Source organism: Prionailurus bengalensis, chromosome B1, assembly GCF_016509475.1.
Source record: "Prionailurus bengalensis isolate Pbe53 chromosome B1, Fcat_Pben_1.1_paternal_pri, whole genome shotgun sequence".
NCBI lineage: Eukaryota > Metazoa > Chordata > Mammalia > Carnivora > Felidae > Prionailurus > Prionailurus bengalensis.
The window spans coordinates 31480140-31734564 of record NC_057344.1 but is presented as its reverse complement, the minus strand read 5'-3'; the positions used below and the strand labels follow the sequence as shown (position 1 = coordinate 31734564).

The window sequence follows — 254425 nt, the reverse complement described above, 5'->3', positions numbered from 1 at the left end:
AGCATACATAGTACATGGAGTGTGTGCGGCCCTGGGTGACTTTGGAGAAAAATGACGAAGGGGAGGTGTGGAGGTGAGGGACCTGATACAGGCAAAGGTGAGGGAGAGGGGAGTGCATGTGCCCCAAACAGCTTCATGGACAGGATGCTGTTTATGTCAACTTATGTACATATGCATGGCTATTTTTTTAAAAAGAGAAAAAGAAAGTTTGCCGCCAATGGGCTTTGACTTATATATATATATTTTTAATTTTTGTTTTAACATTTTATTTATTTTTGAGACGGGGAGAGACAGAGCATGAACAGGGGAGGGGCAGAGAGAGGGAGACACAGAATCTGAAACAGGCTCCAGGCTCTGAGCGGTCAGCACAGAGCCCGACGCGGGGCTCGAACTCACGGACCGCGAGATCATGACCTGAGCCGAAGTCGGCCGCTCAACCGACTGAGCCACCCAGGCGCCCCTTGACTTGTTATATTGAATGCCTTTACTGCATCTGCTGAGAAAAGATTTTTTTCTTTCAATTTTTGTAAATGTTTATTTATTTTGGAGAGTGAGAGGCAGAGAGAGAGAGGGAAGGAGAGAATCCTAAGCAGGCTCCACACTGTCAGCGCATTGCCCAATTTGGGGCTCAAACCCACAAACCATGAGATCATGGCCTGCACTGAACCGACTGAGCCACCCAGGGCCCCCATATTTTTTTCTTTCATAGGTTAATGTGGCGACTTACATTAAGTGGTTTAAAGCAAATTCATTCTTGCTTTGCTGAAATAAACACAATTTGGCCATGATTTGGCCATATACGAAGCTGGATTCAGTTGAACTTGAGTGGGGTTCAGGTGTCTGCCTCTCCACAAACTCACTAGCCTCTCCCCCTCCGGGATCAGGGAATCCACTCTTCCTGGAGTTGGGCCACTTCCCGCTTCCCACCAAAGGCTGGCCTCTGCACCTCACGGACAGTCCGCTGGAATCGCTGAGGGGGGGTCTCTGCCTTTGAAGCACAAAAGTCCTACAGTGGCTTCCAGAGCAACTGGCTTACCTGCCAGATTCTCATCCTGAAACGTGCACCCATACACGTGTGTACGTGTGCACACGCACACGCACACACACAGCAAAGACAGCTTTAGGAGTTGCAATTACAAATATTCATCTCATGTCCCTCATGAGAGTCTTCCAAAATTACGGGAAAGGAACTTAGGTATAAATCGATCCTTATAAAGAGAATGGGGGTATCAGCAGGCAGATTTCAGCACAGTTGTGGAAACAGAATGCCAAGGGAACTAGGAATTTGTGGTCTCCTTACACTAACAGCGGTGACTCTATACTCCCATGGACCCAAGCCCCAGCAGTGTCCAGCTGACCCACTCCTGATTCTGGCTCTGCTTCAAGCTGTTTCAGTGCACTTGCTGAGATCCGTAAGTCCCAAGATGAAGTCTCCTTGTGGTCTGGTCTCCCTATGTCTGCAAGGAGTTTCACGGAACTCAGCTCGGTGTGAGGAGTGTGCATCAGCGATGCGGCGGGTCAAGGAGGACAGGACAGGGGAGGGCAGAGAAAGATGCTTCTCCTACACGGTGGGGACTGGCGGGAGATGCATAGGACAAATTAACAGAGCTTCATGTCCTAGACAAACTGATAATGCTACTGAATAAAGTCCTTTTCAGCTTTTTGAATTAGCATATAATTAATCAGGATGTTTTTACTGCACTATGTGGTTTTATTGATATTAATTACATTTGAAAACACAAACTTATATTTTTTAATGTTTATTTTGTTTTTTTTAGTATTTTTTTCTTAATGTTTTTATTTATTTTTGAGACAGAGACAGAGCATGAGCAGGGAAGGGGCAGAGAGAGAGGGAGACACAGAATCGGAAGCAGGCTCCAGGTTCTGAGCCTTCAGCACAGAGCCCGATGTGGGGCTCGAACTCACAGACTGTGAGATCATGACCTGGGCTGAAGTCGGACGCCCAACCGACTGAGCCGCCCAGGCGCCCCTTTTAATGTTTATTTTGAAAGAGATAGAGTGAGCACGGGTGCATGCAAGCAGGAGAGGGGCAGAGAGAGAGAGAGAGAGAGAGAGAGAGAGAGAGAGAGAGAGACAGAGTGAGGATCCGTGTTGTCAGTTTGGAGCCCAGCTCAGGGCTCAAACCCACGAACCTTAAGATCCTGACCTGAGCTGAAATCAGATCCGTGCTGTCAGTTTGGAGCCCAGCTCAGGGCTCAAACCCACGAACCTTAAGATCCTGACCTGAGCTGAAATCAAGAAGTCAGATGCTTAACCGGCTGAGACACCCAGGCACCCTTTTAATTAATGTTTTAAAAGTAAACTCAGCCCCCAACATGGGGCTCAAACGCACAACCCGAGAAGGGACTTAGTGAGCCAGCCAGGCACCTCAGCAAACATAAATGTATCTTTTCTCATGAGGGTCAAATTTTCAGTGTCTCAAAGTGATGTGGTTTGATTAGTCCCTTAGAGACCAAAGGAGTGTTGTGCTTCAATTGTAGCAAAACATATAACATAAAATGTACCATCTTAACCACTTTTTCAATTATTTTTTTTTAGTATATTTTTTAGCAGTTTCAGGCTGATGGCAAAACTGAGTAGAAGGTACAGCACTCCCATATACCCCCTGCCTACCTATGCATTACTTCCCCCATTATCAGCGTCCCCCTTCAGAGGGGTTCATTTGTTACAACTGATAAACCTGTCCTGCCACGTCGTTATCATCCAGTGTTGTACCTTCTGTGGGTTTGGACAAATGTATACAGACATGTAACCATTATTACAGTATCATAGAGAGCAGCTTCCTTGCCTTAAAATCCTCTGTGCTCCTCCCACTCACTGCTGCCTCTCCCAACCCCTGGCACCCACCCACCTTTTTACCATCCCGCTAGTTTTGCCTTTTCCGGAATGTGATCTGGTTGGACTCATATAGTATGTAGCTTTTTCGCATTGGTTTCTTTCACTGAGTAATAAGCATTCAAGTTTCCTTCACTTCTTTTCGTGGCTTCCTAGTTCATTTTTAAAGTCGCTGAATAATATTCCATTGCCCGAATGTACCACAGTTTCTCTCTTCATCTGCTGAAGGACATCTTGGTTGCTTCCACGTTTTGGCATTTACGAACAAAATCGCAGAGACATCTGTGTGCAGGTTTTTGGGTGGGTGTAAGTTTCCAGCTCCTTTGGATAAACACTGAGCATTGTGACTGCTGGATCATATGGAAAGAATATGTTTCATTTGGTGCGAAACTGACAAACTGCCCCCCAGGTGGCTGTGCCATTGTGCATTCCCACCAGCAGTGAGCAAGGGTTTCTGGGGCTCCACATCCTTCTCAGCATTTGGGATTGGCAGGGTTGTGGATTTCAGCCATTTTAATAATTGTGTAGAAGTACTTCCTGTTCTTTAAATGTGTATTTCTCTGACGACATATGATGTGGATGATGTGGATCACCTTTGCATATACTTACTTGCCATCTGTGCCTCTTCTTTGCTGAGTGAGGTGTTTGTTAAGGCCTCTGGCCCATTTTTTAAATGGAGTTTTCTTGTGGTTGAGTTTCAAGAGTTCTTTGTGTGTTTTAGATAACCATCCTTTATCAGATGTGTCTTTTGCAAAATTTTTTTTTTCAGGTCTGTGGCTCGTCTTTTCATTCTGTTGACATTATCTTTCATGGAGCAGAAAATTTTAATTTTAATGAAGTCCAGCTTATTAATCCTTTCTTGCAAGGATCATGCCCTTGGTGTCATATCTAAAAAGTCATCACCAAACCCAAAGTCATCTAGATATTCTCTTATGTTATCTTCTGTGAGTTTTATAGTTTTGCATTTTAGGTCTGTGATCCATTTTGAGTCCTCTTACCTTTTCTAAGTGTGCGGCTCAGTGGCCTTAACTACATGCACATAGTTGTGCAACAGATCTCCAGAGCTCTGCCATCTTGCAAAACTGAAACTCTACACCCATTGAACAAGGTCTCTCCATCTCCCCCCACCCCCAGTTCCTACAACTGCTATTGTATTTTCTCTATGTGTTGTATCGTCTCTATGAATTTGACTATTCTAGAGACTTCATAATAGTGGAATCATATAGGAATTATCTTTTTGTGACTGGCTTATTTCCCTGAATGTAATGTCCTCAAGGTTCATCCATGTTGTAGCATATTACAGTTTCCCTTTTTTTTTTTAAATTTTTTTTAACGTTTATTTATTTTTGAGACAGAGAGAGACAGAGCATGAACGGGGGAGGGTCAGAGAGAGAGGGAGACACAGAATCTGAAACAGGCTCCAGGCTCTGAGCAGTCAGCACAGAGCCCGACGTGGGGCTCGAACTCACATACCGCGAGATCGTGACCTGGCTGAAGTCGGACGCTTAACCGACTGAGCCACCCAGGCGCCCCCCCCCCTTTTTTTTTAAGACTGAATAATAGTCCATTTTGTGTGTGTATATACACCATGCCTTCTTTATCCACACAGCACGTTTTCTTTATCCATTCAAATGGTTATGGACATTTAGCTTGTTACCACCTCTAGGCTATATTGTGATTAGTGCTGAAATGAACATAGGTGTACAAATTTCTTTGAGAACTTGCCGTCAGTTCTTTTGGGTATCGATCCAGAAGTGGGATTGCTGGATCATACAGTAATTCTATTTTGAATTTTTTGAGGAACTTCCATAGCATTTTCCATTGCAGCTGTACCAATATACATTCCCACCAATGGTGCAGACGTGTTCCAATTTCTACACACCCTTGCCAATACCTGTTATTTTCTGTTTCCCCCCTGCGTTTTTTTGGTTTGGTTTTTGGGGTTTTGTTTTTGTTTTTGCAGTAGCCATCATAATGGGCGTGAGGAGACCAGGATTCATATTTTTAATTTTGACCTGGAAATGATGTATCCCAAGTAAGCTATACATCGCATCATAGTTAAAAGTTGTGTCTGTGTGCATGGGTGAGAGACATAGAGCACTACATAGGTATACACTGTATATTTCTGCTAAATGGCGGTGAGACTAGAATCAGAATGATTTGGGAGAGAAGGATACACTGTGATGTGGTGGCAAAAGCCTAGGGAGCGGAGACGGGAATTCTCTGCTTTGGTCCTGACACTTCGGGTTGGTGAGTGATCATGTAAACTCAGCATCTGTCTCTTCGTAGTGAGGATGGAAAGGAACGTGTGTAAGAGACCAGGCTGACACGGTCGGACACTTCACAACGCAGCCAGCTAGGGTAAACAAGCAGAAAATACCAAGGAGGCTCGAGTTCTGCACGGAATTGAGTTCTTCCGGAATCGATGTTGCCCTCTGAAATACAGATAAAAGTCACTTTCCACAGCAGGCGTGTTGAAGAGATACCGAGCCTGTGGGAAACTTTTTAAATAAGGCAAATGAAGATGTAACCGTTTTCAGGGAATTGTCCATGAAGGAACCCCATGGGGAAGTTAAATGTAATTTGCTAACGTAAATGATGAATGTGATGGCTGAGTGCATGTATTGGGAGAATTAGCTCCTTACCTCTGTGTGTGTATGTGCATGTGTGCCTTTCTCTTTGGCCCCCATTCTTATCTTTCCCACCCCTTTCAATAAGGATTTGATATGCCATGTTAAAGACAAGTGTAAAATTAAAAGATAAATTGGAGGAAGGCAAATAAAAAAAATAAAAGAAAACTTTAAAGCAGAGCAAATGTGAATTCTCCAAACTCATGCTTTGGAAAGATATACTTTTTGTTAAAGGAAGCATCAAAAAAAATTGGATCTGAGCATCCTACTATCCAGTTCAGTGGGAGAAACGTAATCCAATGCAACATTCACATGGTCCAAAAACTTAAACCAACTGCACAGTTCTGATGAGTGATGCCTGAAAGATTTTTTTCCGGGGAGGTATTTAAAGGGGCGCCTGGGTGGCTCAGTCGGTTGGGCGTCCGACTTTGGCTCAGGTCACGATCTCGTGGTCCGAGTTCAAGCCCCACGTCGGGCTCTGGGCTGATGGCTCAGAGCCTGGAGCCTGCTTCCGATTCTGTGTCTCCTTCTCTCTCTGCCCCTCCCCCGTTCATGCTCTGTCTCTTCCTGTCTCAAAAATAAATAAAACGTTAAAAAAAAAAATTAAAAAAAAAAAAAAGGACACAGTGTCCTAGAAATACCTGCATCCTCGACAGTTAACTCTAGAATAAATACAATACTGAATTTTTAAATTCAATGGGGCGGTGAACCATAGCCTGGCTTGTGTAGAAACGGAGTTCTTTGCCTGAGATACTGCCGGTTGTATCTTGCCCTTGTGAGTTCTCATTTCGTTTTTCTGTTGTTTTGTTTTGTTTTTTAGTAATCTTAAGAACTGACGCATAAAGAACTAACAAAAAGGGGATTTTATTGACTACCTGGAGCCCCAGGCTTAGCCTCCAAAATCCTATTGAAAATACTTGATGACTTATTTTTGGTTACTGAAAGAATTTATACTTATGTAGGAAACATACCATAAACGGTGGAGAAAAGGGAACCCTCGTGCCCTGTTGGTGGGAAGTAAATTGATGCAGCCACTGTGGAAGATGGTATGGAGATCCCTCAAATAGTTAAAAATAGAACCACCACATGATCCAGTAATTCCATTCCTGAGTATTTATCCAAAGAAAGTGAACACACTACTTCGAAAAGATGGATGCACCCCCATGTTAATTGCTGCATTGTTTACAATGGCCAAGATAGGGAAGCAACTAAGTGTCCATAGATGGATGAACGGACAAAGGAAAGGTGGTATATATGCAATGGAGTATTATTCAACCATTAAGAAGAATGAAATTTTGCCATTTGTGACATGGATGGATCATGAAGGCATCGTGCTGAGGGAAATAAGTGAGACAGACAAAGACACATACCATATAATCTCATTTATATGTGGAATTCAACAACAACAACAGCAAAACGCAAGCTCATAGGTAAAGAGAACAGATTGGTGGTGGTCAGAGTTGTATGGTGGGGCGGGGGTTACATGGGTGAAAAGAATCGTAAGGCACAAACTTCCAATTAAAAAATAAGTAAGTCACGGGGACATAACGTACCTCATGGCGACCACAGTTGTAACACTGCATCGTATATTCAAAAGTTGCTGAGAGTCGATCTTAAGCATTCTCCTCATAAGAGAAAAGAGTTCTGTAACTATGCGTGGTGACGGCTGTTAACTAGATTCCTTGCGTGATCATTTTGCAATATATACAAATATCAAATCATTATGTTGTACACCTGAACCTAGTAAAATGTGAGCTGTCCATTATACTGCCACAACAAACAACAACAGCAAACCATTCACAAAGTCAAAAGAGCAACAACGAGCTGAGAAAAGGTTTCTCAACACGTACGACAAAGAAAAACATTGCCTCTTCTTTCAGGCACCACCCCCCCCCCTCCAATTTGGATGTAAGTGGTTACCGTTTGGGGAAGGGAAGATGTGGGGGGTCTTAACCCTTTATAAAAGATACTGTATTATAATTCTGGGACTTCATAAGATCTTTGTGAAATCTTTCAGAATCAGCCTTATGTAGGGACAGTGCTCCCTTCCATGGTGTTGGCATCTGTAACATCTCCTGTGTCCTGGCAGGCCACGTGAGACCGGTCTTGATTTGTGCTGTTTAGGACCCTAGTGGTTGTGGCTGGGTAAACAGGTCCCAGGTAGCCTTAACAACCTGTTTGGGGAGTTTCATCCCAACTATATTTTGGTTTCCAGTTTTGGCCTATGTAGGTAATATCTATATATGTGTTGCCTCCTGGGACTTCTCCGTGAGGATGTCTCATAGTACTTTTAATTCAGTGTGTTTAAGATGGAAATTGACCTCTTCCCCTCAGATGCTTCCTCCTTGATCTCCCTTGGAATGTATTACAACCATTCAACTCCTCCAGCCAAAAACTAGATGGCACCCATACTTTGTTCTCTGCCCCCGCTCCCAAGGTCAAATGTATTGTAAGTCTATTGACGCTGACTCTGATATTTTTCCAGTGTCCATCTACTTCTTTCTCTCTCCCTACTCTTCCTCCACTGGTTTGGTCACTATAATCTTTGGTCGGGTTATGAAGCAGCCTCCTGATGGCCTCCCTGCCTCCACTCATCAGAAGATTTTGCACACAGTGGGCAGGGGGATCTTTCTAAAATGCAAATCTGGGGCACGTAGGTGGCTCAGTCATTAAGCACCTGGCTTTGGCTCAGGTCATGATCTCATGGTTCGTGAATTCGAGTCCCACATTGGGTGAGCTTGAGCCCCGCTTCAGGTAAACCACGAGCCCTGCTTTGGATGAGCCCCATTTCTCTCTCTCTCTCTCCCCGCCCCCCACCTCTGTCTCTCACTCACGACCTCTGTCTCTCACAAAAAATAGTAATAAAATGCAAATCTGATCATATCACCTGCTCAAATCCATTCAGTGGCTTACAACTGCCATTGGTAAAAAGACCTACTCTTTTTCTTGTTGAGTGGAGGAAGAAACAAATATATGGACAGATATTTAAATAAATTGCATAAATAAAGGCCATTCAGATAATGATAAGTTGCCATCAAAATCAAACACGGTGATGCACTAGAGGTGAATGTAGATGTTGAGGCAGGTGGGATTTGGGGAGGAAAATGACATTCACGTTGACCTTGGTCTCAGAGGGGCATCATGATGGGGCCCTTCCCTTCCTTACTCTCCCACCGCTTTGAAGGCACTATGCTTTCTGGCTTCCAAGCCTTCACACAAACTGTTATCTCTGGCTTATTTTCTCCTCTCTCCTCCTTCACTTGACTTAAGACCTACCCTTCAGGTCACTTCTTTAAGGTTGTGTGCTCACCTGCTGGAATGCTATGCTTTGAAAAGTGATGCTGAGCTGCCTTGCCCGTGGTATGTTCCAATACGCTCCCCCCAGAAAGGTAGCAAAGGGCTGGTTTCCCCATGTCTGTAGTCCTATGAGTGGCTATTGTCCATTCTTTCTCATTTTGGCCATTTTGATGAGCACAATGGTAGTATCTCAGTGTCGTCTTAATTTGTGCTTCTTTGATTCCAGTGAGACTGACATTTTTATGGGTTTACTGTCCATTTGAGTTTTCCTTTTGTGATTTTCCAGTTTATTTCCTTCATTTATTTTTCTCTTGATATGCTCGTAGCTTTCTCATTTGTCCAACAGCATGCTCGTTGTGTGCCTACTATATATTATGCAGTTGCTATGGGCTGAAGTATGTTTTCCCAAAATTCATATTGAATTGAACATGGTTAGGGTTGAAGCCCTAACCCCAGCACCTCAGAAAGTGACTGAATGTGGAGATAGACCCTTTATTTATTTTTTAAAAAAATTTTTTAATGTTTATTTATTTTTGAGACAGGGAGAGACAGCATGAATGGGGGAGGGTCAGAGTGAGAGGGAGACACAGAATCCGAAACAGACTCCAGGCTCTGAGCTGTCAGCACAGAGCCCGACGCGGGGCTCGAACTCACGGACCGCAAGATCATGACCTGAGCCGAAGTCGGACGCTTAACCGACTGAGCCACCCAGGCGCCCCTAGATAGAACCTTTAAAGAGGTGATGAAGATAAAATGAGGTCAGTGGGGTGCTATCCAATATGACTGATGTCCTTATAAGAGGAGGAGGTCAGGACGCAGACACACACAGAGGGGAGACGATGTGAAGACACAGGAGAGGAAAGCCATCTACAAGCAAGGGGAAAGGAAGAAGAAACCAACCTTGCTGACACCTTGATCATGGACTTCCAGCCCCCAGACTGTGAGAAAAATAAATTTCTCTTCTTTACGTCACCCAGTCTGTGCTTTTTCTTTCTTTTTTTTTCCCCGTGGCAACCCTATCAAACTAATACAGCAGTGTCCTGGGCACTGGGGTGATACATAAATACATTTATTTTATGTTGTATCTTATTATATTTTGGTCTTACTGTAAATAAGATGGTGAAGTTCCAACCGGAGTACAGAAGACCAATGTACCGGCTTGAAAATAGGCAGAGACAGTAAATTCTCCCTTCTTCCTGTACTCAGGCCTCCAACAGATTGGATGAAGCGCACCCACACTGGGGAGGGCAATCTGCTTTACTCAGTCTACTGAGTCATATGTTAATCTCCTCCGGGAGCACCCATGCAGACATACCCAGAATCACATTTAACCAAATATCGGGGCACCCTTGGCCCAGTCAAGTTGACAAATAAAATTATCAGCATGGCAAGTCTCATGGATAAACGAGGAAAACATCCTGGTTACAATGACAGTTCAGGACCTGGAACTGAGTTCAAAGTTGACATCAGGAGTTCCTGGACTCATAGAATTTTAGGTCCAGAAAGGACTTCAGAGGGCATCCTACCAAACCTTGTGTTTAAGAGTTCAAGCTTTAAGGGGCGCCTGGGTGGCGCAGTCGGTTTAGCGTCCGACTTCAGCCAGGTCACGATCTCGCGGTCCGTGAGTTCGAGCCCCGCATCAGGCTCTGGGCTGATGGCTCGGAGCCTGGAGCCTGTTTCCGATTCTGTGTCTCCCTCTCTCTCTGCCCCTCCCCCGTTCATGCTCTGTCTCTCTCTGTCCCCAAAATAAATAAAAAACATTGAAAAAAAATCTAAAAAAAAAAAAGAGTTCAAGCGCTTAAATGTTTTTGCTCAGATACATAGAGTGACTTAGCGGAGGAGACCCAAGTGCCCTCAAATGAGTGAGCAATGACTTATTATGATAATAGTGAGTTAACACGTATCAAACGTCACCATGTGCCAGACAACTGTTCTCAGCTGCATTCAGTAACACATGAGCCCCTGAGCTGACAGATGCGGACCCTGAGGCATGGCCACATTGCCACCAAGGGGCAGAGCCAGGAATCAAACTCAGGCGTGTTGGTTCCAGAGCCCGTGCTGTTAACAAGCACCATGCTAGAAAATCTGAAGGATGTGCCTGAGAGCAGGGCAGGGGCCCAGGAGAGATTTTCACCAGGTCACCTCTGTTGGAACATGAGTGGCCACTGTGGGCACCCCACAGTGGGGGAGCTTGGCTAGTTTGGGCCTCTGTAGCCTTTTTGAATTGGACTCTTAACAGATCAGTCTGGGTTCTAAAAGGAAAAGCACCACATTCACTATTGCAGTTTCATTAAAGGGGGCTCCTGCCTCTTGTACTGTGGCCTTGAACAGCGGTACATTCGAAAGAGGATATAGTTACTGGCGTGAGCCAGGTAAGTCATTGATGGGTGATCCTGACCTTGCAAACTCTCAGCTGCCCCGTGATGCCTTGGAAAAGAATCAGGCAAAATGGAGTTTCCATCCCAGGAAACTACTCCATTTACTGCCTTCCAAGGGCAAACAGGAAACTGGTCTTTGTTCCCTCCCCCCCCAGACTCATTGCAGATTTTTCTTTTTTTCTTTTCTTTTCGAAAAATGTTTATTTTGAGAGAGAGAACACACGCAAATGGAAGAGGGACAGAGAAGAAGGAGAGAGAGAATCCCAAGCAGACCCCGTGCTGTCGACACAGAGCCTGACTTGGGGCTCGATCCCACGAACCATGATGAGATCATGACCTGAGCCAAAATCAAGAGTCAGAAGCTTGACCAAATGAGCCACCCAGGTACCCCTCTTGTTTCCTTTTTAGTTATTTATTTTTATTTTTTTTTTAATGTTTATTTTATTATTTATTTATTTATTTATTTTTTTTGAAAGAGAGAGACAGAGAGCAAGCAGGGGAGGGGCAGAGAGAGAGGCAGACACAGAATCAGAAGCAGGCTCCAGGCTCCGAGCTGTCAGCACAGAGCCCAACGTGGGGCTCAAACTCGTGAACCGCAAGATCATGACCTGGGCTGAAGTCGGCCGCTTAACCGACTGAGCCACCCAGGCGCACCTCTTGTGTCTTTTTAAAAAGTGAATCTGGGGGGCGCCTGGGTGGCGCAGTCGGTTAAGCGTCCGACTTCAGCCGGGTCACGGTCTCGCGGTCCGGGAGTTCGAGCCCCGTGTCAGGCTCTGGGCTGATGGCTCAGAGCCTGGAGCCTGTTTCTGATTCTGTGTCTCCCTCTCTCTCTGCCCCTCCCCCGTTCATGCTCTGTCTCTCTCTGTCCCAAAAATAAATAAACGTTGAAAAAAAAAATTAAAAAAAAAAAAAAAAGTGAATCTGGGAGTTGATTTCCCATACTGTCATACGTGTTTTGCCATGTTTTACTCATCAATGGCATTTTACTTTTATTTATTAAAAACACACGGTCTTGGATCAAGTCCCTAGCAGCAGGACCTGAGACAGCTACTCTTGGGAAAGTGATCTATTAAAAGCGACGCTGGTAGGAAGGCCCTGTAAGGGACAGAGGGGCAAGGGGGGGGGGGGGGCAGCGAGGATCTAGTCTCAAGTAGAGTTGAGGTTTGAAATACACACACAAAAGGAGAAACAGACCCGTAAACTTAGAGAACCAACTGGTGGTTGCCAGAGGGAAAGGGAGGAAGGGGGATGGGCAAAATGGGCGAAGGGGAGGGGGAGATACAGGCTTCCAGGTATGGAACGAATAAGTCACGGGGATGCAAGGTCCCGCAGGGAACAGAGTCAATGGTCCTGTGACAGCGTTGCGTGGTGACAGGCGGTGGTGGCTCCACTGTGGCCAGCACAGCACAGCCTTGTGGAATCTCTCAGGGGCACACCTGAAACATGGAACATTGTCTGTCAACGCTCCTTCAATTAAAAAAATAAGTAAAGTTTAGGTTCCGCTTGATCCACGGGGGGAAGATTCCAGAACATAAACTGCACTGTAGAGCTGACCCACCTTGAGGCAAGGGGGGCGGCCTTGTAAACCACATCAATCAGTCTGTGGCTGCGGGCGCCTGTCGTCAGTGCGGGGGGGGGGGGGGGGGGGGGGGGGGGGGGGGGGGGGGGGGGTGGGGGGGGGGGTGGGTGGGGGGGGGGGGGGGGGGGGGGGGGGTTGGGGGGGGGGGGGGGGGGGGTGGGGGGGGGGGGGGGGGGGGGGGGGGGGGGGGTGGGGGTGGGGGGTGGGGGGGGTGGGGGGGGGGTGGGGTGGGGGGGGGGGGCGGAGGGGTCGCGGAGGCGAGGGGAGCTGCAGGCCGGGGCCCTGCCCCCCGCTCCTCTGCACAGTGGCCTGGCAGGGGTTCTGGGCAGGCAACCGGCCTCTACTTCACAAAAGCAGCTGGATCGCTCAGTGTCGACACCGTTTCCCAACAACTGCCCTCCCCTTCCTCCTCCTGTGCGTTGCACAGCACAGCGACCACAGCAGCACGGAGAAGGACTGGGCGAGATGGCAGGAGTGGCAGCCCGTAGCGAACAAACCCCACGTGGCCATCCGTGTTGCTTTTGTCCTGACTCCCCACTCGCCTGGCCTGGTACTCACACACCGATGGGAAGACTCAGAGCGCAACAACGGGAAGGGAGCCTGGAAAACAGCTCGCCTGCGTGCGGGCGAAATGCCAGGAGCCCTCGCGTGTCCCGTGCTCCAGGGCACGCGGTCAATCAGTGACGACATCGGGACTGGAACTCAGATCTTGTGAGTCGAGGCCAGGGCTCTTTCCTAGCAGTAGGCGTGTTTCCTCCGCGTGGCGTCTGTCCCCGCCCGGGAGCTGCAGGAGGACCCTGGAGAGAGCACATTAGCGCAGGGGCAGCGAGGTGGGGATCCACAAGGGGCAGGCGGACACCTGCCGGTCCTGTAGCCGTGAAGTGCAGCGAAAGGATATTGGTCACATCATGTCGCTTTCAGAGGGGAGAAAGGAGGCCAGAAATTTGTGTTTTCATGTCACTGGCTTGGAACCCACCAAGCAAACCAACAACTGCTGTTTTGTTTTGTTTTGTTTTGTTTTTTCACGGGCGCCCTGGCACTGGACATCTTTAGCGCCTAAAGATGACAGATACAGCACGGGTTTCATTGCAGCCTCCGCTCAGGGGGGTTGTATTGCATCCCCGCTGCCACCAGCCCAAGGCCCGGGTGCAGCTCGGACGCCCTAATGCCAGCTGTGGTGGCCCCGTCATTCCACTGGGGACGTGGCCCCATGTTCTGTTTGGTGCTTCAGGTCTGGTCTGGACCTGATACCCTGGTGAGCTCTTGAACCGTTCCCCGTGGCCAGGACCCTCCTGCCCAACGAAGCAGCTGGGAATTGTGGTTCCATTTTCCACCTGGTTCTTCAACGTGGCTGCCACCTGGGGACTCCCATGGTGGGGCCCCTCCCAACCTTCCCACGTTTGGACTTCCCTGGCGACTGGCCTAAATCAATGCCTGGTGTTTCATCACCCCTTGGAATGTTCTGTCGTACAGTTTTCCAGGCACACCTGAGGCCAGCTCGATGGTTAGTTGTTTCTTGCAGCTCTAACTGGGTCTGGCCTTCTCTTCCATTTTCCCACCATCCCCTGTTTCTGAGATCCCAGCATGCCTTGCAGCTGAGCCTACCGGAGTCATGGGGACTTGACCTTACCTTGTGGCTGGTTTCTTCCTCCCTTCCTTCCTTCCTTCCTTCCTTCCTTCCTCCCTCCCTCCCTCCCTCCCTGTTTTCCTTCCTTCCTTCCTTCTTTCCTTCCTTCCTTCCTTCCTTCCTTCTTTCCTTCCTTCCTCTTCCTTCCTTCCTTCCTTCCTTCCTTCCTTCCTTCCTTCCTTCTTTCCTTCCTTCCTTCCTTCCTTCCTTCCTTCCTTCCTGTTAGCCTTTCTTAAGAACCTGAAACCTGCCAGACCCTAGACTCTGCTATGATAGACAGTAGGGAGGTAAGGATGAAAGAAACATGAAGGCTGATAACAAGGAACTCCGAAGAAACCTGGGTTTCTATTCAAAACATCGCTGAGGTCTGAAAATGTCTGGACTGGGCAAGATCTGCCAGTGGAAGCTGTGGGAGGGAGGCTTAACCTGGGAGCACCTCAGGTCCACAGGCAACCTCACTGGTGAGTGTGTTAGCTTGAGCGCAATTATCCGAACAGACCGTATCATTGTTTAATAATCAGTGTAACCTGTATTCCTCCTTCATGCAGAGTTTCTTCTTAAATTTCTCTCTTTTTTTTTTTTTTTTTTAAGTTTAAACTTTTGAGAGACAGTGAGAGAGCACGAGCAGGGGAGGGGCAAAGAGAGGGAGAGGGCGGATCCCCAGCAGGCGCAATATTGTTAGTGTGGAGCCCTACACGGGTCTAGAACTCACGAACCGTGAGATCATGAACCGAGTACAGATCAAGAGTCAGACACTTAACCAACTGAACCATCCAGACGCCCCTTAAATTTCTCTTTGATCGTGGTACTTTCTTAGCACAAAAATCACCATCCTTTGGGGCACCTGGGTGGCTCAGTCAGTTAAGTGTTCAACTCTTGGTCTCGGCTCAGGTCATGATCTCACGGTTCGTGGGCTCGAGGCCTGCATCAGGCTCAGCAGTGAACATGGAGTCTGCTTGGGTTTCTCTCTCTCTCTCTTTCAAAAATAAAATAAATTAAAAAAAGTAAAAGTCACCATCAAAATGGTGATCCTTGCCTTCAGAATAGTCTAAACTTTTTGGTCTGGCATTCAAGGCCCTTCCCAGACAGACCCACTCATATTTCTAGTTTCATCTCCCAGTACTGACCAGTTAGAACTCTCTTTCGCAACTACTCTGATTGCCTGGCTGATAGCAAGAGTGACACTTCATTCCTTCCTCACTCCTCAGATACCCCTGCTCCATGCTGTCCAACTTGCCCCTATATTTCAAGGATTAGCCCAGAGATGACAGCCTCCCAGATGCCTTCCCAGTCGACATCTCTCCTTTTATAATTTTTTAAATGTTTATTTATTTATTTTGAGAGAGAAAGAGACGATGTGCATAAGCAAGGTAGAGGCAGAGAGAGAGAGGGAGAGAGAGAGAATCCCAAGCAGGCTCCACACCACCAGTGCAGAGGCCGGCTCGGGGCTCGATCCCACGAACCGTGAGACCATGACCTGAACAGAAACCCAGAGTCTGGTGCTTAACTGACTGAGCCCCCCAGGTTCTCCAGACCTCTCCTTCTTTTAAATCAGTGGCTCTCAACCCTGACTGGTTATTAGAATGACCTAGGGAACTTTAGAAAATTAGATAATGTGGGGCACCTGGGTGGCTGAGTCTGTTGGGCGTCCGACTTCCGCTTGGGTCATGAGCTCATGGTTCGTGGGTTCGAGCCCCACGTCAGGCCCTGTGCTGGCAGCTCGGAGCCTGGAGCCTGCTTCGGATTCTGTGTCTCCCCCTCTCTCTACCCCTCCCCCCCTCGTGCTCGCTCTCTCTAATCAGGCTCTCCCGGGAGAGTGCCTGGGCGTGTGCCTGTTTTCAAAGCTCCCAGCTCATTCTAACACGCAGCCAGGGATGAGACCGGCTATTGTGAACAAATATGTATTCCTTCCACCCCCTGCCCCCCTGCCCGGCTACATTGTTATTTAGGACACATTCCGAGAGAAACATTAACTCCCTTATTAAGGTGTCCCTTAAAGCACAAGACTCGGCCTTCCTTTCTTTTTCTCCAGCGCAGAGCATAGAGCAGCGTCTTGTACGTGAAAACACACAAGTATCTGCTGGAGGGACTGACTTACAGAGCACATCTGCCCAGACAGAACGTGGACGTGAGCCAGGGAGGTGGGTCAGCTCTCAAAAGGATGAGAAACCTGGCCAGTGGCTACGATACAGGGAGGAGCTCCTGTGAACAAAAGCCTCCACTTGTCCTGCATGTCTGGAGCCCCTACTCTGTACAGGCCACGCTGCTGGGTGCCGGACTGCCTTGGGCAGATACACGTAAGCCTAAGATGAGAACTCCTAGTCCGCCGCAGGAAGGTGGCGACTCGTCCCAACCTGGGGTGTACTGCAACTCAGACAAGGGCCCGATGTCATGGGTGCTTGCAGGAGGAAGTCATAGTCTGATCAGGAAGTCTGGGACTACGTCTCCTAAAATAAGCAACAGTTTAACTAGAAAGACCTAGAAAGTTGAACGGCTTACCAATGTATCGGTGAGAAATGTCCTCAGCTGCAAGCAACAGAATGCTTAACTCACAGTGGTTTAAAAATAATAATATTATATGTATACACATATGTGTATATATATGTGTATATATATGTATATATGTGTGTGTGTGTGTATATATATATATGTACATATATATATGTATATATATGAGACCTACATTATATAGTTATAACAAGTAAGTCCAGAGTTCGGCACTGAAGATGACACATTAGCTCAACAATGTCAGGGCCAAAGTTTCTGGAATTCTCTTGTCCCTTTAGTCATAGTCACAGGTTGGCTACAGCAGCCCAGGCATTGTGTCCACATGCATGGGAGAAAGATGAAAATAAGAGTGACAGCTGTGTTTGCCCCTTTTCTCGGGAAAGCAAAAACTTCCGGAAACCTCCCCATGGATTTCCCCTTACGTCTCGTTGGCCAGAACCGGGTCACATGACTCTCTGTAGCGGCAAGTCTGGGAAAGAGAGGATTTGCCTTTTCCAGCTTCTAGAGAGCAAGCCAGGTCGCAGAAGGGGGTAGGAACTGGCTCCTGAGTGAGCCCACGAACAGACCGATCATTTTAGACAGAACTGCATTTCCCAAAACAGGGAGCAGGTTGAAAGTAGGTGGGACAGTCTAAAAACATGGCAGACAACGCAGAGAGACATTGGAGTGAGATTCCTTGAATTGTTGAATGACACGCTGGAGGGCTTGGAATTTCTTCTATAGAGCCTAGGTCACCAGTGATGAAATCAGTAGGTTTGGGAGGAAAGTGGCAGGATGGTGGAGGAACCAAGAAAGAAAAAGATGACAGACTATAGCAATCCAGGCAAGCAATGATGAGGGTCTACACTAAAATTTCTTTTTTTTTTTTTAACATTTATTTATTTACTTATTTTGAGAAGAAAGAGACAAAACACGAGCAGAGGAGGAGAGAGAAAGAGGGAGACACAGAATCTGAAATAGGCTCCAGGCTCCGAGGTGTCAGCACAGAGCCCGACATGGGGCTCGAACGCACGGACCGTGAGATCGTGACCTGAGCCAAAGTCGGCCGCTTAACCGACTGAGCCACTCAGGCGCCCCTACACTAAAATTTCTTTTAGCTTAGCTGCTGGGGGAAGAGTTGGCAGGTTGGCCGACCGGCCAGGGATCTGATGAAAACATCTGCCCAAACTTTATCGTTAGGTGAAACGTGGCATACGACGGATTCCACTTCGTGAAAGTCTCTTGTGTGTGTTTCTTGGAAGGAAGAGGTGGGAGCGCTGCTCGGGTGGAAAGTGTCAGACAAGTCTGGCTTGAGGGGAAGACAGGGCATTTGTCTACCGGCAAAATCGGAAGCACAAGGGAATAGACATGCTGTCCTTAACGTTGCTTCATTCTCAGGAAGGATCCCTCCACAGGATGGCTAAGATTACCCTCCATCCACCCTCATTGCATCCAGGTTGACAAAGGCCATCTCAGAACAAGGTCTCCCGCACGTGCTGTGGTAACCCCACCATGGGAACCACAGGCTACGTGCCTATCCTTTGAGGCGTGGCGGCAACTTGCCCAAATCATAACAATTGAACAGGATCATCACGGAACGTGGCGGACGATCCCCCAAAGTGCAGCCACGCACTATTCTTTCTCTGCTGCATCCAAATGAGGGCACGAGGGCAAGGAGAGAAAGCCCCAGCCGGAAACACCAGCTTCTTCCTGGCAATCTTGATCTTGCAGGCAACTTACACAATCGGGCACTGTGGGCACTGCATCTGTTGACTTATGGTTCATGTGGTTTTGGAGGACACATACCTGGCGAGCCCTTTATTCTGCTCGGGAACCTGGCATTTCCCCTCGTGTCCCCATCTGCCCACGGGAGATAAGAGCCAGCGGAAAAGGTTGCCCAAGTGAGCAAGCCGGGCCCGCCACCCAGAATTCCTTTACCGTTCTGTGACTCCGGGGCCATGACGCTGAGGACGTCTGGCCATTACGCTCTGCTCCTCGCACTGTGACCTTTGGGACTCCCTGTACATGTCAGGCTCCCCCCCCCCCCCCCCAGCTTCACAGGCTCCTCAAGGTGCAGAGAATCCCTGTCTGGCCTAGTGCTCCAAACAGGCCAACCTCTGCCAGCACAGGCAAGCAAGAAGCTAGAAACATCCTGAGGTCCACACCTGGATCGGGACTCCCTAAATATCCCACCACTGCCACCATCCGCAGTCTCGACACCCAAGCGGGAAAACTGCCACTTTCCTCCAGCTGGCTTCCCTTCGCTGTTGCTCAGCCTCAGATCTGACCAGAGGCGGGCACAGCTAGGAAAACCCCTGGGGACAACGAGTTCAGGTCCTTCCCGGTATAGATGGTGCGAGCTTCATGTTCACCCTCCTCCACCTGCAGGGAGACAGTGGAGGAGGAGGGAGCACATATTTGACCTTGACTAAGCCCTGGGCCTCCTGGACTGGTTGGACCTGCTGCTCGGCTGGATGCCCTTCTTCCCTTTGTCACAGGTGGACGGGTACTCCCCCCGTCCCTCCCCCAGGCCCCAGGCTTGGTACTTGGATTTCTACCCACATATTCCTCTTGAGGACCTCTCGTAGGGTGAAATGAGATGTTAATATTCTCCTTAACAATTTCATTATCAACAATGCATCCTAACAGCCACTCCCATGTACACGTCCCATATTGCCGAGAGGAACATACGTCCAAGTTCACAGACCTAGTGAGTTGTCAGAAGTGAACTCCGAGGGGTGGCCTCAGGCTGTGACAGGCAGCAGGGGAAGCCAGGGTTTTTTGATTCCCCTTCTCTCTTCTGACACCACACGCAGCTCCTCCAATTCCTGGCCGTCGGCTGTACCCAGTTTTCTTAATGGGAAAACACTCTATTTTTTGTTTGTTCACAAGTATTTTTTTTTTCTAAATAATCGACTTTTGCTTTTTCCTTAGTTTCTTCCTTTTGATTTCCTTAAGTTTATGTTTCGTAGCTAAGTGTCCTCAGTGTTCTTTCCTTAACGATCTATCATTTCAGTGTTGACTTTCTCTCTGACCCAAGAGTTAAAGAGAGGGTTCTAACCTTTCCAGGTGGTTAGCCTTTTGTCATTAAGTACTAGCGTTCTGTTTGTTTGTTTTTGTTTGGGATGGTGGATTGAGGTGTGGGTGGGCAGGCTATTTGCCTTTGGGAATGTTGAGGAGAAACTTGTTTATTTGACCCGAATTGATGGACACCAGCTGTGTGAGGGTGTTATATTCAACTGCATAGGAAACAGAGGTAGGTCAGAATCAAGTCCACGCTACATGCTTTACCTTCTAGTGCTTTTGGTTTTCTTTTCATTGTTGTTTTTTAAACTGCGATATAATTGACATGAAACACTGTATTACTTTTAGGTATAAACACGATGAGTGGATATATGTATATATTACAAAATGATCACCACAATAGTTTAGTTAATACCCATCACGTACACATTTTCTTCCTTGTGATGAGGACTTTTAAGATCTACTCTCTTCACAATGCTCACATATATAATTACTAGAACATTAATGACTAGTTTTTACTGCATTGCAGCTAGATATTATGGCCTGTATCATTTCTACTTTTGAACTGTATGGAGATTAAAAAATTTTTTTAATGTTTTTATTTATTTTTGAGACAGAGGGAGACAGAACATGAGCAGGGGAGGGGCAGAGAGAGAGGGAGACACAGAATCCAAAGTGGGCTCTGGGCTCTGAGCGGTCAGCACAGAGCCTGACGCGGGGCTCGAACTCATGGACTGTGAGATCATGACCTGAGCCGAAGTCGGACGCTCAACCAACTGAGCCACCCAGGCACCCCGAACTGTATGGAGATTTTAAAAAGAATATATACTCTCTGTAAAAGTCAATCGAGAGCTCTTAAAACTATAAAACTCTTGAGAAGAAAACGGGAGGAAAGCTTCCTGACATGGGATTTGCCAACGATTTCTTGGAGATGACACCAAAAGCATGGGCAATGAAAGAAAAAAGAAACTGGACTTGTTCAACATTAAAAACTTCTGTGTTTCAAAGGGTACATACCAACGGAATGAAAGGCAACCTACAGAATGGGAGAAGATATTTGTAAAGCATACATCTGATACGGGATTAATATCTGGAATATGTAACAACTCTAGTAACTCAACAGCAAAACCCAAACAATCCAACTCAAAAATGGGCGAAGGACTTGAATCGACATTTCTCCACAGAAGCTACACAAATGGCCAGTAAGCCCATGAAAAGATGCTCCGCACCACTAACCAGGGAAATGCAAATCAAAACCACGAAGAGACACCACTTCACATCCGATAGGATGGCGATTATACACAAACTGGAGTCCTTGCGCATTGCTGGCGGGGATACGAAATGGTACAACGGCTGTGGAAAACAGTATGGTATGGTGCTTCCTGAAAAAATTAAATATGGAATGGTCCATATAATCCAGCCGTCCCACCTCTGGGCGTCTACCCAGAACTGAACGCAGGGATTTGAAAATATATTCGTACACCATGTTCATAGCGGCGTTATTCACAGTAGCCCAAAGGAAGAAACAACCCAAGTGTCCATCAAAGAATGAGCAGATAGGGGCGCCTGGGTGGCTCAGTCGGTTAAGCGTCCGACTTCGGCTCAGGTCACGATCTCGCGGTCCGTGAGTTCGAGCCCCGCATCGGGCTCTGGGCTGATGGCTCAGAGCCTGGAGCCTGTTTCCGATCTGTGTCTCCCTCTCTCTCTGCCCCTCCCCTGTTCATGCTCTGTCTCTCTCTGTCTCAAAAATAAACGTTAAAAAAAAAAAAAGCAGATAAACAAAATGTGGTATGTACCTAAAATGGAATATTATTTAGCCTTTAAAAGGAAGGAAGCTCTGACATAAGCCACGATATGGATGAGCTTTGGGAACGCTGCGGAAGTGAGATAAGTCAGTTAGAAAAGGAAAGATACTGTATGATCCACTTATACGAGGTACCATGAGTAGTCAAATTCGGAGACAGAAATTAGGATGGGGGTTGCCTGGGGCCAGGAGGAGGGGGAATGGGGAAGTAGTGTTTAATGGACGCAGAGTTTTAGTTTTGGAGGATGAAAAGTTCTGGAGATGGAGAGTGCTGATGGTTCCAAAACAGTGTGAACATGCTTAATGTCACTGAACCCTACATTTAAAAATGGCTAAAACGCTAAAGTTTACGTTATGTGTATTTTACCACAATCAAAAAGTAAATATAGAGCTCTTGGGGCGCCCGGGGGGGCTCAGTCGGTTGAGCATCCGACTTCAGCTCAGGTCATGATCTCACACTTCTTGAGTTCGAGCCCCGCCTCGGGCTCTGTGCTGACGGCCCAGAGCCTGCTTCGGATTCTGTGTCTCCCTTTCTCTCTGCCCCTCCCCGGCTCACACTATAGAGCTCTTAAAGCAAGTTAATTTCTTTTTTAAAGTTTATTTATTTATTTTGAGAGAGACAGACAGAGAGAATCCCAAGCAGGCTCTGCATAGTTAGCTCAGAGCTGGGCATGGGGTACCTCTCAAGTTAATTTCTTTATAGTTTTCCACGTCACCTTTTTTTTTTTTTTTTTAATTTTTTTTTTCAACGTTTATTTATTTTTGGGACAGAGAGAGACAGAACATGAACGGGGGAGGGGCAGAGAGAGAGGGAGACACAGAATCGGAAACAGGCTCCAGGCTCTGAGCCATCAGCCCAGAGCCCGACACGGGGCTCGAACTCACGGACCGCGAGATCATGACCTGGCTGAAGTCGGACGCTTAACCGACTGCGCCACCCAGGCGCCCCACCTTTTTTTTTTTTTAACATTTATTTATTTTTGAGAGAGAGAGAGCATGAGCGGGGGAGAGGGAGTCACAGAATACGAAGCAGGCTCCAGGCTCTGAGCTGTCGGCACAGAGCCCAAGGCGGGGCTCCAACTCATGAGCCATGAGATCATGACCTGAGACGAAGTTGGGCGCTTAACCAACTGAGCCACCCAGGCGCCCCCATCTAGGTCACCTTTTGCCTATGAGATATGACCAAGAGAGAGGGAGTTAAAGTTCCTAAAATTAATGTGATATTTACAATTTTTCCTGTTCTTTGGACAGTTTTTACTTCCAGTAAGTTGACATCACGCGATTCAAGACCTCAGGTTTTGTGGCTGTTATTTCTTCCTGTTTTTAAAAAATGTTTTTATTTATTTGTGACAGAGAGAGAGCATGCGCGTGTGCGAGAGGGGACAGAGGATCTCTGCGCTGACAGCAGAGAGCCCCGTGAGGGGCTCACACCCACTAACCGTGAGGTCGTGACCTGAGCCGAAGTGGAGGCTTAACCAACTGAGCCACCCAGGTGCCCCTCTTTCTTTTTTAAATAAATGCAAGGGGCCGCCTGGGTGGCTCAGTGGGTTGAGCGGCGGACTTCGGCCCAGGTCACGATCTCGAGGTCCGTGAGTTCGAGCCCTGCGTCGGGCTCTGTGCTGACCGCTCAGAGCCTGGAGCCTGTTTCAGATTCTGTGTCTCCCTCTCTCTCTGACCCTCCCCCGTTCATGCTTTGTCTCTGTCTCAAAAATAAATAAACGCTAAAAAAAAATTAAAAAAAAATAAATAAATGCAAAATAAACCTTGTGTCCATTTAGGCTTTTCACCTTGAATTCTACTTTGTATGCCAGATTTATCCCCCTGTTTTCTTTTTTGGCTTGTATTTCATTCATTCCTTCTTTGGGAACCACTGCCCCTACTGTGTACCAGATACCCCTTCTAGGTGCGGAGGGCATAGTGGGGAACAAACTAGACCAAATCTTTGCCCTTCTGAATTTACGTTCTAGTGCAGGGAAAAACGGAGTAAAAAAAAAAAAAAATCAGTATGAAAATACAGTCTAAGTGTGTTTGATCTTTTCTATTTAAAATGTCCTCCACATGCCCGGGCGGACAGGCAGCAGCAACATAAGGTGGGAACCTCTTAGAAACTTGGGGACCCGTCCTGAGCCCGCTGAATGTGCATTTGGGTTGCAGCAAGATGCCCAGGTGATTCGACATTCAGGTTTGAGAAGCACTGCGTAGACCCTACCGAGGGCTAGGGTTTTAGGGACATTAGGCAGCGAGGGGGTCAGGGAGGCCTCGCTGGGAACGAGTCCTTTGTGGCAGAGGACGTGAGCTCTGCAGACATCGGCAGGAAGAAGCTGCAGGGAATGCGAGGGCCCGCCGGCACGGCGAGCTGCCGAAGGAGCATCCGGTCACAGCCGAGGCACCCTCGAGGTCTTTACTCGGGCCCCTTGTTTTGGGTGTGTCCTCGGGCGCGAGTTCGGGCGCTGTAATTGGAGCGGGCTGCCCCCCCCCCCCCATCAGCCTGGCCCCGGGATTCACGAAGCACCCAGCTCTGTGCTTCCTCGGGGGCACTCGCGAGTGAAGAGGGATCTGCCCCTCCACCCAAAGCTCCCAGGGCTTTCCTTAGCGAATGCAGATTCTCCCCTGCCAGCAATCAGGCTTGTAGCAGAAGAAATCGCACCGCAACCCTTTGCACTTACTCCTTTCCCTTGGCTTCCTCACCCTCAACGTCCCTGCTTAAACTCCGCCTCTCACCCCAGCATCTCCCCCGTTTTCCCATGCCCTACCATCGAAACGCTTAGAAGAACAGACCAGGCAAGTGGATCTGAAACCGAGATCGGGGCTGATGGAGACAATCACCCGTGCTTCAACGTGTGCTCGGCTTTCCGAACAAGAGGACGGTGGAGCGCGGCCCGGATCTGGTCTGACCCGACCAGGCTCCGCCGCCCAGTCTGGGACCTTGGGCGAATTCCTTTACCTCTCCAAGCTTTAATTTCCTCCCCTGTGAAAGGAGATAATAACACCATCTTCCCCGGGTTGTTCCGCGGCCCAAGTGAGAGCATTCCTAGGAAAGCATTTTGTAAGTCATAAAGTGCTCAAACGCACGTGACCAACTACAGCCCCCCCCCCCCCCCCGGTTACAGCTCCAGGACTCCTGTCGCGCCCCCACCCCGGTTACTGCTCCAGGACTCCTGTCGCGCCCCCACTCCGCCCCGCCCCGCCCTCCGGTTTCTGCAGCCCCGGACTTGCCCTAGCGCACGGTTACTGCACACACTGCCCTGGATTCCGCGTCTGGGGCCACAGGTTTCCCGGGGGAGGACCGGCCGGATGCGGAGGAGAGGACTGATTGGCTGCGGAGGAGGTGGGCCGAGCGGTGACGCGCGGCGCCGGGAGACTGCGCCGCGGGGTGCGCGGGGTGCCGGGGCCGGGGCCGGGGCCGGGGCGGGGCGGGAAGGGCGCGGCGGCACCGAGGGCGGGGTGGGAGAAGGGGGGCCGGGCGGCAGGGGGAGGAGCAGGGGAGGAAAGGGAAGGGGCGGGGGGGGGGGGGAAGAGTAGGAGGGGGAGGAGGGAGGAGGGTGGGCAGGGGCCAGGGGTGGGGTGGGGAGGGGATGGGGGCGGAGGCCTGGTCTCAGCCGGCGTGGCTGCGTCCCTCTTCCCCTGGAAGACCGTGGCGCTGGAGAACCATTACTGGCCCATCAGGGGACTGGACGGGGCGGCGCGGGAGGGGGCCGTCCTGGGCCGTCTAGGGCCCTCGGGGCCAGGCGTACCGGCGCCCGCTCAGCCTTGGCTCTGGCACCGTCGCCGCGCCCGGGAGGTTTCCGGTCACAGCACGCTTCTGGGCTTTTCTCTGCTTCCCAGGCCGTTCTCCAGCCGCCGCCCTTCCCTCCCTTAGCTGCTGGAACCCGCGCCCGAGGGGAGGGACGTCGGGGTCGTGTCCCTGGTGCTTGCTGGAGGGGTGGGGGCACCCAGCGACCCACACGCCTACTGTGCGCTCTGTGCGGTGCGGGTGAGTGGGATGGAGAGTGGAATACAGGCAACCAGGAGGACCCGGAGAGAGGGGCGGCTATGGGGAGACGTTGAGGGGGCCTGAGCATGGAGGTGTGAGCTCCAGGGCGGAGGAGGCGTGGGCCCTGGGGGCGATCTAGCCTCTGGCGGTGGAGACGTGGGCGCCCCAGGCAGAGGGAGTGATGAGATGGAGGCAGGGACACTGGCTTGCTGGGGTCAAGGACTGGAGGAGTGGGAGGGCGCCCGGAGGTTCCAGGCTAGTCCACCCTGCGGAGTCCGCCTGGTGCAAGTCGACGCTCCCATGCCGGGCAACGTCCCTGGCCAAGGTACGACGCTCCCATGCCGGGCAACGTCACCTGGCCAAGGTAGCCTTTCTGAGCCGTGGGGTCTTCGTGAGTAGGCGGGACAATAGCTCACTGTTGTAAGGGTTTGTGATCTATGTGAATGGCACTGTTGTGGTTTTCCCAGCATCCCACTGCTTAACACACTTAGCCTTTTTCCCTTCTGGAAGGAGATGGAAGTTGATTTGTGGGGCTTCTCTGGATACTGGGAACACAGATAAGAGCCAAATAGAGTCGACAGAATGGCTAAGCGGCCTCGGAATAGGTGCCTGACCTAGGTGGCCATCTGTTTCTGGGATGCACAGCCCCCTGCAGCCTCCCTCTACGTTAAGGCCAGGGTCTCAACTTGTTTATTCTTTTTAGAAGATTCTGAAACATCACAACAGAGGGAACTTACTGATACCGACTGCATCAGCACGGACACACGCACAAAGACACGCATTGGAGGGCATTCTCTCTCTCATAGGTACACAGACCCGCCCAGGTTGTCCCCAGCCAGAATTCCTTGATTTGCAACTCGATGTTGGGTCTGGGGTTCTCGCTTGAATGGTGGAAACCTAACAGGGTCTGGGAGGTGGGACCCCAGAAATGCCCCAGTAGAGCCCTAGGCAAAACTTCTGGTTCCAGCTAGGTCCCTTGTCTGTGATGCAGCACAGAGCAGAGATACGTGCTCCGAGCCACACAGCCTGTGGTTTGGACTGTGTGGGATCTTGGCCCTGATGAGTCACTGAAACGTTGAGAGTACCCTGGTAAATCATTTCCATGACTCAGTTTTTCCACCTATAAATTAGGAGTAAGGATACTGGACGTATTGCTTCCCTTAAGGGAGGTGCAGTCTTAAATAGCGCCTCCCACGCTAAGGCAGTTGTCGGATGGGACTCCCATCTTTATGGGATGCGGTGGGTGCCGCCTTCCAGTGAGATCAGTGCCCTGGCATGGCTGAGGCAACACGGAGGAGAGCCGGGAGAAGCCTGGCAGGGAGGGTGGTACCTCCCCGAAGAGAAGGGAGGAGGAAGGCTGGAGAGGTGTGGCCGATTTGGGGGGGAGAGGCATTGTGACACTGGGGTTCCCCAGTGCCCTCTTCCCTGGGGCAGAGTAAGGCTGTGTGAGTGCCCGGATGCTGGCCAGGACAGGTGACGCTTCTCTTTGCAATACCCGTGGACCCTGATTTAGGAAGTAGCTTGACTGATGGCACGGTGTGGGGCCGAGCCATGTTCTGGGCACGTAGGTGTATGCCTTCCTTCCTGAGTGCAGCGGTCAGCCAAACCCTCCTGAGCCTGGCCCCTGCCTCCTTTCCTTCTCCAGGTGGGCCCTGCTTTGACGAAAGGCTCAATCTTTCTGTGGTTGTGGTTGTTTATTTATGTATTTTGCGAGGGGGGGATGGGCAGAGAGAGAAAGATAATCCCCAGTAGACTCCGCACGGTCAGCGCGGAGCCCGATGCAGGGCTTGAACTCACAAACCATGAGGCCACAACTTGAGCCCAAATCAAGAGTCAGACGCTCAATGACTGAGCCACCCAGGCGCCCCGAAAGGCTCGTTCTGGGAGGTCTTCCATAGCGTTTTACAAAATGCCAGGCTGGGCGGGTTTTGCTGATGTCAGCTTTTCACTGCCGCTGAAGCCTCCCGGTGAACCCTAGAGACCCCTCTTCGTTCTGGCCTGGCTGTTGTCTTCCTGCCCTTTGTCCTCTCAGCGCGATGCTGCCCCGCTCCTCAGCAAAGCTCATTTATATGTTTTCACCCCCTGCTATCCGCACCTAGAATGTTCTCCCCGCTCTCCGCCAGTCCTCCTGCAGGCCTCGTGTGCGCCTCACCATTTTCAGTGCCTCCCCGACAGCTGCAGCCTTGTTCAGAGCGTTCAGAGCCCCTCCACACACGTCTGTGTGCTCAGGAGTGGCCTGCCCTTGTTTTATGTCAAGGAATTTTAATTTTTCCTCCCCGGTGGAGATGCCACCAGATACGTCTTGGCCGTCCTACGGCACCCAGAGCGAGCCGAATGTGTCTTGGGCTCTCACTAGTCACTTGCGGGTGCCACCGGTAGATTGCACATCTGTCCTCCCCTTCTGCGTCTTTCCAGGATAACAACTTCCTATCCCCCAAAACCTAGTGACTTCAAGCCGGCCGTTTGTGTGTGAACGGGCCATCTGCGTGGGGCTCAGAGGGGGGCAGTTTTGCCGCCTGGGGTCGCTTGTGAGGTGGCGGTCAGATGGGAGCCTATCGGGGAGGGTCTGCGGTGGCCTCACTCGCGTGGCTCGGTGGGTGCCGGCTCTCAGCTGGAGCCCCTCGGTTCTCCACGGAGCCCTCCACGTTTCCGTGGGCCAGGCCGGCTCTTAGCCGCACGGCTCCTTGGTTCTGAGTGGCCTTTCTCGCCAAGGCCCAGGAGGCACTTCTGCAGTCTGCGGACTAAAAAAGTCACGGGGCCTCTGGAGGGTCATGGGCACCATCTTTTGATAAGAGTGGCAAAAGTCACACCGCAAAAAAGGCACGCAGGATGCGAGGGATTGTTGTGGCTGTTTCACTAGCCCATCCAGAGAGGTAGGTCTTTTATTTATTTATTTTTAAATGTTTTTATTTTTAGAGAGAGAGAGAGAGAGAAAGAGGGAGAGCAGGGGAGGGGCAGAGAGAGAGAGGGAGAGAGAGAAAATCCCAACAGGCTCTGGGCTGTCAGCGCAGAGCCTGATGCAGGGCTCGAACCCACGGCCTATGAGATCATGACCTGAGCCGAAATCAAGAGCTGGTGACTGAGCCATCCAGGCGTCCCCAAGGGAGGCATGTCTTTTGGGAATGTCATTGCGCCATAGCCCGAGAGGGCCCACTGCCCTTTATGTGACACCCCCCCCCCCATACTCCCACCCTCTTAGCTCCCCAGACCCGCCTCCCCTCCAGCACCACGGCCTGGGGACCAGGTGGACCGGATGCGAAGCCTGAGCCAGAGGTTTGTGATTCTGCCAGGATTCTGTGGGGGAGCGCACAGGGGTGGAGAGAGGGAGGCCCCCCAGGAGATGAGGGGAAGAAGAGAGAGCCCAGAGGGGCCACTGACACCCACCTGGAGAGGGTCAGTGCCGACCGACGTGGTCCAGAAAAAAAGTTAGCGACCGTGGGGTGCCATCCTTTGGTCTCTGTGTCAGACTAGTGCTTTCTTTCTGGCGAGTTTACCTTCCGGCTTTCCATCCACTAGGGGCACAGGTGCAACAGATATCGTCGTAGATGTTAAAAAATTTCACTCTAATAGAAAACCCAGAAGGGCTGTGTGTTTACATGGTGACTTGAGACTTTTCAGGTAGAAGAAAACCCACGGTCTCTCATCCCGATACTTCCCTGAGGATCAGAAAGTGAAACTGGTAGGTGCCGCTGGGTGATTCCAAGCCCCCTCTGCTAGTGGAAAGGGTGCTTCCGGGCGAGGGCAGCCCCTCAGCGTCACTGCAGGGTCCCCAGCACGTTTAGTCCTTCGCTGCTTCTGCGGCCTTCTGGGCCTGAGCCCCTCCGGCCTCAGCCCTCATGTGGGAAGGGGCCAGACCCCTCTAGGGGGCCAGACTCAGCTCAGCTATCCCTGGAGGCAGATCTGGAGCAGCCCAGGAAGCTGCGATGGCACAGAGGGCTGGGGACTTTGCTTTCCTTGGCACAGTGCCCTCAGTTTCGGTGACTGAGAGGCACGTGAACTCCAGAGGATGAAGCGGTTGAAAACATTTGTGCGAAACATGTCCACCTCGGCCAGAAGGAACCCGCGCTCCTAGGGCAAACGGCTGGAGCGAGGAGAGGACACAAGGAGCCTACAATACTCTGTTGTTATGAAGATGTGCTCAAAGATCGATGGGGACATTTCTAAAGACATAGAGGCTAGCTTAAGGGGGCTCCCACCCCCAGCCCGCCTCCCCAGGCCAGAATGAACTGTCCTACAGAAGAGTGAACTAACAACTCCGAGTAGACGTGGAGGGCTTGGTTTCTAGACCTGGGTTTGAATCTTTCCTCTAACTAGTTAGGTGACCTTGGATATGGTCATTCATCTTAAAAAAAAAAAAAAAAAAAAAGTCAATGGGGCGCCCGGGTGGCTCAGTCGGTTGAGTGTCCGACTTCAGCTCAGGTCATGATCTCACGGTTCGTGGGTTCAGGCCCCGTGTCGGGCTCTTTGCTGACAGCTCGGAGCCTGGAGCCTGCTTTGGATTCTACTCCCCGCCTCCCCCACCTCTCTGCCCCTGCCCTGCTCATGCTCTGTCTCTCTCTCTTTCTCTCTCTCTCAAAAATAAAATAAAAACACAAAAAAAATTTTTTAAGTGTCAAAGACCTACAGAAAAGTTGCAAGTAAAACAAAAAAAATTCCTTTTTTCCCCCTGCTGAGCCCTCAAGAGTAAGTTGCTGGCCTGATGCTACATCGTGCCCCAGTGCCTTAGCATGTATTTCCCACCCATAAGAACCTTCTACTTGTGTAGGACGCAGCCATCAAAATCAGGACGTGGACATTAATACCGCCATACCTGGAGAGCTATCAATCGTTCCAATAACGTTCTTTATAGCAAAGGATCTCACCGAGGGTCACACGTTGCATTTGGCTCGACGTGAACTTGTTCTTCAGCCTTGACCTGCATAACCCTGCTTCACGCTGCTGTGCATTACATGTCAGTTGTCTTGTGGACTGTCCTCAGTTTGGGCTTGTCTAAGGTTTCCTCTTGATTGGATTCGGGCTATGAGTCTTTGGCAGGAACATCTGCGTCGTGTTCACTTAGGCCTGTCGGGCTGTTCCCCGATTTCACTTGGAACCATTACTGGGATGATTGCTCTTGCCATTTGATGAAGCCGATGTCTGCCAAGCTCTCTCCACTGTAAAGTCACTTTTTTCCATTGCAATGATTGCACGTTTTGTGGGGAGGTCCTTTGAAACCTGTTCTCCAGGCACCTTTAGTTCACTTGTCTATTTACTTACAGGGGTGCGGCATCACGGATCCCTGTGCTGTTCCGTGGGTTGCCATCCATGTTTGTCGTGTTTTCTTTTGACACTCAAATTGTCCTCCGTCAGGCCTCTTGGAGCTGGCTGCTGCGTCCTTTTGGAACGTCCCCATCAATCTTTGAGCACTTTCCTGCACGAAGAGTACGCGAATATTCTAGGTGGTTTGTATCTTCTCTCGGCCATTTGTCCCCGTAGCTGCTGGTTCTTTTGAGCAGAGAATGAATTCAGAAACCGAGATTTGGGGGGTAGGTATGCTTGTTACGGGTGGGGCGTTGTGGCCCCCAGGCCCTCTCAGTGGACAGAGCTAAGGATATACATCAAGATATGTTCATTCGTCTACATCTATACATATACATCATCTATTTCTGTGTCTGCCTGTAGTGTTGCAAACAGTGACCTCAAACCAAGACCCCAGTGGCGATCTAGACCCACAGGATCTGTCCTAGTGCCCTCCCTTTAGTTTTTTGACTTTTTTGTCCAACAGAGGGACATCTGGCTTGCATGGTCTGTAATATGAGTACTTAACCTCCGCTTCTGGTAACCGATCTCCCACCACCACTGGATCCCTTCTCCGTAGGGAAGCCGTCCTCACCTGGCTTGGGCTCCAGCACCCCACAGCCCCTTCCGCACCCTGCTCCGGATCTCATACCCCATGCTGTCCCCCACAACTTCTGCATGGGCTCCCTCCTCGATCTGCTCTGGTTCTGATATCTCGCGCTGGGGCACCCTGTTCAGGGCCTAATACCCCACACCCAGTCACCCCCTGACCCAAGAAGCCCTTGTACCCTCCTGCAGACAGGCTTTGCATCTGCAAAGCTCTGGCACTCCAGTCTAGACCCCTTGCCACCCTCTGTGTGGACACCTACCTTTCTAGGCCTCAGCCGGTGGTGTTCGGACTGAGTTCTTCAGGAAGGAAAGGGAAGAGACAGAGCCACGTGTTAAATCTTAGGCCTCGGATTGCTCATCAGTAAAATGAGCATAATAATGGTTCCCATGGAATGTGGGTGGGGGAGAGAGAACCACATGAGATCACATACGTGAGGTGCTTCCTCGGCCCGATGCCTGGCACAGGGTGGATGCTCACTGTCAATGCCATCATTCTTACCGCACGTTAACGTTCCCGATTTTACTGTATCACTTGGTGGGCCCGTGGTAGAGACCTACCGGAGAGAAGGCAGGAGGAGTGGGTGCAGACGGCACGTGTGCCAAGAGAGGACCCATGCCTCTCTTTTTTTTGTTTTTAATTAGGCTTCGTGCCCAGTGCAGAGCCCATCACGGGGCTTGAACTCACAACCCCGAGATCAAAACCTGAGTTGACCATTGTTGCACTATCTGCTAACTAACTTCAGTGTAAATTTTTTAAACATGCTTGTTTATTTCTGAGACAGAGAGAGACAGAGCATGAGTGGAGGAGGGGCAGACAGAGAAGGAGACACAGAATCCAAAGCAGGCTCCAGGCTCTGAGCTAATAGCACAGAGCCCGACGCGGGGCTCCACCTCAAAGACCGTGAGATCGTGACCTGAGCCGAGGTCGGACACTCAACCGACTGAGCCACCCAGGCACCCCAACTTGGATGTAAGTTAAAAAAAAAATAAATTAAAAAAAAAACAAAAAACACCCGAGTTGAGATCAAGAGTTGGACCCTTAACTGACTAAATCAACCAGGCGCCCTGCCCTCCCCACCCCCCTTTGCCTCTTTCTTAATAGAATAAAGACACTCATTATATCAACTAACTTAAAATACAGGAGTAGAGGGAAAAAAACTGGGAGGAAACTGGGAGGAAATTTTAATATGTTAAGTGATTATCTTTTTTGGTGGGATTCCGTGACTTAACATTGGCGTGTGCGTTGGTCAAAACACATTCAATAAATATTATTCAAACTTAGAAAAACCATTCAGAAGGATCCTGGTTAACTTCAGCATAATTTATTGAAAAGTGCTCTCAGCCCGAGTGGTTGGTTGTGGGGTTTTTTTTGTTTTTGTTTTTGTTTTTCTTCTGCCTGGTAGGTTCTAGAGATTCAGATCCCGGTGCTTCCATTTCCCAGCTAGATGACCATGGGTAAGTTAGTTAACTTCTCTTTGCCTTTGCTTTTTTTGTTTTGCAGAGCAAGGAATCTTACAGTGCCTAATTCAGGGGTATTTATCAGTTAAATGAGATATTGCTTACAGAGCACCTGCCACGGAGTAAGCCCACAAATATGTTAGCTATTGATGTTGTTATTATTTCATGGGAAGGAATGCGGTGAGTGGTTCCCCAGAGGAGAGAATTCCTTCTGTGAGTAGTCTCAGCTATGCCTCCCCTTGAGTTCGTGGCTTGTGACTAACCCAGAGACTTCAGGCAGCTGGGCCTCCCGTGGGGCAACAAATGGTGGCAAGGGTGACAAACCCAGTCTGGGGAAATGTTTGCTTCACTTCCTGGAAGGGATCCAAAGAGATCAGTTCCTTAACAGACTCAGCAGCCTGGTGGTAAGACATCGTGAGTGCCACCTACAGGACAATGATGTAGCTCCGTCTGAGTTGGTGTCCAGTGTGGTGGGAATCACTCATTCATTCATTCATTCATTCATTTGGCTGTTAGTTCCATATATATATATATATTTTTTTTGAAGTAGGCTGTTTTTTTTGTTTTGTTTTGTTTTGTTTTGTTTTGTTTTTGAAGCAGGCTTCACACCCAGCACTGAGCCCAAGATGAGGCTTGAATTCACAACCCTGAGATCAAGACCGGAGCTGAGACCCAAGAGTCAGATGCTTAACCGACGGAGCCACCCGGATGCCCCATCACATATGTTAATTAAATGCTTGCTATGCGTCAGGCTCTGTTATAGGCAATGGGATACCACCATTAAAACGCAGCTGACTGGAAGACATTGTACTAAGTGACATAAGCCAGTCACAAAAGGACAAATACCGCGTGATTCATTTGAGACACCCTAGAGTAGCCACTTTCAGAGACAGAAAGCAGAATGGTGGTTGCCAGAGGCTGAGGGATGGGGGGAGCAGTGGAGGGTTAGTGTTTACTGTGGACCGAGTTTCAATTTGGAATGACGAAGAAAACTCTGAAGATGGACGGTGGGGATGGCCGCACGACAAAGAGACGGCGTGCTTAGTGCCGCTGAACGGGACAGGTAAAAATGGTGACAATGCAAGCCTTATGTTGTATATATTTTACCACGGTTTTTTCAAATGTGACAAAATAACAACAACACCTGTAGATAGTGGAATAAAGCACAGAAATCAAGTTCACGACAGCATTTGCCCAACAGGTTTAGCTTTCACAAGTTGTTTTCTTTTAAAACGTTTTGAACACGGGGCTCCTGGGGTGGCTCAGTTGGTTGAGCGTCTGACTCTCGGTTTTGGCTTAGGTTGGGGCCTCACAGTTTGTGGGATCGAGCCCTGCATCAGGCTCTGTGCTGACAGTGAAGGGTCTGCTTAGGATATTCTCTCTCTCTCTCTCTCTCTCTCTCTCAAGATAAGTAAATAAATTAAAATAAATAAAGGGGCGCCTGGGTGGCGCAGTCGGTTAAGCGTCTGACTTCAGCCAGGTCACGATCTCGCGGTCCGTGGGTTCGTGCCCTGCGTCGGGCTCTGGGCTGATGGCTCAGAGCCTGGAGCCTGTTTCCGATTCTGTGTCTCCCTCTCTCTCTGCCCCTCCCCCGTTCATGCTCTGTCTCACTCTGTCCCAAAAATAAATAAACATTGAAAAAAAAATTAAAAAAAATAAATAAAATAAATAAAACTAAAAAATAAAACTTTGAGCAAACACTTCGCTGCACAAGATGTATGGATAATAAATAAGCATGTGAAAAGATGCTCAACATCATCAGTCATTAGAAAAATGTAACATAAAACCATAATAAGACACGATTACATACCTAAATGGCTAAAATTAAGGGCGCCTGCATGGCTCAGTCAATTGAGCAGCCGACTTTGACCCAGGTCATGATCTCGCGGTCCATGGGTTCGAGCCCTGCATTGGGATCTGTGCTGATGGCTCAGAGCCTGGAGCCTGCTTCAGTTTCTGTGTCTCCCTCTCTCTGCCCTTCCCCTGCTCATGCTCTGTCTCTCTGTCTCAAAAATAAACATAAAAAATTAAAAAAAAAAATAAAATTAAAGAGGTTGACCATACCCAGTCTTGATGAGGATGGAACTCTCATACACTCCTGGTGAGAATGTAAAATGGCACAACCACTTTGGAAACCAGTTTGGCACTTTGTTTAAAAAGTTAGACATATACTGCTATCTGATGCAGCCAGATTTACCTAGGAGAAATGAAAGCATATGTTCATACAAACAGGAAGAAATACAAATGTCCATCAACAATAAAAGGATAAAGGCTCCTGGGTGGCTCACTTGGTTAAATATCCAACTTGCTCAGGTCATGATCTTATGATCCGTGAGTTTGAGCCCCGCATCGGTCTCTGTGCTGATGGCTCAGAGCCTGGGGCCTGCTTCTGATTCTGTGTCTCCCTCTCTGCCCCTCCCCTGCTCATGCTCTGTCTCTGTCTCTCTCAAAAATAAATAAACATTAAAAATATATTAAAACAAGGGGCGCCTGGGTGGCTCAGTCAGTTAAGCGTCTGACTTTGGCTCAGGTCATGATTTCGTGGTTTGCGAGTTCCAGCCCCGCGTTGGGCTCTGAGCTGACAGCTCAGAGCCTGGAGCCTGCTTCCGATTCTGTGTCTCCCTCTCTCTCTGCCCCTCCCCTGCTCATGCTCTGTCTCTCTGTGTCTCAAAAATAAATAAAACTTTAAACAAATTTTAAAAATGTATATTAAAACAATAAATGGATACAGAAACTGATAATGCTGACAGTAGAATACTACTCAACAATAAAAGAAAAAGGATGAACGATTGGTACTACATGGATGAATCTCAAAATAATTAGGCTGGGGGGGAAAAGGCAGGCAAAAAAGAGTATATACTGTATGATTACATTTATATAAAATTCTAGAAAATGTTAACTAATATATGATGACAGAGAACCAATCAGTGGTTGCCTGCAAATGAGAGAGAAGTCAAGGAAGGCCGGAAGAAGACACACAAGGGGACACAGGGAAATTTGGGGGGGGGGGGAGACAAATCCTTTCTTTTTTTAAAAAAAAAAAATTTTTTTTTAACATTTATTTATTTTTGAGACAGAGAGAGACAGAGCATGAACAGGGGAGGGGCAGAGAGAGAGGGAGACACAGAATCTGAAACAAGGTCCAGGCTCTGAGCTGTCAGCCCAGAGCCCGACGCGGGGCTCGAACTCACGGACCGTGAGATCATGACCTGAGCCGAAATCGGACGCTTAACCGACCGAGCCACCCAGGCGCCCCTAAATCCTTTTTCTTAATTGTGGTGATTCTTTTATGGGTGTGTACACTTACATATGCACAGCCTATGACATGTCGATTGTACACTAGTAAAGCTGTTAAAGCCAAAATTGAAACAAAGGCAATGCACAGAAACAATCCAGTAAGCAAAGGGCAGGAAAACCATAGGGGTCCCCAGGGACACAAGGTGGGGCTGTGCGTGCTGGTGGTGGCGGTCAGGTGGGGCTTCAGAGAAGCTAGCTGAGAATGAATATGTGTTGTCAGGCAAAATGCGGGACAGGGGAGGGTCTTTCCTATGGTGGGCGAAATGTGTGGGAAGACTCACAGGCCCCAAAGAGCCGGGGGCTGGAACTCTGTGTGGCTGGAACTCAGGGCACGGGGCGGTAGAGAGAGGGCCAGAGAGAACAGCGGAGACCAGCTATGGATGTGGATTTTCTCCCGAGGTCAGTGGAGACGGACTACGGGCAACCAGGGGGTTATCGTGTGCGCGGTCTAGAAAGACATTCTGGCTGCAACCTGAGAGGTGAGCTGGAGGGGAGTGGAGGGCAGGCAGGAGTCTGGGAGTGGGGTGAGGACATTTAACTGGGTGGGGAGTGGCCCAAGACAAGAACAGTTGGGATATACTACTTCGTGGCACATTTTCAGGACCCTGGAGAGTTAAGACCTTTGATGTCAGCTTTACAGAAGAGCAAACGGCGACTTGAAGGACCGAGCCTCCGAGTGGCTGGTGATGCTGTGAGATGCAGAGAGGCCCGAGATTTGGCCCTGATGTTTAGCTGTCTGTGAAGCAGCTGACAGAACGCGGCAGCTGGGAGAGAGGCCAGTGGGGAGAACCCCGTTGATCTGGTGGTGAAATCCTGCCCACCAGGCATCTGCCTTACAGTGGTTGCCGCGGAAACATCAGATGTAGACCAAGAAGCATCTAGTTGGCCCCTCTTGTTAAAGATGATGACAAGGACAAGACGGGGAAGTGATTTGCTGACTTTCCTACTGGCAGCAGGGTAAAATACAGAACACGAAATGGACTACTTTAGCCATTTTCAGTGTATAGTTCCGGGACCGTATCTACATTCATAATATTGTGCAGAAGCCATCACCCTGCATCTCCACAAAGTCCTCATCATTCTGAACTGAAACTCTGTACCCACCACAGTAACCCCCTTCCCTCCCCAGACCCTGGTAATTACTATTCTACTTTGTCTCTATGAATTTGATTCGATACATGGGATCGTGCATACATACATGGTGGAATCATGCAATATTTGCCTTTTTGTGACTGGCTTATGTCACTCAGCGCGATGTCTTCAAGGCTCATCCGTGTTGCGGCGTGTGACAACATTGCCTTCCTTTTTCAAGCCGAACAATACTCCATGGTCTGTACCTCCCACATTTTGTGTCTCCATCCATCTGTTGGTGGACATTGGGTTGCTTCTACCTTGTCGTTACTGTAAATAATGCCGCTGTAAACGCGGGTATACTGGAAACCTTTGTAGACATGGATTATTGGTATTTAGTGAAGAAGACAGACTTTGGCTGGTGAGTTTCAGGTAAAAGGGAAGGAAAATGGGGGGAGAGAAATATTTTCCCTGGAAGTCAACGCTAAGTACTCTTTGTGCCTAAATACTTTTGGACTTATTCTAGGCAATGTTCCCCTTGGCTGTCATCCTGAATGTGGTCCGTTAAGCCTGCAAGTGTGTCCAGCTCTGGTTAGAAGAACAGGTGTAGGAGAACGCCTTTCATCAAGGCACAGATTTGCCTTGGGACACTTCTCCCGGGGGATTCTCTGGTCTTCTAGGAAAACCGCCAAAAGGCCAGCTGGCCTGTTCCGCCAGGCTCCGTGATGGCAGGATCATGTCTGTTCTGTCTGTTTTATTAGCTAGTGAATCTCCAGCACCTCAAACACTGCCTGGCACTCAAAACTTTGTCAAATGAATGACCGTGTCTTCCGCTGATCAGACCTGCTGTGCGCTTCCTGGGGAAGTCGTATCTCAGGAAAAGAAGAGGTCGCTGGACTAGAGGCAGACTCAGGAGCTTACCCAGGCTCTGATGCTGCCTGACGTGTGATGTGGCCTTGGCTTGTCTTTTGTACTTCTCAGCTTCTCATTGCTTGGCTGGTGGAAACGACAACCCGCTTGGGCTGACCTCACCAGGTGTCATGAGCAGTGAGGGGCTCATGTGAATGAAAGTGTTGTGCAAATGAATGCCATGATTGTGTCAAATCCTGGCCCCTCTTCTGTCCTGCATTGACAACTAACCTTCACCTGTGGGCACCTCTCACGTCTCGGCACCTCCCCACAAGCAGCACCCACTCCCAGCCTACTTTTCTCATTGTATCTCTATTTTCTCGGTCTTTTGTGCCTGCCAATCGAGTCATGTCTAGCTCCTCCCTCTCTCTGGCACCCCGTTCTCCTGCCCCGAGTCTCGGAGTCTCGAGTCGAGTCTCGACTCTCGAGCCGCTACTCCTTTTCCCTCCTGGCCCTGGTCTGCACTGCCGCCCTCCTCCTCAGGAGTCCCTCCCTCCAGTCTGACCACTGCCAAAGCTTTGACCGTCTTCTGCCTCTTGACTTTTCTGCTGCCGGCAAGAACCTCCAGCGTGGAGCTCTGATTTCATCGTGCCTCTGCTCAAAAGCAACTAATGATGCTGAGATGCACAAGGATGCCCCCTATCGAAAGCACAGAGGGGCGCCTGGGTGATTTTGGCTCAGGGCGTGATCTCACAGTTCATGAGTTCGAGCCCCGTACCAGGCTCTGTGCTGAGAGCGCAGAGCCTGCTTGGGATTCTCACTCTGCCCGTTCTCTCTCATGCACTTACAAATGTAAACCCTCATGCACTTACAATTTGAAATGCCACTATAGAAAGCAGTATGGTGGTTCCTCAAAAATTAAAAATGGAGTTACCATATGATGCAGCAATCCTGCTTCTGGGTGTGCCCCCAAAAGGACTGAAAGCAGGGACTCAAAGAGATATTTGCACACCCATGTTCATAGCAGCACTATTCCCAATACTCAAGAGGCAGAAGGAACGAAAGTGTTTATCCACAGGTGAATAGATCAACAAAAGGTGATGAATACTTACCATGGAATGTGATTCAGCCTTGAGAAGGAAGGATATCCTGTCACATGTTACAACACGGATGAATCTTAAAGACCTTATGCTGGGGCGCCTGGGTGGCTCAGTGGGTTAGGCGTCGGATGTGGGCTCAGATTGTGACCTCACGGTTCATGGGTTCGAGCCCCACATCGGGCTCTGTGCTGACGGCTCAGAGCCTGGAGTCTGCTTCGGATTCTGTGTCTCCCTCTCTCTCTGCCCTCCCCCCACTCGTGTTTTCTCTCTCTCTCTCTGTCTCTCAAAAATAAATAAATATTACAGAAGCAATATCATGTTAAGTGAAGTAAGCCAGTCCCCCCCCCCAAATAAAAACAAATACTGTAGGATTCCACTTAAATGAGGTGCCTGGAACAGTCAGAGATTTACAGAGACAGGAGGTAGAATGGGAGTGACTTGGCACACGGGGGAGGGAGGAGAGAGGGTTTGTTGTTTACCGGGTTCAGAGTTTCCCATTTGCAAGGTGAGACACTTCTGGAGATCTGCTTCACAGCAACGTGAACATACTTAACACTCCTGAACGGTCCACTTAAAAACGGTTCAGAGGCTCAATTTGACATCCTGTGCTTTTCACCACGACGTTCAAAAATGACTGCAGGGTGAATGGGCTAAATCTGTCTTCTGCTCCCTGGCCCTTCCGGGCCGTCCCCACGTCTGTTCTCTCGCTTCCCTAACCCGGGCAGGCCCTAAACGTCCTGGCCTCTCTGTCTCTGTGAGCCCCGCTCCCTCCGGCCGGAACATTGAATTTCACTCCTCTCCACTCTGGTGAAATCCTGTGCTTCAACCACCCACTTCAAGTGCTCCACTGTGCTATTTCTGCAGTTCGTCCACACTGCGGCTCTGGGCGTGGAGGGGTTTCCATTCCTTCCTTTGCGCCCGGCACGAGACTGAATTCCCCAGGGCGGCGAGGATGCACCTGCTGCGGCTCCCAGCGCCATCCCGTCCAGCCAGCCGTAAGGGGCAGCTGGTTTGGGGGGGGGTGTGCGCTCCTGGCTTCCCCATGCGGCCGTTTCTGGATGCTCCTTCCCTGTCTGTCTGGGTCTGGTGTGCTGCCCTCATCCCCTTTCTGGGGCCCGAGCTGGCGGAGGGCGAAGCCTGGATTCTCTTCTTTGCCCGGCCCAAGGCGCCTCGCGCAGTGCCCGGCTGGGAGGGGCTGCACGAACGTTCGATGGTTACAAAACCGGGCGAGAATCCACCGCCCCTGGATCTGTTGCCTCGCTCCCTGACGGGAGGCTGAAAAGAAATGGACGGGGCTCCTCTTTCTCCCGCCCTCTGTGGATTGTAGGCTCCCGGGTCACAGCCACTTCAGCATTTCTTTGTGTCGCCTCAAGTGCAGCTGCCAAGGCTGCCCAGAAAACAGGACGGAGGAGGTGCCTCGAGCATCTCAGGGGATTGTACTTGTTGCCTCCAGCGCGACCAGCCAGAGGCCTTTTCATTAGACCAGACGTGTTGGCTCCGGGCTGGCCGGGCTTCCTGTCACTGATGGAGTCTGTTTAACATCTCAGCTGGATCTGGCTGAGCTGGAGATCCCGGGGAACAGGGCCGGTCCGCCGTGGCGGATCTGCACATGAGCATCTTGGATGTGGCCTGGCAGCTTCTCTCGGAGTCTGCCTTCTCCTCGGAAGCTCATCGGCGGGGCGTGGGGGTGGGGTTGTTGGTTCTTGCCATCACCGAAGAGAAACCAGACCTCCCGTCCACAGAGGAACGCGCTGATTTAGGTCTGGGTTTCTCTGGAATCGTGCGGACGATCATTGTTTTCTTCACCGGAGTGGAGATTAAGTGCTCCATGCAGCAGTGAAACACGATGTAAGTTTTATATCTTTGTCAAGCCTTTTAAAGGGAAATTCACTAATCTTAAAACTCCTTTGGCCAGCCCCTTGCTCTTATCTTTGTGCTACATGAGCTGCGGGGAAACGGAGAGGCAAGATGTTCCAGCTGGGAACACACTCTTCTGTTTCTGAGCAACATCAGGCACTGACTTTAGGCAGAAGCCACCTGGGTGGGCAGCGTCTGGAACCCCCCCCCCCCCCCCCGAGGTCCTCTGTGGTGGGGAGCGGATCTCCACATAACCATTTCTTATCTTCCAGTCTGCTGGCCCTTTGGCCTTGTTGCTGGTTCCTGATCGTCAGTTCCCACTTTGAACTGAGACTTTCGTATTAATCACGCCTTTTTATTTCCTGACGCTTTGCTATCTGAGGCCTTGCTGATGCTGGAGGGACTGCTCCTCCCAGGGCTGGTCAGTTTCTAGAGCCAGCACTTTTCATGCGCAGCCCCACCAATCCCGTGAGTCCACACCCCAACCGTTTCCTGAATCAGGCTCTCACATTCCCCATCACTAGCTACCTGCCCTAATCACCCCGGGGCCAGGTACCGGACAACTGGGGACAGTTCCTATGACCCAGCGCCCACCCCAGATTTTCAGCCTAGCCACTCCTGAACTTGCCCCTGTGCTTTGCTTTTCCAGCAAAAGCCACAGGAATGGCTCTTGCTCATGTTTTCTCGTTGGTTCCTCTGTCTCCTGAGCCACCCTGGTGCTTCTCCATGTGCTCCTGCATAGCCATGCCCTGTCCCCTAGTTTTAGGTGTGTGTGAGTGTGAAAAACCTCTTCCTTCATGACAGTCCCTACACCTGAGTAAAACAATCCCAGGTACAACTTACTACAACTTTCAGCCTCTCTTTGGCTCAGATATTAGTAATTCCTGGTGACACTCAAAATAGGACTTGGTTCCTTGTCCCTGGCCTTGACTCTTTAGCCAAAGATTAGGCTAAAAGATTAGCCAAAGATCTGACTTTTCACGCTCCCTGCTGTCCTTTCTCTCTAGCCAATGTCAAACTAGACGCAACAAGCAGAGCTGAACTGACACTTGGAAGAGAAGTTTACCTTCACGGTGTAATTGGAGTTGCCCTAGAAAGGCTCCAAGCCCCCAGAGAAACTCATTCTGATGCCTAAAGTTTTCCCATCACCAAATCGTCCCTTTTCCTTGACTATCATCCTCTGCTTTCTCTCTCTCTCTCTCTCTCCGTCTCTCTGTTTTGAAATATACGTTCTCAATTGCTTTCCCCTTATAATAAAAGAATAGAGATTGGATAAAAGTGATATGTGAATCTATGCCTTCTCTTATCCCAAATCCAATGAAATCACAAAAAAACATGTTTTTAAGAGGGAGGGCCTCCAGGTCCAAATACACGAGTTCCCCTCTATGTGCACCGAGAGCATCTAGAAGAATGATGCACTTCTCATTAGCACTAGATTTTGATAGGAAAAAAAAAAATGAGTTTTAGGTTAAAGGATATCGTCAAAACATAGAACTGTCATGTAGAATTTTCAAACCGTAGAAGAAAAATACAATCTAACAAGAGCCAGAAAAGAAATAAAATAAAGAATGAGAACGTATGGCAAGTGTAAAACTCAAACGATAATCAGGAACGAATCTAAGTCCATCAGTAATCCCAACAAATTAAAGTGTGTTAAAAAAGTCTAAGAAAGTGTCGGGATGCTTGGGTAGCTCAGTCGGTTGGGCATCCGACTTCGGCTCAGGTCATGATCTCATGGTCCATGAGTTTGAGCCCTGCGCGGGGCTCTGTGCTGACAGCTCAGAGCCTGGAGCTTGTTTGGGGTTCTGTGTCTTCCCCTCTCTCTGCACCTCCCCCCCCCCACTCTGTCTCTGTCTCTCTCAAAAATAAATATTAAAAATTTTTTTAATTAAAAAAAATTCTAATAGAGTGTCTCAGATTGGGTTAAGGAAAAAAAAAAGCCTCAAATCCAGGAATATACACTTCAAAAGAAAACTTCTTAAAATAAAATATCTTTAGGACAGTTGAAAACAAAACATGAAGAAAGGTGTTTTAAGCAAATGTTAATGAAAAGAATGTATCAGACAGAAATAGAATTCAAAGTGAAAATTATTATGAGAGGAGTTTTATTTTGTATTTATAAAAGTTATAATTCATCAAGGAGTTATACTAGTTATAAATCCTTATGCACCCAAACATCTAACTTTAAAACATAGTCAGCATAAACTGAGAGAAATATAAAAAGAAATAAATGAATTAATAATCATAGTGGTCATAATAAATGAATTAATAATCATAGTGGTCATAATCATTGATAGTTTTCAATCATAGATTGAAAACACTCTTCTTTCATATATTGGCAAATAAAATAAGCAAAAATTAAGTGAGGATACAGAGGGTTTGAATAAATGAACACATTTTACAAATAACTATATGTAGAATTTTATATGCAATGAAGAGAGCCTACGTTATTTTTACACACTTAAGGTAATGGAATAAAAATTAGCTACCAGGTCACAAAGAAAATCTCAATTCCAAACATGCCAGAAGGCCACAACAATAAAAATGATTGTTAAAGAAAACAAAACACGAACACATTCATATGCTAATTTAAGAAAGAATCGAAACCTGTGGGTAGTGACTATCTCCTGGGAAGAGTTGGAGGTTGGTCTGGAAAGTTTTACATATAGCCTCATGAAGGAAGTATTTGCTTGAGGTTTTTTTTTTTTTTTTATTATTAAGTGTGTAAAGTATTTTGAAGAGTCTAAAGTGATAATTATATAAAATAACAAATAAGGGCCACTGGTTGGCTTAGTCGGAGAAGAGTGCGACTCTTGATCTCACGGATGTGAGTTCAAGCCCCACTTTGGGTATAGAGAGTACTTAAATAAATAAAACTTAAAAAATAAGTAACAAGTGAATAAGATATATAAGGAAGAAAATATCGCTATTGTTCAAAACCTGTGGATGAAGACAAAGCAGTAACCAGAGGGAATGTGTAGCCTCAAGTGCACGTATTGGAGAATAATAAACATAGAGCACAAGGGCACTAAACTAAAGGGTTCAATCAAAAAAGGCTTTTTTAAGCCTCTTCAAAACTAAAAGAAAGGCTAATCCGAATAAAAGTTTCAAATGTTGAAGTCATAAGACTGTTATTTGCAGTTACTATAATTATCTACTGTAAACATCCTAGAGAATCAGCCAAAACACCCAGTAATCCAATACAGAAGAATCAAGTAATGTGATGTTTTTGCTCCTTATTTGGATAAAATCTAGAATTTCCACTGGTGGGTGCCTGGGTGGCTCAGTCAGTTCAATGTCAGACTCTTGATTTCAGCTCAGGTCATGATCTCACAGTACGTGAGTTTGAGTCCTGCATCCGGCCGTGTGCTGACGATGTGGAGCCTGCTTGGAGTTCTCTCTCCCTCCCTCTCTGCCCCTCCCTGCTGATACACTATCTCTCTTTCAAAATAAATAAATGAACTTAAAAAGAAAAAAAAAGATTTCCTCTGTTTGTAGGGAGGTGGGAAATAGGCACTCACACACAGTACTGGGGGCATGTAAATTGGCCCATCTTTGAGGGCAATTCAGCAGAATCTATCAACGTTTTAAAAGCACTTATCCTTGGACAACTGCCCTTGTAGCAATCCTAGAATGATACCATCACGTGTTCCCCCAGGAAACTTGTACAAGGAGTTCACTGCAGCGTTGTTTGAAATGGGGAGATTTAAGAGCAGTCTTGATGTTTCTCAACAGAAACAAAAATCATCATGTACGTATCCTGTGGAATATCATGCAGAATTAGAAAGAGCGATATAAACGCACTTACAGAAAATCTCCAAGACGTATCGTGAATTAAAAACATACACAAATAGAGGAAGAGGAGGAGAAAAAAACCATACACAAGTAAAAAAAAAATAGCAGTTTTGTCAGATACAGCCGTTAGCAGTTAGCAGACCCTAAAGCAATTGCCACATTGCCTCCTTGATACTCCCCTCGTGGTTGGAATGCTTGCCTTTCAGTCTTCTGCTGCATCCAGAGGTGGCCATGTGCCATATTTGGCAAATGAAACATGTATGGAATTCTGTTGGTAGGTTTCTGGAAAATCTTTGCTTTTCTGATCAAAAGGTCAGATACAGCAGTCCTTTCCTCTTCTAGCCTGAATATAGACAGGTGGACTGCCGGAGGGGGGAGAGTCCTCTTGCAGCCACGAGGTCACAAACGTGGGCAAAAGTTCCAGAGAATCATCAAGACAGTGGTGCCGTCTAAGGTCACTGAGCCACTGAGCTACCTCGAGGACCTACTTGTGTCCAGAATTCCTGGATTGTGAGTCAAATAAAATCCCCATTTGTTCAAATTGCTTTTTGTGAACCTCTCTAGATGAATACGTTTCTAACTGATAGACCCACGTGTTGGTGTTTGTACCTCCAGAGAAGACACACAGAGAATATCCAGAAGGCTTCTCACCAATTTGTTGACGGTTACCCCTCTGGAATGGAGTGGGATTGACTTTTTCCCCTAAATCGTTTTGCCGTGTTTCAAATATTTTCAATAAAGAAGTATTTATGTATGAATCATGTATTTATGTACGGATCATGTAACAGTTTTTAGATACATAGGAATGAAACCTGCCCACGTTGAGGTTTTAAGATTACAGCCACATACAAAAGAAAAAAGATGTCACGGTTTCATCACACAGAGATAAACGCGGTCTATTTGCTCTCTCTTCTCTAACAGATTGTATGTTTTAGAAGTTTTAGGTTTGCAGAAAAATGGAGCAGACGGTGCAGAAAGTTCCTATATACTACCCCTGTCCCCCAGTTTGCTCTGTTATTAACATCTTGCAGTAGTGTGGTATATCCCTGGCCGTGAATGGACAAGTATTGATACATTATTATTAACTAAAGCCCATAATTTACATCAGGTTTCACTCTGTGTTGTACAAAGGATGCTGTAGGTTTGGGCAAGTGTATAACGACATGTATCCACTACGTGCATCATACAGATGAGTTTCACTGCCCTAACATTGCCTGTGCTTCACATATTCATCCCCCCTCCCCCTTCCCCCTCCACCCAAACCCTGGCCGCCCCTGATCTTTTTACCATCTCCGTAGTTTTGCCTTTTCTGGAATGCCATATAGTTGGAATCCTGCGGTATGTAGCCTTTTCAGATTGTCTTCTTTGACTTCAGGAATATGCATTTAAAGTTCCTTCAGGTCTTTTCATTCGTTTGAGCACCGAATAATACTCCGGTGTCTGGGTGCACGGTTTATTTCTCTCTCCCCTTACCAGGGGACATCTTGGCAGTCTCCAATTCTGAGTAGAGCTGCTCTAAATATCCATGTGCAGGTGTTTGTGTGGACATGTGTTTTCAACGCATCTGGGTATAAATACCGAGAAGCGTGATTGCTGGATGGTATGGTTAGGGTGGGTGTGATTTTGTAAGGAACTGCCAAACTGTCTTCCAAAGTGGCTATACCATCGTGCATTCCCACCAGCGATGGATGACAGTTCCTGTGGCCCTGTCAACATTTGGTATTGTCGCATTCCTGGATGTCGGCCATTCTAAAAGGTTTACAGCGATAGTTCCTTGTAGCTCTAACTTGCAGTGGCCTGATGACATACGATGTTGGGCACCTGCTCATATGCTTACTTGCCATCTGTTATTCCCCTTTCATAAAAATATGTAACCGGGTGACAGCTGGGGCTTCTGGTCCCTTGCAGTCAGATGAGATTTATTAACCCCCTTATTCTAAGTTCTTTGAAAGTGCTAATCCCTCTTTGGAAGAAATGTAGACTAGATCAGACAAGGACAGAATGATAGAAGTGGAGGCATTTCCAACGCTCAGCACCCAATCCCGGCCCTCGTCTGGCAGGGGCTGTCCCTGTGCATGTCGCCATCCACTTGGGTAAAAGCCAGAGCCCTCGGGGCCACCCTCATCGCCCTCTCCTTCATCCTCGTATTTGGGTTCTGTCGATTGTACGTCCAGAATATCTCTCAAATCCACTCATCTCCACTGCAGTCATGACCAAAACCCAATAACCACATGTTCAGGCTATATATTTTTCTCACCTGAATTATAGTGACCTCTTCACCATGCAGATGTCTTCATGTCACCCTCCTGTATCCAGAACAGGTAAAACCCCTACCATATTTCCTGCTCCGCCACCACCACTCCCCACTCCACTCTCATTGGCCTGATTTAGTCCCTCCTCTCCGTGTCCCTCAGACCTCAGGCCCTTTGCACATGCAGTTTCCTCCAGTTAGAATCCTTCTTCCTCGCCTCGGTTCCTGAGAACACCTACACAGGACTCATAACTCAAGCAAGCATCACTTGGCTAGTGAGCTGACTCCCTGAGGGGACAAAACTCCCTCTTCAGGCTCAGGCTTCCTCTCTTGTGAACTTCTGTCACGGCTGCAATTTTGTAAAGCTTGTGTGCTTGGGGTAGTACGCGTTTCACCGTTAGACTGTGAACTCCACGGGATTAAGGATTTTGCCTGCTTTTGCTCACTGTTTCATCCCCAGGATTTAACACACTGCCATACTCATAGCAGGCACTCGGTAAACACTTGTTGAATGAATGAGTGACTAAATGAATCACTTCCCTCTAGAATTCTAGATACAGGACTAAGTCTCTTGCCTGCCCTCTTCTAAGGTTGGCATAATAATGCAGATAGAACACCACCCCAAAGCTTGATGGACTCTAAAACAGATAAATCCTTGGGGCGCCTGGGTGGCTCAGTCGGTTGGGCGTCCGACCTCGGCTCAGGTCGTGATCTCGCGGTCCGTGGGTTCGAGCCCCGCATCGGGCTCTGTGCTGACAGCTCAGAGCCTGGAGCCTGTTTCCGATTCTGTGTCTCCCTCTTCCTCTGACCCTCTCCCGTTCATGCTCTGTCTCTCTCTGTCTCAAAAATAAAATTAAAAAAAAAAAATTATAAAACAGATAAATCGTAATAAACTCCACAATGGAGAATGGCTTTTGACTTCCTGTGAAAGGATCCAGTATAACCAAATACTGTTTCTGTCTCCCAGCATATAGCTGTGCCTGCAATCCAGCTCGTATTTTACATCTTCACGATTTCGTTAGAGCTTGAGTGAATCTCTCAGTACTCCAGATGCCAACATTTGGACACATTTGTAAGAGTGGAATTTCTGCCCCTGCCTTATGACCAGCAGGAGGGAAGTTCCTGGGTTTGGCTCTGTCTGCCTCCTCATGCATATGGATGATGTGTGGACATATGATGGGCACAGATGGGGACCTCATTCCTTCCAGGAACTTTGCAGCTTGTCTCGTCCAGGACAGGGCGTGTGTTAGGAGGAAGTCTGGACCGGAATTTCCCGCCGAGTCATCTGCGCAAAGGTTTAGGAACAGATCCACTAAGGCAGGGGTGGGGGTGGGGCTTTGAAGAAGAAAGCATACTTCGGGTGTGTGCTCATTTCGTGCTCCTTCTCTGTGAACTCCCCCCGGGGAAGGGGAAGGTCTGACCCTAGGCACTGTCTGTGGCCACAAGCGAATGAACCCTAGCGGGGCATCTGATTGAATGTGGGTAAATGAGGGGCGCCTGGGTGGCTCAGTCGGTTGAGCGTCCGACTTCAGCCCAGGTCACGATCTTGCGGTCCGGGAGTTCGAGCCCCGCGTCGGGCTCTGGGCTGATGGCTCAGAGCCTGGAGCCTGCTTCCGATTCTGTGTCTCCCTCTCTCTGTGCCCCTCCCCCGTTCATGCTCTGTCTCTCTCGGTCTCAAAATAAATAAACGGTAAAAAAAAAAAAAAAATTAAAAAAAAAAAAAAAGAATGTGGGTAAATGAGATGATCTTCGTGGAATTGAGGGCCGGCACAGAGAGACTTCCAGTTCCCATGAAACAGACAAGGCGGAAGGCCGTGTGGAGTCAGGGCTCGCATGACTGTTTCTTCCACGTGCACAGAGAGGCGGGGCAAGTGGACAAGCAGAGAGAAACAGGTGTGCTGCAGCACAATAAGGCGAGGGACCATTTGGTCCAAGTTCCTCGTTCCGAGCCTTTAGGAGGTCTGGCTGTGTTTCCTATCTCAATATTCCACAAGATACCCCTGCATCCTTCAGTAGATTCTAATTTGCACTTGAGCACTTCCCTGGCAGATGCCTGTTCCGTGGAAACAGATACAGAGAAGGATGGGAAGGAGGGGCATGCTGAGACACATTGCAAAGGAAGAAATGCCAGAGTGGAAGTCAGTTTGCAGGTGGAAAGGGGAGAGGACACGAACCCTGGCTGAATGCTGATCATGCCCCCATCCCCGTGCTGGGAACCTCCTGTATATGAACTCGGTTTTGAATTTCAAGAAGCTTAGGCAGCAGATCTTATTATCCTCATGTGACGGACAAGAAAACAGAGGCTCAGAGAAGTCACACGGTGTCCCGAGGTCACACAACCAGCAGGCGGCATGGAACCAGATATGGAGCTGGCATTAGAAACAAAGATGTCAGCGCCAGTAGCTCTTGCCTAAAAGACCGATGGCTGCGTGGCCATTGTCTCCCTGTCCGGGAAAGCAGCAGCATGTCTTTTCTTGCCCTGGTTACGCCTGACTGTCATCCGTCCACACTGCAGAATGCATCAGACACTGCCCTGTGCAGGATTCCTGCTCCGCCCCTCAGCCCCGTCTGTTTCCTCCTCTGACATGACAGGGTGCAATTAACATTCTAGCCTTCCTAAGCAGATGTCTGTCTGACCCGTCACTCAGTCCAGGGAAGGTCTGTGCTCAGTGTCGTGCAGGGGCTGGCATTTCCCACTGGGGCGTTGGGGAAAGGGGGGCGAGACGAGGGAGGAGGAAGGGGTAGGGTACGTTCTGGTTGTGGAGCAGCAATCTTTTTGCTTTTCCCTCCTCATGGCTTGTCCGCAGTTCTCCCCACCTCAGGCACTACATTCTCTCAGGAGCCAGAGCCGATCATGCTAGAAGTTGTCCTTCTGTGTATGCACAGCACCAGCATGGTTTCCATGGGAACAACTCAGAAGGAGGATGCTCGCATTCTGGGCTCTTTGTGGCCTTGGATAAACAATGGATTGGATGCTTCTGAGGAGCCCAGAGCCTTCTCTCTCTGTCTTCTCTAACACTGTTTACAGCCCCTCCCATCACACATACGAAAAGCAAGTGAAATGAAAACTTAAGTCAATTCAGCCTGAAGTGTGTAGAAAAAAACCCCAAACCTGTGTTTATTTTTGTAAACCCAGTATGTGTGGGTTTTTAAAACCCCTACCATCAAACCCACATAAGAGTACAAAGATTCCTAGGAGAGAATTGTAACGAGGGCCACCAACGTTTCTCCAAGGGTTTTGGGGGAAACGGGCTTCTCTTTGACACCTCGTCCGCCTAGTCCCTGCCTGATCTAGCAATCTCTGTGGTGCCATTCATCAGCTAAGGACTCGTTTATTCATTCATTCCATCATCATTTATGGAGGACCCACCCAGGACGGGGTACCGCACCACAACGAACGCTTAAGGAACTCATGGCTTCATCAGAAAGACCTATAGTGGGAAAATATAAATTATAGGTGAATCGAGACATGAGGCAAGACGAATTCAAGCAACTCCAGTCCCACATGTGATAACTCAACCATCAAGGTGTTTGGTCAGTGGTCTGTCCTTTACTTCCTGCCCTGCTGACTCTTGAGTACTTTGGTCTCATAGAGGAGAATGGCCTTTCTTTTTCTAGACCTCCTCGTGAGGATTGGAACCTGCCAGGTTGCCAGTCCCTGCGTTTAACTAACTTCTCAGAATAATTAGCATTGTGGGGAAAGAGTTTGGGCTCTGAGTCAAGGATCGGGTTCGAATCTCATCCCTGTTTCCTTGGTTTCCTCATCTGTAAAATGGGACTCTCTCATAAAGATTTCCATGAGGGTAAATGAAATAATATCTGTAAAGTTGCTGGCACAGGGTTTGGCATATGGAAAGAGCTAAGTAAGTATTAGTCCCTTCCTTTCTTTATTATTTTGTTAAATATTTATTTATTTATTTGTTTGTTTGTTTTTGAGAGAGACAGACAGAGCATGAGCAGGGGAGGGGCAGAGAGAGAGGGAGACACAGAATCCGAAGCAGGCTCCAGACCCTGAGCTGTCAGCACAGAGCCCGACGCGGGGCTTGAACTCACGAACTGCGAGATCGTGACCTGACCCCTGAAGTCGGACACTTAACCGATCGAGCCACCCAGGCGCCCCTAGTCCCTTCCTTTCTACCTAGACCGCCCCACCTCCCCAACCTCTACTTATCGCCAACTGTTTGCCTGGCCTGCCTCCTGGATAGGTTGTTACCTGAGATCCATTGTTACCGCCAGACTGCACTTTCCTTCCACTGGCCCCCAGAGCAGAGTGGTATCCCCGAGGCCACGGGTAGACTGCTTTCTGCATCTTAGAACTCACCTGCCATCTTGTCTCTGTTCCTCTCTGCTCTGTTTTGTGGTGAGAAGGTGGGCACGCAGGAGGTTCCTGTGGGGAAACCTGATGAAACAACACCATGAGATAAAGTGCGTTGAGAAGACAGATCCGCCCAGCCCAAGTAAGTTGATGTGCTCCTCCCTTGTGAATTTAAATGTGTTGATAATTTAGGTTTCTGCAATTCCCTAGATAAGCTCAGTGTCCCTCTTTCCTCTGTATCGGGTCTCAGTCTGTTGGAAGGCCTTCAACTCAACCTGTACCAGGTCACTAATTTTGAGAGAAAGCAAAAGCCGCGTTGAAGTCACTTCTGGTCACCGAGAGGACTTGGTGTGGGGATCGGGGCTGCTGTCTGACGAGGCAACCCAGGCAGCCTCCGGCCAGCTGTGATTTGGACCACACTCCCACCAGCTGGCGTAGTGTCTGACGTCTCAAAATGAGGCGACAGCTCTTCTGCTGCCCTTGTTAAAATGTCTCAACTCCTGGCAAATGCATCGATGAGGCTGGCATGGGGCGGCCAGTAGGGCCAACCTGGGGCCTCTGGGAACACGTGGCAGCTGAGACTGGTTTGCCGACTTGTCCTTCTCTGTGGTGCTGTTCTTTTTTTTTTTTTTTTGAAAAATTTTTAATGTTTATTTATTTTGAGGGAGAGAGAGAGAGAGAGAGACAGAATGCAATCAGGGGAGGGGCAGAGAGAGAGGGGGAATCTGAAGCAGGCTCCAGGCTCTGAGCTGTCGGCTGCCGAGCCTGACCCGGGGCTCGAACTCCTGAACCACGAGGTCGTGACCTGAGCCAAAGTCGGACGCTTAACTGACTGAGCCACCCAGGCGCCCCTCTGTGGTGCTGTTCTATGCTGTTGGCCAGCTGGGAGCCGGGGCCTAAGGAAGCGCTGGACTCCACAGGAGAGGAGGAAGATGCTGATACGCGACAGACTCATTTCCGAGGTGAGGAAACCCTTTAGAGACTGTGTTCCTGTTTGACCATTCGGGACAGAGGCCAGGGGAGGGGACCTGAACTCTGTGAGATGGTTTATGAGTGTCTTGCGGCCAGGAAGCCGCAAGAGAAAAAAGAAAGTTCACGTGGGAGCCCTGAGCCAGGATGGAGGGGACCAAGTGACGTGCTACGCCAAGGGCCCAACATCTAGATGAGCCTGAGGTGGGAAGGCTTAGCAAAGCCGAAAGCCAAGGACAAATCTCCTGCTGTATCACTGGCCTTCCGGAACTTGAGCACAGGATGGCCAATAGGGCCGATGAGGTTTCGGGGTGGTGGTGGGGTTTGTGGGGTTGGGAGCTGACGGGCAAGAAAGAATTCTTGAAGACGTTTTGGGGGCAAAAAGGTGGTTTTATTAAAGCACAGATCTGGGCTGATGGCTCAGAGCCTGGAGCCTGTTTCCGATTCTGTGTCTCCCTGTCTCTCTGCCCCTCCCCCGTTCATGCTCTGTCTCTCTCTGTCCCAAAAATAAATAAACGTTGAAAAAAAAAAATTTAAAGCACAGGGACAGGACCTGTGGGCAGGAAGAGTGCCCCGGGGACCATAAGGAGAGACTGGGTATATCCTATGGGGTTGAGGTAGGTAAAGTCCAGGGGAAGTTTCCAGTGAGACTTTCATATGCTAAAGAAGACTCCCAGGATACTGGAGGCCTAGCTATTGTCAGCTAAGGCTGTTTTTCCTTCTAGCAAAACATTAGCATTAACACAGTAAGGAGTTCCTGCAGAAAATCCGCCTGCCTCAAGTGTTTGTCAGTGGGCTGCAGGTTAGAAGGAAATTTAATTTTGTCTGCCATTTCCTTCTGCCTTGGCTCCCCACATCACTATGGAGGGGGGATGTTGGGGCTCCAGGAAACGGAGTCTATAGGTTTCTGGAGATTGGGCTATTGATGAGATTGCCTTTGTCTTGTAATTTACTAAGATACTTGTAAACTGATGGAGACTCTATCAATTTAACCATTTGTTTTCTGTCCTTTCCTTTGTCTTTGGGCAGCCGGGAGTGCCTGGGGAATGTCACACATATCCCACCCAGGGGTGGGGGGTGCTCTTAGCCTGTACTTTGCCCTCAGCTTGCCCCACGCTCCCTCATCAAGGCCATTGTTGTAGCTTAAACAGACATGTATTGTCTCCCAGTTCTGGAGGCTGGAAGGCAGAGAGCAAGGGGTCTGCAGGGTTGGCGCCTTCTGAGGGCCATGAGGAAGAATCTGCTCCCTGCCTCTCCCCCGGCTTCTGGTGGTTCCCCCCAATCCTTCATGGCGTGTGGCTTCTAGATGCGTCTTTCCAATCTCTGCCTCTGTCTCTGCCCATACGTCTGTCTGTGCTTCTCATCTTATGAGGACCCCAGTCATACTGGATGAAGGGCCCACCATGCTCCAAAGATGACCTCTTAGTAACTATTTAATTAACTTTTTTTTTCTGCAATGGTCCTATTTCCAAATTAGGTCACTCCCTGAGGTACTGGGGGCTAGGACTTCAACACATGAGTTTTGGGGAGGACTCAACTCAACCATAACAACCGTTATGCCCAGAAATCGTGATCCCCAAAGACCACCAGGGAGCCGAGTCCGATGCAAAAGCAAAAGAGCCTTTATTCGCGCTAGCTCAAGCTCAATCCCCTACCTGCACCAACGCAGCGGTGAGATACCGGGGAGAGAGCGAGTTTCAAAAGGACAAAGGTTTTATTGGGGCCTAGGAGCAGTTGGTGAGGTAATGGCTGTGGCCTCAGCCGATTGGCTGGGGAAGGGTCGGAGTCCTGTTACGCAGGTCGCCTGGCGTGTTTTGATTGGGAAATTTGAACGGGTGAGCGGGAGGTTACTCAAGGGGAGGAGGCGTGGTCAAGGTGAAGGACACAGAACAAGATGGAGTCAGCCAGCATAGGCCCGCCCTTTCACAACCACCTTTACTCATCCTTGTTCTTTGGGGGTTCTAAATGAAGCAAGCATATACCCAGCAGTCAGAAGGAAGTGCAGGTGGGGATTCAGGTTCAGTAAGTTGGGGATGCCAGCAGCTGGGGAAAACCACGTGAACATCTCTGATCATTCAAATATGCCCTTTTTCAAAGGCTCAAAGGGACTGACCTTGAACATTTGAATTATTAAACTTCTTTTTTTAAAATTTTTTAATGTTTATTTATTTTTGACAGACAGACAGAAAGAGAGAGACAGGGCATGAGCTGGGGAGGAGCAGAGAAAGAGGGAGACACAGAATCCGAGGCAGGCTCTGCGCTCCAAGCTGTCAGCACAGAGCCTGACGCCGGGCTCGAACTCACAAACTGTGAGATCATGACCCGAGCCGAAGTTGGACGCTTAACCAGCTTAGCCACCCAGGCGCCCTTGAATTATTAGACTTCTTTATAATGAATATCAGCCCTGTATGAGATTAATAATGTTGCACTTTAGGGGCACCTGGCTGGCTCAGGCGGTAGAGCACGTGACTCTTGATCTCCAGGTCGTGAGTTCGAGCCCCACATCAGGTTTAGAATTTACTTAATAAGAAATAAAAATAAAAATAAATAATGCTGCGCTTCAGCCCTTCTCTTTGGGACTTGCCTCACCTCCAGTGGCTTTTCAGATGCAAAGTTTCCTGCCACCTCATGAGAGAAAGTCACTTCCTGTAATCCCTTAGTTCAGACTTACTAAGGTTATTAGTGAGCGACAGAAGCCATCTCTGGATAATTTAAGAAGAGACAGACGGAAGCATTTCCTCCACTGGCCCTGAAACTGTCTGTGTCCTTGTGTGCCGGATTCTGAGGTGTCCCTGAGCCCCAAAAGGTGAGCCATCTCAGGCTGCAGATTGAGACAACCAGAATTTCCAGGCTCAGTGGAGGACACGCCTACTGTCCAGTGTAGAGAGGCCTCGTGGGGTGCCCAAGTCCAGGGGCAAGGCGAAGGTGGGTCCTTTGGTGCTCCCCGGTGTGGTTCCCCTTCCCCAGGGAGACCCACCCTGAGCTCCCCAAAGCGACAGACTGTCTCCGCATCTCTGATAGAGCCTGGCCCCAGGGCTGAGTGCAGAATAAAAGCCCTGGGAACACTTTCTGATCCCTCTAAGGTGGCTTCTGGCTGCTTCCTCTCCCCACCTCCAGCTCCTCCCCAGCCTTGCCCCTTAAGCACCGCAGGCTGAAGGCTCCAGGAGAGCAGGCCTACCTTAAGCCCCTTGGCTCTCTTTCAGGGTGAATTTCTGACAGCCGAGCGCTTTCTTCCCCACCCCCCTCTCCAATCTTTCATTGTTCTTGTTGCAAATGCCGGAGAAAAGCAGGCCGGGCCCTACTCTCCAACACCTCCCTCGCAGAAAAGCATTTGACAACCGGTTCCCATGGCAACAGCTTTCTTTGAAATAATTTCTTGTGCGGCGTGCCAGACCCCGCCTCTCTCTTCTGGAGAGTAATGGCCAGCATCGAAAATGAGATCGGAGGAGACAAGGAGAGAGCATCGGGACCAGCGGAGCCCGCGGGCCGACAAGAGGGCTCTCCAGGGCCCGGGAGGGCGCGTCTGGGCGTGTGTCCTTGGGGCCACGCTGGTGCCCAGCAAGGGGTTAACAGATGAGGTCTCAGGAAAGCTGACAGTGGCATCAACAGGCGCTATTTAGAGCAGCATGGGAGCGGCAGAGCTCTCTAATTTTGGAAAAGGGCCATGTTCGCACTTTTCCGAGCAGCAGCGTCTGCCCTGGAAGCTGCTGGCTTCCCCCCCCCCCCTTTTTTTTTTTTTTTTTTGGTTTCTTTGTCAGTCTTGGCACATGGGTAGTGCTTTCCGCTCAGGGGAGAGCCGCCCCTGGCCTCTGCCCCTCGCCCTTGTCCCCACTGAGCTAAGCAGTGGGAGACGCCAGACTTGGCTTCTGTTACAGGTGGATGTGCCCCTCACCCCCAATCTTACGTGGAAGCCTTAACTCCCAAGACCTCGGAATGGGACTTTGGGAGATAGGGCCTTTAAGGAAGTGGTAAAGTTAAAACGAGGTTATTAGGGTGGGTCCTAATCCAATCTGATGATGTGCTCTTAAGAATAGAAAGTTTGGTGGCGCCTGGGTGGCTCAGGCAGCTGATCGTCTTTTAGTTTCAGCTCAGGTCACGATCTCACAGTCTGTGAGTTGGAGCCCGGGACTGGGCTCTGCGCTGACAGTGCAGAGTCGGCTTGGGATTCTCTCTCTCTGTCCCCTCCCTCCACCCCACCTCAAAATTAACAAATAAACTTAAAAAAGAGTAGGAAATTTGAAGAGACACCAGAGATGTGCAAGCACAGAGCAAGGGTTGAACAAGGACACGGTAAGACAGCCATCAGCAAGCCAAGGAGAGAGGCTGCAGGAGAAACCAGCTTGCCGGCACCTTGATCTTGGACTTCCAGCCTCCAGAACTGTGAGAAGCTGATAATGTCTGTTGTTAAAGACGCCTGGTGGGTGGTACTTTGTTATGGTGGCCGAAGCAAACTAATGGGCTGCTGGGGCTCCGAAGCGATCCCCTCTGGGCTGCTGGGGCTCCATTGGTCAGGCTCGGGAAAGTCAGCCTAAAATCATTCTGCTCTACCGTCCCCTTGAGAGAGGGTTGGGGCGCGCCAGGTGCCCCAGCAAGCTCACTGCCCTCCCTGTGTGACCTGATACACTTGTGTCCTGACGAGTCTGAAGGTCTTTTCTCTCCCTGACTGCAGCGTCCTGCGAAGTTGCTGTTGGAGGCCCAGCCATCCACTGCTCAGAGCGACAGGAGGCAAAGGCAGGTCTGAGCGATTCAGCCTCCGGAGCCCAGGGCCACATAAATGGTTGTGTCCTTGCTTCTTCCCCTCACCCACCTTCAGCATATATTTAATGTATGAGATCCCATAATGGGATTCCTTGACGTTCTTTCCCTGTGTATCCCGGCCACTGGGACTGTGCTTAGCATGGAGACACTGCGTAAGTGTTTCTGAATACATTACTGGATCTTATTCCGGCCAAGAGAAAGGACGTTCTTGCTCTTTTGTTCCTAATGTGTTTTGCTTGGTTTTTGTTCTGTTTTAGAGAAGACGAGCAAGTAAGTGGCTTGCCTGAGGGCCAGAGAGAGGCAAAACCAGCACTAAACCCAAGGTCTCCTGGATCTCCGCTCAGGAATTATTCTGCTCTGCTATCCAGTAAACTTAACACACAGCTAACTGTGTGGTACGCCCGCGAGAGAAAGGACAACACCTATATTTTCAGTCAAGCATTTTGTCCCAGGGGCAGCAGCCAAGTGTGAATGTATTTGTTATGTTTCAAAGGGCAGGATATCATTTTGTGTACTTACCAGTAGTTACCTCTTCCAGCTCTCCATTCCCTTCATTCTAACTTTCAATAGCTCCCTAGGTCCATAGTTCCGAGCAAAGAGATTGCACCCAGGAAGCACTCAATACAACTTAAAAAATGAGTTAATGGATAGGGGCTTAGTCGTTAAGCATCTGACTTGGGCTCAAGTCGTGATTTCACGGTTCGTGAGTTCGAACCCCACTTCAGGTGAGCCCCACTTCTCTCTCTCCCTCTCTTTCTCCCTCTGCCTCTCGCTCACTTGCACTCCCCCTTTAAAATAAAACCAGGGGCGCCTGGGTGGCACAGTAGGTTAAGCGTTCGACTTCAGCCAGGTCACGATCTCCCGGTCCGTGAGTTCGAGCCCCGCGTCGGGCTCTGGGCTGATGGCTCAGAGCCTGGAGCCTGTTTCCGATTCTGTGTCTCCCTCTCTCTCTGCCCCTCCCCCGTTCATGCTCTGTCTCTCTCTGTTCCAAAAATAAATAAACGTTGAAAAAAAAATTTTTAAATAAAACCAAATAAAATAAAATAAATAAAATAAAATATAAAATAAGATAAATAAAATAAAATAAAATGAATTAATGGATAAATGAAAGCAGAAACAATTCTCTTTTTAAAACATTTTTTAACATGTGTTCATTTTTGAGAGACAGAGAGACAGAGCGCAAGTGGGGGAGGGCAGAGAAAGAGGAGACACAGAATCTGCAGCAGGCTCCAGGCTCTGAGCTGTCAGCACAGAGCCCGATGCAGGCCTTGAACCCATGAGATCATGAGCTGAGCTGAATTCGGATGCTTAACCGACTAAGCCACCCAGGTGCCCCGAAAGCAGAAATAATTCTTAATTCTTCCCCTTGGCATCACATGTTCTCCATAACCTGGTCCCTAATTTCCAGTCTTCACAGACATGACCCTTTGCTCAAGCTGGCTCCGTTTCCTCTCTGGTTCCAGAAAAATGCATCCATTGCAACTCTGCTCTGGTTGCCCCCCCAGACTCGGGTCATCCTTCTCTCCCTTATTTGTCCATCCTGACGTTGCTCACATCTTCCAGCTTAACTGCAGCTCCCCCCCGCCCCCTGCCTCCCCTTCTGGCCTGCTGCACGAATAAGAATAATGGGATTTGGGGTCTGGGAGGCGTGGATGGAGGAAAAAGAACCTGCAGAGCATCCTGAAATAGGAGTACAGGTCTTTGAATTACATCTTCTTTAGGAAGAAAATCTGGAGAGACAGAAGCAGAGGTATGGCCAAAAAGCTAGACTTACATTTTTTGTCCATGATGCAATGCCTACTATGACAGCAGACTTACCTTCTTGCTGTAAACACCAATCAGCTGGATAAAATGTATGACAAAGTGTTTTCAGACATTAGATACTAGGCGGTGCAGGATCATGGTTCCTGATAGGAGACAAATGAGATGAGCCCTAGGATTGCCCTGGGTTTCTACATGGAGACACTTTCTTGGTCATGGGTGCAAGGAAGTGGTACTCAAGCAGAGATAGTCATCTCTTTTTTTTTTTTTTTTTCAACGTTTTAAATTTATTTTTGGGACAGAGAGAGACAGAGCATGAATGGGGGAGGGGCAGAGAGAGAGGGAGACACAGAATCGGAAACAGGTTCCAGGCTCCGAGCCATCAGCCCAGAGCCTGACGCGGGGCTCGAACTCACGGACCGCGAGATCGTGACCTGGCTGAAGTCGGACGCTTAACCGACTGCGCCACCCAGGCGCCCCAGTCATCTCTTGAGTTGAAGGGAGGCCAGAATATTGGAATTTTCCAGGCAGAGTATCAGAAAGAAGGGAGTTCGTGTCCCAGATAGTGTCCCTCGAGTCTTTAATTAAATACTTAAATTATATGCTTCTATAGGAAAACACTCACCATCATCAGGCCAAGAAAACTACAAATCCTAAAACCGAACAATTTCCAGAGCTCACACAGGGCTTGGAATTGCTTGAGTCATGACTAACTGAAAGAGAGAAACCTCTTTGAGCACCTGGATGGTTCACCGGACTCCAGGAGGATCATGCATTACCTAGTAGGTCTAAATTACTCCTAGCTGACTTCTTTTAATAAAGTTTAAAAACAAGCCCCGAAAGGTTAATAGCTGTTTACCTCTCTGCCAAAAGTAACTTCAACACCCTTTAAAGGAAGAGAACAAAATTTGGACATTCGACAACCTAATATTCACAATGACTAGAGTATTGTCAGGGTTAAGTAGTCAGAGTTCAACCAGAGAAGAATGAATAGGGGACTATCATCTCTCTATTATCTATCTATCTATCCACATATCACTCTATCTATCCATCCTTCTTCCATCTATCCATCTGTCTATCTATCATCTATCTAGTTGACCCTTGAACAATATGGGTTTAAACTGCATGGGTCCACTTCTACCCAGATTTTTTTTTATAAGTACAGTACATGATTATAAATGTAGTTTCTCTTCCTTATGATTTCCTTAATAACACTTTCTTTTCTTTAGCTTACTTTATTGTAAGAATATTGTATATAACATATACAAAACACGTGTTCATCGGCTGTTTATATTATCGGTAAGGCTTCCAGTCAACTGTGGGCTATTAGTAGTTAAGTTTTGGGGGAGTCAAAAGTTTTATACAGACTTTTGACCCACAGGGAGTTGACGCCTCTAACACCTGTGTTGTTCAAGGCTCAGTGTATAAGAAATATATATGTGTGCCTTTCAGCTGGAACCACCATCTTCCAATAATTTGCCAAAATGACCAACATAAAGGGAAAGAGGAAAGGTACTTGCTCTCTGGACCTTTCAGAAAACATGGAATTGTTCCTTCTGCCACATACATGCAAATCTACAAAAAGATGATATTGTAGACATTGACTGAATGGGTGCTGTTCAAAAAGGAATGTTCCACAAATGTTACCACGGCAAAACTGGAAGGATCTACAGTGTTACCCAGCATGCTGTTGACATTGTTGAAAGCAAATTAAGGGCAAGATTCTTGCCAAGAGAATTAATGTACGTATTAAGCATATTAAGCACTCATAGAGCCGAGATTGCTTCCTGAAGTGTGTGAAGGGAAATTCTCAGAAAAAGAAGGCTGCCAAAGAGAAAGATACTTGGGTTCAACTGAGGGGCCAGCCTGCTCCACCCAGAGAAGCACACTTTGTGAGAACCAAAGGAAAGGAGCCTGAGTTGCTGGAACCCGTTCCCTATGAATTCATGGCATGATCGATGTGAAAAAAACAAACCAAAAAAAAAAAAAAAACCAAAAAAACCCCCAAAAAACAAAAAACCCTCAAGACAGTAATAAAAAGAAAAGGAAAAAGAAAAACAAGAAATGTGTGTGTGTGTGGATTTATTAGAAGAGGGCTTACACAATTATGGGAGTTGGTTCAACAAACTTGAAGTCTGTAGTGCAGTCAAGAAGGAGAGATCATGGCAGGCTGAAAGCAAGAGGAGGAAGAAAACAGCACAGCACTTTCAGACCCGGTTGTTGTTTGGAGTCTCTGAGTTCAGGGAGGTCTGAGCCCTTTTTTTTTTTTTTTAATTTTTTACAGAGCGCGAGCAGGGGAGGAACAGAAACAGAAGGAGACACAGAATCCGAAGCAGGCTCCAGGCTCTGAGATGTCAGCACAGAGCTCGACATGGGGCTCGAACCCACGAACCGAGAGATCATGACCCGAGCCGAAGTCGGACACTTAACCCGCTGAGCCACCCAGGTGCCACCCCCCCTTTTTTTAATGTTTATTTATTTTTGAAGGAGAGAGAGACAGAGCTTGAGCGGGGAAGGGGCAGAGAGAGAGGGAGACATAGAATCCAAAATGGGCTCCAGGCTCTGAGCTGTCAGCACAAAGCCTTATGCTGGGGTTGAACTCACGAACTTTGAGGTCATGACCTGAGCCGAAGTCGGACGCTTAACCGACTGACCCACCCAACCGCCCCCATCTGGGTCCTCTTTTAAAGGCTTCCAAATGATAAAGTCAGGCCCATTTATCTCCATTTTATTAACTTAAAGACAACTGAATATGGACTTGAATCGCGTCTGCAAAATTCCTTCAAAACAGCACCTAGATGTGTGTTTGATTGAATAATTTGGAGAAGGTGTGTGTATGTCTTACATAATCGTTGCTACTTCCCCTTTATTCTCCATCTTCCAGGAGAGAATATGCCTTGTACCTTAACCTAATTGGAAACATACGAGAAAAATAATTCTGGAGACTATAGTTCAGCTTAGCCAACTTGACATATCACAAAGCCATCTTCAGCATCCATTAAAAAAAAAATACTAGACATTCAATGAAGCAGGAAAATGGAACCCATAACCAGGAGAGAAATATAAATAGATCTAGATATTACAGAAATTGTGGAATTAATAGAAAAGGACTTTTAAAACTCCATAATTATCATACTTAAGGTTTTTAAGGAGTACTTGGCTGGCTCAGTTGGTAGAGCATGTGATTCTTGATCTCAGGGGTCAGGAGTTCAAGTCCCACATTGGGAGCAGAGATTACTTAAAAAGTAAATAAATAAAACCACATTATTAGAAAAAATAATTTAAAGGAAAAACTGAAGTTAATGAGATAAAAAGAAGCCATTAAAGGAACCAAATGGGACATCTAGAGCAGAAAATTAAATATCCAACATGAAAAATTTACCACATGGGCCTAAATATAGACTGGAGACTGCAGAAGAAAAAAATAAAAAACTTGCAGACATAGTAGTAGAAACTTTCAAAGTTGAAGCACGGAGAGGAAAAAAAGGCTGGAAAAAGGAACAGAGTCTCAGTCACTGTTAGGACAATATCCAGCAGCCTAACACAGGCAGCCGGAGTTCTGAAAAGACAGTAGAATCAGAAAAATAGTTTGAAAAAACAGTCAAAAAATTTCCAAACTTCAAAGAAGCTCAACAAACACCAAGCAGAATAAATGCCACATTAAAGCACATCATAATCTAAATGATGAAAACCAGGAAGAAAAAGAAAATCTTAAAGAAACCAGAGGGAAAAAAATGCATTAGATACAGGAGAACAATCATGAGATCTATCACAGTATTTTTGTCAATAAAACTGCAAGCCAGAAGATAAAAGAATGACTTTAGTGGGCTACAATAAAACAGACAAACAAACAAACAAACAAAAAAACCCTTGAATTCTATATTGAGTCAAAATATTCTAAAAAAAGTATAGATAAAATCAAGACCTTTTCATATAAACAAGCTAAGATAATTCATTGCCAATAGACTAGCACTAAAGAAATCGTTTCCTCAGGCTGAAAGAAAATGATATTAGATGGAAAGTCAGCTATACGCACAAAAAAAATGAAGAGTGCTAAAAATATTAAATGAGTGAGTAAATCTAGGATGTTTGTCCTAGTTTTTAAATCTGCTTAAAAGAGGGGCGCCTGGGTGGCGCAGTCGGTTAAGCGTCCGACTTCAGCCAGGTCATGATCTCGCAGTCCGTGAGTTCGAGCCCCACATCAGGCTCTGGGCTGATGGCTCGGAGCCTGGAGCCTGTTTCCGATTCTGTGTCTCCCTCTCTCTCTGCCCCTCCCCTGTTCATGCTCTTTCTCTCTCTGTCCCAAAAATAAATAAAACGTTGAAAAAAAAAATTAAAAAAAAAATCTGCTTAAAAGAAAATTGAACCCAGAAGACTTTTGTTTTCAACCAAGATGGAATAATAGGGATTGGAGTTACTTTTTTTTTTTTTTTTTTTTTGGTCAGAAACAACCAGAAGCAAAAAAACAACAACAACAAAAAAACAAAAAACAAAAAAAACAAAAAAAAACAACAAAAAACACTTCATAGGATATTGACACTCAGGCATCAAAGGCTAGTGTTCCCTGAGAATCAGGAAACAAATGAAATGATGCCCCTAGATGTTGTCACTTAATTGCCTGAGGAAAATTTGATTGTAGGGCAGGGAGAGGGAACCCAAGTAAAGCTTGGTGAGCTCCTGAGTTACATATATGGAGGTGGGAACACAAGGAGAATTCATAGAATTCATAAGCCAGAGTAGTGGAGATAAGAGACCTTTCACACAGTGAGAATTCCAGAGATCTGCAGAAGGTTCCCCTAAAAGATCCAGCTAAGTATTGATTAGCTCATCTGTGTGAAGAAACTATCTAATGCTGAGAAAAGAATCACTTAAAAGAATTAGTCAGAACAGTCCTTGGTATTCATACCAGGCCCAGGAATCGTGCCTGTTCCCACAAGCCGGAATAGAAAGTTTCTTAATTCATGGGGCCTTAAGTAGAGTACTTTGAGATTTTGCCTCAGTACTGGAATAAAATTAGACTCAGATTAAATTCTATTCCAGTGTTGCCTAACAACGCTTAAAAGCAAAGTCAAAAAGATAAAGCTATTACCAAGTAACTTGCCCATATCCCAGAACAAAGCTCAAGAATATTTATAAGATTAAAAAAAAATTATCCAGCAGGCAAAATTCACAATGTCTGGCAAAACTTACCAGACATGCACAGAAACAGAAGTATGTGACTCATAATGAAAAGAAAATAAATTGAAAGTGACCCAGAAATGACTCAGAAGATAGAATTAGTAGAAGAAATCATTAAAACAATTATTAGGACTGTATTCCATATGTTTAAGAAGCTAGAAGAAAGATTAAGCATGATAAGTACACCTATACAAAAAAGGCCCAAATTAAAATTGTACAGTTGGAAAACTAGAAATAAACTGAAATAAACAATATACTGAAAGAGATCAGAAAAGATTAGCAATTGCAGAAGAAAAGATTAAGAACTAGAAGACATAGCAAGAAGAAACCAAAAACAAAAAGTCCAAAAAAATAAAAAAGACAGAGCCACAGTGAGTTGGGGCACAATTTTATGTGGCCTAAAATACATGAGATTGGAGTTACCAAAGGGAGGAGGAAACCAACAAAATAGCTGAAGAAATAATGGTCAAAGTCTTTCCAAATGTGATGAAAGCTATATACTCATAGCTAGATCAAGGACATTTAATGAACTCCAAGTAGAAGAAATATGAAGAAACTACACCAAGGCACATAATAATAAAATTGCTTAATACCAGAGATAAAGATAAAAATCTTAAAAGTAGCCATAGATAAAGGACACATTATATATAAAAGAACAAAGATAAGGATGCCAACAGCTTTCCCATTGGAAACCAAAAGCTAGAATTTAGAAGAGCAACATCTTTAAAGTGCTGGGAAAAAAAAAAAAAAAAAAACTCAGCCTAGAATTTGTCACTCAGCATAAATATCTTTCAAAAAAGAATGTGAAATAAAGACACTTTTAGATATTCAGACATACAAAAGCTGAAAGAACTCATCCAGTCAACTGACACAGTGAGAAATGTTAAAGGAAGTCCTTCAAGCAGAAGTAAAATGATACAAGATGAAAACTTGGATCTATACCAAGGAATGAAGAACACTGGTTGTGGCAACTACATAAAGACATATGTTACATGTTTTAATTGTTTAAGTTGCTTTAACAATAATTTAATGTTTAAACCAAAAATAATAATGTATTTTGGGCTTATAACACGTGTAGTAGTAAAATGTATGACAATAGCACAAAGCCAAGGGAGGGGGGAATGGCAGTGCACTAATGTAAGATATTTATACTGTATGTGAAATGATACAACATCACTTGAAGTTAGGCTGTGGTAAAAATAACCACTAAAAGAATGCAACAAATAGTTATATTTAATAAGCCAACAAAAGAAATAAAATGAATCGTTAAAAAATACTCAATCCAAAAGAGGACAGAAAAAGAGGGAAAAAAGAACAGAAAACATATGGTCAAATAAACATCATATGGCAATACTAAGAATCACACTAAATGTCAATGGTTTAAACAGCTAATTAAAAGGCTGAGATTGTTAGCTTAAGATCAAACTACCTGCTATCTACAAGTAACATACATTAAATTAAAAAGATGTAATAGACCATAAGTGAAAGGATTGGAAAAATAATACTATGCTAACACGAATCAAAGAAGGCTGGAGACAAAGCAGATTTCATAGCAAAGAATACTGCCTGAAATAAAGACAGTAATTTCAAAATGATAAAGGGGTCAAGTAATCAAGAAGACAACATTCCTATGTTTTTATGAACCTACTAACAGAGCCACAAAATACACGGAGCAAAATTGATAGAACCACAGAGAGAAATAAACAGATTCACAACTCCAGTCAAAGATTGAAAACTTTTTCAAAAAATTCATTTAAAAAGTAGATTTAAATTCAGTAAGGCTAGAGAAGACTTGAACAATATAGACTTACCTGACTTAATTGACATTTAGAGAACACTCAGTGAGTGCTGAATTCACATTATTTTTAGGTACATATGAAACATTTATACATGATGGGACGTATAACTAATCTCAATAAAGCTGAAAAGATTCTACCATCATTTTTATTTATTTTATTTTTTAAGTAATCTCTATGGCCAACACAGGGTGCAAATTCATGACCCTGAGATCAAGAGTCAAGTGCTCTACTGATGAAGCCAGCCAAGTACCCCTGAAAAGATTCTAAATAACCATAAAGGAATTCAATTATAAACCCAGACCAGAAAATATCTCAAAAGATACATAAATATTTGTAAATGAAATAACACACTTCTAAATAGGCCATGGGTCCAAGCAAAAGTCAAAAAGGAAACTAGAAAATTATTTTGAACTGAATGGCATTCAAAATACGACATATCAAAATTTGTGGGTGAGCAGAAAAGAAAGAAAAGAAGTTAGTAAAATCAGAGCGGAAATAAGTGGAAAAGGAAGTGGAAAAACATTAGAGAAAATAAATATGACTAAAAGCTGGTTTTTTGAGAACAGCAATAAAATTGATAAATCTCTTGCTAGATTGGTCAGGAAGAGGGAAGACACAATCAACGAGAGAGAAGAAAAAGAGGTGATTTCACAGATACTAAAAGGACAATAAAGAGTATTATGAAAAATTTGTAACAATAAATTGACAACTTCTATAAAACCCCAAAATTCCACAAGAAGACAGAGATAACCTATGTAGCCTTACATATATTAAAGGAATTGAATTTGTAGTTAAAACCTTTCTTACATGTTTTCATAAAGAAAACTCCAGTCCCAGAAGGATTAACTGGTGAATTCTAACTTAAGGAAGAAATAATGCCAAATCCAACCAACTTCTTCCAGAAAACTCAAAAGGAGGGAATAGTTGTCAATTCCTGATATAAGATCAGCATTGCTGTTGTTTCAAAACCAGACAAAGAAAGTACAAAAGGCAAAACTAATGACCAGTATTCCTCATACACATAGGTGAGGAAATTCTTAAAATTTAGCTTGAAAATCCAATTCAAAAATGTGTAAGATTTATAAAAAGTCCAGTGTGCCACAACCAAATGAGATTTATTCCGGGAATGCAAGGTTGGTTTAAAACTTGCAAATCATTTAAAGCAACTCCCCCCATAAATAGACTAAAAAAGAATACCATACGCTTGTCTCAATAGATACAAATGACAAAATCCAAGATTCCTTAGTGTTACAAACTTCCTCAAAGTGATAGTGTATGGAGCTAGTTTTCTGTTGATGTGTAGCAAATTAGCACAAACTCAGAAATTTAAAATGCCACCATTTATTACCCAACACCCTGTAGATCAGAAGTCAGAGGGTTGCCTGGGTGGGTCTGTCAGTTAAGCATCCACCTTTGCCTCAGGTCCTAATCTCGCGTTCGTGAGTTCAAGCCCCACATTGGGCACACTGCTGTCCGCACAGAGCCCACTTCAGACCTTCTGTCCTCTCTCTCTGCCCCTCTCTTGCCCTCTCACTCTCTCTCTCTCTCTCTCAAAAATAAACATTAAAAAAAAAAAAGAAGAAGTCAGAGCGGGCTGGCATAGATTCTCTGCTCAGAATCTCACATTCACAGTATTGGCTGGGCAGGGGTCTCATCTGGAGGCCCTGAGGAAGAATCTACTCACTTTCAAGCTCATTCAGGTTGTTGGCAGAACCCAGTTTTAAGTTTTAGGTTATAGGTATGAGATTTATGTTTCTGGTAGCCTGGGTCTGCCATCAACTTCCCAGGGCCCACATTTCTTCTCAATGGCCCCTTCCATCTTCAAAGCAGCAATCACGTGTCAAGTTCTCACTCATACTTTCGATCTGTCTGACTTCCCTTTCTATCAACCACAGAAAGGTATCTGACTTTTTAAAAAGATTTTTTTTTGTTGTTTTTAGAGCAGCTTTGGGTTCACAGCAAAATTGAAGGGAGGATACAGAGATTTCCCATATGTCCCCTGCCCCACACATGCACAGCGTCTCCCGTTTTCAACATCTCCTACCAGAGCATCTTGTATCAACAGCCCCTACCATTATCTACATTCCCTACATTTGTTACAATTGATGAATCTGTATTGGCACATCATTAGTCCATTGTTTACCTTATACTCACTCTTGATGTTGTATATGGGTGTGAACACACACATTTGATGGGTGTGAACAAATGTGTAATGGTATGTATCCATCATTATAATATCATACAGAATATTTTCACTGCCCCAAAAAAGTCCTCTGTTCTCTGCTGATTTATCCCTCCCCTTCACCCTAACCCCAGGCAAATACTGTTGTCTTTTTTAAAATGGTTTCCATAGTTATGTATCTAAGAATGTCACATTGTTGGAATCATACAATAAGTAGCCTTTCCAAATTGGCTTCTTTCACTTAGTAATATGCATTCAAAACTTACTCCATGTCTTTTTCAAGGTTTGGAGAGCTTGTTTCTTTTTAGCACTGAATAATATTCCATTGTCTGGATGTACTACAGTTTATTTACACCTTCACCTACGGAAGGATATCTTGGTAGTTTCTAAGTTTGAGCAATTATGGATAAAGCTGTTATAAACATCTGTGGGCAGGTTTTTGTGTGGACATAAGTTGTCAACTCCTTTGGGTAAATACCAAAGAGTGCAATTACTGGATCATATGTTAAGAGTATGTTTAGTTTTGTAAGAAACTGCTAAACTGTCTTCCAAGGAGACTGCACCATTTTGCATTGCCCTCAACAATAAATGTGAGTTTCTGTTGCTCCATATCCTTCTGAGCATTTGTTATTATTAGTGTTCCTAATAATAGGATTTAGGCCATTCTAATGGATGTGTAATGGAATCTCGTCATTTTAATTTTCATTTCCCTGATGACATGATGTGCAACATTTTTTTACATGCTTGTCATCTGTATATCTTCTATGATGAAGTGTCTGTTAAGGTCTTTGACCCATGGACGTCTCTAATTTTAAGGGCTCCTGTGATTATTAGATAAGCCCACAGATAATCTCCCTCTTAAGGTCAACTGTGCCATATAACATAACAACACACGACAACACGTAACAACACATAGCAACATGTAACAACACATAACAACACATAACACAACATAACATAACATTACATAACTGTGGGAGGGATATCTTATCCTATTCACAGGTTCCAGGGCATGGGAGTAAATGAAGATTATCCAAATGAGAACAAACAAAAGCTACTTCTTTAGCACTTGCAAGGGAGGCAGACACTATCATTTGCATTTAGCAAACACTCAAAGTCAGGCTGGGGAGGTGGAAGGCTTTGTAGTGGAAAAAGAGAAGGCTTAGGGTATGTCCTGGTTGGACAAACTGTAGGAAAACTGGAAGGGGGCTAAATAGAAGCAGGACATGTTAGGGGAGCACATTTGGCTTTCTGTTATTGTTCTTTTTTTTTTTTTAAGTTTATTTATTTATTTTGAGAGAAAGAGAGTGGGCGAGGGGCAGAGAGTGAGAATCCCAGCACCGTGCCCTATGTGGAGTTTGAACTCACAAACTGTGAAGTCATGACCTGAGCGGAGACGAAGAGTCAGATGCTTAACCCACTGAGCCACCCAGGTGCCCCTCTCTTATTGTTCTTAAGCTGGAAGTGGGAAATAATTAGGGAAGCTGGCAGTTATTGGCCAAGGGCTGACTGTTTGGGGCTAGTTGCTGCAGGAGTTGTGGGTCAGAGTTCTACTTTTATACATGGTCTGACCATTGTCAGTTTGTATATTCAATTTTTGAAAGGATTAGGAGGACTGTCTATCTTTGGGGAGCCATTTTTAGACATTCTACCTACTGTCGGTATCTATGAAAAACCAACAACTAATATCAAGCTTAATGGCAAAAGATTGAACGCTTTCCCCTTAATATCAGGAACAAGACAAGAATGTTTGTTCTCTCCACCACTATTCAGTAGGATACGGTAGGTTCTAGCCTGTGCCATAAGGCAAGAAAAAGAAATAAATGATATCCAGATTGGAAAGAAGGAAGTGAAACAATCTTTAATCTAACATGACATGATCTTTTCTGCAAAAAAATCCCATGAAATCTTTAAGAAAGCTACTACAGCTGATAAGTGAGTTCAGCAAGGTTGCAGGACACATCAATATATAAAAATTAATTGTGTTTCTATATACTAGCAACAAACAAATTAAAAGACAATATGAATTACAATAGCATTAAAAACTGAAATACTTAGGGATATATTTGACAAACTCTACATAAGACATCTCAAAACTACAAAACATTGCTATAAAAATTAAATATGACCTAGTAAATGAAAAGCTTTACCATATTAATTGATCAGAAGGTTAACTATTATGATTTCAATTATTGCCAAATTGATATATAGATTAAAGGCAATCCAAACAGAATTTCAGATGGCTTTTTTGCTAGAGATTGAAAAGCGTGTTTTAAAATTCACATGGAAATGCAAAGGACCATGAATAGCTAAAACAACTTTGAAAAAGAAGAACAAAGTTGGAAACTTTACTCGATTTCAAGACATTGTATTGCTGTTGTTTTTTAAATTTTTTAGTGTTTATTTATTTTTGAGTGAGACAGAGACAGAGTGTGAGGGAGAGGCAGAGAGAGAAGGAGACACAGAATCTGAAGCAAACTCCAGACTCTGAGCTGTCAGCACAGAGCCTGACATGGGGCTCGAACCCATGAACCGTGAGATCAGGACCTGAGCTGAAGTAGGACGCTTAACCCACTGAGCCACCCAGGTGCCCCTCATATATTGTTACAGGAAAAAGGACAGTGGGTTTTGGTGCCAAGATAGACAAAAAGATCAATAGGATACAATAGAATCCAGAATCAGGCACCTATATATATGGTCAACTGATTTTTGACAATGGTTTAAAGGCAATTTAGTAGAGAAATTATAGTCTTTTTAACAAATGGTGCTGGAACAATTGGATATCCATATGCAAAAGAGATAAAAAAAGAAGCAAAAATTGGAAGAACTAAAGGAGAGAAACAGACAAATCTACAATTATAATTGGAAATTGTAATACTCCTCTCTCAGTAATTCATAAAACATGTAGACAGAAAATGAGTAAGGAAATAGAAAAATTGTCAACCTTTTCAGCCAACTTGACTTAATTAAAACTGTGAAAATTAATAAAAAGAAAACTCATTTAGAATGGCACCAGGAGGCTAACAGGGGGAGCTTTCATGCCCAGCACTTATTTACTTATGCCCAGTAAATCCAAGAGGAGGAGACAGATGTTGTAAGTCAATAGTACTATTTTAGCAGCAGAAGAAAGATTTCTTCCTACCCTGGCAACAGCCCAGCCAATTAGAGAGAGTCACAGCTCAGCCAATGAAAAATGGCTATACTTGAACTCCCAGTTTACTCCAAAGGACTTTTAGTTTATAACAGTCCCTCCCAACTCCCCTCTACCTCTATAAAAGAGCATTTATTTCCTTTGTTCTCTGGGACTTGCTTTTGGTTTAGCCGTAGCTTGCTTGTTCTGGATTGTAATTCTCAGCTATTCTTGAATAAACCCATGTTTGTTGGTAAAAATAACTGGAAGTTTTATTTTGAAGGTTAAAAAAACTTATAACGTTCAATAGTGGAGCCCACATTGTTTTCATGGGCACATTGTACATTCACAATAGACCATATGTTAGATCATGAGAATTAAATTAGAGATTAACTTAGAAATCAGTAATGGAAAGATGATTGAAAAACCCCAAATATTGGAAATCGGACAACACATTGTTAAATAATTCACAAGTCAAAGAAGAAATCACAAGAGAAATTAGGAAATATTTTGAAATGACTACTAATGAAAACATATAAAAATGTGTGGAATGCACAGTTTATAAAGGGAAACTTATAGCTTTCAATGCTTATATTCCACCTTAAGCTAGAAAAAGAAATTAAGCACAAAGTAAGGAGACAGAAAATAATTAAGGTAAAAGCAGAAATCAATGAGATAGAAAATTAGCAAATAGAGAAATCAATAAAACCAAATTTGTGTTGTTAAAATGATCAGTAACACTGACAAGTCTCTAGTTAGAGTGATCAAGGGGGAAAGAGTAGATGCAAAATATCAGGATTGAAAGTGGGGAATACTAGGCCTCCTACAATCTTGAAAACGATACGAAGGGAATATTATGAACAATACATTTATTATGACAATAAATTTGATCGCTTAGGTGAAATGCACAAATCTTAAAATTACCAGAATCAGCTCAATAAAAAATAGAAAATTAGAATGATTTGAATTCATCATTAAAACCTTTCCTCAGAGAGTCACCTGTGTGGCTCAGTCAGTTGGGCATCTAACTCTTGATTTCAGCTCAAGTCATGATCCCAGGGTCGTGGTATGGAGCCCCATATCGGGCTCTGTGCTGAGCATGGAGTCTGCTTAAGTTCTCTCTCTCCCTCTGCCCCTCTGCCCCACTCTCTCTCTCTCTCAAATAAAACAAACAAAAACCAAACAAACAAAAACTTTCCTTAGGGGTGCCTGACTGACTCAGTTGGTAGAGCGCATGACTTAATCTCAAGGTCATGAGTTCAAGCCCCACGTTGGGTATGTAGCCTACTTTAAAAAAAAAAAAAATCTTTTTAAATCTTTATTTATTTTTGAGAGAGAGACAGAGTGTGAGCAGGGGAGGAGCAGAGAGAGAGGGAGACACAGAATCTGAAGCAGGCTCCAGGCTCCGAGCTGTCAGCACAGAGCCCGATGCAGGGCTCGAATCCACGAACTGTGAGATCATGACCTGAGCCAAAGTCGGATGCTCAACCGACTGAGCCACCTAGGCGCCCCTGGGTTCGGATGATTTTAGAGGCAAATTTTTACTAAACCTGACGTAACAAAAAAATCTTTATCCAGTGGTTTAAAGCTGTTATTGCCATGTCTTCTGGTCTGTATATTTTCTCATGAGAAATCAGCAGAATTCCTATGGTTATCCTTTTGTATGTAATATCTTAGTTTCCCTGGCTGCTCTCAAGATTTTCTTGGTTTATAGCGATTTATTTTTGGTTACAGCAGTTTGACTATGATGTATCTATGCATGATTTTCTTACACTTATTCTGTCTGGGTTGTCTGTTCTCTTATGTTTTGCTCTACTCCTTAAATTTTAATTTCTGTTGCCCTCTCCTTTGTTTCTGACATAGACTGGAAGTGTCAGGAGTAGGGGTGGGTGGGTAGGAGGCATACATGACCTCTTCTCCACTTCTTATTCCTCAATGTACATCATCAGTTCCAATCCTTGGGCTGATGACGGTGTTTGTCTACTTCATAAGCAGAAACCCAGTTCAGGCCAACCTGTCCACTCCTGGCACACCATAGACTTCCTGGTAACAGAGCAGGTTTATGTGCCCAGCCCAATGTGCCCAAAGCTTCACTACAACTTGGATGGATTCTTAAGCTGAGCCAAAAATATTCTGGTTACCGATGGAAAGCATTTCATAGCCATGCCGTTGTGCGTTCTGAAGCATCAAAGACCTTTTGAATGGGCCCTGGTGAAGGAGGAATATCTCCCAGGAAGTGTAGCTACTGACAAAATCTAGCAGTCCCTGTGGGGAAGTGGGGATTCCATGGCTCTGCCCATTAGGTGATCTATAAAAGCCCACTCAAGGGCCTGAATATGGCCTGTGGGACCTCTAATGCCTGGTCCTCACCCCACATGGCCACTGGTAGGTCATAAACCCAGGCCAGTAACAAGACTTGGGAGTCCAAAGGATTACTACCTTAGTTTCAGGCCCTGTAATTTGTTTTTTGTTTTTTGTTTTTTTGTTTTTTTTTTTTTAGTAATTTGTTTTCAGATTTACTTTTATTTTATTTTATTTTATTTATGAAATTTATTGACAAATTGGTTTCCATACAACACCCAGTGCTCATCCCAAAAGGTGCCCTCCTCAATACCCATCACCCACCCTCTCCTCCCTCCCACCCCCCATCAACCCTCAGTTTGTTCTCAGTTTTTAACAGTCTCTTATGCTTTGGCTCTCTCCCAATCCAACCTCTTTTTTTTTTTTTTTTCCTTCCCCTCCCTCATGGGTTGCTGTTAAGTTTCTCAGGATCCACATAAGAGTGAAACCATATGGTATCTGTCTTTCTCTGTATGGCTTATTTCACTTAGCATCACACTCTCCAGTTCCATCCACGTTGCTACAAAAGGCCATATTTCATTTTTTCTCATTGCCACGTAATATTCCATTGTGTATATAAACCACAATTTCTTTATCCATTCATCAGTTGATGGACTTTTAGGCTCTTCCCATAATTTGGCTATTGTTGAGAGTGCTGCTATGAACATTGGGGTACAAGTGGCCCTATGCATCAGTACTCCTGTATCCCTTGGATAAATTCCTAGCAGTGCTATTGCTGGGTCATAGGGTAGGTCTATTTTTAATTTTCTGAGGAACCTCCACACTGCTTTCCAGAGTGGCTGCACCAATTTGCATTCCCAGCAACAGTGCAAGAGGGTTCCCATTTCTCCACATCCTCTCCAGCATCTATAGTCTCCTGATTTGTTCATTTTGGCCACTCTGACTGGCGTGAGGTGATACCTGAGTGTGGTTTTGATTTGTATTTCCCTGATAAGGAGCGACGCTGAACATCTTGTCATGTGTCAGGCCCTGTAATTTGAATCAGTAATTGGCAATTCTGGATTGGTAGATGTTTTCCCCAAGATGGCAGCACGCCTAGTCGTGGACATTTACTGTTGTCTTGGGCTCCTGTCTATTTAGGACCTTTAAAATGTCTATTAGCTACTGATGATGTTTGTGGGTGACAGTGGGGTTTGTGGGGGCCAGAGCCAACGACCAGGACAGAATTCTTGAAGACATCTTTGGTGCAAAAGGTGAATTCTTGAAGACGTCTTTGGTGCAAAAGGTGATTTTATTAAAGCACAGGGACAGGACCCGTGGGCAAGGAAGAGCTGCCCGGGGACCCTGAGGAGAGACTGGTTATATACTATGGAGTCGGGGGGAGATAAAGTCCAGGGGAAGTTTCCAATGAGACTTTCATATGCTAAAGAAGACTCCAGGATAGTGGAGGCCTAGTTACGGTCAGGCTAAGGTTGTTTTTTCCCCTAGCCAAGTATTAGCATTAAGATAGCAGAGAGTTGCTGGAGAAACATCTTGCTCTGCCTGCCTCAAGTATTTGTCAATGGGCTGCAGGTTATAAGGAAATTTAATTTTATCTGCCGTTTCCTTCTGCCTTTGTTTCCCACATTAGCTACTATTTGGGATAGCAGGGTTCCCAAGCTCAACAAGTGTCAACAGAGGCTTGCCATCCCTTGTATGGGATTTCACCAGGGAATGCAATGTGATGGCTAGTTAGCAGAACTCAATGTTCTTTATTCCCCCACCTGGTTTCCACTACTTTGCTTTTGTTAACTTTAGTATAGAGTTTACTTTTGTAGAAGCAAATCCTGCCATTTGTGAGCCTGGAGGACATTATGCTAAATGAAATCAGCCAGATATAGAAAGACAAATACTTCATTATCTCACTTACATACGGAGTCTACGAAAGTAGAACTCATGAAAGCAGAGAGTAGAATGGCTGTTACCAGGGGCTGGGCGGCGAGAGAAATGGGAACATGTTGGTCAAAGGGTACAAACTTGCACTTGAAGTTTGAAACTTCAAACTTCAAACTAGGGTTTCAATTTGTACTTGAAAATTATACCACAATAAAGCTGGAAAAAAGGAAGTTTATTTTTAAAAATTTGTTAATGTTTATTCATTTTTGAGAGACAGAGTGTGAGTGGAGGAGGGGCAGAGAGAAAGGGAGGCCCAGAATCTGAAGCAGGCTGAGCTGTCAGCACAGAGCCCAACGCGGGGCTCGAACTTGTGAACGGCGACATCATGACCTGAGCTGAAGTTGGACGCTCAACTGACTGAGCCACCCAGGCATCCTAGAAATTTGCTTTTGTGATGAGTGCTTATTATTTCAAGAAAGCTCTGTTAGTAACTGAGTTAGTTGGGAAAACTGTTGTACCAAGAATCCAGGGAAGGCCTTCAGTGAGACTGCCTTTAGGCTGTGCAGAGCAGGGGCAGGTCTGGGACAAGATGGGATGGAAGTGAGCCTTCCCTGCATTCTCTGGGGACTTTCTCCTAGGCTCTTAGCCTCAGCACCACCACATCGTCTGGGTTGTGCCTCCTTTTGGTAACCTTTCCCTTCAAGAGTGGGTGGGGGTGGGGCAGATGGGGACAAAGTCTCAGCTGCTGCTTAAAGCACCCCAGACAATTAACGGGCAGCTCCAGCTGGTGTCTTGAAAAATGGATTGAAATCCTACACCATTTTTTCTTACGATTGAATTGATTTTGGCATCCACTTCTGGAGTTACTCTAGTTTTTAAGAAAATGTTCATCTGCAATGTCAAGGACCACTCGGGCACAGCAGGTTGTGTAATGCAGGTCAGGACCAGGGACAGCTCCAGAGCCTGCTACAGTGGGGAGGCTAGCTTCTGAGAAGCCCGTCTATGGACACCATCTTGCACCCCGAGAGGATTTCTCAATGAGTATAAGTCTTCTCTGAGCAAGCTCAAGGAGCCCTTGGCCCACCCTGAAAGAAAAGGGATGAGGGAGATGTCTTCTGCTCTGATCATGAATCTTTAGACTGTGCAAAGATTATGCTGGTGGTCAACAAAGCATGAATTCTGAGTGCATTTGACAATACTGTCTCAGACACTCTTCCTTCACCTCTATGCTTCATTTCAGGCTCCACTCTTTCAAACTCTGGCTTCCAACCATCTTTGCTTTTCCAGGCTCGACTTGTAGGACTCCCTTAGATAATGGCTTATGGTCATTATCTTTTCCTTCCTACTTTTTGTTACTATAGATAACATCTGGCCAGGTGCCATCCTCAATAGGCTCCTCGCAGTGTTGCTTTGCCAACACTCTGTCCAGGCTTGTCAGGACTGCCCCACGGGGAGGTGTGGGGCAGAGGGGGTCAGCTTAGGCCAGGAAAGCGTTTGCAGGTGAGGAGGTGATGATGGTGAACTAAATGCCACCAGCAATCTCCAATCTTTCCTGAGATGGGAGACTGAGCAGCTTCCACTCAAGAGACTTGAGGGCAGCAGGCTACCAGGAAGACCAGAATCCAATTAACGAATATGGTGCTGAGGTATTTTGCAAGGACTCCGATGATACAGGCTAGTTCGTCTAGGACATCATGGAGGATCAAGAAGGCATGGTGGGGGGCGCCTGGGGGGCGCAGTCGGTTAAGCGTCCGACTTCAGCCAGGTCACGATCTCGCGGTCCGTGGGTTCGAGCCCCGCGTCAGGCTCTGGGCTGATGGCTCAGAGCCTGGAGCCTGCTTCCGATTCTGTGTCTCCCTCTCTCTCGGCCCCTCCCCCGTTCGTGCTCTGTCTCTCTCTGTCCCAAAAATAAATAAACGTTGAAAAAAAAAATTAAAAAATAAAAAAAGAAGGCATGGTGGAGGACCTTAATGATCAGCACTGGGAGCATGGACAGGAAGGGCACCGATAATCATCTGGGGTAGCATCTGGGTAGACAGTGGATGACAACAGCATGAAAGGCTTGGCAGGACTGGCTGGTATAGATGGGGATGTCAGATAATACTAAGGCCTTGAGGAAGCCAATGGCCCTGGTGAAAAGTTACCTTCAGCAGGGGACTATGTAATCTTGGAGGCTTCAGTCTCCAAGGGTCAGAACTGGAGACAGACATAGTAAGTATAAGGCAAGACCAATTTTTTAAGAGGTTTTTGCTCTGGTGATGGGGAGAGGGTGTCGGACATCACTCAGGACACTCATCGTGAAATAGGCCGATCTGCACTGCGTACAGCCCAATGAGGAATCCTCCCCATTGCACTGTAGAAAAGAGGAAAAGAAACAATTCCAAGAAGGTCAACGGCAAGAGGAATTATCCTCCTACACATCTACAAGCTGGAAACTGGCTACATCCCAGAGACGCAACATTTCCCCACTAGGTCGTTTTGTTCTTCTGTGGAGTTACTTGCCTGAGCAAATGAGTTGGAGGTCTCCGAGGGGACTGGCCTCCATCTGTTGCTTCTATGTATTTTAAAAGGGACATCGATGATGGGTAGACTGGGCTCTCTCTCATCCCTGGAGACAAAGCTGAAGTATTCTTATCCCAGCCCTCTGCTCTCAGGTTTTCCTATCTAGAAGGGTTCAAGACCTTTTGGCTTTGGTTTGATTTTCTAACCTTACCTATCATATTTTTTTTTTAACTAATGAAACTCCTTCTTCAAGTCATAGCTAACAAAGAATCATAATACATGAAACAAAAAAAAAAACCTCCGAATTTTATTAGCATGTATTTATTTTATAACTTCACATTTATAACATTTTACTTTGTATATTGTCAATAATCGAGAACAATGAGGCGATTTTTATGACTACAAGAAACCATGAAATCAGGGTGCACTGGATGACAAATGTTATCACTTTGGTGAGCAGTATTAAAAAAAATTATAACTTAGGACGAAATGATCACCAATGGTAACTTTAAAAAAAAAATGCTTTTCTTACAATCTCAGGATATTCTTCAGTTAAAGTTAGCCACAAATCAGAAAGAATAATTTATTGTTTCAAAGTCAAATCACTAACAATAGTCTTTAACAATGGCTGGAATACTTATCACAAAGATAACAGACAGCAAGCACTCAAACGTAGCTAAAATGGTTCCTAATGCAATGTCGTCACAACTGACTGACAGATTCCGTACTGACTTGTTACGGCACAACTCTTAGAATAAAGAGAGCATGCATTGAACAGACAGGAAGTATCATGAAAATCATGGGTCTTAACGCATTAAAGGCTTTCTGTGTTCCAGACATCATGCTAAGTGATTCAAAGGCATTATGTCATCTGAGCCTAACGACAACCCTATTCTATTATTTTCCCATTTTCCTGATGAGGAAACTGATGTTCAGAGAAGGTGAGCAATTGTTCTTTGTATACAAAAAGCTATCGTGATGCTAGAGATCAACTAGCATTTTTTTTTAACGTTTATTTATTTTTGAGACAGACAGAGACAGAGCATGAACGGGGGAGGGGCAGAGAGAGAGGGAGACACAGAATCCGAAACAGGCTCCAGGCTCTGAGCTGTCAGCACAGAGCCCGACGCGGGGCTCGAACTCACGGACCGCGAGATCGTGACCTGAGCCGAAGTCGGACGCCTAACCGACTGAGCCACCCAGGCGCCCCAAGATCAACTAGCATTTAACGGAATGGTGCTCATTTATGCTCTACTGGGGCACACTACGTCACGGGACATGCATGGACGTGACTTAAACACCTGTGAGGTGCCATCACTTCCTTAATCTATGAACGCTTAAGGGAAGTCCAGCTATGTGCTCAGATGTCACAAGGGGACCTTACTTCCATGGTCTGCACAAAATGAGTCCATCTGGAAACAGAAGTGAGCCCGTGGCTGGGTGCCAGTGTGTGAACATTTGGGTATCAACACACTTGAGTCTACCTGTTTTCTAGTAGAGCTCGGGAGAGTTTAAAGTACATGTTAAAGGTGGACAGGCTGAAAAATCTCTGCAGAACCGTAGAGCACAATTTGAAAGCCACCATCACAGCGGATAGAGGGTTAGCAAGAGGCAGAGAGTTCCGGACTTGTGGCTCGGCTCTACCACTGCTTAGCGTTTCGATCCTGAGAACCCCACTCGACTCATCTGAGCTTCATTTTCTTTCTCTTTCAGAAAGAGCAAAATTATACCATAAGGGGTTCCCGGGCACATTAAATGAGATGTGTGTAAACCAGCTGGCACATAATAGACCCTCAATAAATACAGGCTCCTTTCCCCTCCCCTTTCCCTTTGGTCGCCCCTAAAAATCTTTTCCAACCAGAATGGTCTGCTCGCTGAATCCAAACGCGGCCTGCACACCCTCCCTCGCAGGCAGCCTTCCTGTAGTGTCTGCCCTTTCTCGAAAGTGCTTCTCTCACACCGTAGCTCTCTCTCTTGAAGGCAGGGATTGGGCTGAGTTGTCTGTGTCTTGAGGGCCTAACACAGTGCCTGGAACCGGCCATCCGACACGCGGCAGAGAAGTGGAGGAGTGCTTCCCGAGCGAAGAAAGAAAGACACATAGCAGTGGGGGTGGCCGTATTCATTTGGTAGTGGCACTTCCACAGGTGTCGTGACTGACACCCGGGATTATCTAGCGTCTCACATGCCGAGGCCACGTCCTCGGTGAGCCGGTGAGCTTGCTCCGAGAGCACGGCCCAGGCTTGCGGGGTTACGATTCTCACCTCCGTGAAGAGTGCCTCACACCGCTGGCTACTCAGAGGGGATGTGCTGATTTGAGGAAGGAACACAGCCGAGGAGTCAAAGGGGTTAGAGGTTAAACAGATTACAAAAGGTGTCTTTTTCCTGCATCACTTCTTTCTTCTGCGGTATGGGTGCACGACTTTGGTCTATTTGGGAAACGGGAAGTGTCGCGGGTTCCTTCAGGCTTCCTATTCCTTACTTGGAACTTCGTCCTTTATTAATAATCTACGTAGGGCCCAAGAAACTCTCTGGTATTTTTTCTTAGAAAGAAGAATCAAGACCTGGCGCCGAGGCCTCGGACAAAAATAGCCACGTGGTCTCAGCGGGGTACAGCAAACCTCCCCGGGGCACACTGGCTGTGGGTCCCGCCCTGAGATGGTTTTTAGTCCTCTGCCTCGTTATCCCAGGGGCCATAGCCATCCCCTTCATCTGGCTCTTCAATATTCTCGTTTTCAAAAGAGGCCTCTTCCTCCTCTTCCTCACGGATCACCTTCATTAACTCGAGGAAGCTGGGAGGCGGCCCTTGATCTTTGAGTTCTCTCAGCCTGCACCAAAGGACTTCGCTGAGGCTGGCCCCGGCCATGACCTGCTCCAGGCGGACCTGATCTGCGATATTCCTGGGGATGGCGCGTTTCTCCACGGCGCGCCGGAGCAGGGTTTCTAACCGCAACACGTAGGCCGAGACCTTCTCCCCCTCCTCCTGATACGTCTTCAGGTATTTCACCTGGGAGGTCCTGCGGCTCTCCAGGCTTCCAAACACTTGCTTAAACGCCTCCAAACACTCTTCCACGCTTATGGCTGCATTGTCTGCCTGTACTATATGCATGAGGTCCAGGGCAGGGCCACGCAGGCTTTCCGTCAACCACCTTTTCTTTTCTGCCTCTGCTACCGGCCACTCTTTGACGATCTCAGTGGCCTGTTCCAACCAGATTTCAAAGGGCTCTTCCTCTGGGGCGGGCACGGCGCTCCCCGAGAATATTCTCAGTTTCCGGTATCTCATGGGGAGCAGGGGCTGAGGGGCATGAGCTATCGCCTGTCCCAACACGTGAGCCAGTAACTCTGGGGACACGCAGGGCACCGTGGCTGGAGACAACCCCTCGTGCCCGAGGGCTCGGAACATACCGGAGACTGTCTGCCCCTCTTTTTCCAGAAAGAGGTTCAGTCGTTCCAGAAATTCAGTGTCCTGGTTAGGGGTCTTAAAGATCACTTTCCAGACACCCCCCTTTCCCTGAACCTCACTGGGGATCACCGAGACATCAGTATCCTCCATAAGCTCTAGTAAGACAGCATTGGCATTGTCCTGCTTCCTGAATATTTTGCCGAGCAGCCTATACCTGCCCAGAGACTTTAAAGTCTCCTGGAGAACCCCTTGAATCTCAGCCTCATCACAGTCCACTGGTATCCCCAGAACCATCAGCGATTTCTGATCATCCACGCTCATTATCCTGCACCAGTCCTCTAACAGTCCCAGCGCCATCGTCCGAGTATTTGCTCCAACTCTGTGGGTACCGATTAGTTTGTGGTGTGGACAGGCACTGCCTATCAGGACTCAGAATATCCTGGCTCAGCCCCTGAACTTGCACCCCACCAGGGAATGGGTCCCAGGCCACTCCAACAGCGGCCCCAAAGTCTTCTGGACCAATCACCCTTACTTGCCCGGGGGCAAGAACTCAGCTAGGACAGCATCACTGCCTGTGGCTCTGCAGTCCGGTGGCCGCTGATGCTCTCCCCGACGCTGGCAGCCACACGGTGGCACTGACCCTTCTCCGACTGCCCGAGGCACCTGCAAGAGCTGCTTTTGTGACTCCCCCAGTTTCTGCTGCCTCTCCTCACCTCTCCTTTTGCTAGCTAGCGGGGTAAGGCCTCCACTCTGGCACCCAGAACTCCCGGAGAGAAGTGTCACAGCAGGCTTGGACTCCTAGTGAAACAATGGTCAGTTTTACCACACAGCCCTCTCTTTCCCAGGAAGCACTGCGCTTTGGTTCAGGACAGAAGTGGGGGGAGACCAGGGGTTCCGTCTCATGTTGGATTTGCACGTGTCCCACTCTGTCAGACCTCTTCTTTGCTTAGAGTTCTCTTGGGGACCCTCCCACGTCTGGCTCCCCCACCTTCCGCTCATCAGTCATGCCAATTAACGTCTGAGCCCCGGTTATGGGTGGACGGGACTCAAGATTTTCCCCATGTGAAAAATGAAATCAGATGTGAACAGATACCTGTTCAGGCGCTCCAACTGTCCTGTGAGAGTCACCAGCTTATTTATTCAGCTTCCAGAAAAGGAAGATGTCACCCAGCTCCACGCAATGGATGTGTTTGGGTCTTTCTTAGCTCCGGCCAAGCCAAGCTCCCCTGTTACACATAAATAATAATAGTATTTATTTATGGCTTGATAATATCCAGTGATGAGGGCCGTTAAAATGATTTAAAAACATGACACGCCTTTACAATTTAATTAAATCTACCAAACCATATTGAGTTGGTGCATTCCTTTGATTTAACATCCAATTATTTAAAATCAAGCTAGAAATCACTCAAACATTAAAAGCCAATTTAATATAGGTGTAACAATATAACATGTACTACACTTTAACATAACATAATAATATAGGTATACCAATTTAGGTCCAGCAATCTAAAACAAAACAAAACAAAACAAAACAAAACAAAACAAAATCTCAGGACCAAATAAGTTAAGCTTGGAATTATGAATCCATTCTTTTTTGTTAGGTCTGGGCAGGCCTCGCAAATGCACAACGAGGTGTTTCTTTTGCTGTGAATGGTAAAAATGCTTCCTAGCATTTACGCCTGAATGAGTCATTTGAGTACAAGGTAAGAGAGGAAGCACATCTGTGGACAGTGGTGGACACCGGGTGACGTAAAAACAAAAGAGTTCCTACCGTCTCCCAGTTACTGCCGTGGAGTGTGTGTTAATGGGCTACGAATATGCTTCTGTCGGCCTGAAGAATCCCCCTCAGTCCAAACGGGGTCCATATGCCACAGATGCCAGCCTACAGCTTTAATGTCAACTGCTCCTGCTGCAGGCACGTTTTCTAAGACCTTCTGGAAGGTGCCAAAGGGGCAGGAGCACAAACCCTGGATTCCGCTCTCAGCCAGCAGCCCCAGGGATCGGAGCCCAGGGGTTTCTCCGTGCCACCCCTTCCCTTCTAAGATATGGGGGTAACCTTCCTCCTGTTTTAATGTTGAGAGGAAACATGAGATGTAAAAAGGGAGGAAGACACATCCCAAGGTCTACATAATAGAGGTCATGCTGAGGTTAGGCTACCTTTGGGTGGCTTCTTCTTCCAAAGGCAATCTTTACCTGCAATGGAAATAATCGGACATGAGAAAAATGTAAAACTCTTGCATTTTCTCAAGTAAAGATGGGATAAGTTGGAAAAGGAATCAGCTTTTCTGCTGTAATTCTTGGCTCATTTAGATAGTGACCTTGGTCAAAGCACCCCAATCTCTCTAAGTCTGGTTCCTGCTCCGGAAATCGGTCACGAGTCATAGGTCTGCCCTGGGTAGGCAATGATGTCATTCTTGTGGAAGCAGTTCATTCAAATGCGAAGCACATCTGATGCAAAGTCCAAAGGCCCGCCTCTGGTTCCCTCAGCAACCCCCCCGCCCCACCCCCAGACATTCCTCTCCTCCCTCAGTCTCCAGTTCTCAGCTGGGGCCACCTTCCCACCTGCCATGATGGGCTCATCTTCAAACTGTGATTGATTGCCCTCCAAATTTAACTCCATTCACCGAAGTATCCCTCACGATTTGGGGGGAGGGTATCCGTACTGAATCGTGCCAGGGACAAGGGCTGATGATGAGGATAGAGCCTTGGTCACCCTGCTCTGAGCGATAGTCTTGTGGTAGAAACAGCTTCTCCTAGCCCAAACCCACCCTAGTTACTGAGCATGCCCAGATTTCCGTCTCCAGCCACCAAGGGTTGGGCATCATTTCTGCAGGATTTTGCCACTGTGGAAAGAGGGGGCGGGGCTGTAATCGACCAGGGGCAGGGATTGGTACGTGGAAGGGACGTGGGGACAGAAATAAGCAATAAAAGACTCTCAGAGACCGTGTTACCGGCATAAATCAAAATGCCCCTTATCTGCCCACCAACCCAGTAGCTGTGGATGGTTTAGCCTCACATACATACCAAGTCCCACACACCCTTTCCCGGTGGGGCGTCTCACAACTCAAGCCATGACCACAGACAGGACCCCATCTCCTACTCTACCACCGAATTCGCGCGCGCGCAATTTACATCCCAGGCACTTGGCGTCTGGCAACCCGGGAAACCCCGCGGCTGTGGCGCAGTGCGCAACGAGGGCGGGGGATCTAGGTGGGGCGTGCAGGGCGCCCAGAAGGGCTGGGGATTTGGGGGAGTGGGATTCAATCCTGGCCCCCCCCTTTTTTTTTTGGCGGGGAAGGCGGGGCAGACAATACCAAATCAAGACTCTTCTGGCACTGCTTGGTCTTGGCGCAGTGGCGCAGTTAAGAGACGTGACACCTCCGGGCAATATAGCAGGTCTCTACCCTTTCTTACTTCAAGTCGCCGTTCGGTGCCCGAATTTGCAGAATGCACTTTTTGCTACAGTCCCAGACCACACACCTAAGTCTTTATTCCCCCCTCTCCTTTGCTACGCCCCTCTGCATTTCTCCCCGCCCGCTAGCGCCCCCCCTCCCACCACTGTGGGCGCAGCGAGAACCTTCTCGTTTCAATCTCTGCCCACAGCAGCCCACCACAAGGCCCGTGGGTGAACAAGGTTTGGTGCCCCCTGCCTCGTAAGGCCTCCACCTCTCCAAACGGTCTGCGCCATCCCTTCCCCATCGTCAGTGCTGCCCCTTTCCCTCCTCCTGGGTGTCCAGGCGTCAGCCGGTTGGTCCCTGTTGCTCCATCCATTAGCTCACACCCTCGCTGAGGGGTGGGGGTCCTCCCTCGGGTGGGCCCTCGCACCTGGCCCACCTCTGCAATGCGGTGGGGGAGAGGGTCCTGGGCCAGGCAGGTGGGGGCGACGGGCGTGGAGTCCAGAGGCCGCGCCCCCGGCCTTCGCCCCTGCGTGCCCTGCCCCATACTTACCCTGGCGCAGAGATCGGTCAGCCGACCCTCCGCTCCGCATCCATTAGCGGGTGGTCTGGCCGCTTCACTTCCGGAGCGCGGGGCTCTAGGCGGCGGGGCCTTCCCCTCACTACCCGGAGCTCGGCTCCCCTCCCCTCCCCTGCGCCGCGCCCCGCCCCCGCCCCGCCCGCGCCTCCCTCCTCCCGCCGCTGCCGGGAACTGGCAGCCTCTCCGCTCCCGCTGCCGCAGCGGCCGCCCTCCCAGACCCAACTTTGCTGGTCGCTGGAGCCGGAGCGGCGGCGGGGGGCGTGGGCAGGGAGGGGAGAAAGCGGGGTCAGAGGGAGGGACCGGGAGGGGTGGGTCGCTCGCTCGCTCGCCAGCCCTCCTTCCTTTCTGTACACCTTGCGGCAGGCAGAGAGCGGCAGCCGCGGCAGCAGCCAGGGGGTTTGTGCACAGAGAGAGGCCGACTTAGGGACCGGCAGACGGACGGACGGACAGAGCGGACCCTCCCCGAGCTCCCGCGCCATGGCCGAGAGGAAGCAATCCGGGAAGGCGGCAGAGGACGAAGAAGTCCCTGCCTTTTTTAAAAACCTGGGCTCAGGCAGCCCTAAGCCCCGGCAGAAATTCTGTGGCATGTTCTGCCCGGTGGAAGGGTCCTCCGAGAACAAGACCATCGATTTCGACTCGTTGTCCGTGGGCCGGGGCTCGGGGCAGGTGGTGGCTCAGCAGCGGGACGTCGCCCACTTGGGCCCGGACCCGCAGCCGCCGTACTCCCGGCAGGGCCGGCGCGCCGGCGGGGAGCCATCTGTTGAATCGAGCCGGAAGGTGGAGATCCGGCGGGCCTCGGGCAAGGAAGCCCTGCAGAACATCTACGACCAGGTTGGTATGGGGGGTGGGGGGTGTTTGAGACTCAGGACCAGACGCGGGGATCGCCCCTCCTTCGCCCCCTTTCCAGCTCGGTGGAGAACCGGGCATCCCAGCGTGCCCACCGTCCTGCCTCGCAGGAATATTGCATCCTTGAATCTGTACATGCACCCCGCCCTACTTGCCCCTTCTCGGTGCAGGGTGCCCAGAGGCTCGGGCTCGGCCGTGGGCGGCTGTGCGCCCACAAAGGCTGCCCGCGCCTCCCTCGGCCTGGGAGGTGGGGGGCGGGGGTAAAATATGAACCGATCCCGGGTTGGGGGGCGCATGGTAGTGGGGGGAGGGAGGCATGAACCGATTCCATTCTTCTTAAATCCTTCCGGGCGGCTTCCGATTGCAGTTGTGGCTGGGTGCCCCACCCTTTTTTGATGCATCTCGGAGCGTGCAGTGGAGGGTTCGCGTGCAGGCCCGAAAGCTCCCCGGGGTTCGGGAGGGGCGGGGGCTTCGACAGCCTCTCCCCGCCTCGCCCTGCTCGCTCTCGCACCGTCTCTTCGGCGCCCTCGGTGCTCCAGTCCTGAGCTCGGAGGCCAGGACCATGGTCAGCGCCTCCGCGCTCCGCCTGGGAGGATCTCACCGCCCTGACTCCTGCTCGCCGCGTGAAAAGGGGGAGGTTGTGGAGTCACCCAAGGAAACTGAGACGCTCGTAAATAGCCCATGTGGAGAACAAAGTTCCGCTAAGTATCTCAGCAAGGGCTTCTCAGAGCGCATCCCCCACCCCCGCCGCTATTTGGGAGGTGCTTTGGGGATGGAGACTTAGTGGATTATGTTCAAAGGGTGAAAAGAAAAGAAAAGGGAAAAAAATCCCTCAACAGTTTGAATAGATTGCCAAAGATGCATTAGACCCCCTATACGTGTTAATGGAGAAACAAAGAAGACCAATTTGGCAAAATATAGAAAATATTCGTTATCTCTGGCAATTATGAACAGTGTGCATTTTAAGCACTGTAGTCTCCTGGCACCACATTTTTTTCTTTATCAGGGTGACCTTCACACTTGTGCATTTCCCCCCCACATCCTTAATTTCTCAAGCGATAAATTCCAGTGTGAAATGTTTCAACACTTGTTTGCTGTTTCTCTCCCATGCCCACTGGTGAAGATGAGAAATCAGTCAGTGATTGATTACTGAATACCTATTGTGTGCCTTGCCTTTTGGGGCAGGGAGAATGTTAGCTATAAAAAGTTCAAGGTGATTTCTTCTTAAGGGGCTTTCAGAGTCATTGGGAGTGGTCTATGCATATTCACTGAGCAATTCCACAAGCATTTACTTGATATTCAGGTTGTGTGCTGACGGTGAACGCATGGAGAACAATTAAGAGTTGGAGATAATGGCCAGAACGTTTCCTGACCTAGCACAGCATTTTGCAGCTTTTGACATTTATTGTACCAGTTCTAGGAAAGATAAGCCATTTACTGTCATTTTCAAAAGGTGGGGCAATTAATTACTTGAGTCCTCCTCCCTCGGCTCTGTCCTCTGATATCCATATTTCACTATGAGTCAACCTGAAGCACTTAATCCAAATAACTCACTTGAATCCCAGTGATCAGACAACTGAAGCAAAAGTTTCGAATAATGTAAGTTATGCTGAAAGGTGAGTGAGTGTGAAATTCTTTTCCATGTGAATACATTGGATGAGAGCCAAACCATGATCATAATGCATAAAACATGGTTGTGTGAGTATTCTAATCTTCAACAAGTTGTGCTGGTAATTCTAATGTTCTAAAGGGAGCAGAAAAATGCCTTGAGATAAGGGAGGGATTATTTAAAAAAATGGCTGATTAGGGGGCAGAGGTTGAGAATGGCCATCCTTATAATGATGGCAGTGAATTAAAACCCACGTTTGAAAGGCAAAGTTTCACTGGGTTGAATAACACATCTCTTTTCTTGTCCATTTAGAACCCTAGATGTTTGATTATGAGCTTCTTGTTTGAACACTCCCTGATTTTATGTTGATTTTATTTGTTTTTAAGAGAGAGAGAGCACAAGCGTGTGTGTGTGTGTGTGTGTGTGTGTGTGTGTGTGTGTGTAGCACAGAGAGAGGGAGACACAGAATCTGAAGCAGGCTCTAGGCTCTGAGCTGTCAGCACAGAGCCCGAAGCGGGGCTCGAACTTGTGATCATGACCTGAGCCGAAGTTGGACACTTAACCGACTGAGCCACCCAAGTGCCCCAAACACTTCCTGACTTTAGTAAAAATTCAGAATTGTAAACCTAGTGTGCATGGAAGAGGAGATTCGAAGAGGACATACCCAATCAAGACCCCAGCCACTTTTGGCCTCTGCAAACCCACATTTGCTTTAGTTGCCCAGTTTTTAGCAACAGAGGGTGATTCTGGCTTTTTTTTTTTTTTTTTTTTTTTTTGTGCAGCTTCTCCTGAATTTTCACTCAGTCTTTCCTTATCACATAAGGGATTATTTTCACTCATGATTAAGAGCACTTACCAGGATCAGTACTAACAGTGGTTGAATATTTCATGTCTATATAAGAGAGAAAAGGGGTGTGTGTGTGTGTGTGTGTGTGTGTATGTAATAATGGTGATTTTAAAAGCACTGTTGGGCCCACGATTTTGATTGACTTGAGTAGTCATCACTTAATGTTCAGCTAATGAGCAACGTGACTGCCAGCATCTCAGTGCATTCCTGTCTGAAGCCCTGGCACACAGAGAGGAGGAGAGTGAGTGGACCCCGGGGCCCCTGACTTGCATCCACCCTCCTCCCCTGAATCTGCATTTATAAGGTATTGTTAATGTATGGTTGGTTAGAAGTGGCTTTGCCCACCTGTCACACTAGGGACACTGTTGTTCCCCTAGCAAGGTTTTGGGAAATGAGGGAACAGACGGCCCTCGCCCAGATGCCATGTGGCTTGTGGGAGATGAGTGTCTGCGTTCGCATTTAGAGGTGTTAGCAGGTAAGCCCCAGAAAAAAATGGGTGTGGCTTTGGCTGGGATGTTAGGTCTTGGTGAAGGGTAGGAGCCTGTGTAGTGAATACGAGTGAGGAAAGCTACCTCTTTACTCTCTTTTCCTTTGTGTCCTTGGGGAGGTCCATGTTGGGCTCCAATGAGGTTCAATTGATTAGCACCTATGAAGGACTCTGAGCCTCTTGGAAGAGAGAGAAGGGCAGTGTTGGTCTAATTCCTCCTCGCCAGTGCCCAGGGGTCCCTCAGTCTCCTCCCTTCCTCTTAAGAATCCCCTCTATTCCACCTCAGACACAGTTTAACCAAGGCTGCTGGATGGTGAGCCTCCCTTCCAAAGGAGCTCCCAGGCCCTTCTTTCTGCGGCAAACCCATGTGGACTAGAGTGGCTGGGGAATGATTCTCCATTTCTCCAGGGCAGATGCCAGTGAGTGAACTATGTAAGAGTGCTGCTGAACTTGACAAAATTCCCATCTATGAAATGTTTCTGATATTCCCTTTCATTGGGTGTCCCTCTGTCTCCTCTCCCCAGGTTGATTAGCTTCAAGCCCTGGGTGCCCCTCTGCTGCCCTCTTATTGTTTTTTTTTTTTTTTGCTGCCCTCTTATTGTTCAATGCCGTTGTTCCCCCATTCTGATGGTGACGCCCATTCTGGATCTTTCTTCCTCCAACCAACGGGTTCTGAAATCACTCTTCTCCTTTGCCCTCTCTTCTCTCATTCAAAAATCCCTTCCTCATGTTTATCTTAGAGAGAAATCCCAAAGATGAACGCTTCCATCTGTTATGTGAATGACTGATAACATAAGTTGTCCTCAGAGATACTTGTTTGGTAATAGACTAGCCCGTTCAATGAAATGAACATATAGGTAGCCAAATATATGGTAAAGATTTGGCTGGAAGCCAAGAACAAGGGCATTCATTGATACTTTCGAGGTCACATTGTGTCAAAAGAGCAACACAAATAGGAATATTTGTTCAGGATTCCAAAAGCCCAAGACCCATCTGGCATTAAAGGGAGAGGAGTGCTTGGGGAAGAGAAGGATATGGTGAGAATTCACACTTATTGGTTGCCCTTGAGTTGCCAAGTGATTATTGAACTAATCATGTAACTAGTTAAACTAAAAAAATAATTGTGGGTGTGCTTGGGTGGCTTAGTTGATGAAGTGTCTGGTTCTTGATCTCAGCTCAGGTCTTGATTCCAGGGTCATGAGTTCAAGCCCTGCATTGGGCTACATGTGGGGGTGGAGCCTACTTAAAATAACATAAAATAAAATAAAATAAAATAAAATAAAGTCAAATAGTGGTGCAATACATATAACATAAAATGTATCTTAATCATTTTTAAATAGACAATTCAATAGTATAAATACACTCATGTTTTGTGCAACCAGTCTACAGAACTTTTCATTTTGCAAAACCGAAACTCTGCACCCATTAAACAATAACTCCCCATTCCTTCTGCCCCCAGCCCCTGACAACCTCCATTTTACTTTCTGTGTCTGTAAGTTAGGCGACTTTAGATACCTCGTGTAAGTGGCATCATACAGTTTTGTCTTCTTGTGACTGGCTTCTTTCACTTAGCTTAATGTCCTCAAGGTTAAATCTAGTTATAGCACGTGCCAGGATGTCTTTCTTTTTTTAAGGCTGAGTAATATTCCTATAGTTAAATTTTAATAAGTCATTGATGACTGAAAAGTTGTTGCTCAATTAATAGATCTGCAGTGAATTAATTGTGGAAGGAAGCAAGAAAGGTTATATCGAAGATGATGTATTCGATATTCCCTTTCATTGTGTGTGCAGTGTGGGGTCCACGACCTGAATAAAACTCCCACCAGCTAAACAGCCTCTATCATACTTCTCTCCCTTGTAGCTCAAGGGTGGAGAGGGAAATTGCTGCCATTGAACCTCCAGTGACAACATCTGGTTGAATGTCGCATGGTTCACAAACTCGCGGGCTGTGGAAATCAGGAATGGGCTGGGCATTTTCCTACCCTTGGTAAAGATGGGCCAGTTATTCTTGCGGGTCCTTTGGTGCTAGTGTTCCTCTCTTCTTCCTTGAGAAGAAGGGAGCGTCAGAACTGATCATGGAGAGGGGGGCGCCTGGGTGGCTCAGTCGGTTGAGCCTCTGACTTCAGTTCAGGTTATGATCTCAAGGTTGGTGAGTTCGAGCCCCGCGTTGGGCTCTGTGCTGACAGCTCGGAGCCTGGAGCCTGCTTCGGATTCTGTGTCTCCCTCTCTCTCTCTGCCTCTCCCCCGCTCGCGCTCTGTCTCTCCAAATAAATAAACATTTAAAAATTTAAAAGAATTGACCGTGGATTTGAATGTATACTGCCAGTGAATGTCAGAGCCTGAGAGAGACTTAGTGCAATCGCCTCGTTCTAGCAGTGGAGAAAGCGATGCCCAGAGAAATTGTGCTTCACCCCACGGAATTCGGGTGGTGTTTTCAGGGTTAGGATGGAGACCTGTCACTGCCCAGTCCCACTGCAGTCCTGTACCAGTAAAACCTTGTTATTTCGGTAGCGTTGTGTAATTCCAGAATGTACATTTACTTTCTAGATCTTATATTTTAGAATGTGTAGAATGCATATGATTTTAACACTTGCCTCAACACGTTCTGATATGAGCATTTTCCTTTTCTGTAAATAAGGACACTGAGATTTAGTGATGTTTACTGACCAATCCCAAGGGCTTGACCTAGGACCTGAACCAAGGTTTCCTGACTCAGTCCCATACTTCTCGCAATTCACCATTCTGTGGTTTCACTCCACTGCCAGAGAGAGTGAGCTTAAAGGTGCATTTAAATTTTGCAGGCAAAATATTTCATATCCCATTACACTTAATATGTTCTATAGGGTAGGCCCTGTGCCAAATGTTTGATGTGTGCAATCTTATTAATCCTAAGGTAACTAAGGAGGCACTACAGTTACCCTTATTTGGCAAAAGAAATGCCTGAAGGTGAGGGGCGCCTGGGTGGCGCAGTCGGTTAAGCGTCCGACTTCAGCCAGGTCACGATCTCGCACTCCGTGAGTTCGAGCCCCGCGTCAGGCTCTGGGCTGATGGCTCGGAGCCTGGAGCCTGTTTCCGATTCTGTGTCTCCCTCTCTCTCTGCCCCTCCCCCGTTCATGCTCTGCCTCTCTCTGTCCCAAAAATAAATAAACGTTGAAAAAAAAATTTTTAAAGAAATGCCTGAAGGTGAAAGAAACTTGCAAAGCAACTAGCTAACTAACCAAGCCAGAGGCAGGGTTTGAACCAGGTCTATGTGACTAAATAGCCTTTGTTTTTATTGTTGTTGTTTTAGTGTTTATTTATTTATTTATTTATTGAGAGAGGGAGGGAGGGGCAGAGAGAGAGAGAGAGAGAGAGGGAGAGAGAATCCCAAGCAGGCCCCACACTGTCAGTGAGAAGCCCGACGTGGGGCTTGAACTCCCGAACCGTGAGATCATGACCTGAGCAGAAACCAAGAGTCAGATGCTTAACCGACTGAGCCATCCAGGCGCCCCATGAATTGCTTTCTCTATAATTATTCTTTACTTATTTTATCTCCAAAGAATCAATTATTACAAAATAGTTCTCAGCGCTTACCTTTTTGCTTGTTTTCTGTGTTACAGTGTACTCTTTCAGGCCCTTTATAAAAAGGACTATTGATCTGGCTTCATGAATGTGTCCCAAACTGCTGCTGTCCCGTCCATCATTTTTTTTTTTTTTAAACACAAGAAATGTCTTCAAATATCATGGGGACACAGGCCAACTCTGACGGCCAAAATGACATGCTTTGCTAAGATTAGAGCAATGTGATGATTTTTCCACTTGATGTGAATCATGAACCACAAGCAAATAATGAGGGGACCATCAACAGAAGCATTGGCAGGTGGGCTGATGGGTACTTGAGTTCGGTGGGCTGCAGCCTGTGGCAAAGGCTGGTGGCATAGGCCACGAGCTGCACAGAAATGCAGTGCCTTGAAAGGGAACCAACCGCCTGGCCTTGAAGGTGGCTTGGGGTTTTTTTTTTTTTTTGAGACATACATAGACAGCTTGCCTGGTCTCTGAGTTCCAGGCGGCTCTCTGGTGGAAAGACCTTGGAACTAGGAGCCAGGAAGCCCAGCTTGCGGTCCTGTCCCTGTTGCCGCTTGCCCAGTCACCTAACCTGAGCTGTCATCAGGCGGCGCCTTAATCTCCAAGGCTCCCCTCTCATTTCCACTGTAGGCTCTGAAAGCTACGCTGTCCCTGGCTGTTTGTTCTTCCTTCTGCTCTTTCTTTCTGCCTTTCTTTCTTCCTCCCTCCCTCCCTCCCTCCTCCTTCTCTCTCTCTCCGTCCCTCCCAACCTTCCTTCCTTCCTTCTTTCCTGTTTTTTTCAAGATTGAGGTAAAATTCATATAACATAAAATTCTCACTTAAACCGTTTCAGTCTACAATTCAATGACTTCTAGTACATTCACGATACTGTGCGACCGTCTGATTCCAGAACATTTTCTCGGTCCAAGAGGAAACCCCATATCCATTAAGCAGTCACTTGTCATTACCCTCTCACCCCAGCCTGGAGCGACCACAAATCTACATTCGGTCTCCATGCAACTGCCAGTTCTGGACATTTTGCATAAATGGAATCATACAACATGTGGCCTTTTGGTGTCTGGCTTTTTTCACTTAGTGTCACATTCTCCAGGTTCATCTAGCCCGTGGTGTGTCAGTCCCTCGTTCTTTTTCGTCACTGAACAATCAGTGTTCCGTTGTTTGGGTGGGTATCGTATTTGTCCATTCACCAGTATTTTTTTATTTTTTTTTTTTATTTAAAAATTTTTTTTCAACGTTTATTTATTTTTTGGGGACAGAGAGAGACAGAGCATGAACGGGGGAGGGGCAGAGAGAGAGGGAGACACAGAATCGAAAACAGGCTCCAGGCTCTGAGCCATCAGCCCAGAGCCCGACGCGGGGCTCGAACTCACGGACCGTGAGATCGTGACCTGAGCTGAAGTCGGACGCTTAACCGACTGCGCCACCCAGGCGCCCCCATTCACCAGTTTAGAGACATTTGGGTGGTTTCCACTTTCTGGCTTTTGAATAATTTTTTTTTTTTTTAAAGGAAGCTCTGTGCCCGACATGGGACTTGAACTCACGACCCCGAGATCAAGAGTCGCATGCTCCACTGAGTGAGCCACCGGGCACCCTTCCACATTGTGGCTTTTACGTATAACACCGCTCTTGCCATTCTTCTACAAGTGTTTGTTTACACATATGTTTTTAGTTCTTTTAGGTCTATACCTCCGAGTGGAATTACGAGATCATGTGGTAATTTTATGTTCCGCTTTCTGAGGGGCTGCCAAACTGCTTTCCACAATTTTACTACCACTTTCCATTCCCAGCAACAACGTACCAGGGTTCCAATTTTGTTCCGCACATCCTCCACAACACTGGTTATTTCCCTCCACCCGTTTTTTAAATTCTAGCCATCCTGGTGGGTGTGAGGGGGTATCTCATTGTGGTTTTGATTTGCATTTCCCTCTAATGACTAACAACTTGAGCAGCTTTTCATTTGCTTGTTCATTTGCATACCTTCTTTGGAAAAATGTCTGTTCAAATTCTTTGGCACTTTTAAAAGATTGAGTTGTTTGTCTTTTTGTTGTTGTAGGAGTTCCTTTTTTTTTTTTTTTTAATATATTCTCTTTAAGTAATCTCTACCCCCAACGTAGGGCTTGAACTCGCAACCCCAAGATCAAGGGTCACACGCTGTACCAACGGAGCCAGCCAGGCGCTGCTAGGAGTTCTTTATATATTCTGGATATTTGCCCCTTTTCAGATATATAATTTGCAAACATTTTCTCCCATTCTGTGGGTGGTTTTGTTACTTTCTTCATATGTGTCCTTTGAGGCACAGAAATTTTTGATTTTTTTTTCAACGTTTTTTTTTTTTAATTATTTTTTTTTAATTTTTGGGACAGAGAGAGACAGAGCATGAACAGGGGAGGGGCAGAGAGAGAGGGAGACACAGAATCGGAAACAGGCTCCAGGCTCTGAGCCATCAGCCCAGAGCCCGACGCGGGGCTGGAACTCACGGACCGCGAGATCGTGACCTGGCTGAAGTCGGACGCTTAACCGACTGCGCCACCCAGGCACCCCAGAAATTTTTGATTTTAATGAAGTCCGATTTATCTGTCTTTTCTTTTGTTGCTTATGCTTTTGGTGTTTTATTATTCCCCACTGTTCTCAAAACTGCTGGATCAACTAAAGTCCAGCAAAGAAGTTCCAGGGCCTCATTTCTTAAAATGATAATCGCATAACTGAATCCTGTTGCTTTATGAGAGCTTTGAAAAATTCATTTAGAATAGATTTGCGATAGGTCAATATTGTTAAGTGTTTTGTGTGCTGCCTACGTCTGATCTTTCTATTTCATGATCCTGTTCATATAAAGAAATTTCTTTTCGGTGTGTGTATCACAATGTATTTGGTATTTTGTGTGTGTGTGTGTGTGTGTATGTATATGTATATATATATAATGAATACATATGTATATTTACGCACACACACACATATATATGTATGCATACACACATATATGTATATACACACAACATACATATACACACATACATACATGCATATATAAACACACATGGATATATACACATACATACATATATACACATACTTGTATATATACATGCATACATTCATATATACATACAAACATATACATACATACATATACACACATACACACACCACACACATACATATATACACACATGTACGTACACATACACACATACGCACATAAATATGTGCACATACAAATACATGCATATACACGCAACATACATAAACATACATGCATGCACACAGATACATATATATACACGCACATGTATACACATACACACATGTATATACACATATACACATACACACAACACACATACATACAGGTATATGCACACATATACATATATACACAGAACACACATATATATACACACATACATACACATGTATATACATACACACATGTATACACACATGCATACACACATACACAATATATATGCATACATACACACAACGCACATGTGCACAGACATTCATGTACATATATGTGAACACATGCCTATATGCACAAACATGTATACACATACATATGTGTATACACCCATACACAGACACGTACATATATACACACACGCATGTATACACACATACATGTATATATGTATACACATACATGTATGTACATGCCTACACATGTGTATACACAGGTACGCATACACGCATGCACATATACACATGCACACACATGTATACTCAACACACACATACACGCACATATATGTATATACAGCATGCACACACACATGCATGTACATATATGAAGTTATAAGCTTGTTTTCCAAACCACTGATTTGGAAGCAGCAGGGATGTGTTGAGGAGGGCAGTGACTAATAAGCTGAATTTAGGAAAAAATAAATTTGAGAAATGAATTGGATTCACTGTTTATTTTGTTTAATTTGGTTTTTTTTTAGAAATGACATGACAAAGTGCTATGTTTATTGTGGATGACAGGGATAAGCAAATTTTTTTTAAAAATAAAGAAATCCTTGATAATCTAATTATTTAGAAAGAACTATTGATAATATTTTGCTATAATTTTTTTCCAGTCTTTAAACTCCCACCAAAAATGAATGGAGAATACTGTTTTTCAGCATTTCTGACATCACTGGGTATTATTTTTATACACATTTCCCAAATTTATAGGTGACAAGTGGTATCCTGCTTTTTTGCCAATTTTCCTATTAACAGTATTCATATTTTAAACATTGAAATTAAATAAATTCTATAAAAATTCTACATTAGAATGTATCCACTTTAAGGCCAACTTGTTACAAATTTTTTCCCCCAGTTTGCATGTGATTTTTCATGGCCTTTATATTTTGACATCCAAATTTAAATTTTGAAGTTAAATCAGTTCATCTTTTCTGATGTGTTTCTGCCTTACCAGGTTATTAGTAATTCTCTTCTAAAACCTTTTTGGATTCTGTGCTTATTTATATTTAAATCTTGCCATTAATTTTTGTCTACAACTTGAAATAAGGTATTACTTAATTTTCCAAATAGTTAGCCTGTTATCCTAATGGCGTTAGTGAATAATTGATGTTTCTCTATTTGTTGTATACTCAACCTTTTATGTGTGTCTGGATATGGGTTTTGGCTTCCTGGGATTTCATTGATCTGCCTTACTAATGTAGTGGTTCAATAGTGCTTTAGTTACTGTTGCTTTTAATTGAATATTTTTACTTTTTAAAAAAAAATTTTGCCACCATTCAACTGTATTTTCCATTCAAGATATTTTCAGTTACAGAAACCTAATACGATTTTTTACCAGAATTATATGAAAGTTATATAGCCAACGACAAGAAATATTCAATTTTAGGATAGTAAGCCTTTCTACCAAAGTTTATAGTGTGGTCTTGCCATTTTTCTCAGGTATTTTGTTCTGTTTTCTTTGAAACTTTTCGTTACATTTATTCCCAGACGCTTTGTTGCTATTGTGAATATAACTGCAATTATATTGTATAGTTTACATTCTGAGTGACTCTTGAGTTTTATATTGATTGATAACAGAGTGCCTTATTCAACTTGCTCTTGGTTCTAATACTTTTCAATTGATTCTTTTGGAACGGTTTTATTATCCAATATTACTTTCAAGTCTTTTTTCCACTGCCTTTACTTACTGTTTCTCTTTTGTGTCTGACTACATTGGTTAGAGCTTCTAGAGCAATGTTGGATAATGGTGGCAATATTAGAGTTCCTGTTTGGTTTCTGATTTTATTTATTTTTAAAATATTTATTTATTTTGAGAGAGAGGGTGAACAGGTTGGGTTGAGGGAGGCGGGGAGGGCAAAGAGAGAGGGAGACAGGAGACAAGGAATCCCAAGCAGGCCGCTCGTGTTCAGCACAGAGCCAGATGCGGGCCTCAAACTCAGAAACCACGAGATCATGACCTGAACCAGAATCGAGATTCAGACATTCAACCAGCCGAGCCACCCAGCAGCCCCTGATTTCTGATTTTAATGAGAAGGCTTCTTGACCTTCACTATTGTTTGAGAGAGATACTTTCTGTCCTGTTAAATAATCATTGAATTCCTACTTGAGCGTACTGGTAATGACCTTCAGTCAGCGACTGCCAGGAACATACCTGTTGGGTTTATTACCTGCTGTAGCCCGGCAGAGCCGGCAGGCATCTCTGTAAGACAGGTATTTGGAAGAGATGTGGGTTTCAGGGGGTTATTTGGGGGAGGGTCCAAGGAAGTGAGGATTCCCTCTGGGCTGGGGCTGCCAAAAAGGAGGGCGATTCTATGATTTGTTATCTCAGTAAATCTTGCCTATACAAGGACAGATTGATTAGACAGAGGCCGAGCCGTGATTGGTAAAGAAGCAGCAGGCACTCACAGTAGTTAGAATAGGGGGATTTGGGCACTTTCTGACTTAGACAACGTTTATATTTTATCAGGCGTGTTTATGGAGGGGTCCTGTTTTTGTCGTGATCCGTCATGGTCACTGAGTGGCCTTGTCTGATGTTAATGCTCTGTGAAGTTCACGTTCAACAGGAGAGCACTCAGGCCTCACTGTGAGTGCCAGGCCCAGCTCTCGGCTGCTATTTTCTGTTTCTCCATATACTGTCAAAACCAGGGTTTAATGTGATAGATCGTATCCCGTAGTGTTTCCTGTCTGTTTCTGTTTCAGCAGTATTTTCCTACCCTGTGTGGAAGATGCCAAATAGTTTTTTGAATGTTCCCCCTCATGATCAACCTTGTATCTCTTGTTCTGTAATAATTTTTGGTAAGCTTGCTGTGTTCTTTTTTTTTTTTTTTTCTTTTGTATTTACCTTCAATTACAGTGAGATGCCGTCAGAAGCCATGCTTTTGGCAGAGGGGGTGCGTGAACTGTCTTTGGCCCCTGACTACGTGCACCAGTTGAATCTTCTGTATTAGGCTTATAGTTTGAGAATTGATTCAAGCACCAGCTGCTTTTCCAATTCCCATTTTCTGGCGCTGCGGTGGCAGACTGTGGCTTTCACACCCCAGTTAAATTTCAAAAAATAAATTTGGGGAACAGCCTAAGGGTTGCCAAATTTTTATGTTGCCAAAATCGGGACACTAAAACAAACCAAACAAAAACACTACTGTCCAGTATCATCTCACAACATGAAGAACAATTTGGCACCAAAACTATTGAAGGGCAAAGAACTCTAGAATTGCAAAGTATGCATAAATTGAACTTTACAAAAAGCTAAATGTATCCTCCCTACTTTTTTTTTTTCACTTTGACCTAGGCTTGTGAACACTTTGCCCCAGGCAGCCTGGCATCAGCAACCAGCTCAGCACTGGTTGAGATGGCGTCTCTCTTACTCCTCCTTGCCTGCCCTTTCTTGAGCAGTCTCTTTCCAAAAGTTGATATCTCTGTTGGATAAAGAGATATGGCCTCTCGCAGGCTAGCGTAGGCAATTGTTTCAAAATGCACCTGGGGTTTGCTTTAATCAGGTGAAGTAAGACCCACAGATATGGAAATAACTGTCATGAAGAAAGGACTTTGTAAATTTTTGTTTCCTTTTGAGAGGGGTGGCGAGAGGGAGAAAACATGAGTAGGGGAGGGGCAGAGAGAGAGAGAAAGAGGGAGAGGATCAGAGGCGGACTCCGTGCTGACAGCAGAGAGCCCCATGCGGGGCTTGAACTCATGAATCGTGAGATCATGACTTGAGCTAAAGTCCGACACTTAACCAGCTGAGCCACCCAGGTGCCCCGTGAAGGAAGAAATTTTTATCCTCACAGATCCCTAGAACAGGCGACAGAGCATGTACACGGGGCTACAAGGGGAATCACCAGGGTTAGTCAAGAGGCAGTGGGACAAGGGGAAGACATGGGTAAGAGCCATTATTGTGGTTTCTGCGAAGGAACAAGTAAGGCAAGGAAAACAGGCTTAGTTTGGATCATTTAAGTGGACTGTGGGGCACAGAGCCTGTCCCTTGTTGTCTGATACTTAGCTCTGGGGTGATTAGGGCAGGTGAATAGTGACTTTGAGTTTAAGAGCTTCAAAAAAGAGGTAGGTGGGGGTATGGGCTCTGGATTGATGGGTTTGCATATGAGAGTTGCCCTCCCAGGAGAATCTAAGAAGGTAGGAATTGTCTAGTCCTGCAAGGGAAAGTGTTTCCAGGGTCAGTAAAGCCCCAGGTGTCCAAGCACCAGAAACACAGAACATGAAAGACATGATTTAACATAACAATACTAGCTAGCTATAGTAGACCTAAGATTATTACGAGATTCTGGCTTCAGGCACTTGGCTTCATAGTTTTAGGTGTCTGTTGCTCATAGGTTTACAGAATTATTGGGCACTTTTGTATTTTTACGATCTTCATTAGTAGTTTAGTTGGAATGTTCTTTTTTTTTTTTTTAATTTGAGAGTGCATCAACAGGGGAAGGGCAGAGGGAGAATGAGAAACACACACACACACACACACACACACACAGAGAGAGAGAGAGAGAGAGAGAGAATCTTAAGCAGGCACCACACTCCACGTGAAGCCCAACACAGGACTTGATCGCACGACCTTGGGGTCATGACCTGAGCCAAGATCAAGTCGGACACTCAATAAACTGAGCCATGCAGGCACCCCTAGTTGGGATGTTCTATCTGTGATTTCTGGCCTAATGCCTTTTTAAGTCTGGAGACCCATAATCTGACTTTCAGAAAGTTGATGCGTGTTCAGTTATAGTCACAATGACTAAGAGCCATGGAACCAAAACTTGCTCATTGCACTGCTGGGGCTTTTAATTTATTTATATGAATGAACTACATTTCTTACAGGACATATGATTATGCCAAAACTGGTAGAGAAGATCGCTAGAAAAAAATCCACTGTAAGAAACTCTTGCCTACAGTTCTGCTCCCCAAATCTCCTCCAACTGCGGTGAGAGAATTAGCAGAGACAGGATTTCCAGGCAGGGTCAGCTTTCCTTCCTGACGGTGAGTTCCTCCAGTGACAGTGAGCATTATCACATCCGTCTTAGAGTAACCACGGCACCCCAGCAAAAGGATATCCTTGTAACGTTGTTCTTGAAATAACCTTGAACTGGTCTATGGCATTTGGGGTCACATCCTAATTTAGGTGTGGACTCTGAAATTATCTTGCGGGATTCGGAAAGTAAGCCCTGAATGGAATTACCCAGATTTGAAATCAGATAAAGCAATGCAGAGATAGTCTACACATGTCTCAGAGCCAACAGGACCTTGGGGGTGCTTTTAGAACCCTTGAATACCTTGGCCAACAGGCACATGAAAAGATGGTCAACGTTGCTCCTCATCAGGGAAATACAAATCAACACCACACTCATATATCACCTCACGCCAGTCAGAGTGGCCAAAATGAACAAATCAGGAGACCATAGATGCTGGAGAGGATGTGGAGAAATGGGAACCCTCTTGCACTGGTGGTGGGAATGCAAATTGGTGCAGCCGCTCTGGAAGACAGTGTGGAGGTTCCTCAAAAAATTAAAAATAGACCTACCCTATGAGCCAGCAGTAGCACTGCTAGGAATTTACCCAAGGGATACAGGAGTGCTGATGCATAGGGGCACTTGTACTCCAATGTTTATAGCAGCACTCTCGACAATAGCCAAATTATGGAAAGAGCCTAAATGTCCATCCACTGATGAATGGATAAAGAAATTGTGGTTTTTATACACAATGGAGTACTACGTGGCAATGAGGAAGAATGAAATATGGCCCTTTGCAGCAACGTGGATGGAACAGGAGAGTGTGATGCTAAGTGAAATAAGTCATACAGAGAAAGACAGATACCATATGTTTTCACTCTTATGTGGATCCTGAGAAACGTAACAGAAACCCATGGGGGAGGGGAAGGAAAAAAAAATGAGGTTAGAGTGGGAGAGAGCCAAAGCATAAGAGACTCTTAAAAACTGAGAACAAACTGAGGGTTGATGGGGGGTGGGAGGGAGAGGAGGGCGGGAGGGAGAGGAGGGTGGGTGATGGGTATTGATGAGGGCAGTTTTGGGGATGAGCACTGGGTGTTGTATGGAAACCAATTTGACAATAAATTTCATAAAAAAAAAAAAAGAACCCTTGAATACTTAACGTTATCACCACCTGGTTCTCTTCCCTTCCTTCTGGGCATTTAGTCAGGCAAGAAGATGTAATTCTGTGAGGAAACCACTTCAGTGCTGCCTTTCACACTCCATTTTAAGATTTCCTTGAATGTCACTGGAGAACATAGTGTGCAAAAGATTAGGATGAATTTACCATGTTATAGAGAACCTTTTGATGATATCAGGCGATGGCTTGAGCAAGTTAGCTGTTTCTCTTAGCCTGCTTTCTCATTTGAAAAGTGGGCATCGACACAGTGACCTCCTTGGGGCGCCTGGGTGGCTCAGTCAGTTAAGCGTCCAGCTTCAGCTTAGGTCATGACCTCACGGTTTCGTGGGTTCTAGCCCCGCCTCGGGCTCTGCGTGGACGGAGGAGAGTCTGCTTAGGATTTTCTCTCTGCCTGTCTCTGTCGCTCAAAATCTATAACTAAACTTAAACAAAAAATAGATTCTCTTTCTCTGTCTCCCTCTGCCTCTTTCCCCTGCTCATGCTTTCTCTTTCAAATAAAAAAAAAAAAAATTAAAGACTGCAACAACGAAACTCCTACAATCCTCTCTTGCCCTCACAATCCTCCCCAGGTCCTGTTAATTTTCTACTCCTTTCCTTAGCAAACTTTTCTAGAGTCTTATCTATATTTGCTGTCTCCATTTCTTCATCTCCCAATCGCTGTTTAGGAAAATGAACTTTCTGTACATCATACAGAAATATACCATTAAGAACAGGTATCACTAAAGCCCGCCTTGACCACTGTCCCCATCCTGTCTCTCTCCTGACCAGAGATCGCCAAGATCTGTGAGTTCTTTTTATCCTTCCAGCCCAGTTTTTCTGCATGCTTACATGTGTATATGTCCTTGCAAAAATGTGTAGTATTATTTGCGTGTCTGTGTGTTTTACCTAAATGATACCGTTCTGTATCAGCAATTTGTTCCTTTGCTCTCTTTGTGTCTCAGAGGTCTGTTAATATATGAAAATTATATCAGTTCACGCAAATTTACATTCCTTCAGCTTCTGACTCTATTAGTAATTGCTAATGTTTATGATGTGCTGACCATGTCCCATGTTTTACATATGGTTACTTATTTAGATCTTTCAAATGACCCCGAGAAGTAGGTTTTATTGTCTCCATTTTCATGAAGAAACTGAGGCAGAAAGAGACTAAGCATCTTGCTTAATTAAGGGTATGTGCTTAGTAAATGATGAAGTCGGGGTATAAAGTCAGGCACCTGGCTCCAGAGTCTGTGTTGTTAATCGTGACCTTGTTCTACGGTATGAATAGACCATGTCTGATTTAGCCGTTTTTTGTTGTTGTTGCTGTTTACAGGTTTTTTTAATTTTTAATTTTTTAAAAAAATTTATTTTTGAGAGAGAGACAGAGCGAGTGGGAGAGGGGCAGATAGAGAAAGGGAGACACAGGATCCAAAGCAGGCTCGAGGCTCTGAGCTGTCAGCACAGAGCCTGACGCGGGGCTCGGATTCATGAGTCGTGAGATCATGACCTGAGCCCAAGTCAGACACTAAATGGACTGAGCCACCTAGGCACCCTACAGTTTTTATTAATAATAAGCAACGTTTCAATAAGCACCTTGCACTTGCTTGCTTCTGCAGGAGCGTATGTTTATGGTAAACTTCTGGGTCATGGGTGAGCCCATGTAGCATTATTATGGATATTGTCAAATCATCTTTGAAAGGGAACATCCATTTTATTTACTTTTTTGTTTGTTTTAGAGACAGAGACAGAAAGAGAGTGCATGCGAGTGGGGGAGGGGGCAGAAGGCATGAGAGAGAATCTCAAGCAGGCTCCACACTCAGCATGGAGCCCAATGAAGGGCTTGATCTCACAACCCTGGGATCATGATCCCCGGAACCAAAATCAAGAGTCAGATGCTCAACCAACTGAGACACCCAGGTGCCCAAGGGACCATCCATTTTATATTCCTATCAGCCATATAGGAGCATTCTAGCTTCCTCACCATTTTACTAAGTTGATAGCAAATTTTAAGCATTTTGCAATCACGCAGGTTACCTTACAATCTCCACTTTGAGTGAAGATTGCCTTTGAGTGTTAGTGGGTGGGGCGTCTTTTCATGTGGTTACGCATTATTTACAGTGTTTCTTTTATGAGCTTCCTGTTTATAATCTTTACTTGGTTTTCTGTGGGAATATAGTAAAACTTTGGACTGCGAGCAACTTGTTTTGTGAGTGTTCCGCAAGACCAGCAAGCATTCCTAATACATTTTAACTTGATAAAGGAGCAATATCTTTTTATTAAATTTTTTTTTTCAACGTTTATTTTTATTTTTGGGACAGAGAGAGACAGAGCATGAACGAGGGAGGGGCAGAGAGAGAGGGAGACACAGAATCGGAAACAGGCTCCAGGCTCTGAGCCATCAGCCCAGAGCCTGACGCGGGGCTGGAACTCACGGACCGCGAGATCGTGACCTGGCTGAAGTCGGACGCTTAACCGACTGCGCCACCCAGGCGCCCCGATAAAGGAGCAATATCTTGCAATACAAGAAGTAGGCGATGCCGAATGTCACATGATCACAACTGAGCCAATGGTTCTTCTCTCTCCCTCTCACTGCGGGATTGTGGGTGATTGTTGCCAGGCTTGGATGCTTGGTTTCAGGCCGGGGTGTTTGGCAGAACTTCTGTGGGCCAGAAGGTGCCCACAACTGGCACTAGGGTATTTTTTGTCACTTCAAAGTGCCTATGGACAGTCCTTTGCTTTTCGAGACAAGAGGAAGCTTAGGAATGCTTTGCTTCATTCTAGGTCAGGCTGCCTGAGGATAGAGACACTTTCCTCTCCTGCCTTATTGCCAGTTATGTTAAATACAGTATGACAAGAGTTTATTAATACTGTACTGTGGTCAACATCCTTGTGAGCGCATACGATGACCCTCATGTAGAAAAATTCCTTTGAGCCAATGGATAGCAGTGGTGCCATTAGTCATAGTGAAAGTTGTCCTACAAAATAACCCTCCTCTCTCTTGTCTCCCTCACACCAGCCGCGAAGGGTTTCAAAGGTAAGCACAGGTTAATTTGTTTATTTTTCTTTATACTTTGTATTTTCTTTTTTATTTTATATTATAGTGTTGTAATCATTTTTATGCGAACATTTTTGGGCTGTCGAATGAATCTTCTGAGTTTCCATTGTTTCTTATGGGGAAATTCGCTTTGATATACACGTGCTTTGGATTACAAGCATGTTTCTGGAACGAATTACGCTCGAAAACCAAGGTTTTACCGTGTTTGTCTTTTTCTTTTCAGTTTGTAAGAGTTTACATATTTTGGATATCACAGATTACTTTACAGATCACTTCCATATGGCTTCTATCTCTACTGAAACTTGTCAAGGTCATAGTATCTTTATAGAGTGGATTCAAGAGATCCTTCTCTGGCATTATCTTACTTTGTAGCTCAGTAGTTCATGACCATGCCAGTTGTAGTGGGTTTGAGCATATCAGGGCTGGTAAAGAAAAAAATGGCCACTAGATGGCGGTAGCATGCAACAGTGTTTATTTGGGTGCGTCCTTTGACAAGTTGCCTGAGAAGCAAGTCCCTCACAGCACCTAGAAAGGGAAGAGAGCAAGGGAAGTCTTGGGGGAGAGCGACATAATATATCGCAGGGTTGGGGTGTCCATGTCTAGGTGATGTTCCTCAGCAGCACGGTGGGGCAGCTCTGGGTCAGAAGGCTTCAAAGGGCAGCAGCAGCTTGGGGATTTTTTTTCATAGCGGTAAGGTTTGGTTTAGCTGTGGGTAGCAGATATTGGGTGCAGTTTTGTGGGATTTGCAAAGCAGGCAAAATATGGCTAAAAATATGCTGATTTGGGCTATAGTGAGGGCAATTAGATCTGTAAAAATTTGAGTTTGGTGCTGGTGGGCTTTGAGCTGGCAGTCTCAGTGTCCTCTAAAGAACAAACAGCGTAGGGACCAATATATAGGGGACATCTGTAACCCATTCACTTCTTTCTTTCTTTCAAACATTCTTCTTTCAAACACTCTTCTTTCAAACATTCTTCTTGTAATTTATATGATCCTAGTCACCTCTCTCAAGTCCTCTTTGCTGATTCACACCTTCTATCTGTCCTCTAACTCAGTGATTCCCAAATCTTTTGGATTCAGGATGCCTTTAAATCCTGAAAAATTGGGGACCCCCAAAGAGGCTTTGTTTTTGTAGGTCATTTTTCTATTTACTGTCTTAGAAATTAGGACCGGGGAATTAAAATGGATTTATTCATTTACTTAAAAGTGATAATAGGGTCGCCTGGGTGGCTCAGTCAGTTGGTTGAGCACCGGACTCTTGATCTCAGCTCAGGTCTTGATCTCAGGGTTGTGAGTTCAAGCACCACAGGGGGCTCCACACTAGGCATGAAGCCTATTTAAAAAAAAATAACCATAATAAACCTATTGCAAGCTAACATAAATAACATCTTTTACACGAAAAGTGACTAAAGAACATTCTGATATATTGATTTAATCTTTATATGTAGACGATATACTGTAGGTCATATAAATCATCTTTATATGATTACATCTTTAAATGTAGACCATATACTATAGGTCTAGATTTGAGTCTTCTAATAATTTTTTAAAGTCAACAAACCTTTTTAAATACAATAAAATATTATAAACAAATTTTATTTTGCATTTTTTAAATCTTTATTTATTTTTGAGAGAGAGACAGCATGTGAGCAGGGGAAGAGCAGAGAGAGGGAGACACAGAATCCGAAGCAAGCTCCAGGCTCTGAGCTGTCAGCACAGAGCCTGACGTGGGGCTCGAACTCACAAACTGTGAGATCGGGACCTGAGCCGAAGTCAGACGCTCAACCAACTGAGCCACCCAGGTGCCCCTAAACAAATTTCATTTTAAAATGAAATATCATTCTAAAGTAATAACAGCCTGAGGTTAAACTTAAAAAATTTAGAAAATACTTCAAAACTTTAAGAAACAGTATTGTGAAACAAGGAAACAAAGTAGACTTAGTTCTAGTTATGTTTCCACATGGGCTCAAGGAAACTCTGGGATTTCAAAATAACTGTTGAATGACAATGAGACTACGGAGATCATAACAGGTGTAACTGATGACCGTTGATAAGAAGAGACTATAAATCCCAAGGAAAGAATTAATCTCTGAAAACACAAAATTTGTCACTTAAACCTACTGCTTTAGAAAATTCTAGAAAACATACAGATGCATAGGAACATATTCTAGTAACTATTGGAGCCATGATGTTATCACAGATCATACATCCTTTGGAAAAGCCTACTGTGTCCTCATGGAAGAATGGAATTGAAAAAGAAAAATTACATCTTGGTATTATAATCATAATCATTTTGACCTTTCCAGACCTCCCTGCAGGAACCCAGTGCTGGAGTGAGTGCCTTAGGACTCAGACTAGAGCTTAAACCCTAGATGTTCTCCAACCCCTCGGCTTTAAATACATGTGCTGATGACTTTAAATTTGTGTCTCCAACTTTGACCTGTCCACTTGCCTACTCAACATTTTCACCCATATATATACTAGACATCTCAGAATTAACATGTCCCAGGTAGAACTTTTGACTTCGCCTAAATGTGCTCATCTCCACGTCATCCTCAATGCATTGTACCACCTGCATGATTGTGCAAGTCAGAAATCACAGTACATAGCCAATATGTTTCCTTGTCCCTCATCCCTTATTATCATTCCAAGGGGAAGTCCACAGGGTTTAGCTTCACAGCACAGTTCAGATCTGTGGGTGGCTCCTCCCCACCCATCTCTACACTTACCCACAAGCTATCATCTTGTTTCACCTGGGCCACAGTAGCAGCCTCCTAATTATCATTGTTGACTAAGTTTTGTGCTACTATAATCCAGCTTCCGCCATTGCAGCTACAGTGATTCCTTAAAAATTCAAATTAGATTATGTCATTCTTCTCCCGAAACTCTCTCTGGTTTTAGTGTTAGTTTCCCAAAGACTCTTCATGACTTGACACTTGCCTCTTCTACTCCAACCGCATGCGGACCACTCAGCTCCTTCTTTATTATGTTCTAGTTTCTTAAGATTCTTTTATCTTCCTTGAACATGGCAATCTCTTTCTCATCTCCCAGTGTTTGTGTTATTTCTTCCCTCTACTTGAATTGTTCTTTCCTCAGTTCTTTGCGTGAATTACTCTTTCTTATGCTTCAGGGATCAATTTGAATGTCACCTTTACAGCAAGATCTTCCTACAGAGAACGGTACAGGAAGGCCCCCCTTTATGTAAGCAGTGAGGTCCAGTAGAAATATGATGGGATCGGTAGTATTATACTTTCTAGTAGCCCCACTGAAAAAGTAAAAAGAAATATGTGAAGTTAATTTTAATAAGATATTTCACTTAACCCAAATATATCCTATTGTCATTTCAATAGGCAATTGGTATAAAATCATTAATGGCATCTTTTACATACTTTGGCTCATACTAAGTTGTTTTTTTTTTTTTTTAGCTTTATTGAGATATAATTGACATGAAATCTATTGAGATAAATGTCAGGCACACAGCATGATGGCTTGATATACGTGTACACTGTGAATTATTATCACAGTAGAGCTGGTTAACATCTCCATTACCTCATATAAATATCATTTCTTTGGGGGGGGTCAAGAACATTTAAGATTTCCTTTCTTAGCAACTTTCAAGTGGCTGCTACAGTATTGCTAACTATGTCACCATTTAGTACATTAGATCACCAGAACCTGTTCATCTTATAGTAAGAAATCTGTACCCCTCGAACAATCTGTCTCCTACTTTCTGCCCCCTCCCCACTGTCTCCCCTTCCCTTGACAACCACCACCTCACTCTCTGTTTCTATGAGTTTGCCTTTTTTAGTCAACATCTAAGTGATATCATATAGTATTTCTCTTTCCCTGATTTATTTCATTGGCATCATTATACCATCAGTGTCCATTCGTGTTGTCACAAACAGCAAGACTTCCTTCTTTCTCATGGCTGAATAATACTCGTGTGTGTGTGTGTGTGTGTGTGTGTGTGTGTATCACATCTTCTTTACCCATTCATCCACAGAAAGGCACTTAGGTTGTTTCCATATCTTGACCAAATGCTGCAATGAACAAATGAACATGGGGGGTGCAGATACCTCTTTCAGTTAGTGATTTCGTCTTCTTTGGGTATATACACAGAAGTGGAATTGTTGGATCATATTTTTAATTTTTTCAGGAACCTCCATAGTATTTTTCACGGGAGCCGTACTAATTTACATTTCCAACGGCGTGCAAGGGTTCCCTTTTCTCCACGTCTTTGCCAGGCATGTTATCTCCGGTCTTTTGGATAACAGCCATTCTAATAGGTGTGAGGTGATATTTTGTGGTTTTGATTTGCATTTTCCTGATGGTTAGTGATGTTGAGCACCTTTTCATGTACCCGTTGGTCGTTTGTACAAAATGTCTAGTCAGTTCCTTTGCCCAGTTTTAAATCAGATATTTGTGTTTTTGATATTGAAGTGTATGAGTTCCTTATATATTTAGGATATTAACCTCTTATCAGGTAGATGGCTTGCAAATATTTTCTCCCATTCTGTAAGTGGCCTTCTTATTTTATTGTTTCTTTTACTGTATAGAGGACATTTTAGTTTGATGCAGTCCCAATTGAGTTTCTCTCTGTTGCTTGTGCTGTTGGTGTCATACTCAAAATATCATTGCCAAGACCAATACCGGGGAACTTTGCTCTTCTTTTCTTTTAGAAATTTTACAGTTTCCAGTCTTATATTTAAATTTGTCATCTATTTTGAGTTATTTTTTGAGTAGTGTAAGATAAGGGTCCAATTCCACTTTTCTGCATGTGATTATCTACGTTTTCTAGCATCATTTATTGTAGATATTATCCTTAACCCATTAAGTATTCTTGCCTTCCTTGTCAAATATTAGTGGATCATATATGCAAGGGTTTCTAGGCTCTGGATTCTATCCCACTGGGCTATGTGTCTTTTTTAGCCAACACCATACTGTTTTGATTATTATAGCTTTCTAATATAATTTGAAGTCAAGAAATGTGATGCCTCCAGCTTTATTCTTTCTCAGGTTTGCTTTGGCTATGTGGACTCTTCTGCCGTTCAATACAAATTTTAGGATTGTTTATTTCTATTGCTGTGAAGATGAATCTGTAGATGACTTTGGGTAGTTGGACATTTTAACAGTATTAAGTCTCCTGATCCATGAACATAGGATATTTTTCTATTTATTTGTATCTTCTTCAATTTCTTTCATCAAGGTCTTACAGTTTTTAGTGTACAGGTCTTTCACCTCCTTAGCTTAAGGAGGCTCCTTGGCTATTATGAATGGGATTGTTTTCTTTATTTCTTTTTCAAATAATTCATTTTTGGTATATAGAAATACAACTTATTTCTGTAGGTTCATTTTGTGTCTTGCAACTTTACTGAATTCCTTGATTAGTTCTAACAGTTTTGGGGTGGAGTCTTTAGGATTTTCCATACAAAAGATCATATATCTGCAGACAGAGGCAATTTTGCTTTTTCTTTTCCAATTTAGATGATTTTTATCAGCTTTTCTTGCTTTATTGCTCTGGGTAAGACTTCTAGTACTAAGAGATATTGAGTACGATGTTAGCCATGGACTTATAAGATATGGCCTTTATTATGTTGAAGTATGTTCTTGTTATTGAGAGTTTTGTCATGAAAGTATGTTAATTTTTTGTCAATTTTTTTTCCGCATTTGAGATGATCATATAATTTTTAATGCTTCATTTTGTTAACGTGATGTATCACATTGATTGATAGGTGGATGTTGCCTCATACTTGTATCCCTGGAATAAATCCCACTTGAACATGGTGTAAGATCCTTTCAATGTGCTTTTGAATTTGGTTTGCTAGTATTTTGTTGAGAACGTTTGCGTCTATTTTCATCACAATGATTGGCCTCTAGCTTTCTTTTTCTTATTATGTCCTCAACTGGCTTTGGTATCAGGGTAATGGCAGCTTTGGAAAACACGTTTGGAAGTGTTCCCTCCTCTTCAATTTTTTGAAAATATTTAAGAAGGATTGGTGTTAATTCTTTTTTAAATATTTGACAGACTTCACCAGGAAAACCATCTGGCCCTGGGCTTTTCTTTGTTGGGAGGATTTTGATGACTGATTCAATCTCCTTACTCATTATTAGTCTGTTCAGATTTTCTATTTCTTCATGATTCAGTCTTGGTAAATTCTTTGTTTCTAGGAACTTATCCATTTCTTCTAGGTTGTCTAGTTTATTGGAGTAAACTGTTCATAATAGTCTCTTTTTACCTTTTGTGTTTATGTGATATTAGTTATAATGTCTCCTTTTTCATTTATGATTTTATTTGTTTGAATCCTCTCATTTTTTTCTAAGTTCATGTAGCTAAAGTTTTGTCCATTTCTTTATCTATTTTTAAAAAACCCAGCTCTTAATTTGTTTTAACGCTTATTCATTTTTGAGAGACAGAGACAGAGTGCGAGTGGGAGAGGGGCAGATAGAGAAAGGGAGACACAGAATCCGAAGCAGGCTCCAGGCTCGAGCTGTCCGCACAGCACTTGATGCAGGGCTCAGACCCATGAACCACGAGATCAGAACCTGAGCCTAAGTCAGACGCTTAACCAACTGAGCCAGGCACCCGGCTCTTAATTTTGTTTTTCTATTGTTTTTCTGGCCTCTATTTCATTTATTTCCACTCTGATCTTTGCTATTTACTGACTTCTGTTAACTTTGGTCTTAATTTATTCTCCTTTTTTCTAGTTTCTTAAGGTATAAAGTTAGGTTGTTTATTAAATAATTAATTAATTTATTAATTATTAACTTATTATTTATTTATTTTTTAAAGTAGGTTTATTGTTATAAACTCTCCTCTTAGAACTGCTTTTGCTATGTCCCCTAAGTTTTGTATTTTCATTTCCATTTGCTTACAGATATTTTTAAATTTCCATTTTAATTTCTTCTGTAGGCCATTGTTGTTCAGGAGTATGTTGTTTAATTTCACATATTTTTGAATTTTACAGTTTTCCCTGGTTATTGATTTCTAGTTTCATAACATTGTGGTTGGAAAAGGTACCTGGTATGCTTTCAGTCTTAAATTTGCTAAGACCTGTTTTGTGATCTATCACATGAACTATTTAGGATGATGTTTCACGTATTCTTCTGCTGTTGGATGGCATGTTCTGTATGGTTGTTAGGTCCACTTGGTCTAAAGCATAGTTTAAATTCAACATTTCCTGATTGATTTTGTGTGGGTGATTTACCCACTGTTGAAAGTGAGGTATTGAAATCCCTAGTATTATTGTATTGTCTGGTTCTCACTTCAGATTTGTTAGTATTTGCTTAATACATTTAGGTGCTCTGACGCTGGGTGTGTATATATCATCTTGATGAATTGAACCTTTTATCATCTTATAATGACCTCCTTTGTTTTTTGTTACTGTTTTTGGCTTAAAGTCTCTTATGTCTGATATAAATATAGCTACCCCTGCTGTCTTTTGGTTTCCACTTGCATGAGATATCTTTTGTTATCCCTTCACTTTGAGCCTATGTGTGTCCTTAAAGCAGAAGTGAGTCTCTTCTGGGCAGCATATAGTTGGGTCTTTTTTTTTTTTTTTAATTCCTTTAGCTATTCTGTACCTTTTGATTGGAGACTCTGATCCATTTACATTTAGAGTAATGCCATCTTACTGTTTTGTAGTTCCTTTGTTTCTGTCTTCCTCTCTTTCTGACTTGCTTTGTGAAATGATATTCTGAAGTTGTACACTTTGATTCCCTTCTCTTTATGTTTTGTGTATTTACTTTTTTTTCTGTGTGGTTACAATGAGGTTTATCAAGCATCTTATAGCTATAACAGTTTATTTTATGCTGATAACAAGTTAACTTTGATAGCGTATAAAAACCTTATTCTTTTTACTTCCCTCCTTTTTCGTGTTTGGTATCAGAGTTTGTCTCTTTTTATATTGTGTATTCATTAACAAATTATTACATCTATAGTTATTTTTAATATTTTTGACCTCTACCCTTTATACTCGAATTAAATAGTTAACATGCCACTATATTACAGGATCAGACTTTGCTGAATTTGACAATATGCTTATCTTTACCAGTGAGTTTTCTATTTTCATGTAACTAATTAGTGTCCTTTCATTTCAGCTTGAGGAGCTTCTTTCAGCATTTCCTATTAGGCAGGTGTCGTGGTGATGAACTTGTGTAGTTTCTGTTTTCTGAAAAAGTCTGTATCCCCCCTTCATTTTTGAAGGACAGCTCTTCCAGCTAGATTATTCTTGATTTACCTACCACCACCAATTCTTTGAATATGTCTTCTGATTCTCTCTTGGCCTTTAAGACTTCTGCTGAGAAATCTGCTGAATGCCTTATGATGTAATCTTGTGAATTCCAAGTTTCTTTTCTCTTGCTTCTTTTCAGCTTCTCTCTTTGGTTTTGATTTTTGATAGTTTTATTATAATGTGTCTTAGAGAAGACCTCTTTCAGTTGAATTTGTTTGGTGGCCAATGAACTTTATGAACTTGGATATCCACGTCTGTCCCCAGATTTGGGACATTTTCAGCCACTTTTTTCTTCTTTTTTTCTAATCGAGATATAATTGCCATATAACAGTTTCAGGTGTACGACATAACGATTCGACATACGTATATATTGCAAAGTGATTATCACAGTCTAATTAACATACACCACCATACATACTTACAAATATTTTTTTCCTTGTGATAAGAACTTTTAAGATTTACTTTCTTAGCAACTTTAAAATATACAATTCAGTATAAACTATAGTCACCAAGCTGTACATTACAACCTCAGGATATGTCACTGGAAGTTTGTACCTTTGATTTTGACTCATTTTGCCCTCTCTCCATCCCCTGCCTCTATATGTATGAGGGTTGTCTGTTTGTTTGTTTTAGATTCCACATATAAATGAAGGCATATGGTATTTATCTTTCTCTGTCTGACTTATTTCATTTAGCATAGTGTCCTCAAGATACTTTCATGGTATTGTAAATGACTGGATTTCCTTCTTTTCATGGCTGAATATATGTCATATATATACATGATATATATATACATGATACACACACACACACACATATATATACATATATATCACGTTTTCTTTGTTCATTCATCCATTGATGGACACTTAGTTTGTTTCCATATCTTGGGTATTGTAAATAATGCTGTGGTGAACATGGGGGTCATATATCTTTTTGAGTTAGTGCTTCCATTTCTTTTAGATAAATACCCAAATTGGAATTGCTGGGTCATCTGGTAGTCTTATTTTTAGTATTTTGAGGGACATCCATACTATTTTGAACAATGGCCACTCCAGTTTACATCCCCACCAAATGGTATCAGCTATTATTTCTTTAAATAAACTTTCTGGCCCCTTCTCATTCTCTTCTCTTTCTGGGATTCCAATCGTTTGCAGATTTCTTTTTATAGTTTCCCATAGATCACATGGGTTTCTTCCCTTTTTCTTCATTCTCTTCTAACTGAATATTTTCAACGGTCCTGTCTTCTAATTCACAGATTTTTGTCTTGTCTTTTATCTTCTCTGTTGTTGATGTTCTGTATTGAATTTTTCATTTCAGTCATTGTAATCTTCAATGCCAGAGTTTTGTTGGTTCTTTTATATGATTTCTATCTCTTTGTTAAACTTCTTGTTTCATTCATGTATTATTTTCCTGCTTTTGTTGAATTGTTTTTCTGTGTTTTCTTGTAGGTAGCTCATTGGGCTTCTTTAAAACAGCTATTGTTTTTTAAACAGCTATTTTGAATTCTTTATCGGGTACAATGCAGATCTCCATGTCTTTGGGGTCAGGGTACTAGGAATTATTGTGAGCTCCTCGTGGGTCACGTTTCCTTGATTTTTTAAATGTTTTTCTGAAGTCTAGGGCTGCTGCCTTCACATTTGAAGTAGCAGTCATCTCTCCCATTCATTACTAGCTGACTTTGGGAGAGATGTGCTCTTTGTCAGCCCTGCTAGGGATCCTGAGACTTCTCAGATCTTCTATGGATATACCTGCTCCATTTTTCTTGCTTCCTCTTATGGCAGAATCCTTAAGCTTGCATGCCTTCTTTCAATCATGCAGTGCAGGAGTCAGGTTCCGATAGCCTCCCTTTTGCTTTCCCGAGGGTGGAGCTAAAGCTCAAATTTGGGGTCCTCTCCCGGCCCCATAAATTTGGGCCAGCCATCTGCATGTGCTCACTATTTGTTTGCCAAAGCTTTCTCTTGCCACTCCTGTCACTGTCAGCAGCATGCACAAGGAGCCAGCCACAGGGTCGGATGGGTGTGGGTAAGCTGCTCACAGCACTGAGGGTACCTGTGAACCAGCTGGGAGGGTACACAAGTGAGGCATCCCCAGTGGCTTCTGGGTGACTTCTTGAGAGATGCAGTTAATACTACTGTGTTGCCCTCTGAGTGTTTTCTCTGCTGCTCTCCCAGCCTCTGCATGCCCCCCGGGCATGCAGCTCAGGATTTAGGACTCTGGATGAGAGAGAAAGGGCTTCTCTGGCAGCATTCCACACAGCTGGGGAAGCTGGGTGCTCACTCATGTGTTCTAAGTTTTCTCCGTGGGAGAAATCACGGTCCAAGAGGGACTCATGGCAATGAGCTGTGCTGTCCTGGGGGAGGTGTGATGTGGGTAAAGTCCAACTGTTTCTCTTACCACGCTAATGCATCCAGTGCATGGGGTTGTTTTTTTCTCCAGTGGAGTGCTGGGCCTTCTCTGCTGGAAACCTGAGCTTCCGTGAGTGATTGTCTAAGACTGTGTTCTCCAGGGGGCTCCCGGCCCATGGCTGCGAGGGACTGGAGTTGGTTGATGGGCCAGTGGAGAGTCCACAGCTGGGACTGAGGTCTGTGTGCCTGTTACCCAACACACAGGAGGGCAAGGCTACTTCTGGATCGCTCCACACATGGTGCTGGAACGCATAGCTCCCACAAAGGCACTTCTGTCTGTAGAAAGATGCTAAATTGTTGTGGAGGGTACACAAGTGAAGGATGTATTATTTGGTTGTCTAGTTGCTCTCTCTTCATACCAAGTCTTTAAAATCTGGTGTGTATCTCATTTATACTTAAAGCTACTTACACATCTCAGTCCAGACTAGCCACATTTCTTTTTTTTTTAATTTTTTTTTCAACGTTTATTTATTTTTAAGACAGAGAGAGACAGAGCATGAACGGGGGAGGGTCAGAGAGAGGGAGACACAGAATCCGAAACAGGCTCCAGGCTCTGAGCTGTCAGCACAGAGCCGGACGCGGGGCTCGAACTCACGGACCGCGAGATCATGATCTGAACCGAAGTCGGCCGCTTAACCGACTGAGCCACCCAGGCACCCCTAGACTAGCCACATTTCTAGTGGTCAAGAGCTGCACTGGCCAGTGGAAGGTATACTGGATAGCATAACCTTTATTTAAAAAAATGTTTTATTTTTTATTTTCTATTTTTTTAAATTTTATTTATTTGTTTTTAAATTTACATCCAAGTTAGTTAGCATATAGCGCAATAATGATTTCAGGAGTAGATTCCAGTGATTCACCCGCTATGCATAACACCCGGTGCTCATCCCGACAAGTGTCCTCCTTAATGCCCCTTGCCCACTTAGCCTATCCCCCTCCTACAACCCTTCCAGCAACCTGCAGTTTGTTCTCTGTATTTAAGCGTCTCTTCTGTTTTGTCCCCCTCCTCGTTTTTATATCATTTTTGCTTCCTTTCCCTTATGTTCATCTGTTTTGTGTCTTAAATTCCTCATATGGGTGAAGTCATACGAGATTTGTCTTTCTCTGACTGACTAATTTCACTCAGCATAATACCCTCTAGTTCCATCCACATAGTTGCAAATGGCAAGATTTCATTCTTTTAGGTTGCTGAGTGATACTCCATTGTGTGTGTATATATATATACACACACACACACACACACCATATACCACATCTCCTTTATCCATGCAACTGTTGATGAGCATTTGGGCTCTTTCCATACTTTGGCTATTGTTGATGGCATTGCTTATAAACATCGGGGTGCATGTGCCCCTTTGAAACAGCACTCCTGGATGCCTTGGGTAAATACCTAGTAGTGCAATTGTTGGGTCATCGGGTAGTTCTATTTCTAATTTTTTGAAGAACCTCAATGTTGTTTTCCAGAGTGGCTGCACCACCTTGCGTTCCCACCAACAACGCAAAAGAGATTCTCTTTCTCCGCATCCTCACCAACATCTGTTGTTGCCTGAGTTGTTAATTTTAGCCATTCTGAGTGGTGTCAGAACCACTGAAACCACTCGTTGTGGCTTTAATTTGTATTTCCCTGGTGATGAGTGATGTTGAGCCTTTTTTCATGTGTCTGTTAGTCATCTGGATGTCTTCTTTGGAAGAGTGTCTATTCATGTCTTTTGTCCATTTCTTCACCGGATTATTTGTTCTTTGGGTGTTGAGATTGATAAGTTCTTTATAGATTTTGGATATTAGCCCTTTATCAGATATGTTATTTACAAATATCTTCTCCCATTCCATTGGTTGCCTTTTGGTTTCGCTGATTGTTTCTTTTGCTGTGCAGAAGCCTTTTATCTTGATGAGGTCCCAATAGTTCATTTTTTGGGCAGCATAACCTTTAAGTGATATTTCCTCTCTCTGCCCCAGAGATATTCTGTCCTATCTCTGTTCAGTTCCTTAATAGCCACTGGAATAAAGGTATTCAGAGGAGTTAGAATATGGACTTCAGAACCAGACCATCTGAGTTCAAATCCTGTTTCCGCCATTTTCCTACTGCATGATCTAGAGAGAGAGAAGATACCCAACAGTCCTGTGTTTTGGTTCTTTTATCTATTAACCTAATAATAGTCCCTTTCGTAGAATGCTGTGCATATATTAAGTTCTTAAAAACAGTGCCTGGTATAGAGAAAGTCTACATAAATGTTAGCTGATATTATTTACTTGCCTAATGTTGGTCTTCCTCCCCCAGATTATAAACTTCTTGACAGCCAAAGCCATGTGTCCTTGAACTTTTGAATCCTCTGTGCCTGGGATAGAGATGTACTCAATACATTTTTATCGGGTGAATTGAATGGGTAGATGGACAGAGATATAGTAGGGACAAGGCTTTCTGCATAGAGGATATGGTTTTTGAGGTTGGTGTTGAACGAGTAGGACTTTTCATCATGAAGAGAAAGAGGCCAGATCAGGAAGAACAAAGAGAATAAGTAATATCATGGAATTGAGGGAATGTGTTGTGAGGAATTACTCTGCTGGCTAAAAAGTGAAAGTTGAAAGGGGACAGAGAAGGAACGGGAACCATTAGGAAATGAAGCTGCAAAAGGATGTTGAGGCCACCTTGTGGAAGCTGAGGATGTCATGCTAAAATCTTTGTCTTCTATAGTTTGGGGAAGGGATGCTAATGGTGGTATTTCAGTTTTTTCCCCCCTATATTTTAAGTGGTGTGGTTGTAGTTTCTTTTTTCTTATATCGGCTTTCTACCAAGTTTTGCTGTTACAATGTTATGCTTTATCAAAAAGAAAAAAGAAAGGACCCAAATAAAATCACAGATGAGAGAGGAGAAATAACCCACACCACAGAAATACAAACAATTATAAGAGAATCGTATGAAAAACCATATGCCAAAATATTGGGCAATCTGGAAAAAAAATGGATACATTTGTAGAAACATATAAATGACCAAAACTGAAACAAGAAGAAATAGGAAACATGAACAGACTGATAATCAGAAAAAAAAATCAATAATCAGAAAACTCCCAACAAACAAAAGTCAAGGACCAGATGGCTTCACAGGTGAATTCTACCAAACACTTAAAGAAGAGTTAATACCTATTCTTCTCAAACTATTCCAAAAAAAATAGAAAGGGAAGGAAAATTTCCAAATTTGTTCTGTCTGGCCCGCATTACCCTATACCCAAACCAGATAAAGGCATCATAAAAAAGAGAACTACAGGCCAATCTTTCTGATAAATACAGATGCAAAACTCCTCAACAAAATGCTAGCAAACTGAATCCAAACACAGATTTAAAAAATCATTCATTGCGATCAAGTGGGATTTATTACTGGGCTGCAAGTGTGGTTCGATACTTACAAATCAATCAACGTGATACATCACATTAATAAAAGAAAGGATAAGAACCACGGGAACATTTCAATAGATGCAGAAAAAACACTTGACAATGTAAACAACCATTCATGATAAAAACCCTCAACAAAGTAATTTTAGTGGGACTATACCTCAATATAATAAAGGCCATCTATTAAAAACCTACTATCAGCTAAAACCATCCTAAATGGGGAAATGCTGAGAGCTTTTCCTCTATGTTCAGGAACAAGACCGGGATGTCCACTCTCACCACTTTTGTTCAACAGAGGACTGGAAGTCCTAGCCTCAGCAGTCAGAAAACAAAAAGAAATAAAAGCATCCAAATTGGCAAGGAACAAATCAAACTTTCACTATTTGCAGGTGACATGATACTATGTATAGAAAACCTGAAAGACTCCACTCAAGAACTGCCAGAACTGAAACGAATTCAGTAGAGTCTGAGGATACAAATCAACGTACAGAAATCTGTTGCATTTCTACACACCAATAACGAAGCAGCAGAAAGAGAAATTAAGAAATCAATCCCATTTACAATTGCACCAAGAATAGTAAGATACCCAGGAATAAACCTAACCAAAGAAATGAAAGGCTTATACTGTGAAAACTATAAAACACTGAGGAAGGATATTGAAGAGGACACAAAGAAATGGAAAAACATTCCATGCTCATGGATTAGAAGAATGAATATTGTTAAAATGTCTATACTACCCAAGGCAATCTCCACATGTAATGCAAGCCTTATCAAAATACCAATAGCATTTTTCACAGGGCTAGAACAAACCCATAAAATGTGTATAGAACCATAAAAGACCCCAAATAGCCAAAGCAGTCTTGAAAAAGAAAAGCAAAGCTGAAGGCATCACAATGTTGGACTTCAAGTTATATTACAAAGCCATAGTGATCAAAACAATATGGTACCAGCATGCAATAGACACAAAGATCAATGGAACTAGAATAGAAGATCCAGAAATGAACCCACAATTATATGGTCAATTAAACTTTGACAAAGCAGGAAAGACTATCCAATGGGAAAAAGACAGTCTCTTCAACAAATAGTGTTGGGAAAACTAGAAGCTGCATGGAAATGAATGAAACTGGACCACTTTCTTATACCATACACAAAAGTAAATTGAAAATGGATGAAAGACCTAAATATGAGACCTAAAACCATAAAAACCCTAGAAGAGCACACAGGCAAATAACTTCTTTGGCATCGGCTATAGCAACTTCATTCTAGATTTGTCTCCTGAGGTAAGGGAAAGGAAAGCAAAAATAAACTATTGGGACTACATCCAAATAAAAAGTTTCTGCACAGTGAAGGAAAAGAGGAAGATTAGTGACACTAATTGCCAAAAGGCAACCAACGGAAGGGGAGAAGATACTTGCAAATGACATATCCGATAAAGACTTAGTATCCAAAATATAAACTTATAAAACTTAACATCCAAAAACCAAATTAAAAATTTTATTTTTAATGAAATAAAATTTATTTTTAACTTATTTAAAAATTTAATTAAAAAAAATTTTTTTTTCAACGTTTATATATTTTGGGGACAGAGAGAGACAGAGCATGAATGGGAGAGGGGCAGAGAGAGAGGGAGACACAGAATCGCCCAGAGCCTGACACGAGGCTCGAACTCACGGACTGCGAGATCGTGACCTGGCTGAAGTCGGACGCTTAACCGACTGCCCCACCCAGGCGCCCCTAAAAATTTAATTTTAATTCATTTAAAAAATGGACAGAAGATATGAATAGACATTTTTACAAAAAAGACATACAGACGGCCAAAAAACACATAAAAAGATGCTCAACATCACTTATCAAGGCGATGCAAATTAAAACTACAATGAAGGGCACCTGGCTGATGAAGTCAGTGGGGCATGTGGCTCTCAATCTCAGGGTCGTAAGTTCAAGCCCCACATTTGGTGTAAAGGTTACTTAAAAATAAAATCTTTAAGGGATGCCTGGGTGGCTCAGTCAGTTGAGCACCGGACTTCAGCTTGGGTCATGATCTCGTGGCTTGTGAGTTTGAGCCCTGCGTCGGGTTCTACACTGACAGCTCAGAGCCTGGAGCCTGCTTCAAATTCTGTCTCCATCTCTCTCTCTGTCCCTCCCCTGCTCATGCTCTCTCTCTCTCTCTCTCTCTCAAATATAAAGAAACGTTAAAAAAAATAAAATCTTTTTAAAAATCTACAATGAGGTATCACCTCATCAGAATAGCTAAATCTGGTGCATCTACTCTGGAAAACAGTATGCAGGGGCCTCAAAAAGTTAAGAATAGAACTACCCTACGATCCAGCTATCACACTACTAGGTATTTACAAAAATTCTAATTCAGAGAGATACATGCACCCTGATGTTTAATAGCAGAATTATCCACAATAGCCAAATTAGGGAAACAGCCCAAGTGTCCATTGAGTGATGAATGGACAGAGAAGATTACTCAGCCGTTAAGAATGGAATATTTATGGGGCGCCTGGGTGGCGCAGTCGGTTAAGCGTCCGACTTCAGCCAGGTCACGATCTCGCGGTCAGTGAGTTCGAGCCTCGCGTCGGGCTCTGGGCTGATGGCTCGGAGCCTGGAGCCTGTTTCCGATTCTGTGTCTCCCTCTCTCTCTGCCCCTCCCCCGTTCATGCTCTGTCTCTCTCTGTCCCAAAAATAAAATAAAACGTTGAAAAAAAAATAAAAAAAAAAGAATGGAATATTTATCAGCCGTAAGAAAGAATGAATTCTTGCCACTTGTGATGACATGGGTGGAGCTAGAAAGTATAATGCTAAGTGAAATAAGTTGGTTGGAGAAAGACTAGTACCCTATGATTTCGCTCATATGTGGAATTTAAGAAACAACAACAACAAAGAGCAAAGGGAAACAAGAGAGAGAGAGAGGCAAACCAAGAAACAGACTCTTAACTATTGAGAACAAACTAACTGATGGTTACCAGGGGGGAAGTAGGTGGGCAGATGGGTGAAATGGGTGACGGGAATTGGGGACTGCACTTGTCTTGATAAGCACCAGGTATTGTGTGGAAGTGTTGAATCACTACATTGTGCACGTGAAACTCTTATTACACTGTATGTTAATTAATTGGAATGTAAATAAAAACTGAAAATACTTTCCTGGGCTTGTAGAAATAAGAAACTTTTCCTCCTACTGCTCTGGAATGGTTTACATTTTTTAAAATGGTTTTACTTGCTTTTGAGAGAGAGAGAGAGAGACCGAGCATGAGCAGGGGAGGGGCGGAGAGAGAGACACACAGAGTCCAAAGTAGGCTCCAGGCTCTGAGCTGTCAGCACAGCCCGACGCGCGGCTCGAACTCGTGAATCGCGAGATCATGACCTGAGCGGAAGTGGGATGCTTAACCGACTGAGCCACCCAGGCACCCTCGGGATGGTTTCAATAACATTAGGTTTACCTGTTCTTTGAAGGTCTGACGGAACTCTCCTGGAGGGTTCTCAGCAGGAATGTCATCCTTCAACGTTGTGAAAAGATTGTTCTAGCACGAGGGTGAAGAATTTGTTAGATGTGGGAGAGCCTGGGGGCAAAATGACCAAACGAGATTTTTTAATCTCTGGCAGCAGCCGGAGGAGTAGGACAAATAGCAGACAAGTGTGGTCTCATGGGACATGGAGCACTGATCCTGGAGCCATCCAGAGCTGGAGATGAGTCAGTTGTGTCATTTTGGGCCTCAGTGTCACTAATCTGCATATATGCAAAATAGAAACAGTTCTCTTTTAACTGTCTCAACCCTTATTCCATAGCATTGTTCAGATTAACCCAGAAGACTGGTGGAAGTATAGTGCCTAGTATCACCAGGTACTTAATAAATGGCTCTTGTATTTTATTTAATATCTGAAAGTCAAGATAGGGAGGGGAGAGAAGGAAATTTCAGACGGTGCAAAATTCAGAAGGTCAGCAGTGTCAATGGCAGACTACAATGAAATAGGATGAAACCTGAAAGGACACCACAGGTTGGCTGTTAGCCTCTGGATCTTAGAACAAACAGGGGAGGGTGGTGCGGGGTGGGTCGCAGCCGCTGTGTGCTGTGAGGTGGGGGAGATTGGGAGGTGAGATGGTGGGACCAGGTAGGGGGCTCTCATCTTGAAGTCCTTAGGGAAGACAAGTAGTTCGCTGGGGAGGCAGGCATGGGGAGGGCCCTTGTGTGTTTGTAAGTTCATTTGTTTTTGGTACAATGGGGAACCCTGATCACGTTTGGGGAGTGAGAGGAAAGCCTCAGTGGTTTCCTAAGGAGGACGGATTGGCTTCAAGTGCAAGGATGGATGTGGTTGCTTGTGGATGATCAGGGCTCTCTCTACAGTCGGAACGAGGCTGTGTGACCAGGGATGGAAGTGAAGATGTCTGGTGTGCTCGGTTTTTAAGTGAAAGAGGAAGGGAGAATATCTTCAAGGGCAAGTGAGGCCAGGGTGCATGTCAGGAGAAGAGTGAGTTTTGGTAAAGACACTTTTTATTGAGATAGAATTCACACACCATAGAGTTTCACCTCTTTAAAGTGTATGATTCAGTGATTTCACTTTCTTTGCAAGTTATACAGCCATCACATGAGCTACTTTCAAGGCGTTTTCATCACCTCCAAAGGAAAGCACTTACACACTTACTCTCTATTTCCTCCACTCCCAGCTCCTGGGAACCACCAATTTATTTTCTGTCTCCACTGATTTGCCTATTCTGGACACTTCATATAAATGAAGTCATGTAATAAGAAGCCTTCTGTGACTTGCTTCTCTCTTTTGGTTTTGTAGATTGCATGTTTGTGTCCCCCCACAAATGTATATGTTGAATCCTTAGCTGCCATTAGGATTGTAATAGGGGGTAATGCCTTTAAGAGGTAATTAGGTCACGAGGGTGGAGCGCCCATGATGGGATTAGTGCCCTTATAATAAGATAAAGAGAGCTATCCACTCTCTCTCTCTTTTTCTCTCTACCACGTGAGGATATGTTGAGTAGATGGCTGTCTACTTTCATCAGAGGACTTTCATCAGAACTTGACCATGCTGCTACCCTGATTTTGGAATTCTAGTCTCTAGAACTGTAAGAAATAAATGTACTTAAGTCCATGGCATACTGTTATAGCAGCCCCGACTAAGACACTCTGTATAATGTTTTCAAGATTCATCCATGTTGTAATATGTATTGGTACTTTATCCTTTTCTTGGCTGAATGATATTTCATTGTATGGATATACCGCTTTTTTCTTTATCCATTCATCAGCTGACAGATACTTGCATTGTTTCTACTTTTTGGCTATTCTGAATAATGCTACTGTGAATACCTATGTGTAAGTTTTTGTGTGGACATATGTTTTCAATTTTCTAAGGTATATATTCAGGAGTGGAATTTAGCTATATGTTTAACTTTGTAAGGAACTGCCAAACTGTTTTCCACAGTATGGAAACTGTATGAGGGTTCCAATTTCTCTACATCCTCACCAACATTTGTTACTGTCTTTTTGATTATAGATATCCTAGTGGGTATGAAGGGGCATCTTATTGTGGTTTGACTACATTTCCTTAATGACTCGTAATGTTGAACATTTCTTCATGTGCTTGTTGGCCATTTGGATAGCTTCTTTTGAGAAATGTCTTTTCAGGTCCTTTGCCATTTTAAAACTTGAGTTGTTTGTTTTTTTGTTGTTGAGTTGTAGGAGTTCTTTATATATTCTGGGTACTAGTCCCTTATAAGATACAGGATTTGCAAATATTTTCTCCCGTTGTATGGTTGTCTTTTCACTTTCTTGACAGTATGCTTTGGAGTTGAAAATCTTAAGACTAATAACAATGACAGCAGCAACAATACTGCTTATCAGTATTATTATTAACAGCTGTATTCTAATCCTTACTGGGTGTCAGACTCCATGCTAAGCCACTTATCTCGACTATCTTATTTAATCTTTACAAAGATTTCTGAGGGAAAAGTGTGAACTCTGGAGTCAGCTATCTGGCTTCATGTTGGCAGTTGCTACTGCTTACCAACTGTATGACCTTGACCAATCTGCTGCTTCTTTCCATGCAGAGTTGCTAGTTTCCATAAATAAAAATATAGGATACCCAGTTAAATTTGAATTTCAGATAAACGTCAAATAATTTATTACTTTGTTTAGTGTAAGTATGTCCCATATATTTCATGGGACATAGTTACACTAAAAATATCATTCATTGTTTTATCTGAAATCCAAATTTAACTGGGCATCCTGTGTTTTATCTGGCAATGGTATTTTTGTGACTGTCTCCTTGTTGCTTAAATGAAGGTAAGAGCACCGTCTAAGTCTTTTGGTGTCATAATTTGTTTGGGCTGCTATCAGAAATATAGACTGGGAGGCTTAAGCAGCAAACATTTATTTCTCAGTTTGAGAAGCTGGAAGTCTGAGATCAGGGTGTCGGCTTGGACAGGTTTTCATGAGAGCCCTCTTCCAAATTGTAGGCAGCTAGCTTCTCCATGTATCCTCACATGGTGGGAAGAGAGAGAGAGAGCGCCAGCTCTCTGGCCTCCTCTGATAAGGGCATTAACTAACCCGATTCAATTAGGATTCCACCTTCATGACCTAATCCCCTCCCAAAAGGCCCAACCTCCAGATATCATCACACTCAGGCTTAAGATTTCAAAATATGAATTTTGAGGGGACATAAATATTCTATCCATGACATTAGATTTGTTTCGGGGGATTAAATGCGTAAGACATACAGATTTTAGAGCGTGAGTTGGCACATACTAAAAACCAAACTATTACCTCTGATATTGCATGGACTTTTCCTGCTCTAGTCTGAAGACTGAATTCATTTCATAGGAGCTAAGTATGGCAGTTGTCGTAGAAAACAACAGCAACAAAGAGAAACATGACGTGTTTCAGGCCTGTTCATGCACAATTGAATACTGAGAGTTTGGATTTTTTTCAGCGTAGGGGTCATGTAGAACAATATTCCGAATTGGAATGTACTAGTTGTTTACTTAGATAGGCTGGTCGAGATGAGATTGTTAATTTGTTGACATTGACTTGAAACAAACGTGCCAGGACACGGCCACCGTCCACAATGCCACTTCAACCAGAACAGAGACTTGACGTTAACACGCAATGCTATTCTTACGAGTTCAGATAGGTTTCTTTCATCTGAACGGTAAGTTCTCTGTTGGAACCATGCTTCGAAAAGGTGAATTATTAGGTGGGCAAGACGTGAGTCGTGGATTCACGAAGGGCAGTGAATTGTGTTTGGACAAAGAAGAATCTGGAAAGAAAAGTCTAAAAGAGGCAAAACAAGAAGCAAGAGAAGCATTTGCACGTCATAGAGAAATGATAAAGATTCTGGATGCACATTTATTGACAGGAAAGGCAAAGGAGGAATGACTTAGACTACCCAGAGGACTCCGGTAACGCATGAGAAAATGCGTATTGAACCGGATGTCCCTTCAGAGCTGACGGGCATGCAAAGGAAGATTACGTAGGTAATAAGAACATACATATTTTATAGAAGATTTTAAAGATTCATTTTTGATCAGTGGCATAAATAGATGTGTTTACAGCTACCTTTATGTTCATGGGCTGTGGGAACTAAAACTAATTCTTACAGAGGTGATTGGGCAATAGTTTCCTAACGACTGCCTAAATATTTGGATAATTAGGGCAAAATCGAGAGTTCCGGGAGAAGCCGGGGTGGGGGGGGGGCGGGGGTTGGATCTTCCCCCTTCTGATTTAGCGGAGCCTGATTGGGGCCGGTTGCCCCAGCTCTGCCGAGTCCAGGCAAGTGCAGCTGTAGAAGGATTCAGCATGGGGTCCCTAACTCCAAGTGTTTTGTTCGTTTTTATTATAGCTGCACCCAGTCTTTACTGTCATTTGTACAGTATCTCATAAAAACCAACTTCTCCTTTTTTTCCAACATCTGCTTTTAAGCCTATTTTTAAACTGTATTTTGAAGTAATTTAAAATTTTAAGAAACGGTGCAAAAATAGTACAGAATATCTGTATAATTTTATCCAGTTTCTCTAAATTGTTCACATTTTACATCTGCCTTATTCTTTCTTTCTCTTCTTTAAATGCACACACACACACACACACACACACACATTACTATGTATATTTTTTTGTCTGAATTACTTGAAAGTTAAAAATATAATGCCCATTACTCCTTAATACTTTATAAACATACTTTATTATTATTTTTTTTTAAATTTTTTTTCAACGTTTTTATTTATTTTTGGGACAGAGAGAGACAGAGCATGAACGGGGGAGGGGCAGAGAGAGAGGGAGACACAGAATCGGAAACAGGCTCCAGGCTCTGAGCCATCAGCCCAGAGCCTGACGTGGGGCTCGAACTCACGGACAGCGAGAGCGTGACCTGGCTGAAGTCGGACGCTTAACCGACTGCGCCACCCAGGCGCCCCTATAAACATACTTTAATAAAAGGCAAGGACACTCTCCTCCATAACCAAATATAACTATCAAAATTGGAAAATTAACATTGATATAGCACTACCATCTAATCTTCGGATGCTATTATTAAAATTTTGCCAATTATCTAATCATGTCCTTTTTTGGGTGTAACATCTAAGTTAAGATTTATACTTAGTTTTTATCCCTTTAATATCCTTCAGTCTGGAACAGTTATGAGATTATATAAAGGTGTGGCTATCAGAAAGAGGAGACTACTGGGGGGGGGCATCCTAGAAGTCTGCCTACCATAAAGAATAAGGCTTCTTATGTCAATATGTAGCATTTTGTAATTTTCAGGGCTTTTTCCCCTATTATAGTGCCCTGTGAAATTGGCACTTGACAAATACAAGCCTGGGGTTCAGAAATGTGTTGCTGCCCAAGGTCAACATGTTAATCTCTGACACAGGCAGGACTAGAACCAGTCTGGATCTCCTTCCACTAGGCAGCACTGGTCCAGCTGCCCTCTGCCTCCCCTGGGCATCCCATGATAGCCTAGGATCTGCTCTCTTTGCCTGGCCTGAGTCTCTTGTACCCATTCTCCACACTGCAGATATTTTCAAAACACACACTTGCTCATTCCTTCAATGCCTTTTTTTAGTTTGTAATCCTACCTTCTCACTTCATTAGTGTGATCATCTAATTGTCTATTTCCTTTTGTAGTCTGTAAGTTCCTGGATAATATGGACCTTTTCTGTCTTTACATGCCCAGGGCCTAGCGGAATGCTTGGTACATTATTTGTTGAGTAGACTGGGGAAGATAATTGCAGTGTCCCTCATGAAAAGCAGAGGTCAGGGTAGACAGGTCTCATCTGATGCAAAGTCTTTGTTCTTGGGAGTATGAGTTATTCGTTGCTTAGATGTGGGGTTGCAGGTATCTAAGTGATCTGTCTTGAGCCCCAAGGTCAGATTTGATCTCTTACAGTTACTGGGTAGGACCGGTACCTGCTGACCATGCTCCGTGCAGTCCTAAGGTTCCATCCTGATGGTTGAGCTTGCCTGGAGAGGGGGTGGTTTGAGGGTTCTGTGAAGTCCAGGTCCTGGGACATGGTGAGCTTTGCAATAGTTGCCTGCTACATGGCCTCAAAGGACCAGAGTCTCAAAAGACCATGGGTTTTCTCCAGTTTTGAACATTGGCCACCTGAGAAGTGGACACACAAGCTCTGTGGCACATGAGTTGTGAAGACAAAATGTAAATATAGACTTACCCTCTAAACACCTGACACAAAGTTTTGCTAAAAGTCAGGGAAAGGGACTTACAGTGATGTTGTCCCGATTATTCTTCATTATAGTCATCTAAACATCTATTAGTTGGGGCTAATGGGTGGTTGAGGTCACCACGGTCAGTTTTTAAGAAAGAAAATATCTTGTTTTATTTTAGTTGTACAGACGTGCGTATGCCAGGTCATGATGTTAAAATGTATTGTTTTGCTAATAATCTTGGTCAAATGTTTGCAAAACACTGGTCTACAGTTTTCTGCTAGATGAATATATGGGCCACAGCCCGTTTGGGAGACAGTTTGGGAGACAGGCAGTAATGTGGCCTCCTCTCTCTCTCTCTCTCAAAAAAAAAAAAAAAAAAAAAAAAAAATATATATATATATATATATATATGTAAGTAAATGGGATTATATTATAGAAAGTGTTTTGTAACTTACTGTGTCCACTAAATAATATGTTGCACATGTTAAAAAAATTAATAATTGCCTGGTTGGATGTATCATGAATTGAAACAATTCTCCATTGTTGCTACTCTTTTAGTTTCTAATAGTAGTGTGAGGAAATCTGTCAACATGCCTGTTTGCCAATCATTTCCTTTGGATATGTTTCTAGGAAAGGAACCGATTTGTATCAAGGGATACGCACATGAAATATTTTACTTGTATTTCCCTCCATAAAGATGGTCCCAGTGTACTCTCCTGTGAAGGAAATGAAAGGACTCATTTCTTCAGATGTTGGTCAAAACTGAATGTTACCAATCTGTTTAGGTTCATTTACTTGATGGCTAAATTATGAGATCTTATTTTTTTAACGTTTGTTTATTTCTGAGAGGGAGAGAGAGAGCAGAGAGAGAGAGAGAGACAGAGAGACAGAGAGAGAGAGAGAGGGTCCCAAACAGTTTCCACACTGAGAGCCTACAACGTGGGGCTCGAACCACGGACCAGGAAATCATGACCTGAGCCGAAACCAAGAGTCGAATGCTTAACCCATTCAGCCACCCAGGCACCCCTGACATCTTATTTTTTAAGAAAAATCGTCCTTTTCTGAATACTAGTAAAGTTAAACATTTTCCTTTGTGTTCATTTTTGTTTCTTCTTTTATGAATGCTTCTTCTTTTATGAATATGAATTTAGTTTTGTGTTTAAATATACTGGAATGTTCATCTTTCTCTTACTGATTTGTAAAGAATTAAAGAAGGATCTTAATTCTTTACGGTCACGGGTTCCAAATGCTTATTTCATAGTTTGTCACCTGCCTTTTACTTTTATGTAGGATATTGAGACATTTCTGTGAATCTTCTCCTTTATGGTTTCTAGCTTTGGTGTCAGGCTTCACAAATTTCCCTCTACCCGCCACTAGTTTTTTTATGCTGTGGCTCCTGTAAGTCGAGAAAGTTCCAAAAGGAGGTCAGAGACGCGGGGAGGAGAGCCCTGGGAGTGCAGCGGTCCAGGACGGTGCAGTAATCACTCGGTGATGGGTTGAAACATCCCACGGGGTGATTCTCCTCCTCCTGCCTCACATTCCGCCCCCTACTGGGAGTCCATAAGAGGCACTCTGTCAATAGCATAATAGAGTTGGCTCAGCTAAAGACCAGGTGTCCTTATGCATCACAGAGCAGACCCCGCCATGCTTGATGGTCTTGGCAGGTAATCCCGACTGACCTCTGGCATGGGTTTTAGAACTTCCACAAAACCGGGTGTGTTTCTGTTCCCCAGGCCAGGCCTCATTTGGATTCCTTACAAACGAGCAATAAACAGATCTCAGGCCACTTAAAAACAGAGCCCCTTCAAAGGCTTTGCCCACTTTATTCACTATTTAAAACAACGCTTAGATTTTATTCACAGTGATTGCAGCCCTCTGCTGGTGAGATGAACTTCGGGCCGAAAATCCGAGAAGTTCTGCGTGTCCGTTTACTTGATTTTGAAGATGGACGTTAGTGAGTGTGTCCACAGCTCACAACCAGTCTCTGTAGGGTGGGCTCAGTGAGAACTGGTCAGGGAAGGCATAGGGGGACCTCCCCTCCCTGGAGCAGACACCCGAGAATGTCTTGGTGACACCCAATAACGTCGCTCAGGGCAGGTTCCTCTCTGCTCTTTAATAGAAGCATGAACAAAGTAAGCAGCCATACTTTCTGGGTGCGGAGAGATCCTGTATAATTTACCTTTTTGGTAAAGGTGCCTGTGGGCCTCTGTGTGATCCACGTAAATATAATTGGCAGGAGTTACAATTTGCTGATCCTCCTTGTTTCCCACCAAAAAGGAAAGAACATCACTAATTGTATGGGTGGGGCCTCCAGGTCGAAAGAGGAATTTGAACTAGAACTGGGGTCTCCCAGAGAAGGGGAGAGAGCAGTCGTCTTTGTATACTAATGGCACCTCACGTCTGTGATCTCACGGCTGCCTGCCCACAACAAGCGGAAAGGTTCATCCGGGTCTTCATCACTCAAGGTTTCTGATGTGATGCGCCAGTGGGCCCAGGGGTATCGTCTGTTGGCCTCTTGGCAGCCGTAGTCGGCCATTCCCACTTTCCTGAAAGACTCTCCTCCCTCGGTGCCCATCACACCGCACGCCCTCCTGCCCGTCAATCCGGCCGCTCCTTTGGAGTCTTCCCAGGCAGATCTTTTCCTAATCGCATTGGAAATATCGGAGCTGGGCGCTCTTGCTGTGCACGGTCACTTTCTCCCCGGCTGGTCTCAGAGTGTCCTCTGCCTTTAATTACCGTCCTCGTTCGTTCAGGCCGCTCTAATAGGAGATACCACGGACTGGGTGGCTTATCAATAACAGACATTTGTTTCTCATAGTTCTGGCGGCCGGGAAACCCAAGATCAAGGCACCCGCAGATCGGTGTGCGGCGAGAGCCTGCTTCCTGGTTCATGGACAGCTCTTTTCACTGTGTCCTCACGTGGTAGAAGGGAGGGGCCTCTTTTATAAGGGCGCTAATCCTGTTCGTGAGGGCTCTGCCCCTTGATGTAATCAACGCCCAAAGGCCCCCACCTTCTAACACCACCACGCTGGGGATTAGGATTCAATATACAAACATCGGGAGGACACAGTTTATAGCAATTACCACCCATGAGCCAAGGACTTGTAAATAAATGACCTAAGCCCTGGCATCTCACCTGGGCACTTTATTGTTTCCACTTTGGTATCTAAAAGACATCTCAAATCACCATGCGTCAAATGGAAATCCCCCCCCCCCCCCACCGCACTCCCATGCAAACGTTGACCAGCCCCACATTCTTAGGCCCCCACATCACCCTGCTCCTGGCCTGGCCTTATATCGACCGGCCTTATATTCACCTAGAGGCAGGCCTCAGATCTAGGATTCACACTTGATATTTTTCCTACACCTGCCTACATGCAATCCAGCCACGATTCCTGTTGCCAGTGGCAGTGAGAAGGGACGTTGACTCTGATCAGACAGCAGAGGCTTGATTCCTGGCTCGCCCACTTACAAGTTTTGTGTCCTGGAGAAAGTCCCGTAATCTCTCTCTGTTTTCCCCCACTTCACAGGGGGTTTTTTTGGTGGGGATTACACATACGTATTAAGGAAGATTAACCCGACTTGACACACGTAAAGTACTTTACACATGTGAAGAGCGGTGCCCGCCACAGTAATCACTGAAGACGTGGTCACGGTTGATATGAACCTTACCTGACTTACCCGCCCACTTTTCTCAGCGTTACCTGCCTCCACTTACTCTCAGCCACGAGCAGCTTCGCCTTCCTATAGACGGCGTCCCAACAATCCTCTTAGCTTACTGCAGCCGGAACGATCTATAGAAAGTAGGAATTAGATCTTGTTGCTCCCTGATTAAAACCCTCGAATGCTTTCCTTTTAAGTGTAGCATAAAATCTCAATTAATTTACGTGGCCTAGGAAGTCCTCCACGTGTAGCCCCTCCCTACTGCTTTCATTTCAGTTGCAAGAGGCAGATACTGCCGCTGCACGGCAGACTACCCCAAAATGGGGTGGAAAAAGCCAACAATGGTTTTATTACGTGCATGGATTCCGTGGGCTGGGAATTTGGACACAGGAGAGGAGGGATGGATTGTCTCTACGCCACCATGTCTGGGGACTCATCCGGGAAAACTTGAATGGCTTGGAGTGACTTGAACAACCGGGGATGGAATCATCCGGCACGTTGGCAATGATGGCAGGGAAGTGGAGCTCGGCTGGGACTGTCCATTGGAATCCCCACATTGACCTCTCCATGGCTTGTGCTTCTTTGCATCGTGGCTGCCTCAAGGTAGTTGGGTTCCTTATGTGGTGGCTCGGAACTCAGAACACGGTATATTATGACCTGTTACTTGGAAAGCAAAGAGCATCTCTTCTCACGTACTCCTTTTGGTCAAAGCAATCACAATCCCACCCAGATTAAAGGAGAGGACCCACAGTCCCCACCCACAACAGGAGGATATTGAAGACTTGTGGCAATGTCTTCATACTGCCACACTTCTTTTGGTCTCTCTCTTGTGCTCACGGGTTTCCAGTCACGCCTGATCCCGTCCTGTTCTGAAAACAGACCACCCAATCCTAACCTCAGAGTTCGCCGACTCTTTTGTGCTCTCCGGTGTGAACTCTCTTCTCCCAGGTGACTGCACAGTTGGCTCCTTTTCAGAGTTGGCCTAAGTCATCACTTTCAATTCGCAGAATGATTTTGAAACTTTGCTGCCAGTGATGAAGCCCTGATACCTCCTTCTAGATATGAAGTCTTAAACTCAGTTCCCAGTCAACGTGTTTTGACTTCGCCCTGTGGGGTCCAAGTCTTGACCTCTGCTGCCTGAGGCCAAGTCCGGGATTTTCCTTCCAGAGGCAAAGACCTGATTTTTTGCTCTTGGGTCTAAATCCCCGCTGAAATGTCAACTGGCCAGAAAGACCTTCCCAGGCCACCATATCTAAATTGTCTCCATCTTTCTATCCTCTGTTTATGTCATTGATAGCGCTTAGCACAATCTGTAGTTATCTTGTGTGTATTTCTTTACCTGTGTGTAGTGTGTAACTTCCATGAGGCAGGTTGTAAGTTTCTTTGTTTCCATTACCCTATCCCCTGGCGTTAAGGAAGCACTTAAAATATCCTCATTGGATGAGTGAATGAATGAAGTTTGGGAGGGCTCAGAAATGAAGATTTAAAAGTCAGAACCATTTAAGTGGTTAACCATTAACCCATGGCAGAGAAGGAAGCTCAGATAGAAGATAATGTCAAAGATAATCAATATTTATGATAGGGTAAGAATGAACATTGAGATAGAAGGGGCATAAATGTATGAGGGGGGCCAGAAGAAAGGCATCAAAGAAGCAAGGGAGGGGACCCCGAAGGAAAACAGAGGTGATAATGTTAAATATCACAGGGAGGCCAATTAAGATGAAAATCACCAAATGTTCCTTAGGTTTGCCAAGGAGGGGGCTGTTTCCCAGAATTCTTTCTGGTGAAGAAAATTGCAGCCAGGGGAAGAGCCAGATTGCCGTGGCTAAGAGGCAAGTGGGAGCTGAAGTTGAGGAGGTGGAGACCTTGATACTTGACGCTGAGGGAAGAGCAGTGCCAGGGCAATAGCTGAGAACACAGGGCCAAGGTGGGTGGGAAAGGCTGCGGGGTGTTCCGAAGTTGAAGGGAGCGAGTGGCAGAAAGGATGAGGTTCAGGAGGAAGAGGGTGGGACACAGCGTGGATTAAGAAAGAACCCTCGAACAGGCTGTCCTCTTCCGATGAGATTGTTAGCAAGGAGAGAAGATGGGCATACAAGATTCTCTGCTGGGAGTGCTCATTCCATTTGTAGCTCCTTGTTTAGCACCTGCCTGGCCAGCCAGACTGTGAGGTCCACGACAGCGGGAGATGGTTGAGGTCATGACCGCTGCTGAGGCACACAGCCGAGGGTGTGACTAAATCGAGGGCTTTTCTGAGACGATGTGTCCCCATCTGTAAGGCAGTGTGAGCTTTCCCCGGCATCTCTCTACAGCGTTGGTGCAGGAATAGAGTTTTAGGGTTGCTCCAGGATCGGGGGATCGCGTGGTAAGAGGGATAATGGAAGGATTGCTGCTGTGGAGAGTTGGTCATGTGATGGACTGTGGGATCCAGCGGGCGTGGAGGAGGTGACTCAGCCAGCCTGGACGATGCTCTGTGGGGATGAGTCTTCATGAAGTCCTGAGACGCAATGGCTAAAGATAAGGGCAGGCCAAGGCTTCTGGGGTCAAGAAGATGAGGGAACTGGGGTGTGTGTGTGTGTGTGTGTGTGTGTGTTTCATAAATTTTAAATCCAAACAGGATTATGATAGGAGTTAAGATAGAAAGAATATTGCTGCTGTAACAAATAGACCCCAATACATATAATGGCTCAAGCACAAGAGGAATGTATTTCTGTATCATATGATAGTTCAAGGTGTGTGTCTCTGAGCAGGTGGCGGGGATGGGCACAGGATCTCTGCTCCACGCAGTTCATTGGAGACTCGGGCTGCTGATGGCTCGACCGCCAACACGTAGCTCTCGAGGTTGCCCAGGGAGCGTCATCTCAGTCAGCCAGAAGGAGAAAGGAGCTCGGGGGAGCACAGAGAGAGTTGTGTCTCTAGAAGAGACCATCATAGTTCCCCCCTCCGTTCGGTTGGCTAGAACCCTGCCACGTCTAATTGCTAAGGAGGCTGGGAAATGTGGTGCACTTGTGTGTCCTAGAGGAAGAGGAGAACGTGGATTTTGTGAATAGCTGTAGCCTTTGGCACGCTGTAGTGCCACAGGGAGAAAGACTGATCCAGTCGCTTCCACCCTAAATAAATTGGAGAAGGGGCCCAGAAAGTGGGACGTGACAGGCACTGGAGTGGGGGCGGGGGGGTGCTTTTGGAAGGTAACGGAAGTGTGATGGTCTGGAAGTGACTTTGTCCCGTGGACAGATGGAGTGCGTAGGAGTCAGATTTATCCGGTTTCAGTGCTGGCTATGTTACTTCTGGCTATCTGATTTTGGCCCAGTTATTCAATTTCATTATTTAACTCCCAGCCTTAGTCTCTTCATCTGTAAAATGGGATGGATCCCACTGATTTCACAGGAGAAGTGGATAATGGATGTAACAATTTGTAGTGAATATTTTTCCGCTGCTGCTTATTTAAGGCTCTTCAGAGTCACAGACGGAGTGAAACCTCGTCCAAAAAGTTGGGTGACGTTGGCCAGAGCAGACCTTACATCAAGGCTACCTGGGGACCAGTGGAGCATGGAGATCAGACAAGCGGAGCCCAGACCCCTTCTCCAGGGGTAGTGGTTACCCAGCTCCATCTGCAGACAGACACCAGAGTTGCCTAGAACTTTCCGATTTCCAAAAGAAGGTGAACATGTGGCTTTTTTCATGAGAAGTCTCCTCATTTGAAAATGTTGGTCAAATTAAAAATCCACCGAAACCACTGTATGGTGAAATAAAATAGGTCTCTGGGCGGATCTGGCCCATGGGCGACCATTTTGCCCCTTGCATACTCTCCATCACCGAAGGCCAGCTAGAAGCTCTGACCTCTGGATCTGTGCTGCCCCATGCAACAGCCATAACCATAAGGAGCTGGTCGAATTAAAATTAATTTAAATGAAATAAATTAAAAATTGAGACTCCCCCCCCGCCATCACACTAACTATGTTTCTAATGCTCCACAACCATGGGTGGGGGTGGGGGGGGGGTAGTGGCTGCTGGGTTGAACAGAGCAGATATAGAACATTCCCCTCATGGAAGAAAGTTCTTTTACAAGGCACAGCTCCCTGGCTAGAAGGGGCCTGAAAGGTAGTATCTTGTTACAAGGGGCTCCCTTTCTTAGACGTGATGAATTAGGTGTTGTCCCATAGCCACGATGGGGGGGTCAGAGGAAAGACTCGCAGAGTTTCATATTGTCTCGCACACAAGAGTAAGACCCGTCTCTGGGCTGTAACTCGGGCGAGTCATGGAGATTCCTCCACTTCCGCCTGGCTCAATCCGTGGCACTCCGGATGTAAAAGTTGAGACACGTACCTCGTCTGAGGAGAAGGTGTGACATCCTAACCCCTTTCAGGCAGAACGCTGGGGTTCCTCTGGTGGGAAGGGGCCGTGATCTGTCCTGCGTCCTGCTACGGCAGAATGGATATGGAAGGAAGGTAACTGTCATGCAGAGATTGCGACCGGTGCTTTAGTCGGGCGGGCAAAGTCCGCCAAGCAGTTCAGCACTCTTTTGTCCTATTTCAGGCAAATGGGGAACAGTGGCCGTGGTTGGTGAAGGGTGAGGAGGACTCCAAGGTACAAAGGCCAGAGGTCCATCAGTTAAGTAGAGCCCCGGGATGGGGTCCAAGAGGAGGTCACTCTGAAAATCGCTATTACCCACCCCTGACTCTGGCGCCTAGCATCGCTTGCATCCCGTTTGGACTTGTCTAGAAACGGAAGACTGTGGTTGACAACGTGATGGGGCATTCATAGCGTCAGGGGGGCAGGTACGGACGTTAACAATGGCTTTGAAGCAAACCTCTCGGAAACTTGACAGGGAGGGGAAAGGAGGAAAAAAAATGGGGAGACCAGGAGGAGAAAGGAAGCCCCTTATGTTTGACCAAAGATCTTTTTTGTCCTCTCGTTACCTCCAGGACATTTGAGGTAAGAGAATAATAACAGCGCAAAACAAACTAAGGCCTGGAGGGTGCTTTTAAGCTGATGCAAGGGCCAGCAAAGAATTTTGTTCATTTCTTCTCCTGCACCCTCTGTCTTGGCGGCTTCAGCAGTAAGAACATGAAGTGATGAGAGCCACGGCATGTAACGTTCTAAATGACACCATCTCTTTGGGGGACGTGTTGGCTGGTTGGTGTGGGCAGACACGATGGCCACAGGAGAGCTACCCAAGGTTTGCACGTGCAGCAGGCCTGGAGGAAGCTGTCAGGAGGCCCCTGCCGCCTTCGGGAAAGGAGGAGTCAGGCATTTGGACAGGTGGCTGTCCTAGGAAGGTGATGCAGAGATTGGGTGGGAGCGGGGTCCCCTGGCCTGCTCATGGCTGTCACCCTGAGCAGCACATTAACTTTCACAAGCAAGCGGGGGAAACTTCCAGGTTGTGTCAGCAAGAACTGCCGCTGAGCAGTTAACCTAGGTGGGCTGCCTTGGTGGGCTGAAGGACAAGCAAGCTGCGTTTTGGCCAACTGGCTGCGGCCATCCATGGGCGGAGAGGCTGGCTTCAGCCAGGAGGGGCCGTGTGTCCCGATCCCGCATGCTGTGTTTTTTTATTAGGATGTTGCGGCCTTACATTCTGCTGCATCCTTGCTAGTTGAAATTACAATGACCTTGACGTAGTCTTCCCCGCTTCTTCTCCACCATCTGACTTAGAGGTTGTCATGTGAATGCCCAGACCTGGCCTCCGCGGACTCAAGAAGGATCTGTGTGGGGCTCTGTTCATCTATTCACCCTTTACCCATCCATCCATCCATCCATCCATCCATCCATCCATCATCCACCTATTCATTCATCCACGCATCTACTTATGCATCCATTCTTTCAGAATCTGTTGGGTGCCCACTGTTTGCAAGGCCCTAGGGTGTGTGCTGAAGAAGGGAAGTATAGTCTTCTGCCATCGAGATGCTTATCATCTAGGAGAAGGGGACAGTGTATGAAGAAATTGCACGGGAAACTGTTTCAGGCACCCTGCTAGTCTCTATAGGGCCCCGTGGTGCACAACAGAAGGAGTGATCTGCTCTCCTTGGGGTCTCAGGAGTGCTGCATAGAGGAGGCGATGGCGTGAGGGGTCAGAGAGGGGGTGGGGGTGCTGGGACGGGTGGAGATATGAGTCTAGACACAGGCTACCGTCAGCCTGACCCATCCGGGGAGCATGGGGTGTGGAACAGGGACGCAGAGCGTGCTCAGGAAGGCAAGAGAAGTAGGCAGGAGCCACACTATGCAAAAAGCCTGGACGTGGTGCTAACGATTTTGGACTTGGTAACACAGGTACTGTGGAGCCATGAAGGCATTTTAAACAGAAGAGTAACAGGGCCAGATTTGCACTCTGGGACAAGTACAGATTCAGGACAGCATGGGACCCAGAGGCGGTGGAACACTTAATTCAGCCAAAGAAAGAGGGTGACACCCCAAAGAAGGCAGGGGCCCTTCCCCTCCCAAGACCCCCAGGATTACTATCTTCCCGTGTTAGCCAGTCACCTTCAAGTGGCCACTTTACTAATTTAATTTTATTCCTCAGTTCCCGGGGCACAGAAGGGAACTCTCGGGGCACTCGGATTCCACCCCTGGATTGATTGCAGGCCTCCACAAAGTCAGCACTGCCTGGAGGTGCGCAGTCTGGTTTGAAGGCCCGCATATGTACCGCCCCAGTTGGCTCTTTCCCCTCTCAGTGACTTCCTTATCTGCTTGTGGCCCAGGGGCGTCCCCTTCTCTGTCTTGAGGGAGGTTGGACCTGTTCAGAAGTTGGATGGTGCTTGGCCTCTGGTGGGCGCCATCGTGGGGGGCACAGAGCCCCCAGCCCAGACCTGTGGCAGGGGGGCACAGCTTCTCTGGAGCCCGGGAGGGCAGGGGCTGTGTGTGAGGGGCTTGCGAGCTCGCCTCCTGATTACCCTTTGGTCTTCTGGGGCTGGCACACTGCGGATATTAAACTCAAACTTGAAAACAAACCGTGGGTGGGCAGGGGACAGGGGAGTGAGGAAGGGGGGCAGGAAGACACCTCTAATTAGGGAAAATTTAGCGATTCTTTAGATCTTTACAATATCCAAATGGACTGCTTCCAAGAATTCACAGACTAAGCCAATAAATCGCCCCCAAAGAGGTCTCTAGGGGACCCGTTTGAACGAATGGGCGAGAGGCATGGAGTGCTTTTGAATAAGTGAGTGGTTCTCAGTATTTGAACGCGGCTGGATTCTTTTAAGACACTTAAACTCCTGAACTATTATTTGTAGTCCCTGGGCACACAGTTCACACGTTTTCTCAGACCCTTGCAGAACGGATGCACCTTCTGGATCAAGGAGGGCCCAGACGGACACGGAGCTGCTTTTATTTCCTGAGTGTGTTGGAGCCCGAGCCCGAAGCGTGGGCTCAGAAAAGAAAACCCACCTGCGGGGGTTGTGTTGGTGGAGACCTGCGGTGAGTTGTGTTGGTGAAGGCCAAGCCTGGTGCATCTGAAGGACAGGTCCCAGTGGGAGAGAAACCTGCCCACACTGTCATGAGTGGCTGCCACTCGGGCCAAATGACCCAGTCCATCGAGGCGGATTCTTGCCGTCTGGCATTTTGAACACTTGGGTAAACGAGGACTTGAGGGGTGGCAGGTGCATGTCGAGGAGGCAGAGGTGGAAAGAGAGGCCTGGGTCACCTGGGCTGGCAAAGATTTCTAGGAAGAAATCTGCCCCGGGGGCCCATTGGAGGGGCCCTGCTCGTTCGGCTCCTGTTCGTGGAGTGTCGTGAGCTCTCAGCTAGGTGGCGCGGAGGACAAGGTGGCCGAGGGAGTTTGCAGTTGCGAGATAGAGGCTAAAAATGCAGAAGGGAACAAATACACAAAATACTTGCAATTGAGATCTTTGCTGTTGAGGAGCGGCTGAGATAGGGAATTCAGTGGAGGTGGGGGGCAGGCTTCAGACAGGGTGGTCAGGGAGAGTCTTCCTGAAGAGGACGGTGAAGGGAGAGAAGGAGCCGTTTCTGCAGTGAATGGGAGAAGAGGACAGTAGCAGCAGCAGGCCACTGAGAGGAGGCTAGGAAACGGAAGGAAACCAGGGTGCCCCCGGGGAGGAGGGGGAGGAGGCGGGGAGGGCAGGTTGAGGCTGGGAAGGAAGGCGGTCTTGACAGACAGTTTGCATTTTATTTATGCAAGCAGCCAATCAGGGTCTTCCTTTTTTAGCTCAGAGGTAGCATTTTGCATTTTATTTATGCAAGCAGCCAATCAGGGTCTTCCTCTTTTAGCTCAGAGGTAGCATTTTGCATTTTATTTATGCAAGCAGCCAATCAGGGTCTTCCTCTTTTAGCTCAGAGGCAGCATTTTAAGGGTTTCCCGGTCACTTACAGGTTGGCGGCAATCTATTCTGGTTATGATGAAAGGAGAGCTGGTCACTGACAGAAACCGAGTCCTGCTGGGAGATGAGGAAAGAGAGACAGAGAATTAATTTTGGGACGGTGGGGAGGGGGTGTCTAAGGAATGCAGGAGGTCCTTGGAGCCTCGAGGGGCAGCCGGGGCAGCCGGGGACTGTGAAAGGGGTAAAGAAAGAGACAGCAGACCAGCTACAGCTGCCTCTTTCACAACGTGGGCCCTGGTTTCTGCTACGAAAGTACTTTATCATTTAAAGAACTAGCCCCTTGGGCTGTGGGGTCACACAGACCTGGATTAGAAGAACCCTGTTCTCACTCTTGCGTGTACCGGGGCCTGGGACAAGAGGTTTCTTTGAGTTTTTTTTTCTCCTGTCTATAGGATAAGGATATGAAGACTTCCCTAGTAAGATTTTGGGGGAGGATTAAATAAGCACTCAGTGCTTTACAGAGATGGTGGTAGGTGCCCACCAAATGTTAATTGCCTCCTACTGACTACATAACCAGCGTTTTACTAGAAGGCGATCAAGTGGAAAGATAGTGGGACCATTTACCACTCTTTCATAAGGCGTCCCCACAGAGTAAAGAGCAGGGCCATCCATGTACTTTGGGGAGTCGGAAAAGTCCCTGGTCGGCCTGAGACCTGAGGGTTAGTTCATCTTCTCTCAGCTTCCTTTTCTGTAAAAAAGCAGGATGTGGTGGGCAACTGGCCGGAGGTGAACGAGTTAAAAAACATCCCTCGGCCTTATCTCTGGAGATTCTAATCAGGAGGTCTGAGCTGGGGCCCCAGGTGGTTGTGAAGCAGAGGCAAAGTCATTCCAGGAACCCTGAGACAAGGCCTTTTTCTAGTCCTGAGTCACCCTCCAGATGAGGACAGAGGGGACCAAGAATGCATTCTACTCATTTACCACCAGAGGGCGGGCCTGAGGCGTGATGGCCAATGCAGACCATGCTGTCTGTCTCCAGCTCCCCGCACAAAGAGCCCAGGGGAAATCTGCAGTGGCACAGAGGATGATGTGCAAGGCAGGTAATGAAGGAGTCACAAGAGGAGCAAGCCAAAAGCTACTAGATTCTGAAGTTCATGCATTCCTCTGGGTCGTGCTGTCTGACAGCATTGGCACCGATGGGCCTCTTGTCTTCACCCAGTAAGGGCTTCATCAAGACGCTTTCCCAGCCCCAACTGAGTTGACCAATACTCTTTCCGGTGCTAGAAAAAGCAGCATCTGGCTCAGAGGGCCAGTCACATCCACCCTCATGGGTCACCACTCCGTAACCCTGGGTAAAGGATGCACCCGCTGGAAAGGCTTGGATCCGTTGGCCCTTGGCTATTCCTCTGCAGAGGGCCCCTTCAGGGTCATGCACACAAAGGAAACAGTTGTTATGGCCCGATTCCATCTGCAGAGAAGAAGGCATCACTTCCAGCTCAAGTGTCCTAGTCAATGCCCTTAGTTTTTGGCAAGGAAGAATTCCAGGACCTTCTCTTTACCACTGCGTTAATTTTAACCTCTGCTGCAGACTGCACTTGAGGCTGTAGCCCTTGGCGTAGGTACTGCAGCAATGTGGGGACCTTGGGGTTTTCTCTTCTTTGCCGCGTCTAGGCTCCACTCTTCCTGTCAAAATTGTTGCTTTGGAGTTTCCCTACTCTGTGACATCCTGAACGTTCCACTTCCGCAGAGGCCTGGGGGCTGGAGGGGGGGGGGTGGAGCATAGGAGCAGAAATGGCTACTTGCAGCTTCCCAAAGGGGGAAGATGAAACCAAGAGATGTGGTGGGCCTGGTCCGAGACAGGACACGTACTGTGCAGGGCGCTGAGGAACTGAAAGCAGCCGAGTCACCCTGCAGCGCCCTAGTGACGGGACTTCATCTCCCCACCCCCAGTTCCCGGCAGGTTGTAGGACTCAAACATCTTAAAAATCCTGACTGAATGTCATCACTCGTACATCTAAAGTCCCCACCCTGTCGGACCCCGTATGGGGGAAGACGTGGGTAAGATTTTTGAAAGAGTTCTGAGTCTCTGTGAACTCAAACCTTCAACGGAAGGAAAATCCTGCTCCCCTCAGCATGGTATATTGGAGGATGTATTGTGTAGGTGGTGGGATATGATAAAGGGTGTTATGCAGGCACGTACAAAGAATAACGGAAGAATGGAGAAAAGAATGATCTAAACTGCAAGAATGATCTTGCAGTTTCCGGGACTTGGAGGAGAGAAGGAAGACCCAGCAAGGCGACAGTGCTAAGAGAAAGGCTGAGTTGGGGATTTTGTTGACATTAAAACTCACCGTGGCAGTGACATGGAAGTACCTTTTTTTCTTACACGATAGCATTTAGTTATATGTCAAACACTGAGGGCCCCCTGCCACGGATCAGGCAGGGTACCGGTCACTGGAGAAAAAGAAATGCAAGGCTCTTAGCTTTTAGGAGTCATGCTCTGATAGAAGAAACCAACAAGTAATTACAATACAGAAGGGTGTATGTTTCAGGAGCGGCGAAAACAGGAGGTTGTGCTTAATGTGTTAGGGGGCGGGAGGGAAGCAGATTTCACTGAGGAGGGGATCTTCAAGCTCCCTTTTAGAGGAAGGGTTGAGGGAAAAGGGAGAGAGGTGAAGGGAGGAACACAGGGCAGGGCATGGATTTGAGAAGGCACACGGCCTCGAGGGGCAGTGTGTGTGCGCGTTGGTGCACGTCTGCGTGTACCCCCTGAGCATGGGGAGGAGATGTGGGTGTCAGGGATGGGAGGTAAAGCTGCAGAGGAGGCAGTGGTCAGAGACTGGTATAGAACCTGGTAGAACGCTTGTGTTTCATGTTTGAAATGCATTTAATTTTTTAAAAGTTTAGAAAAACCACATCCAAGAACAGGCTAACATACTTGGTTTGGGGATAATGATTTGTAACTTTACAGGAATTTTGAGTGTTTATTTAAAGACAATGTGAGAAAATAGTCTATGTTAACAAGTCTATCGGTGCAGAGCGGGTGGAAAATTCTTCCCCACCCCCTTTTATTTTTCTGCATTGCATCGAGCGGTAAGAATGGTACGAAATGCAGATTGCAGACAGTTCTTTTCCTTGGCCAATGAAAACTATTTGGTATCTTCTTTGTGCCAAATACTCTTAGGCTCTAGTCAGAACAGACAAATCAACTTAAACCTTAAATCTTTGAATATGTGTAAGTGGAAATGTCAATTACCGTGGACTCATATTGATGGCTACTGAAATAAGGCTAATACAAATAAGACTGACATAGAAGCTATTAGGAGCTTTTATTACAAAGCAAAATATTCGATGGCAAATCAGAAAATAACAAGATATAGTTCAATCTGTCAAGATCAAAAGGTTCGGGAGTGGGAAAATATAACAAGAATGTTAACAATTTAATTAGAAGTCATTTTGTTTTAAATTAATTTGAATCTCATTATTTGCTTGCTTGTCAAGTGGTATTTTTTCATGATTTAATAGGACACTTGCCCCCACCCCTGTTGGAACCTACAGTTGGCTCTCACTGGTAGGAGGGCACATTTTAGCTTTCTCAGACTTGTAACTTTAACCCTTACAGGATGACACCAAAAGCTGCTGACGTCAAGTCACTTTGCTCTTAGCACATCATGTAGTTGCGGGGGGGGGGGGGGGGGGGGGGGGGATGCGGCGAGGAGGAGTGCTTCTACTTTATTTTCAAAATGCACAGCTAATTGGAACTTGAGTGAATTAATCAACCATGAAGCTTGCTGCATGCCCTAAAGCTCCTTTCTGGGATCTTAGAATTTATCAGAATAGAAGCGAAAGAGTACAATCTTACATCTTTTGGACAGATAACCATCCAAAGTGGCCAGATGCAGAAAGACATTGGAACGTGGGCCCACAGTAGCCCTAGGATTATTTTGTCTTTATCTGGCTAATCTTTGCTGAGCAGGTATGAGCCAATTAAACGGATTCTTTTTTTTTTTTTTTCACGGCTGCCCGATGGCCTAGATTATGGAAGGATTCCTCTATTGTTTGATCTCAAGTCGAGAAAACCAAAGCCATGGGCCTGCCCAGATGTTTTAGTCATTGTACCTGCTTGGGCAACATCTCCGAAGAGATGACCCCTGGTAGACCCCTTGGGATCAACTGGACCAGTTCACTGGACCAGGGATTCCGCAGTAAGAGTGCCACTGCATGATTTGGACCCGCAAAGCTAAGGGATTCCAGGCCTGTTCAATGGCTAGCGCCAAGAGAGCCGTTCAAATTGTAACTAGCATCTGCCTGGGAAATCAAGAGTCGCCTATTAACTCTGATTCCGGACGTTTTCGTATGACTCAGTTTCCATTTCTTTGGGGGTATAAGATCTTTTCATTCCTCTTCCTGCTTTTCCACAGTTCATCACCTCTTTCGGTCCCATTGTGTGATGTGGAGGCCCCTCTGCAGCACTGTAAATCCTCGGGCACGGTAATCTTAAGTTTTTCTTCAACAGATCCGCAGGCACCGGTGAAATGCGCCCGTCTAAACCCCCAAACGGGCGTGAGCGGCCCTGACTCCTAAAGAGAGCAGGGCCGCAGACCGGGCTTCCCCCCGACGCCCCGCGGGCCGTAAAAGGCTTTCAGGGCGTGGTCTCCTGTCTCTCTCTCCCAGCTCCAGCAGCCGACCACAGCCTTCCCGCGCGGCCTCCCTTCCCTGCTCAGGGTCCTCAGGGCTTTGGCCTCTACTGCCCGCTGCCAGGCCACGGAAGCCTGCGACCCGGCGTCCGCCCTCAGGCTAGCTCTCCTCCCGCAGAGGGCCGCGCCTCGCCTCGACCGGCGCCCCCCGCGCCCCCAGGGAGCCCGGCCGCGCGCCCGACGCCCCCGCGCCGCCCGGCTCGCAGGCCGGCGTCCAGCAGCCCCTCTCTCGGGGGCCGGGCGGCGGACGGGCGTGGTCGGCGCGGCGCCGCGACGAGCCCTCCCCTCCCCGTTCCCCTTCCATCCGCTCGCTGCCATTTGAATTCCCCGTCGACTCCTGGGTGGGGGCCGAGCGAGCCTTCGCGAAGGGCGAGGGCGGCGGGAGGAGGGCTCGGGAGCCCCTCCCGGGCGGCGCGGCGCCGGCCGGCGGTGCAGTCGCGCGCTCGCCGCCAGCAAAGCCATTGGCTCGGCGCAGTCACCCCACGCGGGGCTGCAGCGGCGGCCTCCGCGGATTGGCGCGCGGGCGGGCATCCAGCGGGGCGCGCGCGAGCGGGTGCGTGCCGCTCGGGCTGCAGCGAAGCCCACCGTCTCGGGGCCGGGCTCCCCCGGCCCGTAAAGACCACCCCTCCATTGTCCTTGAGTTGCTGATGCTGCATTCGGGGCGGCAGCCAGCTACAGTCCCCGACGCCCTGGCCCAAAGAAAGGGCGCGAAAGGCGCGCTCCCCGCTCGGGCGCACGCACCGACCGCCGCCCTCGGCGGCACACTGCAGCATTTCGCGCTCTCGCGCCGCTCCCCTCCCCACCCGCGCTCATTTGCATATCCCACGATTGTGGCCAATCAGGGCTCGTCTCTCTCGAAGCGGATGGCTTTTGCCTGAGAGGAAAGGGAGTGGCTGGCGGCGCATGCGCCGCGGTGGCCGACTTGAACCGAGGCTTTTATTGCTGTAGTTTATTTCCACCCCTTCCCTCCTGTTCTCTCTCTCTCTTTCTTTTTTTTCCGCCCTAGCTGGGGCTGTGTTGGAGCAGAGGAAGAAAGAGACAGGATTGCATTTATCCCTTACGTTCTTGAAATCTGCTATCAGCAAGACCAGCTAAGCGGTTGCATCTTTTTCAATCCTGCAAAAAAATACCATCTCTTTCCTGGCAATTTTTGCTTTAAAGGTGTCCTCTTGAAATTATTTTTTTCCCAGGAGAGAGATGTCTTATCAGGGGAAGAAAAATATTCCACGCATCACGGTGAGTTTGGTACTTGGGAAATCTGCGGTCGGCCAGCAACCTTTTGTGGCAAGGAACATCCAAGGAAATTTTTTTTTTTTTTTTAAGGAGCGGGAGAAAGAGGGACCTAACTTTTCTTTTTTCCTTTTTTTTTTTTTCCTGTTGCTGAAGAAGGCGATTGTAGTGGGAGACGCAGCCGTCTAGAATTGTAAGCTACATAATTTGTAAGGCATAAAAATAGGAGCGTAAGTGCATTAAGGACGTCTTAGGTAGCGCGCCAGATCCGCTGTATCCTTTTATTGTCAGTTCGAGATGCTGCAGTGCTGGCCTGCGGGGTGTAAGCAAATGGATGCCAGATTGAATATGCATGGTTGAAGCTCGGATATTGTTCTCCGGGCTGCGTGCTGCGAGGCTGGACTCCAGGAGCTGGCTGGGGGAGATGGAGAAATGGATTCTCCCTGTGTCTCCCGCCCCCACCATAAAGGCTTTCTGGAGCCTTCCTCCGGCTCCTTAGAAAAAGGAGCGGGTTTCAGCCCGGAGGCGTAATGACAGCAGAGGGATGCTGGAAAGGGCCGGGAGTGCCGGGATGATGTGGAAACTGGAAGGAAAAATAGGGACGCGGTGATGAACAGAAGAGGGTGGGGGGCCAGGCGTGGGCTTTTTGTCGATCACGGACTGGTTTTTGGTGGCCCTCTCGGCTTCCTCGCCCTCCGGTGTGGGGCTGGAACCCTGGCAGGGCTCAGGGTTCGCTTTCTTGTGACTTTCTGCCCCTCCTGCAGCCAAGGAGGCGCCTGTGTTGGCGCATACAAAGCGGGCTGGGAGGGTGGGCGTTGGGGACAGCGCGGAGCGGGGCTCGCGGAGGTAATGGCGCTGCGCGACGCGCGGAGCAGATGGCCCGGCCTGGCCTCGGCCAGACAATGATCGCTGCGGCCGGAGGTGTTGGCGCAGTTTGGGGCCTGGAGTTGTTAGTTTGTAAATCCCGAGAAAAAACATCTAAGCGATGAATTTGCGATGCTTCGGCAATGAACACAGGTTCTTGCTTTCACCGCTCTCCTGCCCTCCCCACCCTCTCCCCATCTTTTCCTGGAAAAATCTCACCAGTCCTAGTTCTCTACATCCCCGAATGAAATCCCGGGGAGAGAGGGAAGGCGAGGGAAATTCATTGTTACATAATGATGTGCAATTGCAATTGGCCAGCTGATTGCTGGGTAGAACCCAGGGCTGAGGCAGAGACCGAAAGAATCCTTGTAAACTCAAGATGTGTTTAGGGCTGGATTTGAGGGCGCGCTTTCGCTCTGGTTTCCTTCTTAGCTACGGACACCCCGGCTTCCTCTGGATGCACGAGGGCACACCCATCCGCAGGAGAGAGACGTGGAAACAAATGCACAGGGGAGGGGGCGTGTGCTCAGGAGGATTTTATAGGATGAACCAGGCTGTGCTAAAGAGAGGGTGGGTACTAGCTTTTTCTTGAAGGCCAAAGACCCAAGATCCCAAAGGGCCGGGCTCGGGGAGGAGGGAGTGGGTGGAGAGGACCCAACGTTACATGTTCCCAGCTCTGGAGGAAGGAGTCTGGGGAGAGGGGGTGGGGAGCAGGTTTGCCACAAGCCTCAAATAATTTGTTGTCTTCGTGAATGAAAAAGACAGTTTGCTTTTGACAGTGTGGGGAGAAAAATTTAGAAAGCAAACAATCAAGACCTTTTTTTTTCCCCCAAAGAGCGCCCCCTCTACCCTTAAAAAAATCTGGTTACGTTATCTTAGGACCTATAGTATGGTTTCCCTCCTTCCATCATCACGGCCAGCATCTTATGTAAGAAGCCTTCTGGAAGGGACTCGAGTGGACGGGGCGGTGATGTCTCATTTTCTTCTTAGCATGATGTTGGCTCGGGGATTCGCAGTGATGGCTGGGACAGGTACCGCAGTGACTAAGGGCTTCTCCCCTGCCTTCCAGGCGACGTTTATCCTGTCACAGCTGGGTAATGGGGGGGAAAAGGGGGAGATCATCCTGGGCAGAGAAAAGTCCACTGGATCAGGCGACCTGGGGCAAGTGGCTTAACCTCTCAGCCTCAGTTTCTTTATGTGTCATGGGAATAAGAATCTGGCCCCACCCACCTCTTAAATTTGTTTTGAGGCTTTGGTGATATAAGGTACCTGACAGGAATTTTGTAAAGGTCTTACACAAGTGCAGGAATTGTTGACTGTTTATTCCCATTTGACTTCCCAAAGTCTGTAGTAGGATGATGCACCCTACAGTGTATAAAATTAAAATGATCTCACTGTTTTCATTATGTTAGAGAAAAAAATAAATACTTTCTATACCCGGCTGTGTGTGCATTTATGTGTAACAGTATCTTTTTTCCCTAGGTGTCTAGCAGCTTATATGTTTATTCTCATTTTTATTTATTCTCCCCCCCCATATATTTTTTAAAGATTTGCTATAATTTTCTGGTTTTGGTGGGTGCTAAATACAAATAGCACTTACTAAGAATATTGGTTTGTAACTGAATTTTAAGGTAACCGTTATCAAAATGAATGTCATCCTCTGACGTATTTTGCATATTAAAACGGTGGCCTGTGGTTCAACTTGTTCCCCACCTGGGGATACAGCAGGTGCATGTCCACTGAACACAGGACATTAATATCCCATTCCATCCACAGCATTTGGGATAGAGAGGAGCCACAGTGTACCAGTTCTCTTGCATTCCTGGCCCTCACATGCTGCTTGTCATATATAATTTTTGCAACCTTTAAAATACAAGCGCGTCAACAATGTAGATTTTGGAACTTGCCATCTCATCTTATCACAAAATTTTACATTTTTCTTAACAGCCTAGTAGTTAAAGTGGTGTGTATTTGAAGTGTTCACTCCCCCTTTGTTACAATCGATGTGATTCACCCCAAAGATAAAAAGCAAATATAAAGAACGTATTGTAATGAAACTTTGCAGTGGTTGAGCGAAGTGTGTTTGTGTAGAGTATCCCATGACAACAGACTTGGTTAATTTTTCCCTACACAAACCATGCCAAGAATTGACTTCCTTACATGTGGGTGTATTTATTTTTAATGAAATTTAGCCTAAAGCCATTTAAAAAATATTGTCTTCTTTATCTGAAACGTTTACACTGTTCTTTAAAGAGAGTTTGGTAGGCATTCTTTCATTTTCTCTCTATGTCAGTGGAGAGAGATAGTTTTTGTTTTGTTTTGTTTTGTCTTTAAACCTAGAATAAGCTTTGAACTTTTGCCAGTATGTTCTGACTCATCAAGTGATGAATAGGTTGTCACATCAGGTTCACCTTTGTCACTGAACCTTTTCAGAGTTGGCTCATTTTGAGCATCTCTTTTGAATGCCGAAAAATGTGTCCTTAGCTCATTGTCTTGGCACTGATGTTCCTCATAGGTCCTACATGACCTTATTACTTCTTCGTTTCAGAGTGATCGTCTTCTGATCAAAGGAGGTAAAATTGTTAATGATGACCAGTCGTTCTATGCAGACATATACATGGAAGATGGGTTGATCAAGTAAGTGTCACTCATTATAGAGACGAATTTGTCTACCTTCCAGTATTCCCAGACATGACCTACAGTTCACACACATGACATCAAACTTGAGTGACTTCACACACTGCCTCACTTAGGATATGTTTAAGCTTATTTTGATTGGTGGCAACTAGTGACTTTGAAAACTCAGATTTGGGGAATTCAAAGGCACAATTAAATGCACACCCATTTCCTTATGTGTTATGTAATTGACTATTTTAACTGAGGTGACACAATATCTTCTTGTTGCCAGTTTAAATTCTTGGTTTATGATCTATTGAGTATATTAAAGGTTTTCCTAGAATATAGTTGTTTGGGTAGATTGCCCAATCTAAGGCATAAACTTGGCATCCAGCCTCTTCTATCTAGATAACACATCTGCTGTCTTAATTAAGCATCCAAGTTGCTGAGGCCAAAGGACACCAAATGAATTACCAAGTAACAGACAAAGTACTGCCTCATGCGCAGGGAATTTTAGGTTTCATTCTTTAAGTGGCAACAAACACAAATAAGAGTGCCCTTGTGTTTATTGTGTATTGTGTTACAAAAGAGAAACAACAGAGGGTTAAGTGAGCTGAGTACACACCAGTATCTTCCTGCCCTCCTGACTGGGAGCACTCACAGGGCCCTGGGAGAAATAGCACATCTGTTTAAAGACAAACACTGTAGCAAATGACATCTTTTAAATAAGCAGCATTCATCAAGGCTAGCAGCAAACCAGTCTGGAGGAGTGGAAAACTGGAGTGGATGGGTCTGTTGCCTGGAAACTCACGCCCTGATTTATGAACCTAAACTAGGTTTTAACATTTCCACATTTAATGTTTTCTCCATGTGTGTTTGTGACATTCTCTGCTCGAGGCTCTCGAATACCATGACTTTCATGTTCCGTCCCCCCCTCCCCCCCCAATTAGAAGCCAGCCCGATACTGGCCTAGAAGTGAGCATGCCTGTATGCTATTTTTAGTCCACACTAATTTGTTTTAGAACTTTTATCAACTCCTTGATTACTTTTTCCTTCTGAAAAAAACTGCTAGAAAGATGTAGCAAAAGTGTTTTTTGAAAATTGGAAATGAATCCATGACCCTCAACGGAATATTAATTTTTCCGTCCTTAGTATCTGAGTTGCTGAGCACATGCTTCCTGATTTTTAAATAGTTGTAATCATAATGTTCACTTCTCTTTTTTCTTTTTCTTTTCCTTTTTCCTTTTCTTTCTCTTTCTTTTTTCTTTTTCCTTTTCTTCTTCCCTTTCTTTTTCTTCTTCCCTTTCTTTTTCTTTTTCCCTTTCTTTTTCTTTTTCCTTTTCTTTCTCTCTCTTTCTTTTTCTTGGCTTTGTTCTACCACTGTCTTTCCACTACTGTTTTCTCAGTGTGGAAAATAAATGTAAAGTGCAACCAGGTCTGGAGAAAATTGCTATACAATTGAATTAGTACGGAGAAAGTGTTGTGGCATTTTAGGTAAATGTCTTGGGGGCCTTGTAATCATTTGATCTTAAGGCTTTTCTGGCAACTAAACCTCTTCCATCAGCATGTCCTGGTGCTTTATTTAAATTTTGTTTTGTAGTATGCTCTGTTTGCCTCTTAGTTGGGGTAGGGACTGGGGAGTGCACATATTAGGAATATTAATAATAATCCAAAAAGTCTACAGAACCTAGGGAAGGATAGTTTATGGCTTTGTGAAATGTCTGTCAGAGCCCATTTGACTCAGGAGTGGTTCATTTATAACTGTTATCACCTGTCCTGTTTACTTAGGCAAATAGGGGAAAACCTGATTGTGCCAGGAGGGGTGAAGACCATCGAAGCCCATTCTAGGATGGTGATCCCCGGAGGGATTGATGTCCATACCCGCTTCCAGATGCCTGACCAAGGAATGACCTCTGCTGATGACTTCTTTCAAGGCACCAAGGCCGCCCTGGCTGGGGGAACCACCATGATCAGTAAGATAGCTTAAAAATAATCATCTCAGAGCTTGGGCACCATTATCATTTGAAAACGCGTCTGTGTTGTTTCGATTCTTTCCTTCTAATAGTTGCCGGACTGAGCAGTGGATTGCTTTACCACATAAGGGGGAGGGGGCGGGCCAGCCATTTGTCTTGTTTCCTTGTCCTCGTTTGCCGTCCAACTCTGACGTGTCCATTTGAACTTGAGAATACGGTGCTAGAGAACTAGGAACGGCCTCTTGCTTTCTCGGCTGGAACTTTTGTCTTCCTGGCTCTGAAAATGTGATTCGATGGTGGTTTTGCTTTAAACACATTGCATTTGGGGTCATCGTCAGAGCTGTCCGTTTTGAGCCTTTGCTCATAAGTATTTGATTTTGGCTTTTAAACAGTTCCTGAGGCTGCATCTTCTTGGAGTGACGGCGGGGTGCTGCAAATGAAGTGTGGAAGCAGGAACCTGTATTCGTTCCACTGCTAAGAAAATCAAGTGGGGGGAATATTTCCTGGCCTGGGCTTGACGTAAATGGAATTGGGCAGCCCTCCTTCGAGAGCGACCCACAGATATTGTTAATTGTCATTTATGTAGGAAAATTGCTGCCACCCAACAGCAGATGTCCTTCGTGCATTGCTCCAAGGAATTTGTGCTTTTTGTTCGGCAAAATCTGAAGTATATTTCCTGGAGTCATAGCATGCGTGTTCAAAGTTAGCTTGTATAAGGTCGGCTTCCAATGTGCCTAATGATGCCCCTGTGACAGATGCTATTTTGGTTTTGAAGAGGGGGGTAAGCTCCACCATGGCCCATCAGACACATATGTAAAAAAAAAAAAAACCAAACAAACCAAAAACCGTTTATCCAAGAGCGAAAGGAAATATATAATCCATCTTCAAAACTTACAGTTCAGTTCAGAAGAGGGTCAAAGTAGAAAGAACTTAGCTATTTTATGCTTTAGAAAAACCTATGTTACTGCTTATTTTTCAGAATGACGGGCTTTTTTCCTTGTAACTTCACAGTCCGTCTCTCAGCTTCCTTTTTTCTATTCTGCCACTTGGGCGAACATTGCCCTGCTGTCCCCTCCTAGTCTGAGCGCCCCTACGTTTTAAATTGCACTTTCTTGGTCTTCTCTCTCGGTCCTGGTCTTCAGAGTGTCTGACGGATCAGCGACCACTGTCTTCTGGTTCAGCTTTCTAATCATAGAGCCTGCAGGTTGAAGCCTTATTACTTCGCTCTTGCTGCGCACCTCACCTTCTAACCTAGTGGGAGCCATTCTCAAGGGCGTGGGGGGCGGGGATCCTCCACCCACAGCTCAGTGCCCTGACCTACTGGAAGAGGCTGCCGTTTTGTCAGTCGTGTCTGCTAGGACTCAGCTGGCACCAGTGGGCCTGGCTGCCCCTTCTCCAGGGCCAGCTGCAGAGCCACATGGGAGCTTCGAGAAGCACCGACTGCTTGGGTGACAGCCTGCAAGGCCAAGTCAAGGCTATAATCTGCCTCTGTTTGAGTTCATATGAGGTCCTTGTGGGCCCCCGCGTTGCTCACCGGGTATTAATAAGCCACAAATAATCTTTCCCGAGTGAGTGGTCAGTGCTGTCTCTCAGTGGAGGGATTGCTGGGCGGGAGCCCCCTGTGGTGGAAATGCCGCCAACCAGGAGTCTGCCGTTGTGGTCTCCCTCCGGCACTGACTCGCTGTGCGACTGTGGGCAGGTCCCCTCACTTCGCGGGCCTGCTCATCTGCACGATGAAGGATCTGCACGAGCTGACCCTGCATGTCCCTTTCAGCCCCCACATTTGGTGACTCACCGAGCTCAGAGACCGTTTGCCTGTGATCAAGTGCACTTCGCTCAGCAGATGCCTAAAGCCCTGTCTTCTCTCAGACTTACTTGAAAGACCCCACCATTCTGTTTTCTCGTCTCCTACCTCCCTGAATGTGCCTTTCACTCCTTGCACTTGACCCATTCTTTGGCCCCCCATTCTGTGTCTTGTCCCTTCTCTGCTTTCACGCCGCACCCCCCCCCCACCCCCCAACTGCCTTCACCACGAGGGCATATGCCTTTCTGCCGATGCCCTGACTTTCTCTTTGACCTTCTTCCTCAGCAGCAGTGGGCTTCCTTCCCTTCCTTCCAAGTGGGCTCCTGAGCAGGGACAAGGGACAGATCCACAAGGCCCGCACCTGGTCCGGGGCCGGGAACAGTCAGCAGATGGCCTTATGGCAGATAAGGGTGAAGGAGAAGTCAGACTGCCTGCCTTACACATCTGGGCAGAATGTGATCGTATTTCAGTGTAGGGTTTGTGATGCAGTAGTAAGGCTAAGAGGCTGAAAAGCAGAGGGATTTAATGAGCAAACCCCAAGGAAGAAAAGTAATCAGAGGTGGCAGGGATGTGGTCAGAATTGTCACACCCCAAACTCCACTGCTTTTAAAGCCCTGAGAAGAATATTAACTGCCCTTGCAAATAACCACCCGTGGTTACTGACCTCTATAGAATTCCCACTGGCCTGCCCTTCTCTCGGGAAGCAAGTGGGAATGATACAGATGAGGAAATTGGGATTTCTTCTGCTTGCTGGTGAACACATTTTGGCATTGCTTCAGAAAAGCACGCTTTACAGACACAGAGTTTTGCAAAGAGGGAGAGCTAGCTTAATGTAACTTCGTTGGTACCTACGACCTGCTCCTTCAAGGAAATTGTAGCTTCCTCAAGGAGTTTCGAGGCCAAAAAAAAAAAAAAAAAAAAAAATGCTTAGGGCCCTGGAGGAGATTCAAGTGAAACTTGCAGAAGCAAGCCCTTGAAGTAACTGGTGCACCACTGCCCACACCCCTTCCTGCCATCTCTCTGAGTTTCTACAAGCCTGTCACCTGCACGTGCCATTTGCAGTGCCCTTACCAGGTCTGTCTGAAATGGCACGGCCCAAGGTGGAAAATGTAGCCGAGTAGTCCAAGTTTAAAAAGGGAGGTGACACGTCAGCAGCAGAAAATAATATTATTGCCATCCAACAGAGCCTCCCATTGAGAATGGCACAACGGGAGCTTTGTAAGGGGCCCCCAGTGCAGGGCAGACAGAACGCCCTTTGCCCTTTCCATCCAGTGGTGGGTGGGCGGAGCCTCCAGACAGGCCCTGCACGCCGGCCGCATCGAGACCAGCCGAGGGGTCACGGAGGTGGCAGAGTTGCTTCCTGGGGAAAATGCTACTGGTTTCCCGAGAGCGTTACGATCATCAGAGTTAAGACTCCAGCATCTTAACCAGAGAGAAGCAGATGGGAATGGTTACCTCCGTTTTATAGAGGGAAAGTCCAGGGCCAGAGAGAAGGGCATTACTTGCTGATGCTTCTCCTGTGTGTTGGGGTTCGTGGCCGGTGTGGAAAACACTTCTGCGGGGCTGGCTTCCCCACCTGCCAGGTATGTGACTTAAGGCCTCAGTGGCCTCATCTGCAAAATGGGGAAAGTTGTTACACAGATTGACTTGGAGACATGAGAACAGTGCCTGGCCCATAGTAAGCACTCAGATGGGGTTAAGTTACTTTTTTCCATCTGTATTAGGTGCCAGCAGCCTCTCATCTCTGTAGAGACCCCTTCCCGATCGCTACTTTTGTAAGAGAGCCAGAGAGAAGAGACTGCAGCTGCAGGAGGCCACAGGGGTTCCCCAAGCACGGCCGACAGGTTGTGGACCCTGGTGTCACCTGCATGCATTTCAGACATTCAGCTTCCTGGTCCCCACCCAACATATCTAAGCAGAGAGCGTGCTGGTGGGACCTGTGAACCTGTATTTGAATCCGGATTGTCACATGCACTTGAGCTGTTCGAAAGCATGGATCTCAGGGGTCCAGGCCAGATCTCTGGACTCCAGATGTCTAAGGACCAGAACGCACAGTGCAGGGAAAAGAGCCTGACTGTCATTTCTGCTAACCTGAACTTCAGGCTTTCCCTGGAGGGGTGGAGCCCCAGTGCAACACCCTGCACCGCAGAGATCAGCATGGGACTTGAGCACAGAGAAGGTGCAGGCCTGGAAGAGGCCTCTCTCTGAGCTCTGCACCTGTCACCTTCTAGATGGGGCTCCTTGGATGTGCCTCAGGCACTTCTATCCAGCTGTCTCCAGGCATCCTTACCCTCGCCTCTCATTGTCCTGCCTCTCTTCTGGCGCCCAACCCCAGCGAGGGCCGCAGTCACAGTTATCTGGCCTGAACTCACAAAGTCACCCTGTGCTGCGTTGAGTGAATTTTGTCTGTCCCTTATCTCTTGCATCCATTCCATCACTGCCACTAATTCATACCTTTGTTGTCTGTACTGGATTTGTGCCCCCGCCTTCGGAGGAGTCTCACTGCCTCCGGGATCCTGTCTCTGCAGCGTACACATCTCCTTGCACCACGGGCACTTTCTCTGACACGGCGATGATCATGCCCTCTCCCTCCCTTGCAGCCCTCAGGGGCTCCCTTTTGCCCAGAGGTTGCAGCTCAAGCAGCAGACCGCTCCATGCCGTGACCCAGTCCTGCTGCCCCAGTCTGGACCCAGATGTTGTCACCTTAGCCAGGGGATGCCCTTACCTTCTTCTCTTTGCCTCCGGGAATCTTTATTACTCTTAGAGGCCCAGCTAGGTGTCACCTCTGTCCCGGAGCCCCTGCTCAGCCCCCTTCCCTGTAATCTATTGCTGCTTCTTTATGCCTTAGCAAACATGGGGTTTTTATCCCAGGGCCCTTATGACCTCCATCATGTGTTATAATGTGATCAAGGCTCCTGCCTCTTTCATTTTGGTATTCCCCACCCACCCAGCGGAAGCACCTGAGGGGTGCTTCATTAATGCTTCCAGTTGAATGAATGAGTGAATGATTGAATGAATGGAGATGCTAACAGCACTTGGTTTCCTGCTTCATCTGAGCCTGGTGCCAGAGGACTGGGAATCCTGGGGCCGGGTTAACATGTCTGATGTCCACTGTGGTCGTTTTGACCGAAGCAGCCGTCTCTTCAGCGGCGCCCCTGTGCCTGCTGCCCTAGCCCCACAGTCAGCCATTACGGCAGTTGGGGGAGGGAGGCAGGAGAGGAGAGATCGGGGTCCATGTGATCAGGGACGGCCCCCCTTCCCCCTCCACCTGGATTGTTCTTTCAGGAGGAGGGGGGGCTCGCATCTCATGTGGTCCTGCTGTGAGAGGGCTTGGCCGCAGCGCCCAGGGTCAGGTCTGTTTGAGGAGTAGCCCTGAGCACTGTGGCAGACTCAGCGATCACTCCCCGACACCCCCTGGGCACGTCCCAGCGTTTTCTGGAGAGTGTTGCCTGTGGAGGCGGGAGGCCTGACATGAAGGCGAAGTGGCTTCCCACGGTCCTGCTGGCCGGGCTTTCCTCAGGAGACGTGGCTCCGAGTGTCACTGTGGTACATCCACTGCTTGTCATTTTTTCATCCATGTGGCATTTGGGTTTGCTCCCTGCTTCTGATGAGTACACATGTGTGAACACACACACACTATAATATGAATTGTCTGTAATTGATACTTTGATTATTCCCTTTGCATCATTCATTTGACTCGGGTTAGAAAGTGTTTACAAAAAAGGCCGACCACATCAGACTAAAGTTTCAAAGTCCAGGACCGAAGTCGTGGCCACAGAATCGGCCCGTGGCCTGGCGATTAGAAAGCCACGTTAGCCGATGGGCTGTCAGCGCAGGCTCTTCCTGTCCGCTGCTTGCGTCTCCCCGGGCCCACGTGGGCGAGGTCACACATTTTGCCTAAGGACACGAGTGCCTCAGCAAGCGGACCCCGTGGGACTGGGCCTGCCCAGGTGGGGGGCACGCGGATCGCAGCCACGAATGGCCGGATTGGAAGAATCCGTCTACTCCCTGCAGTATTTTGGGCCAATCACCTAATACCTGCTGCCGAGCAGAATGGGGGGAGGGAGTGGAACAGACGAAGCATCCTGAGAAGTAGCACAGCTCTTCCTGAAGGCCCGCACACACACTTTACTAAATGCCTTTCTTGTGGAGGAGGCCGTTGGGTCGGGCTCCACCAGCCAGCCTCATAGTCCTGTGGCGTTTTGGGTGAGGCCCCTCCAGAAGCAGGGACGTTCCTGTTTGGGGGCCTAGGCCCTATGCCGTGGACATTGTGGCAGGTATCTTAATCTACTCGGGGGTTCTTGCTGGCCTCTGGCTCTCAGAGCTGGCAGTTAAAATTTGGAAATCACCCCGGCCACCTAGGGGGTGGGCCTTCGTCTTTTAGGAAGGCGTCCTATCCTCCCTGATGCAGTTCTGGCCCTGCCCGTGGGTGCTGTACGCAGAGTTCAGGGCGTCTCAGTACCCGGATGCTCCCAGAGCCTACTCTCTGCCTTCCCCTAGAGCGGGATGTTTCGATTGTTGGGAACTTCCGGTCGGTCCTGTTGCCCACGATGACAGCTAGAGCCAGGCGTGGTAGGGGGGGCAGTGGGAATGTTGGGCCCCAGCAAGGTCTTCCCAGTCTTCAGATGTGAGGGACGGGCTTCAGTGGTCAGCATCCCGCAGTCTCGGGGTTCCATGTGGCTAAATAAGAGCCTGCAGGACACATACAAGCCCAAGGACGCGCTTGCTCTGTGTTCTGGCTCAGGAAGCTGGGCAGAAACTTCCAGAGGGCACAGCTCGTGCCCTATCCCTTTGTTTACGGCCCCTGGCATATGTGGAAGCTGCCCGATAAAGAGCTGAACGAGTCTGGGCCAAAACCTGGACCACATCCTTCCTTCTACCTTGATGGCTTAACATTGTTGTCCTGGGACCACTCTTCTCATGTGAAATCCTACATGGACGGTCCTCCCTCCTCCCTCCCCCGACCACCTGGCGGATAAGGCTGATGAGGGCAGAGCTGCTCTGGCTGGAACAGTGGGCTGGGGGAGAGCCCAGGCCCATGCTCCCCTTTCTCACTGTGCTCCCCACCTTGAGAGCCCCTCTGCCTCTGGGGAGTTCTAGTAGGGCTTGGGGGAGCCCAGCTGGGAAAGCACCCCATTCCATCCCTGCCTTCCCCACTGCTTCCACGCTAAGTCGTCGGCGGGGGGAAAGACGTTTAGTAAGAAGGGACGTACCCACTTAGTCATTTAAGAAAACTAACCGCACTGTGAGTTTTGGGTGGTTTGGGTAACGTGCCTCCTTCTGTTCAAGACGGGGACTGGGACAAAGTACCCGTGTCCCTTCCCCTGCTTGGGTTTGCACTGGTTTGCTTTGCTTTTCACTAGAGCCCGTAATGGGTAAACACTCTTCTGTCCCCTGTTTGAAAAATTAGTGATACACAGTGTTTTACAGGGAAAAATGACCGTCTTAGGGTGGCCAAGGTGTCCATTTTTTGTGGGGGTGGCTCGGTCAGTTAAGCATCTGACTTCGGCGCAGGACCCCGATCTCTCTCTCTTCTCTCTCTCCAAGGTGTCCACATTTTCCTACCTACCATTCATAGTTCTGGCCCCAGATCACTGCTGGGCTTCTTTCTCCCTTTTTCCTCTTTGAGAAGCCATCCCTATTTCTCCTTGGGAAAATGATTATGTCTTTCCTTGGGTTTTGAGAGCTCTGCCTCTGACTTTCTGCTCTTGTTGGGTGAAGCCATTTACCCAAATGCCTTGCTTTTAGTCCCTCTTAACTGCCATGGTAATGATAAAGGGGAATCACAGTGAGTAGAAATTAGAGTTCTTTCTGGTTAACCCACTTGGGAGGCAGCTTTCTTTGAATGTGACTAAATGTTCCCCTAATGATAGAGCGGATGCGGTGGGGGGCTGGGTCTCTGTGGCTGAGGCTGCCTTCACAGGGAAGGGAATTTTGTTTCTCTGAGCCAGGGCGGTAGTTCCACACCTCGATTGCACCCTAGAATCCCCTGGGGGAGTTTTCACAGGCTACAGAGACCAGAGCTTCTGACTTAATTGCTCTCGGTGGCCTGGGCATTAGTAGTTTTTAAAGCTTCCGGGTGATGGCCAAGGTTAAGAGCTATGGATCTGGGTGCCTGCTTCAACAGTTGGTTTTGGCTGAAACCGAATGAATGTCTGCCAGAGTTTTCTAAAAGCTAGAGGTGCCCTCTGCACTCTGTTCTCTTCTGTATCCTGTCCTCTTTTTTTTTTAAGTTTATTTATTTATTTTGAGAGCGAGGGAGAGAGCATGCATGAAAGTGGAGGAGGGCAGAAAGAGAGGGAGAGAGAACCCCAGGCAGGCTCCACACTGCAGATGTGGGCCTCGATCTCAAACCTCGAGATCATGACCTGAGCTGAAATCAAGAGTCAGATGCTCAATCGACTGAGCCACCCAGGCACCCCTGTACCCTGTCTTCTTTGTGAAGGGTGGGGGAGGAGGGTTGCAGTGTCATGCCCTGGGGTGGGTGGATTCTGGTGGGTGCCCTCCAGAAGCTTATGCAACTGGGTGGTGCTCAGCTGGTGTCACCAAGAAGGGCCTCCTCCTTCAGTTGTTGTCCTTGGTGTCCTGGAAGGATTGTACTTGGCTAATGCCCTAACAGGGCACTGGTTAGGACTCGGAGGATGTGGGGTGGGAAGTGATGGGCAGGAGTGAGGCCAAGGGGTGAATGGGAGGGAGTACCAAAGGCAGAGTGGTGCTGGGATGTTGACTGCTGTCCCCAGCCCTGTGGGCCACCTGCTGTGCTGGTTTCCCTGAGAAAACCCTACTGTCTTTAGGTCGAATCAATAGTGTTTATGACCTAATCTCCCTCTAATGATAGGTCAGAACTGGAATCCTTCCTTGTGGGGAGACTGTGAGGGAAAAATCAAAAGAGCCTGATAATAACATAGAATCATAGACTCTTAAGGCAACCGTTCGGATTTTCTGTCCCGGCCTCTGTCTCCCAGCTGGGGGAAATTTGCAGGGCTTTGCTTCAGAGGGCAACACAACAGGGCAGGGGTGGGACAGCCCCAAGGAGCCCAAGATCTCAGTTTAGTTTCCCTTTCTAGCCCTTGTTGTTGCATGTGATCATGGGATACCTTAGTTCTAGATGGCAGTTTCCACGTCTATAATGTGGGGACAATGCAGCCCTGTTTTGTGGGGTTATGTGCAAAGTGAGTGAGATTGTTTGTGCCATAGTATTTGGAAATGGTTATCGGGACACTTTCGGCACATGTGTGAATCAGTGGATCTATCTATCTACGTGTTATCTGTCAGTCTGATCTCTATACCTGTCTGTCTTTCTGTCTCTTGTTTATCTCCTCTCTCATCTCTATATGCGATTTGTCATCATCTGTCTGTGTGTATATCCAGCTATCTAGTCTCCTGTCGAGCATCTAGGTACATCTATTTGTAATCCATCTTGCAATCTGATGTTTACCTACCTGTCCATCGGTTGGTCTGTCTGTTGATGAGCTGTTCATCTCTCCTCCAAGAGTGCAGTCACATCCCCGCTGATTCCAGGTGGGCTATCTCCCTTCGCTGCCACTCGGTGAGTTCAAGGCTTGTTTTTATCTTCGAGCCTCTGAAGTGGAGTGTGTTCTGAACAGAGGAGGAAAAAACAACTGTATATATATGTTTATATATAAGGAGCCCTCTAAAATGGCTTCTTGCACAAAAATGTGAAATGTTACTTTTCATTTCCCACCTCTCCAAATAGTTGCTGGAGGATTGGGGGCTTACATTTCTTGACAACACGCTCCGCCCCACAGATGTAAAACGATGTCACAAGGAAACAGCCCGTCAAGTCAATAGCTCTTGCTAGATTTGAATTTTCAGCCAAAACAGGACTTCAGACGAGGCCAGCTCTGTAATCGGTTGTTCCCGTGCTGGTGAACACCCGGGCCCCTCTGTTTCTCGCGGGGGATTCATTACAGTCTCTGCAAGGAGGTTCGCCTTCCTTCTGCTCAAATCTCTCCCTTCGCACAGCTCACCGAGCTCCCCTCGCACAGCCTGGGGTCATTCTTCTGGCAGCCTTGGTGACAAATTCCTCCCCAGTGGGTGTTTCACCTAAGGAGGGATTTAGTCATATGGGACGCAACACTCACAGAGCGTGGTGAGAGAGGCCGGGCAGAATGCTGAGCTCTCTCTTCTCTGCAGGCACGGTGAGTGACCCATTTGTGACATCAAATGAAGGGACCGTGTCAGACCCCTCAGAGATGAAAGCGCTGGTCCCTGATCCCTTTATTGGCCCGTCGTGGCAGAGACAGGTAGCTGCTGTTTCTTGGACCTGTACAACTCCTGCTTCTTCCTTTCAGCTGGGAGTCTTTCTTCTTATTTATTTATTTCTTGCCCTGGTTCATTAGCTGCAAAATCACGGGGGGACAAAAAGCCAAACAAATCCGTAGTGGAGGCAAGAAGAGAGTTCAGTTGGAAAGCTATGCCCTAGGGGGTGGACAGATATTTGGGGGACATGCTGTGCCAGTGTCAGGGGTGGGGTCCAGGGCTTGGGATCAGGCATTGGGCTGATAGCTATCCCAAGAAACAGAAAGATTTTGGTATTCAAGCTTTATTTTGTTCTCTATCGTTGGATAGATTTAAAAGCATTTGATTTAAAAGCCATTTTTTGTGGGGGCGCCTGGGTGGCTCGGTCAGTTAAATGTCCAATCTTGGCTCAGGTCATGATCTGGTGGTCCGTGGGTTCGAGCCCCGTGTCAGGCTCTGTGCTGACAGCTCGGAGCCTGGAACCTGCTTCAGATTCTGTGTCTCCCTCTCTCTCTGCCCCTAACCCACGCGCATTCTGTCTCTGTCTCTCTCGAGAATAAACACTGAAAAAAAATTTAAAAGCATTTTTTCCCGTAATATAAAGGGGGAAAGTGATCAGATAGTGTGACCATCTCTCACTAAGCAGGAGACCGTGTCCGGGGGGTGGGGGGGGAAGACGCTCACCAAGAGGGTGGCAGGGGAGTATCTGACCATCCAACAGAAGCACTGGATTGATGACCTAGATTTCCCCCTGTGTCCCAGGGTGACCGGGAAAGCAATCGAGAGGAGTAACCGATGCCACGCGTTCACGCGCGGAACTTTCCTGCTTCTGGGAGGCCCAGGAGCTCTTTTCCATGCTGGACCAGATTGTGCTGAGTCCTGTCACGCAAGCTGCTTCAAAGATCTTCTTGCCCTTGCCCGGGCCCCGTCTTTCCTCATTTCTCTGACTCGCTTTGGCATGGCCCTCCACGAGGCTCAGCGGGCTGTGTTCTTTGCAAGTCCGATCGGGAAACACCTCAGGCAGATGGCAGTGTTGGAGGAGCAGCAGAGACAGGGAGGAAAGTCAGACGGCTGTGCAGGGCTGGGATTGCTGCTCTGCACATTGTTGTTTCCTGCACGGAGATAATCCGAGGAGACGCATGAGGTGTAACGGAAAGAATTTGAGGCCCCGGCTTCTTGACGACACATCTTCACGGAGCTAGGAATCAGGAGACCTTCGTTCTGGTGTTTGCTGCTTGTTTGTTCGCTCGGGCAAGGTGTCCCTTGTTTCTGTCGTGGTGTCGTCAGTTGCCGGAGGGGCCTGGGTCGGACTTTCCTGCCTAATAGGGTTGCAGTGAGGAATCGGTGACGCCGCACAAGTGGCACCCAGTGTGGGCAGGTTGTGTGTGAGGGCGAGTGGGCCCCACGGCCCAGTTTTGCTCCTGGCAGTGAAAACTTTTTTTCCTTTGACAATGTATTCATGTTTGAGAGGCAGAGAGAGATAGAGCGTGAGTGGGGGAGGGACAGAGAAAGAGGGAGACACAGAATCCGAAGCAGGCTCTGGGATCTGGGCTGTCGGCACAGAGCCCGACGCGGGGCTCGAACCCACGGACCGCGGGATCGCGACCGGACCTGAAGTCGGACGCTCAACCGATTGAGCCACCCAGGCGCCCTGACGGTTAAAACATTTCATTTTGACACCTGGAGACTGAGGTATTTGAAGGGGGGTACGTTTGCTTTGTAGTGATTGACTTCAGCAACCACCTTACTTTTCATCATACACCCGTCTGTCTTCGTTCATGGAGATTCAGTCAAGATGGTCAGTGTAGCTCCAAAATGGTATTTCTTTGGACATGATGATGGCACATCCTCCCCACCCCCTGAATGTCTTTTCTAGCTGAAAGCGTTTAGCTCTGTTATTGGAGACTTCTCCCCTGGCCCCAGGAGAACATCGTTTCCATCTTAGTTTGGAAAAGGAGAGTTTGCTTTGCTGAATTTTGCTGCGTTTTAAGACACCTGATCGTTTCCTATATTCTAGAAACAGACCCACGTGTTTATTGGAAAACGGTACTTTTCAATCACGGTTGGCTCAAAGGGCAGGTTAACATTTTAATATTAAAATCGTAGTTGCTGGGGGATGAATGGTAGTCCAACACCTGATTGCAAGCTCCAGGTTAGGGCTGTGTCTGAGACTTAGCAATGGGTTTTTTTTTTTAATGGTTTATTATTATTATTATTTATTTTTGAGAGAGAGAGACAGTGTGAGCAGGGAAGGGACAGAGAGAGAGGGAGACACAGAATCCAAAGCAGTCCAGAGACTCTCAGCTGTCAGCACAGAGCCCAATACGGGGCTCGAACTCATGAACTGCAAGATCATGACCTGAGCTGAAGTTGGACGCCTCATTGACTGAGCCACCCAGGCGCCCCTTAGAGATTGTTTATTGCTGTCTCTTCGTGTTGCCGCAGGGAAACCAAAGCCTGGGAGGGGGTGTGTCCTTGTGGGCGGGGACTGAGATGATTCCTGTGACCTCTGTCCCATGGTGCATGTTTATATCTGTATCCATGTGTCTTGTGTGCATTTTAGTTCACTACCAACAGTGAGTGCAGGTGGAAGTTCACCCAGTCCTCTGACGAAGAGAATCTTTTCTACCGTGCAAAGCTCATCTCTAGGAAAAAGCTTACTTTCCAGAGACTAACTGAAGAAGGTGTTATTCCTGTTTGCAGTGAAGTGTAGGTTTTCATTAAATGGCAAGGCCTCCTAGTGAAAGACAGATGGAAAAGCTGATAAATAAAAAAGAAATAGATTCTCTGTAAGGAGATGGAAAGTTTTTATTCAACTGTATTTCTGCTGCCTTTGGCTTGAGCGAATAGGCATATGACTTTTCTGTCTTCGTTCTGAGAGTCAGATGATCCAGAAACCACGTTCTGCACAACATTTCTGTTTCTATGACATAAATCCCTTATTTCCATTGTCTCCTTGCCAATTAAAGGTGGCCTCTAGCAACCGATGGGTTTTCCATCCAGGATTGTGCCAGAAAACATTATTTTCTTGATTGGGTTCCCTCCTCATGGATTGGTTTGACCCTGGCTTTTTCCGCATTCTCTTTGTCTGGAAGGCAATTTGCAAAAAAAAAAAAAAAAAAAGAACTGCCTATCCGTTCTGCTTCCCCTAGGAGAAAAGATGCTAGGTAATAGTCTCATTAGTTCAAGCTTGCTTTATTCATTAATTAACTAATCCATTCGTTATTTATGTGTGTATGCGCATGTTGGCTTACACAAACTATACTGACTCGTTAAAAATAAAAAAAAAAAACAACAAATAATTTACATGCCATAAAACTTAGTCTTTTAAGGTGTACAACTCAGTGGTTTTCAGTGTATTCATAGAATTGTGGAGCCATCACTCCCGCCTGAAGTCAGAACATTCTCACCTCCCCGAAAGGAACCACATAGCAGTTAGCAGCTATGCCCCACCCCCAGCTCATTCCAAATACTCAGCTACTCTCTGTCTCTGTGGATTCGGACATTTCGTATAAATGGGATCGTGTAATATGTGGCCTCTTGTGTCTGGCTTCTTTCGTTTAGCCTGATGTTTTCAGGGCTCATGCGTGTTGTGGCATGGATCAGCACTTCATTCTCTTTTATGGCCGAATAATAATAGTGTATTGTATGGATATACTACATTTGGCTTATCCATTGACCGCTTGACGGCATTTGGGTTGTTTCTACTCTGCGGCTATTGCGAAATGAATAATGTTCTTTGGTGGACACGTTTTTGTGTGCACATATGTTTTCATTTGCCTTGGGTGTATATCCAGCAGATGGGTTGCTGGGGTTTATGCTAATTCTATCTTTCACTTTCAGGGGACCTGCCAAACTTCTACAGCGGCACCATTTTCCTTTCCCACCAGCAGTGTAGGAAGGCTCCGGTGTCTCCATATCCTTGCCAGTGCTCGTTACTGTCCGTTGTTTTGGTCACAGCCACCGGGGTGGGGAGTGAGGTCGTAGGTCATTGTGGTTTGACTTTAGGCTTTATTTTAAGGCCGGTCCGCTTGCTCACTGACCCTTAGTCACGCTTATCTTGATCTGTGATGTGAGAACTTGGTTTTGAGTGTGTTTTCCTAGCCTTGCAGAGGGGCATCTGATGTGACATGTGTAGGAATGCTCATCGAGATGAGACAGGTAACGGAAATCACGTATACAACAGAAAAGCAGCCCTCTCACCCAACGGCCTCTGAAATTCTCTCTTTGGGGTTCACTGGCCTGGCTGGCTGCAGTGACTGCCTCTGCCCCCTCCACATTGGCTCTCATCTCACCCTTTGGCCCAGAGTGAGTCCTGTTTTGTTGCCTTTTTGACCATCCTTCATTCTGCTTTATGGTGGGGTGGTCAGGTAAACTACCCCGTGCCAGGGAGGGAACCTGGCAGAGGCTCCTAAGCCCGCCAGGCCCGGGGAAACCTGGGAATCTCCCAGGCCAGTCCATTCCTGCCTCGGATGGGCATCCCCCCTCTCCATAGGCTAGATTAAGATAGTTTACCTTCTGCATTTACAGTTACAGAGCCCTTTACGCACAGCTGCTCTCCCCTGGGACCCTCCTTTTCACAATCTGTAAGATGGGGTGGGAAACGCCCGCGCCCCCAGCCCTTCCCCGGCATTTCCCATGAGAAAGCTGCAGAGTAGAGAGGTTAAGTGACTTGCCCAAGGCCACCCAGCTAATACAAGGCGGAATGCAGGCTCGTCCTGGTGGGATGTTGCCCACCTCTGTCATCGGGCGAGGAGACATCAGGCGTGTGAACATGGTTTCAGTGCGCGTGCTGGATTTGGGGCGGCTCCCTCATCGCTCTCTGGATGTTTCTGACGTAGTATCAACGAGCACCTGCTCCATCTGAGAACTGTGCTCGTGTGGTATTGTGCTCGACTGCGGAGGCCGCGATTGATGTGGGCTGGCGGAGAGTGATAGCGAGAAGGATGTGGTCACTTTCTCAGTGCCGTCGCAGCTATTGCTTTGTTTAAACAAAGTTAATGAGCGCCGTGGTTTCCACTGCTAAGAAAACCCTGTTCATTCATCCGTTCAGCTGATGTTCATTCTGCTGCGCGGTAGGTACTGGTCTCAGCATTCAGACTGCAGACAGGATTCCCATTCTCAAAGAACTCGGAGGCCATCGGGGAGACCAACAAATAAAAGCTTAACAATATAATGTGGTAGCCCCTACACTAAGGTTCAGGGGGCAGCTGAGAAGAAGACATCTTTAAAATCTGCTTGAGAGGGTCAGGGGGAGACTTCTGCCGAGGCTTGAAGGCAGGCCAGGATTTTGCCCTGGAGTCCGATTGTGGGGTGGGCAGCAGGAGGAGGTGTCCAGCCAAAAGCGAGGCATGCATGACCGGATCGAGGCACGTGGGAGCTGGTGAGTAAGAGTCTGGCACCCTTTAGAATTTACAAGTAAACCAGTATTGCTGGGTATTAAAAAAAAAGTTCCAGCAGGAAGGACATGGGGGGAGTCTAGAAGGAAGGGGAGTGGGGAGGGGAGGCTGGTGGGGAGGGGTGTCGTGTGAGAGCATCCTGTTGGGGCAGGAGTGCTGCCACTGATCTCTGAGGCCACAGGGGAGCCCCTGCCCCCTGTTTTTTCCAGACTCCGTTCCCTTCCAGTTTGCCTCAAAACCCAACCAAGTCCTGTCCCAGGCAATGCTGAGGGACTGCGGGTGGTGGAGAGTCAGTTCCTCGAGGGCAGGACCGGGGCACTGATGGGAAACCCTTGTTGTGCGAGGGTAGGTCTTCAGGAGTTGCTGCCTTAGGGGCAGGGCATGGCCTAAGGGAGGTGTGATGCAGGGAGGGACTCTGGGTTTGGCCACCTGGTGTTTGAGTTCTGCCTTCACTGCATACCAGCTGAGCAAGTACTTTTTGCGTCCCTGAGCCACAGTTTTCTTTCTCTTCCTTTCCTCCTTCTTTTTTAATTTATTCTTTTAAATTTCCCTAAGACATACGTAGCTTAAGGTTTACCATTTTGACCATTTAAAAAAACCTTTTTTTTTAACGTTTATTTATTTTTGAGAGAGCGAGACAGTGTGAGCAGGGGGAGAGGCAGAGAAAGAGGGAGACACAGAATCTGAAGCAGGTTCCAAGCTCTGAGCTGTCAGCACAGAGCCCGACGCGGGGCTCGAACTCACGAACCGTGAGATCATGACCTGAGCTGAAGCCGGACGTTCAGCCGACTAAGGCACCCCCATTTTGACCATTTTTAACAAATTTTATTTCACATAGAGAGAGAGAGGGAGAGAGAGGGGGGTGAGTGAGGGGCAGAGCGGGAGAGAGAGAATCCCAAGCAGGATTCACGCTCAGCAGGGCTCGATCCCAAGATCCTGGGATCGTGACCTGAGCCGAAACCGAGAGTTGGACACTCAACCGACGGAGCCACTCAGGCGCCTCTATTTTGACCATTTTTAAGTGTGCAGCCCAGAGACTCTATACCTGGTAAATACTAACTCCCTGGTCCTCTTCCCCACAGCCCCTGACAACCACTGTGCTACTTTCTGACTCTATGAACTTGACTATGAATTGTTGATCGTACATGTTTGCCTTTTTGTGGCTGGCTTATTGAAGTCAGCATAATGTCTTCAAGGTCCATCCATGTTGCTGGATATGTCAGAGTTTCCTTCCTCTTAATGGTTGAATGATACTCCATTGTATGGATATTCCATATTTGAAATCCACTCATCTGTTGATGGACACTTGGATTGTCACCGCCTCTTGGCTATTGTGAGCAGTCTTCTCTGAACAAGTATCTGTTCCAGTCCTTGCTTTTAATCCTTTGGGATATACACCCAGAAGTGGAATTGCTGAATCATATGGTAATTTTTAGCCACAGTTTTCTGATGTTTCAAGGTTTCGGTACGGCTTAAATTTGATAGATTATATAAACTAACCGAGCATGTGTTTGGCACATGATAAATGTTAATTCCATCCTTTCTGAAAGGCCCCTTCCACCCTCCTGAAAAATTTACCCTTTAAAACAAAAGCACTTTTAACTATTTTGATGAAAAATACCTCTTCAAAGTCACCTGGATAGCTCAGGTCGGTAGAGCATGTGAATCTTGATCTTGGGGTGATGAGTTTGAGCCCCGCGTTGGGCATAGAGCTTACTTAAGAAGTAATCGTAAAGTAGGAGAAAATAAAAGAAAATATTCTTTGTTGTTCTCGTGTATTAAAAAACAACAACAACAACAACAAACCTCTTCAGGGATATTGCCTGTTTCCTTCTAAGTGAAGGGAGTGGAACATAATTTAAACTCTTAATGCCTCAAGGTTAGTTTTTTTTCTCCCCTCAAGGTTATTGTTTTGAATCTGTGTTAGAGCATTGTGCTGCTTGCAAAAGTGTTGGGCTTTTAAAAACTCCCACAAATGGTCTCTAGCTGTTGGGAGTATTTGTCTCCATTTCATCATTTCCCTGCCTCCTCCCTTCCTGGCCTCCCTTACTTCTTACTGTTACTAGAATACCTGACTGTGGTTGCTAGCCTCCCTCCTTTAAGTTCACGTTTCAAGAATGCCTTCTGCTTGAGGACCAGGGGACGGAGATCCTCGCTAATGTATGGGGGTAGGAAGAGGCAGGCGCTGAGTGAGATTCTGTAACTACTCTTGCCTGAGAGCAGTTTGTTTTAACTGAATGGAGGTCTTTGGGGGCAATTGCATGGAGTTTGAGTGAGGAGTCAGATGGCCAGATGTGGATAGTGCGGTGTCATTGTGTCTTGGAAATTATGCCAGGGAAGAGGTGAAAGCCAGAGGAGTACTCTGCCAGGTCTGAAGGGCAAGTGGACAGCTTCCATCTGGATGGTCTTGGAAGGCTTCTTGGGGGTGGGGGGTGAGAAATGGGCCTAGTTGGGGATAGAGGTGAATGAATGTGTGAGAGAACACATCTCTCTTCTCTGGAGAGAGTCAGAGGAAGCCCAGACCTAGGAAATCAGCTGCTGGCTGCTCCTTGGGCTCCGTGGCCACTGTGCTTTGACACTGCTTCACTGCAGGACCCAGGAAAAGTCTGACATCTGACCATCTCCATTCTAATCCCCTCCCTGTCCAGTCTTGCATTTACTGTAGGAGATATTGGCATTGTCTTCATTCGGTCTGTTTTAGAATCCAGTATCTTCTGTGTTTCTCAAAGGCATTTTTGTCCTGTTGGGGAAAGTGTGTAGAAACTGCTCTCTTCTTTTTGCTTTGAAGTTTCATTTTGCCTCAGGTCTCTGGGCCATGGAACTTGGGCAGGAGCACTAGTTCCTGCCCAGCACATACTTCAGTGTTTCCCTCCCTGCTGAGTAAGAGGCCAGAATTCCAGTTACTATGTCTATTATATAACGTTGTTCTGGAAGTCCTAGCCAATGTAATAAGACAAGAAAAATAAGCGGTCAAAATATTGGAAAGGAAAAATAAAATGATTGTTATGTGTTAGGTGGTCTTAAATATTCAAAGGAATTAACTGAAGAAAATATTGGGTCTAAGAAGAAAGCTTATTAACATGACCAGTTTAAAATTATGTATTCAAGGGGTGCCTAGGTGGCTTAGTTGGTTAAGCATCCGACTCTTGGTTTTGGCTCAGGTCATGATCTCACAGTTTGTTGGGTTTGTGGGATTGAGCCCCGCACCGAGCTCTGTGCTGACCGTGTGGAGCCTGCTTAGGATTCTCTGTTTGTCTCTTCCTCCCGCTTGTGCCTGGTTGCACACACGCGCGTCCTGTCTCTCTCAAAATAAATTAATAAAGTGAAAAAATAAAAATATGTATTCAAAAGTAACAGCTTTCTCATATGCCAGACGTAACCAACTGGAAAATATAATTTAAGAATCCCATTCACAATAGCTGTACAGAATATAAAATAACAGGATTACAAGAATACATTCTTATATATGGGACTTGAGAAAAGACTTAAAAAAAAATGCTATGTTGATGCATAGAAAGACCTAATTCTGTAAAGGAACATATTCTTTAGAGATTAATCTATAAATTCAGTGTGATTCCAACCAAAACCTCAAAGAGTATTTTGGCTTTTTGACACTTGACTGAATGATTCTGAAGTTTGGGTTAAAGAATCAACAAACCCTAAAAGCCAAGAACATATTTTATTTTTTTTTTTAATTTTTATTTTTTTTTTAATTTTTTTTTTCAACGTTTATTTATTTTTGGGACAGAGAGAGACAGAGCATGAACAGGGGAGGGGCAGAGAGAGAGGGAGACACAGAATCGGAAACAGGCTCCAGGCTCTGAGCCATCAGCCCAGAGCCCGACGCGGGGCTCGAACTCACGGACCGCGAGATCGTGACCTGGCTGAAGTCGGACGCTTAACCAACTGCGCCACCCAGGCGCCCCAAGAACATATTTTAAAAGCACATAATGAAGAAGGGCAGGGAGCCATACTTAATGGGACATTTAAAAAGCTATACACATGTCATAATTAAAGTGATATGGCACTGCTTCTAGAAGAGACATCAATGTCAGTAAGGTAAAGTAGACAATCTATAGGTATTTGTGTGAAAAAAGGAACATTTCAAGCTCATGGTGAAATGATGGCACAGGCATAGTATTATGCTGGCATAGTTAACCACTTGAAAAATAGAGAAAAGTAAACTCCTTATTCACATCCTCTATCCAAATACCTTTCAGATGGTTCAAGTTAAATTTAAGCAACAAAGTCAAGAGAGAACCAGAAGAAAATATAGATGAAGAGTCCCATTCTTTAGATAGAGGTAGATTCAGAAAAGACAGAGACACGTGACAACATAGAAATGAAAGACATCATCAGAGTAAAATAGTCAAAAGAAACACCAGAAGTAGGAAATTAGATTTGAAAAATACGAGAAAGGTTGATGCATTTAAAGTGTGGAATCTTAAGGGTGCCTGAGTGGCTCAGTTGGTTAAGCGTCTGACTCTTGATCTCAGCTCAGGTCTTGATCTCAGGCATTGGGCTCCAAAGGGGTCATGGAGCCTACTTAAAAAAAAAAAAAAGAGAGAGAGAAGTAAAATAGAATATGAAAAGTTAACATTTCAATAAAAATATGAACACTAATAGAAAAAATAAGGGTATGAACATGGTATGCACAAACGAAGAAATAATTCTACCATAAAACATAAGGGAAAATATTCAACTTGAATGAGTAATACAGAATACCAATTAAAATAACATTGAGCTAATTTTTGTCTACTGAATTTTCAAATAGTGAAAGGAAGTAATACCTTGTTAACTAGGTTGTGGTGAAATGGCACTCCTAAGTGCCTGCTAGGTGCTTCCACTGATCTGGCCTTTATGGAGGGGAGTGAGACCGTATCTAACGAGGGCCTTGCAAATTTATAAGCAAGAGATATTCATACCCCTTGAGTCTGAATTATCAGTATGCATTGTTTTTGCTCTACGGGTGTTCACTGTAACATTATGTTTGAGGAGAAAAGATGAAAAACAACCTAAATGAGCGAAATACATAATTGGCTAAGTAAATGATAGCCATCTCAAGGAAAAGGTAGTTATGTAGTCATTAAAAACTATTGTGGAAAATATCTACGAATACGAACATGCTCACAACATAGCGATAGAAGAAAAGTAGACCGTGATCCCTATATCCCGATTTGATACTTTCTAAAGAGAGCTTCTTTTTTAAAAGAGCTTTATTAAAATATAACTTATATACTGTAGAGTTAGGATACTACTTTTGTAAAGAATACGTAAGTGGGTGTGTACGTGGGTAGGAAAAAAGATTGGGTAGACATACATCAGACATGTATTTTCTTTGGATGATGGAACAACAGAAAATTTTGGGTTTTTCCTAAATTCTTTCTTGTTTTCCAGGTTTTTGGCATTTAAGTACTTTTGCACTTAAAGGAATTTTATAAAAAGAAAAGTTTCCTTGGAACGCTCCTTTGCATCTGGGTTATTATCTCTCACCCCTGTCGTTCTTGGGGAGGAAGAGAACATAATGTGAGGAAGTGTTTGGATTTTATGTACCGTGGCGCAGGCTGGCGTTTGTGAACTTTCAACTACCCACACGGTGATAGGGTTTAACGACAGGCTCCCTGAACAGCTGGGTCCCTTATCAGGCTTAAACCTCATTGTCCAGATACATTGGCTGTTATTCAGAGTCTTATTAATCAACTAGGGGAAAAAGACCCATTGAACCGTTAGCTCTCCGCCCGAGATGGGGAGCACATGATGATACAATGACCATGGTTCAGACTCCAGAGATGTTATGCTGTGTTTTTGAATTCAGTCCAGGTTCCTAGGAGGAAAACACCCGTCAATTATGTTGGCTCTAGATAGGTCCCAGTCAACATATGACATCACCAACTCTTCCTTCCCTGCCCAACTTTCTTTGGAGGGGATGCAAGGAAGACAGTTGTGCAAAACTGGAATAAACAGAATAGACACCAGGCTCCCCATGCTTTTGCTTCTAGGTTGAGCTGCCATCCAATAGCCGGTATGTTCTTTTTCAGGCACAGTGAGACTCTTGTCGCAGCCGCTTTGTACAAGGTGGATTAGTTGCTCGTCAGCTAATTAGAGTCCCGAGCACACGTCACTTCTTATCTGAACTAGGTCCTCTTGTTGTCTTTATTATATTATTTGGCGTGTGCCCATAAACGATGTCCTGAAATACAGTAGTTGTGAGCATGACATCTTTTATTTTGGGCCACATTTCCTCAGAAAGGTGATTGTAATCAGATCATGGGGTTTGTTTGATTATCTACTTGAATAGGAATGTAAACATGACCCTGTTTCTTTAATTTGCTTCTTGTTTTTTCCGTTGTTGTCCTTGACCTTGGGTCTTTGGCTGTAGCATTTGACATAGTTCTACCCATTATGTATGCGAGTACACGGGTTTCTGTTGGGCCATAATAAGGAAGCTGCAGGTCCTTGAGTTTATAGTTGGATTCCCTTCCCAACAGGGGACCAGCAGGAAGGAAAACGGAGACAAACCCACTCTGCACGTGAAAGCCTTGCAGTGGGGCTTTTATGTTTTTGCGATGTTCCACACAGCCCTGTAATCTCTTATTTTTGGCAAGCCAGCACTGAATCTGTGGTCCGGTAGCCCCGAGCAACCAAAAGCTGAGACAAACAGAGGAAGTGTCATTACTCACATGTTTCCCCAGCCACCTCATCTGGGTCTGTCGCAGCCAGCTGCCGCCCCTCTTTCGAGGCGGAGCTCCTCGGAGCAGAGTCTGACCAGGACCCACACGGACACCCTTGAGGTTGTCATTCCCTGGCCCCTAGGGTCCCTATTGCTCCTTACTTTCCTGCATTCTTTCTGTAATTTGTTCGTAGTCTGGATTTGACTTTATGGCAGCCTTTGTGGTGAAAACAGGGACGTCTCCATTTCCTTAAAGCAGCCTGAAGGCCCCGGGAGGTGGAGGGAACTCCCCTCCAGCCCCTCTGTCCCTGTCACACGCGCACCGGCGTGTAGATGCACATGCACACACATGCCTATGCACACTCACACATGCATGTGCACGCACACCCTCTTGGGTCATCCGGCTGGTGCCCAGGCTAGAGTGTCTGGAAAACGGGGCTGATGGAAGGGGTCTGCTCAGGAAATCTGCAGACCTTCGGGCTTCCTTGGCTACCAGCCCTTCCAAAGCTCACCTGCTAGGTCCTCTCCTCCCCAGAAGTTGACATGGGAGAACCAGATCCTGGATCCCAGCCTGTGGTGCCCGTATCCCTGGGGGATTTTGACTATATAAATTGTTTCAATGTTTTAAAAAGCCTGCGGGGAGATTTAACTGAAGTGACGTTTCCAGGATAGGCTCAGGTTTCTTTGCTTGTGATGGGAATTAGGGGAACGCTCATAATGGTGATTAGTTTGTGATCTCTGTTCTGATTGGGTAGAGGTTCCCTGGGAGGTGAAAAGTCTATATTTATGTTGGTTGAAAGAGGGTCTCTGATTCCTCCTGTGCTGGCATTTACTGTCTTGCATTTTACAACCAGTGCCTACTTGCTGTGTAAACAGGACAGATTTGTTTTGCTTATCTTGGTCTTACTTAGTTTTATGCAAAAGACTTAAAGTTCTGGGCTGTTCTTTCTTGTGACCCCGGGCCTCCTCTCAATGACGCCTTTATCCTGTCTGTTCTCATAACCTGTTACTCCTCAGTGGGTTTTCTACCTGAGCCGACCCCACCGAGCCCTTCCCCTGGCCCCTGGCCCCTGGCCCACACGGGGCACTGAAGAATGCCCTTGGATTCTGTGCCCCTAGGGTGCCCCAAGCCCTGACCCCCTTTTGTGATACCTCTAAGTAAAATTGAACACTGAAGGAAGACTGACTTCGTGCCAGGAATTGGGTCAAGCAGCCTTTTATCCTCAAGACAATCCTATTTTGCTTTTAATTTAACAAATGCTTATGTAAGACCTACTGTGCCAAGCTCTGTTATAAGCCCCTTTACAAATACCATTTCGTAACAGCCTTGTGAGCGGGTGCTGTTATTATCTCCTTCCGAGTAAGAAAACTGAGGCCCAGAGAAGAGGAAGGTTGCTAAGGTTATATAGTCAGTGGCTGGTAGAGTTGGGGTGCCAGCTCAGAGTTCACGCTTCTACCCCTATTCTAGGAAGTAGTCACTGTTGCTGTTCTTATTTTGCAGATGGGGAAACGGAGGCACTGGGGAGGGGCGGTTAAATAAGTTGCCTGAGGTCCTAGGACTAGTCAGTGGCGGGGCCGGAGATTCAACCCCAGACAAGTGAGCTCTGTACCTCAGCAGTGCACTGCCTGTGGGTTTCCATCACACCGTGTTTCCAGCACATTCGGCCTGGACGCTTAACAGCATCAGAGACCACTCGCACCCAACACTGCATTTCCTGGTTCCCTAACGTTTCCTCCATGAGCGAGAGCCCCGCTTTTCAGATGCTGGTGCCGAGGGCCAGTTGTCTGAGCGGGGCATTTGAGAGCCTGCGAGCCGCAGGGCCTGTGAAACCGTGTAGGGAGGAGTCACTCCCCTGGACTTCACCATGCTCTGAGGAATTCCAGGATCAAAACGCTAGCCTGAAGCCAACCCTGTGGTTCTCTCGCTGGTGCAGGGATAGGGGGTGCCATACCCTTGGCCTTTCTTCAGACTCAGAATGCCTGTCTAATTACAAGAAACAGAACCCTCTCCCACTCTTAGCCAATGATTTCAACATCTCTTGGAGACATCCTCCATGGATCTGAAGTTTGAAGCTTTGCATTCTAATGAATTTGGCCGGGATTTTCACCTTTGGCTCTCCCTGCCTTCTCCCTGGGCCACGATTTCATCATCGTGCTTTGGGGATGGAGCTTCCTGTTCAGGGTCTGTCTTTCGGCAAACATACGTGGAGACAAAGCATGACTTCTCTCTGTGCCCCTGGGGTCTGGGGGCCTGGGCTGTCTCCAGCTCTGCCTCCCATCTCCTGTCTCCATCTCAGATGCTTAGCAAGACAGCCTTAGTGGGAGTCATCTTAGGCTCTCATGACAAAGCTGGAAGGAGGGTTGGGGGGCACCAGAGCTAAGATGGTGGACGTGGCCATTTAATCATGTTCTTGTTAAATTGTCAGTAACTTCTTTGTACAGCTGGTTGTTCTGGTCTCTCGTGCATTGCTCAGTTCCCTATTTGGGTCTTGGAAGGTGGCCATTTATCTGAAACAGAGAGACGGCTTAGTATAGTGAAAAGAGCTTTGTTTCTCATCCCCCTTACATAGTAAGCAAATAAAATGAAAATACCAGCATTGGCTGGGGGGACATCTCGATGGGTTGCTAGTGGCAGCGTGAACTGGTGACACTTTTGGAATGCAACCTGGTCATCTGTATGAAGAACCATCGTTCATCCCAGCTCTAGGACCCTCTCCAGTGAAAAGCACTTAGAAGAGGCAGAAAGGTATTTGCGAGAATGTGTTCACGAGAACATTATGTAATAGAGGAAGACCGGAGGCAGTCTGTAGGTTCAACCCCGGGGGAATGGTTAAGAAAGTTATAGCAGATTTCCCTCCTCCCCTACCAAGTAGTGCTTATAAAAATTGAACCATGAAGACTGTAAGACAACGTGGTATTAACGGTATTAAGAAAAAAGTGAGTGTGCCCTGTGATTATCCCCATATAAAATATATGCACAAGACAGGTCTAGAAGATGACACAGAAAAAGATTCATGGTCACTGTTAGGATGGTGGGATTATACGTAGTATTTTCTCCTTTTATATATACAAAAAAGGAAGGGAAACAGTAAGCTTTTGGATTCAGACCTAGGATTAATTCTGGGACTGCTACATCTCCTGTATCTTTTTGCAATTCTTGATGCTTCCCTGGGACTCAGATTCCTCATTGGTAAGAAGACAGAACAATTTCTAAGCGTCCTGGATCTGAATCTAATTTGAGCCAATAAGATCTCCTTATGTCGAATCTGCCGGACTTGCCTATATCAACAAGACAGGCTCATGGGCATTTGGAAGCATCCTCGTGCATCAGCAATCCAAGTTCTTTGTGCATTCCTGGTGGCTAAGCAGTGTTTCTACAGATTTGTTCTCACCATTCAGGGTTTGATGGAACCTTCTCTGTAGGCAGTACACAGCTTAGGGCCATTCTTTCTTTCCTTTTTTTTAAAGTTTATTTATTTATTTTGAGACGGAGAGAGAGAGAAAGAGCAAGTAGGGTAGGGGCAGAGAGAGAGAGACAGAGAGAGAGAGAGAGAGAGAGAGAGAGAGAGAGAAAAATTCCAAGCAGGCTCCACACCACCAGAGCAGATGTGGGGCTCCCCAAGGCCACTGGTCTACTCTGATGGGCCTTTCCGGGGAAGGTTGACCCCATACTGCCTACCGATGGGCTCTCAGGCTCTCCCAGTCACTCCCTGTCTGCTCTTTCTAAGTCAGGGAGACAATTTCTGCTCATTGTGTAATTTGCCACTCTTTTTTTTTTTTTTAATGTTTTATTTATTTTTAAGACAAAGAGAGACAGCATGAGTGGGGGAGGGGCAGAGAGAGAGGGAGAGACAGAATCCAAAGCAGGCTCCAGGCTCCGAGCTGTCAGCACAGAGCCCAACACTGGGCTCGAACTCACGAACTGTGAGATCATGACCCGAGCCGAAGTTGGACGCTTAACCAACTGAGCCACCCAGGCGCCCCATGTGGTTTGCCACTCTTAAAGGTTTTACAGATTATAAATGACCCTTCGTCCCCACACACAGATTTCATTAGCCTGGCCTTTGATCTTGCATACCATGTGCATGCTAGGCCATTTGCAGGCTACCCCAAGCCTCACAGAAAGGGGTTTTATGAGGTGCTGACATTTTGACAAGCTTTTTATCTGACATTCCAAATTGACTGTCACCGGCTCACATTGGCCATTTCCTTCTGTGTCTAGGTCATTAGCTGTGCACTTAAGTGAACCTGCCTGTGTTTTCGATACTAAAAAAAAGCCTAGGTTTGAAGAGTTGAGGTGAGTGGTGTTCGTAGAAACACCAAGAAGGTGGTGGTTAGTCAAGGCTGTAAAGGCTGTAAAACAAAGTGGGGTTGGACCCCAGCTCTGTGAGTTTGTGTCTGCATGACTGCAGGCAAGGCTCCTGGCCACAGCCCCCCATCTGTGGCGCCAGCATCGTGAACGTGTCTGCCTCTCTACTGTAAGCATCAAGCGAGATAAGGCTTGTGGTAGCACCTTGTAAATCGCTGGGGAAGCTGTGCCCATGTGAGGTTGTATTACTGCTATCAAATGATGCAAACGGTGATACGAAGTTACACCATGGTTCCATTGTCCCATTCCCTTGGAAGAATACTTCCAGAGGGGTGGATATATTTCTCTAACATGGGGAGCTCTGGTTATGCCTGCATTAAAGGGGGAAAGTGGAAGAAAGCTAAGGATGTCTTCCCAGGACCGTCTTCAGGCACAACGCTGGGTGTGGAAGCTGGGCCTTCTGTGCCTCGCTCCCCGACTCTCCTTTCCCACCCTCAGACTCCAGCTCAGACTCCTGGGCTCCCAGGGTGATCTGCCGGCAGCCTGGAAGGAATGGCTGTCTCATTCTGGTGGGCATAGGCCACAGGAAGGGAAATCTGTGGGCAGGAGGCGTGGACTGCAGGTGTGGGAAGCTCCTGGTACCCACTCGCTGCTTCCTTCATGTGGCAGAAGGAACCCTGCAAGTGAAACTCTTGCCTCCAGGTGCTGTAGCTTGTAGACCACAGGCTGCTGCTCCCAGTTGCTTATCCTGGGATTTGCCTGAGAGTGAACAGAGTCCCAGTCCCCACATCCATCGCCCGCCGAATATTGAGCCCCAGGACGACTGCAGGAAGCGGAGGAAGGAGGAGGAAGGAGATGGGGGTGGGGTGGGGGTGGGGGAGGAAAGAGAGGACACGGCTGGGGGGAATGAGAGAGGAAAAGAGACAAGAGCAAGAAATCGGAGGCCCCGTGCAGGCCAGCTGGAGAAGGGTCTGCTGTTCAGATGCCCGGCTCAGGACCTTTTGAATAAATGTCAGAAATGTGAGTGGAATTTAATGAAGTAGGACAGAGCTCCCGGGGACACCAGCATTGAAAATGCTGGGGCAAAAGAGGAACCAGGGGACGACTATTCAGAGAAGCAGCAGCAGACACGCGGAGCGCTGTCCGGAAGCTGGGGCGGGCACGGGGCAGCAGGCCGCTGCGGACAGTCACGCCCCAAGGTCGTGGAAGGCAGTGGTGGTCCCCAGGGGATGAGAGGAATTGAGAGCTCGCTCGGGGGGGGTATTGGCTCAGTGGAGCCGTCCAGAAGCGAATGGGAGGTGACAGCATGGGGCATCAACAGCATTCGGCTCTTTCCAGAGCTTGGTGGGAAGGCAAGGGTGGGAATGTGTAGTAGGCAGGACGGTCGAGCAAGGTCATTTCCTCCGTGCACCCGGCAATGTATTTTTTCTTCCAAACTAGACTTTAACCATTTTAAGGGTATGGTCTGTATCCTCTATCTCTGTTCCCTCTGAAGCTGGCCGATCATCAGATCACGTAAGAGGTTGTTTGCTTGTTTTATAAATATTTTTTACTGGATCTTGCTTCGGCCCTTATTCCCTCCGGCCTCTGGCTTAATGATTCTAGCAGTGATCGCTGGATGCCGAACAATTAATCATGGCTGAGCTTGGTTTATGTGAATATATTTGCTTTGTTTTAAAAGCAAGATTTCACGAAAGAGAGTTTGGCCAAGAGAGAAATAAGGGAATTCTTCAGGTGCCTCCAGGTTCAGGCAGTGAGGGGCATGAGTTTATATTCCTGCACATGTCAGGCTGATGATGCAGTTTTCTGTTAATTGAATTACTGAACTACATGCTGTAGTTATAAAATATTAAAGGGCTAAGACTGCATTTTACTTCTCAGAGATCCAAACCTCCCTGACCACTCTTGAGCAGAGGCAGTTAAGAGTAGGGGCTCTGGAGTCAAACGTCCTGGGGTCACCTCTGCCAGCCAACAGTTGTACCGGCTAAGACCCCATTATTGACCACCTTCCAGAGTTCTTCCCAGGGCCTTGCTTGGCCAAAGCACAGATGGTCTGAATGTTGCAGACCTTCTGTATACATCTCTGCGATTTAAGTAACATGAACAAGTCACGTAACCCCACTATTCTCTGCTTCTCCAACTGAAAACTGGGGCCACCACTGGCTCCGACCTTAAGGGGGCTGATGTAAGGATTCAACGAGGTAAACCACGAAAGATGGATGAAATCGTACCAGACATAGGAAGTGTCTGATAAGTGTTAATTATTTTTACTATTACTCCCATGTTTTTAAGCTTATTTATTTATTTTGAGAGAGAGGGAGTGCACGAGAGAGCATGAGCGGGGAAGGGGGCAGAGAGAGAGGGAGAGAGACTATCCCAAGCAGGCTCCTTGCTGTCAGTGTAGAGCCCGATGTAGGGCTTGAACTGACGAACCATGGTCATGACCTGAGCTGAAATTAAGAGTCAGACGCTTAACCAACTGAGCCACCCAGGCACTCCTACTAATACTCCCATTCTGAAGTATGTGGATTATACTTACGTTAAAGGTAGTCACTTTGGCGGGTCCCCTTGCCCGGCATTCAGGAAGGCTGGGATTTAAAAACCAGCCATAGTGAGTCTTTCTGGCAGACGACAGGAGAGCTGTGTGTGCCTAGGACTTTTCCAGGGAATGCTGGGGATTCTCAGACTGCATGGCTGGGCCCCTCAGAAGAAGAGGTTTCTCAGTGCTCCAGTACTGAGTTGGCCAAGGCCTTTCTTGCCAGAGGAGTGTATGATGTTTGGTCTCTCCTGTGCCTATTGAGAGTCTTTTGTATGCTGGACCTCCTGCTGGATGCTTTGGGGGACGCAGGGAAGAGGAAGTGAATGACGGTGCTCATATTGGAAGAGCACTTTGTTGTTTTACGAACCCCATCTTACTGAGCACTCCAGCTGTGTTATCGTCACCAGCTTGTAGATAAGAAAATCAGGCACAGACCTTCTAGGTAGTTCAGCCCGTAAGAGAATGCTTCTTTGCACTGTCGGAGAAGCAGTGTATTTGTGCAGGCAAGTAGGGAGCCCTGTCCGCATGTGCATTAGAGGCACGGAAATACTTCACAAATACTTCACAAGGGGTTTACGTGTGGTAGTTTTCCTTATAGAGGAGCATGTAACTGTCTTCCTGCTGGTGTTTATTGGGCGCAGCTCTGTAGCAGGCATTCGTCCCGGGAGTTCCCATGGCAGCTCGCTTACACCTCTCTGGAACCCTGGGCCTTAGGTACTAGTATGGGCTCCATAGAGGAGGGATCTGAAGCCCAGAGAAGAGGAGTGTCGTGAAGAAAGCCACACCGATGAGTAAGGGGCAGAGCGGGCATGGCACTCGGGCGTCTGACCCTGGTCTTTCCTCCACTACCTCTCCTCTGGGCACCCCTTACGCTCCCAGGGACAGGTGCTTTCTCTTCCCTTTCTGCTTTTTTTTTTATCCCCCCAAGAATAAAACCGTGTTCTCCTAGCTGGCACACCCGGGGGCTCCCAAAGGCTCTCATCTCTCCACCAACAAAAGGCATTCTCTGCTGAATAGGTCGCCCGGCATTTTGCTGAGTAGATGCCAGCTCGATGCCACAGAGATGAGCCAGCAGTGGTTTGTGTCGTCGTCTCCCTGACGGCTTGCTTTTAATTCAAGTCCCCTGATTCATCTGGGATGAGAAAGGGAGAGGCAGACGCACATGCAGCTAAGTGCAGGGACTAGAGAATGAGTCAGGATGATTCTGGAATGCGAGGCAGGAGATGGGCAATTCTGATAGAGTAAATACTGCTGGCGTACGGGGTGCAGGGTGCCGTGTGTACTGACCAAGCGGGGTGTCTAGAGGTGGGCCTCCGTGCGACTGTGGGTGAGGCTTCAGAGAGGCTGGAGCCAGAGGGGGCCCCAGCAGGGGTCCCCCTCTTCTCTCCGCTCCACCTGCTTACCCCCTGCGGACTTTTGGGAGGTGGTTCCTGCTCAGCCACTTTAATTCCCTGAACAGGGCCAGCGGTGGTATCTCTGTGTGTTTTCGATAATGCTGCCCCCCTGGAGCTGATCAGAAGCCCCAACTGCTGTCCTTTGGAAAACTTGGGGTCTTGGATTGTGTCAATGTGGACTTCCTGGTTGTCATGTTGTGTTGAAGTTTAGCAAGATGTTACCCCTGGGGGACACTGGGCGGAGGCTCTGAGGATCTCTTACAACTCCAGGTGAATCTACAATTACCTCAAAGTAAGAAGCTAAAAATAAAATAGGGTCTTTTAAACACTGCAAACTCCAGAGGAGTTCTGTATTTGAATTTCAAGGTCCAGCTCCTTTACCGTGTTGTATAACACCTTGCCAATATCCAGTAAACATAAAAATGGGATACCAGGGTGCCTGGGTGGCTTAGTTAGTTGACTGACTGCCTCTTACTTTCAGCTCAGGTCGTAATCCCTGGTCCCAGGATTGTGGGATCGAGCCCCATGTCAGGCTCCACACTTAGCGTGGAGCCTGCTTAAGGTTCTCTCCTGCCCCCCTCCCCTTTCTCCCTCTGCTCCTCTCCCTTGCTCATGCTCTGTCTTTCTCAAAAAAAATTAAATTAAAAACAGTAAAATAAGATACCAAAACCACTCAAGGCAAAAAGGAATGAAGTATTGATACATGCTCCCCCAGGAATGAACCTTGGAGACCTGCTGAGTGAAAGAAGCCAGACCCAAAAGACCACATGCTGTATGATTCCATTGACACGAAACGTCCGAAAAGGGCCAATCTACAGAGACACAAAGCAGATTAGTGGTTGCCTGGGGCTGGGAATGGGGAAGGGCGGCAGATGGGAACGGGGTTTTCCAATTCGAGGCTGGTGATGGTTGCACAGCTCTGTGACTAGCCCACCGCTGAGTTGCATGGCTTACATGGGTGAATTGCACAGTATGTGAATCACATTTCAGTAAAGCTGCTAAAAAAATGTCGGGTCTTAGGTTTAAAGCGAAGTAAAAATCGTCCTTTGGAAACGGCTGGTGTCTTGCAGATGCGAGCACTTCCGGCTGCTGGTTGTAAGTTCTGAGTTCAGGCCACTGCCCCGGGGCATGTTCTTGGCTCTCTCATAAGCCAGATTCATGGGCCTCCCACGGAAACCACAGGGTGTTTCTGAGTGTTCGTCCCTGGGGGGTGAAAACTCAGTGCGTGCCAGACATTTTTCCAGGTGCTTTCATCCATGCTTCCTTCACCCTCCTGCAGCCCTGCACGGCGTGTACTTTCGTGCCCGTGTTTTGTATATGCAGAAATCGAGCTCCCATGGAGTATACACAGCAGGGCAGAGGTGCCACCAGAACCGGGACGGAGCCCAGAGCTCTTGGATCCCAGGGTCATTCTCTTTTCACCTCCTGGTGGAGGGCTGGGTTGATGAGCTCTCCCTCACGTCTTACACAAGGGGAAAAAGTCAGCTGCGAGGCAAAAGCCAGCAGGCTCTTGCAGGGACAGCTTAGGGAAATCACCGGGGACAAGGCCTGAGAGTTCCAGGCAAATCCTTTGCAGGCTTGTGTCTTCCAGTGGGTCATCTCTGCTCCCTCCGGAAGTGAGGATGACATTCTGCCCTGTGCCCTGGGGCAGCTCTTCCTAGGAGAGAGCTCCTAGGGAAAGGACCGTGGGAAAACATGAGGAGGCTTTCCATGGACACGTTTCTGAGTGTCATTCGTTTTTAGAGGAAACATGTTTATTTCCCTGGAGCCCTCAGCTCTGTCTGTATCCTGAGTTTTCAAGAGATCGTAACCCTAGGAGCTGTTTTTTGGACATGGAGGGAGACTACGGTATTATTCCAGCCAGGGAACCTGATGTTTTTTTTGTAAGTGGCAATGCTGTTGTGTAGTAAAACGGGGTAAAGATGGGCATGAGTGAGTTCAGGTGCTTGGAGAAGGAAATGGGAAAAGATTTGCACTCAGTTAGTGATCCAAGGCAGACCCAGCAGCTCCAAGAGAGATGATTAAAAACCAGATTCTCAGGGCGCCTGGGTGGTTCAGTCGGTTAAGCGTCTGACTTAGGCTCAGGGCATGCAGGATCTCATGGTTCGTGAGTTCGAGCCCCACATCAGGCTCCTCGCTTCCAGTGCAGAGCCTGCTTGGGATTCTCTCTCTCTTCCTCTCTCTCTGCCCCTTCCCAACTCTCTCTCTCTCAAAATAAATAAGCTTTAAGAAAATGCAAATTCTCAGGTTCCAGCCCAGACCTACAGAATCTGAAACTCTGGGGATGTCCAGGAACCTGTGTTTTAATAAGCTCTCAAGAGAGTTCTTAAACACACTCCGGTTTGAGTAGCTTAGCACCAGACCTCCTCACATATGCTTGAGGCTGAGCCGGAAAATCTGGTCACGTTCCCAGGAGAGCACCTCCTTTGGTGCTTGACCTGATCTTGCAGGGAGGCATGCGAGCTGGAAGGGAACATGTATTCATTTATTGAAAATGTTTGTTGAGCACTTCCTCGATCCAGGCCCTCAGTCCCTCCCCCGAGGGAGTTTACATCCTCGTGGGGGAGTCAGATAGCAAACTAGGGGGGATGGATGCAGAAATACTGCAGATGAGGATGCCACGCTGGGACGGTGACCTTCAGCCAGTGAGGGGGAGGCAGGGATGCCCAAGCAAAGAGCCAAGAGAATGGGTGTCCAGAGAGAGAAGACAGCTGGTGGAAAGTTCCGGAGGTCGGGCGGAGTTGGGCAGCTCAAGTAATGGCAGGGGGCCGCCGGGGATGAGCCAGGGGGAGGGGCAAGAGAGTGTTGGAGAGATGAGACTGGATCCACAGGACCAAGGGGGGAGTTTGAATTTGGCTCTAAGGTGCTGGACAGCCACCGAAGGATTAACCGGCAGGGTGGCAGGATCTGGGGAAAGATTTGACAAGATCCATCTCTCCGGCTGCCTGTGCAGGCTGGTGCGGTGGGGCAAGCGACGAAGCCAGGGGCGTGACTAGGGAGAGATTCTGCCCAAACTGTATTTGCAACAAAGTTCTATTTTCCTCCTCCTTGTCTTCTGCCTCCTCCTGCCCCCCCACCTCTTCCTCCTCCTCCTTTTTTGCGGGGTGCGGGGTGGGGCACAGTTTAAGAAAATTGGAATTGTTTTGCCAGGGTTTCTGTTAGCATTTTACAGACGGAACTGACTTGCATCCCAAGTGTGACATCCTCATGGCTTTCGTTAGATAACACTCTACGTATTACAGTACCAGCTAGGCGCTTAATTACATATACGGCTACTGATGAAAAAAGACATTTCATCAAAAGACAATTCAGCTCAGATGTGCACATTTTTGAGACGTACAAAACCAAGCTCAGTTGATGACGGTTGAGCAGCGTCTGCAAGATTTGATCCATTTCAGAAATATGAGCTCACTGGCATTGCCTGGGCTGGCATTTTCTTAGCCGAGAACTACTTACCTGGGTGTAGGAAACCTAATATTTTATTTAGAAGAATGATTCATTGCTTTAGGGGTCAAGAGTCCTGCGTTTTGTCTTTTTTTGTTGCGTAAGTTTGATTTGATCTTGGACAAGTCATTGCAGTGCATATTTTAGTGTCTCTGTGCAGAAGATGGGTAATAATTGTTCTGGTAACCCTCTTTTCATCAAGGTAACTGGGCGAGAGCTCTCTGAGACTTAGAGATATTACTACCTGTGCAAAGGCCCTGTGGCAGAAGGGAGCAGGAACTGAAAGGTAGCCCACGCGGTTGGAGGAGAGCAGAGTGCAAAGGGAAGTTGATCCAGAGTGATGTTGTTAGAGGGGGCAAGGGCCAGGCTGGGCAGAATCTTGCAGACCTTGTTGGGGACTTTAATCTTTATCTTAAGGGGAGACCGCTGGAAGATTTAAATAGGGGAATGACAAAAGATCGATAGATAGGCTGTTTCCTTTAATCCTCACAACAAACGTGTGCAGCAGTTAATATCCCCATTTTAAACCAGCACAGAAATTTAGGGTAGTGGCGATTGAGTAGCTTCCCCAAGAGGGCGTTGCTGGCAGGTAGTGGAGCCAGGAGACAAACTCAGTTCACCTGGAGTCCAGAGCCCCCCTTCTTCCATCTCAGCCTAACTCAATAACTATATAACAATAACCACTGTTTTAAAAGACGCTTTGAACTCTTAAGACGAAAAGATCTCCCTTACATTACAAAGTGGTATTATGCTGCAGAAATATGAGCGCCGACGAGAGATTGGATATGCTGGGGAAGCTTTGAAAGCCTCAGCCTGCGTGGCGAGGGTCCAGCATCTTCGAGTTCCTTGCCGTCTGGTGGGGGGCGCCTCACAGCCAGCTATCGCCACACGGAAAGGTTTGGCAGCTCCGGCCGGCCATCTGACACTGCCATTGTCCGTAAGGACTCATTGTCCGTGAGATGTCCCGAGGTACCTGCTTTCAGGGGCTCTGAGCCGGGCAATCAGATCCGGGCAGTTCATGCGTGGTTTCATGGGAGTAATCGTGCCATGCCAAGGTTTCTGCTTTCTGCTTTCTCCCTCTCGGGGAGTCCGTTGGTTTCAGTGGATTCTTAAGAGCTGGTTGTAGAGATCACCATCTCGGTTGTGGACCCAAGAAGCCTTATTCAAGGTTGAGACGGGAAAACTGCTGCTGACCCGTGGCCCTCGAGCCTTCTGTTGATGACGACAAATGTTTGTTCTTTTCTAGTCGACCATGTCGTGCCCGAGCCCGGGACAAGCCTGCTGGCAGCCTTCGACCAGTGGAGGGAGTGGGCTGACAGCAAGTCCTGCTGTGACTACTCTCTGCACGTGGACATCACGGAGTGGCATAAGGGCATCCAGGAGGAGATAGAGGCCCTGGTGAAGGACCACGGTAGGTTATGCTGACCGGCACCTCCGGGGATATTTCCATTTCGGCACACGAGCCGGCACAGCTCTCTGAAGGAGAGCTCTGTGAATAGCGCTTGCAGACCCCTTCTGTGCCTCTCCTCCATGCCTGCAAGGAGAGACGGTGGGGCCGCAGCTGGTGCCCACTGGAGGCAGCCAAACCCAGCGCGGCAACGGAAGCTTTCATTGACGGGAGAACCGGACGGAGCCTCGCCAGGGGGACCGGTTCCTGCGTGACAACTGCACACAGCTTACTGGTTTGAGGGAACTGCGCCCAGCCAGGTTGGAGAGTTGAGGCCATGGGACTGATTTGCCCTCAGAGGATAAGAACGCCTGTCCCAGTGAGGATTCTGGACTGTCACGGGCAGGGGGAGGAGGTGCCCAGGATGCCGAGTGGGGAACTCTTCCTGCAAACCCACGAGGACCAGGATAGACTTGAGGGTGAGGAGGCTCTGGGACAACCTGAAAGGTCTTTTTCATGCCAGGGGACTATTTCAGGGAGTAGGATTCCAGGGGTTGGGCCCCGGAGGATTCCCAGGCAGGCTGGAAGAATCCGGACTACCTCAGGGTGCCTTTGGGACCCTTCTGTCCACAGGGACCTTGGGAGTTCAGGTGCTAATGCCAAGTCACTTCATCTTCTGGGGTCTTCTTGAGCTTGGCTGGAGACCAGACTCCTAGGGTGACCTCTTGGCTTCATGGGATCTTAACTGTCAGGGGAGCGCCTGTTGCTTTCGGGTGCTGAGACTTCTAAGCCCAGGAGTACCGCTGTGGGTAAAATAGCAGGAGGGAAGTCTCTAGGTGTGGATACGGTAGGTATCCGTGAATACGGCCGAAAACGCCCAGAATGAAACTCTGGAGTCTTGGGTTTAGTGTGTCTTCCTCACATTAGCCATATGACCTTGGGGAATTACTTAAATTTCATGAGTCTCCGTTAAAAAAAAAAAAAAAATCACATGAGGGTATTGGACTAGATATCCTAAGATTCTTTCTGGCACAAAGGTTCCACCTAAAAGAAAAGAAGTAGCCCTTGACCTTTCTCGCTTTTGAGAATACAGAGTCTTAAAGGCTTTAGCTTTCCATACTTAAACTGAATCGAATCCAAATCAGGCGAGAGTGTCACCATAGCAACTGTTGCCTGGCCAGAGAGAAGGGTTGGGATGTCCCGAGCCACTGAGCCCGGGCAGCGTCCAGCACCCCCAGGTGGCTTGAATTAAACTCCAAGACTAGAAGGTTGTCAGTACAGTTGTTTACCATTGTGATGGATGTCAGGCAGGGATGTTTGGTCTGGTGCCTCGGGAGGCAAGGACTCTGAAATGCCAGGGTGAGAATTGCAACATCAGCTTATTGGACCCTTTCTTACTTAAGAATGTTTCTTTTCTTTTTTTTTTTAATGTTTATTTATTTTTGAGACAGAGAGAATCAGAGCATGAATAGGGGAGGGTCAGAGCGAGAGGGAGACACAGAATCCAAAGCAGGCTCCAGGCTCTGAGCTATCAGCACAGAGCCTGATGCGGGGCTTGAACTCACAAACTGTGAGATCATGACCTGAGCCGAAGTCGGATGCCCAACCAACTGAGCAACCCAGGCGCCCCACGAACGTTTCTTAAAAATCAGCTTGGATGGAAGTCTGTTTACCAGAGGAAAGATCTAGATCTTGTAGATCTTCACAGAATATTCGGTTTCGTTTTCTTCTCAAAGTCACAACAGCTGGGGGCAACTTTTGTTTTTATTTTTTCACTTTGTATTTATTTTTATTTTATTAAAAAAATTTTTTTAACGTTTATTTATTATTGAGAGAGGGGGAGACACAGAATCTGAAGCAGGCTCCAGGCTCTGAGCTGTCAGCACAGAGTCTGACGTGGGGCTCGAACTCACGAACTCTGAGATCATGACCTGGGCCAAGATCAAGAGTCGGACACTTAACTGAATGAGCCACCCGGGTGCCCCCATCTTAATCATTTTTAAATATACATTCAATGACATTAAGTACATTCACATTGTTGTGCAACCATTTCACCACCCATCCCCAGAACTTGTCATCTTTCCACACTGAAGCTCTGTACCCATTAAACACCAACCCCCCAGTCCCTCCTACCCCCAACCCCTGGCAATCCCCATTCTCCTTTTTTTTAATTAAAAAACATTTTTTTAATGTTTATTTTTGAGAGAGAGAGAGAGAGAGAGAAACAGAGCTCAAGCAGGGGAGGGGCAGAGAGAGGAAGACACAGAATCCGAAGCAGGCTCCAGCCTCCGAGCTGTCAGCACAGAGCCTGACGTGGGGCTCGAACCCATGGACTGCAAGATCTTGACCTAAGCGGAAGTCGGACACTCATCCGACTGAGCCACCCAGGCACCACCCCCCCCCCCATTCTACTTCCTGTCTCTGTAAATTTGACTTGTAAATGGAATCTTACGTATCTGTCCTATAGTGACTGGCTAGTTCCCTTAGTGTAATGTCCTCAGGGTTCATCCATGTGACAGGATATTCTTCCAGCTTCGGGCTGAGTGACGTTCTGCTGTATGACCGTACGACATTTCGTGTATCCATTCGTCGGTCAGCGGACACTTCTGCCCTTTGGCTAATGTGAATAACGTTGCTGTGCATTTGAATACACGTAGAGGTACAGGCAACTTCTAAGTTTGGTATAGTTTTAAACATAGAGAAAAACTGTCAGGATGCTAAAAGCTTTTGCACCCTCTTTTACCAATTCTTTATATTTCTGTCTCCACCTCTGTCTCTGTCTCTCCCGTCCTTCTTCTATCTATATACGTATATGCATAGTATTATACGTTTCTTAGTCGCTTCCAGATTATTTGGTTTATTTATTAAAGTCCTGTGTCCACCTCTCTATTTTGTCTGTCCGCTAGGGGTCAATTCCTTCCTGGTGTACATGGCTTTCAAAGATCGCTTCCAGCTAACTGATTCCCAGGTAAGGAAAGTTGCCTTTTCTGAACAGGCATTTGGTACATTTGGGCCAATGTCGTTGTCTTGGAAGCTGCCTCCGGTGTGTGTATGTCCCTTGGCTTCATGGGACGTGGCTGGTGGATGAACTCCCTGATGTAACTTTACCTTTAGGGAGGGTCTGAAGCCAGTGCACTGGCCCCCGGGGCTCTGGAGTCAGCCTCAGACCTGCCTCTGTGGGACAGCGTAGCCCAGAGATGTACTCAGAGCCACCTGAGCAAACCTGGCGGAGAGCCGGGTGTCGTCCGTGACCCTCCCCTACTCCGCGTCCCTTAGGTTATGCTGCCCCTGTTGATTACCGCGCGGGCCTGCTCGGCCACGTGTGGCCGGAAGCCTTGCCCTGGGGGCCTGTCCACAGAGCCAGCCTTAACAGTAGCGGCCGCCGGTGCCGTTTCTGACCCCTGTGGCCGGCAGGGGTGTGGCTGTACCTGTGAGCAGGTAGATGGACGTCCCTGTCTCTGATCCCCTCCCCTCCTCCAGATCTATGAAGTATTGAGCGTGATCCGGGATATCGGTGCGATCGCCCAAGTCCACGCAGAAAACGGCGACATCATCGCAGAGGTATGAGGCCCTCTTCCTCATCGTTTCTTCATGACGTGCAGGGTGAGAGGTGGGCTCGGGACGGGGAAACCACTTCTGTGGCTCAGCTGCAAGGAGGAGAAACAGGGTGACCTGGTGTGACCGCCCTGGGCACGGTGCTAAGAGCCTCACCAGCAGCGTGGATGTCGGGGACGTGTGCCTCTCTGCATTCCGCGGGACGCACGGCCTGTTCCCTTTGCACAGAGAAGTCAGTTCTCTCGTGCCGTAGGGCAGCCGCCTGTGGGTGGGCGACATGGGCTTCCACGTACAGACATTTTACACTGTGGCCCAGGGCCGGGCACGCGTGGGCTCTCAGCATCCCGGGGGAGAGCTGAACACCTGCTCAGGCAGGACTGGGGACAGGGTACTGAACCCTTCTCTTCACGAGGCCCTGGCATAAGAGCCGAGTGATCATCTCGCCCGAGTAGCTTTTTGGGTAAAAGGTCTCTAGCGATCAGAGCATCTCAAGTCCAGCTCTCCCTGACGGCCTGGCTTGCTTTAAACCTTGCAGGAGCAGCAGAGGATCCTGGATCTGGGCATCACGGGCCCCGAGGGACACGTGCTGAGCCGGCCTGAGGAGGTGAACATCTATGGAAGGCAGAAGAAACAGGCAGAAGAAAGAGAAGGGGGAGGCACTGGGAATGTCCCGCACACTGAGGATTGACACTTCCTTGTTCTGCATTTTTACTGCGTGTGCACACACACAACGCACGCAGACCGACAGAGACAGAGACACAGACTCTGAGACAGACACACAGACCGAGGCGTCGCCATAGACGCACAGAGACTCACAGGGACAGACACACAGGGACAGAGCCGCAGACACACATGCACCGGGGCACCTTCAACACCATCTGTGGCCCTGAGGACACTTTCCTCTCCTCAGTGGAGGGACGGAACCTATTACATCTTGAGTATCGTCTGGTCCCTCTCCAGGCCATGGGGTATAGCTCCTTCCACGACCATCCAGCCTTCCCACGCACGCTTAAGAGCCGAAGGGATGAGCTGGGGCCAGCACGCGGGGGAGGGAGGTTGAAGGTGACATCTTTTGGCCCCTGTGTTAGCTGCATGCTGCCTCTGGGGCTGGTGGACAGTGACTCTGGGAGGAGCTCACAGGAGAGAGAGGGCGACAGTCTCAGTGGCTGATGCCCAGAGGACCTGAGGTTGGTTTTGTACACAAGTGTGTACCTATAACACACACACACACACACACACACACACACACACACGGGAGCCCAAGCTCACCATAAAGCCCGTGGGCCCCTGTAACCGGGTGGTGATACCTGGGGCTGGGCTTACCGGGAAAGTGTGCTCTCCCCTCCATCCCCTTGGGCGATTGGGGGCAGCTCCCGCCCTGCCGTGGCTGTGCAGGTAGGTGACAGTGTGCGGCACACTGAGATGAGAAAAGCAGGCGCCGCTTCCCTTGTTACACGAGGCTACTTCTGAGAGCCCTGCTCCTGCTGAACTCGCAAGAGCCTTCCTGGGGGCTTGCTTTCCTTCCTCCTCCTCTCTGCTCGGCATCCCCGCGTCCCCGCAGACTTGAAAACAGGAAGCAAGCCTGGGGTTAACTGAGCAGGCAAAAGGTATCACGGGAGAGCTGTTCTGGTTGCGATTTTGACCACAAGAATCAAACCCGTTTTTCCATGGTTACACGCCGGAGACTTCTCTCCAGCAGCTGTTGCATGGAGAATCTCAGAGTCCCCTGCAGCGGAGCGTGGAGCCTTCCCTGGGGGCTGGCAGGTCTGGAGTGCTCCCATTCGAGGAGCTCTTGGCTTCGGGGGTGGGTCCTCTTGCCTCATGAACCGCTGTTTGGGGGGCTTTCTCTTCTCTCTGCTTTCCAAGGTCATCTGCTTCCCACCTGATTCAGAGGCACCTGCTCTCGGTCAGCCTCAGTGTTGGGGGCTTCCCCTGAGCAAGTGCACCATTATGACAGCCCCGTGAGCCACCGGCACGAGCTGGCCCCTTCTCCCTCAGCTCCTGGTGATGCTTTTTCAGTTTGGCACCAGGGATCCATCACGTTAAACCCTCTGTGGGCGACAAAGAGAAGAAAACAGGGAACCGTTCTGAAGGAACTTGAGCTTGACCGTGTAGGTAGGGAGATACTGCCCTGTACGTATGAAGCAGTGGTTAATAACATGCAAACGTGTAATTCCTTCTTGGTTTCGTGATCTGTCGCCGCATCATGGTGGTCAACGTGGTTTGAGCTGCACAAATCACGTTCCTGCTGCTCTCTGTTCTTCTCTCCAGCCCACCACGTGAGATTGCCAGCAGGGTCCCCCCCCCCCCTTTCCAGCTGAGAAGACTGAGAGGGAAACTGTAGGGAATGCGGCAATCTAGAAACCACCTGTCTGTCCATCAATGGTGCCCGACATGTATGATGACTGGGCCCTGTTGGGACCGCGAGATGAATGAGAAGGGGACTATGGATGAGCTGGAGAGGAAGAGAGAGATGGAAAGCAACCAGGCAGGGTAGAATGTGACCGGGGCTCCGGGCCGAAAGGCTGGCATCTGGGAAGGAAGTTGGGGACACGCGGGTGAGGGTGATGGTGACCAAGAGGCTTCCCCAGAGAAGAGAGCTTTCTGGCTAGGCTTTCTGGAACTGCCACTGGGGCAGGCCGACAGTTGGGGGACTGAGCCACAGAGGGGGTGTTGTGTGCAGACACTGTTGTGTATTCTGATTCTTTTGTGTGTACCGACCCTGTGGTCAGTGAGTGCCAACGCTGTTGTATGTCCCTAGATAAGTGGCTTTCCTCTCTGGATCTTGGGGTGTCCAGTCTTAAAAGTCATCAAGTCTCGGTGACCCCCCCAAATCCTTCAGAGCTCTATAATGAGACAATTTTCTTAAAATTTTAAGTTGTAATACTATTTTCCTAATATTTTAGGTCAATATTATTTAAATCAGTTCCCTGCATGTAAGGGGCCTGCACAGGTACACACAGAAGGGTAAACGTGGATCCTTCCATGGTTCTGAGCGGAACACAGAGAGATGGGGTCTAAGTGGCCTTCTCTTTCAATGAGGTGGCCCTGTAGTTAGGTGTCGGCCATCCCCCGGTGTCTGCGGGAGCAGGGGTGGGACCAGAGCTCACCTCACAGTGGATGAGCCAATCCAGAGTGGGCCCTGGGAAGCCTGTCCCGCAGGGGTAGGCCCCCAGTAGAACTGGCACTTTTGCTCCATTTATTCCCTAATTAGTCCAATTTCACATTCCAGTTCACCCAGGACAGTCACAGGCCATGCCCGCTGCCCCCATGCACTCATTAATAGTGCCTCTGTTCACTTTCAGAAGGATTTGTGTTCAGCCAATAAATTGAGTAGTCACTGGCACTCCTGGGAAGCCATGAAGATTCTAGAAGCGTCCTTTCTGCACTTCACATTGTAGACTTCTGAGGTGACCGCAGAGATTCAGGCCATCCCTCCTCTGTGCCTCCCCGGGCCAGAGGCACTTCTGTTGAAACTGGAGTCAAGGAGAGGGAGGGCCAGTGGCTCAGCTATTCCAGGAATTAAAAACATTTGGACGATTAATGAGCTTTTTCAAGAGCCATTTGGTTTGCCTTTGAATTTTGAGACCTCTCTCTTCACATGGTTGATGCCCGAAAGGGCAAACGTGAATGAAGTTGTCGTCATTTATTAAATTAGATTACCAGTTAACGCAATTACAGAACCTTAGCTCTTGGCCACGCTCCTGTAGAAACTTGGTTAGCTAAGATAATGCAGTTAGGAGCTCAGCTATTTCTTGCAAAAAATAGCAGCTCGTTACAGAACGGCTTCACTTTCACCATTAACATAAAGGAATCCATTTGCTCAGTAAACATGTTGGGGCAGCGGCTGTGTACCAGGCCCTGTGTTGGGAACTAATGTAGTCCCGCTGGAGCTACACTGGGGGTGGGGCACAGAGGGTACAAAACTCGGAGTCAGACCCAGCCCTCTGTCTCAAGGAGTTGAAGCCACAGCTTTCTTCCAGGATCTGAGAGGGAGCAAGAGGCCTTTTGAGATCCATCACGTGGTCCTTCAGTTGCCCCTTCTAAACACACACTATGTCTGTGAGGCATACCTTGATCTCAGTAGTCTGACCTGGTCAGGTATTTAGCAGTAATCACTCGGGGTCTTTGAAATATTGTTCATTGAAGCATGAGGTTTAAAGACTCGTCTGTTAGAGCAGCTCTCCCATCTCGTGCAGAAGGCCGTACCAGTCTGTGTGCGGCCTTGGACGTGTTACCACGGGCTGAGGACCGTTGCTTGACGTTCCCAGTCAAGCCTGCTCCGTTCCCGGAGCCCTGTGAGGTCGCGCTGTTCCTTGGGTTCATCTGTGGGTGTCGGACAGAAGCCCAGCACAAAAATCTCACCACTGACTGTCTCGACTCAAGACCACACAGCTGGAGCGAATGTACTGACTTGGGAGCAGTTTCCCTGCCTGGTGGTTTTCTCATGTGTGCAAAGCATAAAAATCACCCGGTGCTGTTAGGACTAACCACATTTCTGGGTCCCATCCCCAGAGGGTCTGGGAACAGCCTGAAGATCCGCGTTTCTTACCAGCTCTGGGCTGACGCTGATGTCGTAGGTCGGCTGGGCACTCTTCAAGCCACTCAAAGGGTCTAGGAAGGAAATGCCCCCATCGTTTCCACCCAACAGTGTCGAGTGACACTGGGAGAGTCACCTCCCCCTCCTGGGGTGCCACTCAGGGTAGAACCCGGAGGACACCGTGGCCTGTTGTTCCTCTCGGCCTCTCTCGGTGGGTTGAGGGTGAAGACGGCCCGTGGAGTGGGCACAGAGTGGGCACAGTTCTTACGTTCACGTGCTCTTCTGCAGGTCGAGGCCGAAGCCGTGAATCGCTCGATTACCATCGCCAACCAGACCAACTGCCCTCTGTACGTCACCAAGGTGATGAGCAAGAGCGCGGCCGAAGTCATCGCCCAGGCCCGGAAAAAGGGTGAGCGTTACCTCCACGGCTGTGTGACCGCGGGCAGGTCAGGAAGGGAGGAGGGCTCCGTTTCCAGACCTTCATGCCAAGTGGGCTGCTTTTATCGCGTTCCAGCATTAACCTAATTACAGCTGAGCAAGGCAGGGAGCTCCGGTTTCTCTCTCTGTTCCACCGCTGCCGCCTTGTCAGTGTCTATTTAAAGCCAAGCGCTGCAAAGAGTGGGTGGGGCAGGCGCGTTTCCCTCCCGCCCCTGCTTCTATAGCGAAGTTGGACTTAATTTGATGCAGTCTAAATAAACTAGGCACATACACAGATGGCGTCAGGCTCCATCTGCCACAGAACCCTTCTGGGGAACGTTCTATTGCAAAATGAGTCCCCGCTCCGTGGCTGGTAGTGATTTCTATGGGGGTAAGTAAGAGAGTCTTGTGGGGGCGTAGGGCAGGGGATCTTGCCCCGGGCCTCCTCATGTCCGGTTCTTGTGTCCGGTGCTTGAGGCACTCCTTACAAATTATATTGATGGGTCCTGGGCTGAGGCTGGTGCTCTGTTAGTACTAGGGAGTCCATTGAGAAGGTTCTTGGAAACTAATTTATTAAGTATGGCTTCTACTGCTGCTTCCAAAGGCTGTTCGTGGAGCACCTTATACATTATGAATGCAGCGGAATCTTGTAATCTGCTGTCGACCGAGTTTGCGCAGTCACATCACGTGTCCTGAGCTTGGGAGTGTAGCTCCAGGGACCGGCTGGTCGTGGGTAGCTGACTTGGTGAGGGTGCATCCTGGCCTGATCTTTTCTCCCTTAATTTCTGTCTAGCTTTCTCCTGGTGTCTCTCTCTCTGTCTCTTTCTATCCCTTTATCTCTTTCTGTATCTTAAGGGAACCGTTGGACCTCTGTGCTTCTGTTTGTAGTTCTCTGTGGGATGTGATCCACAGGCATAGGGAGCACCATCGGAGTTTTTCACTGGTGGGTGATTTGGTACAAGACCTAGAACAAATTGCTCAATGACCGGTGAGTCAGCCTGTCCCCAGAGATGATGACTTCCAGATGGACCCAGCAGTTTCTGCCCCGGTTCCTTGGAGCTCTCCCCGGGCCTCTGTCCTTAGGCTGCTCAGCACAGGGTCGCTGGGTTCCTAGCTTTTTGGAAACCTGCCCTCTGCTGGTGGCTGCCGGAATTGCTTTTTTGAAATAAACATTCCCCTAAATAACGTCATGTACTCCGAATCCGCTTTGAGTTGTTTTTCCAGGAGACACTGGATGATTCCTGTCACTAACCCTCCCTCACCTGGGCCCTTTGTCACCCAGGCACATGTTTGCATCCATCTCAACACCCAACATTAATCACAGAACCGTTCCTTGCGTGGAGCCTGGGGACGGTTGGCACAGTGTCTGGAAAGTGGGAGGAAATTAGGCAGCAGCTTCTTTTATTTATTTTAGTAACCGTCCTGGACCCAGATGATGATAACAAACAAGGAGTTAGGCAAACATTTTAACATTTTAATGTAATTAAACATTCCATTTAACAGCATGTAAAAACCGAGGACTTGCTTTCTGATTCAGACTTTTGCTTGTCCCTGCTGGAGGGGGAGGAGTCCGTCTCTCCCCAGACCCTGGCCCGGACAGGTGGTACTAGCCCTGCTCTGGGGCGCACAGTGCTGGCCTGTGAGCCAGCCCTGCTGGCACTTCTGAAGCGTCTCGAGAACTTCCTGTGCCTCAGTTTCTTCATTTCAAGACGTGGTGCTGATGTGTGTTACTGTAGAGTCCAGTCCTGCTCCAGTAACCTGTGACTCGGTGCCCGATGATGTCCCTTTGTCGTCTTTAGGACTTTGACCCTGTGTGTGTATTGGGCAGTGAGCACCAAGAAGGGACTGCCTCAGTCTCTTTGTTCTAGAACTTTCCGTGTGTCAGTCCAACTGTGCCTGCATCATGGTTCCCGGGGTGGGCTTTTGCATTCAGACTGTCACCCTTTGGTCTCCTAAACCCTTTGCTTGAGATGGGCCTGAGCTGCCAGAAAGGAATTTCTGGTGCATTTGGGTGCTAATGAGCAAGAATGTGAGCTTCTTGCTTGCTTGTGGGCTCCTAAGGCTCTTTCCATCTTGTTGGAACTTCATAACAACTCTGGGAGGCCGCCCGGGCAGGAATTTTTTTGCATTTGCAGCTGAGTAAACCAGAGCTCACGGCTAACGGGCGGTGGAATCGGGCCGTGACTGTCAGGTGCCTAACTTCGGGCCTGAACATCCATGTGAATATCTGAATTACCCTTCATGCTTTGAAGATTATTTTAGTATGAGAAATGCCGGTATCTGTTGGGGTTCTTACTGAACCTGCTGGAAACTAGAGCTTGACACCAAGGAGCGTTGTGCATAATACAGAAGCAAGGATTCCCAAACAACCGAGAAGGAAAACAGGATACGGTTGTGTTACCTCTTTGCGCTCTGGGATCAGTGTCCCGTCCTGGATCAAATCCCAGCTCGCTGTGCGCCAGCCTGTGATGCCGGGCAGCTCCCTTACCGTCGCTGGGTCTCAGTTTCCATCTGCAGTAGCGACCCGTCTTGTAAGTGGAGATGGTGCCTGACTGAGATAACGTGCGTACAGACACGTAATGATTGTACCCGCTGTTCTCATGACTGAGGACTGAAGGGCCGGTTCGAAGATGCCTGCCGACCTTAGATAGGGGTTCTCTGCTAAGGAGTCTTTTCTATCTCAGGTGGGTCCTCGTGGTCCCTGGTGGCAAGTGTGAGGCCCTGTCAACTTTTGGCCGCCCCATTTCTTCATCTGTAAGATGGAGAGGTTCTTCGTTCACTCAGCAAAATTTTGTTGTTGTTGTTGTTGTTTATTTATTTTTGAGAGAGAGAGACGGAGTGCAAGTGAGGGAGGGGCAGAGAGAGGGGGAGACACAGAATCTGAAGCAGACTCCCGGCTCTGAGCCTGGTGCGGGGCTCAAACTCGTGAACCACGAGATCGTGACCTGAGCGGAAGTCGGACACTTAACCGACTGAGCCACCCAGGTGCCCCTAAACTTTTTTTTTTTTAATATTTATTTATTTTTGAGAGACAGAGGGAGAGCGTGAGTGGGGGAGGGGCAACAGGCGGGGAGGGGGTCCAGAGGATCCAAAGCGGGCTCTGTGCTGATAGCAGTGAGCCGAATGTGGGGCTAGAACTCAGAATCCATGAGATCATGAACTGAGCCAAAGTTGGACGCTTAACTGACTGAGCCACCCGGGCGCCCCTTCAGCAAACTTTTATTATGTGATATTTCAGGCCATGGTGCTGGATGGTCCCAGCCCCCAGCTTCTTCACTCGTAGGGGTGGGACACATGGACAAAAAGTCACAATGGAAAATGGTCAATGTTATAAAAGAGGGGCAAGCCAAGTGTGGTTCGAGCTCAGAGGAAGGAAAGGGGCAAGTATTTATGGATGTGCACCCCTCCTTGTCTCATTGGTCAGGCTGCATGAGGGACCCACCATTGCTCTACAAATGAGAGCCGTTGAAAGATCATGATTTTATGTCTTTTTATTAATGTCCACATACTTCCCCACCTAGAAACTTGCTGGTCCTAAATCTAAGACAAGACATACAGAGTAAGTGATAAAGTGAGATGAATATAAATGAGACTGTTTTCCACGTGCACTTGACCTAGCACGACCGCACGCAGTCTTCCCAGAGAGCCAAATTTTCGCGCACTGCCCCTCCGTTCTGTGCCACTCAGCAGGGCCGTGTATCATCAGTCCCGTTCCACAGATAAGGAAATGAAGACACGGCCAAGAAAAGACTGTTTTGGACAATTTTTACTCTTCAAAAGCACTTAGACATTGATTGATTTAATAGGGCTCATTTCGTGGAAGAGAAATTAAAATGCAGAAAGTAAATATCTTGCCCCAGATCATCCAGCCCGTAGTTCCAGACTCCTGGCCACCTGTCTCCCCGCTGAGGGTCTAGTGTGGGGATTTCTCTAGAAGGGGCTCCCTCAGACTGCACTTTGTCCACGAGTGAACTCTAGTGTGGTTGCTGGTGCCTTCTGTGTGTGAAAGGTAGCATGCAGGTCATGCCTGGTAGTCTCCTCTGATAGACCTCCTTCTCCATCGTCCTCGCCCCACCCCCGTAACCCAGATGCGGAAATGTTTAGAACATTTGGTGACCGCCGAGGGATGTTAAACCCTGGGGACCCACACTTGAGCCAATACTTCCTATGCCCTGTGGGCCAATAGGAGTGACTCCAGCATCATGAAAAACTTGGGTTCATCGAGCCTGCGAGGACCACCCCAACTTGGGGATTGACGCCTTAGTATTAAGCTAATGTGCCACCTCAGCACCTTGAACCCAAAGAGTGGCATATGGGTTGGCTTGTGAATGTCATAAAACCTCACTAAAATCTGTGTTAGGGCCCTTCAGAGAAACAGAAGATTGTTGTCTATATTTACAAGAGAGAGGGAGGGAGAGGGGTGGGGAGGAAGAGGGAGGGAGAGAGAGAGAGAAAGAAAAAAAAAAAGATTGATCTTAAGGAATTGGCTCTTGCGAATGTGGTTGCTGTTAAGGCTGAAGTCTGCAGGGTGGGGAGGGGCAGGGAAGAGATGAGACTCCGGGAAGAGTGGATATTGCAACCTGGGTCTGAAGGCTGTTTCGAGGCAGAATTCCTTCCTAATCAATGCCCTTGGCAGGTTGGGAATTCAGTGTGTGTTATAATACAGCAGGATGACTCCATGGGTTTGGTTTCCAGCCGGCTAAACTCTTAAGACTCCTGCCGGCCGCCTGGGTGGCTCAGTCGGTTGAGCATCTGACGTCGGCTCAGGTCATGATCTCATAGTTTGTGGGTTTGAGCCCCGCATCAGGCTCTGTGCTGACAGCTCGGAGCCTGGATCCTGCTTCGGATTCTGTGTCTCCCTCTCTCTCTCTCTGCCCCCCCCCCCAAATAAATAAACATTCAAAAAAAATTAAAAAAAAAAGACTCCTAGAGAGAAGGTCTCTTTCAGGGCAGATCTAGAAACTCTCGGGTCATTTATATAGCACTCGGGCTGGCAGTTTGAATCCCTGGCCTCAACTTTTTCTTTCTCCGCTTTATTTGGACCCACCAGGCAGTCGTGTTCTACTCAATTTGCCAACAGTATTCTAAGGAATCAAATCTGTGGTCAACCCAGACTTAGCCTCTTATGATAAGTATAAGGCGTATGCAGTGGTGATATTTTGTGCGTCTGTTTAACAGAGGCATTAGTGCCTTTAAATCAAATCAGATTAGAGAGGCAATTCTAGAAACCCCAGAATCAATTCAGAAAACTTTTGATTCTGTTCCTCTGGAACCACCCTTGGTACCAAAATCTGACAGGGTTATCCATGGACGAGCCCTAGGCTGTTGAGTTCTGGCTTAGGTTCTCTGAGAGGAGAGAGAGAGAGAGAGAGAGAGAGAGTGAGTCACTGTCCCAGTTGGTTTTATAATGTGCTTTTGTGGCTGTGTTTTGAAATACATCTACATGGTTTTCCATGGTTTCTGCTCTGGATTTGTCCTCTTGCTTCTAGTTAATGGGAAATGACTTAACTGTCAGAGCCAGGAGCTGTCAAACATTTCTAAACCCCAGCCTTGCATTTATTCTTCATGAATGCACTCAGGCCCCAGGCTCGTTGTGAATAAACACCACCCCCAAGGCCTTGCACTTCCCTGCCATCCTAGAGAGCCTGCCAAAGGCTGGCTCCGGGTCACATCCTGCAGTTCAGACTCTCCCTGGAGAAGAAAGTCATGAAGGTCTAACTGCCGCCAAGAGAGGGTCAGCAGTATATTTAGAGGAGTGTGGAAAGGCCCTTTAAGCCTATTTCGTGGCTTATTATTATCATTGGTTATTATTTCTGGCACGCAGTTTAGTGGTGTCTGTGGCCTGATGGAGGACCAGAAGCTCATCCATGGCTCCCTTGGGAACAGTGTTTATAAAATGGGAGCGGTACCCTGGGGAGGTACTGGGGGGCCATCAGTCTTGAATGGCAGAGCCCCCCACCTGTGGACCTACCTCTCCCTGGAGGAGGAGGCCTTCTACAGGCTGGTTTAACCCCTGCCCTGCCTTTGGGGGCTAAAGAAAAATCAATGGAAAGCCAGCAAGGACCTCTGATTCCCTTGAAATTTGAACAGGACAAAGCTGAGATGAGCTACAAGACGCCTCCCTCCTTCTCCCTTATCCCCATCTTAGCCTGGCGCTGGCCGAGGAGTCCTGGCTCAGCCTTGGCCTAAGGAGACAGGTTTGGGTCCGCAGTGGCCTTGAAGCGCCCGCTCCAGTTCCGGGTTTTTCAGAGGCTGCAGGCTGGGTTCATTCCTTTGCAGGGAGGTGCATGTTCCCAGGCGCAGAGAGAACGGGACCCACCCCAGTAGAGTGGGATGAAGGTCACAGTCAAGGGCACTCACACTTGGTGGGATCCAGGAGGTGTTCCAGGAACCAGCTCCTCCTCGTGCTAAAGCTTCCAAAGGGAGGACTGAAGAGCAGGTCCAGGGAGAGGGTGAGCCATAGCAACTCACGAGAGAATCAGGAAAACGTCCGCGCTTAACCGGTGATTTTCAAAGACGGTCTAAGGAGGCTTTTTCTCTGAGCACTTCTGCTCTCTGGAACCTACTCATGACCCAAGCTGGTAACCTTTAGGGTTACAGATCCTTTGTTTTCCTAATGACTTGCTGAGCTCTCCCCTCCTGGCTGGGTCAGAAGAGCCATAATCCCGCTCCGGCAGTTGTGGGGGCGGGGGGGGGGGGGAGGTAGGACTGATGTGCAAACCAAAAGCCAGGAGCCTCAGGTCCTGTGAGAGCCCAGGGCCCAGCGCTGGTCTGCTCAGCCGCTTGTATTTCATAAGTGGCCCTGGCAGCAGTGAAGGCCTGTTCGTTGTGCAGTGTTTTTCCACTTCGGGATGAGCGGGGGCAGTTTTCTGCAGCCGCCCCGCCGGCTTTGCATGAGTCGGGAACTCAGGAGCCCTTCCAGGTGATTCTGAGCATTGGCCCTTTTCTGCCTGGGGGCTTCCTGCTGTGTGAGGCTCCCCCCGGGTTCTGGAGCCCTGGATTGGTTTCTCCCGCTTGGGCATGGTTAACTTGATTTCCTCAAATGAGCTGCCTGCCAGTGGCCTCGAACACTGCCTGGCTGGAGAGTGGCTCCTTTGTGAAATTCCTGAGGCTAGAGGGGGCAGCCGGGAGGAGCCGGCTCTAGGGCAGCAGAGAAGGTGTTATGGTATGTCATCAAGAGATAAGTCCTTGGAAGAGGCTGGGGAGAGGCAAGGAGGCACATTCCTGACTGGGAAGTGTTTGGCCTTAGAGAAGAGGGAATCCTTGGCTGACTGCTGTGGGGGGTGGGGTTAGCCCTCCTATGATGGGAGGAGGCAAGGAGAGGCACATTCCTGGTGGCCCTAAGGCTGGCTGAGGTGAAATCCCAGCCCTGATGCCTTCAACTAAGAAAGCATTACGCCCTTTCATCAGTTTGACACACATTTATTGAGTGCCTCCTGTGTGCAGACTGACTCCTTTTCTTCAGGGATTCTGCAAGCGGAGAATCAAAAAATTCAAAACTGGATGATTATTGGAAGGGAGGACCAGGTGTGTCGTAGATGACGTCGAGGAAGCGACGAGCTTTAACATGAAGCTGGATAAGATGCTTCTGGGAGGAGTTTGTCTCGTTTCTCGAAAGCAGAAGGGCTCCTTCGGGGTTTATGGAAGAGGATGGCTTGGGAAGATTATGCATAGGGAAGATCATTCTGGAAGGGTCCTGGAGAATGAGCGGAGAGGCAGGGAAGAACGATGGGAAAGCAAAAGTAAACCGGGGAACATTGGGAAAGCAAAAGTACGACTCTGATCGGGAGGCTCTGTTGGAGTGAGCCAGGGAGAAAGGAAGAAGGCCTGATGGAAGGGAAGGAACGTGAGGTGGAAAGGGAAGGGTGTATTTACAGTGTTGAAGCACGGGCATTCAGTGGGTTGATGACTCCCGACTTTGTGGCTTGCACCTGAATGGACAGAGAAGAGAACGTGATTTGAGTGAGCATCAGGGAATCAACATTCTTGGACAATGTATGAAGTTGGACCAAGCTTCCGGATACACTGACGTCTGAGTAGCATCACTGTGCAGAGTCCTTTGTTTCTCAGTCTCACCGAGTTGGTGCTGCATCTGGTGGCTCTCAAGGACAGCTGCCTTCAGGCAGTGACTCAGGGATCCAGGCTGTCTCTTGGACCCATCTGGAGGGCTGAATACATGTTCTCAAACACCTCAGGCCCACTGATACCGTGTCTGACTTCCTCTCTCAGTCCAGGAGCCAGAGCTGGACCGTGCAAAGAGAGCTGGGCAATGTTGGGAAGCGGAGAAAGTATTTGATGAGCATGAGGTCAAGTTTGAGGTGCCGTGGGTCACCCCAAAGTAAGAGTGTAGACAGCCCTCGGGACTGGGTGCTTGGACACAGTCTGAGCTGGGGACTGTTAGGAGACGTGGGAATCGGCAGTGTAGGAGGTAAGAGAGTGTGTTGAGGTAGAAGAGCGGGACCCAGGGGTAGAATCATAGGGAGCGCACGTTAGATTGGTGACTTTGGCAGGTGGACGTATTCGGCCATCCAGGTCTTTGCCTTCGAGAGGGTGAGTAAGGGATGGCGAGCCATTGGCCTGCTGCCAGGCGTTGGTGGTTCCCCATAGGGTGGTTTCCTTCCCTTGTTGTATCCTACTGAGCTTTGTTTTCCTGTTGGACAGGAACCGTGGTGTATGGTGAGCCCATCACCGCCAGCTTGGGGACTGATGGCTCCCACTACTGGAGCAAGAACTGGGCCAAGGCCGCCGCTTTTGTCACCTCCCCACCCCTGAGCCCTGACCCGACCACTCCGGACTTCCTGAACTCCTTGCTGTCCTGGTGAGTCTTGGTGACATGTTCACACTCCCCCGTCTCAGCCTCTCCTTGGACCAGGCTGACCTGTCAGGGTCCAGCATGGCGGGCAAAAGCAGGCTTGCAAACAGAGAGACCTCTGTTCTCCAGATTCAGATGGCTAAGCAGGAACAGGGGATTATCGATCTGACGTCGTCCTGCCAGGAAATTCTAGATAAAATCCTGGGCCGTCTTGAAAGCCGACCGGAGGGAATGAACGAGAGATCAAAAGGGTCCCACTGTGGTGCGGCGTGGCCAGAAGCTGAGACACCTCACCAAAGAGATGTAGTGTGAAGCTTTGGTACCATGTCACTTCTTCCCGAATCTCCTATCTCGTGAGGGGAGGACAGGCTCTTTCGAGATCCGTCAGTGGCCCCGCAAATGAGAAAAACGTGTCCAAGGATGTTTTGGGGTATGAGATTCGTTACAAGCCAGCCGTGTGTTTTCCTTCCAGCGGAGATCTTCAGGTCACTGGCAGTGCCCACTGCACATTCAACACTGCCCAGAAGGCTGTGGGAAAGGACAACTTCACCCTGATCCCCGAAGGCACCAATGGCACCGAGGAGCGGATGTCCGTCATCTGGGATAAGGCTGTGGTAAGGAGCGGGAGCCTCCCTCGTGGATTAGTGTCCGCTTCCCCCGGCTGCCTCCTCTGAGGGTCCTGGGTCTCCTGGAAGCCTTGACATGGCAGTTGAGAAAATTCTAGAAGCTGGTGCTGGTGTGACAGGAGTTTTTAGGTTTTGGAATCCAAGACCACTCCTTGTGGCCCTTTCCTCCTAAATAATACGTATATATTTCTTACCGTTATCATCTGTGAATCAGTGGAAAATGAAAAAGAAAACCCAGAGACTCTTTAAAATTTGACTTTGGGGCGCCTGGGTGGCTCAGTCAGTGGAGCAACCAATTTCAGCTCAGGTCATGATCTCGCAGTTCACAAGTTTGAATTCCACATCGGGCTCTGTGCTGATAGCTCAGAACCTGGAGCCTGCTTTGGATTCTGTCTCCCTCCCTCTCTCTCAAAAATAAACAAACATTAAAAAAATTAAAAAAAGAAATAATAATAAAATAGGACTTTTTTGATCAGTCAGGAAAAAACTTCCTTAGCAACCCGGTGACCGTCTCAGTCAGTCTTCTACTCTGGGAAATGGACATAATTTCCTTAAAACTGTCTAGTAGGGCTCTCTAGGGTTAGCATTTCTGCCCACTCCAGGCTTCTGGCAGGCCTGCTTTGAACATACACTGACCTCTCAGGAGTCTTTGGGCTTTTTCATTTTCAGTGTTTGAAAGCATAGCAACAGAACAGGTTTTTCTGTTTCTTAATGATTTGTTTCGAGTATGGACACCATATATCCTTATTCCAAAAAGAATAAGGAAATAAGTAAAAATCCCTTTCAGATAACTGCAATTAAGATTTTGGCAAATGTCCTTTCAGTTTCTGCCAGTGCAAGAGTACCCGTGTGTATCCGATATATGTGTGTGAGAGTGTAGGTAACACGGGCATCATATATACTGTTTTGTGGCTTGTTTTAAAACAGTATGTTATGAAAATGTCCTCGCATCCTTAAATATACTTAGAAAAACTTGGTCATTAGTAGCAAAAGATTCCATCTTAATGCTGGACAGTAATTCATTTGTAATTCTTTGAACATTTATATAAGTTTATCCATTTTTGAGAGAGAGAGAGAGCAGGGGAGGGGCAGAGAGGGAGAGAGAGAATCCCAAACAGGCTCCATGCTGTCAGCACAGAGACTGATGCACGGCTCAGTCGCCCGAACCGTGAGATCATGACCTGAGCCGAAATCAAGAGTCGGACGCTTAACTGACTGAGTCACCAGGTGCCCGATGCTGTTTTTGATTTTTTTTTTTTTTTTTTTTTTTTTTTACTGGGATGAACATGTTGTAAACACCTTCTTAGATAGACCTTTAATGGTGCTTGTAGGAGAAATTTCTAGAAGTGCTATTTCCTGGGCCAAAGGGTGTGTATATCTTTAAGGCTTTTGCTATGTGTCGTCAAAGTTCTTTCCACAAAGATTACACCAACTTGTATGCTGCCAGCCGTGTGTGCCGTTTTCTTCTACCAGGCCCCAACTGGTATTGTCATCAAAAAATAGAACTTTGACCATCTGAGGGGTGAATTTGTTTTACGTTTAATCTCTTCAGTGACTGATTAAAGTGAAGTTTTTTTTTCATGTGCTTCTTGGCCATTTGTATTTTCCTCTCTCTTAATACCTGCTCATTTCCTTGGCTCGTTTTTCTCCTAGCTTTAGAGTGGCTTCCCTAACTCAGAGACAGGCAGTCATTTCCTCTGATCTGCGTTGAAAGGGAAGAGGAACTTAAGGGGTAGGGATGAGAAACTGCAGGGCAGGGCGTGAGGAAACTGATCAGCACCTACAGCATGACACGGGTGCGGTGCCCCGACCGGGCGCTGGGACCTCTGGGTTGGCTAGACCGCAAGCCTGAGCCTGGACTTGTAGTTTTGAAAAGGACAGTCATTGAGGCCAAATGTTGTTTCCTTTTTTTTTTTTTTTTTAAATGTTTGTTTATTTTGAGAGAGAGAGAGAGAGAGAGAGAGAGAGATTGAGAATCCCAAGTAGACTCCACGCTGTCGGCACAGAGCCTGACGTGGGGCTCGAACTCACGAGCTGTGGGATTATGACCTGAGCTGAGATTGATCAAGAGTTGGACGCTTAACTGACTGAGCCACCCAGGCTCCCCGAAGTGATCCTTCCTGAAGAGGCATTGTAGCCCCTTTAGAATTTTTTTTTTTTAACTTTTCACTATCAAATAATTATAGATTCAGAGGCAGTTAACAAAGACAGAACAGAGAGATGGGTCCTGTGTGCTCTTCCTCCATTTTTACCAACAAGTGATTATGGCACCTTATCAAAGCCCACACATTGACAGCGACACAGTGTGTGTGTGTGTGTGTGTGTGTGGTTCTGTCATGTTGTCATATGTAGGTTCATGTAACCACCACCCAAAACCAAGACCCAGACTTCCCCCATCACCACAAACACCCTCTATGTGTTGCCCTGTGATAGCCACCCTGGCCCCTGGAGGAATCTTCACCTCGTCCCTCGTCTGTCTTCCATCTCTGTAACTTTTTTATTTTCAGAATGGGATACAAATAAAATCATAGGGCTTGTGGCCTTTTGAGGTTGGTTCTTTCAGCACAATGCCCTTTATGCTCGTCTAAGTTGTGGTGTATATCCAAAGCGTGTTCCTTTTTTTTTTTTTTTTTCTGCGAAGTCACATTGCTCCTTTCAACTCTGTAACCTGCATTTGGTGTGTGTGCATGTATGTGCTGTGCTTCTCAGGTCACGGGAAAGATGGATGAGAACCAGTTTGTGGCCGTGACCAGCACCAATGCAGCCAAAGTCTTCAACCTGTACCCCCGGAAAGGCCGCATTGCTGTGGGATCCGATGCTGACCTGGTCATCTGGGACCCCGACAGCGTTAAAACCATCTCTGCCAAGACCCACAACAGTGTAAGTCCTGTTATACTGCATGGACCCAATCTGAATGAATTGTAGTCACAGAGACTGAGGGAGGGAGAGTCCCCAGAAAGAACTTGATGTAATATGAATGAGCCACAAGATATATTACACATTTCCTGGGGTATAGTATAACTTGCAATTTGTTGAGAATAGCCATCTCCTTATCTTTGGTGAGATCAGTAAGACTGTTACTCTTATCACCATTTTGCAGTCCCATGGACTCTTTATAGATGGAGGTCTTTGTCTGTAGACCTCCAAAGCCTCTAAAGTCATGCCAGGACATCAGAAGCTTCTGGAAGTCAGGCACCATCCCATGAGTGCAGTGGTTGGATACAACACCTCTCGTGGCAGTGCTTACCACGAGGGACCTACGTCAAACATTCAGATGTCCACCCTGAGATGCACAGTTTGATTCTTTTAAGCCACTGCTTTTCAGTGTTGTTGGACAGAAACCTAAGTGACAGGTGCTCTTGTCCTAAAGGAATTCATTCACTTTGACTTCTTCCCAAATAGAAGAACTATCTCCAGCAGTATTCTGATCATGATTTTAGGATCTGTAGTTTAGGGTATCTCTTGCTTCTTGGTCTACACCGCAGAGCTTGAGGATGCCCTGTGTTATTAATTAGACATTAGGTAAGGGACTTCATGTCATGTCTCAGGCTCCGCAGTGGACCTGAAGGGGTTTAGACAAAGTCTCTGACTGTCCTGTGATTTTGCGAGGTCAGTGGCATTAGAGCTGTGAGATACCTTCAGTTCTTCATAGAAAAAACTGTGTGTGTGTGTGTGTGTGTGTGTGTGTGTGTGTGTGTATTAAATATTGAAAGAAAATACACAAAGGGAAAAGAAATGGGCATAGGACACAAGTGTTTTATGTCAGAAACTCTTAGGAATTCATTAAGAAATCTTAATGAATGAAAAGGATATTCTACGTAAAAATCAAAATGAAAGCTGGGCACATAGGGAATCTGATTCTAGACGGTCCACCCCACATAGCCTGGGCCAGCAAATACTGACACCTCCCCCAGGTGCCATGGCAGATCCGGGGTGGGCTTCAGGGGTCTCTCTAGGACAGCTCTGGGCCTTTTGCTCTATCCCAAGCCTCTCCTGTTTGGACAGAGGTGCTTGGGCTACGGGGCTCACCTCTAGCTTCTGTGGACACCTGTAGGTGCCTGGATGGTGGATGTCTTTTGGGAAGGTTGCTCAGTTCTCAATGTGTAGAGTTGACTTTTTTCCTCCTTCCCCATTGGCTGGCTTAGCTTCCCAGCATAGCCTTATAGCCACACCTACTTGTAACTTAGATCACAACATCTTGGGGGTCCAGAATGGCCTCTGCAGGCAGAGCTCCTGGGGTCCTGCCCAGTGAACCTAGCTATTCTTACTCATGAACGTCACAGTCCCATTTACTTTTCATCCGGCCTTCTCAATGTAGGGGTGGCACCATTACCCCAATTGGGAAGATAAGTAAATGGAGGGTTTGAGAGCGTAAGTGACCAGTCTGACGTTACATAGCTATTTTGTGGTAGAGCCAGAATTAGAAGCCAAAATTGTCCAGGGTTCTTCCCTACCAGACTGCATGTACAGCCTCTTGGTCAGGCTTCGATGGAGGAAATGCTTCTCCTCCTTGGCAGTCCCTTCCGCAGAGGTGATAGAGGGTGAACTGGACTCATTATTTAAGCTGCAGATGACCTAGTTAGGGAGTTTGCACTTGGAGCCCTTCACCTGGCAGAAGAGGGGATGTGAAAAATCGAGAAGACAGATTTCTGCCATTCACACATTCGCTTTTCCAGAGCAACAGCACTGGCCTGCCTTTACCTCCAGACAACCCCACGTAAGAAAAACGCCTCTTTTCTGTCCTCACCTGATTCAGGGCCCATACTAAGCACATCTGTGCAGCCTTAATCATCCAGGAAAATACAAATGAGAGGCTTTCCCTATGTAATACAGTGTTTCATACCACTGGGCTAATTAGCTTTAATTTGGAGCATTTAGCTAACTATCATTGAGAGCCCTGTTGCTAAGCCTCTGCTTGGATTTTTCAGGCATCCAGCCAGATGAGTTATTTTAGGGAGCCAGGGTGGATGTGGGTTAAAAATGTCTCTACCTGGTGAACAGCGAAGCCTCCCTGCCTCGTGGTTTGACAGAGGGTAGTTTCTGTATCCCCTAAGCTGTGATCTGAACCATTGGGCTTGTTCATGTTAAGTCATTTAGAGTCAGGGGGCTGGTTCTTTCCATCTTGCGAAAATGAGAGACAGCCGAAAGCCTTTCTAGGCATTTGTGATCAGTCATTTACAGGCAGTTAAACTCAGTGTATGCGTCTCATGATGGCTTTGAAACTGAAGAGCTTGCCATCTTATTGGGAAAGGACAAAAAAAAAAACAAAAAAAAAAAAACCAGGCCGTGGAGGAGTGAACATTTCCTAAATTCCCGGTCTGTGCCAAGTAACGTGCTAGATGCTTTTGTTCATTTTATTTCACCGAATCTTGGTGCCAGTGCTGCGAGGCAGGTTTTGTCCCCGGTCGGCGAGGAGCTGAATCTCAGGAGTGTAAGGGGCTTGTCCAGAGTCACACAGCTGGTGTGTGGCAGAACTGGGATCCGAACCCAGGGCGGATGGATGGCCCCGTGTCCAGAGCTGTCCCCAGTCTTTCGGTAAGGCAGAAGAGGAGCTTGTTAGAGTGTAGACACTTAGCTGCGGAGTGACCCGGAAGAGGTAGGGCTTAATGCCCTCAGATGGTGATGCACACCCCGTCAGAGGTCAGTTCAGAGACAATAGGATTCTGACAACATGATCTATGCACATAGGTTCCTTGTGTGCGGTCACCGTCACGAAAGCCCTGGGAGAGAGGCAGATGAAGACACGAGTTCTGAGGCAGGATTCAAGCGACCCTGCTCAGAGTTCCCACACACAGGGCCTGGACTGCACCCAGTCTAAGATGCCTCCGATTTGGAGGGATTCCCTGAGTTTACGTACCGCTGTGAGAGAAAACACGCCAAGACGAGGCGTGTAACACGAGGCCCCTCTGCAGATACACTGTGCTACTGAGGGCTGGCCTGTGCGTCGCCTAGGTTGGGCGAGAGCTGGATCCGCCGTGGAGAAAGGGGGGAGCAGAGAATCTGGCGTGCCTCAACTTTGGCAGGCAAAAGCGTCCGCTGAGAAGATGAGCTGAAGGCTGGTGCTCCGGCAAGCTGGTGGTCCGAGTTCCTGTCGCCGGCGTGGTCTAGGAGAATGTCAGGCTGAGCGCTGAATGTAAAATGGCCCCAGTGGGGTGATCTCCCGGGCCAGGGGGGAAAGCAAGGATCCTGCTGGAAGAGCCCAGTTCCATCGAGGCCATCGACAGGTTGCACAGCTCTGTTGCTGATACTGATTTCAGGGATGGAAGGCAGTCTTAGGCTTGGGGCACACACTTTGGTCCCGGAATGCATGTGTGGAGCCCCCTCCCCATCCCCCAGGTGCCTCTGCCTTATTTCTTGGGTAGCTTCCACGGGATTCCTTCCACGGGAGTCTCAGAGCAGTGCTGACAGCCCTTCGTTGCAGGGTTTTGTTGTTGTTGTTTTTTAATATATATATTTTTAAATAAGTATTTATTGATTTTGAGAGAGAGAGAGAGAGAGAGAGGCAGAGAGAGAATCCCAAGCAGGCTCCACACTGTCAGCACAGAGTCGGACATGAGGCTCGAATCCATGAAATGTGAGATCATGACCTGAGCCAAAACCAACAGAGGGACACTTAAGCCACCAAGCCACCCAGGCGCCCCCTTCCTTGCAGTTTTCAGTCAACACCCCTGCATTTTGACACTGAACGTGAGCTGTTAGGGCAGCCGGGCGCTTCCCCGCACTGCCTGGCCACTGTGCCAAACAGAAACGTTCTCCTGAACTGCAGTGTCCTGTGACCGCTCTCTGTTCACAGACTGACTCCTTTAGTGCTGATAACCTGGTCCGACTTCTCTAGAAGGCCGGGCTGCTTTTTGAGGTGAGAACTGCCTGTTGATTCTCCGGCCACGGCCATTTGTACTGATGCACGGGGCAGGCAGGAAGAAGCGCGGGGCATTGTGGATAAGTAGCAGTGGGTGAGCCGAAGCCACGGGATGGGACTGTGACACGTAAGAGTAGTGCCTCCCCTTTTCCGTTGCCTTGTTCTGCAAGAACAAACTCACATGCACGTCAGGTTCCTGCGTATTTTCCAGGAGGACACACGGAGAGGTCACTGCAACACTTGAAGCTAGAAGGATCGCAGCAAGTTAGCTAGAAGTTAGCTAGACTTCAAACGTGTTATTGAAGGCATGGCCCGAGTTGCCACGGTCTTTTCGTTCAGGGACCGCAGTGTAACCACATCCCTGACAGATTGGAAAACCGGGAAAGCCGGCTCATGGATGCTCATCTCAAAGTGAAATTTGCAACTTGGTCAGAGAAAGCCTTTGGGTTTTAACCTGATTGGGGCTTGAGTCCGTGAGGACAGAGCCGCTGCTAATGCAAGGAATCGTTTTCTTTACGTTAGTGTAGCATTTGCAAACCTTCACGCTTTTCCATACGGTTTTTCTGTTCCAGCTGTTTTTTCCCCCAAAGTTTTGAGAAGTAGGGAAAGATTATTCCATATTCTAGACAGGGAAATCAAGACAGGTTGAGTGCCTGCTGGGGTGGCCAGTCGGGACAGGACTTCATCTCTGGGCCTTTCTTTCATCTGCGTGATACGGAGCAGGGGGCGCCCCCAGACTGGTTGAACCTCGCCAGGACGACAGGCAGTCTGCTAAAGCTTATGCGCTCTCTCTCCCTAGTCTCTTGAGTACAACATCTTTGAAGGCATGGAGTGCCGTGGCTCTCCACTGGTGGTCATCAGCCAGGGGAAGATCGTCCTGGAGGATGGCACCCTTCATGTCACCGAAGGCTCTGGGCGCTACATCCCCCGGAAGCCCTTCCCTGATTTTGTTTACAAGCGTATCAAGGCGAGGAGCAGAGTGAGTAGCTCTGATCTTACGAATTGTTTTTATTATGGGTTAAGTTCGATTCCAAAAGTGCTTACACTTCGAGTTAGAATATCAAGATGGGTGCGGGGGAGGGGATGGTTCAGGGATAAAGGGAAGCATGATGTTTTTATTTCTGGAGTTCGGAATACCAGCGCATGAGTCAGGAATGTCTAAGCCAGCCAGAATCAAGTATGATGTGGTATGTGCTGTGATGAGTAGTGAGGTTCAGAGGAGGCAGCCACTGCTGCGGAGTCATGGGGGAAAGTGTCATGGGGAGAGGGCATTTTGAGTTGGGTTTGGAAGGTTAAGTAGGAGTTTGACAAGTCAAAGAAGGGAGACAAGGGAATTGGAATGTCATGAGCATGGAAAATGTACAGTGTATCCAGGGCATCGTACAGCGCCGGTGCTTGGGGACGGTGAGGCGGGGAATGGATGGAGCTGCGAGGGAATTCAAGGGAGGGTGAGATTGAAAAGGAAGTTGGGGGCCAGATCTTAACTAAGAGAGCACATCCTCTTTACAACATGCTTAGGGGTTCTGCCTTGGGTGTGAGTTAAAGTTCCTGGGGAAAAAATGGTAAGAAACGTTAATCGGTTTTTGTGGAGTAACCAGCTACGCACGGTCCCCCTTGGGGGAGCTTTGGCCTGGAGCCGTGGGTGCTGGCTCCTCGCTGACCTCTGTCCCTGCCATACGTGCCCGTCAGGGGAGCCCTCCGTCCGCACATCTCACAGGCCCGTCCCGACTGCTGTTCCTTCCCTCTTAGGAGAGGTGCGGGGGAGATGTCCTCTGTGAATGTGGGCCGAGTTAACGGGCCCTTGTGTTTTGCAGCTGGCAGAACTGAGAGGGGTTCCCCGCGGCCTGTACGACGGACCCGTGTGCGAGGTGTCCGTGACGCCCAAGACAGTCACCCCAGCCTCCTCGGCCAAGACATCTCCTGCCAAGCAGCAGGCCCCTCCTGTCCGGAACCTGCACCAGTCTGGATTCAGCTTGTCTGGTACGGTTATGGCGTGTCGGGGCCCTGTTCTGCAGGGCCACGTTAGTGGAGCAAGCGAGTCTAGAATCCAGAATGATGTGGGTGAGAAACACTAATATCCCCGGAGGTGTAACTTACATGAAATGGCCAGATGCGTTTCAGAATCTTCACATGAGTTTCTGTCACCTGTGTCCTGATGCATACACTCTCTGTACATATAACCCAGTGTATTAAGAGGACATTTCTCCAGAGTCTCGTGTCCATCCCGAGGGTGTTGTGGTATTTTGGAACTCCCTTCGCCCCCACGTGTACAGTGTATTCTCATAGTTCAGCTGGTACCATTCTGGAGTTTGAATCGCTTCACTTTGTAGCCAGATGCAGCCGTGCCTCGGGCCCCTCATCTGGAGAATGGGCGTAAGAGTTGTAGCTGCCTCATGGGGCTGGGGATTAAATGAGTTAATATACATAGTCGTTAATATAACAGTCGTTAGTTCGGGGAAAGCGAATGATGTCAGGGAAGGTGAGAGGAAGAGGTCCAGATGTTCAGGAAGTTTCCTACTTGAAACTTCCAGCGCCTCCCTTTGGCCCACGGCTAGAAACCTTCCACCTTTCAAGCTCCCTGAGCCCCAGATAAGTATTCAGATCTCTATGCTATGGCATGCTAAAGAAACAGGTAATTCGGTAGATTTTTTTTTCTTGTCGGGTAGTGCTGGTTTTCAGAGTCACTGTGTATGCCATTAAATGGTTTACCAGTTTTCAAAAGTTTAAAAAATAACCAACCTTACTAGTTTTCTCAGAAAGCGAAACGGGCATAATAACATTTCTTTTTTTTTTTTTTTTTACATTTATTTATTTTTGAGAGAGAGAGACAGAACACAAGCAGGGGAGGGGCAGAGAGAGAGGGAGACACAGAATCCGAAGCAGGCTCCAGGCTCTGAGCTGTCAGCACAGAGCCCGACGTGGGGCTCGAACCCACAGACCGCGAGATCATGACCTGAGCCAAAGTCGGACGCTTAACCGACTGAGCCACCCAGGCGCCCCAATGTTTCTATTTTATCTCACCAGGCCATTCCCATCTCAGGAAGCACATTACAGCAGAGGTACAGAGTTAGGGGAATAAAAAGCCAGGGAGAAGGCTCTCGAAACCTTCAGAAAAGCCACACTTAATTTGCCTAATGAGATTAGGGGCAGGATGTAGTCTCAGTCAATCAACAGCTGAGTGTTCTTTTATATGTAGTTTACTGCAAGTACGGGCCGGGCCCTTTTTCTCCTGGGCTGTGCTGTTCAGGCGTGAAGCAGGAACCGTGAAGCAGGAACCGTTGGTGGGACTGTTTCTGACCCTGACCGCAGCCCCTTGTCCCTGTCTCCTCTCCAGGTGCTCAGATTGACGACAACATTCCCCGCCGCACCACCCAGCGCATTGTGGCTCCCCCTGGTGGCCGTGCCAACATCACCAGCCTGGGCTAGAGGTCCGGCCGCAACTTCCTTGGGGATGGGGATGGGACACCTGAGGACATTCTGAGACTTCTTCCTTCCTTTTTTTTTTTTTTTTTTTTTTTTTTTTTTAAGAGCCTGTGATAGTTACTGTGGGGCAGCCAGTTCATGGGGCTCCCTCTCGGGCCCTGCACTCCGTCCCTCACCCGGAGTCACTGATTTTGCTCACCCACTTCCCCGTACATCTACGAATATCACACCCAAGTCTGCCCACCAACCCCATACACGGAACCGCACCCAACACTCAGACATGTGACACAAAGCGAATCACAACGAGGGCGTTTTTCATCTCCAAGCTCTGTTGTACTTGTTCTCATCTTCCTTTTCGTTGGGGGGGCGAGGGGGGGGGGAGGGAGGGAAGATAAAGTGAATTGCCCAGAGCTGCCTTTTTTTCTTTTTAAATTTTTAAAGTTTTCTTTGTGGGGCTGGGGGAGAGGGTGGGTGGGGGAGGGGGGAGAGCGTTGTTGTTTGTCTTTTTTTTTTTTTTAAATACTAAATTGGGGAGCCTAATTCAATATTAATACAAGGGGTTTGAACTGGACATCCTAATGATGCAATTATGTAACCATCGAGCTCTTCAGGGTGGTTGGCAAACTCCGCATATCCCCCCTGAGAGGCTCCAAAATGTCGACATTGCATTCCATAGTCTTCTGGGTCAACTGTTGAAAAAGGCAGGTTTTCTTTTTGGCCTAGCTTTTGCTGCAGATTACATTTTTTTGAGGATTCTCTTCTTCCTTAGCGTCTTTTCTGCTCTCTTTCCCTCTCTGTCTCTCTCTCGTGCTCCCCCTCTGTAGCTTTTTTGCTCATGACTATTTTTACGTCTCTTTCTTTGTGTTTCCTCCAGCCCTTGTCTCTGAGACCATGTTTTTCTCTCCATCCCCCGTCGTCTTTTCAAATGACCAGATCTACTGTTTTGCGGTGGTCATCAGAACCTGCCTAGAAGGGTTTTGTCATTGCAGCCATAGTAATATGCTGTCCTAGTCCATAAACGACTGGTGCTACCCACCCGCCACCGCCAGGATATGCGTTTGAGTTCGGGATGCTTCTAGGTGCAGCGAAGGGCTGAGCTACCCCACATTCTCCCCTGGGGGCTCAGAATAGAACCTCAGACAGTAATGAGAGGTTGAAGAAACCTGAGGCTTTAGGACGTAAGTTTTTCCTCCATGCGATGCTAACTAGCTAAAGAAAGAAAGACACGGCCAAATCTGTAAATCGAGCCCCATGACCCAAGTGAGCAGATCACCCCCAAGCCAGCCACCGGCTCAGACGTGTTGAGCTGCTGAGGGTCTGACCCTGGGACCTGCTGGTTCCCAGCGAAGTATCTTTTGGGATTCCAGAGAACACTGGGGCTTCTCGCTCTGGGGCAAAAAATATTATTTTTTCCTGTTCAGTTCTTCTGGAAGATACCATGCAATACAGTAGTCCCACGCTTCTACACAGGGGATACATTCCAAGACCCCCAGTGGATACCTGAAATCGCGAATAGTACTGAGCTTTATATATATATTATGTTTTCCCCCCCCATACATGCTTGTGAGAAAGTTTAATTTATAAATTAGGCACAGTAAGAGGTTAACAACAACAACTAATAATAGAATCATTGTAACACTATACTCTAATAAAAGTTCTGTGACTGTGGTCTCTGTTTCGGAAAATACCTTATTACACTGTACTCACCCTTCTTGTAATGATGTGAGGAGATGAAGGGACGTGAAGGACGTAGGCCGTGTGACGGAGCGTCAGGCTGCTACTGACCTTTGGACGGGACATCAGAGGGAGGATCACCTGCTTCTGGCCTTCGGTTGAGCCCGAATTCCTGACACCTTGAAAAGCAAGCCCACAGATAAGGGGGAGCTACTGTACAGGGAAGCCTACTAAACTCGGATAATCCTGGGGAGATTTGACTTCAAGTGCACCTTCCTTTGCAAGGGGAAGAATCTGTTGAATGAGAGGCTAGCATCCCCGTCAGAGCCCTTGTGGGGAGAAAACCTTGCAAGTCAAACGTGCCCCTCCCCGCCCCCTGCAGCGTGCGCAGGTGACCTCGCGTCCGCGTCCCTGCCTTTTCTCAGCGACCCTTCCTTCCAGCTGCCTTCGTGCCCATCCCTGTCTTTGCTGTTTTGTGTTGCGTTTCCTTCCCGATCGCGTTTACAGGTTCTCTTAAGCGACACTCAACGTTTGCAGGCTTTGATCAAACCAAATCTGCTTTTGTAAAGCATAACACAAAAAAGGCCGGTCGTTCCCTCATTACGCTGGTGTCCCCACACGTTTTGCCTTGGGGGGTTCTGCTGGGGGGGTATAGTTTCTCGTCGTCGTCGTTGTTTATTTGTTATTTTAAAAGGAAACTGCACTTTGAAAGAATAATTGGTTAATATATTTGCTTTTTTTTTTTTTAATCTCACCTGCACTTAGAGGAAATTTGAACAAGTCGGATTTTTTTTTTTTTTTTTTTTTTTTTTTGGTTTCCATTCTAAGAAACACTTGCAGCTCTTTTAGTATTCACTTGGGTCTTCCTGTTTTTCCTGTACCAGGTCATGGCGATTTTGGTTATTTTGATTGTTTTCTCGAAGCCGCTTAAAACCTGAAGATGTCTGCAGGCTGTGGAAGCATGTTTATCTGTTGGCTTGCTTTGTGTGTCTGTTAAATGAATGTCATATGTAAATGCGAAAATAAATGGACAGTGTCTCCGAACTGAATAACTGCAGTGACTTGATGCTCTAAAACAGTGTAGGACTTAATACATAGATGGTTTTTAATCCTTGAAATTGTGATTGTGACCCATGAGTGGAGGAACTTTCAGTGCTGAAGCCGATAATGTGTGTAGCCAGGAGAGTACCTTTTTTTTTTTTTTTTTTTTTGTAACCACTGTCTTAATGGCAAAATAATTATGGTTAAAAAAAAAAAAGTCTCGTGTTTATTATTCCTTAAGAACTCTGTGTTATATTACCATGGAACGCCTAATAAAGCAAAATGTGGTTGTTTCAGGGGTGTGTCTGTGTTGAGATGTTCAAGGAGGCAGCTGCTCGGCTCTGCCCTCCAGCAGCCTTCCCTTCCGGAGGCCTTCAGAGGCGTCTTTGGCCTTACTTTGGTGACCCTACCAGTTTAGTTGGCTAGACTCCGCCCCAGAGAGGGCACGAGATCCTCCGGAATGAAGTGGCAAACGCAAGTTGGGGAGTCGGAATCTGGGGAGGACCCTAGAGGTGGGTGTGGTGCCCCATGGGCTCTCTTGCCCATGTAGTTGGTTCACCCTGGAAAACCCTCAAGCTGCAAGGAGGCGTGGAAGAGACTAGGGTGCGTTGCCTTTGCATCCAAAGCTCAGTCGAAGAGCTTGCAGGAAAGCGGGATGCAAAGTACACGTTCGTCCACCGCAAAGCAGGTGCCAAGAATTGACCGGGGTGGGGGAGTGGGGGGAGGGGGGATGGGGAGGGGAGAGCGGGCGGCCTGGCTGCTTTCTTCCTACAGTTATCTTGTAACTGGCACTGGTATATTGGTTCTGAAGACACTGAAGAGGGTGTGTGCTTGGGGCCCCCCAGGCCCATCCTGCGAGGACAGGTCTCTTCTTTTCTCTGTTTTCTATCCAGCCCTGTCCAAAGAGGATGCGAGGCGGTTCACCAAAATACATGCACTATACCAAAGCTTGATTAGCCACAGTGTTTGAAGGAAGGGAAAGTAAGAGGAGGAAAACACCAGATAAGGCCTGAGTGGGGTTACTACCACCCACCTGTCATGAGGTCGTCACCTTGGAAGGGGGAGCTCTGAGTGTTCCGGCAACAAGATGCGAAAAAGAGAAATATGGCCAGAAGATCCTTTAGTCCTTAGAAGAACAACAGAGATTCCCCATCCTCCGGGCTGCTGGCAATCATGGGGACCCCTCTGCCCAGTGTCGCGTGTCCAGGGTTGACCCTTCTAGTGTGTTTGCTGTGTGCAGTGCCAGAGCATCGAGTCTGCCCAGGATGGGGGGGACGAGAAGGCTCACCCAAGTGTTTATAGGACCTTTGATAAGAACAGATGTCCCAGGCCCATAGCCCATGCTCATGCCTGTGGACACCCCGGTTCCTGTGGACACCCAGTGCCTCCCAACCCCTAGCAAACAACCAGCCTAAGGCTGTCCGCACTGGCTGGAGAGGCCCAAGTAGGTTCGGGGAGGAGGCTTGGATCCATACGAGCAAGGAATTGCAGGACGGCTGGAGAGCGGGTGCTCTACAGAGAGCAGGAAAGGAAAGGAAAAATAAAAATATTTTTAAAATTTTTTCAAAGTTTATTTATTTTGAGAGGGAGACAGAGCAGGGGAGTAGCAGAGAGAGAGAGAAAATCCCAAGCAGGCTCTGCCCCAGGGCACAGAACCAGACGTGGGGCTTGAAACCCACAAACTGAGATCATGACCTGAGCCGAAACCAAGAAGCAGATGCTTAGCTGGCTGAGCCACCCAGGTGCCCCACCAGAGACAGATTTTAAAGCATCTAGAAAAAGCAAGTGGAATGCATATGCTTCAGGAAGTGTTTCTGTCCTGTGTTGCCATGAAGTGAAAGTTCTATTTTCTGGCAAGTTTCTATCGCACACGTATTCTGGAAGAAAAAGCAGACCTATTCCTTTCTCCTCAACTGAGACGGGGATAAGTTTTGATGATGCTACTGGTGAGGTGCGCATCTTCTGGAAAGCTTCTGTGGGCCTTACCCTTTCCTCAAGACCGAGATGATGTCATCTGCTCAACGTAACTCCCGGCTTAGGAACAACTCAGAAAGGACAAGCCATAAATCAGATACGGCGCAGAGCAGAGGATTGCGAAGAAGCAATAGGAAGCTGTTGGAAACGGTGTCGTAAGCGTCTGTCCTGAAATAGAAATAGATTAGCTGATGAAGAGTAATGGCGACAAAGGTCTGCAGTTGAGTGCAGAGATCGTAGATCTAGGACACATCAGAGATGGTGTCGATTGTTAAACAAAACAATCTGTTAGCTAAGGTCACACTGATAGTAAGCTAGCATTGACTATCACGGGCCAGGCACTGCTCTAACGACATTTCACGTGTTAGCACAGTTAGCCTTTGCAGCAGCCCAGAGGAAGGCACCATTATTTTTGCTCTCACACAGACGATGAGACAGAAGCAGAGAGAGTTATAAACAACTTGCTCAGAGCTGGGTTTTGGACCCATTCGGTCTGGGGCCAGTGCCCGTGTTCTTCATCACTATTATTTTGCTATTTCGTTGACAAAGTTCCTGCGTAGAAGCGCGTGGGGAAAAGAGAAGGGGGCAGGTCGCGGAAAATCAGACTGCAGGCACTTAGGCAGACTCACGGAGGGAAATCGTGGACAAGCGAGAGATTGGCAAAAAAAACAGCACGATGATCTCACGCAGCCAACCCAGATTTGGAGACGTGCGGGTCCTATACAGAGCTAGGAGAAAAATGGTTTAGGGAAGGGCACCAAGTGTAAAGGAAAACAATAATAATTTGAGTGCACGGAGTTTTATACAGAAGTGATTTGGTGAAAAATTACAAATCGTGCACACACACAAATGTATCTATATAGTTAATTTTTATACGGATCTCGAAAGGAAAAATAATGCCTTGAAAATACCTTGAGAAGGAGCAAAGGGACCTAGACGCATAAGTGCATTGTCGTTACATGAAGATGTGATGTCAGGAGAGGGCTGGTACAGTGAGGCTGGGGGTGGGCAGGGGCAGTGAGGAGTGTGGCCTCCACTCAGGGCTTGGGGCCTCGAAGGACTGGACATAACGTGAGGGGCTCATGGAAGGAACTTCGGGAGGGTGGAAGACCAAACGCTATAGCACATAAAGCCTTATGGTTCAAATAATGTATTACATCGAGATTATTTATATGATTAATTTTGGCAGCTAAGCTTTGTGCCATAGTTACACAGTCCTCATCCTGATAAACTTCATCCCACAACACAGAACCATCCGGAAACCTGCTGTGTGGATGGGCATGGGGTGGAGGTCAGAGAGATGTGGCCTGTACACTTCCAGCGATGACCTTGCTGGGGACCAGCAGTTTTCAGCCTTATCTCACAACTGTGGGGACACCAGGGACCCTCCATGGGACCCAAGTGTAGATGCCTCAGGGAAGAAGCAGGCAGGAGGGGAGAATGTATTGCACGCTGTCCACAGCTCTTAAAAGTTAACCCCTCTTCAGAGAAGGCTAGATGAACAGTGGACTTTACACTGAGGCTTTCCATTTCTGGCGGAATGGACCATTCTTGATTTTTCCTATCACTCCAAACGGGCGCCATTTTTATTCCTCCGCAGTTGAAAAGGCCTCTGAGTACACAATAAGCCTATTACAAGCCTGCTTCGCTGTGGTGTTGCACTCCCTCTGCTGGCGACAAACATCTTTGATCTTTCTTACCTACTTCAGCATTGGGTGGAAAGCACAGAAGGTCGCCAAAGACAGCCTTGTTTCTCAAGAGAACAAAGAGGAGTGCTAGCTGTCTGCTGGGATGGACTCTGGGTGTCCTGCCTAGATATAGGCAGATAGGCTTCCAGCTGTATCTCCCACTCTCTGACCAGCGTCCCTACCCCACTACACCCATCTTTTGCCATCATAAACCTTCAGCCTCATGACTTGGTTGTCCTCTGGCCATTAGCCTGCCCCCTAGCAACCCACCAGGACCCCATGGCAGGCATCTGAACTCTCTCAGTTCCCTCAATTTCCTTGGACCCGTGTCCTCAAATTGTACCTATTGAACAAACCCAGCTCCGGGTTCCCAACCATAGCAGCCCTGACCGCCAGCAGCCCCTGCACCACTCTGTCCTGATCCAGAGCCCCAGCTCCAAAGGACGAGGACAACTGCCTCCAGGTGAAGAATCTCCTGAATGCTGTTTAGTTGCTCCTAGGAGTCCATGCTTCGCGCCAGAGCATGAGGAATGGGAATTCATGGCCCACCCCCAGCTGCCGGCCCCCAACTCCCGGGCGTGGCTGGATTCTAGGAAGCCCAGGGACCAGTGCGCAACAGGGGACCATCCGGTCTTCCATTGTTTTCTCAGTTGCCACCCAAAAGCGGTCCTGGGCATCTGCCTTCTTCTGTGCTTCTTCCCCTTGACCAAACCTCCACTCCCACTCTACCTATGTGTTTCCTGACCAACAAACTCACTCATATAATTCCGTACACTGCCGTCTTCACTAAACAGTCTCCCCTACATGTTTGCTTTAAAAGAAAACCTGGTTCCCTCTTCTAAGGACGAAATTTCATCCTTCGTCTTCTCAAGCGGAAGTTTCTCTGTATCTCACTCCCCACATCGTCCAGCGCGGCAGGGGGTTGACGTGTTGCTCAAGCCTCTATACTTCATCCTCTGCCGTTCGGCTCTGCTGCTCTCACACCCCTCTTGCTCCTGTAATCTGCTGACTCAGAGATACTTCTGATTTATTGAAGACTTTGGCGTCAAACCACGGTGCAGCTTTGCTTCCGGCACAGCTCCTGTTGTCGCTAGGAGTCACTTCAACATCCGTGGAGATGGCCTGCCCAGAATGGTAGACCTCCAGTCGTGTGGTCCCTTCTCTACCTTAGCTTCCCATTTGCTGGGCCCTTTCGTTCCCCCAAACACTCTATTTGCTGAAATCGCTAGTGTAGACATTTCCTCTCCAACAAATCCTCTGGCCCTTTTGGCTTGCTGTTCAAATACATCCAATGCTCCTGTGCTTTGCCAGCACTAAGTCTCCCTGTCCATCACTGCATCTGTCTTCTCCATCCACCAGCTTCCTCCTGTCTTCCTTCCCTATCCTAGTTAGGTTCCATGGTGTATCATTTCATTCTTCCCTGGCCAACATCGTAATTCCTTGACCCTTTCTCCTTTCATGGTGTCCTCTTTGTCAAACCACGACCCTAGGTGAACCCAACCATCCTTCTCTATAATTGGGGCACGGACCACAGAATTCTGCTAGAGAAGATTGCACAACTAGGCAGGTTGCTCTTCTGAGAAAAGCCTGGTCACTGTCTCCAACTGCACACTGACCTGGGAACAATTTCCAGGAATATGTGTGTGTGTGTGGGGGGGGCTCGAACTCACAAGCTGTGAGATCAGGACCTAAGCTGAAGTCGGACGCTTAACTGAGCTACTCAGGCGCCCCCCTCTCTCTCTTTTGTAATGTTTATTTACTTATTTTGAGAGAGAGAGCATGCGTGAGTGGGGGAGGGACAGAGAGAGAGGGAGAGAGAATCCCTGGCAGGCTCTGAGCTGTCAGTGCAGAGCCCGACATGGGGCTTGAACCCACAAACCATGAGATCATGACCAGAACTGAAATGAAGAGCCAAATGCTTAACCGACTGAGCCACCTGCGTGTCCCCCTTAAAAAAATGTTTATTTATCTTTGACATCTCTTTACTAGATGACTAAAACTCTCTGTAGCTACACCCACTCACCCTGTCTTCCTCTCCAATCCCACATTTTATCTAAGTCAAGCCCCTCTACCTGTGCCAGCTGCGTCCACCTTCTCAGAAAATGGTATCTATATATTTTTGATCTCTCTCTCTCTCTCTCTCTACTGGCTAATTTTATCAACACCAAAACATGTTCAAATACCTTTTTTTTTGTAAAGCCCTCCCCTAACTCTCTACATGTGCCTTCTGATGTCACTCTCTTCTTCCCCCTCCCTCTTCAGAGCCAATTGTCTTGACTGTGGTACCTAGATTCACCGGATCCACTTTCCCACCTCCCATTTACTGCTTAACCTGTTCAGATCCCGAATGGACCACAAAATGACCTCCCTGTTACTAAATTTAAGGGAGATTTTCCATGTTTATCTTAGCCTGACCTCTTGGGAGAGCTTGGTGCGACTGACTTCTCCTTTCTTTCTTTAATGCTGGTGTCACTTGCCGTATTTTCTTTCTATCTCTGCCAGCCATTTCTTCACCACTTGACTCAGCATTTGGAATCCCTCAGGACTCCATCACTTAAAGTCCTTTTATATCACTTTGCTCCTCATTCTCTCCCTAGGCAGTCTCTTCTTCAACAGCTCACTTTCCAGCTATGCGATAACGGCTCTCAAGAGGTTGTGTGATAACGACTTCTCTTCCCAGTCAAATCCGCGTGTCCCACTTTTTTTTTTTTTAATTTTTTTTTTCAACGTTTATTTATTTTTGGGACAGAGAGAGACAGAGCATGAACGGAGGAGGGGCAGAGAGAGAGGGAGACACAGAATCGGAAACAGGCTCCAGGCTCCGAGCCATCAGCCCAGAGCCCGACGCGGGGCTCGAACTCACGGACGGTGAGATCATGACCTGGCTGAAGTCGGACGCTTAACCGACTGCGCCACCCAGGCGCCCCCCGCGTGTCCCACTATTACTCAAACCTTCTTTGTGTAGTTTGTGGTCACCTCAAGCACGTGTAAAAGAATATGGGCCTTTTCGTCTTCTTTCCTTCGCGAATCTGCTTTAGCTTCAGTGTTTTATGAAACTGAGAGACACGTTTCAAACCAAAACTCTAGTGGCCATCTTCAATTCCTACTTATCCTTCACCCATCCTACATAAAGTATTTCCAAGGCCTGTTAATTCTACCTCTTCGGTGTCTCTCAAATCTGCAGAACTACTTTGTCCTTACTTTCAACCACCACCATTATTTATTATTATTATTATCATTATTATTATTATTCTAGATAACGAAAGAATCTCTTAAGTGGTTCTATTGCATCCATTTGTGTTTAACTTTTCTTGACTGAGGTATAGAGACAAAAACGGTGCAGGTTTTAGGTGTACAATTCCTTGATTTTTCTAGATGTATACCCCCATGCAGCCAATGCTCCATTGAAGAACATTTCCATCACCCAGAAAGTTTCCTTAAATGCTTTTCTAATTAGCCTCCGCCACAATACCCCAGCCCCAGCCTGGGGCAACCAGTCTCCTACTTTCTAACACCATCGTTTAGTTTTGCCTGTTCTAGAATTTCATAGACATCAAATCATAAAGTATGTACTCTTTTGTGTCCGGCTTCCCCCCCGCCCCCACCTCAATAGGAGAAGCATTCCATTGTATGGAAAGATCACAATGTGTCCATTAACCAGTGGGTGGATGTTCGAGTTGTTTCTGGTTTCTGGCTCTTGTGAATAAAGCCGCTGTGCATTTCACACTGACTTTTGTGGACACATGTTTTCATATGTTTAGTAGAGATACTTAAGAGTGGAGTTTGGGGTCACGATGTAGGTGCATGGTTAATTTCCCAAGAAATTGCCCAACTATTTTCCAGAGTGGTTGTACCATCACACTCGTATTGTTGGCTCTCTATGAGAATTCCAGTGGTTCTATATCTTCATCAACACTTGAAAAAATCAGACTTTTACATTTAACCATTCTAGAGGTGATATTGAATACTTTTTCTTGTATTTGTTATTCCTGTATTTGTATCTTTTTAAAATTCCTGTATTTATACCTGTGTGTGTGTGTGTGTGTGTGTGTGTGGGTGTGTGTGTGTGTAAAATGGCTGTTCACATCGTTTACCCATTTTTTATTAAGCTCCTTGGGACTATGTCTTCTTTATATTACTATTCTTCATTTTATCACAGCATCTGTCTCATGAATGTAATCAAAATCGCTCTGAACTTAACTGAGCCTGCTGCCATCTCATTCAAGGGCCAGATGTACATGTTCCCTTGGTTACATTTTAAAGGAGTTGGCAAGACCCAAGCTTAGCTGCTGGAGAAGAGAAAAGGAGAAAGAAGGCTGAGGGGAGTCTACCCAATGTCCTCAGTGTCTTTTCTTATAGTCCTTTTCCCTGATTTCAATTACGTTTTTGACTGGTTCTCCCCAGCCAGGAGCAGCTGCTCACTGCGGAAAGCAGAATGTCTGGGAAAAGGTTGGGATGAAGCTATACAATCAATTGTACAATAAATCCCATCAGGTACAGACCCCATACTGAGGCTGGCTGGCACATGAGTAGACATTAACAGGAGCTGCTTGGGTTGCAAAAACTAGTTTCTCCTCCAAGGTCTATGCCGGTTTGAACCTTGTGTTTCTTAGGTTTTCTTTCACTAAATTCTTCACATTACCTAAATGAAATCTCTGCGTCAGCCAGACTACTCTCCTTCTGATTTCCCAGACATGCCTGCCCCCTTCACTTCCTTTGGTCCATCCCACCCCCATGCCTGGTGTGAACGGGACCTTTTGCAAAATAATGCTTTGGAATGATGCTTGTGGGAGATGGTCCATGGCAGCAAGAACAGCAAGGACTTTTTCCCCTTGTTCTTATACAGGCGCTCCTCTCCGAAGCATGTAAAGATCCGGAGCAAATGATACAGCAAACAATGTTCAGTGAGCTTTGCTGGCGCAAAAGGTAGAACAGGACGGAGCGAATGACCCAACGTTAGAAGGTTCTACAACAGTAGAACTGGGGGGGGGGGGGGAGTTTCCTGGGAGCAAGCCGGGAAAACTGGCACTGATGGAAAGCCTCCCGACAAAACAATAAAGAAACATTGCCACCGGGCTTATGCACCTTTAGCTGACTCAGTCAAGACCGAGTTACTGCTTGTAACTGACAGACCCTCTAAGACATTGTGTGGCACGGTTGCACACCCTTGCGTATTTCGTGCTTCTCTATTCTTTTGTTTGCCTCAGTAGCTAATGACAATACTAGTAATGATCATAACATCCATCATACCAATCAGAAGTATAATTTGGTGAGCAAAGGAGAAATCGTTAGCTTCGTTTTATGGATGAGGAAACCGATACTAAGGGCGGGTAGGAAAGGAGCCCAGCCTCCTATTTCCAGAAACGGCAAAATCTGAAATCTGGGAACCTCAGCCTGGGCTCTTTTTGCGGAGTCATGAGAGGCGACAGACTAGTGGGTGAACACGTGGGCTCTGCCGCCGGGCTGTGTGGATGTGCATCCTAACGTAGCCATCTCCCAGCTGAGTGGGCAAGGCATTGAAATTCTGTGTCCGTTTCCTCCTTTGTGGGAGGGGGGATGAAAACAGTGTGTACTTCCTATGGTTGTGGTAAGGCGTGAATGTGTTCGTGCCTGTGAAAACTCACTGGTGCCCACTGAGTGCTCAACAGGTGTTGGTTCTTTCTACCCTCACCGCACTGTCAGCTCTCCCTTCTTTGGCCTCTTACGTTATCAGTACTCGGTACTCAGTACTCAATACTCAGTATTACTTAGTAGATCCTTCTCAATTTTCCCTTGTGTGTAATTATCAGCCCCTGAAGGAGAGAGAGACGTGTTTTATTCAACCCCCACGGCATTTAGTATGGTTTCTTGCACAAATAGATGCTGAATAAATGTCACTTGAATTGTATTGCGAAGCAGACAGCATAGTATTCAAGAACGTAGACTCTGGGGCCTGGCTGATCCGGGTTCAGATCCCAGATGCGACGCTTACTAGCTGTGTGCTCTTGAGCAAGTGACTTGAGCACCCTGTGCCCCAGCTGCCTCAACCGAAGATTAAGGATAATCAGTATTTCCCACCACGGACGTTCACAGTGAGGTTGACTCGAAGAGGTTGTTATATGTGAAGTGCTGAAGACAACCCAAGGCTCATCATAAGCATTTTTTAAGTGCTGGCTATATCTGCCATTTTCCTGGTGTGGCGGTCTTATCTCTCAAACTACATTGCAGGCTTTTTGGAACAAACGACCTTCAAATCTTAGTGGCTAACGCAGCCACTGTTCGTTTTCATCTAAATGTATGCAAATTCCAGCATGGCTGTTCCTGGTCAGAAACATTGGCTCTCCTGTGTGTCTTTCTTCACAAGGGCAAACTCACCAAGCTTCCAGATCATGACCTGAGCCGAAACCAAGAGTCGGACACTTAACCGACTGAGCCACCCAGGTGCCCCTGAACTTGAGCTTCTTAGGTAAACAATTTTAGGACCAAGGTGACCAGATATCCTGTTTCTCTGGTCCTTCTGTTTATTCTACAAGAAGTTTCTGTCAGGTCTTAGTCACTCATTTAAAAACCTGACATGGGGCCTCTTATTGAAAGGCTATAATTTCCACAAAGGATTACTCCACTGGAATTATTACTGCCCTTCCTCTTCCTCATTGCCACCTGTCCATCTTTTTTCTTTTTTTAACGTTTATTTATTTTTTTGAGACAGAGAGAGACAGAGCATGAACGGGGGAGGGTCAGAGAGAGGGAGACACAGAATCTGAAATAGGCTCCAGGCTCTGAGCTGTCAGCACAGAGCCCGACGCGGGGCTCGAACTCACGGACCATGAGATCATGACCTGAGCTGAAGCCGGCCGCTTAACCGACTGAGCCACCCAGGCGCCCTGCCACCTGTCCATCTTTCCCACACCCCACCCTGCCACTCACCTTCCACTCATGCCAGAATAGCATCCTGTCCTTCCAGTCCTTACTCAGAAGAACGCTTCTGCCCCTGATTGCCTTTAAATGCTTAATTCCAGTGGAGTAATCCTTTGTGGATTACTGGTTTAGCATCCGACTCTTAATCTCAGCTCTGGTCTTGACCTCAGCGTCGTGAGTTCAAGCCCCGTGTTGGGCTCTGTGCTGGGTGTGAATCCTCCTTAAAAAACTGCTTAATTCCACTTTCACATAGGCTCCTGTCTGCTCTTGCCACACCCTTTCCTCCTGGATGACAGGCCTAAGACATGACGGCCTCAGTTGACAAAATATCTGTTGAGGACTTCGGAATGAAGCCTGTGAGAACCCAGCTCTGGCCGATTGCACAATTTCTTCCCTAGGTGGCGGCAGCGCACAAGCTGTGCAAGGGCAAGCCTCTGACCCCTGGAAACCAGAGCCTGGAAAGTGAAGAGAACTCAACCCGGAAGTGAGGGCACAACCGATTCCTAAACAGGCAGCCAGCCCACGATAGCTGGAGGTGTGTTGGGTCTCTGAGGAGAGCGCTGGATGACTCCGAGAGTTTGGAGCGTTACGTGTTAATACAAAGTGACGTGGAGAATTAACAAGAGCCGCTAAGAAAGTTGACTACTAGGGACCAAAGCCTCAAGTCCCCCCGTTAAGTAGGATGGGCTTTCTGTTAGGGGTGGCTTGTTTTTAGCAGTGCTGTCTAGTCAACCAGACGCAACAGGAGTTGGGCTCTTCATTTCCTCTTGTAGCCTGTTTTGTTTTTTTAATATTTTTTAATGTGTATTTATTTCTGAGAGAGGGAGAGAGACAGAATGTGAGTGGGGGAGGGGCAGAGAGAGAGGGAGACACAGAATCCGAAGCAGGCTCCAGGCTCCCAGCCATCTGCACAGAGCCCGACGTGGGGCTCGGACCCACCAACCGTGGGATCATGACCTGTTGGATGCTCAACCGCCTGAGCCACCCAGGCGCCCCGTTTTGTAGCCTGTTTTGATTGTTTCATGTTGATGTCCTGTGATGTCTCTCTCTCTCTCTCTCTCTCTCTCTCTCTTCTATCAGTACAGGTAAAGTTCCAGTGACTGGTCAAAGTGGTTACCATACTTCATTTTGTTCCTTCCTGTTCTAAGTTCCTGGTCCCATGCCCAGATTTGGCTTTCTTCTTATGCCTGACATACAGGGATATGGATCCACACCTTGTTATTTAGGATAGTCCAGAAAGCATGGTCTTTCCACTCTATAGCCAAGTGTTGGAGAAATGTTCTCTTCACAGTTGTATTTTAAGTGACTCAAGGTGTTATAACGGGGATAGCTGTTATATGATAACATGATTTCGTATGGAATACATATGTATAAAAATGGGATACATATATATATGGATACATATATATATGGGATACATACATATATATGGGATACATACATATATATGGGATATATATATATGGGATACATATACATATATGGGATACATATATATATATATGGGATACATATACATATATGGGATACATATATATATATATGAGATACATATATATATAGGATACATATATATATGGGATACATACATATATGGGATACATATATATGGGATACATATATATGGGATACATATACATATATGGGATACATATATATATATATATGGGATACATATATATGTATGTATCTCCCCCTTATATATATGGGATACATATATATATGGGATACAAATATATATATATATATATATATGTGGGATATATATATATGGAACACATATATATATGGGATACATATATATATGGGATACATATATATGTGTGTATATATATATATACATACATATGGGATATATAGGGATAGATAATGATAACATTAGCTGCTTATACAAAGGCTTAACTCTCTAAATCAATGGAACATGAACAAGTCAGCATTTTAAAATGAGGATTTAAAACCAATAGTAATGCATGTTAAATGTAAAAAGATATCTAAAAAGCATAAAGCACAAAGAAAGCAATACATTTTGGTATGTATATTCTTATATTCCCCCTCCCTCAAATTGCACAGAAATATTTTTTAGTAATGTCGTTTTTATTTTATTATCTATTTATTTATTTAATGTTTCTTTATTTTTGAGAGAGAAAGGGAGAGATCATGAGTGGGGGAGAGGCGGGGGGGGAGGGGGACAGAGGATCTGAAATGGACTCTGTGCTGAGATCAGAGAACCCAATGAGGGGCTCGAATTCGTGAACTGTGAGATCGTGACCTGAGTCAAAGTAGGATGTTTAAGTGACTGAGCCACCAGGGTGCCCCAGTAATGTCATTTTTAGTGGTCAGTTAGTACTCCATTCTAAAAAAGTGTAATGTATTTGGGGGTGGTATACATTGTCAAATAACCTTCAGAGAGTGCCCTCACATCCTCATTAACACTGAATATAATAACTTTAAAAATCGTATTTGCCAGTCCAGTAGGCAAGAGAATTCTGTTTTTGTGCTATTTATATTTCTTCGGTAAATGTTTCTTATATTTTTATTAACCATTTGTGCTTATCCTTTGTGAATTGCATATTCATGTCATTTGCCCATTTAAAATTTAGAGTGCTTTTTTCCCATTGATTTGTATGAAGCCTTTTTGTACAGATAATTACCCTTTTTCTGTAATGTATTGGCAAATGTTTCCCTAAATCATCATTTGCTTTAAAAAATATTTAAAAATTCTGTTAGTATTTGAACAGCTTCATTGAGGTATAATCGACATATACTAAGTTACACGTATTTATAGTGTCCAATTTGATGTTTAAACACATGTATGCTTTTATGAAACCATCACCATAATAAAGATAAGGAGTATATGCCCCCATGTTTCATTGTGCCTGTGTAATTCCTCTCCCCCTTCCCTCTCTGCCTTCAATCCCTATTCCCAGGCAACCATTGATCTGCTTTCTGTTGACATCAGCTAATTTGCAAGATCTAGAATGTCATACAAACGGAATCCTATAGGATGTATGATTCATTTTCCCTGGATTCTTTCTTCTCATCTGGCTTCTTTCTCTTAGTATAGTTACTTTTATATTCATCTATGTTGTTGTGTATATCAATAGTTCATTCCCTTTCATTGCTGGATGGTGTTATCTTGCATAGATAAGTTGTTTATCCTCACTTGTTGACAACCATTTGGACTATTTCCTCTTTTTTGTTACTACAATAAAAACTGCGGTGACGGGGGCGCCACAGTGGCTCCAGCTTCGGCTCAGGTCATGATCTCGTGGTTTGTGGGTTCGAGTCCCTGCATTGGGGGCCCTGTGCTGATGGCTCAGAGCCTGGAGCCTGCTTAGGATTCTGTGTCTCCCCCACTCTCTGCCCCTCCCCCGCTCGCACTCTGTCTCTGTCTCTCTCAAAAATAAACATTAAAAGAAAATTTATAAAAACAAAACAAAACTGCTGTGACCTTCCGGGTACAGTCTTTGTAGGGGCATAGGCTTCTGTATGTAAATACCTAGGAATGGAATGGCTAGATCACATGGCATGTTTCACTTAAAAAAAAAAAATCGCCAAACTATTCTGCAATTTCCACCGGTAGTGTATGAGAGTTCTAGATGCTTCTTCCCCTAACCGACATGTGGTAGGATCAGTCTTTTTAATATTTAAATTGTATTTCCTCAGTGATGCATAATGTCAAAACATCTTTCCATATGCTTGTTTTCAGTCTGTATACCTTCTTTGGCACTTCATCGTTATCAATTTTTGAGAGTTTAAAAATAAAATAAGAAAAACTATTCCGCATTCAAGTTTTTTTTTTTTTTAATTTTTTTTTCAACGTTTTTTATTTATTTTTGGGACAGAGAGAGACAGAGCATGAACGGGGGAGGGGCAGAGAGAGAGGGAGACACAGAATCGGAAACAGGCTCCAGGCTCTGAGCCATCAGCCCAGAGCCCGACGCGGGGCTCGAACTCACGGACCGCGAGATCGTGACCTGGCTGAAGTCGGACGCGTAACCGACTGCGCCACCCAGGCGCCCCTCAAGTTTTTATCAAAAATGTATCTTGCAACAATTTGCTCCCCGTACTGTGCGATTGTCTTTCCATTCTCCACGGAAATGCCTTTGCACTTCCATTAAAAAGCAGATGTCCATATGCGCGCGGACCTGTTTCTGGACTTCATACTCTGTGGCATTGTCCTATTTGTGTATCTTGGCGCCAGTATTTCACCATCTTGAGAAGTCTCAAAATCAGTGTTTGTCCTCAGAATCTGTTCTCCTTTCTCAAATTTGTTATGTTTTCATAGGAACTTTAGAATGAGTTTGCCAGTTTTTACAGAAAAAGCCTGATTAGGATTGTGTGGTGGGTCAATATGGGAGAGAATTGACATTTTAACAACCTTGAGCTTACCAATCCATAAAATGGTATATCTCTCCATTTTTTAAGGCTTTTATAAAATTACTTGCAGCATGTGGGCTTTTATTTTAAATCTATTTTTCCTTTGTAATAGTTTCAGAGATACAGAAAAATTGTGAAGACAGTACAGAGATTTGCCATGCCCCATGGCAGGTTCTCCTAACATTAATATCTTCAGTAAATATGAAACATTTTGTCACACTTAATAAACCACTATTGATACATTATTAGTAACTAAAGCCCATATTTTACTCATCTTTCCTTAGTTTTTAACCTGATGTGCCTTTTATGATATGAGATCTCTTCTAGAGAGGCAAGTTGTCTTGTTTCTTGAGGCACCTCTTAGCCGTGATAGGTTCACGGACTTTCCTCGTTTTTGATGATCTTGATAGTTTTGAAGCGTGCTGGTCAGGTACTTTGAAGCAAGTCCCTCAGGAGGGATTTGTCTGATGTTTTTCTCATGATGAGACTGGGCTTACTGGTTTTGAGAGGATGGCCACAGAGGTAAAGTGTCATTTTCATCACATTTATCACGTTTCATCACATTTCATCACGTTTATCTCATCACATCACACGAAGGGTATACTCTGTCAGCCTGACTTATCACTGTTGATGTGAATCTCGATCACCTGGTTGAGGCTGTGTTTTTCAGGTTTTTCTACTGTAAAGTTATTTTTTCCTTCTTTACGTACTTTTTGTACTTTAAGTACTTTACGTACTTCTTACGTACTTTTTCCTTCTTTATGTACTCTTTGTAAAAAAGTCATCAGGCATGTCTCATACTCCTTAAGGAGTGAAGAGTTATATTCCACTTGAGGGCAGAGCATGTAGATTTTTAATGTACAGATATTTCATTTTTGTCCTATTTTCCTCTTTTTTGTATTTTTGATGCTATTTTAAGTGGGATTGTTTAAAAAGTTTTACTTTGTTGTTAGGGTTTAGATACACAGTTGATTTTTGCATGTGGATCTTGCAATGTTGCTAATCTTGCTTGTTTCAGTAGCTTTTTGTAGATCCCACTGAATTTTTAAAAAAATAATATTTATTTAGAGAGGGGTGGCAGGGAGAGAGCGAGAGAGAGAGAATCCCAAGCAGGCTCCACACTCAGTGTGGAACCTGAGATGGGGCTCAATCTCACAACCATGAGATCATGACCGGAGCAGAAATCAAGAGTCAGATGCTTAACCGACAGACACACCCAAGCACTTCAGATCCCATTAAGTTTTCTTTCTAGACAATTAGTTTGTCTGCAAATAAAAATAATTTAATTTCTTTCTTTTCAACCTCCGTGCCTTTATTTCTTTTTCATGCCTTATCACATTGGCTGGAATCTGTAGTTCACTGTTGAATAGAAGCAGAGAGAACAGAAATCTTTATCATGTTCCTGATATTATGAGGAAGACATTTAGTTTTTACTGTTAAATATGTCATCTGCAAGATTTTTATAAATATTCTTTATAAGGTTAAGTAAATTCCTTTGTATTCTTTGTTTCCTGAGTTTTTTTTTTTAAATCAGGAATATATATTGGATCTTCTTTCAAATGTTTTATCTTTATTCAGATGACTTGATGCTTTTTTGTTAATATGATGGATTACATAGATTACATAGATTGATTTTCAAATGTTGAACCAACTTTGCCTTCCTGGGATACACTGCCCCAATGTATTATCTATCCTTCCATTACATTGTTTGATTCAATTTGCCAAACTTTTATTTAGAATTTTTATATCTGTGTTCATGAGAAATACTGACCTGACTTTTCTTTACTTGCAATGTCTTTGGTTTAATAGCCACATGACATTGGTTTTATCTGATACATTTTGAAGTATTTTCTCCTCAGTCTCTGAAAGAACTTGTGTAGACTTGATATTATTTCTTTCTAAGATGTTTGGTAGAATTTACTATCCAGTCCTGACGATGAGCACCCAGTTATCGATGTCGGGTTATGCATCCAGTCATCACCCAACATCAATTCTCTTCCTGGGCGAATCAACCCCTGTTGCCTATTTCTTAGGGTCTGCTCTGTCTGTTTGATAACGGAGTCACGAGCCTGTAGTCTCTGGAGTGGGATTAGCTCCTGGCATCAGAATCAGAGTTGTGATTTGGTCTCTTAGTAACCATTTCTCTTTCTTTTCTTTTTCTTTCTCTTCTTTCTTCTTTTCCTTTCTTTTTGCTTTTTAAATATTTTTTACCATATGTAAGTGTACACTCCAGCAACATGAAGCACATTCACATTCTTGCACAACCCACCCCCCCCCCCCACCCCGATCTGCCTCCAGAACTCCCATCTTCCCAAACTGAACATCCGGACCCATGCAACAACTCTTCACTCTCCTCCCGCCCGCCACCCCCCCCCCCGCCTCCCCGTCCCGCCCTGGCCCATTCTATTTTATGTCTCTACTAATCTTACCACTGTGGGGTACCTCATATAAGTGGAATCCTAGAGTATTTGTCCTATTGTGACTGGCTGATTTCACTGAGCATAATGTCTTCAAGGTTTAGCCACATCGTTTAGCACGTGTCACAATTTCCTTTTTTTTTTTTTTATGGTTCAGTGATAGTCCGTTGTGTGTACTTGAGCAAAGAAGCGGAGTCTGAAAGTCGGTAGAGCTGAGTCACAAGAATGTAACCCACAAGGAAAGGTTCGGAGCATTCCTGCTCCCTGTGCTCCTGGAGTTTATCTTTCCTAAGGCTTGGCTCCTTAATTCTTACGAATGATTAAGAATTCAGTGTTTCCCAGTACAATTCTTCCCCACTCCCTTTAAGGAGCTAACCCAAATCGGTTGTTCATAATAGAAGAGTCTTAACTGCTGTGGCCCAGGATGTGTTTCATCCGGGAAATAGAGTGATCATCGTTGAGCTAGTCCCATTGTTTCTTCATGGTGGAGAGTGGCCAGATTCATATAGATGATTCATACCTGAAGTGGTTCTGTAAATTGAATTCATGGTTCAATACACAAGGGCTTTAAATAGGCCTGAGAGACCACACTGCCATAGGACATTACTCATGAAAAAATATCTTGAGATGCAAAGTCCTATTCATCCTATGATGGCTGGACACTAAACATTTAGAAGTGGCATAAAAACACTCAGATCGTAACATGGAAGATCTTCAAAAGAATTCTTTCTCTTTAAAAGAATTCTGAGAATCCGAAAAACATCGAGCAAAAGGATCAAAAAGATATCATTAGAGAAGAAAGACTCCGAAGAGAAAAGAGGCCAACAGAGGACACGAAACTATGCTGAGTGTATTGGGTTTATTGAACAGGCTGAACTCTGTGGGGTCCAAACGGGAAACGACTTGTATCTCCTCCAGCACTGCCATCAGACGAGCTCTGCGCTGTGCTTCCTGCCCCTTGACAGTGTCTCCTGCGGGACCTGCAGCATTTAGATTGCTTTCGGTAATAAAAACAAGTCTCATTTGACAGTTGCAAACTAGTTTCACAACGAAAAAGACCAGCCCCAACCTCCACATCCTGCTGTTTTAACATTTGTCCCAATCCCAGGCTGATCTGTGGTTGGGGAGTAGATGAGTTTGCTCGGGCTTCCGTAGCAAAGTGCTGCGTGCTGGGTGGTTTCAACAACAGAAATTCGTTTTCTCAAAATTCTGGAGGCTAAGAGGCTTGAGATCAAGATGTCAAGTTTCCTCTGAGCCCTCTCTCCTCGGCTTGCAAGCGGCCGTCCTTTCCCTGGGTCCTCACATGGTCCTCTGTCTGCACGAGTCTGTCTTAATCTCCATAGGACACAAATCATTGGATTACGGCCCACTGATCATTTTATGTTTTAACTTAACGAGCCCTTTAAAGACCCTATCTCCAAATACAGTCATGTTCTGGGGTGCTGGGGGTTGAACTTCAACATACGGATTTTGGGGGGGGACACAATTCATAACAGGACAAACCTCAAACAGGACCTATGGAAGGAGCATAGTCATTTTTTCCTTCTTTCCCCCATTTCCTTTTGTCTCTCTTGTTTTTAGGATCACAGGGGTAAAAATGGGGTGGGGCAGGAAGGTTTGAGGAAAGGATCAAAAGGCATTTTAAAATTTAATTGCTATAACTTGCTCTTGGCTAACCCTGGCTTACAACAGTGTCAGGCTTTGTCCAAATTCTGGCTCTTCAGGGGGCTCAGGTGTGGCTTCTTCAGAGACCGGGAGCTGAGGCAGGAGACTGAGATGGGGAGGAAACCCGGCTTCCTGTTAAAGTCTGTACACTTCGTATTTGATCTTTCTTTTTCTTTAGAGAGACAAAGCGCGAGCAAAAAAGCAGGGCAGGGGCAGAGGGAGAGAGAGCGCTGGGCCCAAGGTGGAGCCCAATGCAGAGCTCAGCTCAGAGCTTGATTCCTTGACCATGAGATCATGACCTGAGCTGAAATCAAGAGGCAGTTGCTTAACCGACTGAGCCACCCAGATGCCCCTGGCATATGATTTTATATTTGCCATAAGTTAAATCTCGTTCTTTATTCTGAAGGTTCATGTACAGGGGGCATGTTAGGATGTCCAATAACCTTTGCCTAAATGTACTAAGCAAGAAAACTGCTAATGGAATTAGGCTTTCCCAGACATACAACCCTCAGTCCAGTGTCCCCATGAGTCCAGACCGGCCCTCCTTCTTTGGACCTTTTACTCACAAGAACACTTAGCACAATAGCACTCAGGCCTGCCTGTGACTGGTGACCCCTTCCCAATCTCCCAAATGCCGCACAGTTTCTCGGACAACATACGGTTTTCTGCCTGCCACCGTATCTCCCTGTGCCTTGCCTACTGCCCCGGCCTTTGAACCTGCGTTACCTGAATGTCCCCGCATCTCACCAGACTGCAGATGTGAAAGAAGTCACTTGAAAACTGACACCCGGGGGCACCTGGGCGACTCAGTTGGTTAAGGGTCTGATTTTGGCTCAGGGCATGATCTTGCAGTCCATGAGTTTGAGCCCCAAGTCGGGCTCTGGGCTGGCAGCTCAGAGCCTGAAGCCTGCTTTGGATTCTGTGTCTCCTTCTCTCTCTCTCTCTGCCCTTCCCCTGCTCGTGCTCTGTCTCTCAATAATAAATAAAATGTTAAAAAAAAAATAAAAATGAAACCGACACCCAGATCTCGCTAACTCCCTATCTCTGACATGCTGACGCGACACTTTAGCTTCCTCAGATTCTCCCCTAGTTATTTCGGGAGTCCCCAGCGTTCCCCCACGTCCTTAAGAACTGGTCTGCTTCTCTGTCTCTGGTGGCGACCCAGGGCCACGCTTGAAACCTGCCCCTGTTTCAGGCACTGCCAGAACAAATGCAGGGTCACTGGCTGCCATTTGCATGCCACCTGGTGTCAAAACCGCCCGGTGGAGGGGGGCACGGTGAAGATACAGCTGGAGGAATTGTCTTTTTTCCCCACTTTGGGTAGTGGGAATTCATCAGTAGACATATCTGCCATCTCGGCTGCACATTGGAATTGCCTGGGAAGCTTTATGAACACTGATGCCCGGGCCCCGAGATCAGCATTCTGATTGCATCGGTGGAAGGTATAGCCCAGATCTGGGGGGTTTTAGGGACGCCCCAGATTCTCACATGGTTAGGATTGAGACCCACTGCCTTGCTACCATGGTTACGGTTTGCAGACCTGCAGCACGGGTGGTCCCTAGGAGTATGTAGAAATGCAGAATCTCAAGTCTCACCCTGACCCACTGAATCAGAATCTGTGTGCTCCCATGCTCCCAGGATTTGTACACACAAGAATGTTTGAGAAGCATTGGCCTCAGCTACCTCCAAAATTATAAATTAGCTGACAGTAGTCAGATGAGTTCTGCTGAAGTAGCATATGCGTCTTCTTAATTTTCTTTGAGAGAGAGAAAGAGAGAGTGCTTGTGCATGTGGGGGAGGGGCAGAGGGAGAGAAAGAGAGAATCTCAAGCAGACTCCACGCTCAGGATGGAGCCCAGCTCAGGGCTCAATCCCACGACCCTGGGATCATAACCTGAGCCAAAGTCAAGAGTTAGACACTTAACCCACTGAGCCACCCAAGTGCTGGTGCATTCTCTTAATCTTAATGTGCTTAATGTGCTTCTAATGTGCTTCTTAAGTTGAAGGCATCACCTGGGTTGCTCCCATCAGGAAGTGTGACATTCCTGAGGTTTCTCTGGGTCTCCTGACTCTGCAAACTTCCAGACTTGCAGTCTGAAATGTTTCCCCTTCCTGCCCCGCCCCCACCCCCCATTCATATAGCGATGTCCTAACCCCCGGAGCCTCAGAATGTGACTGTTTGGGGAGATAGGGTCTGTAAAGAGGTGATTAAGAGGAGGTCATTAGTCATTAATCTAATATGCTTGTGTCCTTGTGAAATGAGAGACACACACACAGGGATGCACACACAGAGGAAGGACCGTGAGGACACAGAAGGCGGCCACCTACAAGCCAAGGAGGGACGCCTCGACAGAAGGCCAGGCATGCCGGCGCCTTGATCTCGGACGTCCAGCCTCCAGAGCTGTGGGAAAAGAAATGTCTCTTGTTTAATCCACACGGTCTGTGGTGCTTTGTGAAGGCAGCCCGAGCAACGTAACACAGGGCTCCTCAGGGCTTTACAAACTCCGTCTGGCTGCAGAGCTCACTTGCATGCCATCCAACACACTTGATCCCTGCAGATCCCTGACAGTCTGTGCCTTGGGCCCGACTGCTCTCTGCTCACAAAGACTTTCAAGAAAACGGCTGCTGGCTTTTCTGATTTTGCTCCGGGATGGATCCGAATCAGCCCCGTGGGACCAGGCGGGAGCAGATTTAATGCTGCCTCCTCTTTCGTCCACGTCTCTCCCCAGGATAGACCCACCCGCAAAGACATCTTCCCTCTTCCTCTAGCCAGTCTGGGAAAACAAGAGCACTGTGTGTGTGTGTGTGTGTGTGTGTGTGAGGTGCTGGCTGCTGTCATTCGGCTCCATTGTTGCCCTTCTGTATTCTTTTCTATTTTGCAGGGGGCCAGGAGTCCAACAACTGCATTTCTCAGACTTCCCTGCGAGCTGTTTACCGGGGAAGCCCTGTCAGCAGGAGGCACCAGTGGGAAACCAGAAGAGGAGCCTCTCCCTGTGTGTGGCGCTGGAAGCAGCAGCCGCGGCTGGTGATAACGGGTTCCAACAACGTCACTGCGGTCAAAGCAGTGACAGAGTTCCAGAAACCACAGCAGCAGCTCCAGTCCAGGCAGCAGATTCCTGATCTCTGGACGATCCCCGTCCTCATCCCATTTTTACCTTCTCCAGTTTGGCCAACACGTTTGTAACCGATTCACCGCATCGCATCCTGTTTTACTCCGTCCAGAGTGGCTTCTGTTTTCCTGCCTTGATATTGACCGATACGATACGCAAATTGTCCGATGCAAACAGACCCTGATCAGGGTGCATGGGGTGGGGGGTGTAGTGAGGAGGGGTTGCTGGCTTCTAAAGCTAATCTCTGTTCTACTCAACCCTGACCACTTTGACCACTTTTATGGCGCAAGTGTGACCCTTGTCACCACCAGCCACTCAAGCTGGTTATTTTTTGTTTTTTTAAGAGTTTATTTTTAAGTAGTCTCCACATCAGGTTGGCCCTTCGTGTTTTGAATTTGACCCCTAGTAACTGTCCCTTGGCTCCACTCCTCAGCCCCACTCTTTGCCCTTTGAAAGCTTGGCTGCCCCCTCTTTGGTGGTGGCCCTTGGTTACCTCTTGATGCAGGCTTCTTGTGTGTATGGCGTTCCTGCTCTGACTCCCCCAGGCCAGGCTCCACACACAATCTGCCCTATTCCCATCCCGGGAAGCAGGCAAAGCTCGTTTAAAAATTCCAAGAGTGTTAGCCTGTGTTCAACCAGAGAAGTAGAACCCATAGTAAAAAGGGTAAAAATACACAGAAGAATAGGGGATCAAGGGATTTTTAGAGGAAGGAGCCCCACACAATTGAGGGAGCTGGCTAAGTAGTCTCTGTGAGTATGTGGTCTCCATGTCTGATGCTGGAACTTCAAGTCCATAGGACAGGGAATCAGGAAGAGAAAATGGATGTCAAGGACGGGGTAGAAGCCACAGAGGGGACTGGTGCCCCAGAGGATGGTCTGAAACCATGTCAGTTCTTGTTGCCTCTGACCCTGTGGTATGTCTGCAGAAGCTGAGTTGAAGATATGGAGCTGGGAGTACAATGAGCAAATACCCTTAAAGCTCAGAAGGCAGAGAATCAGAATAGAACTGCATAGAAAGTGCTCTGATGATCGGCAGAAGGTCCGCCTTGAGTTTTTCAGTGGGAAACTGATCAGTGCAAGCATGTGAGGAAATCACCCAAGCCTAGTAAAACCACCCAAAAGGATTAGAAGGAGCAATCACTCAGCTCACATAGGATCAGGAATGGTTCCTATTCTCACAAAACAAAGTTAAAAAAAAAAACCCCTCATAATTCACAGGGTATCCAACAGAATACCCAAAAAAAGGTTAGCTTTGCCTCAGTACTGGGGCAAAATCAGCCCCGAACTAATAGTGCCTGGTCCTACTTAACCAAACATAAATCTAAGACATGAAAGGGTGAAACTATTCCCAAGTAGTTGAACTGCATTTCAGAACAAAGCTCAAGCATATTTTCAGACATTACAAAATGTCTAGTACCAAACAAAGTAATACTCACAATCTCTGACCTCCAATAAAAAATGATCAGGCATGCGGGGCGCCTGGGTGGCGCAGTCGGTTAAGCGTCCGACTTCAGCCAGGTCACGATCTCGCGGTCCGGGAGTTCGAGCCCCGCGTCGGGCTCTGGGCTGATGGCTCAGAGCCTGGAGCCTGTTTCCGATTCTGTGTCTCCCTCTCTCTTTGCCCCTCCCCCATTCATGCTCTGTCTCTCTCTGTCCCAAAAATAAATAAACGTTGAAAAAAAAATTAAAAAAAAATGATCAGGCATGCAAAGAAGCAGGAAAATATAACCTCCTCATAATTGAGGAGAAAAATCAGTCAATAGAAAGACACAGAAATGAAACAGATGATAGAATTAGTAGACAAAGGCATTAAAACAAGTATTAGAACCAATTTCTATATGTTCAAGGAGATAAAGGAAAGATGGACTGTGTTAATCAGACATATGGAAGATTATAAAAATTCAAATCAAGAATCTAGAGATGAAAGTTAGAGTTTCAGATGAGAAATATACTGGATGGGATTAATAGAAGATTAGACATTTCAGAAGAAAGCATTAGTAAACTTGAAGACATAGCCTTAGAAACTGTCCAGAATGAAACTCAAAGCAGAAGAAAGCTAAAAATAAACAGAGCATCAATGAACTGTGAAGCAATTTCAAACAGCCTAATATATATGTAATCGAAGTTTTCAAAGAAGAAGGGAAGAGGGGGCAGAAAAAAAGAAATAATGGCTGAAACATTTTCGAGTTTGATGAAAAGGATAATTCCACAGATCCAGGAAACTTCACAAATTCCAAGAAGCAGCTGCTCCATCACCACAACAAAAAACCGATATCAAGGTACATTATAATTAAATTGCTTAAAACCAAGGATAAAGAGAAAAATCTTAAAAGCAACCAGAGAAATTTCACTTACAGTCATAGGACTCAAAGAATTGAAAGTAGAAATTCAAACAGTACTCACACACCTTTGTGTATAGCAGCGTTATTCACGAAAGCTAACAGATGAAAACAACTTAGTTGTTTGACAGATGAATGGATAAGAAATGTGATATGTGCATCCAGGGGAATGTTATTCAATCATAAAAAGAAATGAAATTCTGAGACATGCTCCAGCATGGGTGAATTTTGAGGACATTAGTGAATAACAATGAGTGAAATCGACCAGACACAAAAGCACAAATATTATATGATTCCACTTATATGAAGTATCGAGAATAAGCAAATACACAGAGACAGAAAGCACAAGAGAGGTTATTGGAGGTATGGGAAAGAGGGGGGGGATGAAGAGTTACTGTTTAATGGGTACAGAGTTTCTATTTGGAATGATGAAGAAGTTCTGGGACATGGATAGTGGAGATGATTGCACAAGACCGTGAATATATTTAATGCCACTGAATTTTTACTTAAAAATGGTCAAAATGGTAGATTTTATGTTCTGTAAATTTTATCACAATAAAGACAGAGCACTCAGAGAAGGCAAAACTGTAGAAACATTAAAGAGGTCGATCATTGCCCGAGGCTCGGAGGCAGGCAGGGAGGGAGGAATGAGAAGATGAACTACAGGAGATTTTTAGGGTGGTAAAACCATTCTTTATGGTACGGTAATGGATATTAGGCATCTGTGAAAACCCATAGAACTATACAACGCAAAAAAATAAACCGTTATATAAACTAAGGACTTTAGTTAACAATGTGTCAATATTGGTTTATTAATGGTAACAAATGTACCACACTAAGGCAAGATGTTAAAAATAGAGAAAACCGTATGAGAAGAGGGAAGGTATATGGGAACACTCTATGTTTTCCTCTCAACTTTTATCTAAATTAAACTGTTGTAAAAAGCAAAGTCTACTCATAAAAATAAAAAATAAACAATGAGCAGGCAGAGAAAGAAACGCATGCGAAGAAACAATTTAAGAAGGACAGCAGACCTCTCCTAGGAAGCAATGCAACCCAGGGGATAGTGGAGGAAGGCACCACCAGAAAAAACTATCAGCTTGGAATTCTTTACCAAGCTCAATGCTGTTCAAAACTGAAGATGAAATAACGGCTTTTTATTTATAAAAAAAATGCTCTCGGAATTTATCACCAGCAGACACACACTGCAAGAAATGTTAAAGGAAATCTTTCAGGCAGAATGAAAGTGATGCCAGATGGAAGTGTCGATCACACCAAGTGAATGAAGAAGAAAAAAACGGGAACTACGTGGATAAATGTGAAGGTATCTGGGTGCTGCCGATCCCTGAGTTCTGGGGGGGCCCTCTGCAATGTTAAACAGGTTGATGCTAATGTTAAACAGCCTTCTTGATGGTTCAGTCCTTTTGAGCTTGCTACGTCATTTATGTCTTTAGGCCATTATGACAGACCATTTGCTTTCCTGATTCCAAAATTTTCAACGTTTGTCACCTCTCCCATTGTTTCGGCCATTTCCCCCAGGACTGGTGCGCATATCCCATCTGTTGTTGTGTATCAGAAACAGATGAAATATACATATTTGAAATATATGAAATATACATATATGAAATATACATATACGTTCAAATATTAAAAACAAATAAACAGAGCATCGGTGAGCTGTGGGGCAATTCTTCCTTCAAGTTCCATGTCCCTTGGTTAAAGTATATTACCAGTGTGACTTCCCTTCAAATTCATTCTTGCCACTGCTATATAAATTTCCCATCAGGTCTGGAAGGGGTTGATGAACCGTTTTCCAACATAATTCAACTTTGAATCACTTATTTAATAAGAATACTCACATTTGTGAGACACGCAGGTGTTTTAGACTGAAAATGTGATATCACGCAGTTATTAGAAGCAGTAGGAAGTTGTGTGGGGCACCAGGAAGAAGCCTTTCTGGTTCCGGGACGGTCGGTGCTCAGGAGTTCTGGGTTCTAATTCCAGTTTTCTCAATACTAGCCGTCTGTCTTTGGTTAACTGACATGGCTTATCTGGATCTCACGGTCTTCATCTGTATTTTAATGATGGGGTTGGGTTTGGGGGGATTTAAGCATTTTATTTTTCTCTAAAAACATTTTCTGTGTATTCGGGCACAGTGGAGACAAATCTCATTTTTCTCATCCAGTTATAGAATAAAAACAAACTCTGAGCACTTTGTGGCGTTTCATGGAGTTGCTTATCATTACCATGTCCAAGGAATCTGTTGCCTTCCACCCCAGCATGTTGTGATACTCCACCTGTGACCTGACATCAGGGAGTAGATATTGGGTAGAGTGGTCCAGGCGTAAGATTTAGGCATCTTTGAAGAATGGGATCAGCAAAGAGGGCCCTGGACCAGAGCTGCCCAGAAAACAAAAGTTAGGTTAGGCATGGGGGGACACAACAGGGATCCGCTGACTGGTACCAGACCAGAAGGAACAGGGTAAGGCCCTGGTTTATAAGGAGCAGGGGGGTCACACATCACTATCATGGGATAGTAGTGTGGCCTGATCAGACTAGTTCTGATACAGGGGCATGCTGGCTTACAATGTGGGGGGAGGGGGGCAGGAGATACCCTCTGAAGTGTTGACACAAAGATTGTGTCAGTTTCAGAGATAGGACTCTTAGCCATTATGGGACTGATCAAAGTAGGGCTAATAAGAAAGGATTTCTGGAGAAGGTAATTTTGAATCAGCCACCTGACTTCTCAGCATCTTTTAAGATTAAGAAGTTGCATTCATTTAGTGCTGGCCCTGTTCTAAGCACTTTGCATATATTTACCTATTCAGTTACGATGGCGTGATGGTATTTCACACAGTAGAGAACTGAAAGATAAAGAGCTAAAGTAATTCACCAAAGTTTAGACAGTGGCTTTGCTGCGAGTCAAAGCCAGGCTGTCTTGTCTTTAAATCCCAAGCTTCTAGCCACTATGCTACTTCAATAAAATTAAACTTACTAATCAGTTTTGGAAGACAAGATAATATGCTTGACTTTATTAAAGCTACCAAATAGAGTTAGTAGAGTTTTATATAATTTTTCAGTAGTTTTCCAGAGACCAAGGCAATATTGTCTTTGTCCACGAGAGGGCGCGTCCAGCATAATCTCCGTGCTCCTGGTTCCAACAGATTGAGTCCCAGCTATTATCTGCTGATGTCAGTGGCCAGCCTCACACAGCTGTCCATCTTTGACAAAATTCAACGGTGTTCAAAGCACACACAAAGGAATCGTTACTTCCAAATGGTGTGCAGATACAAGGGGCACTAAAACCGAAGGAGTTCCGTTTGTGGCTTTCCTCAAGGAGAGGAAACTGGGCAGAGAAGGACATGTAAGTCTAACTCATGGTGGTGGTTCTTGTGTCCTATGAGAGTGGGTTCCAAAATGATAGCCTAAGTCAGCTGTCCTGCAGGCACAAACCAGGCCAGGATGATGGAGCACGCGGGGCAGGCCAGGCAGGGGTTTCCCTGAAGGAGAAAAATGCCAGGACATGTTTGGGGCTAAGGGCACACTGACCAAGACCTCTCAGTTGCTAATTAATAATATCAACCCTTAAAGCCCATGCAGGGTCTTGGGTAAGGAAGAAGTTTCCTGTGATAGGCCAAAAAGGGAGAGATCTGTTAGGGTTGCCCTGTTCTGTTGGAGATAGTTGAGGAAGCCACAGATGGACTATTCTGTTGGAGTTTTCTTTTCTTTTCTTTTTTTTTAAAGTTTTTATTTATGTATTTATTTAGAGAGATAGAGAGCAAGCGGGGGAGGAGCAGAGAGAAAGGGAGAGAGAGAATCCCAAGGAGGCTCTGCACTGTCATCGCAGGGCCCGATGTGGGGCTTGAACTCACGAACTGTGAGATCATGACCTGAGTGGAAACCAAGAGTCGGACGCTTAGCCAACTGAGCCACCCAGGCGCCCCTGTTGGCTTTTTCTTCATGTATGTGCATGTATGTGACTTTATCATCACTGGGCAAGTGGTCTGTGAGAAATGTGCTACACTGATATTAAGGAAACAGGAAAGTGGGAATTTTCAATACGATAAGCATCACACACACACACACACACACACACACACGAGGGTAGCTCAACAAGGACACCTTTTCTGATGATTTTTTATGGCATTGACTAACACTTTATAGGACTGAGTGTATTTTAACCAGAGAAAATGGATAGTAAGGCATCTTAGAAAAACTTGAGGGGCACCTGGGTGGCTCGGTTGGTTGTGCATCTGACTTCGGCTCAGGTCATGATCTCGCAGTTTGTGAGTTCGAGCCCCGCCTCAGGCTCTGTGCTGATACCTGGGAGCCTGGAGCCTGCTTCAGATTCTGTGTCTCCCTCGCTCTCTGCCCTCCCCTACTTGTGCTCTGTCTCTCTCTGTCTCTCAAAAATGGATAAATGTAAAAAAGTTTTTTTTAATTAAAAAAAAAAAAGAAAAACTTGAAAATCCCAGTGCATACTTTCAAAAACTCTTGGGATTCCAAGGGAGCTGAAAAGACATGTTCTCCCACCATTTAAAAATAATTTTTTTAATTTTTATTTATTTTTGAGAGAGAGAGAGAGACAGACAGAGTGCGAAGTGGGGAGGAACAGAGAGAGAGAGAGAGAGAGAGAGAGGGAGACACAGAACCCGAAGCAGGCTCCAGGCTCTAAGATGTCAGCACAGAGCCCGACGTGGGACTCAAACTCACAAACTGCAAGTTCATGACCTGAGCAGAAGTCAGACGCTCGACCGACTGAGCCACCCAGGCACCTCACCGCCTCTTTTTGATGCTTGAATCTTCTCTGCAGCAACAGCCTCCAAGAGTATTCTGGCTTATGTTTGAAAGTCATAGAGGTGGACATACCTACGAAAGGATCCGCTTCCATTTTGGGTAACTCTGGCCATTAAAAAGTAAAGTCACCTTTCCTCTCTACTCACTAACCTCAGATTTTTAATAGTTGCTGCTAGTATTTATTGAATTTGGAGCTGGTTATCCTCTTGTTTACCCCCTTAATGTATCTCTATGGGCGTATCCGTTTACTAAGGCTGCCATAATAAAATAGCACAGACTGGGTGGCTTAAAAACTTATTTTCTCACAGTCCTGGAGGCTGGAAGTCCAAATGAACGCCTGGCTGGTTCAGTTTTGGTTTCTGGTGACAGTTCTCTTCTTAGATTTTAGATGGCTGCCCTCTTGCTTTGTCCTCACACGGCCTTTCCTTAGTGTGTGTGCCGGTGGAGGGGTGGGGGGGGGGGAGAGTGCTGTCTGGCGTCTCTTCTCGGAAGGACACTGATCCTCTGGGATCAGGACCCCACCTTTATGACCTCATTTAACTTTAATGCCTTTTTCAGTGGCCCCATCTCTAAATACCGCCATCTTGGAGGTGGTGGCTTCAACGACTAACTTTGGGTGGTGGGACAAACATTCCAAAACAGTAGAGTCTGTAGCAATGGGGTAAACATTGGTATCCTCACTTCACCGAGAAAGGGCATCTGAGGAACAGCCCTGTCTAGTAACGAAATGTGCATTTTTCTGGCGTAAGGTCAAAGGAGAAGGGGCCGTGGTCATGGTAATTGAAGACTCAGTGTATGAGTTTGCTAGGGCTGCCCTAACACACACTATAGATGGGGTGTCTTAAGGAAGACGTTTATTTTCTCATAGTTCTGGAGAAGAGATAGCCAATACTGAAGGGTCAAGGTTTCTTCTGAGGTTTCCCTCCTTGGCTTACAGATGGCTGTGTTCTCCCTATGTCATCACATGGTCTTCCGCCTGTGTGTGCACTCTTTTTATTAGGACACCAGTCACACCGCGTGAGGGCCCCCACCCTCACGGTCTTCATTTAACCTTAATCACCTCTTTAAAGACCTGATCTACAAGTAGATCACATCCTGAGGGGCTGGAGGTTAGGGTTTCAACAGCTGCATTTTGGAGGGGACACGATTCAGCCAAGAACACCCAGGGTGCCGTCCATTCGTCCCAACAGAGGGCGCTAACGCCTGCAATGCCGCTTCCAGGATGCTTCAGGCCAGGACATCAGTCTCCCTTGCAGAATGCTTCCGGAAGCACAGCTCGTTCCTCCTGGGTGTACCGCGGTTTACTGTGCACCCCATCCATTTCCAAATGTCAGGGCAAGTAAAAGAGAGTGGCACTTTTAATGTAATAAAATATTGTGCTCTTTTTGGACCCTGGGATTGTTTTCTGTGACCAGGAAACCTTTTTTTTTTTTTTTCCTCTATCAGATAGCATCTCTATGAGTATTCTATTTGCTTTTTCTCCTAGCACTTGGTTTCTATCCCCGCCCATCTGGAAATTACCAGTGAGTTACATAAATTGGTCTCCCTACCTATCATTACACATAGGAGGAGCTTGTCCTGGTACACAGGGTACACACTGTCCCCTGAAAGTGTGAAAGGGCACAGAGTTACGAAACCAAATTATACCAGGACTTTAGAAATATTTGGAGGAAGATACAGAAGCACCCTTGGGCTCGCCACACCGGAACAGCCATTTTCATCTTGCTTGTGGTTTCTTAGTTGCATGCTTATATATCTTGGTCAATATCTGCAAGGATCCAGGTGGGAACACAGAAACTAAACTGGCTGTTTTAACTGAGAAAATTTAACATAGAGAACTGGCTACACTGGAGTTGGAGAACTGACTAAAGCACACAGGGGAAACTGAGGTAACACACAAACAAGGTGTTGCAGGTAGCATCTCCCACACCTAGGACGGGAGCAAGGGAGGGAAGAGGGTGAGGTCATCAGCAAACAGGAGCTTGGAGGGGGTCTGTGTGGGGCTGGGGCCATCTTTCAGGTAAGCAAAGATGCCAGGACTCCCACCCTCCGCCTCCAATTGGAGACATGAAGCGTCAAGGAGTCAGTCATGGCATCGATCTCTGTGTGATATAATTACCTCCCCAATTCAGTTAGACTTCCCCCTGGAATATTCTGTAAACTCAATAAATTTTTACATGAAATAAAAAAGACGAAAGTGAGAGAGAGGGAAATACTAGTTGAGATGCACTACACAAGGCCCAAGAAAGTGAAAATATGCATAAGCCACTGGAGTACTTATTTTCTTTTATTTGTTTATAAGGCTATAGTTAATATTTAAGACTTCCTTTTCTCAAAGTTACAGGAAAGGCTAGAATGAACTTTGTAGTACTGGGCTTGAGATGGAGACATCAGTAGGAACTCGGGTTCACCTAACTTCTGTATCAGGTGGGTGGATCCAGAAACAATTACAGATGTGTCTATACACGCGGGGTAGTATGTACGTACATATCACCTAGCTTTGTCCAATGAGAAGGCCCAGAAGCAATGACACCCCCGTAGCAATGAGGGCACCCAGTGCCCAGATCTTGATTTCTAAATACTACTCTCTAAAAAAAGGAATCAGAGTTCTATCTAGGGCAGGGAAAACACAAGATGAGCCTGGGGCATCTTGTAGTGCCAGAAAGTAAGGAGACGCTCAAAAAACCAAAAAGATGGGGAGTATGTCAAAGGGACATAGGCATCAACTTGAGTGGCTTTTCTATGGCTACAATGGGCCAATCTGAGCTATAGAATATAAAGTAGCATTAGATTCTAACCCAAGGTATAAATGAGTCCATACTATGATAAATAAATGATTTAATTAACAAACAAACAAGAGAGCAAGCAAACAGACACAACTGTTCCTTATAGAAGAGTTCCACAGAACGTCTGTAGATGGGGTCCTTCTTCCAAGAGGGGAGGATCAATTCTGCCCCACCCTGCTCCTTGAGGTTGGACTGGACTTGGTGACTCACTGTTAACACATACAGTATGGAGAGGGGTTAATGGCGACCTGACCGTGCGGAACCTGGCAAGCACAACCTTAACGAAGGGATAAGGGCTGAAAGACCCCGGATGCCATGCGAATGTCATATGCCCCCTGATACGATGTGACAACAAGAGTGCTTCATCTCCGTGGTATTCTTTCCCAAATCCTGTAACCCCCCTCTAATCATGAGAGAAATGTCAGACCAACTTAACTTGAGGGACATTCTTCAAGATGCCTGACCCATCCATACTCCTCAAAATTGCCGAGACCATGGAAAACAAGGAAGGGCTAAGAAGCTGTCACAGGCCAGAGGACACTAAGGAGATGTAACAAGTGAATCTAGGAATCATATTATGGACTGGACCCTGGAATAGAAGAAAAAAAACATTGATGGAAAGCCAAATTTGGGTTTAGTGACTCGTAATGTACCAATGTTGGTTTCTTGGTTTTGCAAATGTAGCACCGTAACGGACGATGATGACATTAGGAGGAACTGGGTGAAAAGCATAGATATTCAGGCACTTTCTGCACTATCTTTTTTATATTCTAATATAAAAATGGATTTTTATACATGGGCTTTCATTGCCTCTTCCATGTTCCCCTTTTCCTCAGCTGATTGGGGTTCTTTACCTGTTAGGGTGGCCCAAATCTTTATTCCTAAAGGGTCTGAATCCTCGGTGGTCTTGTTTTTTTTTTAGTCATCATAGTGTTTCATTAGCCACCATTACTGAGCAGGGTAGTACTAAGGAAATTTTGGAGCATCCACTGGAACCACTGGGTCCCAGAAATATCCCCTTCCCTCCAGTGTATGGAAGTAAACCCAGTCACTTGGAATCAGCACCAATCACTCAAGCTACTTCAGGAGTCTCCTTTTTTGCCATTGGTTCCAAGGTATGAGGACTCCAGTATGGCCCGGTGGCAGTCATCTTGGAACACTGTGTCTGTGCCCAGTGGATGCGCTTCTCACAGGAATGGACGCCTGACAGGTTAGGCACTGGCGGTAGCTAGATTAGCCTTGGTGGAGAGAGACCCAAGTTAGTGGGTTTATGCAAAGCCCCCATTATGGGCTAAATGTTCCCCTGCAATTCATATGTTAAAATATAATCCCCAATGCGATGTCATTTGGAGTCGGGCCTTTGGAAGAATAGATTAAATCATGAGGGTGGAGCCCTTATCAGTGGGACAAGTCCTCTTATAAAAAGAAGCCAGAGAGGTATCTCTCTCTGTACCTTGTGAGGTTACAGCAAGAAGGTCACTATCTGCAACTTGGAAAAGGACAGTCACCATATGTCAATTGTGCCAGCACTTTGGTCTTGGACTTCCAGCCTCCAGAACCATGAGGAAGAAATGTCTGTTGTTTAAGCCACTCAATCTATGGTATTTTGTTATGGCAGCCAGATCTAAGACCGCTCCTTCCCCAACGCCAGAGACTTGCACACGCACAGAGAGAAAGAACTGGGTTTCTGGGAAACAGGCTGGCTCGCTCTTGCCTAATTAGGAAGAGCCTCCACTGGAGTGAGGCCCTGTAGTTAGACATGGGACACCTATGTCGTCACATCCCATGCTTATTCCCAGAGATCCACCCACATACCTCTTTGTCACCAGACAGCCTACTTACCCATCTTCCAGTCCTGTTCCAAGTCCTCGATACCGGCCCAACCATTAGCCACTCCCCATGAGTCAGTATAGATGTTGGCTCTGGCTACTTCTCCAAAGAGAACAACAAATGTTCCCGTTGGAGTTCTTCCCACCATCTTTCAGGGACACGCCTGGTGGGGTTGCAGCAGGTAGCAGTCCATTCCCACTCCATGTATTGTGCAAAACCATCCCAAACAAGGGCAGAACCTTCCCCCCCCCCCCCCATCAGTGAGTCTTGAGCAACTCCTCCTCCTGAGCTTGTTCGAGGAGACTGAACAGGAGCAGATGTCCAGGAAGCCTGTGACAGATGTTCAATGCCAGGTACTCGTGCATTGCACCATTTCTGCTTGGAAACGTGCATCTCTGATCTTGTGCATCCCCAACGTTGTGATTAAGCGTATCAGATGATACCGGTTCACGATGGGACGCTGGGGTCCCATTACCACGTGCTATCCCATGGTGAGGCAGGTATTCAATCCCTATCAAGTCCAACAGAAAGCCAGGAGCCATTTCCCAAAAGGAAAATAATGATCGGTGGAACAGGACAAGGCTTTGCTCCCAAACCTTAAGGTTCTGCACTTCTGAAGCTTGTCAGAAACTTCACACCACATTGTTAGTTTCCACAGAAACCTCATGCGTCATGGATATGCCGTGTCACAAGGCGCAAATGACAAACGCTCTGTCCTGAGTCTGGGCCTGTTGCAGACTCCCTCTTGGCCTCTGGTCTCCACTTAAAACCGGAACTGTGATGGGTCAGAATAGCACATTCAATGTGACATGTTCCCTTTAAAATAAGAAAGGACATGGGGCAGCTGCTTGGCTCCGTTGGTAGAGCATCTACCTTTCGATCCCAGGACAGTGAGTTTGAGCCTCACATTGGGCGTGGAGCCTACTTCAAAAAAGTAAAAAACAGGGACACCTGTTCAGCTCAGTCAGTTAAACAGTTAAACTGAAATCTGGTTCTTGATTTCAGCTCAGGTCACTGACTCTGCAGAGCCTGCTTGGGATTCTCTCTCTCTCTCTCTCTCTCTGCCCTTCCCCAGCTCTAACTCTCTTTGTCTCTTTCAGAATAAATAAGCTTAAAAAATATTAAAAAAGAATATAAAAATAAAAAGGGACTTGGTAAGCATTACGCCTTTTTCAGAGGCAAGAGGGGGAAGGCACAACCTGTTTTCACTTTGGAGAAGATATCCCGACATGCTGCGCTTACCACAGAGCTCATCTCTCTCTCCACCCCTACACCCAACTTGCACGTATCTTCTTACGGAGGCATCGAAGGTACCTGTTACTTCTTAGGCATCTCATCTATTATGCATGATGTCATTGATATAGCAGACTGGTGTGGTATTTGTGGATGTCAAGGCCATTAATATTTCTACCCTCTGGCAAAATTTGAAGGTGCACTGTTGGCTCTGCCAGTGAAAGCAGATTGTTTCTAGGGGTCCTTGGAAGCTGAGGTAGAGACAACCAAGAACCTGCCACCTCAAGTACTACATGCAAGATGCAATGAGTTGTCCCAATTTGCTCCAGGAAGGTTTTCACATTGGGAGCAGCAGCTGTAATAGAAGCCAGCACCTGTTTACATTGACAATAATTGACCCCTCTGAGATCTATCCACCTCCCAAAGGGCCAAACAGATCTATAGAGTGAGGGGAGTGGTATGTTTCACCCCTCCTTCCTTCAAGTTCAGTGGTGCCCCGATGTCTGCAAACTCTTCTCAGGATGTTGTATAGCTCTGGGTCTACTGTCCTAGCAGAGAAGGGATGTTTGGAGAACTCCGAGAGCCAATGTGGGGATTCTTCCAGTTGTTGAATGTGTCCGTTTTAATTATGCATTAGGAAATGGAGAAATAATGAGAAGGGTGATTCTTGGACCTCCTGGGCCCACCGTGGTCACTTGTCAGCTCATGATTATAACCTCCCACTTTGATTAGTGGATCATAGAGATGTTTTAGGTTCTTAGGATAAGCATCCACTCTGAGCTAGCATCTTCTTCTTTTTTTTCTTTTTACATTTTATTTA

At 46.7% G+C, this 254425-nt stretch overlaps 2 protein-coding genes, 2 long non-coding RNA genes and 1 pseudogene across 6 annotated transcripts; 3 read left to right on the top strand and 2 right to left on the bottom strand.

Moving 5' to 3' along the window:
* Positions 1 to 23705: 23705 nt before the first annotated feature.
* LOC122472021 lies at positions 23706 to 24885 on the bottom strand. Its single transcript, XR_006294332.1, has 2 exons — positions 24627 to 24885; positions 23706 to 24148 (listed from the first exon to the last, which is right to left on the bottom strand). It is a non-coding gene; the product is annotated as an uncharacterized LOC122472021 (long non-coding RNA).
* Positions 24886 to 30242: 5357 nt separating this feature from the next.
* Positions 30243 to 33796, top strand: LOC122472014. The gene is made up of 3 exons (XR_006294328.1): positions 30243 to 31096; positions 32945 to 32996; positions 33597 to 33796. It is a non-coding gene; the product is annotated as an uncharacterized LOC122472014 (long non-coding RNA).
* Positions 33797 to 55921: 22125 nt separating this feature from the next.
* On the top strand, positions 55922 to 60990 carry LOC122468651 (annotated as a pseudogene).
* An 18126-nt stretch (positions 60991 to 79116) lies between these two features.
* PNMA2 (PNMA family member 2) lies at positions 79117 to 85469 on the bottom strand. Of its 2 annotated transcripts, XM_043561301.1 has the most exons (5): positions 85341 to 85469; positions 83550 to 83585; positions 83164 to 83455; positions 82483 to 82615; positions 79117 to 82187 (listed from the first exon to the last, which is right to left on the bottom strand). In XM_043561301.1, the coding sequence occupies exon 5, from the start codon at positions 81744 to 81746 to the stop codon at positions 80652 to 80654; it is 1095 nt and encodes a 364-aa protein (XP_043417236.1). In that variant the 5' UTR covers positions 81747 to 82187; positions 82483 to 82615; positions 83164 to 83455; positions 83550 to 83585; positions 85341 to 85469; the 3' UTR covers positions 79117 to 80651. The 2 variants fall into 2 exon arrangements, with proteins under 2 accessions (XP_043417236.1, XP_043417229.1); XM_043561294.1 differs by lacking the exon at positions 83164 to 83455.
* A 231-nt stretch (positions 85470 to 85700) lies between these two features.
* Positions 85701 to 218786, top strand: DPYSL2 (dihydropyrimidinase like 2). 2 transcript variants are annotated; one of them, XM_043561272.1, is made up of 14 exons: positions 85701 to 86198; positions 150295 to 150383; positions 152151 to 152335; positions 187403 to 187567; positions 190450 to 190511; positions 191024 to 191104; positions 191634 to 191702; positions 195927 to 196047; positions 204717 to 204873; positions 205340 to 205481; positions 208203 to 208373; positions 213152 to 213331; positions 214167 to 214332; positions 215687 to 218786. In XM_043561272.1, exons 1-14 carry the CDS (start codon positions 85845 to 85847, stop codon positions 215776 to 215778), a joined length of 2034 nt encoding a protein of 677 aa, XP_043417207.1. In that variant the 5' UTR covers positions 85701 to 85844; the 3' UTR covers positions 215779 to 218786. The 2 variants fall into 2 exon arrangements, with proteins under 2 accessions (XP_043417207.1, XP_043417215.1); XM_043561280.1 differs by lacking the exon at positions 85701 to 86198 and adding an exon at positions 145652 to 146888.
* Positions 218787 to 254425: the final 35639 nt, after the last annotated feature.

What these genes read in the sequence shown, in the direction of transcription:
- PNMA2 (XM_043561301.1), bottom strand. Translation starts at nt 81,746, where the DNA reads ATGGCGCTGGGACTGTTAGAGGACTGGTGCAGGATAATGAGCGTGGAT.
- DPYSL2 (XM_043561272.1), top strand. Translation starts at nt 85,845, where the DNA reads ATGGCCGAGAGGAAGCAATCCGGGAAGGCGGCAGAGGACGAAGAAGTC. An exon ending in ACGGCGACATCATCGCAGAG is followed by an intron (nt 191,105 to 191,633) that starts GTATGAGGCCCT and finishes TAAACCTTGCAG; the next exon opens with GAGCAGCAGAGGATCCTGGA. An exon ending in GTCTGGATTCAGCTTGTCTG is followed by an intron (nt 214,333 to 215,686) that starts GTACGGTTATGG and finishes TCTCCTCTCCAG; the next exon opens with GTGCTCAGATTGACGACAAC.